Below are 264,780 nucleotides of genomic sequence, written 5' to 3'. Positions count from 1 at the left end.
GATTGTGACAGGGGGTTACCTCTGAGCTTTGGTCCATGGCCTAAGGGGGAGCGGGGAGCAGGGAGCGGTGAGAGTCTGCTGAACTGATGGTGGGGTTATACCACAGTAGTAGGTGATTTGCCAGACCAATCTGGTATGCCTCCCCAAAGTAAGGCAGACTTCAGAAGGTAATTTGCGTCAGCTGGCAGCTAAAAGGCAGCAGCTGATGGCCAAATGGTAAACTGAGCCTTACTTCTTCAAAAACTACTGCTACCTAGTAGCAAGCCCCTCTGGCTTGAATTCAGGCTGAAATCTAATGATTCTAGATAATTTGTTTTACTTTTAAGGTCTTGTGGAAAAATATGACATATCTTTCTATAAAAGCCAGACATTTGGGGCCTGGGCAGTAGCACAGTGGGTTAAGCGCACATGGTGCCAAGTGCAGGGACCTGCCTAAGGATCCTGGTTTGAGTTCCCCCCCCACCTCACCCCCCACTCTGCACTTGCAGGGTGGTTCCTTCATGGCCGGTGAAGTAGGTCTGCAGGTGTCTATCTTCCTCATCCCCTGTCTTCCCCTCCTCTTGATTTCTTTCTGTCCGACCCAACAACAACAACAGCAATAACAATAACAACAAGGGCAACAAAATGGGGAAAAATGGCCTCCAGGAGCAGTGAATTCATAGTGCAGGCACAGAACCCCAGCAATAACCCTGGAGGCAAAGCAAACAAACAAGCAAACAAACAAACCAGGCATTTGCTGCTGCTATCATGTTTCTTCTGGGCAAACGCTAGAAGAAGAAGAATGTTTCTTCTGGAGTTCTCACTGGAGACCCCACTTGAGTTAAAGATTACTTATCTTGTTCATTGTTGATGGTTTGCTATGAACTAGCTTATAGTTTATTAATATACTTTTACGTAATTAGAAACTACAATATGCTAATTTTTATTAAAATTAGAAAAACGTCCCAAGAATCAGAACTATCTAAATGATAAAATGAAGCGGAGGATAGATAGCCTAATGGCTTTGCAAACAGACTCTCATGCCTGAGACTCCAACATCCTAGGTTCAAACCCCGCACCACCATAAGCCAGAACTGAACAGTGTTCTGGTAAAAAATAAATAAATAAAATAAAATAAAATAAATGATAAAATGAAATGCCTTTTGCGTTTATCACATTATCATCATGGGGTTTATGTGAGGCTTGACCTTTTGTAGAGAATATTGTAAATGCCCTAAAATATCAGTTGGGTAGTTAGACTAGTAATCTTTTCAGTCTCTCCTCTTATTTATTTATTTTTTATCATTTGGAGTTGTGGTTTTAACATTATACATTATTTCCAAGACAAAACAACAAAATGTACTATCTGTATCTGCATCGTTCAAGTTTTTTTTTTATGACCAGAACAAGTCAATAGAGGTTAATAAATCATTTAGAAAGTGACAGTATTAACATAGTATACCAAGGTCTTGGTAGTTAATAATGAAGGTGAATAAAAATCTTGTCTCCACTGAGGAAAACCTTATGATTCAAAACTTATAAGGTGCGGGGAAAGGTACACCAGGAAAAGAATGAAGTTAGCTTGTTGTAAGAGCAAAGGCTAAAATGAAAACTGAACAAGAAATGGTATCAATAAGAGGCAACTCATGGGGGGGGGTATTCTTCTAAACATTTTTTCCAGAATCTCAAAGCAAAACAGGAATCTAACAAGTTCTTAAAGGTTTTTTTTGTTTTTTTTTTCCCCTTAAGGGGTTAATGGTTTACAGTGCAATCTTTGACAGATAGGCACAACCTCTCATCTCCTCATGATCTGTGTCTAGGTGTCTAGGAGACACTTGCTCCCCCAAACTAGGACCCACTCCCCCACCATACACTAGGACCTGAATGTACCTTCATTTCATCTCTTTCCCTCCTTACCCACAGTACTTTGCTTTGGTACTTAAGGTTTTTACCAGGTTAAAGGAATTTTTTTTTCAGTGCTTCATCTCACTTACTTATTAGTTCTCCCAACAACCATATTAGCTAAGTGCCATAATATCCTTTATTGTTGCATGAAGAAACACAAGTACAGAGAGGTTAAGTAGTAATACTTATGAACATACAGCTTGTGGGCAATGCACGAGAATATGAAACCTGGCTTCGTTGTTCTAGCTACACACATTTAACACCACTGCAAAGTATTGAGGAAAAAAGAGTCATAGAGGAAAGAAGTGAAGATAGGAGTAATATAAACAACTAAGGAAAAATGAATTAGCATTTTCAATACAAAATTCCACTGTAGAAAAAGTAATAGCTATTGTACATGACTATTTTATTTTAAACCCAGGGAGAAATGTGAATATTTATTATGCTTTCACCTTGTATGAATTAGTCTATACATGATGCTGTATGGCAAGATATAGTAACTCTCAATAGTTTCCCTGGAATATATAGTTATTATTTGGTACAGTGTTGACTGGGCTAAGAATCTACAAATATTCCTTACTATTTATCATAAGCTTATCTTGTAGAAACCTGCTGATCTACAGAAATTTCAACTTGTCTCTTTGCCTACCTGTCAGGATTTATCCTTCAACCTGAGGGTAGGAAATTATTTTGTCTTTACCAGTTGAATTTTATATGCTCCAGATTAGTTTTATGAAACCTGGCAATGCTATACAGCATGATAGTGTTACCATTAGGGAGACATCACACAGATTATTACTCTGGTAGATAATGAGCTTTCAAACAATTTCAATTTGTTGAAATTCTGTGCATTGTTGCCCAATCAAGCCCTACCTAGAATCATCACAATAATCAAAAGAAAATACAAAGAATCCAATTGTTGCTTACAAATTCAAGTCTAAATACCCAATCTGTGTCATGTTATGAATGAGATGGATGGGGAGTGGGAAGTGAGAGAACTGACCCACAGGAAGTCTAAGAAACATCTAAATACATCCGTGAGCCTTAAGCATGTGTCATTTCTTTATAAAGCTTATACTTCTATAATGTGGAAAACTATAAAATCTGACAAAAAAGGAGTTGGGCAATAGTGCAGTGGGTTAAGCAGACATGGCACAAAGCACAAGGACCGGCATAAGGATCCCAGTTTGAGCCCCCCGCTCCCGACCTGCAGTGGAGTCACTTCACAAGCAGTGAAGCAAATCTACAGGTGTCTATCTTTCTCTCCCCCTCTCTGTCTTCCCCTCCTCTCTCCATTTCTCTCTGTCCTATCTAACAACAACGACATCAACAACAACAATAACAACTACAACAATAGTGAAAAACAAGAGCAACAAAAGGAAAATAAATATTTAAAAAATCTGACAAAAATTTTAATGACAGTTAAAGCCAAGAATATAGTTAATCTGTTGACTAATGACCTATTAGGCACCATGCAGGATATCACTCCCTCTTCCTCCTCCTGATTTTGACTCAAGCTTAAAGCAATCAGAGGTAAGCAATACTCACTAAAAAGCTTATTAATAATATGTGAGGGGGCCAGGATGTAACACATAGTACGAAGCACAAAGACCAGTGCAAGGCTCCTGTTTCCAGCCCCTGGCTCCCCACTTGTGTGTGTGTGTGGGGTTACTTCACAAGTGATGAAGCAAATCTCCAGGTGTCTGTCTTTCTCTCCCCCTCTCTATTTTCCCCTCCTCTCTCATTACTCTGTCCTATCCAACAACAATCATAAAAAAAAAAAAGGCTTCCAGGAGCAGTGTATCCATAGTGCACCAAGCCCCAGCGATAACCCTGGAGGCAAAATAATAATAATAATATATGTGAAGTACTCAATATTATATCCCAAATATCTGATGCATTGCACATTATGCCATAGGTAAAGTATAACATCACTATGCCAGTTCCTTATTTAGTAAAGTCAGCTGAGGCTCTTTCTAACTAGATGAATATTCAAACAGTTTTAATCTTTTGGTTTTTCATAACAATTATTTAATATGAAATAAAATATATATTTTAATATTAAAGGCATTGGTTTTGCTTTTTTAAATTGAGTCAATACATTTATAATAAAGTACAGAAGTTTTAACTATACAACCTGATAAGTATTTTAATTTTTAGATTTTCTTTTTATTATTAGTGATTTAATAATGATTAACAGAACTGTAGGATAAGAGGGGTACAATTCCTCTTTCTACCACCAGAGTTTCATATCCCATTCTCTCTATTGGAAGCTCCCTTACTCTTTATCCCTCTGGGGGTATGGACAAAAAAATTCCTCATGGGTTGCAGAAGGTGGAAGGTCTGGCTTCTGTAATTGCTTCTCCACTGAACATGGACATTGGCAGGTCGATCTATACCCCTAGCCTGTTTCTACCTTTCCCTAGTGGGATAGGGATCCGGGAAGGTAAGGTTCCAGGATACATTGGTGAGGTCGAATGCCCAGGGAAGTCAGGATGGCATCATGGTAGCGTCTGCAACTTGGTGGATAAAAAGCAGTAAGATGGGCGCTGGGCAATAGAGCTATGGGTTAAGTGCACATGGCACAAAGTGCAAGGACCAGCATAAGAACCCTGGCTCCCACCTGTAGGGGAGTCTTCACAGGCGGTGAAGCAGGTCTGCAGGTGTCTCTCTTTTTCTCCCCCTCTGTCTTCCCCTGCTCTCTCCATTTCTCTCTGTCCTATCCAACAATGACAGCAATAACAAAAACAATAATAATAACAATGAACAACAAGGGCAACAAAAAAAAAGGAAAAAATGGCTTCCAGGAGCAGTGGATTCGCAGTGCAGGCACCGAGGCCCACTGATAAACCTAGAGGCAAACACACACACACACACACACACACACACACACACACACACACACACACACACAAAACAGTAAGATATAAAGCAGGACAATTTGTTTAATAATCAGGTACCTAAAGATAAGAATAGGTCAGATGAAACTATGGGTCTTTGTATGGGAAGAAGCTAGGCAGTCTGTTTTAGATATATTCCAAAGGGTCTATTGCTTTAGTCATTTTTGCCTGAGCCCAATAGCAGACATGCAGGTGGGCCAAGACTATTGTCTGGGAAGATGGTTTCAGAGTTGAGAAAAGAAATAGAAAGCTGGATTAGGGCAGAGAGTAGCTCCCAAACAGGAGGAACATATGTAAATATCATTAACTGTTAACCACATTGATCGGACCTGAGGCCTATATCTATTCATATTTAGCAGAGGAGCCTGTGTAACCTCTGTATCCCTGTCAGTTTGAGCCCTCACATAGCTCATGTTCACAATTAGGAAACAACTTGATCAATTTTTGTATGTAATCTCTATGTAATGAACATCTGAATTAACATAAGGAACATTCCAGCTTCTGAAAGGCTCTGTTGTGTCCATCAATTACCATTCCCCATACACCTCAACATTCAAGCACAGTCCTGTTCTATTTTTTTTAGGGATGCCTCAGGTTATACCTATTAACTCCCAGATTAACTGAATTTCTCTAATAAGTCTGATTCCAAATGCCCATACATAAAACACTTTCATCTGTTATCATTTAAAATTGTTCCTTCAGTACAGATCCTGTTCTACTTTTCAACACATATACATTTTTGAATTTTAATTAGTTATTTAATATTGATTTACAAAATTATAAGATAATTGGGGTATAAGTCTACACTGTTCCCACTGCCAAAGTTCTGTGTTCTTATCCCCTCCAATTACTCCAAACTAAAGTAATTCTCCCAAGGTCATAGATATGTGTTTAAATTTATATCACTATCTATCTATACCTATATCCATATTGCCCATTTTGCTATGGGAATGCCTTCACTTCCTAAGTCACACCTATTACTGCTTCAGATCCTTCCTCCCCTCCACTCCCCTTCTCTCTCAGATAAGAGAAACAGTGTCTAACTTCCTCTGGTATTTTTCCAGATGCACATCCCTTTCAATGATGGTATAACACAATTCCTGGTGTATACACTTAGGGTCCTGATGTAATTGGAGTCAGAGCCCTCTGGTCATCTTTCCATATCATTTACCTCTCTGGGTGTATGGACCAAAATTCTTTCTGAGGGTACAGATGGTGGGAGTTATTTATTCTCCACTGGACATAGGTTTGGCATTTCTATCCATACCTCCCAGCCTGTGTCTATTTTTCCCTAGTAGGGTAGGGCTCTGAAGAGGTGAAGTTACAGGTGACATTGGTAAGGTCATGTGCCTAAGGAGACCAGGATGGAATCATAGCAAATGCAACTTAGTGGCTAAAAGGCAGTAAAGATACAAAGTAGGACAAAATGTTTAATAAATAGTAGCCAGAAAGTAGGAATAGAGCAGATAAGAATAGAAAGTTGGGGCAGCTTGGAATGCTCCTACTCATGACCACAGAATGTGAGCTCAGATCTACAGGGATGTAGAGGTCACATAGGCTCCTAAGCTGAATATGGGCCCCAGATCACATCAAATTAATGGGGTTTATAGTCAACAATATTTATACACCTTTCCCATATTTGGGAGCTACTCTCTTCTCTGATCCAGCTTTCTGGTCCTTTTTCCAACCATAACGTAATCTCCCCAGATAACAACTTGGATCCACCTATATATCAGATTCCAGGCTTTGGGGGAAAAAAATCTAGTATATCCACAGGCCCTTTGAAATATAACTAAAATATGCCTATTAGCTACCTACAAAACGGAGACTCCCCCCAAGTTTTCATCTGCACTGCTCCAGCCTTCAGGTTCATGATTAGTCAACAACTTGTTTGGCTTTATACGTTAATTCTCTTTTCAGCCACCACATTCCAGATGCTAGCATGATGCCAACCAGACTTCCCTGGACAGACAACCCCACCAATGTATCCTGGAGCTCCAATTCCCCAGAATCCCGCCCCACCAGGGAAAGAGAGAGGCAGGCTGGGAGTATGGACCAACATGTCAACGCCCATGTTCAGTGGGGAAGCAATTACAGAAGCCAGACCTTCCACCTTCTGCATCCCACAATGACCTTGGGTCCATATTCCCAGAGGGCTGAAGTATAGGAAAAGCTATCGGGGAATGGGATGGGATATGGAGTTCTGGTGTGGGAATTGTGTGGAGTTGTACCCCTCTTATCCTATAGTTTTGTCAATGTTTCCTTTTTATAAATAAGTTAAAAAAAAAACATGTACTTCGGGGAGTCGGCAGTAGCGTAGTGGATTAAGCGCATGTGTCGTGAAGCTCAAGGACCAGTGTAAGGATCCGGATTGGAGTCCCTAGCTCCCCACCTGCAAAGGTGTTACTTCACAGGCAGTGAAGCAGGTCTGCAGGTGTCTGTCTTTCTCTCCCCCTCTCTGTCTTCCCCTCCTCTCTCCATTTCTGTCTGTCCTATCTAACAATGATGACATCAATAACAACGATAATAATAACTACAACAATAAACAAGGGCAACAAAAGGGAAAATAAATAAATAATTTTTAAATTCGTACTTCCAAATCTGTATGATAATAAATTTATATTACTATTAAAAAAAGAATAGAGATTTTAGGGTGGAAAGGATCTAGGAAGTCAATTTTAGGTATATTTCTAGGGGCCCATGACTTTAGTAATCTTTGAGCTTGATGGCTAACATGGAAGTAGACTAAAAATATTGTCTGGGAAGATGCTGTGAGAGTTGAGAATAGAACTAGAGAGCTGGATTAGGGCAGAGAGTATGCTTAAAGAAAGTATATAAATACAATGTGTTTACCACATTGATCTGACTCAGGCCCCATATATATTCACATTTAGCACAGGAACCTGGGTAACCTCCACATCTCTCTCAGACTGAGCTCATAGTTAGTGGTCACAGGTGGAAACATTCTGGGATGTACTCAATTTAGGGCCCATCTTCCTTGAGTGGCAAAATAGGCTGATCCAACCTCCCTTCAAAGAGTAGGACAGTCCTTACCATTGTTAGTTTATAGTAAGCTGAGGTCCTACCTAGAGAGGCTCACAAAAGAGCTTCTGATGACATTCCTGACGGATATAACCAGTGGTGGTAGAGAGAGGGATCTATTAGAGGTCTGGGCCCATAGTATCTCTGGGGGAATTCAAGGGTTCCCTGATTAGAACCTCAAGTCAACACCATATTTTTGCTTGTTCTTGACTGTGTGTGTGTGTGTGTGTGTGTGTGTGTGTGTGTGTGTGTGTGTGTGTGTGTGTGTGTGTGTGTGTTGGACAAAAACATTTATTTCCCTTGCCTAAATATTTGGTTTACAGGGTAGGCCTATGTTTAGTGAAATTGTGTGTGTGTATTTAAAGATTATTTATTTATGTTTGTTATCTCCTACACATCAGTGCTCCAGGTCAACTTTCTTTCTTCTTCTTTTTTTAATCTTTATTTATTTATTGGATAGAGACAGCCAGAAATTGAGAGAGAAGGGGGCAAAAGAGAAGGCGAGAGACAGAGAGACACCTGCAGCCCTGCTTCACCACTCGAGATGCTTTCCCCATGCAGGTGGGGACCGGGGGCTTGAACCTGGGTCCTTGAGTATTACAACACGTGGACTCAACCAGGTGCGTCACCGTCTGGTCCCCAGGTCAACTTTCTTACAGAGACAGAGAGAAAAAGTGAAAGACACTATAGCAGTAAAGCTCCCCCCAGTGCAGTGGGACCAGGCTTGAACTTGGTTAGCATATGTGGTAAAGCAGGCACTCTCCTAGGTAAGTCATTTTGTAATATATATAATCTTAACCCATCTGTGTTATCACTGGGATTCAGTGCCTGCACAAGTCCGCTATTCCCAGTGGCATTTTTTTTCACTTTTTTTAGAAGTTGAGAGATAGGGTAAGAGAGAGATAGGGAGACACCTGCAATACTGTCTACTACTCATGAAGCTTCCCCCTTATAAGTAAAACCAGAGACTTAAATGCATGGTAACACAGCACTCTCAAGGATGCACCACTGTTTGACCCTGCTTTATATATTTTTAATTAAGCTGTTAAGATCTTTCAGCTGTCCTCAAGGAAGTACCTACTCAAAATGTTTTCCCATATTTAATTTTAGATGTTTTTCTTAGAGATTTTCTCTTTTTAAAAAGATTTTATTTATTTATTAATGAGAAAGATAGGAGAGAGAGAGAGAGAGAAAGAACCAGGCATCACTCTGGTACATGTGCTGCCAGGGATTGAACTCATGCTTGAGAGTCCAATGCTTTATCCACTGCACCACCTCCCAGACCACAAGAGACTTTCTTTTAAAGAACAAATATTTTATTATTTTTAAACATTTATTTATTAAGAGAGAGGAGGAGAAAGGACCAGAGTGCAGCTCAACTCTGGTTTACAGTGATACAGAGGATTGATTATTGAATTTGTAGCTTTTGGGGCCTCAGACAGACAAGTTGATACTTTAACAGGCTGAGCTATCTCTTTGGCCTGGGATTTTCTTTATATATTGTTAATGTAAGATCTTTATTGTAAATATGCTATACAATATTTACTCCTAGTCTTAACCTTTTCTTAATAGTATTTTGTTTTTAAGGTAAAGACAGAGAGAGAGAAAGGTAGAGAAAATGAAAGAGATCACAGAACTGAAGTTTCCTTCAACATATTGTGGGGGCCAGGCTTGGATCTAGGTCATATGCATGACAAAGCAGTGTATTACCTAAATAAGCCACTTTGCCAACTTTTTTATTTTAATATTTATTATTTATTAGATAGAGATGGAAATTGAGAGGAGATGGGGAGATAGAGAGGGAAAGAGACAGAGAAATACCTGCAGCTCTGCTTCACCACTCATGAAGCTTTTGCCCTGCAGGTGGGGACCAAGGGCTTGAACCTGAGTCCTTGCACATGGTTATGTGTGTGCTTAACCAGTGCGCCACCACCTGGCCTCATTTTGCCAGCTTTCTTCATATCTTTTATGAATAGTTATTAGTTTTAGTGAAACCAACTTTGTAATCTTATTTTTATGATTGTGTGTGTGTGTGATATCAATTTAAGAAATCACTGTATACAACCAGAAGGTGATGAATTCCTAATTGAGTGCAAGTTTCATTAAAGGTCATTGTATCATTTGGATTTTCTATTTCTTGATTTCTTAGCACTTGTTTTGCAAGATAATTGCTATGAAACATAAATAAGATAATGAAGTATTTCCTTTGGCTTTAACTTGCTAAATGCTCAGAAATTATCTGACATCTTTCTTTTTTTATAATGAAGTGTCAGAGATTGAATTTAGAGTCTTATGCATGTACTTTACCATAAGCTACCTCCTTGGCCTAATATTTAATTTGATATCATTACTATGTTGGAGAGAGATAAGCACTGCACCACTAGCAATGAAGTTCTGACTCACTTTGTCTTTCTCACTCTCATGTGAGGCTGGAGATTGAAAACAGAGAATCATGCATGCAAAGGAGGACTTTACCAATGAGTCACCTCCTTGGTCCCTGGCTGACATTATTGCTAATTAGCTCCATGTTTGTCACAGGCAAATATTACTTGCATGATAATGTTTCTTCCTCCTAATATTTAATCTTACAATAAAATATAATCATTTAGTAGGAACTAGAAGAAAATGTAATAGTATATTCAGGAAAATTCACATTTCTTTTTGGATTTAATAGCCTTCCACACAAGGGTCCGATACATTAATGCATTATGTATGTACAATACATACATGATATAACCACATATGTGCATGTGCTTTCCTTACACTTACATAAATGTATATAGTGACAATGTATTACAATTTTAATAACAGATATTTATATGTCCCCCTGAAGGAAAGGTTTACTTGAACTCCAACTTTTAAGAGAGGCAGCATAACATGATAATTAAAAAAGTACAAGTGGGGCTGGGCAGTGGTGCACCTGGTTGAGTGTACACGTTACAGTGTACAAGGACCCAAGTTCAAGCCCTTGGTCCCCACCTGCAGGGAGGAAGCTTCACAAGCGGTAAAATAGGGGTGCAGATGTCTATCTCTATCCCTCTCTATCTCCTTCTCCCTGTTTCAATTTATCTCTGTCTCTACCCAATAATAAATAAATGAAATATTTTTTTAAAAAGTGTACAAGTATACAAATCTTGACTCTATCACTGCAGCTAAATAATATTGAACACATTTTTTAAGTTCTCTGGACTTTACTCATTTGGAAGTGGGGATAGTAGTACTATATATCTCAGACTGGCAAAATAGCTGACTTGGGTAGTACACTGCTTTGCCATGCATGCAACCCAGGGAGGAACCCAGCCCCTGCAGCATTGGAGAAAGATTTGGTGCTGTGGTTTCTTTCCCTCACTCTATCTCTGTCTCTCTATTTCCATCTAAAAAAGTCAGCTCTGAATGGTAAAGCCCCTGAGATAACAAAAATATAATAGTGCTTATCTCATAGGGTTGTTGTGAAGAGTAAATAAATGAATACATGGGAGTCGGGCGGTGGCACAGTGGGTTAAGAGCATGTGGCGCAAAGTGCAAGGACCGGTTAAGGATCCCGGTTCGAGCCCCCGGCTCCCCACCTGCAGGGGAGTCACTTCACAGGTGGTGAAGAATGTCTGCAGGTGTCTGTCTTTCTCTCCCCCTCTCTATCTTCCCCTCCTCTCTCCATTTCTCTCTGTCCTATCCAACAACAAACAACATCAACAATGGCAATAATAATAAAATAACAAATAGGAGGGAAATAATAACAAAAGGAGGGAAAATGGCCTCCAGGAGCGGTGGATTCATGGTGCAGGCACCGAGCCCAGCAATAATCCTGGAGGAAAAAAAAAAAAATGAATACATGAAAAGCATCCAATGTTTAACAAATGCTAAGTAAATAGAGTGTGTTCAATAACTACTAGACATTATTATCAGTACAGAGCATTAAACTCCTACTTCGAAGTAATTATACTTAGTTTTAAATGAGGAGACAGTATGAGCATTCATCTTACATAACTTTAATACTAAACTTTGTCTTTGAGTTCACACCTACATTTAATGGTCTTTTGATTTCCCATGTAAAAACTGTAAGTTGCTTACTGTTCACTGAACATTAGGAGATCTGTATCTCCTGTATTTGGAAAACAAATACAGGAGATACAGAAACTCCTCACAAAATTCCTTAAGTTTTACTTTCTGTGTAACTCAGTGTTAGGACCAATACTTAGGGGGATCATAGATGAATTCTGATTTGTATAAACTAGATTTAGAGCTTCCTGATAACATCTAGTATGCTGTTGGTTTATTCATGGTAAATTGCTGAATGCTGACCTCATGTCTTTTGGTGGGTCACAGAGAAGACTTTAGATATAGGTGCCTAGAGATAGTATCATTATGTCCAGTAATAATTTAGATGTCAGGTTTTGCTTATGCTTCACATAGTTTAATGATTTCTAACTTACCACACATTTTCCTCTGTGCTTTGGAGTGTGAAGAGATGCTTTATAGCATCAATGATTCATTGTTGATGTAATTAGGAGAGTGCTTCACAAGTGGAGTCCCCTGACAGCAGCAGCATCACCCAGGAACTTGTTTGAATTGCAGATTCTGAGGCACCACCCCATCTTGTGAATAAGAAGCTCTGAGAAGTGACTAAATCATAGCTTTAAAAGTCCCAGGTGGGCTCCTACACTAAATATGAATGTACATGGGCCCTGGGCCAGATTGATGTGGTCAACAGTTAATTGTATTTCTATATTTTCTTTAAGTTTGACAGCTACTCTCTGCCCCAGTCAAGCTTTCTAGTTTTGTTCTCAAATCTGATTATATCGTTCCAGACAGTATTAGTTCACCTCCACGTTAACTATTAAACTCAGTTAAGAATCACCAAAGTCATGAGCCCCTAGGAATATGCTGGCTCTACTCCTACTTTCTGGTTGCTATTTCTTTTTTTTTTTTTTTTTAATTTTTAAAAATATTTATTTTATTTATTCCCTTTTGTTGCCCTTGTTGTTTTATTGTTGTAGTTATTATTGTTGTTGTCGTTGTTGGATAGGACAGAGAGAAATGGAGAGAGGAGGGGAAGACAGAGAGGAGGAGAGAAAGATAGACACCTGCAGACCTGCTTCACCGCTTGTGAAGCAACTCCCCTGCAGGTGGGGAGCCGGGGTTTGAACTGGGATCCTTATGCTGGTCCTTGTGCTTTGCACCACCTGCACTTAACCCGCTGCGCTACAGCCCGACTCCCCTGGTTGCTATTTCTTAAACATTTTGTCCTGCCTCATAACCTGCTATCTTTCAGACACCAAGTTGCAGATGCTACTATGATTCCATCCTGAACTTTATAGGCAGATGACCTCACCAATGTGCCCTGGAACCTTACCTTTCTTTCTTTTTTTTAAAATTTTTATTTATTTTTAATATTTATTTATTCCCTTTTGTTGCCCTTGTTGTTTTATTGTTGTAGTTATTATTGTTGTCGTCGTTGTTGGATAGGACAGAGAGAAGTGGATAGAGGAGGGGAAGACAGAGGAGAGAAAGATAGACACCTGCAGACAAGCTTCACCACCTGTGAAGCGACTCCCCTACAGGTGGGGAGCCAGGGCTGGAACCGGGATCCTTATGATGGTGACTGTGCTTTGCGCCACCTGCGTTTAACCCACTGCACTACAGCCCAACTCCCGGAACCTCACCTTTCTTCTTTTTTTTTTTTTAATATTTATTTTATTTATTTATTCCCTTTTGTTGCCCTTGTTGTTTTATTGTTGTTGTTGTTGGATAGGACAGAGAGAAATGGAGAGAGGAGGGGAAGACAGAGAGGAGGAGAGAAAGATAGACACCTGCAGACCTGCTTCACTGCCTGTGAAGCGACTCCCCTGCAGGTGGGGAGCTGGGGTTCGAACCGGAATCCTTATGCCTGTCCTTGTGCTTTGCACCACCTGCGCTTAACTCGCTGCGCTACAGCCCGGCTCCTGGAACCTCACCTTTCTATAGCCCTATCTTACGAGGCAAGGACAGAAACAGGCTAGAGGTACAGATTGACCTGTCAACATCTATGTGCAGTGGAGAAGCAGTTATAGATAACCAAGGATCATTATGGAGTGCAGAAGGTGGAAAGTCTGTCTTTTGTAATTGCTTCTCTGTTGGACATGGGTGTTGGCAGGTCGATCCTTGATCTCACCCTGTTTCTGTCTTTCCCTAGTGGGGCACAGGTCTGGAGGGATGGGGTTCCAGGGCATGTTGGTGAGGTCGTCTGCCTGGGGAAGTCAGGTTGGCATCTTGGTAGCATCTGCAATTTGGTAGTTAAACAAGCATTAAGATATAAAGCAGAACAAATTGTTTAATAGTCAGGAATCTAAAGGTAAGAGTTTAGCAGTGCTCTGGTGATAGACAAACAAATATTTAAAAAAAGAAAGGAAAACAATTAAAATCCTGCCTGGTAAAGATGTACAAAATTGCCGTGTTTCTATTTTAATATTCTAGTCAATAGGTAGAGTTCAGTTATAGCTCAGCATCATTGGAGGCCTGCATTAATAATGAGAATATAGGCTAGATAAAAAATTAGAAGGATCTAAATTCTAGTAGGTCAGTTTGAAATAAGACAAAAATATATTAGCCAAGCATAGAGTTAACATAAGTATCTTTCAAACTATTGACCCTGAAACTATTGACTACTGAAAGCTTTTCCTAAGGACAACTTAGGAATCAATAATGAAGCATAAGTAACTGCTTTGTTTGCCTTACAAAAGATTCTGTAGAAAAATGAATATTTAATGATAGACAAAGCAATATACTAAGTGTAAGAAATAATGGCTTGGGAAAGTAGAAAGATTTTGCTACATAGGAGGATCGAGTGAATTTCAATTAGTCTAATGACAAAGAAAAAGCTTTTAAGTCATTACTTTTATGGCTATTGACTGAAATACTAGTCATGGGTATATTATAAATCCTATTTTCATGATCTACAGAGCTTTACCACATGTGTTTGTAGATAATATATGTTCATTATTATATAATTATCTACCATGGGTTTATGAACCTAAGTTTACTTGCTTTTTTTTTTTTTTAACCTCTGGTTCATGGCAGTCTAGAGGATTGAACCTGGGATGTTGAAGCCTCAGGAATGAATCTCTTTACATAACTAATATGCTACTACCGCCACCCTGGTCTTATCTTTGGTTTATCAATTTTACCTAGGGTACAAAACAGTTATGGTTGAAATGGTTTTTTTTGTTTGTTTTGTTTTTAAAGCCCTAGATATCAGAAAGATAAGGAATCATTAGACCCACAGCAAAAAAAAAAAAAAAAAAAGACAGGTTAGATTTACCTGTAAACAGTAAATTTACAGAAGGCTTGGAATGAATCCAACTGGAAAAATTTTCCCCTTAAAGCAATGGAAGAGGACTAGGAGGTAGTTCACCTCATATAGAGTGCATACTTTACAATAGTAGAGGGTTGGGCTAGAGGCCCCAGCTACACACTGAAGCATCATGCATAACATCAGGAAACCTTCAAGAATAGTGAAGTAGTATTATGGTTTTTGCTTCTTCTCTATTTCTATGTGGAAAATAAACAAACAAAAAAAACAGTCTTCTGAGATTGTTGGAATCATGTAGGTATAAAGCACTGGCACATCTGGGTAGGGGTAGACAACATAATGGCTATGCAAAGAGACTCTCATGCCTGAGGCTCCAAAGTTCCAGGTTCAGTCCACTGCACTATGATAAGCCAGAGCTGAGTAGTGCTCTGGCAAAAAATTTTTAAAAAATTGTGTACACCTATGTTCATAGCTGTTGCTATGTTTTATATTGGTTTGTTCCCCTTCCCCCCAACTCTGAGAGAATGGGTTTGGCTCTTATTAGTTGTGCGCCCCTTTTTCTCCCTGCTCCCTATGCTAAGGACGTGCAGAGTCCCAGCAGCAGAGGGAGAATGATAGGGAAGCACATGGTGTGGTGATTTGCCCGTTCGTGAATAAAGATTAAACTGCAGCTTCTCAGCCCAGCCGTGTGTCCCCGAGTCTCTGGTCGTCTCTGTCTACCACTGTGAAGCTAGCCCGGCCTACTGGAGCCTCCGAAACTTTAACAACACATAGCAGCACATAGCTAAAACCTGGAACCAAACCAGGTGCCCAACAACAGATGAGTAGCTGAGAAAGCTGTGATATATTTACACAATGGAATACTATGCAGCTATTAAGAACAATGAACCCACCTTCTCTGATCCATCTTGGATGGAGGTAGAAGGAATTAAGTTAAGTGAGATAAGTCAGAAAGACAAAGACGAGTATGGGATGATCCCACTCATAAACAGAAGTTGAAAAAGAAGAACAGAAAGGAAAGGAAACTCAAATCAGAATCTGACTGAGTTTGGAGTAGGACACCAAAGTAAAAATATCTGGGTGGAGGGTGAAGGTAGATGTTCAGCTTCACTGCGCTTAACCTGCTGCACTACCGCTTGACCCTCTTAAAATAATAATAATAATAATAATAATAATAATAATAATAATAATAAAGCACTGGCATATCACCACCACCATCATCATAGCAATGAGCTGGAGAAATAATTCACTGTGTTGGGTATATAACTTGAATGTTGTGTGGCTCAGGTTTATCCCTGGCTCCGCATGGCAGATGCTATAATATTGGAGTAAGTTCCAGTAGTATGGTGTCTGTCTCACTTTCTGTCTCTCTCTGCATCTCTGAATGAAATAGTGCCTCTGAGAGGTGAAACTGCACATGTGTTCTTGGTTCCATGGAAGGAAGGAAGGAAGGAAGGAAGGAAGGAAGGAAGGAAGGAAGGAAGGAAGGAAAAATAAAGGAAGGGGAGGGGAGGGGAAAAGAAAGGAAGGGGAAGGGAGGGAAGGGAATGATGGGAGGAGGGAGAAAAGGGAAGGGGAGGAGAAAAGAAAATAGAGGGCAGGGAGTTCAACACAGGACTTACATGCACAAGGTCTCATGATTGATCCTGATACTGAACATGCTTGAGCTGAGTAATGCTTTGGTCTCTCATAACAAATAAATCTGTAAAAAAAAAAAAAAAAAAAAGCAAGAGCTGGAGAGATATCTCACTGGGCAGGGCATGTAACTTGTCACGCAAGTTGTCCAGATTCGAGTTCCAGCACCACTTAGGAGAGCCATGGACACCTGGGAAGCTCCAGAACTGCTATGCCTCTATCCCTCTGTCTAGGTCTAACTGAATTGGGAAGAAAGAGAGAGAGAGAGACAGAGAGAGAGAGAGAGGAATAAAGGTCAGCCTGGAGCACACATGCATCAGGCTCTGGCAAAAGCAAACAAACAAACAAACAAACAAAAAATTGATTTAGTTTTGGAGAGGTAAAGTGACTAGTCTTTTTATTTCCTGAGAAGCTTTTTTTTCCCTAGAGGGTCTAACATTTTTTTAATTAAATCTATTTTTAAATATTTGTATTTATTTATTATTGGATAGAAACAAAGAGAAATTCAGAAGGGAGGGGGAAAGAGAGAGAGAGAGAGAGACACCTGTAGCCCTGCTTCACCACTTACAGATCTTTCCCCCTGCATGTGGGGACCAAGGGCTGGAACCTGGGTCCATGCACACTATAATGTGTGTGCCTGGCCCTCAGGGTCCAACTTTTTTTTAATGAGAGGTAATCACTTTATTTTTCAAAGCTTTATGATTATTGCCATCAGTGTGTGTCAATATAAGTTGTTCTTCTTCTAGCGTTTGCCCTTCTTCCGTAGCCAGTCAACAGCGTCAGGTTGAGCCTGATGTAAAGTTTCGAGACCTCCTTTGAATCTGGAGAGGTGGCAGTCGTTGACTATGTGGGTCATAGTCTGTCTAGCCGCAGGGGCAGTTTGGGTCGTCTCTGGCTCCCCAGCGATGGAACATAGCGGCACACCAGCCATGGCCTGTTCTATAGCGATTGAGGAGGGCCCAATCATAACGTGCTAGGTCAAAGCCGGTTGACGCTTGCAGGGGTCTGTGATGAGGTGTTTGTTCTTTACCTCAGCTGACTGCCAACTCTGTTTCCAAGAGACTGGAACAGAGAAGTTCAGTGTAGGCATAGGGGACCAGATTGGGTGACGAGAGGTCAAGCGTTGGACAGGGTGGGCGAAGATATCCACGTGTATCGGCAGGTCCGGTCGAGCATAGACGTGGGAAATGAACTTAGATGATGCCGCATCCCGACGAATATCTGGCGGGGTGATGTTGCTAAGAACTGGCAGCCATGGTACCGGGGTGGAACGGATGGTTCCAGAAATGATCCTCATGGAGGAATATAATTTGGAATCGACCAAGTGGACATGGGGGCTACGGAACCATACTGGGGCACAGTATTCTGCAGTGGAATAGCATGATGCCAGAGATGATGATCGTAGTGTGGAAGCGCTCGCGCCCCATGAGGAGCTGGCCAGTCTTGCAATGATGTTATTCCTCGTGCCCACCTTTGCTGCAGTTTTTATGAGATGTTCGTGAAATGACAGAGTGCGATCGAGAGTAACGCCAAGATAGACTGGCTGGGCTTCATGCTGGATTCTCGTATCGCCAAACTGCACATTAAGCTCATGTGAGGCTGAGGCACGGTGTAGATGGAAAACAGATGATACCGTTTTTGCAGTGCTAGGGATTAGTGGCCATTTTTTACAGTAATCAGATATCAGAGACATGTCTTTCGTGAGTGTTTCCTCGAGGATGTCAAACTTGGATGCCTGAGTTGCACAGCAGACGTCATCGGTGTAGATGAACTTCCTTGAAGAAGTTTCTGGAAGGTCATTGATATAAATATTAAATAGCGTAGGAGCCAGAACAGAGTCCTGGGGGAGGCTACTTGAGACAAGTCTCCATCTGCTAGACTTGTCACCCAGATGCACCCGGAATCTTCTGTTTTGGAGAAGAAATGATATAGGCCACCCATGGAGGCAGGCATCTTGAGATCTTGACTAGGAGACCACGGTGCCAGACCGTGTCATAGGCTGCTGTGAGATCAACAAAGACAGCACCCATACTTAAATTCTTCTGGAATCCATTTTCAATGTAAACTGAGAGGGCCAGGGCTTGTTCGCAGGTAGATCTTCCTGGGCGGAAACCAGCTTGGGCGGGTGATAGGAATTTCTCTGTAAGAGGAGAAATACGTGACAGAAGCAGCCTCTGAAGGAGTTTGTAACACATGGAGAGGAGAGAAATTGGTCTATAGCTGGCGGCCAGTGTTGGGTCTTTCTTTGGTTTCAAAACCGCTATAATCTTCGCAAGATGCCAAACTTTGGGCATAGACTCAGATTCCAAGATGTGGGACAGGAATGAAGCAAGCCACTTCTTTGCTGCGGGGCCCAGGTTAAGAATGAGTTCTGGGGTGATGTTATCATAGCCAGCAGCTGTTCCTGGTTTAACCCTCTTCAAAGCGTCTTCCAGTTCAGACAGTGTAAAGGGAGAGAGTTTTGGAGATGGACAAGATAACCAGAAGTGGGATGACCACTCATGGGAAATTTCTCTTTTCCAGACTGGGTCGATCTTAGCACGTCCAAATTGAGTTAGGTGACTGGCCACTGAGTTTGGAGATATGGGAGGATGGGAGACAGGAGGGGGTTGGCTGCCGGCACCCAGTCTGTGAAGAAGCTTCCAGGCCTTCCTACTTGAGTGGGTGAAGTTCAGACTTTCCGTGAGTTGTTGCCAGTGGGCTTGGCGTGCTGCATCCAGGGAGGCAATGAGATGGTCACCCACATTTGGGTCGCCCGACTCATCATACTGCTTTAGTAGTTGCTCGCATTCAGCATCAAGACAAGGCGTATAGTTAGCACGTCTCCCACGAGGAATGGCTTGGGAAGCTGCTTTGAAGATGGCTTGGCGGAAGCGCCTGTAGGAATCTTCAGAGGGGATAGAGTTAATTGGAATTGCAGGAATAGATTTGTTGGTAAGATCACTGAACAGACGCCAGTTTGCTTTCCGAAAGTTCCATCTTAGTTTCTCCAAGCACAGAATCAGTGGGAGCTGGAGACCAATGTGGATGATAGCTGGGCAGTGAAGACTGTGCGGGAAGATCTTGAGAACTTGTCTCGTAGCAGGAAAGGCTTGGCCGTTGACTGTGCTAATCCAGCACAGGTCGGGTGACGAGTCTTTATTCCATCTAGCACTGTGAAAAGAGCCTGGCTGTTTGGGATCATATAATAGGGAGAGGTCATTCGCTGAAGCCCAGTCGGCTAAGATAGAGCCGTCAGCACGAGTGGAGGAATATCCCCAGTCTTGGTGATGACTATTAAAGTCTCCAATGTAAACGGCTGGGTGATTCGGGCTAGGTAGGACCTCATTATCCCATGAGGCACTGGGAGGCTTATATACGTTGACGAGCTGAATAGTTCCAATAGTAATGGAGTCATAGAAGGTCGAAGAGGCCGTATGGTAAACGTCCGCAAGACACGATTTGGCGTAGATGGCTCGGCCGTGTTTAGGATGGAGATTATAGCATATTAAATCGAATCCACTGATGGTGAATCGAGCAGCTTCATCGACTGCTATATGTGTTTCTTGTAGGCAGATAACATCTGCCTGATGCTGTATCGCCAGTTGACCAATAAAAACGCATTTGGCAAAGGACAGCCCCTCAACATTAAGTTGGAGGACTCGAAGAGCAGGACCAACAGCTTGAAAGTTGTCAGGAGCTGCTTGTTGCTGGCTTTGAAAGTGACTGGGATCCATGTGGATTCAGTCGGCTAGGAAGGATCATCAGTTTCCCCAATGAATGGGTATTCACAGGATGCACCACGGGAAGGTCGATCCAATGCATCCCAATATAAGTTGTTGAAAGTGCTTATCAGAAAGGCTCTTAAAAAAACAAAACATTTTATTGGAATCAGAAGATAACTCCTGGGAGTTGGGCTGTAGCGCAGCGAGTTAAGCGCAGGTGGCGCAAAGCACAAGGACCGGCATAAGGATCCCGGTTCGAACCCCAGCTCCCCACCTGCAGGGGAGTCGCTTTGCAGGCGGTGAAGCAGGTCTGCAGGTGTCTATCTTTCTCTCCTCCTTTCTGTCTTCCCCTCCTCTCTCCATTTCTCTCTGTCTTATCCAACAATGACAACAACAATAATAACTACAACAGTAAAACAAGGGCAACAAAAGGAAATAAATAAATAAAATAAATATATAAAAAAAAGAAGATAACTCCTCTGGTAGGATGTATTCATCATCATGCATAGCCCAGGTTTGAACCCAGCACCATATGGGGGTGCCGTGGTAACTGGGGAAACTCCAGTGCTTTGTTGTCTCTCTCTTGACATTTTACTACCAGAAATTTTACAAAATAAAACAGTTGAGTTAGGAGTGGAGAAGTCAAGTTAAAGATTTTCATGACTGTGGTCCGGGAGTTAGCGTATTGGATAAGGCACTGGACTCTCGGGCATGAGGTCCTGAGTTCAGTCCCTGGCAGCACATGTACCAGAGTGATGTCTGGTTCTTTCTCTCTCTCCTCCTTTCTCATTAATGAAATAAATAAAATCTTTAAAAAAAATACTTTTATGACTAAGGCTTCAAGGTCCCAGGTCAATCTCCAGTAGCAGTTGTCAGGGCTGAGCAATGTTTTCTTCTCTCCCTCCCTTTCTTCTTTATTCCTTTTCCCTTCCTTTTTTTCTCTTATGAAAAGTAAAATAAAATAAAATAAAATAAAGAATACAAGAGAGCCAAGTGGTTGCGCACTGTCTTAAGCGCACATAGAGCCAAGCGCTAGGACTGATGTTAAGGATCCTGGTTCAAGCCCCTGCCTCCCTGCAGGAGGGTTGATTCACAAATGGTAAAGCAGGTCTGCAGGTGTATATCTTTCTCTCTCCCTCTCTGTCTTCCCCTCCTCTCTTGATTTCTCTCTGTCCTATCCAACAACAAGGACAGCAATAATAACAGTGACAACAACAAGGGCAACAAAATGGGAAAAAAATGGCCTCCAGGTGCAGAGAATTTGTAGTGCAGGCACGAGTCTCAGTGATAACCCTGGAGGCAAATAATAATAATTACAATAATAACAAGAACAACTAAAAATATAAGATGGAAGAGAAAATTTGGAAAAGAACTGAAGAAACGCTACCAAAAGGATTTATTTATTTTTTTAAAATATTATTATTATTTTTTTAAACCAGAGACAAAGCTCAGCTCTGGCTTATGGTGGTGTGAGGGATTGATCTTGGGATTTTGGGGTGTCAGGTGTAAGAGTCTTTTTGCATAACCATTATGCTATCTACCCTTCACCCTCCAAAAGGATTTCTAAGAGAAGAGAGTGAAAGTTAGAAACAGAAAAGATATCAGAAGCAACCAATAGCACAGCTATATACAAGATACTGGGTACTGTACAGCAAACCCTAACAGAAGGACTTTTCAAAGTTAACCCAATTACCAAATAATGTGATGATAACAGTAACTATCGATTGTCTTTTTGAACCCTAAGACAGCAGGAACCTCACATCCCCACTATAGAGCCTCTACTTCCCCCAGTCCTGGAACCATTGGATAGGGCCCACTTTCCCGTATGCCTCTCCCAATCCATATCAAATAATATTACATCTGCCGATCACAACCTAACCAACACAACGATTGCCACCTCAACATGCTTCACTTCAGACTGTGTCCACTTCACGTGTGGAATGACAACTCTTCAACTTCATTACTCGGGTGAGACCTTTCCTTTCAGAGTATACTCTAATTTCATCTCAGGTGGTTCACTTTCTAACAAAGTCCCATAACCTAGATATACACCAGTTTCTGTGAAAGAGAGCATATGTTCACACATATCCGTAAACTACTGCAAAATATATGCCTGAAAGCAGAAGTGCACTAGAGTTTGCAGTGATTACCCCCCTAACACTTCCTCTCCTCTATTCCAAGCTTTGGGTCCATGATTGCTCAACAATTTGTTTGGCTTCGTATGTTAACTCTCTTTTCAGTCACCAGGTTCCAGATGTCATCAGGATGCTGGCCAGGCTTTCCTAGACTGAAGACCCCACCAATATGTCCTGGAACTCTGCTTCCCCAGAGACACACCCTACTAGGGAAAGAGAGAGGCAGACTGGGAGTATGGACCGACCAGTCAACGTCCATGTTCAGCGGGGAAGCAATTACAGAAGCCAGACCTTCTACCTTCTGCAACCCACAATGACCAGAGGGCTAGAGAATGGGAAAGCTATCAGGGGAGGGGGTGGGAAATGGAGATTGGGTGGTGGGAATTGTGTGGAGTTGTACCCCTCCTACCCTATGGTTTTGTTAATTAATCCTTTCTTAAATAAAAAAAGAAAAAAAGAAAAAAAAAAGAAACAGAAAAGATGCAAGAAATATTTAGTGGCAATCTCTGAAGCAGAAATTAAGGGACAGAATAGCCACCACATACTCTATAGAAAAAAATATCAAAAATAACTATTTTTAATTGGGGGGCATACAGTATAGTTGTTGACACATGGGTTCCATCTTTCAATCCTATAAGCATTCTCACTCCTGCTCTCCATTGTGCATGAGGACCCAGCCACCCTCTCCCTATCCCCATTACTTCCTCCCCCTAGAGATCTTTGCTTTCGTGCAATCAAGGACACTTCTTTTTTTGTTTTGTGGAGTCAGGGACATGCACATGTGTGATTTCACCTCTTGGGTTTGTTTTTAGTTCCCCATCCATATAGACATAGAGAAACAGTGTCATAACAACACCCATGTAGTACTGGACTTGAGCCTAGACTGTGCATATGGCAATGTATATTCCCTGACCGCCTAGCTATCTCTTTGGCTCTTTCTTTTTTTTTCCTTCTTTCTTCTTCTTCTTCTTTTTTTTTTTTTAATTTCTTTATTGGGGGATTAATGTTTTACAGTCCACAGTAAATACAATAGTTTGTATATACATAACATTTCTCAGTTTTCCACATAACAATACAACTCTCACTAGGTCCTCTGTCATCCTTTTCCAGGACCTGTACTCCCCCCCACACCCCCTGAGACTTTTACTTTGGTGCAATACAACAACTCCAGTTCAGGTTCTACTTGTGTTTTCTCTTCTGATCTTGTTTTTCAATCTCTGGCCCTTTCAATAACATTTTCTTGAAATTAAGAAATACAAACTTCCTCTCTCTCTCTCTGTCCATATCAGAAAGTTACACAACAAACTTTTGTTTTTTCAACAGCATTTAATTATATTGTTGATGAAAATAATCCCAGATGGTACTTAAAAACTTATACATTACTAGAAGCATTGCTTTCATTTTAGCTTGTCTTACTTAAAGTCAGTTTTCAAAACTCAATACATAACATTATGTGAGGATTTAATGTATGATAATTTTGCAACTTCTAATGAATTAATAAACATAGGCATTAAATGTAAGTGATTACTAACATTATAAATGTGAATCAACCAGACATGTCATGCCCGCTGGTGAGAGAAAACAACACTACCAATGAGATATTTTTTTTCTCTCTTTTTTAAACTTAGTTATTTTATCTAATATAACAGAGAGATATTGAGAGGGGGGTGAGGTAGAGAGGGAGAGAGACAGAGAGACACTTGTAGTCCCCCCCTGCATGTGGGGACCAGGGGCTTGAACCCAGGTTCTTGTGCACTGTAGTGTGTGTGTTCACTTAACCAGGTGCGTCATCACCTGGCCCTTTCTCCCTATCTCCCCCTTTTGTCTCAGTTTCTCTCTATCTCTATAAAAAACAAGTAAATAATTTTTTAAAACAATGTTTACTTTAACATGTTTATTAAGTTATAAATTTTATTTATAGTTGATGTCTCAGCTATATTTTATAATTAAAGTTGTAGCATGAGATTTTATCATTAAAGTTGTAGCATGAGAAATATAGCTAGAAATTGTTTTTTGACTCCAGTCCCCAACACAAGTCTTTTGCAACCCTAGAAATTATCTGAGGGATAAGAGTCACCTTTTGTCACTCATAAGAAGCCCCTTTGAGCACACTAATGAAGTGACTCAGAGTTAGGTCCCTTAATAGCTCCAGGATCAAGCTATGCATCTAGAAAATAATGTGATTAGAGGGTTGGAACTTTGAGTTCCACCCACCAATGTCTGAACAGGGAAGGAGAGCTGCAGGTTAAGTTCTATAAAGATTCTGAACTAGTTCTGATAAACTTCTAGGTTGATGAATGGATCCATGTGCCAGGAGGATGGCACCAATCTATCAGCTACAGAAGCTCCTCTGTTCTTGATCCTGGCCTCACTCTATGTACTTCCACATCTGGTTGATCACTTGTGGCCTTTAGCATGTCCTTTATGATAAACTGGTATATGTAAGTAAATATTCTCTCTCTCTCTCTCTCTCTCTCCTCCAGGGTTATCACTGGGACTCAGTATCTGCACTAAGAATCCACTGCTCCTGATGGCCTTTTTTTTGGTTAAGTTTTTGGATAGGACATAGAGAAATTGAGAGGGAAGGAGAAGATAGAGATAGGAAGAAAAAGATAGACACCTGCTAACCTGTTTCACCCCTTGTGAAGCGACCTCCCCCCGCAGGTGGGGAGACGGCGGGGGGGGGTTGGTATGTGCATTTAACCCAGTGCACCACCATCTGGCTGCCAGTAAATGCTTCTCTAAGTTCTGTGCATTTCTGTAGCAAATTAATTTAATTGTAGAAGGGAGTGGTGGATACGTCCAGTTTATAACCACTTGAGAAACATAGGCGACAACTTGGATATACAACTGGCATATGAGTTAGGGATGAATTTGTGAGTTAGTGTTTAACTTGTAAGGGCTTGATGCTAACTTCAGATAGTTACTAGTATCAGAGCTGAGCTAGATTTGTAGGATACCTTAGGAATAGCCTCTGAGAATAGAATTGCCTAGTGGTATTGGAAAATGCATTTCAGAACAGGTTAAAAAATAAATAAAAACCTTCACAGCATGGCCCAGGCTGTGGCGCACCTGGTAGAGCATATATGTTGCAATGTGCAATGACCCTGGTTCAAGCTCCCTGTCCCCACCTGCAGGGGAAAAGCTTTATGAACAGTGAGTGAAGTGGTGCTTCAGGGTATCTCTCTGTCCCTCCCCTACTTGTCTTGATTTGATTTCTCTCTGTATCAAATAAATAAAAAAATATTCCTATATTTCTGGATGCAAGGTTTCAACTTGTTCAAATAATATTAAAAGGGCTAATTCTAAGTACAGTAGTATTTTAGTAGAAACTATTAGTTATTGCAGGGAATATTCAAAGTCTTTAAATAGGTAACTGGATATTTTCACTAATAGTATTATCTATTTTTGCTTTTTAACTTATTATCTTTCCTCCTTTTTTTCTCATAGAGACAGTGAAAAACAGAGAGAGAGAGAGAGAGAGAGAGAGAAGGAGAAGGGCAGAGAGGGTAAGAGAAGAGACACCTGCAGAACTATTCCACTGCTCATGAAGATTCCTTCCTGGAGGTGGGAACTGAAGGTTTCTCTCACCTGGTAACATGGTCACTCTACCAGGTGCAGTACTGCCCAGTCCTCTGAAACATTATTTGACACTAAGTATCATTAAGAGAGAAATGAGACTGTTTCTTGGTACTAGAGGTATGTAGTGGGATACAGAAAATATGAGAATTTACATATTTCTGTTTGTCCATCTATCTGACCACCTACCTATTTATTTTTAATCATTGTTTTTTATTGTGTATAGTTTATCTTGTACCTACTGTATCAGTACTCTGGTGTGTAGTACTTTGGTGTATATAATACTCTGACATACTTCATAATGTATTTATGTACTTTATAAGTAAATAAGCATTGGGCATACATACTCAGTTTTTCTTAATAGTCAGGGAAGTATCAGCATAAAGTATAGAGGTCATGGATCTACTCACTTACACATTTAGGGTGCAAGCTGAAATCCTGGAATGAGGAAGAGTGAAACCCCATGTTAGGTTGGCGGAAATGTTGTTTGGGGTGGGTCCTTCATAGCTTCAAGTTCATAACCAATGGGAAGGGAAATGAGTGAGGTCAGTAATTCCAAACAGAAGATGCTATACAAATCATAAATGCATAAATAATATCATTAAGATTATCTTCAGGAAAACACAAAGCAGAACTTGGACTGGAGTTGGTGTATTGCACCATAGTAAAAGACTCTGGGGTGTTGGGGAGAGGTTCAGGTCCTGGAACAGGATGGCAGAGGACCTAGTGGGGGTTAAATTGTTATGTGGAAAACTGAGAAGTGTTACACATGTACAAACCACTTTATTTTACTGTCGACTGTAAACCATTCATTCTTTAATAAAGAGAAAAAATTTAATTAAAAAAAGAAAAAAATTATCTTCGGGAGTTTCTAGAGCAGTTTTTAAATTAGTAGGAATTAACCATAATTTTCTAGGAACTCAAGATCAAAAGTGGGGTGGGGTAGATACCATAATGGTTATGCAAAGAGACTCTCAAGCCTGAGGCTCCAAAGTCCTAGGTTCAATCACCCATACCACCATAAGCCAGAGCAGAGTAGTGAATGCTCTGGTTTTAAAAAAAAAAGGAGCCTGGGAGTCTGGCGGTTGTGCAGTGGGTTAAGTGCAGGTGGCACAAAGCGCAAGGACCAGCATAAGGATCCCAGTTTGAGCCATTTCTCTATCCATTTCTTTCTGTCCCATCCAACAACAATGACATCAATCATAGCACTACAATAAAACAACAAAGGCAACAAAAGGGAATAAATAATAAATAAATATTTAAAAAATCTTTAAAAAAAGGAGTCCAAAACTGAAGAACAAAAGTGTATTTATCTAGAATAGACAAAATTTTGATGGTGCTAAATTACAGTCTTATAGTTTGACCCCTCAGTATTCTAGATTAAAAGAATGCAAAATGTCTTCCTTTTCTCTAACTAACCAAGCACTGACTTACAATATCAGCACATTGCAATGCCAATTAGGCAAACATGGTTTTTGTCTATGGTCACATACATATATAACATAAAAATAGTGATAATATTTTTTTGGGGGGGTTCCCTTTTAGATTGCCAGTACGTGCTTTGAAGAGTAATTATATTTTGAGGAATGCTTATGTAATAGTATGAGGATTAACTTCTGTTGTTCATTAATTTATAGTTCTTCCTACATCACTATGATTTGTAAACACTTGTTAGACTCTGTAGTACTTGGTTCACTTGACTGTATACCATTTGAATGTTAGGGGCTATGTGGAAGGGTGGAGATGTCAATCAATAGACCAGGCCTGGGTGTTGCATACTAGTCACAATGTAGCACGACTGAATTGATTAGGCATCATTAGTTGATACTCTACACTCTTTTCCTGTTGATTAATGATCAATTAGCAGGGCCCAAGAGGGATGGGGGCAAGTTGGAAGGATGCTTGCCACTAGCTCTCTGAGGGTTTACAGCTGGTCGGTAGAATAAGGCCAGGAACATAAAATAAAAACAGGTTCAAAAAGCTTGAGTAGGCTATGATAATCTGAATCTTCAAAGCTACAGTCCTGTTACTATATTTGTCATGAAGTGACACATTCTTTGAAATGGAAACTACATCCCCTTTTTAAGGGAAGACTCCATCCGGTTGGGACAAAAACTACCCAAGTACAACTGTGACATAGTTAATGATTCATTGTCAAGAGTGGTTTACACAGATCAGAGGATTCTTTAGTCATGACATTTTAAGAACTCAAAGTAAACATTTTCTACATGATTGCATAACAAACTAGTAATGCTATTTTTTTTATATATTTTTTATTTAAGAAAGGATTAGTGAACAAAAGCATAAGGTAGGAGGGGTACAACTCCACACAATTCCCAACACCCAATCCCCATAACCCACCCCCTCCCATGGTAGCTTTCCCATTCTCTGTCCCTCTGGGAGCATGGACCCAGGGTCGTTTGAGGGTTGCAGAAGGTAGAAGGTCTGGCTTCTGTAATTGCTTCCCCGCTGAACATGGGCATTGACTGGTCGGTCCATACCCCCAGTCTGCCTCTCTCTTTCCCTAGTAGGGTGTGACTCTGGGGAAGCTGAGCTCCAGGACACATTGGTGGGGTCTTCAATCCAGGGAAGCCTAGCCAGCATCCTGGTGGCATCTGGAACCTGGTGATTGAAAAGAGAGTTAACATATGAAGCCAAACAAATTGTTGAGCAATCATGGATCCCAAGCTTGGAATAGTGGAGAGGAAGTGTTAGGGAGGTACTCACTGTAAACTCTAGTGTAGTCCTGCTTTCAGGTATATATTTTGCAGTAGTTTATGGATACGTGTGCACATAAGCTCTCTCTCACAGAAACTGGTGTATATCTAGGTTATGGGACTTTGTTAGAAAGTGAACTACCTGAGATGAAATTAGAGTGTACTATTAAAGGAAAGGTCTCACCCGAGTAATGAAGCTGAAGGGTTGTCATTCCACACGTGAAGTCTCTGGATACATTCTGAGGTGAAGCATGTTGAGGTAGCAATCGTTGCTTTGGTTAGGTTGTGATCGGCAGATGCAATGTTATTTGGTTTGGATTGGGAGATGCATACGGGAAAGTGGGCCCTATCCAAGGGTTCCAGGACTGGGGGAAGTAGGGGCTCTATAGTGGGGATGTGAGGTTCCTGCTGTCTTAGGGTTCAAAAAGACACTCAATAGTTAATATTATCATCACATTATTTGTTAATTGGGTTAACTTTGAAAAGTCCCTTTGTTATGGTTTGCTGGACAGTACCCAGTATCTTGTATATAGCTGTGCTATTGGAAGCTTCTAATCTACTTGGTCTAGGCTTTTGAGAGAGTCCGCATATCAAATACATAGCCTATATATTAAAAAGATTCAGTTTGTCTTTTGAGAAACTTTGAGACATACAATTGATTTCCCCCTCTCATATTAATTAACTACTGATTTATATGTCTACATTTTGCTAGGAGTGTACATAAACACCATTCCCACCACCAAAGGACTGTGACCCATCCCTCCCACCCACTCCCACCCCCCACTGGCCCAGGAAGCTACATGCCTACCCCTCACCACTGGGTTTTTACTTTGGTGCCGTACTTAAAATTTGATCAGGTCCTGCTTTTAGTTTCCCTTTCAGATCTTCTTAGTCAGCTTCTGTTGATAAGTGGGATCATCCCATACTCGTCTTTATCTTTCTGACTTAGTTCACTGAGCATAATTCCTTCTAGCTCTGTCCAAGATGGGTCAGAGAAGGTGGGTTCATTGTTCTTGATAGCTGCATAGTATTCCATTGTGTATATATACCACAGCTTTCTCAGCCACTCATCTGTTGTTGGGCACCTGGGTTGCTTCCAGGTTTTAGCTATTATGAATTGTGCTGCTATGAACATAGGAGTACACACCTCTTTTTGGTTGGGTGTTATGGAGTCCTTGGGGTATAACCCCAGGAGAGGAATTATTGGGTCATATGGAAGGTCCATGTCTAGCCTTCTGAGAGTTTTCCAGACTGCTCTCCACAGAGGCTGGACCAATTTACATTCCCACCAGCAATGCAAAAGGGTTCCTCTGTCCCCACATCCTCTCCAGCATTTGTTGCTGCTGTCCTTTTTGATGTATGCCATTCTTACAGGAGTGAGGTGGTATCTTAGTGTTGTCTTGATTTGCATTTCTCTGATAATCAGTGACCTAGAGCAGTTTTTCATATGTTTGTTAGCCTTTTGGATCTCCTCTGTGGTGAATGTTTTGTTCATTTCCTCTGCCCATTTTTGGATGGGGTCATTTGCTTTTTTGGTGCTAAGTTTGCTGAGCTCTTTATATATTTTGGTGATTAGTTTCTTGTCTGATGTCTGGCATGTGAAGATCTTCTCCCATTCTGTGAGGGGTCTCTCTGTTTGTTTAATAGTTTCTTTGGATGTGCAGAAGCTTTTCAATTTGATGTAGTCCCATTGGTTTGTTTCTGCTTTGGTCTTCCTTGCAATTGGGTTTGATTCATCAAAGATGTCCTTGAGGTGTATGTGGGAAAGTGTTTTACCAATGTTTTCCTTTAAGTATTTGATTGTTTCTGGTCTGACATCTAGGTCTTTGATCCATTTGGAGTTGATTTTTGTTTCTGGTGAGATAAAGTGGTTCAATTTCATTCTTCTGCATGTTACAACCCAGTTTTCCCAGCACCATTTATTGAAGAGAGCCTCCTTTTTCCATTTAATCCTTTGGGCCCCCTTATCAAAGATTAGATGCCCATAGGTGTTGGGATTTATTTCTGGGCTTTCAATTATGTTCCACTGGTCTGTATGCCTATTTTTGTTCCAGTACCATGCTGTTTTGACGATGATGGCTTTATAATATAGTTTAAGGTCTGGGAGTGTGATGCCTCCATTTCTGTTTCTTTTCCTTAAGATGGTTTTGTCAATTCTAGGTGTTTTCAGGTTCCAGATAAATGATTGTAGTGTTTGTTCTATTCTCTTAAAGAAGCCTGGTGGAACTTTGATGGGTATTGCATTAAATTTGTATATGGCTCTGGGGAGAATATTCATTTTGATGATATTTATTCTTCCAATCCATGAGCATGGGATATCTTTCCATTTCTTGGTATCAGTTTCTATCTCCTTGAGTAGCAACTCATAGTTTTCAGTATACAAGTCTTTCACTTCTTTGGTCAACTTTATTCCTAGGTATTTGATTGATTTTGCTGAAACAGTAAATGGGAGTGATTTCTGGATGTCTTCTTCTTCAGATTTAGTGTTTGCATAAAGAAATGCCACTGATTTTTGTACATTGATTTTGTAACCTGATACCTTGCTATATTGCCTAACAACTTCCAGTAATTTTCTACTGGATTCTTTCAGTCTTTCTATGTATACTATCATATCATCTGCAAATAGTGAGAGCTTGACTTCTTCCCTTCCAATCTGTATCCCTTTGATTTCTTTCTCTTGCCTGATTGCTATGGCAAGAACTTCCAATACTATGTTGAAGAGTAACGGTGACAGTGGACAGCCCTGTCTAGTCCCCGATCTGAGGGGGAATGCTTTCAGCTTCTGTCCATTGAGTATGATGTTGGCTGTAGGTTTGCTATATATAGACTCCACTATCTTGAGGAATTTCCCATCTATTCCCATTTTTTGTAGAGTTTTGAGCATGAATGGGTGTTGGATTTTGTCAAAGGCTTTCTCTGCATCTATTGAGATAATCATGTGGTTTTTGGCTTTGCTTTCATTGATGTGATGAATGACATTGATTGATTTATGGATGTTGAACCAGCCTTGCATTCCTGGGATGAATCCCACTTGGTCATGATGAACAATCTTTTTGATGTGTTGCTGTATCCGGTTGGCCAAGATCTTGTTTAATATTTTGGCATCTATGTTCATCAGAGATATTGGTCTGTCGTTTTCCTTTTTTGTTCTGTCCCTATCAGCTTTTGGTATCAGGGTGATGTTGGCTTCATAAAAGGTGGAAGGGAGTATTCCTGTTTCTTCAATCTTATGGAATAGCTTAAGAAGTATGGGTATTAACTGTTTCCTGAAAGTTTTGTAGAATTTGTTTGTGAAGCTATCTGGTCCAGGACTTTTGTTGTTGGGGAGATTCTTAATAACGGTTTCAATTTCTTTGTCTGTGATTGGTGCATTTAGATTTTGTAGTTCTTCTTGGTTCAGTTTTGGAAGTGCATAGGTTTCTAGGAATTGTTCCATTTCTTCCAGATTCTCTAGCTTGGTGGCATATAGTTCTTTATAGAAGTTTCGCAGAATTCTCTGGATTTCTGTGGTGTCAGTTGTGATATCTCCTGCATCGTTTACAATTCTATTAATTTGAGTCTTCTCTCTTTTTTGTTTAGTGAGTCTGGCTAGGGGTTTGTCAATTTTGTTTAATCTTTCAAAGAACCAACATTTGGCTTCATTGATCTTTTGTATGGTTCTTTTATTTTCGATGTTGTTTATTTCTGCTCTAACTTTAGTGATTTCTGTCCTTCTGGTTGCTTTAGGGTTCCTTTGTTCCTCTTCCTCTAAGTCCTTGAGGTGTGTAGTAAGGTCGTTCATTTGGGCTTCTTCTTGGTGTTTAATATGTGATTGTATGGCTATAAGTTTCCCTCTCAGTACTGCTTTCGCTGTGTCCCAAATATTTTGATAGGTTGTGTCTTCATTTTCATTAGTTTCCAGGAACATTTGAATTTCCTGTTTGAGTGAGTCTCTGACCCAGTGGTTCTTAAGGAGCATGTTGTTTAGTTTCCAAATTCTATGTCTTTTAATAATTTTCCATTTGTTGTTAAAAGTTAGTTTTACTCCACTATGGTCTGAGAAGATACTTGGGATGTTTTCAATGCTCTTGAATTTATTGATGCTGTCTTTGTGGCCTAACATGTGGTCTATCCTTGAGTATGTGTTGTGTGGATTTGAAAAGAAGGTGTATTCCAGTTTTTTGGGGTGGAAGAGTCTGAAAATGTCCAAGAGGTCTAGTCTGTCAATCTCTTCATTCAATTCTCTTGTATCTTTATTGGTTCTCTGCTTTGTTGATCTGTCTAAGTGTGAGAGTGGGGTATTGAAGTCTCCCACTATTATTGTATTACTATTGATGTATTTTTGAAATTCTTTCAATAGGTGTTTAATGTATTTAGATGGTCCCTCGTTGGGTGCATAGATGTTAATAATTGTTAAGTCTTCTTGGCTGATTGATCCTCTAATCATTATGTAATGTCCTTGCCTATCTTTTATTACTTTATTTAATTTAAAATCTATCGTGTCTGAGATGAGAATGGCTGTTCCTGCCCTTTTTTGTGGACCGTTAGCCTGTATGATAGTTTTCCATCCTTTCACTTTAAGTCTGTGTTTATCTTGTTGTGACAGATGGGATTCTTGCAAGCAGCATATGGTTGGGTTATGTTTTCTGATCCATCCCCCCATCCTGTGCCTTTTGATGGGTGAGTTTAAGCCATTGACATTTATTGATATTATGGATTTAATGTATTGTAGTGCCATTGTTCTAAAAAACAATTTGTTTACTCTGATATATTACAAGTATTATAGTGATGTTCTTGTTTATAAGAGGTCTTTTTAGTACCTCTTTCAGGGCCGGCTTGGTGATAGTTGCCTCCTTTAACTGTTGTTTGTCTAAGAAGGTTTTGATCCCTCCATCTAGCTTGAATGAAAGTCTAGCAGGATATATTATCCTTGGTTGAAACCCTTTTTCATTCAGGGCTCGATAGATATCTTGCCACTCCCTTCTGGCTTTTAGAGTTTGAGTGGAGAAGTCTGCAGAAAGTCTTATGGGTTTTCCCCTGTATGTGACTTTTTGTTTCTCTCTTGCAGCCTTTAGGATCCTTTCTTTATCCTTACTTCTTCTCATTGTGACTATGTTGTGTCTTGGTGTTTTCAGGTATGGGTTGATTCTGTTTGGTACTCTCTGAGCCTCTTGCACCTTGATATCCTTTCTGTTATTCAGGTCTGGGAAATTTTCTTGTATTATTTCCTCTAGAATGTTTGCTTCCCCTTCCTCTCTTTCTTCCTCTGGCAGGCCAATTATATGAATGTTACTTCTTTTGAGATCATCCCATATGTCTCTGTTGTTGTTTTCAGTGTCTCTCAATCTCTTTTTAAGCTCTTTCACCTGTTTCTTAGTTTTCTCTAACTCATCCTCTGTCTGACTAATTCTGTTTTCTGCTTCTGTTAGTCTGCTTTCCCTTGCCTCAGCTTCTTTCTTCATTACAGCTATTTCAGCTTTCAGTTCTCTAATTATCTCAAGATAATCAGTATTTTCCTTGGGGGTCTCAACTGTTGTTTCCCTAATACTGCCATTCCTTTCCTCCAATGTTGTTTTCATTTCTGTGATTAATAAGTTTATTATTGCTTGCATGCTTTTCTTATCTATGGTTACTTCTGACTGATTTGTGGTTTCTTCTGGGCTCTTGTCTTCATTCATTGGGGTAGCAGTTTTATTTGTTTTTAATCTACCCATTTTTTTTATTTATGTGTTTCTCTCTTTTTTTTTTTTTAATGCTCTGTTGTTCCTCAGTTGTTGTGTTTTGAGCACAAGTAACACTGTACTAAATACCTTTATGACAAATGCACTCACCAACCTCCGGAATTACAGTAGCAACTGAAGTAAGTATTGAAGGAGTTTAATCGTTACCAGTTAGCCAAAAAATTTCTCCAGTCCGTGAAAAAATAGTAACCAAATCCCAGTGAAGAAAGAGAAAAGAAAGAGAGGATAGCAAGAATAGACAGTTATGCAAATCTGTTATCCAGTGTATATTCTAGGGGTAACAAGAGTGTAAAGGGAACTAGAGCAGAGATACACACATAGAGAGTCCACTCTGGGTCAGATTTCTTCCCCAAAGTAATTCACAAATTCAGAAAGGCAAAGAAGAAAGAAGTGTATGACAAGATAAAAAATAAATAAATAAATAAAATAAAATAAAATAAAGAGATAGAGAGAGATAAGAGAGAGAAAAGGGAGAAGATAAGAAGAATGGTTGTAATTAAAGAGCAGTGCGAGGAACTTCCCAAATGTGTATCAGTGAGTTTAAAAAAAAAAAACAAAAAAAACCCTGTTTGGTGGTATGGGGTATCCTGCTAGTAGCTGGTCCCAGGCACTGTTTATGGGGGGGGGGGCGGCGGGAAGGATGTATGCTTGAAAATTAAAAGGAAGAAAAAAGAATTTTTTTCCCCTATTCTAATTCTTAACCCAAATTAAGTTATAGACACCTCCTTGGTGTCACCACTACGGCCCCTTATTGGCTGGCCTGCTAAAGGCAGAAAATCCTATTGTTTACACGAGATGTGTCCGGAGCTCAAAGGCTAGCCGCTTCTCAGTCCGCCATCTTCCGGGAAACCCCCCCCCCCAGACTTTTTTAAAGGATTTCTCAAAAATGAAAACTAGCTCCAAATCCTTTGATCCAATGAGAGCTATACTCAAGAAGTCTTTGGATCCACTCTCAGGATTGCGGTGGACCCTGGAGACTCCCAAGAGAAAGCCCCCGAGCTAAAGTGCTCTCTCCGGGTCCTCTGCCCACCGCGGTTGCCGGCGGAGGAGCCGCCTTCCTGGGCGGGCGGAGGACAATGCCCGGCGCACTCGCCTTGCCCGGCGCCCTGGGAATTCTGGAGCCCAGCTAGTCCGTGTCACCTTTACTCTAATTCTTAACCCAAATTAAATTGTACTCACTTTTTGGTGTCACCCCTTATTGACTGGCCTGCTAAAGGCAGAAAATCCTACCGTTGCCTACGATGTGATCAGAGCGCTCGCTGTTAGTGACTTCTCAGTCCGCCATCTTCCTCCAGTCACCCCAGTAATGCTATTTTTTTTTTAAAAAGTCTTCCTAGTATGAATAGGCCAAAATCAGAATTATAAAACAACTTTTTTGTGTTAAATAATTTTGAGTTAAAATAATTTTGGCACCATACTATAAGAATCGTTTCTTCTTCTTTTTTTTTTTTTAAAAAAAATTATTTATTTATTTCCTTTTGTTGCCCTTGTTGTTTTCTTGTTGTAGTTATTATTGATGTCATTGTTGTTGGATAGGACAGAGAGAAATGGAAAGAGGAGAGGAAGGGGGGGGATAGACACTTGTAAATCTGCTTCACCACTTGTTAAGCAACTCCCCTGCAGGTGGGGAGCCAGGGGCTTGAATAAGGATCCAATCTAGGCTGCTGCGTGGGAGAGTGGGAGAGGGATCAGGAACTCGTGCTGAGCTAATGTAGCAGGAGAAACACTCTGGAACTAGCGGAGCCGGAAAGCAATTCCAAGTGTTTTTACTCAGAAAAGCAGCTTGTATATATACTAGCCAAGTAGGGTGTAAACAGGGTGTGACATAGAGAGGGTGGAGCGAAAAAAGAGATTGGTGCAAATCAGGGTGTACTAGGAGAGGGGGTGGAGCAAAAACACATCATGAACCAGTGGGGATTAAACCAATGCTCTGCAGGCAGGGTAGTGCTTAGTTAACAGTGGTTATGTAAATAGAATACAGTGATAAGCAGGGGGGGTTAAACCAAATGAAACAGAAGGGGTTTTTACAAGCAGAATTAGAAGCATACCAACACTTCCGCTTTGTGCGGATCCTTTCACTTTGCGCCGGTCCTTTCGCTTTGAGCCACCTGTGCTTGACCCGCTGCTCTACCTCCCAACTCCCAAGAATAGTTGCTTCTACCTCTATTAATGGAAGAGGAGGACTATTGAAGATTCTTTTCATGGGATGGGAGGAGTTTCTCAGGTTTTCACAGGACAATCTGATAAGAGGAAGCTGTATTTCCTTATTAGTGCTACTGCCTTGAACTTGTAATAAGAAAGTCTTTTCTCTCTTGAGATAGATTATTTACAAATCTGTAAAGAACATCCCTATTCTGACCATTCTTCTAAACTTCTGAGATATTTAGAGGAGAACCCGTTAGAGTTTCTTTTTAAAAACAAAAATTTATTTATTTTCCCTTTTTGTTGCCTTTGCTTTTTATTGTTGTTGTAGTTATTATTATTGTCGTTATTTATTTTTAATTTTTTTTATTATTATCTTTATTTACTTATTGGATAGAGACAGCCAGGAATTGAGAGGGAAGGAGGAGATAGAGAGGGAGAGAGACAGAGAGACACCTGCAGCCCTGCTTCATCACTTGTGAAGCTTTCCCCTGCAGGTGGGGATCAGGGGCTTGAACCTGGGTCCTTGTGCACTGTAACATGTGCGCCCAACCAGGTGCGCCATGGCCTGGCCCCCTATTGTTGTTGTTATTGATGTCATCGTTGTTGGATAGGACAGAGAGAAATGGAGAGAGGCGGGGAAGACAGAGAGGGGGAGAGAAAGATAGACACCTGCAGACCTGCTTCACCACCTGTGAAGCGACTCCCCTGCAGGTGAGGAGCCTGGCTCAAACAGCGATCCTTAAGCAGGTCCTTGCTTCCCGCTATGTGCACTTAACCCGTGGCAGCTACCTCCCGAGCCCCACTCCCCTCCATTACAGTTTCTAAGTCCACTAAAAAGAATAATCAGGAACCTAAGATTTATTTGTGAATTAAATCAACACCACTTACTGTTCTTGTGCTGTTTTCTTGCTCCTACCTCCCAGTTTGTATATTTGACTAGGCACTTACTAACTTAGGAAATAAGCATCAAAATCTTGTGATTATTTGTAATAAAATTTTCTCTTAATAACAAAAGGGGGAAAATCATCAACAATGTCACAAAATTTCAAAACACTTCTAACAATTCTTTAGCATCTATCACATTGACTAGAACATTTCTATAATGTACAAAGCAAATCTGAGGAGAGGGATTTGTGGACAAGTTAGAATTTTGTTGCAGCTGGGGAGAAATAGTTCAATTGGTAGAGGACAGGACTTGTATGCCTGAGTTTTTTGGTCCCATGCTGCACGTGCCAGAGTAGAGCTCTGGCATATCTCTCTTTCTCTCTTTCTCTCTCTCTCTTTCTTCCCTCTCTCCTTTAAAAAGTATTAAAAAATTTTTATTATCTTTATTTATTGGATAGATACAGTCAGAAATCGAGAGGGGAAGGGGTGACAGTGAGGGAGAGAGACAGAGAGACACTTGCAACACGGCTTCTACTTGCAAAGCTTTCCCCCTGCAGGTGGAGACTAGGGGCTCAAATCCAGGTCCTTGCACAGTTCATTGTAACATGTGAACTCCACCAGGTGTGCCACAACATGGCCCCCCAAAATTTTTTATATTATCTTTATTTATTTATTGGATAGAGACAGCCAGACATTGAGAGGGAAGGGAGTTATAGTGTGGGAGAGAGACATCTGCAGTACTGCTTCATGACTTGCAAAGCCTTCCCCCTGCAGGTGGGGGCATGCTTCTATTCTACTCTACTCTACTCTACTCTACTCTACTCTACCTACCCTACCCTATGCTATCCTATTCGTTAATTCTTGACTCCATTTTTTCTAAAATAAAATTTGGTTGGCATTGGTGAATACCTTCACTCTACATTGTATTATAAAACCTTTGGCATTTTTAAAATATTCATTCATTTGTTAATGAAGATGACAGAAAGAGAGAGAAAAAGAGAGGACTAGAGCATCATGCTAGCACATGGGATGCCAAGAGTTGTATTCAGACCTCATGATTGAGAGTCCAAGGTTTTATCCACTGTGTCACCTCCTGGGCTTTTATTATTTTTAAAAAAATATTTTTATTTATTTTATTTTAATTTTATTTTAATAAATTTTATTTATTTTATTTTAACAGAGGGAAAGATACTAAGAGAAAGAGACCAGAACACTGCTCAGTTCTGGCTTATGGTGGTGCTAGAGATTGAACCTGGGACCTCACGGCCTCAGGCTTGAAAGGCTTTTGCAGAACCATTATGCTGTCCCTCCAGCCATTCTTTTTTTTCATTAAGACATTGTGTTAAGACATTATGAAGAAAAACCATTTATGCTGCTTTGAAGTATTATCAAACATATATTGCTGTCTTTTATTCAGTAGTATTGATCTGAAACATGAGTGAAAAAAATTCTCCTTAAAGTCAATGCCAGGAAGAAATGAGCTTCCCTTGAGAAACTGTATTAGCTCTCTTCAAAAAAACACAGTTTTGTAACTTGTTGGAGCACTTGGCACAAGGAAGTCTAGAGGTTTAATTTGTTTCTTAATGGAATGTTTACTTTTACCTGAATGCTTTTTCTCTTTTTCTTTGGCTCCTATTTTATATTTATAATGTTTGTTCTTGTTGATGTTTTAAATTTACTGTGCTTGTCTTTTAGATTTCATCAAATACTTCATTCATTAAAGCAGTGGTATAAATAGCTATAAACCAGTAGCAAATTAACAAAAGGGATCAAGTTTGATAACAAAATAAATTGAGCTCAAGAAATTCCCATGGAATAACTCACTACTCAATGTACTAAGGTTTCCCTTTTGGGAATTTAGCCTGGAATTCCTTCTTAATTTCTGATTGAATGTGACTTTGGGGAAGTTAGCTTAAAATTTCTACCCTAGGAAGATGCCAATGGGGGGGGGGGGCGGAGCCATGGCACATGCTGTTAAGTGTACATGGTACTATGTATAAGGACCAGGGTTCTAGCTCCCACTCCCCAGGGACACTTTACAAGTGAAGTGAAGCAGGTCTTCAGGTGTCGTTCTCCCTCTCTTATCTTTTCCTCTCCTCTCAATTTATCTCTGCCCTATCAAATAAAATTGGGGGGTCATGGAGAAAAAATGCCCCACTTCATCCCAGCAGTGGATTCATAGTGCTGGCACTGAGCCCTAGCAATAACCCTGGAAAGAAAAAAAAGTCATGTTAATAAAAAAGTCATGTTAATTTGAGGTATTTGCTAACTCATCATTTTTCCACAGTCAAAGCATATTAGGATGTGTGTACTATCATTTTTATTTTTAGATAAACTAGAGAAATAAATTGAAAGCATCTATTGAGCATTTTGCTTTCCACTTCCTCCCAATGAAAACCCTGATCATTTATTTTATCTACAAGTTAAGTTAATAGGCAGAAAACCTTAGTCATTCCTAATGGCAAAACTTCAAGTAGTGAAAAAACCTTCAGTATTGGAATGCATACTACTATTATTTACATGGTTTAAAACAGAAAAAATAATTAGACTTTCTCTGGTTAAAAGTTTCTTTTTGAAACCAGCCATCCAGCTAGCTTTCCTAAGTTCAACAATTTGTGGTGTATACTTTGAAGTACATTTTATATACATATATATGCATGCATATAATTCCTTACAATAGAAAACATCACTGGATCATGTTTTTTGCATTAAAATTTGTGCCTGAAGTATTTTGGAGATTATTTCATGAAAACAGTCTTCACTAAAAAATCTTAACAGGATTTAATTTTAGGGCTTTATAAATTCCTTATTAGTGAACTTTTGCCTTTTCCAATCTTCTGTTACTATAAACAATGCTGAAATAGACAAGCTTATATATGCCTGTCATTTCTCACATGCACAGTGAAACATATTCTTGTACAGACTTACTAAGTCAGTAAAATTTTGTTAGGGACTGTGAATTGTCCTCAAAGTTATTCTAATTTACATTCACGTTTCCAGTGCCTGCCAGTTTGTCCCATACTTTAGCCAACAAACAGTGCTTATCAGACTTTTTATTTTTTGCCAATCTGATAAGTGAAAATTTGTTTTCTGGATATAATTTAAATTTGCATTTTTTTCTAATGGAAAACAAATATATGATAACCATTTTTTTTAATGACAAAGGGCCACAAAGTCATGTGAATTATTATCTGACCTTCAGTATTGTTCCTGGAGTCTGTAGCAGGTCAACACTAGAGTTCAGAGATCAAGAACATGGCAATATGCCCAGAACCAACACGGAAAGAACAGTCAGCAGGTCCCATTTAAAGTCTTGCTTTGATAGGGTCCCTAGTGATGTCCCTAGAAGGTAACGCCTGTTTCTCTGTGGCTGCAAGTAGAAGATAAGTTTCATAGTCTCCAGTGGTTACAAAAGTTGCTTCTAATTACTGAGGAGAGTTTTCTTTCTTCAATCCATCCCACAAAAAATGAAGTAAAACAGGTTCTGTATTTGTATTTATAACCAAGCCACACAATAGAACTGTGGGGTGGGGGTGTGGGTTTGACCAAATCATCTGGGTCACATGAGGGTTATAAAGATGAAATGATATGTTTAACACTAGGAGTATTCTGTTTAAAGAGGAAGTGTGCTTCTAATTAGCATAATTGTCTTATGACTTGCAGAAACAATGTTAATGTTTTTGTTTTTGTTGCTTTTGCATAAGGGAAAATCATTGTCTTATTTCATATTGTCTTTTTCAAATTGCTTTAATAAGTACCCTATTTTCCCCCATTTTTTATTCGTGATTAATAGTGGGTTACAAGATTGTTAAGATTACAGTGTATAATATTACAGTGTTCCATCTTTTCCTAAAGACTTAGATATGTTTGTTACATGTCTCTTTTTGCAACTTGGACTTAAAAGCAAGTGTCAGTTATTATGTAATGGAATAAAAGATTAGGAGTTTTGTCTTCAGAGTTTACACTTGGTTCAGAATTGCTGTGTGAACTTGGACAAATCACTTGACCTTTCTGTTCTTCTATTTCCTCATTTGGAAAAATGGAGGTAATAATCTGACCTGTAAATACCTGGGTCATGTTGAGGAAATAATAGAATACTATACACACGAAAAGGCTTTGTAGCTGTAAATAAACACATTTGTTTATTGGATATAGAAAACCTTATTATATACTATATACAGTATTTCTCTGAAAAAAACTTACTTAAGTTTTTCCCCCAGTTCTAGTCCCCTGTTCCTCACCTGCAGGGAAGTTGAAGCAGGTCTGCAGGTGTCTTTCTCTCCCCCTCTCTATCTTCCCCTCCTCTCTCATTTCTCTCTGTGCTATCCAATAAAATGGAAAAAAAATGGCTACCAGGAGCAGAGGATTCTTTTTTTTAAAAAAAAATATTTATTTTATTTATTCCCTTTTGTTGCCTTTGCTGTTTTTTTTAATTGTTGTAGTTATTATTGTTGTTGTTGTAGATAGGACAGAGAGAAATGGAGAGAGGAGGGGAAGACAGAGAGGGGGAGAGAAAGACAGACACCTGCAGACCTGCTTCACCACTTGTGAAGTGACTCCCCTGCAGGTGGGGAGCCAGGGCTTGAACCGGAATTCTTATGCCAGTCCTTGAGCTTTGCGCCACCTGCGCTTAACCTGCTGCGCTACAGCCCGACTCCCGGAGCAGAGGATTCTTAGTGCAGGCACCGAGCTTCCAGCAATAACCCTGGAGGGAAAAAAAAAGTTTTTCTCCTCCATTTCTTCCTCCTGCCACACCCAAGTAAGTAAATAGTCGAGCTCAGGTAATCCGAAATTTGTTCTCTCCCTCTCCCTCTCCCTCTCCCTCTCTCTCTCTAGCTCAGGTAATCCGAAATTTGCTCTCTCCCTCTCCCTCTCCCTCTCCCTCTCCCTCTCCCTCTCCCTCTCCCTCTCCCTCTCCCTCTCCCTCCCTCCCTTCCCCTCCCCTCCCCTCCTTCCCCTCTTCTCCCTTGATCAGAGTGCTACTCAGCTCTGGTTTATGGTGGTGCAGACTGAGGAGGCAGGAGTTTGAACCTGGGACTTTTGGAGCCTCAGGAATGAGAGTTTCTTTGCATAACTATTATGCTATCTACCCCTGCCCAGTAACCTGAAATTTAATGGTGCACAAACGTTAACAGGATCTTTGGAAACACTTTGTATTTAAAATATGCTGATAGAAGAAACTATTTATGGGCCTAGTAAAAAGTCATGGATGACATTTGTTCAGTTTAGCAGAGTAAGGAGTTAGTGTGGGTAGAGAAAAGTGGATCTGATCTCTTTCCTGCTGAAAGCTCTAGCAGGTGGGATGCTCATTCCTTTAACTCTTGATAGAGATCTGCAAGTAACCCCCTTAGAGGGATGATAATAATACAGACTGGTGTAGGACACTCAACAGAGGCAAATCACAGCTGGCTCCTCACAAGTCACCGCCCATATTAATTCTTCAATCTTCTCACTCCCAGCCCCACCCCGGGCGGCCCTGGCTGCAGGAAACTTAGGGAGCTAGAAACCTCAAATACAGGTGGCAAGAGGGCAGCAGGAGTTCGTTCCTGTGGGCCACCCATGACTGGCGAGGGGGCCCTAGCACGGGGCATCCCAGTGCTCTAGTCTCCCGGAAGAACTGTCTGGGAACGCGTGGTGCCGCCAGGTGCGCAGGAAGCAGCCCGGGGCGCCCAATCGCACGTGGCAACAGGTGTAGTGCGGTCTCGGGGAGACGCCCCGGGCGTGGGGCACGTGGGCACTTAGCCCTGCAGCGCGCGGGGCTTCGGGACTGGGAAGCCCGGGAGCAGGGAGCACAGGGGCGAATCCAGCCCTGTCCGCCAGCCTGCGGAACCCCGCATCCGGAAGGTAAAGGCTGGCTCGTCTTTGAAGTTTCTTGGGGTGCAGTGGTCTCTTTGTCTCCAGCTCCAGGAGCAGGCTCAGGCCGCCTGCAAAAGAGGGTGACTGTGGGTGCCGAGGCAGCTTTTTTTCTTTTTCTTCCTTTGGACAAGTTTCCAGAACTCCAGGCTCTTGCTCCACCCCATGGCTGGCCAGGAGGCGGGGAGGATCCCCCCCTCCCTCCCCCGCCGGATTCCCGGTTCCCGGGAATTTCAGCAGCAGCAGCAGCCGCGCTCGGCGTGTTCAGGTGGCGGTGTGTGTGTGGGGGGGGGGGGCGGGGGAGAGGGCAGAAGGGCGCAGCCAGGTGCAGACGTCGTCCCAGGGCGCTGACTGCACTGCGGCCCCTGGAGCGTGTGTGTGTTTTTGGAGTGGGTGTGCGGCGGGAGGAGGAGGAGCGAGGAGCGAGGAGAAGGGGGGTTGTCTGGAGCGCCTTCGGCCGAGGGTGCAAAGGGCGCCGGCGCGGAGGCTCCTGGTCTCCCGCAGCTCCCCGGCTTGGCGCTCGGCCTGGAGTCGCTGCGGGTAAGTGCGGACGCGGGTCGACTGCTGCGCCCCCCTCAGGCGGGCTGCGGCAGAGCCTTTCTCTCGGGTGACCCTGGAGAGGAGACATTGGAGCGCGCCCCCTCTTAAGGTGCCAGGACTGGCTTTTCGAGAGAGACTCTGGCATTCTAAGTGCTCGGTGCGAAAGTTGTGAGGTGTGGAGGGGGTCCCTGCAGAAGGGACGGTTGCGGAGCTCTGGTTGTCACCTTGACAGTGACCGCAGGGCTTCACCCACGACCTTAAGGCCAGCTGACTGACAAGCTAGTATTCTTCGCCGGAAGCTACATACCAGACATTTGCAGCTCCAGTTTTTTCTCGCGGGGCGGTTAGCCTGGGCGTGTTCTCTGCTTAAGTGATCAGAACGGGTGTGTGTGTGGGGGGGGGGGGGGAGTGGTAGCCTATGGCATTAAGGAGGTTGCTGCAATTCCCTCTAGGTCTTCTCGTCCCTGCCTTTAACTTCCTGAGATCCCTTACTTGTGCTGTTCTAGCTCTTGAGGAAAAAAAAAAAAAAAATCCACTCCTAACTGTGGTCGCCTGATTGACGGCTTTAGCAATTAGTGGAGTGGCGTGTTTACTTCTCAAAAATATTTTTTGTCCTCATCTGTTAAAGACGTAGCTTTTTCTACTATTTGTTTTTCTGTTTTCTAGTTTAATTTTTTCCCCCTTTCAGATTTGGAATGAGTTATTGCAGGGTAGGAGAGATTATTTAACTTGCATGACGTTTCACGTACTGTATTAACTACTTTTTAACTTTTTTGTATTACTTTATTTTATTAGTGATTTAATATTGGTCGACAAGATTGTGGAATAAGAGGCATATAATTCCCACCACCAGAGTTAACCATTCCAAGAAAGGAAATTCTGTGTATTTTGTTTTAAGTAGAAGTCACCAGCCAGCAGTGGTGGTGGGAGGGCAGTGAAAGCATTGATTTTTGCCAGGTGACAGGAGTTCAGTTACCTTTAACTCACTAAATCTGGGAGTGGAGGATGGGTGTGGATGTTTACTGTTGGAGCAGGGAAATGAAAAATGACTTCTGTTTATACAGAGCCTCTGAACATTAAGAAGTATAGATATACCTAGATACAGTGTATGGTTAGTCCTCAAAAAATTGCTCAGTTGGAATTGTAATTCTTCTGTAGACAAGCTTTTTTTCAGGATGATTACAGAGGGGTGATAAAATTGAAACATTGCTCTATTTGTATAGTGCTGTGTAATGTTTGAAATGCTTTTCATATTTTCCAAGATTTTTTCCTTAAGTACAATACTGCATGAAGTTATACAAAGAACTGATTCAAACTGCTTATTTTTTAAAAGAAATACCTTAATAGTGAGATTTATTTGAAAAAATACTTAATTATTTAACTTGTACCAATTTTTTTTACCTAGTTTAAGAATCGGTGATAGTATATGGAAAAGACATACTATCAGCATCCTTTAATTATTAGAACAGAATTGAAGTATTTCATATGCTTATAAGGTTCCAGACTTTTTTGGTATTGAGAATGATCTAATCACTTAAGAAGCATATCATACAAATATCTTTTTTTTTAATGCCTATTAGATTTCAAAAGTAACACATGCTTGCTATATAAAATTGGGTAGATTCATCAGAAAAATGTAAAGGTTTATTCTGCTATCCAAAGATAATTGCAATATACATTTTGTTTATATTTTTACAGATATGTAGTTTATATATACTTTTGTATGCTATTTCTCTTACAAATTCTTTTCTTGTGTGAATTTTTAAAAATTTTATTGATTTACAAAATTATAAGGTAACGGGTATAATTCCATATCTTTCCCACCACCAGCATTCTGTGTCCCCATTCTCTCTATTAGAAACTGCAGTAGTTCTCCCAAGATCACAGATTTGGGTTGAATATTGTTTCTATATTTATATATACTTGCCAGTTTTTTTCTGTGGTTCGGCCTTCTCTTCCTTTCTATGTCACACTACTTCAGAGTATCTTCTTCTCTTAAGTCCTCATGGATTGGAGTTCAGAGCCCTCTGGTCATTTTTCGCTAACATTTATCCCTCTGGGAGTATGGTCCAAAATTCTTTATGATGCAGAAAGTGGATGGTCTGGCTTCTATAGTTGTTCCTTTGATAGGGCATGCTGATTTTTTTTTAGTTCATATCAATATACTGTTGCATGCATATTGTCTTTTATTGCCATATGAAAAAATTTCCACATAGGCATTTATTGGTAGTCTTCTATTAATGAGTATATAGTTCACTGTACCTAATAATTTAGTTATATTATAGCTGAACTTTCAGTTTGTTTCCACTTTTGTAAACAATTATGTTGACACAACACTTTATACACTATATTCAAAGCATTTCCTTATAGAGTATGGAGTTCTGGAAGTACAGTTGGTGGTTCAGAGACTCTTGATACAAATAGACCACTTGATTAAAAAAAAATTTTTTTCCCTTTCCTTTATTGGGGCATTGATATTTTACAGTCGACAGTAAATACAATAGTTCGTACATGCATAACATTTCTCTGTTTTCCACATAACAGTACAACCCCCACTAGGTCCTCTGACCTGTACTCTCCCCCCCCCCCCCAGAGTCTTTTACTTTGGTTCAATACACCAACTCCAGTCCAGCTTCTGCTTAGTGTTTCCTTTTTTGATCTTGTCAAAAACAGTTTTACTAGCTCCTACTAGCAGTTTATAAGAATACTTTTGCTGCTGTGTTCCTTCTAATACAAATAATTGTTCTTAAATGGAAAGATAATTCTTTACTTGTATGAGACAGTGGGAGAAAGAGAGCAGAGTACCTACCATTCAAACCTTCAGTGAATGTACATGGTAACATGTGCGTGCAATGGAAGTTTGCCACCACTTGATCTCTAAACAGATTTCAAGCCCTTCAGTGTGTGTGTTTGCATATACTTCTTTGATACCGGAGCTCCTTTATTTGTTCACTAAGGTTAAGTTTGCCTTAGCCTTCAGTTAAGTCCTATATTAAAGAGAAAATGAAAAATGTATTCATTTGAAGATAAATTGTGTTTAAATTTGGCTAATAGGCTCAGATAGGCTTATAATAAAGAATATTTATTAAAATAAATATTTATTTTCTTTCTTACTAATACCATCAGTGGAAGTTTATCACAAATAATATCTTCAAATATTGACAGTTTTTTTTTCATTTTTGTCAGGCATTACATACTTTATTTAGAAAAGTGAATACACGTGTATAGAGATGTACAGGTCATTCTGGCAAAATGGTGAATAGTTGACCAAGTCTGGTTCTTAAAAAAAAATTTTTTTTATTGGGGGATTAGTTCTTCTTCTAGCGTTTGCCCTTCTTCCGTAGCCAGTCAACAGGTCAGGTTGAAAGCTGTCAAGAGCTGCTTGTTGCTGGCTTTGAAAGTGACTGGGATCCATATGGATTCAGTCGGCTAGGAAGGATCGTCAGTTTCCCCAATGAATGGGTACTCACGGGATGCACCACGAGAAGGTAGATCCAATGCATCCCAGGGGGATTAGTGGTTTACAGTAACAGAAAATACTGTAGTTGGTATATATGTGTAACATTTCTCAGTTAACGTTTTTTATTATATTTATTCATTGGAGACAGCAAGAAATTGAGAGGAAGGGAGAGATAGAAAGAGGGAGCCAGAGAGATACCTGCAACACTGCTTCACTGCTTGCAAAGGTTTCCCCCGAAGGTGGGGACTGGGGCCTTGAACCCTGGGTTCTAACACATTGTAATATGTACACTCAACCAGGTGGGCCACCACCGGGCCCTATAGGTCTCTTTAACTTTTTATTTATTTTTTTTTAAAGATTTTGTTTATTAGAAAGATAGGAGAGAGAGAAAGAACCAGACATCACTCTGGTACATGTGCTGCCGGGGATTGAACTCAGGACCTCATGCTTGAGAGCCCAATGTTTTATCCACTGCGCCACCTCCCAGACCATGGTCTCTAACTTTTAAAATTAATTTATGTATTTATGAAAGCACTACTCAACTCTGGCTTATATTGGGTTGGGGGGGAGGGGATTGAACCTGAGACCTATAACCTCAGGCTTGAGATTTTGTTTGCATAACCATTATGCTGTCTCCCCACCTTTAGTTTTTTTATAACACTCTAACCCCCCCCACCTAAGTCCTCCTCCACCATCATGCTCCAAGACCTGAATTCATCCCCCCACTCCCCTCCCCACCCCCCAATTTTGAGTCTTTTACTTTGGTGCAACACACCAAACCTAGTCCAAGTTCTGCTATATTTTCCCATCTGTTCTTATTTTTCAACTTCTGTCTATGACTGGGATCATCCCATACTCATCCTTCTCATTCTGGCTTATCTCACTTAACACGATTCCTTCAAACTCCATCCAAGCTGAGGTGACAAGGTGAATTCACCACTTTTAATAGCTGAATAGTATTCTATTTTGTATATATATATATATATATCAACTTACTCAGCCACTCATCTGTTGTTAGACACCTGGGTTGCTTCCAGGTTTTGGCTATTATAGATTGTGCTGCTATGAACATAGGTAGACACAGATCTTTTTGGAGGGGTGTGTTTGGTTCCTTAGGATATATCCCCAGGAGAGGAATTGCAGGATCAGAGGGTAGGCTTATTTCTAGCTTTCTTTCTTTTTTTTTTATCCCTAGAAATTCTTTTTTTTTTTTTTTTAATTTTGTATTTAAGAAAGGATTAATGAACAAAAACATAAGGTAGGAGGGGTACAACTCCACACAATTCCCACCACCCAATCTCCATAACCCACCCCCTCCCATGATAGCTTTCCCATTCTCTAGCCCTCTGGGAGCATGGACCCAGGGTCACATACACCTCAAGGACATCTTTGATGAATCAAACCCAATTGCAAGGAAGACTAAAGCAGAAACAAACCAATGGGACTACATCAAATTGAAATGCTTCTGCACATCCAAAGAAACTATTAAACAAACAGAGAGACCCCTCACAGAATGGGAGAAGATCTTCACATGCCAGACATCAGACAAGAAATTATTTCTAGCTTTCTGAGAGTCCTCCAGATGGCTCTCCATAGGGGTTGAACCATTTACATTCCCTTTTGCCTCCTTGCCCCACCACCTCTCCAGCATTTGTTGCTGCTACCTTTTCTGATGTATGATGTATTCTCACAGGAGTGAAGTGGTATCTTATTATTGTCTTTATTTGCATTTATCTGACAGTAAGTTGAGCATTTTTTCATATGTCTGTTGGCCCTTTGGATCTCTTCCTTAGTGAATAATATGTTCAAATCCTCTTTCCATTTTGGTCTTTTTTTTTGGGGGGGGGCTGAGTTTGGTAAGCTCTTTATATATTTTGGTTGTTATGTTAGCCTTTTGTCTTATGTATGGCATGTAAAGATAGTCTCCCATTCTGAAATGGGAGGTTTCTTTTGCTGTGCAGAAACTTTTTGATGTAATGTAGTTCCATTGGTTGTTTTCGTCATCTTTGCAGTTGGATTTGCATAACCACTAGGCTGTCTTCCCAGCCTAGTATTTTGTTTTATTTTAATATGAGAGTGAGAGAGAAAGACCAAAACACTGTTCAGAGCTCTGGCTTATGGTGGTGCTGGGGACTGAACCAGGAACCTCAGAGACTCAGGCATAATTTTTTTTTTTTTGCATTGCAATTGGGTTTATATCATTGAAGATGCTATAAAATTTTGTTGGAAAAGACAGCTGCCAGTATTTTCCTCTTTAGTATTTGATAGTTTCTCACCTAACATCCAAGTCTGATCTGTTTGGAATTTACTTTTGTGTCTGGTGAAATGTAGTGGTTCCATTTCATTCTTCTGTATGTTTCAACCCAGTTTTTCTTTTAATTAAAAAAAAAATTTAGGATAAATAGAAATCAAGAGGAAAGGAGGAAATAGAGGGGAAGAGAGACAGAGAGGCACATGCAGCATTGCTGTACCACTTGCAAAGATTTCCCCCCTGCAGGTGGAGACTGGGGCCTCGAACCTGGGTCCTTGTGCATTGTAGCATGTGTGCTCAACCAGGTGCACAACCACTCAGTCCTGGAAACCCAATTTTTCCAACGCCATTTGTTGAAGACACTCTCCTTTCCCCAGTTAATAGTCTGGACTCCTTTGTCAAAAATTAATTACCATAGTGTGGGGGCACAGGTAAGCTTTGGTGCTAGAATATATCTTCCTCTTTCTGTTTTTTTTTTTTTCCTCTCTCTCCTTTCCTGTCTGGTAAAATCAGTGGGGCAGTAAAACCCTCATGTCAAATAAGAAAGGGTGAAAGAAAGAGAGAAAGAAAGGAAGGAAGAAAGGAAGGAAGGGAGTGAGGGAGGAAGCAAGGGAGGAAGAGAAAGAAAGCCATAAATTTACTATATGAGCAAAAGTAAGAAAAATCACACTCTTTACCTTTATTCTAATCCAAAGCTTTTATTTTGAAGTTTTAAATTTAGGGAAAGATATTTTTCAAGTCAATTAAAGTTTCTCCTGTGGAAATATGGAACAGAATACTTTTGAACAATACCTAGCTTGCTCACAATAGTCAAGGAGTAGAAGCAGTCTAAATGCCTATCAACAGACGACTGAATAAAGAAGCAGTGGGGCATAAAGTCACTGGAATATTGTTCTGCAATGTGAAAGAATTATATTGTGTCATTTGGGACAAAATCGATGGAACTTGAAGCAACTATGATTAATGAAGTAATGAAAAGGTTAAAAGACAAGTACTTTATGGTTTCACTCATGTGGAATATGGAGAATTGAAACATATGAACTTTCAAAGAAAAAAAATAGCCAAACTGTCTCTAAAACTTTATGAGAACTATAGCAGTTATTTTTGGAGACAGGGCACAGAACTTTGATGGTTGTTGCAGTGTGAAACAATAGTCCTGTAATCTTAAAACCTTTTAAGTCATTATTAAATCACTAATAAAAATTTTAAATAAATATAATTTTGAATATGCAATAAGATGACCTATAGTTCTTAACTCTCAAACTTACTGAAAACCCTTGTAAGGACATTGCATCTAGGTAATCTAAGTTTACCTGAATTTGCACTAATTTCATGTTTCAGTAGGCTCTGTGTTATACAAAAAAGACAAGCTTTCCTAGTCTTTCATTGTAAACACAGCTAATGGGATAGTAAAGAGAAGATAATAGTAGGAACACATCAGTGGAGCAGGTAGGCACAGGAGGACTTTGAAGGCATTAAATTACTTGATTATCATTCTTTAAATATTTATAATATTGTACCTTGTGAAGTTTTGTTCTAGGTGAATACAAAGAAAATAAAATTAGTGTTTTAAGTTTGGGGGGGGTCAGTTAATCATACTTACCTTGATATTCTACAATTAATAAAATTTCAGGACATTTTGTCTTCAATTGGTATTGAGAAGCAAATTCCTCTGGAAGAGAGTCACACTTATGAGATGAGTAGGAAGATGTATGAAACTGTATTTGTGCATACAGAAGCTTATAGATTAAATAATGTTGGAGGCAGTGTTCATTAAGTCTTGATTATTGGCTATGGACTCATATGTACTTTTTCTGCAATGAAAACTTGGTAATATTTATTGCTGGTATTATTTACATATATACCAATTCTGAAGAAGTCAATATTCCATCACCTTTTTTTCAAATAAAGATTTCATATGATGTATTTAATAGTCTTCAGTGGAAGATGAGTTTATATTTATTTTTGATTGAAACAGCTCCCTTGACCAGCTTTACTGAACAAAAATAGAAGCCAGTATAGCTATAAGTACTCCAAAAGATGTTCACTTGCTTTTTAATTTTTTTTTCTTTTTTGTTTTATTTGATGGAATAGAGAGAAACTGAGAAGGGAGGGGTAGTTAGAGGGAAGAGAGACATCTGTAGTACTGCTTCACCACTCATGAAGCTTCCTCCTTGCAAGTGGGGACTTGGGGTTTGAACCTCTGTCTTTACACATAGTAACGTGTGTGCTCAACTGGGTGTACTACCACCTGGCCCCTCCAAGAGAAGATACTTAAAATGGATTCACTTCCTTCCTCTGACCTTTGTGTCAAGTCAGTTGAATGTGTTTACCAGAATAACTGTCAGTTTAGTCATTTTGTGTTGTGAAGTCTATTAATTTTATTGTACAGTAAACTGCTACCCTATAGTTGTCTCATTCTTAGGCAAACTACAGACTTAAACCGTATTTGCAGATTATTACCTCACCCTATGGACTTTGACATATGTTAGGATTCTGAAAGTCCTACTTCTGGTGATAAAACAGAAAGTACTGGAGGAATGCGAAATGAGTAAAAATGAGTAAACTTTTCTGTTTCCCAGGTAAAATGCACCCATTTTATTAGATCTCTAATTTAGACCCCATATGCAGAACCAAGTCATTGTGCATAGCATATAGTAGGCTTATGCTTTCATTTCAAGAAGTTAAAGATGAGCAATAACCCTTTCTGTTAGAACATAATGTTTGACTTTAATTAGTTGAAAGCTATGAATCCAGCACACGATGGGTCACATGCTATACAAAGTGGAAGGCTGTAGTTAAAAAAAAATTGGCCTCCATTCTCAGAGTCAGAAAAGCTCCAAACCTCATGAAGTGGAGTCTTGGAAATGATATTATTCAAATTACTAGAATATTTTTCCAGATCCCCGACATTATGCTATAGACTGGGAATTTTGACTTGTGCCTGAACAACATTTTAGGATACAGAAAGTTGTCTTGACATTTTTGATTATCTAAGGATTCCTCATCCTTAATTACTGCTACCATTATCTTCCCAACAAAAGGATTAAGAGGTAAGATAATTAAGCAGTTCGATCTGGCGTCTCTTACATTCTCTTGATGATCTTTCTAATATGTTTTTTTTCTAATTGAGAGGGCTAATGCTGTTATTGGCATATGAGTATAATTTCGTTATTCAATATCTTATTACAGTTTGAGGATAGGGCCAGAACTTTTTATTGCTGAAAAATTGTGTGTACACACACACACACACACACACACACACACACACACACACACACACTTTTTGTGGGGGTGAAGATACCAGCCTGGAGTAAATCATCTAGAATATGGATGGCATGGGAATTTGAAACTCTTTCTTTAGTCATAGCTACTACAACATCTTTTAAGCCAGAGGTATTGATTTCATTTTTCCTGGACTTTCTTCATTGTCCTTTCCTTCTCTCCCTGTCTCCCTGCCCTGCCTTCTCTCTCCACTGTGATATACCAAGCAAATGGGAGAGTGAGTCCACTGAGCCTGTGGCCATGTGATCTTCTGAAAGACAGTGTCCTTCAAAGGAGGGTAACCTAGAGTTGGAGGGTGGGAGGTTTCTATTCCCTGTGAATTATAACTCTGCTTTATTATGAAGTGCCATTCTCAAAACCTCTGGCATTTCTGTATGCAAATACATGTACAGAATTAATTCTATTGGTGATAGTTTATGGTGCATTACATTTGTGCAGATAGTCATAAATTGACAATGAATAGAAACCTGGGGCTGGTTCATATGTGTATGTGTGTATAATATAATGTATATTTGTATAATATACAATACATTATATAATAGTTATGTATAATATACATTATATACTACATATATAAAGAATACAGATGAAATTTCAGCCTGGGATTATTCTTGCTCTTATTAAGCTTAATAAAATTTGTGCTTCAAAGCACAAGGATGGGCATAAGAATCCTGGCTCGAAGCCCCGGCTCCCCACCTGCAGGGAAGTTGCTTTACAAGTGGTGAAGCAGGTCTGCAGGTGTCTACCTTTCTCTTTCCCTTCTCTGTCTTCCTCTCCTCTCTCCATTTCTCTGTCCTGTGCAACAACAACAACAATAATAACTATAACAATAAAACAAGGGCAACAAAAAGGACTAAATATTTTTTTAAATTTAGCTGTAATTTAATTTTATAGCATATCATAAAATGAACCAGTTTTACAGATACCATTCCAAGGCCATATATATTGAATAGGAACCAATATTTTTCTAAATTTTTTTTTAAAGATTTTATTTATTTATGAGAAAGATAAGGAGGAGAGAGAAAGAACCAGACATCACCCCGGCACATGTGCTGCCGGGGATCAAACTTGAAATGTTTTTTTCTATGGAAAGTTTGAATCTTTTTTCCTTGTTTTAAGTTTTATAGTCAGGTAATTCATATCTCAGATGGAGCTAATTCTCCTTGGTAGAAATTTAACTAGGAGGTCAGGCTTGCTGTTAGTCAGAATGAAGAATACCCCATAATAACACAGTTCTGGGAGTCCGGCGGTAGCGCAGTGGGTTAAGTACACTTGGCGCAAAGTGTAAGGACCAGCATGAGGATCCCGGTTTGAGACCCCGGCTCCCCACTGCAGGTGAGTCACTTCACAGGTGGTTAAGCAGGTCTGCAGGTGTCTATCTTTCTCTCCCCGTCTTCCCGTCCTCTCTCCATTTCTCTCTGTCCTATCCAACAACGACAGCAGCAACAATAACCACAACAATAAAACAAGGGCAACAAAAAGGAATCAATAAGTATTTTTTAAAAATAAAAGAATAACACAGTTCTACACTTTTTAGTTAGGATTTCTAGTTGTTATTTTTTTCTTTCCCTCCAGGGTTATTGCTGGGCTTGGTGCCTGCACCATGAATCCACCGCTCCTGGAGGCCATTTTTCCCCCTTTTGTTGCCCTTGTTGTTGTAGCCTCGTTGTGGTCATTATTATTACCATCGTTGATGTCGTTCGTTGTTGGACAGGACAGAGAGAAATGGAGAGAGGAGGGGAAGACAGAGAGGGGGAGAGAAAGATAGACACCTGCAGACCTACTTCACTGCCTGTGAAGCGACTCCCCTGCAGGTGGGGAGCCGGGGGCTCGAACCAGGATCCTTACGCCGCTCCCTGCGCTTTGCGCCACGTGCGCTTAACCCACTGCGCCACCTCCCGACTCAGGATTTCTAGTTTTAAAGATTAATAACTATCACCAAGTGACAAGTGACTTTTAATTAACTTACAGTGTTATTACTTGAAAAATAGCTTCCTTTATTTTTCCTTTGTACTGTTCTGCAGCTTAGGCATGTACATACATTTGATTTTTCTGCTTAGGAATTCTTCCAATAGAAAGTCTAACACTGTAATCATTTTCAAGCAAAAGGTATAGGAAGTTGGTTTATTGATAGTTGTGAGAGAAAGTGAAGTACCATCCTCACACAGAATGACATTTTTCAGTTGATCTTGACATGATTGGGATGAAAACTCTTTTTTGATTTTATTTTCAACACACACACACACACACACACACACACACACACACACACACGGGGCAGGGGGAGGCTGAGACCTCCACACACCAGACCACTGCTTAGCTCTAGTTTATGATAGTACTGTTAAACCTGGGACCTCAGAGCCACACTCAGGAAAATCTTTTGCTTAATCATTATGCTATCTCCCCAGCCAAGGATGGAAAATTATTTCATTTTAGTTACATGGTCTTTGAAGAGAAATGGCAACTGCTTTAAAGATTATAAACAAGGAGTTTTTTTCTTTTTTTGTGATTTAATGATGACTGACAAGTTTGTAAGATAACTAGTACAATTCCACACAGTTCCCACCACCAGTGTTCCAGAGTTCTATTCCTGTCCCCTCTGAGATGTTCATTTTTTTTTTTGCTGCCAGGATTATCATTGGGGATCAGTGCCTGTACTATGAATCCACTGCTCCTGAAGGCCATTTTTTCCATTTTTGTTGTTGGAATTGTTGTCATTATTGTATTGTTGTTATTGCTGTTGTTGTTGGACAGGACAGAGAGAAATCAAGAGAGGAGGGGAAGACGGGGAGAAAAACACAGACACCTATAGACCTGCTTCACCTATTGTGAAGCAACCCCTTAGGCAGGTAGGAAGTCAGGGGCTGGAACTGGGATCCTTGCACTGGACCTAGTACTGGACCTAGTGTTTTGTGCCATGTGCAATTAGCCCAGTACATTACCACCTGGCCCCCTAGATGTTTATTTTTAATTGCCACCAGGGTTATTGCTGTGGCTCCTGGTGGTCATTTTTTTTTCCTTTTAAAATCTATTTTATTAGACAAGAGAAATTGAGAGGGGAGAAGTGCGGGGCTAGAGTGGGGGTGCCTCTTCCCCTGTGTGTACTCTCTGGGTTGGAGAGAACTAGACTGGAGCCAGCCTGGGCTGCTACTCACTCAGCAACGTGAGGGAGATGACTCAGGAACCAAACACATGATGAGACAATGCAATATCTTTATTGATCAGAGAGCCATGGCCTTTTAAAAGACAGACCCGGAAGTGGCAAGTCAGAAACGGAAATGGCTAGGAAAGAGGTGGAGAAAGGCAAAATGGAGCTGGAAAGGTAGGAACTTCCTTAGCAACTGTTCCTAGGGTTTTAACTGGTAGGATTAATAATACCCTGCAGGCAGGGAGAATTTTGAGGGTAGAAAGAAGATAGATCAAAGAAATGGAATGGGGGGGGGGAATCTTTCAGGCAAAACTGATTATGTAGATAGGCCATAGTATCAGGAATGCAGGGTGCTTTGTGAGGCTCCTCAATTTCCCGACAGAGAGGGAAGATAGGGAGAGAAAGATACCTGCAGACCTAGTTTATTTAACCTGCTTTACATGAAGTAAAAAGAATGAAAAATATTTATACTAAATCTTTCTTTTTTTAGGTCAATCACATAGTTTTTGATAGTGGTCCTTGACAGGAACTATGTATAAGTGGTGGATTAGTTTTACTTATTTACTTCTATAGGGTTAGCTCTTTCTGTAGTCTTATGTTTTGATTTTTTTTTTTAAATAGCCACCAGGCTATTAAATTAAGCACAACAATATAACCTAGATTAATTTTACAATTATAAATGTTAACAAATACACAACTGTGTATCCAACATAATAAGATACAGATATATTTCATGATCTCAGAAAGTTCCTTTAACTATATGAACAACAGGCTAAGTTGTAGTCATTAGTAAAGTAAGGATAATAGTAGAATTTGTTTTCCAAGATTGTTGACATTGCAACAACAACACAACTAACAGTTCTATGTGAGTTAGCAAGTTTTTAAAAGTTTCATTTAACTTTTTTTTTTCATTTGTATAGCATAGATCTTGGAAATAAGGAGATGCCTTATTTTCCAAGGCCCTTTTCTGAAACCTGGGATTTTTCCAACGCATGTCATTTTCTCTATTTCTAGATACTGTGAATACTGGCATAGACATGTACAGCAGTATCCCTTCTGTAGGTGTTACGTGACTAGGATGACTCAAGTGAAAGAGAAAGGGCTGCTATGATTCTTTTATTACTATCAGATTTTATAGGTGAGGAAAATAGGGCCAAGATTAATTTCGGCTTGCCTAAGGTAGATAAGCCAGCTACTGAGTAAATGTGGGAGCTTTTAATGAGTAACACATGCTGTCTTTGTCTAGACAGCTATGGGTCTTTAACTTATGGAATCACCACTTGGAGAATCTTGTTTCTGTGGAAAGGAGGGTGAAAAATGAGTGTATGTCTGTACTGAGCTTACTGTTTATTGCTGTTTATTTCTTAGGTAAGGTACTGAAATTCTGGAAACATCAGTTTTAGTATTCCTAACCAAGGAGGAGGGACTTGTCTGCCCCACTGGGTGACCCCCTGGGAGGTAGAGTACTGTATGTACTATGGAGTACCCTGTGCTGACATCGTCATTAGTGGTAGATGTGGATGCCTGTTTCTCCTTGCTGATCTTATACACTTTACTGACTGTGGAGAAGTAGAAATTGACAGCATATGTCAGAGAAGGAGGTTCTGTCCCTAGTTTATGAGTATGTACAGCTTTTCTTTCTCTGTCTCCGACACACACACACACACACCCTTTTGACATTGAAAAGCTTCAGAGAGTTTTTAGCTTTTAGGTCATTCTCACCTCATACTTACCAACTTTTTAAATGAAGAGACTTTAAAAAAAAATAATTTCTGTGGTTCGGAGGTACAATGCATGAAGTGTTGAACTCTCAAGCATGAGGTCCTAAGTTCAGCACATGTACCAGAATGATGTCTGTTTCTTTCTCGCTCCTCCTATCCCTCTCATTAATTAATAAATAAAATATTAAAAACTAAGTTCTAGTTTTTCTTAGGAGAATGTATTACCTTGACATACAACAATGAGAGGTCATTTGGGTGAGCTGTTCTAAGACATCCAGAGAACTGTAGTTATGTCTTTCAGCCTAAATGCTGTTTCCTTCTCCTATTTTTTATTGCCACTAGGGTTATCACTGGGGCTCAGTGCCAGCACTATGAATCCACTGCTCCCAGCAGCCTGCACTTCCTCCCTCCCTTCCTCCCTTCTTTTCTTCCTTCTTTCTTCCTTTCTTCCTTCTTTTCTTCCTTCTTTCTTCCTTCTTTTCTTCCTTCCTCCCTCCTTCCCATCCTCCCTCCCTCCCTTTCTTCCTTCCTTCCTTTTTATTTTATTTGATAGGACACTGAGGAGTTGAGAGGCAAAGAGGAGATAGAAAGAGAGAAAGTAAGACACAGTGCAAACCTGCTTCACTGCTCATGAAGGATCCCTGCTGCAGATGGGGAGCAGGGGCTTGAACTCAGGTCCTTACACATGGTAATATGTGTGCTCAACTGGGTGCACCACCATCTCGCCAGCCTGCTTCTCTTGTCTGTTTCTCGTGTTCATAATAAAGACCCGGTCCTACGCAGTGTGTGCAAATCCCAGTTATTATACATAACATCCAATTTAAGGACTTCACTTTGGTCAGTTCAAAGTTTCTGCTGAGGGCTGTTCTTTCTCTCTCAATGACTGTTTTTCTCTCTCTCATACATGCACTTCTGGAATGATATCTGGGTCCTGGAGTAGCTTTATAATATCATAATATCCAGCTATGGGTGAACCTAATTGTTCTTGGTGCTGCCTTCCAGACCTCTTGGTCTCTGCTAAAGCTATTTCTTTTGTTTGATAGCTATAGATTCCTCTAAAGTATGCTAGTTTCTGTTCTGTTCTGGTGCCTTTAGCAGGGTGGCCAGTACATAATGACCTTTTTTGATCTGGCCTACTCCTTTCCTTTTCCATTGATCACCTCATCATGCCCTTTTACATCTATCTCCCTCTTGGATTTTCCTGGAGTCTGGAAGCTGTTCTCCACCTCCAATCTGGTATCCTTCCAAATCTTCCTACTCTATTCTTCCTTTGTGCTATTTACACCTAGCTCAAATGTTCCATATGTGTATCCATGAATCAGAGATGCTTGGTGACAAACTATTTCTCATGATACAGTGAAATGGAAAAAATATAATGAACTAAGGTATTCATGAAGCTGAATTTACACTTAAACTGAAAAAATTATTTCCTTTATTCTGCAATTATATACTTCATTTTTGTGATCAAATGTTTTTTTTTTAATGTTTATAGTAGAAGAAAGTTATTTTGTCCAAAGTATTCTCAGTGACAATGAAAAACTGGCTTCTCCATGTCTTCCATTCAGATTTTGGATGGGACATTTTACTAGTTTCTATAATATGAAGGGTTAATATGCTCTCACTTGCCTATTAAACTCAGCTCAAGTTTCATCTTCTAAGAAGCTTCACTTTATCATTTCCTCCGTATCTTTTCCCCTGAAGCCCACTTCTGGCTTCCCTCAGTCTCTGACTACTTCTATACCTGGGATTTTATAATTACTTAATTGTTGATTGGGATAGTAGCATAGTGGCTATATAGAAGGGCTTTTATTCCTGAATCACCAAAAATCCTAGGTTCAATCCCAAGCATCACCGTAAGCTAGAGCTAAGTAGTACACTGGTTAAAAAAAAAAAAAAATAAGTTAAAGAAGAGAAACAACATATTTGTACTTTCTTGTCTTCTCATTTAACTATAAACCCTTTGAAGATTTAAAGCCAGGGATTGTTTTGTTTACCATTGTGTCTCTAGCAGAATAGCTGCCATATGGTAGGCACTAGTGGTTGTTTGTTGAGTGAATGGATGTTTATTGACTCTTTCAGTAAGAGATCACTTTATAGCAGGGATAAAGTATCTGGCAGGGTAGTACATAAAATAACTGACCCCATTCCACAGACACTTAAGTTGTCTGAACTATTCTAGTGAACTATTCTAGTGTGCTGATATGGGAGTAATTGAATTTTTTTTTTTTTGAAAGTCCCTAATGTTGAGATCAGTTGTAAGGAAGTTGGCATAATTTATATTGATAACTAATATATCATTATTATATTACTGTATAATGGTGGGAAATGGAATTATTTTCGGTTGTAAAATGTGGATTCAGTGAGTTGGGCAGAAGCAGTGGGTTAAGCGCAGGTGACATGAAGCACAAGGACTTGCGCAAGGATCCCTGTTCCCCACCTGCAGGGGAGTTGATTCACAGGTGGTGAAGCAGGTCTACAGGTGTCTTTCTCTTCCCCTCTCTGTCTTTCCCTCCTCTCTCCATTTCTCTCTGTCCTATCCAACAATGACACCACCAACAACAATAATAACTACAACAATAAAACAAGGGCAACAAAAGGGAATAAATTAATAAACAAATGTTTTTTAAAAAATGTGGATTAGTTAAACTTATACAGCTATCTTATTTTATACAGAATTTGAGATCATTGGAAAATGGCATGAGTACCGAAATTAATTCACTTAAAAATTCAGGAATTTGCACTGGGGAGATGTGTCAGTGCTAGAGCATAAGATTGGCATGTCTGAGGCTCAGAGGTCCCAAATTCTGTTCCTGGTACTATCATTTGCCATAGTTGAGTAGTGCTCTTATTTCTTTCTATGTCATACACTATCTTCTATAAAAATGAATCTTTTTTAAGTTAGCTCTTATATTCTTCATTGGATTCATTTCTGCCTTTAAACTCACAGCCAGGCTGTCAAGCCAGCAGGGCACTTGGATCTGTGTATGAGGGAGTAGAGTTGCTTTGCTACTTTGGCATTTGTTGGTCATAACTGAACTGCAGATAATGGAGTTAGGGGGCTGGGATATAGTTTGTCTAGTAGACGATGTGCTTTACTGTGCATGTGGCCCACGTTTCAAATCTTGTGCCACATGGGAGCACCATGGACAGTATCAGATGAGCTCCCTGGATGGTGTAGTGGTGCTACAGGCTCTTTCTCTCAGTGCTTCCTTTCTCTAAACTAAAAAAGTTAAAACACTGGTGTGGGGGCTTGGAGGCCTACTTAGCAGTATAACACATGTGTAGACCCTTGAGGTTTATTTCCTGGCACCACAATAAAAAGAGAACAAAAATAATAAAGACTTATATTATTAAAAAGAATGGAGTCAGCACATCACTGATTTTTTTTTTTTCTGTTGAGAATTTATTGCTGTTGTTAAAGATGTCTGTCTTAGAGGACCTGGTGGGGGTTGTATTGTTACATGGGAAACTGGGGAATGTTATGCATGTACAAACTATTGTATTTACTGTTGAATGTAAAACATTAATTCCCCAATAAAGAAAAAAAATAAGATGTCTGTCTTGACCAGTTTTTACTTAACCACTGGTCTTAAAGACCATCACAGTTAGACCTTTAGGTAATTAGAAGCCAAACATTGACAGTTTTCATAGAACTAAAGATTTTTTTTTTGCATTAAGCAAATTAGCCTTAGAATATAATACTACCCAGAGTCCAATTTGCAAAATTTCAGATTTTTTTTCTATAGAACAGTACAATGCATATTAGATATTCTGAATGTCTTCCTTTTTAAAAAATGACACCATTTGTGTATTTGTCAAGGCAATTGAAGGTAAATGCTAAGATTGCATACATAGACTGACTCCCTCCTTCTTCTTCTTACCCTCCCATCTGAGAAATGCAAAAAGGAGCACATTTTGGAGGAATGAGATTTTCTTCTGTTTGAGGACTAGGAAGGGGATTTGGCTGAGTTTCTTACAGCTAGAGGTTCCTGTTGCCTTCCTTTGTTCTACTACACTTTCACATTTAATCATTCTGGAACTCCAGAGTGGATGAAAGGTAGAGATCCAAGTTTGGGTCTCCCATTAAGAAGATGGTAACTGGGAGTCAGACTGTAGCACAGCGGGTTAAACGTATGTGGCGCAAAGCACAAAGACCGGCCAAAGGATCCTGGTTCGAGCCCCCGTTCCCCACCAGCAGGGGAGTAGCTTCACAAGTGGTGAAGCAGGTCTGCAGGTGTCTTATCTTTCTCTACCCCTCTCTGTCTTCCCCTCCTGTCTCCATTTCTCTCTGTCCTAACAAAAAAAAAAAAAACCAACAAAAACAAGGGCAACAAAAGGGAAAATGATAAATAAATAAATAAAAAGATGGTAACTGCCAAGGCCAGCATGAGTGAATGACTCTTCTTTATTCCTGGGACCTGCAGTTCTGCCAATGGATTATCCTCAATACTTTCACTAGGCCTTTCTTTTGTGGAGAGAAAAAAATTGCTAGTGAAAATATATGGGCTTAGAAATGCTGGACAGTTCTTTTTAAATCCAAGTTGGGGGATGAGTGAAAGATGTCAATTTTCATATGTCATGGTGTCTTTAGAAGAAAGGTACAAAATGCAACATACAAATGTATCAATATTTTTGGATGTGCTTTCCCATGAGATTCCAGTTGTTAAAATCTACTGGGTTGTTGGAAAAATCATGAGGTATTTTTTTTCTATGCAAAAATGCAGCATGACTATATATTGAAGCTCCTAGTCTTCATTTTGTGCTGAAAAGGAAAAAAAATGATTTAATTTGAAATTCATGTTATAGTTTTTATAGAGTAGTAATAGGTGGCACCTAGTTTTAACATCAGATATATCTAGTATTTCTGGTAGGCTTGATCCAACTAGAGATGTTCTAACAAGGTTATAAATAGCACATAAGGATGTTTAACTTACTACACTGTCTCGGTATGCTATTTTTTTTTTTTTTGAAAGTGACTAAAATTTTCTTTCCAAGCTCGGTATACAAATCTGAAATCTCAGTTCTGCTATTGGACATTCAGAAGGTGAAAATATCAGTACTGAATAGTTTTACATTTTCTTGCCCATGCCTTAAACTTTTCACAAGAATAGGAAATGTCTTTTGACTTTTGATTGTTTAAAACCTGGTGAAACTAGGGGAAGGGCCTGTGTAATAGGGAATCTCTCCATCTGAGGGCAGTGGGTGGATTGGACTGTGAAGGTTTTGTTCCTCTTATTCTTGACCTTAGAAATTTCTGTGTTCACAGAGGACTATTTGTTGCTAAACCTACTGACCCTTGCCTGACTTCTGAAGGGTTTTTCTATAAAGATTACCTCATAATTATCTAAGGCCAAGTTAGGAATCCGAGAGGGGCCACTGGCCTAAAAATAGTCATAGCTGAGGAGGAGGGCCCAAATGGCATTGAGCCACAGTGTCTTCCCATTGCCAGAAGATGATCATATAAGGAGGGGAAGAGGTGATCTAGTAGGGAGGGTGTGTGTCTAAAGACAGGTGTGCAAAGTGTAGGAAAGAATGAGGACTAATCTTGGTTCATGTAGGGAGAATAACAAGTTTTAGTGAGTGATTTAAAAAAAAAAAACGACTTAAGTTTTTATGAGTCTGTGCTTAGTAGGATATATTTGTAGGTGTTTCTATTTGCAAGAAACAATTTTGTATTTAATATTAGTCATAATGTGTTTAAGGGATGGAAAGAGTAACATGCCTTGTTTCCTTTATTGCCTGAGACACAAAGTGAAGCATTGTTTGAAAAGTTGCCGATGATCATTCAAACAAAAGAGCTATACATTTTAAGTTGAAATTTCTGGGAAGATTATTTAGCTTACTTGCTGCCAACTCTGGTTATATATGGTACATATTGTATGTCAAAGCCATGTATGCTAGATGAAAATTCAGTTTGAAATTGAGACACATTCTTCAGAAAGGTAGCTGTTTTAAACTTTTTAATATTTTTATTTATTAAACAGAGATAGAGAAATCAAGAGGGAAGGAAGAGAGAGGGAGAGAAACAGAGACCAGCAACACTGATTCACAGCTTGAGAAGCTTCCCTTTTGCAGGTAGGGACTAGGGACTTGAACTCAGGTACTTGCACATTGTAATGTGTGTGCTCAGGTGTGCCACAGCGCCCCCCTCCCACGACCTGTAGTGGTTTTTATGATTGAGTATAATATTCAGAACTTTATATTTATTTTAGAGACTTTTTTTTTATTAAACTTAAAGTTAATACTACCTATTTTTAAAAGATTCATTCATTAATAAGAAAACCAGAGCATCACTTAGGCAGTGCCAGGAATTTAATTCAGGACTTCCTGCTTGCAGATCTTGTGTTCTATCTCTGTACCACCTCCTATCAACTAAAATCATTTTAGAAACTTAAAGTCAGTGTTCAGGAACTGGCAGGACAGCTCAACTGAGTAGTACCCGGTGAGTCTTCTTTGTTATGTACAAACCCCAGGTCTGATCCTGATCCTCTTCACACTAGGGTGTGAAGAAGCTTTGATGCTGTGATATCTTTTCTTCTCTCCACTTCCTCCTCCTCCTCTCCTCCCTTTTCCTTCTTCACTTCTCCCTCCTTTTCTTCCTCCTCTTCCCTCCCTCCCTCCTTCATCTCTATCTGAAAAAAAAAATCACCTTGGAGCAGTGAAGTCCTGACTACAATGATGAGAACAACAACAAATTAGTGGTGAAAATCCTTATACCTCCTAGTCTTCAGTATTATTGTGGGAGCCTGATTGTAGATGGAAAGTGCTTTGTATAGGATGTTTGTTTAAAAATAAATGCTACAAAGACAAATAGGGCAGAAATGAGAAGCCAGAAATAAACACACACGTATGGACAGTTAATTTATGGAAGGAGATATGTTACGTAACATACACTGAGAAAAGAAGCCTCTTTAACAAATAGTGCTGGGGTATGGATCAGTTTAAGGAAGTTTTGATGTTTATACAATAAAATACTACTCAGCTATAAGAAATAATGGGGATGGGCAGGCGGTAGTGCACTGGGTTAAGTGCACATAGGAAGGGCAAGCTTCTGGGAACCTGGCTCCCCACCTGTGGGGGTTTGGGTGGGTGGTGTCATTTCACAAGCAGTGAAGCTGGTCTCCAGGTGTCTATCTTTTTTTTTTTTTTTTTTGCCTCCAGGGGCTCGGTGCCTGTACCACGAATCCACTGCTTCTGGAGGCCATTTTTTCCCTTTTGTTGCCCTTGTTGTTGTTATTATTATGGTTATCTGTCGTTGTTGTTGGATAGGACAGAGAGAAATGGAGAGAGGAGGTTGGGAAGAAAGAGGGGGGAGAGAAAGATAGACACCTGCAGAACTGCTTCAACGCCTGTCAAGGGATCCCCCTGCAGGTGGGGAGCCGGGGGCTCGAACCCGGGATCTTAAGGTCCTTGCGCTTCGCGTCACGTGTGCGTAACCCACTGCACTACCGCCCAACCCCCCCTATCTTTCTTACCCCATCTCTGTCTTCCTCTCCCCTCAATTTCTGTCTTATCCAATAAATTTAAAAAAGGGGGGTGGGGAATGGCCTCCAGGAGCAGTGGATTCATAGTGTAGGCACGGAGCCCCAGTGATAACCCTGGAGGCAAACAAAACAAGCAAAAAAAAAGAAATGAAATACATTATCCTTTTCTCTATGTTAGATGGATTCTGTACTGGGTCAGTATGAGGGATGAGCATATTGAGTATCTAGTGCATGATGGTGTATACTGACTTGGGTTGATGGTTAGAGTAGTGTGCAGACAGACACCTCTCATGGGAAGATAAACTATATCCATGTGTCAACAACTGCTCTGTGAATCACTAGTTCCATAACAATATGATAAGCAATGTTGGTGGCGGGGAGCTAGCAGTAGCACGGCGGGTTAAATGCACATGGAGCGAAGCGCAAGACTCCGTGCAAGGATCCCAGTTCTAGCCCCCTGACTCCCCACTTTCAGGGGGGGGGGTCGCTTAACAACTGGTGAAGCAGGTCTGCAGGTGTCTGTCTCTCTCCCCCTCTGTCTTCCCCATCTCTCTCGATTTCTTTCTGTCTTATGCAACAACAAGGGCAACAAAATTGGAAAAAATGGCCTCCAGAAGCAGAGGATTCATAGCGCAGGCACCAAGTCTCAGCAATAACCCTGGAGGGAAAAAAAAAAAAAGAATGTTGGGAACCTGGGCAGACATAAAAATACAACTAAATTATGATTTACTACTACATGCAAAAATTAAGTTAGAATAGATTAAGGGTTGTATGCAAGACTGGAAAGTCATTCATTACATATAGAAAATATAAGTGATACAATTGTAATAGAAACAAAACCTAAAATAATAAGCAAATAGAACCACATAAAAATAAAGTTTTTTTAAATTGCCACTAGGCTTATCGCTGGGGCTCCTGGCACTACAAATCCACCACTCTTCGTATCCTTTTTTTTTTTTTTTTTTTCCCCTCCAGGGTTATTGCTGGGCTCGGTGCCTGCACCATGAATCCACCGCTCCTGGAGGCCATTTTTTCCCCTTTTTGTTGCCCTTGTTGTTGTAGCCTCGTTGTGGTTATTATTATTGCCATTGTTGATGTTGTTGGATAGGACAGAGAGAAATGGAGAGAGGAGGGGAAGACAGAGAGGGGTAGAGAAAGACAGACACCTGCAGACCTGCTTCACCGCCTGTGAAGCGACCCCCCTGGAGGTGGGGAGCCAGGGGCTCGAAACCAGGATCCTTACCGGGTCCTTGCGCTTTGTGCCACATGCTGCACACATGCGCTTAACCTGCTGCGCCACCGCCTGACCCCCTCTTCGTATCCTTTTTATCTCCATATGTTTTCTATTTATTTGATAGGGCAGAAAAAACAAGAGAGGAGGAGAAATTAGGGAGGAAGATAGACACCTGCAGATCTGCTTAACTGCTTAAGAAGCATCTCACTTGCAGGTGGGGAGCAGGGACTCGAACCCAGATCCTTGCACAAGCTAATAAGTACACTTAACTGGCTTTGGCACCACCCAGCCCCCAAAAGAAAGGTTTTTATATGGTGAAGGAAATCACTTCGAAAATGAAGCCACTAATATCTCATTGTATGGTTTATTACTGCAGTAAACAAAAAAAAAGAAAATAAAGCACTCTTATTTCATGTAAGAAGCCAGAGTACTGCTTTGACATACGCATTGCTGCGGATAGAATCTAGACCTCACACATGCAGGTCTTTCATGTCTACCACTGAGCCTCCCATGCCACATTGCAGTTTGTTTTTAATTTACCCTCCAGTGAACATGCAATATTTCTAGTTTGGGGCAATAACTAGATTTTTTCCCCTGGCTCAATTATGAAGACAGGAAATTAAAACAACCCCAGTAATCTATAGCCATACATGCCCACATTCACATCTACAATTTTCACTTTCTTACGCTCTTTTTCATGTAATTTTACATGCTTGTAATATTAAAATACAAAAACGTAACTATTTCTTTGTGAACTACAGAGCTTTAAAATACTATTTCATTGAGTCATCATATTATAGTTTTCTATTCATCTTGTTAGTATTTTAAAATTGTTTCCAAGCCATCAGTGATTGAAAAAAATGCTAAATTTTCTCAATGTTTTTCCTATGGTGAGTTCTAGGAAACAGCTTATAGTAATCATTAATCAGAAGTAATAGAAATAAGTTGAAGCTTAAGAGCAAAATGACATGGGTATGGAATATTTTTCAGAACTCAGGTGTCAAGGAAGTTGTCAGGAACCAAGTCAGGACTATCAGTTACCCTCATTACTTTTGAATCAATCCTCCTATTTATTTATTTATTTATTTATTATCTTTAAAATTTCTGCTTCTCCTGGTATATTGGTAGCATTCTTCTCTCTACAGTGACTTGCTTCTTGATTCTTCTGCTAGGAAGATACAACTTGACAGGGCTTGGGTTTATATGTTCTTGAGTTCTAGGGAGTTGCACAAATCTACTGTGCCTGGCTAGCTATTTCAAATCCAAATGTTGGGAGGAGTGGATATGATTCCTTTTGAGATAGGTGTTCACACCTGGATTAATTCTTAGAATTTTATAATTTGCTTCCCAAAAGGGCAATTAAAATTGTCTTAAAGGATAAGGGGCTAGAGGAATATAACATGTCTATATTTTAATGTTTAATCCATACACTAAAAATAATTGTTTAGGACTTATTAATTTTGATCCATCACTTAAGAAAGAATGTTTCTTAGCTATCTGTTGATACTGAGAAAATTCTATTCACAGTCAATGCTTACTGAATGTTTCTTTTTATGTAAGCAATGTGCTTTTGTAAATACAAGGAAGCTTATTACAAAACTCAGAACTTGCAGTAAAATTGTTATTTATTTAACTTGAAGAAAGCTCCTTGTTAAGTGGAACCTTGAGTGTTAATTTTCCATGTAGATGTAGTTACATCAGCTTTTGTTTGGAAATAACAAAGTGGTGTGTATAGAAGGTACCTACATACCTTGATGTAATTTTGAAATGCAGAAAGCCTGATACTGAACTGTGTGATTCTTTCTAGAGTTGGCATCTTGTGCTCACTTTGAACTTTAGAACCATTCAAATGATTTAACAACAAAACTTAAATGCTATATTCTTGTATTTGACCACCCAGCTTAGAAAGTCAACCTGCCAGCTGTGTGGTGCTATGAAATTAAGCATACGTGATAGAGTGTAAACTCTTTTCCATTTATGAATTTATCTTTCAAGCTATCGAGTATTCAAGAAACAGACTAAAATACATGTACAGATTTTTGTTTTATTTTGTAAGTTGGGGAAGGTGAGGTAAGAATATATTTAAGCCACGTTAGCTCTGGCTCTTCTGGTTTGTGGTTTGTGTCATGGAACTTTAATGTTACTGTGGTAAAATGTAAGTGATAAAATGTATTAGTTCACCCATTTTAAGTATATTACTTGGTGATATAAAGTACACTTACAGTGTCATATATTATCTGCCTGCAAAAAAATTCAATTCAAACTAAAATTGAGTCCATTAAAGAATTTTCTGTTCAACTTTTCCAGCAGTTCCTGATAATATGTATTGTCTCTCTCTTTTTTACAGTATTTATTACTTAAATAATGTGTGTGTGAAAAAGAGAAAGAGACTGAGAGAGAAGCTAGAGCACCACTGCTGCACTATGATCCTGGGGAGTTTGACACTATGTAGTATTGTAAAAGTTTGGATAGGGCACATTAATTTTCAGTGATGATTTCTTTCCTTGGGATCTATGTCCTTATTTATTTATTTATTTATTTATTTATTTATTTATTTTTTTACTTTTCCCCCTTTTGGATCCTCATTAGCTTGTTAGGGATCAAGAGAAATAATGGTGTCTCAATCTGAGTTAACTTTCTGAATCAAGTAAGTAAAAGAAGAAAAAAGTTGTTTGCTAGTACTTATTAGGCAATGGGTACAGATAATTTAAGTTCATAGTTTTCCTTTACTGTGAACATATCATTGGAGGATTAATCTTTTTAATTCTCTTATGTAAAGCATTCTTTGCCAGTCAAAGACTTGTCTCCATTAGGTTTTTTCCATCTTTTGTTTCCTTGTGATGAATCCGTAGTGGTTATGCACTTTTAGAGATTGAAAGAACTACTCTGGTTACTTACTCTTAGTAATGATAAGAAATGCTATTACCTAATACTTAGCTCTTTAATGTTGATTGATACTGGGTTACAAAAAGTAGAATACATGTCATTTAGTTTTGGGCCTACTTTCTTTGCTGAAAAACTTAATCTGTTCTGAGATTTAGTGGAGTACTGAATGTACTCGATCCTTATCTTAATTGGTATCAATGATTGTAGTCAAGAGTGCTTCCTTGGAATGATATCAGTACAAATGAAGCAGATAATTTTGTTATAGCAGATGCACATGACCGCAGTAAATATGAATCCCTTTATTTTCTTTGTGGTGTCAGTGGGATATTGAGAACAATAGGGATTCATACCTGTATAATGAAAGTAAAATACTTACTTTTGTTTTCACCTGTAGCTCTGGGACATTGCCTAGTCATTACATCGGTATAGAACATCTGTAGCTGGGAGTCGGGCTGTAGCGCAGTGGGTTAAGTGCAGGTTAAGTGCAGGTGCAAAGCGCAAGGACCGGTGTAAGAATCCCAGTTCAAGCCCCCAGCTCCCCACCTGCAGGGGAGTCGTTTCATAAGTGGTGAAGCAGGTCTGCAGGTGTCTATCTTTCTCTCCCCCTCTGTCTTCCCCTCGTCTCTCCATTTCTCTGTGTCCTATCCAACAACAACGACATCAATGATGACTACAACAATAAAACAGCAAGGGCAACAAAAGGGAATAAATAAATAATAAAAAAATATTTAAAAGAAAATATCTGTAGCTTTCTAAAAGTGTTTGTTCTGTAGACTTTTCTGTCAGCTTTCAGTATAGATAATGTTTTTTTTTTTTTTTCAACGATTTTATTTATTTTATAAAGGAAAGAACCAAGGCACTGCTGTGATCTGAGGTATGTGGCTCCAGGAATCAAACTTGATGGCTCTTTCATGGTTCTGTACTCTAGCCACTTCCCCCCTTCTGCTATATTTCACATTTTTGATACTAGTCTGTGATACTTCTGCCGTTTCACATAAGATGGTCAAATGCATAGTGTTAAAGATAAAATTTGGGGTTTTATCCTAAATGGATCATTAAATTTTACCCCTCTTCATATTTTAATTTATCGACTTATTTTTTTCTGTTATGGAGTCATGACTTTGCACATGTGTGGTTCCTCTACTCTCAAACCAACATTTTAATTCTCTTTACTTTAGAGAGAGAGAGAACTTAACTATCCATGAATCTTCTCCTGGTGTCTATAGCATTCATGTAATGCTGGGGCTAAAACCTGGGTCCTTGAACATAGTGTTTTATGCCCATGTGTTTTCTGATTTATTACAAATATAATAAAGCAACATATAAGTGAAACTATCTGGTTGTTGTTCTTTGTGTCTTATTTCACTTAGCGCAGTTGCCTACAGTTCCATTCACTTTGTCCCAAATAGTATCATTTTCATCTTTTTAAATTGCAAAATAATATTCCATTGAATATACATTACATTTTTATCCAGTCATTTTGGAAGAGTGGTGATTTATACACTGCATGTATGGATGTGAAACTATATTTAAGAAATCTTACAGTTTGGGCAGTGGTAGATAGCATAATAGTTATGCAAACTGACTCTCATGTCTGAGGCTCTGAAGTCCCGGTTTCAATCCCCTGCACCACCATAAACCAGAGCTGAGTGGTGCTCTGGTTAAAAAAAAAAAAAAAGAAATCTTACAATTTTATAAACTACTGTTAAATCATTAGTAATAAAATTATAAATGAAATAGAAAATAATAAAGTATACCCTTTCTTATACCCCATTTGCCCTTTCTGTTACCTTTTCTTGTTGTCAGTGATCATTGGCTTGCTTTCACTTAGTTTTCTTTTGCCCCTATCCCTTACTTTCATGAGACAAGTTGGTAGTGAACTAACAAGGCTGGAGAAAAGAGATTCTAATTTCTGTTCTAGGTCCCAAGTTGTATGGACTTGGAAATTAGCAGGGCTGCCACATTGCACAATTCTTTGGGGGCACTGTTGTCCTCATCGTTAATGTACATGGTATCCCTAGAGTCGCTTTTCCATGTAGTATAAGTGTAGTCTTACTGGTGACTTGCAGAGTTATACTAGAGATCCTCCAGAAAAATCATAACTCCGTTTCACAGTTTTCTTAGATACAGAATCTAAGTAGACTGAATTAAATGAACTTGGGCATTCTATATAGTGGAAAAGAAATGACCAGAGTCAATTAGCCTCTCTGTGTGCATAGACCGTATTTATAGAAAAAGTAGTGAAGTTGAATTGTTAATTGGGGTTGAATTTAAGAAAAGTATATTTGCTGTAGCTTTGTTCTATGTAAATACAACCTGTCTTCATGACACTTCGCTTGATTTAGATACCTTAAATACAAATCAATCTGTAACTGGAATTTGAAAGAGATTTATTTGCTTAGGGGAGACAGCATAATGGTTATGCAGATAACTTTCCTGCCTGGAACTTTAAGGTTCCAGGTTTAATCCCCTGTACCACCATAAACCAGAGCTGAACAGTGCTCTCATCTTTCTCTTTTTCATTAAAATAAAATATATTTAAAAAAGGCATTTATTTAAGGATCACATTGAATATTTTATAAAGTAACACTTAGAATGATACTAATTACATATGTCCCAGATATTATGTGTGCTAACCAAAGATTCTGAATACATGATTTCTATATGTTTTTCTTATCTCTGTGACCTCTGTTTTTTTATATAGGAAGAGAGAGACAGAGATAATGAGACAGGTCTACACATAATTAAAACAGGCGACCTATCCAGGTGAACTATTGTGCTGACCTGATTTCCAAATATTTAAATTTCAGTTTGTATGAAATAAGTCTAGACAAACAAGTAGACTTTATAGGACAGGGGAGACAGTATAATGGTCATGCAGAAGACTTTTATACCTGAGGCTCCCTGGCACCACTGTAAGCCAGAGCTGAGAAGTGCTCTATTTCTGTATTTTTGTGTCTTTATCTCTCTCATTAAGATAATTATCACCATTTTTTAAAAGTAGGCCCTGTAAGGACTATTTATTCCATTGGGGCAATAATATATCTTAATATTTTGATGTTTAGATAAGATTCCAGGGCTATTAGATACTCAGATAATAATGGAAATATATGAAGCAAGTGTGTAATGTAAAGGATCCTGCTTATCCACCTTCCTCATCTGAGGTGGTAGAGATGAACCATTTCTAATAGTGTGGTTACCTAGTTTTGTAGAAATTTCTGTTATGTGGTCTGGGGGGTGGCACAGTGGATAAAGCATCAAATCCTCAAGCATGAGGTCCCAAGTTCAATTTCTTATATAGGAAGAGAGAGACAGAGACAATGAGACAGGTCTACACATATTAAAACAGGCGACATATTAAAACAGGTGAGCTATTGTGCTGACCTGATTTCCAAATATTTAAATTTCAGTTTATATGAAATAAGTCTAGACAAAGAAATAGACTTTATAGGACAAGGGAGACAGTTCCCTGACAGCACATGTAATAGAGTGATACCTGGTTCTTCCTCTCACTCTCTCCTCCTATCTTTGTTTTTTTTTTTTTAAAGAAATTTCTATTATATATGCATTTATTAATTTGAAAACTTTTTGAGCACTCGTTAACTTTCTAACTGTAAAACACATGAAATACTTAGTAATGTTAGCAGGTTAGTATGGGATACAAGAAGTGAAAGTGTAGATTGATAAAAAATATCTTAAGTCTCAGTTCCTCATGTGATGTAGGTGTCTATGTAATATTTTTCCTTCAAGACCCCCCTTTAATTGTCCATGTCCTTGAAGTAGTCTTGTTTTATTTTTTATTTAAAAAATGTTTAATGTACTACCAGGAATTGAATCAAGGACCTTTCACATGTGTCACACCTCTGAGTGGCCTCCACAGCTTCAATAATTTATCCTTCTCCTTTTTTGATAGAGAGAGAGGTAGAATGAGACACCATACATAGCACTACTCCACTATACATGAAGCTCAATCATTCATGGTGTCCCCATGTGGTGCTGGGACTCAAGCCCAGGACCTCATGCAGAACAAAGTTGTGTGCTCTATTGGGTGATAGCTATTTTATATGTGTATGTGTGTGTGAGAGAGAAGCCAGAGCAGTTTCATCATCTGACATACTAAAGGTTGAATATGGTGTATCCTGTGTATAATTCTGTTCTCTACCCACTGAACCACCTCTTCAAACTCCCTAAAAATTACTAGAAAGGGTTCTAAATGACACATAGGTTTCTTCTTTTTTTTTTTTTTTTTTAATTTATTTATTTCCTTTTGTTGCTCTTGTTTTATTGTTGTCGTTGTTGAATAGGACAGAGAGGAATGGAGAGAGGAGGGGAAGACGGAGAGGAAGATACCTGCAGTCCAGCTTCACCGCTTGTGAAGCGACTCCCCTGCAGATGGGGAGCCAGGGGCTGAACCGGGATTCTTCACGCCACGTGCGCTTAACCTGCTGCGCTTCCGCCTCACTCCAGGTTTCTTCTTTTTATAACAACGCTACAGTTGTTATAAAAAGTATGTTGAAAACTGAATCCTGAAAGATCATCAGGTTAGATTATCACTATTTCCTGTGCCAAAAGCCACTAAAAAAGTCTGAAGATTTCAAAAGTATAAGCTAATTTCATGGCATCTCTATCACTTCTTTCTTTCCTCTTTCTTTCTTTCTTTCTTTCTCTTTCTCTCTCTCTCTCTTTTTTTTTCTTTTTTGCCTGCAGGGTTATTGTTGGGCCTCAGTACTTGCACCACAAATCCACTGCTCCTCCCCTTTTTGTTGCCCTTGTTGTTTATCGTTGTTGTTGCTTTCTTCTTATTGTTGTTGCTGTCGTTGTTGGATAGGACAAAGAGAAATGGAGAGAGAAGGGGAGATGGGGAAGAGAAAGATAGACACCTGCAGACCTTCTTCACCACTTGTGAAGTGATCCCCCCACTGCAGGTGGGGAGCCCGGGCTTGAACCGGGATCCTTGTACTGGCCCTTGCGCTTTACGCCATGTGCGTCTAACCCACTGTGCTACCGTCCTGCCCCCCGCCTTTTTTTTTCTTTACAAAACATGAATATTGATTTTTGAATTGCCAGTCAGAAAAAGGAGTACAACTTGGCTGGACAGCAATGCTTGTAATAACCACTAGCTAACAATTCTTTAATTAGCCTGTGCCACATTGACCTTCCCTTTGAAATATCATCTCTAAGAGCAGATCTGTAGGAAGACTGGCAGGAATCAGAGACAACCCACAAAATTCCCTCTGCATAACACCATTTGGAAGCACTTATAAGTCTGTGGGACATGGGAAGCACGTGCTTCATTTTTAACTACTGTATTTTCACCACTGGTCTTGTTTCTTTAATCCAAAGGCAGTCAGCTAGGAACAGTGGTTGCTGATTTAACTTGACAAGCAAAAGTCCCTCCTACTTTCAGAGATGGTCTAGATAGTAAAATAAGATGCTTTACAGAACTTTCATTTCTGTTTTGATTTTTACTGTAAATAATACAGTTTAGCAAAGAAACACTTCTTATATGTTTTCTGCCTATAATCTTCAGAAAAGTCTGTTGTTTTATTGGCAGAATCCAGTGAAAATTCTTTAGTTAGGGAAAGAAATCATTACATTCAGCTGTACTGCTGCTGTAAGACTGAGCTGTCCTTTGAATCAGTGTGGTCTCCTGAGAGGGTTCATTGTATGATCTGGTGTTTGAATTTCTTTAGTCTGCTTGTAGTCTGCCTTTCTGTATGAAAGAAGTCAGTCTCTTAGGTGCAACCAAAAAGTGATTTATTGTTACTTTTTTTTTTTTTTTTAAATAACTTGAATAAGACATCTCTTGATTTCATAGCTGTTGGTTTTGGTATTCTGAAGAATGTCGGTAAGTTACCTTGACATAGTTGAAATATTTAAAGATAAAACACTAGTGTTAATTTAAAATTGAGAAGTGATACTTAAAAACTTGACTGCATTTAAATAGTATATGCTTTTCATTTCCTTACATTTTGTAATATTGAGGATGACATAACTATTTTAATATAAATTCTAGGATGTGTAAAGCTTATTGTGAACAAATGGAAATGCATTTCTTACCTACTTTTTATAATGAAAAAGAGCTATGGTACCTTGTTTGGAGCTAAAATTACCAAATGAAAAGCTTCTATTAGGTAACATGAAAAAAACTTACATATTATGAAATTGACCATAATCATTTTGGTTATATCTACAATAGCACACTTCTGAAGTGCCTAGATTCTGACCCATTTGATATGTATTACATTGTGATTCTGCTCATAGTTCTGAAAATGTGTTTATGTGTATATGCAGAGGCAGAGTAGGGGAGGAGGTGGGAATAAACTGGAGCTATCAATATTTGAATATCTGTGATGAAAATTCATTAAACATGTTTATCTGGTAGTTGAATTTCATATTATCAGCAAAATGGAAATATTGAAAAAATACAACTTTGTTTTTTCTGCTGTTTCATGATACCGTTTAAAGCATATGGGATGTAGGGATCGGATGGTGGCACATCTGGTTGAGCCAACGTGTTACAGTGCACAAGGACCTGGGTTCGAGCCCCTGGTCCCCACCTGCAGAAGGAAAGCTTTGCAAGTGGTGAAGCAGGGCTGCAGGTGTCTCTCTCTCTCCCTCTCTATCTCCTCTACTCTCTCGATTTCTGACTGTCTCTATCCAATAAATAAAAATAATAATAAAAAAAGAATATAGGTTGTTTTGAAACATTTATTTGTGAAAAGGAAATTGTTAACATGTTTTCCTCAGTAGAATGACTGACTTTTCAGGAATGCAGTATAAGAACTTGTGAATGTGTGAGGTCCCATGCTGATTGAGGTTTTAGAAAATTCTTAAGCCAAAAAATCTTGGAGTAAAAGCATATATTTAGAATAAAATTTAGAAGCCAGATTTTTTTTGAAACTGATTGGATTTGTTTTGAATCATCCAGCAATCTTTCTTTCAGTGGTGGTGTCCATCTCATAAACAGAGGCTCATTCTTTCTGTTCTCCTTCCCCTTTCGAATAGTATTATTAGCAGAATAAGTCAGTTTGCTGATGCTAATTCTTATTTAAATTACAACTTTAGGTAAAAAAAAAAGTCTTGATTTACCTATGAGTCTTAAATAGAACGTTGTTTAATTTTTTAAAAAGTATAAAAATGGCTATTTTCCTTTGGCTACTCTTGTTTCTCTAATGTCTTCTATGTCAATTTTAAGTGTTTTGGTATGCCATCTGTCCACCACTACTCTTTCATATCTGCTGATGATCTTGTTTGTTTTGGAGGTAAGGGACTTTTATTTGTAGTACACTTGAAACATTTTAATAAGTGAAATGTAGGACTGTAGACACTTTAAATATAAATCTAGTTTTGTTTTGAGGTGAATGGTGAGAGTGACACACACACACACACACACACACGCACGCACGCACGCACGCACATATATAGAGAGTTTTGTTTTACCATGGCATACAAAAATTTCCTGGACAACATTCATTGTTGAGTGGGAGTTGGACTTAAAAGTACTTAAGTTTAAGATCACAAAAATGAAAAAGAAAGATCAAAAAAATGTAGGTGAGTAGGGAAAGAATGTTGAATGGGCTGTGGGAGAGGGACATTGGCAAGTTGGTGATGAACATACATATACAGTTGAATGAGAAGTGAAATTGTACCTCTAAGTATGAACAGTCTTATAAACTAACTTTACTTGAGAGAAAGAAAAGAAATGCAAGTGAGTTCTCCATTGTATAGGGAGATGAAATAAACAAGCTATTAAAAAATTAAAAAGTGCTTAAGTTTGTGTGTTGTAGAAGTAATTTTTGTTTAGATGATTGGATGTAATAGAATTGCTTCTGTGCTTATTAAATCATTCATTTTATGGGCACAAGAGATTTCCATACCTGAGATTTATAGGTTCCACTCTTATTTTACTTTTATCTATTTTTTTTGTCATCATCGTGGCTTCATATATTCAGGCTGATTCCCCCCCCCCCCCCAGATAGTGAGAAGGAGTGAGAGAGACAGACATGATAGAAATGAAGCCCCCATGATGACATACCTGGTGACACACACCGGTGTGATGGGGCTGGGGACACAGTTGACTCACGATCCAAGTTTCGTTGATCGAGTCCCAGATTTAATCCAGAGATGAGCTCAGTTCTCTGATTAAAAAATAGTAATTTTAACCTAGATTTATTTTCCTTTGAATCTCTCATTTATTGTTTGAAATGGGTAAAAAATTAGCATCTAGTATTATTAATAGAATTAGTATCTTAAAGTATTATTTGATTCATAGGAAAAAGGGAAGATATTTAAAATCTTTCTAATATTAAGATGTGTCTCTTTAGTATCCACTTAATATGTGACTATACAACTTGCTGTATCTGTAATAGTTCCACTCTTAAAAATTAATGAGTGAAATAACATTTTAAATTGATATTTAACATAGTATTCATGTTTGGGGTACTTACTGTGATCCATACTTTTCACAACTCAGTGTAGGTAATAATAGAGGCTAGAGACAGTAAACCTTTTAAACTTCATCTGGCTTTTGGGGCCAGGTGGTAGCACACCTGGTTGAGCACACATATTATACAATGCACAAGGACCAGGGTTCAAGCCCTGCTCCCCACCTCCAGAGGAAAAATTTGCCACTGGCCATAAATGAATGATTTAATAAGCACAGAAGCAATTTTGCTACATCCAATATAAACAAAAAATTACTTCTACAACACACAAACGTAAGCACTTTTAAAATTTTTTAATAGCTTGTTTCATCTTTCTATACAATGGAGAACTCACTTGCATTTCTTTTTTTTTTTTTTTTTCAAGTAAAGTTAGTTTACAGGATTGTTCATACTTTAGAGGTCTTTCCTCCTGGAGGTGGGGAGCAGGGCTTGAACCCTGGTCCTTGTGCATTGCAATATGTGTGCTCAACCAGGAAAGATTTGTGAGTGGTGAAGCAGTAATTGAGGTTTTTCTCTGTCTCTTTTCCTCTCTGTCTCCCCCATCTCTCTCGGTTTCTGGCTGTCTCTATTCAATAAATAAAGATAATTTAATAAAATGCATTTTTTTTCATCTGACTTTTAAACTCCTTTCCCTATCTCCACAGTTACTGGTTTAGATCTGTTCTAACAATTTCTCATCACTGGTCTCACCTCTCTGGAATGTCTTCAGGACTTCAGCCAAACCAAAATGTTAGTACCCATCTTTACAGCTTTGTCAGGTTCACATTAATTCCATAATATAATCTAAACTTTTTGCCCAGCACATTTTATTTATCTATTTTTTAAATTTTGGTGGTGATTTAATAATGATTAGCAAGATTGTGGATTAAGAGGGGTACAATTCCACACAATTCCTACCACCAGAGTTTTCATATCCCTACCCCTCCATTGGAAGCTTCCCTTTTCTTTATCCCTCTGGGAGTATGGACCAAAGATCCTGATGAGGTGCGGAAGGTAGGAGGTCTGGCTACTGTAATTGCTTCTTCACTGGACATAGGCATTGGCAGGTCGATCCATAACCCCAGTCTGAGTCTGTCATTCTCTAGTGGGGTAGGGCTCTGGAGAGGTGGGGTTCCAGGACACACTAATGAGGTAATGTGTCCAGAGAAGTCAGGTTGGCATCATGGTAGCACCTGCAATTTGGTAACTGAAAAACATTAAGATATAAAGCAGAACAAATTGCTTAATAATTTAAGAACCTAAATGTAAGGATATAGCAGATAAAATTTGAGGTCTTCATGTTGGAAGAATCTAGAAAGTCTGTTTTAGGCATATTTCAAGAGTCCCATGACTTTACTAATTTTTGCCTGAGCCTGATAGCTAACATGCAGGTGGGCTGAAAAGTATTATCTAAGAAGATGGTGTCATAGTTGAAAATAGGGCCAGAAAGTTGGATCAGGGCAGAGAGTAGCTCCCAACATTGGGAAAAGTATATAAATACCACTAACTGTAACCCCATTGATCTGACCTAGGGGCTATGTCTATCCATACTTACCTAGCACATAAGCCTGTGCAACCCCTGCATCCTTGCCAGTCTGAACTCATACTCCATGGTCATACCTAGGAACATTCTAGGCTGCACTCATTTCAGGACCCATGTTCCTCAAGTGGCAGAGTATGTTGACCTAGCCTCCCTTGGAGAGTGGGGCAGTCCCTACCGTTGTTTCTCTACATTGAGGGCAAGGTCCTGTAGAGGCCCTTGATAAAAAAAAAAAAAAGAGGGTTTAATGATACTGTTCCTGATGGAGATGACCAGTGATGGTGGAAAGAGGGATCTGTTAGAGATTAGCACCATTATATCTGTGTGGGAATCCCAGGATTCCCTGACTTGGGCCCCAGATGATGGGGTGGCCAGATAGTGACCAAAAAGGCCATCTTAAAGTGTGCTGATCTCTTGCTCTTAAACAGCTTTTGTAGTCCTTTTATCTGAAAGGGGTAGGCTTAGAGTAACTGAGGGAAGTCAAATAGGAAGTAGGTGAGAAGGGTATCTATGTCTTAAGTAGAAACGATTTGATGGTATTTAATAAAAAAGGTTTCTTTGTTAGGTCTTTTTACTTGTTTGCTGTACTTATTGAGTCATTATAGACTATTGCGCACTTTTGCTTTAAGGGAAAATATTTACCTCTAGCTTAGGGCACATGCACACATGTATGCATATCTCATGTACCCTGGTCTGTATCTAGGTTTTATAATTCTGCCAGGAGGCATGCCACCCAAAATGGAATGTAGGAGTCCTATGAGCTAGGGAGGTCTCACCAGAGTAATCCAGCCTGAAGGGTTGATATCCTAGGCCTGGCATCTTTGGACACAGTCCAAAGTGAAATATGTCGAGGTAGCACTGGTTGCATTGATCTGGTTGAGATCAGCAGATGCAGTATCAAATGGTATGGATCAAAAGAAGCATGAAAGAAAATGAGCAAAGCCCCAGAGGTTCCATATAAGACCTTACCATGATTTATGTCATTTAATGCTATTTACAGATAACTTTAACTTATATACTGACAAGACCGGTTGCTTCTGGTCTCCCTAGTCTAATTATATATGATTTAATGTTTCAAAAATGCATTAACAATTTGAGACCAATTTACTAATTTGACACTGTAAGTGCTTAGATTGAAGGACTATATACTCAGAACTAAAGCCTATGCATTAAAAAGCTGAAGACATTCAATCTACTTTTCCTCTCAAATATTGATTAAATAGTGACATATAATACTATAAGTTAGTAGGCTTATATATTAACACCATTTTCGCTACTCAGGGCCTGTGTCCCTACCCCAAACCCCCTACATTGGAGCTGAAAAATCTACCCCCTCCCTGAGTTTTTTACTTTGGTGCAATACTCCAAACTCAGTTAAATTCTGCTTCATGTTTCCCTTTCTGTTCTTCTTTTTCAACTTCTGTTAATGAGTAGGATCATCCCATCATGCTCACCTTTCTCTTTCTGGTTTATCTCACTTAACATAATTCGTTCTAGCTTCATCCAAGATGGGTCAAAGAAGGTAGATTTGTTCTCCTCCTCCTCCTCCTCCTCCTCCTCCTCCTCCTCCTCCTCTTTCTTTTTTAATATCCTTGGTTATTGCTGGGGTTTAGTGCCTGCACTACGCATCCATTGCTTCTGGAGGTCATTTTTTCCATTTTATTGCTGCTGCTGTTGGATAGGACAGAGAAATTGAGAGAGGAAGGGAAGATGGGGGGGGGGGGAGAAAGATAAGACACCTGCAGACCTGCTTCACTGCTTGTGAAGTGACTCCCCTGCAGTTGAGGACCCAGGGCCTCAAATTGGGATTCTACACTAGTCCTTGTGCTTTGCACCATGTGCACTTAACCCATTGTGCTGCTGACTGCCCCCCAGATTCATTATTCCTAATAGCTGAGTAGTATACCATTTTGTATATGTACCATAATTTTCTCAGCCACTCATCTATTGTTGGACACCTGGATTGTTTCCAGGTTTTGGCTATTGTGAATTGTGCTGCTATGAACATAGGTATACACAAGTATTTTTGGATGGGTGTGTTTAACTCTTTAGGATATATCCCTAGGAGAGGAATTAATGGGGTTATAAGGAAGGTCCATTTCTAGCCTTGTGAGGGTTCTCCAAACTGCTCTCCACAGAGGTTGCACCAGTTTACATTTTCACCAGCAGTGCAGGAGGGATCCCCTGCCCCACAATCTCTCCAGCATTTGTTGTTGCTGTTGTTTTTCTGGTGTATGACACTCTCACAGTGGTGAGGTGGAATCTCATTGTCTTTATTTGCATTTTCCTGAAAATCAGTGACCTGGAACAATTTTTCATGTCTGTTGACCTTTTGTATCTCTGCTGTAGTGACTGTTCTGTTCATAGGAATCCAAACTCTTAAGCTACTGTGTGCTACACTTTCTCGTACTCCTGGCCACTTGGAACTTCTTAATTGCTTTCAGTCAGTGCAGTCCGTTTTATACTTCAGAGGAATTGTGATTCCTTGTGACTATATTGATGGTCTTCATATCCCTACTTGGTATTTCCATCTGGTATTTCCTTCTCTAATGAGCATAAATTATTCTCTCAGATGTGGTCCATTCACTGCTTCTGTTGTATATTGATCTTTCCCACCATTTGTTAAGGCACCTAGCCACATTATATCTTACTTTGTAAGTGCTCCTAATCCAGCCTGTAGTCCCCAGAACAAGGTCAGCTCATTTCAAAGAGCATTCCTAATTCATTGTGATTTTTTTTAAACTAGTTTACAATTTTTGGTTGTGTACAAATAGTTTACAGTACAGTTGTTGACTCATGGGTAAAATTTGTCATCTCACCATGACAGAAGTATCTGCAAAACACAGCCATTCTCAATGTAGGTTCTTTTCCACCATCATGCACCAGGATTCCAAGCTCCTTCCTTCCCCAGAGTTTTTTGCTTTCGTGCAATATACCAAACCCAGTTCAAGTTTTACTTTGTGTTTTCTTTATCTGTTCTTGTTTCTTAAGTTCTATCTGCAAATGATGTCATCTGGTATCCATCTTTCTCCTTTTGGTTTATTTCACTTAACATGATTTCAATTTTCATCTAAGGTGAAACATAGATGACTTAATTCTTAATGGCTGAATAGTATTCTATTGTGTATATATACCACAGCTTTCTTAGGCACTCATCAGCTGTTGGACAACTGGGTCATTTCCAAACTTGGGCTATTATGAACTGTGCTGCTGTGAATATAGGTGTTCATAGATATCTTTGGATGGTTGGTTGTTTCCTTTGGATTTTCCCCATGAGAAGAATTGCTGAGTTATAGGGTAGGTCCATTTCTAGCACTATGAAAATTCTCCAGACTGCTCCAAACCCCTCATCCATCTGGAGTGAACTTTTGTGTGTGGTGAAATGTAGCACTCCAGTTTAATTCTTTGAAATGTTCTAGCCCAGTTTTCACATCAGCATTTGTTGAAAGAACTCTTACTTAACCCATTTAATGTTTTGGCTTCCTTTGTCAAAAATTATGTGTCTGTAGGTATGGGAGGTTATTTCTGGGCTCTCAATTATTTTCCACTGGTCTGCAAGTTTATTTTTGTTCTGGTACTAAATAGTTTTCATGACAATGGTCCTACAGTAAGTTGGAGATCTGGAAATATCATGCCTCCATTTTTGTTCTTTTTTCTCACGATTGCTTTGGTGTGATCCTAGGCATTTTCTGATTCCAGATAAGCTTTTGTAGCTGTTTATTCTCTTTAAAAAATTGATTCCACTTTGATATGGGGATTGCATTAAATCTTGGTAACAGTCATTTTGACAGTTCTTTAAACCCATGAATGTAGTTTATCTTTTCATTGCTTTGTATCTCTATTTTCAGTACTGTGATTCTTAATAGAAAGAAAAAAACAAGATAGAGTAAGTGAGAGAGGAAGGAGTAAGATGGAGGAGAGATTGACAGAACAACTTCACCATTTATGAAGCTTTCCCTGTTGTCTTGCATGGTGATATGTAGTGTGCTAGGAATTTGACCCAAAGTTCTACTGAATGGTAAAGTGTGTTCAAAGAAAACTATCACCTGGCCTCAGTGTCAGTTATTCTTAAAATATCTCTAGAGTAACAATTAGGCTTTTTATTTTTTCATAAAATTAAACTGTTAGCATAAGGATCTCTTAATATGTTGTATGACAACTATACATACAATTATAAATTAAAACAGGATGATTTATGAAACTTAAGAACTAATTTTTGGTGATACATAATGAAAATGAAAAAATACAAAATGAATATTAATTGTATCCAAAAATTGGGATAATATTGTCCTTGCACTAGTTTACCTCACTGAACAAGTCAAGAAACAAAAGTAAAATCCAAGGAAAAAGTTATGCATATAATATTTAAATATACATATTTATATGTTAAATATATTTAAATGTCAATGTAATACAGTAACAGCTAGTGCTGATGCATTAGAGAATGAATTAGTTCAAGGGTAAGTTTTTTTTTTCTTCTTTTTTTGTAAAAATGCTTTATTTGGACCTGGCCCCACTCTTTCACTTCATTGTATGTAGGTGCTATTGTTTTACAATGACTGAATTAGATAAAAGCCTCCAGTAATACATAGTCCCCCAGGACAAAAATACTTGGTCCTTTAAGAAAGTTTGCCAGTTTCTGGGTTAAATAAAGATGTAACTTCCTGAAAGAAGCAAACTTTGAAGAGGACATAAGGAAGAAAAACAAGTAAAAATGAGGAGGTTTATTTTTATGTAGGAAATATATCTGCATAAGCAAATTAAGAATGTATAAGAACATCTGATCTTACCCACAACCCAAGACCGATCACCATGGCTGTGACGGAAGCCCCAATTATGTCAAGTGTGCTTTCTTCCTTAGACTTTACAGCTTGTTTATTTGTATGGTTTGATGCCTTGTATAACATGTTTACTGTTTTGAGAGGGTCCAATAAATTTCATCTTTCCCAGATTGCTTTTCAGATACCTTTTTAGGATTGCTATTCAGAATTAGTTGGTTGTTAAAGTATAGATGACCTCTTGAATTGGCTTGTGGAAATCATTGCTCATAGCTTCTTGTACTTTCTTGGATTGCTGTAGCCACTGCAGCTTTTTCTGAGAGATTTCTTAATTCTTTCCATGATCCAAGAATTAGAGGGCAAATAAATTCCTGATTCTCGAGGAGTCCAGTCTCTAAGGCGCTGCTCCAATGCTGTAGCTGACATGTGCTCAGGATTAGTTGTCAACTCTACTAAACACAAACTTTAGCCAAGTGATTTTAAAGATATAATTGGGGCTTTATTAAATGATTCATGAGTCAGGAAGCATCCTATCTAGCAAGAAGAAAAGAGTGATGAGAGACGATGCAAAATGGAAGGCTTTTATAGACAGAAAAAACAAGAAAAGGGAATTATTCATGCATAATCACATTTGGGGCAGGGGAACAGAATGGGTATGTCAGAAGCAAATTACCTCCTTAGTGCTGATTGGGGTTTTCTAGCTGTCTTGGATAAAGGTTCCATTTCTGAGAGACAGTGAAACTGCAGTTAGACTAGATCTTAAGTCCTGGTTTGCTAACCTGGGGCATGTCCAAAGTGATTCTATTCTGAAACTATTAGCTTTTTTCTGTTGTCGTTGTTTAAATAAATCTTTTGAATATTATCCCTACTTGCTTTCTCTCTTTGGTAATAAAACATTTGAAAAATTAGAAAAAAATACAATGGATATAGTATTTAGATGAAACTACAGATGAATTATAATTATAGGTTCTATAATTATAGAATCGTATTTATAATTACAGATGCAAGTTTGCTTGAAGGACACATTAACCCGTCTACTCACCAAGTGCAGAAACAGATTTGGTAGGTCATTACACTAACCCAACTTCTTACAATTGGAAGGAAACAGCACAAGTATTGAGTATTATTTAGCAACAGAAAAGGAATGCAGTTTTGAAACAACATTCATCATGCCTATACACATTTTTAAAATTATTTAAAAAATATTTATTCCCTTTTGCTGCCCTTGTTTTATTATTGTAGTTATTATTGTTGTTACTGATGTCATCATTGTTTGATAGGATAGAGAGAAATGGATAGAGGAGGGGAAGACAGGGGGAGAGAAAGACACCTGTAGACCTGCTCTACCACCTGTGAAGCGACTCCCTTGCAGGTGGGGAGCCGGGGCTTGAACGAGATCCTTATGCTGATCCTTGTGCTTTGCGCCATGCCTATACACATTTTTAAGTAAAAGAAATTAATTGTCCAAGGGAATCTCAATGTGATTAAGTGAATGTTTTAAGGTAAGAAAATTAAATTAGGTACCTAATTAGAATAACATTGTACCACTGGGCATGAAGGTAACTGACAGCTCTCATTAACTTCATTAATTTTTCATTAACTACTTAATTAATTAGTTTTTAATTAATTTTTCATTAACTTAACAGATGTTTGAAAAAAATTTTTTGGGACCAGGCAGTGGCACACCTGGTTAAGCGCACACACTACAGTGCACAAGAACCCAGGTTCAAGTCCCTGGTCCCCACAGTAGGGGGAAAGCTTCACGAGTGGTGAAGCAGGGCTGCAGGTATCTCTCTGTCTCTCTTCATCTCTATCTTCCTTTCCCCTCAATTTCTCTCTGTCTCTATCCAATAGTAAATAAATAAAGTTTAAAAAAAAGAATTAAAAATATTAAAAAAAAATTTTTTTTGCTCCATCCTTACTATTCCAACGTTGGCCCGTGATCAAAAACATCAGAATTACCAGAGGCATGGATAGAAATGTTTATTCTCAGACCGGTTCTAGAACTACTGAATCATTTTTTTTTTTATTAGAGGTCTAGTTGAATTGTGTGCATATTCAAACCGAGAAGCACAGCTTTAGATGAGAAGAATGATTTCAAATTTGTACTTGTTAAGTATCCCTCTGTTGTGACACTTTGATGCCCTTGTTTGAAATCCATCATACTGCCTCTCATCTCCTTCTTAGTGATTTCACTGGAGATGATTTTGCTCTTAAGAAATTGACTATGGGGTGAACTAATACTTGATTCCTGGAGTAAGATGTGTTTTACTAAACTTAGTGTTTGAAAGAGATTATTGATTTTTGTCAAAGAAAGATTGCAGTAGTTAATTTTTAAAATTATTGTAATTATAGAAACAGTGAAGTAGGGAGAAAGGGAGAGACATGGGGAGAAAAAGAGAGACACTTAACAGCCTGCTCCACTGTTTGTGAAGTTTCCCCCTTGTGGGTGGAGACTAGGGGCTTGACCCAAGATCCTCATGCATGGTAAGTTGTGTGCATTACTGGCTGCACCACTGTCAAGCACCTATAGTAGCTAATTTTAGAGTTTAAGTCTGAATTGTGAATAAGTCTTGTGACTTAAGGGGTGTTGTTAAAATTTGGAGGCTCCAGCTGGCCGGGCTAGCTTCACGGGCGGGTAACAGAGACGACCAGAGACATACGGCTGGGCAGGAAAGCTGTATTTCTTTATTCAGGAACAACGATTCATAAACTAAACCAGACTAATCACCAAACAGAACTCTGCTGCCTCTTTCCCCCCGGCGGCGCCAAGCACTCTCTAACTCTCCAACTCTGGAACTCTTTCGGGGTTCCTTGGGGCGGGGACAAGCGGGCCAGCGAAACTAGTAGGACTGAACCAATTTTCTTGGCAGGGGGAGAGTTAGAACAACCCAATGTAAAGCATACAACAAAGGGGAATCTTATGGGTAAACCTGTTAGCTACCACGAATGGTTTTCACAGAAAGCAGAGTGAAAATAACACTGAATTCATGTTTTAGCAGGTGTCAACACTGCATTCCTTTTCTGTTGCTGAATAATACTCAATTTTATGAACATACATTAATAGCTGTTTGTCAGTGAATGAATATCTCATTTACTTAACACTTTGGCTGTTGTGAATAATGCTTCCATTATAATCAAGTATAATTTTGTACTTTGGACATTTGATTTTTCTTTAGTGTAGATATTTAGGAAAATATTGGCAGTGACATAAATTTTTTTTTTTGCCTCCAGGGTTGTTGTTGTTATTGGATAGGAGAGAGAGAAATCAAGAGAGAAGGGGAAGACAGGGCCAGAGAGGGACACCTGCAGGCCTGCTATACCGTTTGTGACCCTACAGGTGGGAAGGCGGGGGCTGGAACCCGGATCCTTGAGCTTTGCGCCATGTCACTTAACCTGATGTGTACCCTGTGACATACATTATTAAGAAATTTAAATTGAATGCTGGCTTCAATTTTATTTTAAAGGTCATTTTAAAATTACTATTGGGAGGGGGACCCAAGCAACATGGTGGCATAGATCAGGCAATGGCTTTTAGCTACAGGCCTTACACTACTTTCCCCTTTTTGTTGTGACATGTCCCCAGAACTGCAGTGTTAGTTTTTTGCCCCCTGGTGCCAGAACCCAGGACTGAGCAGTACCGTTTTAACAATAATGGAACAATAACTTAAGAAATAACCTTGAGATGGAATGTGTTTGAAAGAGAGGGTGTAAACAGGGATAAGAGAAAATTTTCTAAAATTTGAAATGTTTTGTGCTCATGTATATTACCTCCTAGGTCTGTTTTAAAATGATTTTCCTTGGAAATATCGGGATCCTTATATAAATGAAAATAGATATTATTACTATGCTGGGACAAAGACAAAAGTGAGGACTTCTCTTAGCAAAATAGAACTGGTGGTCTTAGCAAAGTTTGTCAGATTTAATTTTACACTCTATTATTTTCCCCCTTAGAACAGTAAGAATTTCAGTTAGACATCTCAGGAGGTATAGGAAGTAGGCATCTCAGTTTTGAAGTCAGTCATGAGCAATTGTACTTGTGTCTGTCTTCTGTTATATGTCTATGTGCATTCATCACCCATGAAGAGAGTGATACTTAGTCAAGTGATGTCTTAATCCCTGTATCTAATTTATAGCTTCTAAATGTGAATATTAGTAATTGAAATTAATTAAGATGTGATTGAATTATCCTTGCATTTACTTGAATTAAATATTTTGTTTCTTCCAGGGTACAACAAATCATTTCAACATTCAAATCATTTAGATTGAGACACTTTCAACTATATTGAAAAAAGGCAGAGTGGACAGGTTTTCCTTATCTGAAAGTATTTAAAGAAGAAATAGAATGGCAGAGGCTTAAAGTTTATGTTCAGAATGAATGATGGTAATTCAGATGACGAGACAGAACATGAACTTCAATCATTTTTTATCAGTGGTCAAAATGGAAATGCATATACACACAGCAAAAAGTCATTTACACAAAACTCTTCAACCAGTAATGTGAACTGGAATTCTGCCAACCCAGATGACATGGTGGTTGATTATGAAAGTGGCACTACTGTGGACATTGGTGTACATATTCCTATAATACCTCAGTGTGTTGAAATACTTGCTCATCAAAATTCTTCAAATGACTTCACTAGTAAGGAGGTATTAGCAGTGCATAAAGATTCTACACATCAGTCTTCTGCACTTGTAATTACAGATGAGTCCAAGTACCTACAGAGCAGCTGTCATAATGTAGAACCATTACGGGACCATAGGGCTGAGACATCTCTGCCTTTTATATGGAAGCCTAATGATGATTTGAATGCTATAGACTACCCTACTGCCTTGCAACTAAACCAACTAAACCAAACCTTTGACATGAAAGTGGATAAAGTTAGCCATACCTTTATAACACATCATACCATTGGAAAGAATCAGTCTTTGGATACCTCTGAAAGTCTGCAACGAACCACCACTGGAAGTGGAAATGTCTCCTTATCCTATTTTGTTCACACATCACCTCATTCTGATAAACATATTAGAGATATGAATTGTGATAGAGACTCCTTTGAGAACACCGAGGCCACAGCACCAGCTCCCCAAGACCTAACTCATGTAGTATTTTCTGATGTGGTGATGCAAACTGATGCTGCTGTTCCAGATATTCAAATTCCGTATCAGTACTCTTCAAGAAATGCTACCAGCGAACATACAGATGGGTCACAGCAAAGATTAGTTGGAGAAAAAGAGATACAAACTCCAGCATCAGTTTTTGATGGCATGGAAGTTTCCAATGGATCAGCATTACAAGAGTTCTCTTGTTTATCTGAAAGTGAACCAAATAGTGAGACGCATTCACAGAGCTTATGTGGACAAAAGGAAATGAGCCAAAATCTAAGAGAAACTGTGTCCACTTGTGTTACAGATGATAAATGCTCTTCACTGGTCCCAGCTTTTGATAAAAATACAGCCCAAATACTGAATGTAGTGCATGAAGTGTCTGTGACTGAAGACACAAAAGCTGCTTCCAGTGAAAAGGATTTGGAAACCCTAAATCATACCAAAGAATTGATACTGAGTAGTCCATCAGGACAAAAAGTAGCTTCATCCTTTGAACTGTCTTGGGATGCAAATGATAGTGTTCTAAGCACAGGTAACATAGTTTGCATGTCAACACCAGTTCTAAGCTCCACAAATACAACCTTTTCTATCTCACCTATTAAAGCAACAGAGAAATGTAGTAAAGTGGTTAAGAGTACTGGAGAGCTAAAAAATTTACCAAATTTGAAGGGGACATCTATGAATATGTCTAAACCTAATCTAGGAAAACCAGCAAACAAAACAAATACTTCTATCAGCAGTAGGGTTAGAAAAACTGAAATTATAAGTTACCCAAGACCAAACTTTAAGAATGTCAAAGCAAAAGTTGTATCTAGATCAGTGTTGCTGTCCAGTGACCCTTCTTTATCAAAGGTTGCACCTAGACCTCACTTAGCTAGTGACTCATTGCCATCATCAGTGTCTTCTAGACATTTGACAGTTTTGAGCAAAATACCAAGATCTGACTTGAATGCAGACGCAAAAGCAGAAATCCTAATTAACAAGACACATAAGCAGCAATTTAATAAATTCATTACTAGCCAGGCTGTGCATGTTACAACTCATCCTAAAAATGCTTCACACAAGGTTCCAAGAACAACATCTGCCGTAAAATCAAATCAGGAAGATGTTGACAAAGCAAGTTCTTCCAATTCTGTATGTGAGATTGGGTCTGTGGCTACATTTTTCCAGATCAAGGGTCTACACCCTGTTAAAATGGAAAGCACAGAAAGTGTGGAAATGACATATGCTTCTAACAGCAATCGGATTAGCCCTGAAAAGAAGGGTGAAAAAGAAAATGTAGCAACTGTGGAAAAACAAGAGCTAAAAAAAGAAAAATTGAATGAGACTTTTGAATACGGTTCTGTGTTTTTGGTAAGTGAAACTTTTGCCTGTTTCAGGGAATACTGGGGGAAACGGTAAAGCACATTGGTTATTGCTTATCCACGATAGCCAACAATATTGTAGAAGTAGGTGTGCAATTTTGCTTTCACATTGGTATCATTACTTAGTAATTATTTTTCTTATAAATCAGTAGATTTTAGTATGTCAGTTAGTTACAATTACTGGAACCTCCCACATTGAAAAACATCAGTTTTGGTATTTTGGATTGAGTATCAATATGCTAAAAGAGTATGCTAGAAGAGTAAGTTACTTTAATATTTTAGTGTAATTAGTTATTTGAAATACTTGTTTTATTTTGGGGGGAGTCTGTAAATTCAAAATGATTATAGACTATATATTTGAAATAGCTGGTGAGTGCTCATAAGCGTATCAACATAAAAGGAACTGTTGTTGAGGAAGCAGCTCCAGGAAGTAAAGGCTTGCTTCTTTTGTGAACAGCTATGTTATGGATTTGGATTCTAACTAGCTAATGTGACTTTGGGCAAGTAGTCATTTGACAACTAAAGATGAAAGGATCGCAGAGATGTTTGCAGAGTCTTGCAGCCCTAAGAGACTGATTCCTGGATTATAAAAACATTTATTGGGAGTCCGGCAGTAGCGCAACGGGTTAAGCGCGCGTGGAGCAAAGTGCAAGGACCAGCGTAAGGATGCCGTTTTGAGCCCCCGGCTCCCCATTTGCAGGGGAGTCGCTTCACAGGCTATGAAGCAGGTCTGCAGGTGTCTTTCTTTCTCCCTCTCTGTCTTCCCCATCTCTCCATTTCCTATCCAACAATGACATCAGTAACAACAACAATAATAACTACAACAATAAAACAAGGGCAACAGAAGGGAAAATAAATAAATAATAAAAAATAACATCTATTTTCATTCATGAATGTTGAAAAAACAGTATGCTTCCTGTAGTACCTGTCAGATATTTGAGGCAGAGAAAAGACTAGAGAGTTTCATTTGAAGAATAAAGGTTTCATGCATAGTTCATTTTTTTTAACATGCAACTATTTTGGGGAATAACATGAAGAAACTAGTTTTCTGAGTTTTAAAAACATTTGGCAGGCTACTTACTGTTCGGCTGTGTATACTTGTCCTCAGTCCTATTTTTGGCATTGAGACTTGCACTCACTTTCGGCACCACATGAGTTTTCCGGAGGCTCCTGCCTGTTCTCTAGGCAGAAATGGACTATGTACTAGGTCCTCCATTCCTCAGAAGGAAGGTATGAGATGTCTGTATGGAAGGAATGAAGTATAGGTGTGTGATTAAAAAGTACAAACGTGTAGTTTAGAGTATTTGCAAGGATACACAGGAAGTTGGTAGGTGCCTTTAGAAGATGGTAAACTTACTGTTTTCAAGCTAGGTAAGTTTAGAGATGCTTTAGCTTTTATAATAAATCTGTTATCAAAGTGGTATATTTTAATGATGTCCAAAGAGATCCTTTATTTAAACTGAAATATTTTTAAAAATTTACTTATTTTTTATTGCCACCAGGGTTATTGCTGGGGCTTGCTGCCAGCATTACAAATCCACCACTCTTAGGGGCTACTTTTTTCCTTTCTATCTTTATTTGATAGGATAGAGAGAAATGGAGGGAGGGAGGGAGGGGGAGAGAGACAGAGAGATAGAGAGAGAGAGAGGGAGAGAGATACCTGCATACCTGCTTCACGACTTGTAAAGTGTTACTCCTGCAGGTGCAGAGTGAGTGAGGAAGGCGGTCTTGAACCTAGGTTCTTGTGCATAGTAATGTGTGCACTCAACCAGGTCCACCACTGCCCAGCCTCACTCAAGTGATTTTTCCCCCCTTTTTTCCCAGAACACTGCTCAGCTCTGGCCAATGGTGGTGCAGGGGACTGAACCTGGGACTTTGGAGACTCGGGCATGAGTCTCTTTGCATAACCATTATGCTATCTACCCCTGCCCCACTGAAATGATTTTTTCCCCTTTTTCTTGCCCATAGTAGTTGTGGTTACTATTATTATTGTTGTTATTGATGTTGTTTTTGGATAGGACAGAGAGAAATCGAGAGAGGAGGGAAAGACAGAGGAGGGAGAGAAAGATAGACACCTGCAGATCTGCTTCGCCACTTGTGAAGCGACCTCCCTGCCTGTGGGGAGCCAGGGGCTCAAACTGGGAGGCTTATGCAGGTCCTTGCACTTTGCACCATTTGAGCTTAACCCGCTGTGCTACTGCCCGACCCTCCTCAAATGATTTTTAAGTACTTTTATGGTCAAAGTTAGAAAACTCATTTTTAAAAATTTATTTATAAAATGGAAATATTGACAAGACAGTAGGATAAGAGGAGTACAATTCCACACAGTACCCACCACCAGAACTCCATATCCCATCCCCTCCCTTGAAAGCTTTACTATTTTTTAAATTTTAATTCATTTATAAAAAGGAAACACTGACAAAACCATAGGATAAGAGGGGTACAACTCCACACAACTACCACACCAGAACTCCGTATGCCATCCCCTCTCCTGATAGCTCTCCTATTCTTTAACCCTCTGGGAGTATGGAGCCAAGGTCATTGTGGGATGCAGAAGGTGAAAGGTCTCGCTTTTGTAATTGCTTCCCTGCTGAACATGGGCGTTGACAGGTCAACCCATTCTCCCAGCCTGCCTCTCTCTTTCCCTAGTGGGGCAGGGTTCTGGGGAATTGGAGTTCCGGGACACATTAGTGGGGTTGTCTGTCCAGGGAAGTCTGGTTGGCATCATGCTAGCATCTGGAACCTAGTGGCTGAAAAAAGAGTTAACATATAAAGCCAAACAAGTTGCTGACTAATCATGAACCTAAAGGCTGGAATAGTGAAGATGAAGATTGGGGGGTGTGTGTGTGTCTGTTTTGTAGCTAGTAGGCATATTTTAATTATATTACAAAGGGCCTGTGGCTATACTAGCTTTTTTTTTTTTTTTTTCTTCCCTGAGCCTGAAATCTGATATGCAGGTGCACCCAAATTATTGTCTGGGGTGATGATGTCATGGCTGGAAAAAGGATCAGAAAGCTGGATCAAGGAAGAGAGTAGATCCCAAATATTGGAAAGTTGTATACATATTGTTGACTGTAAATGATATCGATTTGATGTGATCTGGGGCCCATATTGGAAAGCTTTCCTATTCTTTATCCCTCATTTTATTGCATATGTAGTCTAGTATTTTGCTAACTTACATTATAACCTATAATAATTCTAACATTCTTGGGAGTTGGGTGGTAATGCAGCAGGTTAAGTGTAGGTGGTGCAAAGCATAAGGACCGGCGTAAGGATCCCGGTTCAAGCCTCCAGCTCCCCACATGCAGGGGAGTTGCTTCACAGGAGGTGAAGCAGGTCTGCAGGTGTCTTTCTCTCCCCCTTTCTGTCTTCCTGTCCTCTCTCCATTTCTTTGTGCCCTGTCTAACAGTGATGACATCAGTAACAACAACAACAATAACTACAACAACAAGGGCAACGAAAGGGAAAATAAATACTTAAATATTAAAAAAAAATAAAAAATATAATTCTAACATTCTTAGTTTGTTTATAGATGTCCGTAAAATCCGTACTTTTATTTTTCTCTGATTTATAGAGAGGCTTTTATGTGTGTTGACACCCAGCTACCAGAAAAACTAACAAAGTGTCTTTAAGATTTGTCTTGAGTTAGTCTTGTTATAGTTTCAGAGCTATACATTAGTCACTAGCTGGAATTTAAAGGGCAAGTGTTAAAGTACTGAAAAAGTATTTTGAGTGGAAGGAGTAAGATGTCCAAATCTGTGGAAACTCATAAATGGTCTTATGAATAAAATTTCCCACAGGGATGGAAAAATAGCTTACCAGAAGAGAGTTCCTGCTTTGTCATGCACTTTTCCCAAGCTTCAACAGAGCCCCCAATACATTGGAGGAAACTTGGTGCTAAGGTGTCTTCCCCCGATCCCACCCCAGTCTGGAAAAATCCTGAAACAGTGATGCCCTGGTGATGAAAAACCAGTAAACAAACAACCAAAAATAAGACACAGCAAAAATTCCAGATCTTGATAATGATGGAGGCTTACAGAACCATGAAGAGTAAGAAATAAACTGAAGAGAATGGCAGGAGTTTCCCTTTCCAAGTGAGCTTGGTGTGCTTTACTTAAGTTTACTTTTTAAAAGATTGAGGGTAGAGGCCCAACCCATTTTGAGCCCAAGATATGGCCTTTGCTGTGGACTGGGAATTTAAGGAATTTAAGATTGGTGAGACCAGAAAGGGTATAGTTTCAGAAATGAGGATCTGATTTAATTAATTCTAGCAAGAAATGATGCTGATCTTTACAAGAAGATGAAGAAAATACAGAAAATCAAGAGTAATTTAGACAGTAAGAAATGGAGGACTTAGAAACCACTTTTATGGCATGGTGAGATAGCATAATGATAGCATATTATACAAATAGACTGCCGTGCCTGATCCAAAATCCCAGGTTTAATCTCCCACGCCACCACAAAACAGAGCTGAGCAGTGCTCTGGAAAAAAAAAAAAGATTATTTTTATTTTTTAAGTTGGGTACCAGGGTATATTGCAACTAATATGAAAAAGCTTTGAGATAAATGGGTAGAATTTGTTTAATTTTACATTCATTTTTTTGATGTGTAAATATAAACCTCAGTGGAGTATTATGAGAAGTAAGTTGATACGTGTATTTCCAATACAGTTTTTTTTTCTTCTAGTGTAAAGGCTATATGTTGAACAATAAAAAACAACTACTAAGTAAACATTATTAATATAAGTGCCAACAGTACCATGAGCGCAGGTACAGGGAGTTCAGGAGGAAGAGCTGCCTTCTTCTTCTTCTAGCAAACATTTGCCCTTCTTCCGTAGCCAGTCAACAGCAAAGCTGTCAGGAGCTGCTTGTTGCTGGCTTTGAAAGTGACTGGGATCCATGTGGATTCAGTTGGCTAGGAAGGATCGTCAGTTTCCCCAATAAATGGGTACTCACGGGATGCACCACGAGAAGGTCGATCCAATGCAACCCAGAGCTGCCTTTGAACACATGGACTTCGGATACAAATGTATATAAATTTTGACTAAATCAGTGAAAAGATTATCTTGGGAAAAGTACATGTGAGGAAAAAAAAAATAGTTACTACTAGCAAGGATTGGCATTTAAAGGTATAGGAGAACAAGATCTATATAGTGAAAAATCAAACAGGTAGAAGGAAAGACAAAAAAGAGGTCTGACGGAAAACAAAGAGCTATCATTAGCAGATGGCATAGACAAGGGCCTGTGTGGAAAACACTGGTGTTGGAGCTTAACTAGTGACATTGGTCATTAAGAGCAGTTTCACTGATGGGGAACAAAAAGAAGATCTTGATGGACTGAAAAGTAAACTACAGAGAATTTAAATTTCTTCATAGTGAAAATGAAAATCAAGTATCCTTCAGGCATCTCTACATTGTTTCTTACAGCCGGCACTGCAAAGAAAAGGTATGGGGATGGTATGCTCTGCACTAATTTGTTGACTCTTTGACAGGGTTCTGCTTCAAAAACTGCAGCCACTTCAGGTCGGAGTATATCTAAGCCTGACTCTTCCAGTTTGAGGAAAACGCCTGGCCCCAAAGCAAAAGTGGGACCTTCTGTTTCCTCTCTGAGGCGAAATAGCAGCACTAGAAATCTGAATTCTGATGGAACATTAACTTCTCAGAGGGTCAGGCGTGTATCCAGTTCTGGTAAGAATAAGATAATTCAGTTGTGTCTTGTAGTAGTTCATGAGTCACTCACTCATGTAAAATCTGGCATATCAGAAAGTAGAAAGATGGTTTTTGGTTATAGAACTAAAGCACTCTGTTACTACAACACAACATTTTGATGACTAACATGGAAAGGTAAATTTCAAAAAAGGACAATTTCCATCTTTGAGCAACATGAGGATATAATTGGAAAGTCATATCTATATCTATATATATCTTAAAAACTATTCAGAAGGATGCATAACTGGGCATATGGTATATATTATTTTCACATATGAGATTATTTGTCTTATTTAAAAGGTTCTATAAATGGTTAAGTGCATAACAATATTTATGTTACATACTGGATTCATAATGAGCTCATGCCACATATGAAGAGAATTCTTCCTTAAATTTTACTTAAAGCTACATTATGACATGAATGGTTAAAAGGCAAACTTTTCTAATTTTCCTAGTGTGAACTTTTATTTCTGCTGGCTTGAATTTTAGAAATAGTCATTTAATTCATGTTAGATTTATGAAATTTAAGAGCTTCAGAAGTATTTCTTTCTAAAATGAAAGCTGTATTGATTTCTATTACAAATCAGAAAATAAAATGAGAAACCATGTTTCATGTCCAAAAAAAAAAAAAAAATCTGCTACCATTCCAGCTGACAGAGAACAGTGTGAGGACTGCCACTTATTTTAACAGGTATAACTTTGAGCAAGTTAAGGCAAATTGGGTAGATTTGCAAGTAAGTTTTCTTATAAAAATAGTGAGTACTATTGAATGGTGTAGCAAGAAAAATTTTTTCTGAAGTTAATGTGTCTGTATGTGTGTAAACTGTGGAAATTGACTAAAACAACCACATCTTAGCAGATAACACTATCTCTCTACATTATTATCTATTTAGGATTTGTTCTCCAATTATATGATCAACTTTGTGAGGATATAGCTTACAGAAATGTTTTAAGGGTTGTTTATTTAGATTCTTGACCAATGCCAGGATGCTGAAGTTTTGGTGAGCAAACCCAAGCAAATGTTAAGGGTGGAGGAAGAGGGAATTACAGCACATTTCCATTGCCAGAGAAGTTGGGTGGGAAAAGAGAAGTCATCATCTTGAAGTTTTCACTACCTGGGTAAAATACAGAAGAAAAGCTACCAACAACAAGAGATACAGTGGTCCTTATTTAGATATTGCCTCAGTTTGGGAGTTAATGTAAATATGTTTGGTTCCTGCCTTGTCTCCCAGATAAAGCTCATGGTATTTGTCAGATGATGGAAAGTCCCTTCCTACTTGGATATTAGTGGTTGGGTAACACTATTTACAATCACTGGTCTTTAGGTCAGGAGCCCTTTATTCTAATCTTTCTATGGGCAATTTTAAATTCATTTATTTTTCTAAGTAGTGGTTTCTAGATGATAGTTCATACAGACCATTGACGCTGAAATCTTAGAAAACTGGAAATATATATGATTTTAAGGCCAATATCAAGGGTATTTTTTTAAAAGGTGAGATTATTTGATGTAGATGATCAGTGCTAACAATGAGTGAAACATGCCTTAAATGCCTTTATTGTATATTACATAAGGTCATGCCTGAAAAGAGGAAATAATCCTGCTTTAATCATAATAAAAAAATCAGTGAAATTTATTAACATACAAAATAAGCTTGATACCTAAATTAGTTTTCAGACTGAGTTAAAAATGAAACAATATTTTATCTGGTGGCTTTCCACATTTAAGTGGCAAAATCATTGGAAACAAGGACTTGAAGGATTTACATTTGCATTTCCTATTTTAATTATAGAAAGACTGACTTGCTGGTAATTATTTTTTAAATTAATTGTAACTAACTTGTTTGGATGCTCACAATAAGTTGAGAACCATTTTTTGGTGTGGACCAGGAAACTTAATCCAGAGTTAAAAGTAGAACAGAAAATCAAGGACCAAAAACAATGTACCTCTAAGTCATTGAGAGCATGTTGCCATTTACTGTACAATGTGGTGTTTGTGTACTAGAAAATTGAAACCAAATGGATATCCTCTGTACTCATACAGTTACCCTCCTGAAAGGTAAGCATCAGGAATGTTCTAGCCAGCTTGGGACTTTCAATAAATCCTTTCAGAGAACTAAGTAGAAAACCAGACCTGGAATTGAAATGGCTTTAAATTCTTAAAGCTTAAAATGAATACGAGAAAGAACTGTAATTATACCCAATGGAGCTCTTTCATTGTAACTGCCAAAAATTCTGTAAATGTATACATAGCTAGATTGCCAATTATTATAGAAAACTAGATTCACAGTATCTTTCTTTGAATTATTTGCATATTTTAATACAAATTATTTCAAAGGAAAATTATTTATAGGGATAATTTTAATTCTAGTGACATTAGGTCACACTTACTGAATGTCTGCCAAGCTCTAATCACTTCACCTATCCATTCACAAAAACTTTGTGATATTTGTCCCCATTTTATAGTTAGGAAAACCATCATGGAGAAATTACATAATTTGTTAAGTTTATGCAATTTAGAAAGCGTAGTTATGTGAGACTTAGACTGTATATGGGAGCTCTGGAATGCTGGTCTCAGGAAACATTACTGGTATTATCATAATTTTGACAGATGAAAGCTATTGTGTTTAGCTGGCAAGGATGCAGTGAAAAGAGGACACTTATACATAGTTGTATAAAGGAGAACATAAAATGGTTTAATGTTTATGGGTTGTGATGTAAGTATGTCCTAGTAGGCTAAAAAAGAACTACCATTTAAACTAGTAACCCCTCAATATCTACCAAAAGAACACAAAAACACAAACCTGCAAGAATATAATAAGCACACCTATGTTTATTGCAGTATTATTCACAATAGCCAAAATTTGGAAATACACCAAGTGTTCAGCAACATGAGTGTTTATATACACTACGGAATACTACTCGGCTTTTAGAAAAGATAAAATCTTGGCTGTTGCAACATGCATGGCACTAAGAGAGTATCATGCCAAGTGAAATATGTCGGGGGAAAACAAATACTGTTAACTCATGTGTAAGAAACAAAGCAAGGGAAAAGACAGGGGGAAACATAAAGAAATCCTTAATGTATGTCTGCAGATCTGAGACAAAAGGAGGAAGGACCTCATACTCTGAGGTGGAGGGAGATGGTATTTAGGTGGTTGGTAAGTTATGCTAAAACACATTTTGGGGAAATGTGAAATTATACCCCTGAGACAATTACAGTCTTAGGAAACTTTCCTTAATTAAAAATTTAATAATACTTACTTCTTGTTAACACAATAAGAAAAACCTTTGGTACTTAACTGAGTGGTTTAGAATTTGAGAATTTTTGTTTTTCCAGATTCTTTTTTAATTTCTTTAATAATGATTGACAAGATTGTAGGACAGGAGGGATACAATTCCACACATTTTGCACCACCAGAGTTCTGTATCTCACCCCCTCCATTGGAAAGTCCTCTGTTCTTTATCCCTCTGGGAGTATGAACCCAGGATCATTATGAGGCACAGAAGGTGGAAGGTCTGGCTTCTGTAACTGCTGCTTTGTTATACATGGGCACTGGCAGGTCAATCCATACTCCCAGCCTGTTTCTGTCTTTCCCTTGTGTTGTAGGGCTCTAGAGAGGTGGGGTTTCAGGACACATTGTTGAGGTTGTCTGCCTAGGGATGTCAGGTTAACATCATGGTCGCATCTTCAACTTGGTGGCTGAAAAGCATTAAGATATAAATCAGAATAAATTGTTTAATAATCAGCAACCTCCACATAATAATATAGCAGATGAGATTTGGGGGGTCTCCATTTTGGAAAAAGGTAGGAAGGCTATTATTATTTCAGGGGGCCCATGATTTTACTAATTTTTGCCTGAGCCTAATAGCTAACATGCAGGTGGGCTAAAGATATTGTCTGGGATGATAGTGTCAGAGTTAGAAATAGGACTAGAAAGCTGAATCAGGGCAGAGAGTTGCTCCCAGATAGGGGAAAAAATATAAATACCAGTATTTATAGACCCCATTGATTGGATCTGGGGCCCATGTCTGTTCATATTCAGCACAGGAGCCTGTGTAACCTCTGTAGCCCCTATAGGTCTGCACTCAATGTTCCATGGTCATAGATGTATTAAGACTCACAGTGTACCATATTTAAAAATTTTAATATTTTATTTATTTTCCCTTTTGTTGCCCTTATTGTTTTTTATTGTTGTTGTAGTTATTATTGTTGTTGTTACTGATGCAGTCGTTGTTGGATAGGACAGAGAGAGAAATGGACAGAGGAGGGAAGATATAGAGGGGAAGAGAAAGATAGACACCTGCAGACCTGCTTTATCGCCTGTGAAGCGATTCCTCTGCAGATGGGGAGCCAGGGACTTGAACCAGGATCCCCATGCTGGCCCTTGCGCTTCGCCCCATGTGTGCTTAACCCGCTGCACTACCACTGACTCCCAGTGTACCATATTTTTAATGCTGTTACATAATCATTGAAAGTTAATGCCGCTGAATAAATATCTACCGGTGAAATTGGAGTTTGACTCAGTCATCTTCTGAGTTTTTACTACTATCTTTTGGAGGTAATAATAATTCCACTAGGTTTTTATATTATCATCATCATTGTTGGTATTACTTTAGTAATACAACAACAACAACAATAGAGCATTTTTCAGTTCTGGTGCTAGGGATTGAACCTGGGACCTTTGGTGCCTTAGGCATGAGTGGTTTGGTCCCCCCACCCCATCCTTGTATAACCATTGTGCTGTCTTTCTAGCTCCCAAGTTTTAATAGGATTTATATTATGTGGGTAATCATTTATGTGAGTATAACTGCCCTTTCAGTAACCAGCCTGAGCTAGGTAGTATTACAAAAAGAACATAGAATAAACTCCATGCCCCATGGATCCTTTAACCTACCTAGAGAAAGCAAGTGCAAGTTTATGCACCGATGACAGTGAAGTATAAAACTGTGGAGAAGGTACTTAAGGTACTGTAGTATTTAAGAAAAAGAAGTGTGTTCAGATTATTCCAAAACCAGGAAAAAGGCTTCCTGAGTATTAATCTTTAGTTTTTTATTTTTCTAAAGAGAAAGAGAAATAACAAATGACAAATCTTTGTTTTAATTCAGCTTATTGTAGTTGAATGAAAGATTGTTCTAAAACCAGAAATACATCTTAAACTTGTCATGACTTGTCTATTATTAGAGGTTTTCTTTTCTTTCTTTCTTTCTTTCTTTCTTTCTTTTTTTTTTTTACTAAACTACTTAGTTGTTTGTGTAAACTGGAGGGATAGAGAAAGCAGTGAAGGGAGTTAGATCTTTAAACAGGGTAGCCAAGAAATGCCTCAGTGAGAGGTATTTGAACCAACAAAAGTGAAGGAGTAGAAGGACATCAGAATCAAAGACTTTGGCAATTAAAGAAAATAGCAGATGTAAAAATAACAAGATGAGGTTGCATTGTAGATAGGTGAGGAGAATATATGCTTGAGAATCAGCTCAGTGACAGCATATATGATGGGCTCAGGGAGAGGAGATGAAAAGATGAAGCCAACCAAATCAGACCTTGAGGACAGGCAAATGGTGTCTTTTTAAACTCCATCCTAGCAATACCACTGTGCATTCTTGATCTTGTCCCATGCATCCCACACAGTTCTCACTTGGCAAGTAATTATGAGAATGATTGCTTTATGGAATAGCTCAAATTTTGCCTAGTATTCAGTCTTTTAAAAATTTTTTAAAAATATTTATTCCCTTTTTGTTGTCCTTGTTTTATTGTTGCAGTTACTATTGTTGTTTTTGATGTCATTGTTGTTGGATAGGACACAGAGAAATGGAGAGAGGAGGGGAAGACAGAGAGAGAAAAATAGACACCTGCTGACATGCTTCACTGCTTGTGAAGCGACTCCCTTGCAGGTAGGGAGCTGGGGGCTTGAACCAGGATCCTTACACCGGTGGTTGTGCTTTGCACTACCTGCGCTCAGCCCACTGTGCTACTGCCTGACTCCCCCAGTATTCAGTCTTGTATTTATCCAACCATGAAATATTTGAGGGTTATATGGTGTACTAGATTCTAAGAACACAAACATGATCAAGTAATATGACCTTTAATGAGACCGTACTGGTTGGTGGGTGAGATGAAGAAGAATGTGTAGAAAAGTCATTTGTATGCAAACTCTGTTGAACATTCAAGACTCCTATAATTCTTGGCATATATTATGTTATATAGCAATTAGTTTTTTTTTCCACCTACTAAACAGTGACATCCATAAAGATAGTGTCCAGGTTTTGGCTATTTTTATATTTCCCAGTGCTCAGCATAGCATACCTGTTACTCAATAGATACTTTAAAATGCTGTCTTGTTTGCTTTGTATGGAGATTTGTATTAAGTGCTGTGTGTCCATAGTAAAAGAAATACCACTAACCTTAGAATATATCAGTAGGTTATTGTGTCCTGTGGGACAAAATGAGTGGAATTGAAGGTGATTATGCTTAGTGAAGTAAGAAAGTGAAAGACAACAAATAGAAGGTTTCACTCACATATGGAATATAGAGAATTGAAACAGTAAATTTGAGAGAGAAAACAAATAGCCAACTTGTGCCTAAGACGTTGGGAAAACTATGGAGGTTATTCTTGGGAGAGTGGGGCATAGAACATCGATGATGGGAGCGGTGCGGAACTATATCTTTATTATTCTTAAAATACTGTAAATCACTAGTAAGTCATTAATAAAAATAATAAATTAGAATGTATCTGTAGGAATTTTCCATGCATAAAAAATTAGCATCCTCAAGGGAATAAATGCAGAATTATAAAAGATTATGATATGTTTGGAAGACACTGAGGCCAGGGTTGGCATGACCTGAGTAGACCCAAGGAAGGTTGTAGCAAATCAGTTCAGATGTTCTAAACACCAACATGTAAGAGTCATATTTTGTATTAGAAAGTAGAGCGGGTCGGGCAGTGTAGTGCAGTGGCTTAAGTGCACATGGCCGAAGTGCAAAGACCAGTGTAAGGATCCCAGTTCGAGCACCCAGCTCCCCACCTGCAGGAGGGTTGCTTCACAAGTGGTGGAGCAGGTCTGCAGGTGTCTCTTTCTCTCCTCCTCACTGTTTTCCCCTCCTCTCTTGATTTCTTTCTGTCCTATCCAGCAACAACAACAATAATGGCAATAATACAATAACAACATCAAGGGCAATAATAACAATAACAACATCGAGGACAACAAAATGGGAAAAATGGCCTTCAGGAGCAATGGATTTGTAGTGCAGGCACCAAGCCCCAGCGATAACCCTGGAGGCAAAAAAAAAAAAAAGAAAATTTTCAAAATGGCCATGAAACAAAATAGGAATAGAGTAGCAAGAATTTTTAGGAGTATAATGAGTGCAGGTAGGCCATATTGGATTTGAAGAGACTAATGACTGAGAAACATCTCAAAGAAGTGTGTACATGTCTGAAGTTTAAGACAATAAAATATGTAGAGGGTGAGGAAGTCTATGGGGGGAAAAAAAAATCAGAAAATGTGAGCCACCAGGATAATTGTGACAATCAGGCATTGGAAGCACTGAGATGTGCCTGGTGTACAGGTAAGTCAGTCTTTGAAATAAAAAAACAAGAATGAAGAAGTATGTATATAAAGATACTTGGATTTAAGTTGGGTAGTTTAAAGGTTTCAGAGCATCAGCTATAAACAATGAACTTGGCAGTTGCCTCTTTTATGTTTTTAGACTGTTATGAGTTTAAGTGATTTATTTCAAGGAAATTGTGCTGGTATTATTGATTTGCTTATTTTTGTAATCTTAGAAAAGGAAATATTTAGATGTTCATTTTTTTCTTTTTTTGGTTTCAGTGACTTATTCATAGTTGCTCTGCCCATGACCCTTTGTGTCTATGAGTCATAAAACTTACCTTGTGACCTCCTTTTTAGTAGGAATTCTCACTGGAAATGCCAGGTGAGCTAACTCAGGATCAAATAGTAAACTTGCTGATGATTTTATGAAGACCCTTGTTCTTCACCTTTATTTGGTAGCTGGGGACAAGATGCAACTCCTCTAAGTCTTTAGTTTATTACACTCTTAAGTTGTGAGCACATGATCCTAGTCCCATGACTAAGAAAGTGATTTTTGTTTAATCTCCACTTGAAGCAGCAGACATCTTATAAGCATACTTGCAGAGGCAGGTAATTACAATAACACTGTGAGCACTGTGCCTCTATCCAATTCAAGTCATCGTGAGAACCTTCCTTTATGGATTGTCTTGCTTCTCTGACAAATTACTGTGCTCCTAAGACTTCTATTTTTGTTGTGACTCACTTATACTGCAGTGATTTTCTCTTTTGAGTTTACTTTTTTTTTTTTTTTAATGAGAGACTGGAAAAAACTGAGATCAGAACATTTTTCTTTTCTTTTATGATTATTATTTATTTTTTATTATCTTTAGTTGATAGAGACAATCAGAAATTGAGAGGAAGTGGGGAGATAGATTGGGAGACAGAGAGACACTTGCAGCACTGCTTCACCACTTGTGAAGCTTTCCCCCTGCAGGTGGGGAGGGGGATTTGAACCCGGACCCTTGTGCATTATAACATATGAGATTAACAAGGTGTGTCACCATCTGGCCCCAGAACATTTTTCTATACTTATTGCTTGGGATTTAATGCAAAGCCTCACGCACACAAGGCGTATAACCTACTGTTAAACTACCTCTCTGGCTCCAGGCATACTTTCACTTTAAGCAACAATGTTACTTGTACAGAATATAGTTTTCTAAATATTCTAATAATATGATTTTGAATAATTCAAGACTGTGGACTAAACTCGTATTTTGTAATATTGAAATGAAAAATATTATTGAAATTGTATGTACTGGAAGATAATTCACTTAAAACATACAGTTTGAAAGTGCATACTGCACATGACATACTTCAGACCTGGGTGGATTCTGGAGTAAGACATCATTTTTACCTTAAGGTATTACTATCAGTCAAATAGGGTAGATAGAGTTTTATCTTCCATCACTTCCTTATAGTATTCAAAAAAGAGGTATAGGATTTCTCAAGCGGCTAAGACTATAAATGCCAAAGTTTTCTGAAAAAGTTGTTGCTACAATGTAGATAATTCTTTAGTAGAGGAGCACCGTTGCATCTGTAAAAGCCGTCCTGTTTCTTGTTAGTGCTTTCTGCAGTTTAATTTTTGTAACTGAGACTCTAGAAATAAGATTATATGTGAATGGATTTTAAAATTTATTTTATTAATATTGATATATAAAATTATAAGACAACAGTGGTATAATTCCCCACTTTTCCCACCACCAGAGTTTCACATCCCCATTCCTTCCTTTTGACACTGCAGTAGTTCACCTAAGGTCAAAGATATGGGGTGGCTATTACTTCCATAACTATCTATTTATCCTTATATATGTATATTTTATGTCCATTTTTTCCTATGATGCTATCTTCTGTTCCTTTCTAAATCACACCCACACCTCTTACTACTTCTAAATGTCCTTCCTTTTTTTGCTCTTTTCTCTATAGGTCCTGATGAAATTGGGGTTCAGAGCCCTCTAGTCATCTTCCCCTAACATTTTCCCATCTCTGAGAATATGGACCAAAATTCTTTTTGGGGTGCAGATGGTGGCAGTTCTGTCTTCTATAATTGCTTCTCTGCTGGACATGCATGTTGACAGGTCGATTCATACCCCTAGCCTGTTTCTATCTTTCCCTAGCGTAGGGCTCTGGAGAGATGAGGTTCTGGGACACACTGGTGAAGTCATCTCTTCATGGAATTCAGGATGGAATCATAGTAGCATCTGCAACTAGTTGGCTGAAAGGCAGTAAGATAAAAAGCTGGACAAATGTTTAATAAACACTAACCAAAAGGTATGAATAGAGCAGATGAGAAAATAGGGATCTTAGGGTGGAAAGAAGGTAGGAAGTCTATTTTAGGTATGTTTCTAGGGGCTCATGACTTTAATAATTTTCACTTCAGCTTGATAGTCCACATGTAGGTGGACTAAAAATATTGTCTTAGAAGCTGATGCCAGAGTTAAGAATAGGACTAAAAAAGCTGGATTAGGGCAGAGAGTAGCTTCTAAACTTGAAGAAAATATGTAAGTACAGTTAACTGTTTACCACACTGATCTGACCCAGGGGCCATACATATTTAACATAGGAAACTGTATAACCTCTGAGTTATACAGTCTGAGCTCACAGTCCATGGCCACATATGAGAACAATCTAGACTGTACTCTTTTCAGAAGTAGTCTTCCTCGAATGATAGGGTAGGATGGCTCAGCCTCCCTTCAGAGAGTGGAGCAGTCCTTAATATTGATAGTTTATAGTGAGGGTAAGATCCTGTGAATTGATTCCCCCCCCCACCACACACACACCCTACCCTAGAACTTGACTAGTGCAATAGAGAGTAGAAATTAGTGGGAGAAGATAAAGTGCATTGTATAAAATGTAAAGATTGAGGACAAACTCATAACAGATATGTGGAAATATGGAAGAGGGCAAGTGGAAAATTAGGACAAATCATTAGTCTTATACCTGACTACACTGGTTTTCTAGTAGTCAACCAGATGGTTTTGACAGCCTATGTCTGTTAATGTAAAAAAAATAAAAGAAGCATGGGGCTGGAAGATAGCTTACCTTGGTAGAGTAAGTAAATGTCTTAATAGTATGTGAGTCTCTGGGACTGAGCCCAAACACCATGGATGGTGGTGCAGTGCTTTGGTGCCTTTTCTCTCTCAAAAAAAAAAAAAAAAACCTAGAAAATTGAACCAGAAAGTCTACTAATCAATACTGTGCATGTACAGGACCCTGATTTTATTCATTGCTGATACATTAAGAAGCAGCATGGAGGAGGTTGTTCCAAGCAAGATAAACTTGAATTCTACTACTCTCTTACTGTGAATTTAATCAGTTAATTTGAGTAGTCATTGGGTTTCTATTGGCTATTTTAAGAGCATATTATTTTAAATGAAAATGGGAAGGAAAAATAATCTTTAATTTCATCAGTGCCAAATAGTTTTTAATTTCAAATTTGTAACTTATCAAAGCCTTTTCATTTTGCATATTCTCATGGTCTAAACGTACATGTTTGTTTATGCAAGTAAATAAATGTGACAAACATTACTGCCTATTTTAGATTTTTAAATTAAAAACTTTTAAAAAAATATTGATTCATTTCCATTTTTGCTACCCTTGTTGTTTATACTGCCTATTTTAGAAACTTCATACCTAATAGTCAGTGGTTGGTAGAATTTTTTTGTTTTCATTTAAAGGGTATGATGCTTATTTCCATCCATCCGTCCATCTATCTGTCCATCCATCCATCCACTTACTTGATGAAAGAGACTGATTATCTAGAGCACTGCCCCATTATATATAGTGCTGGAAATTGAACCCAGGCTCTTACACATGGAAAGAATGTGCTCTACTCACCCACCTCTCCAGCCATTAGGCCCCTAAATTCATAACTATTCTTCAATCACTTTTGTTTAAAATGACTGTAATATCATCATCTGAATGTGTTGGGACTTATTCAGATTTCATTAAAATTGGGCTTCAAGTGTTTTTCAGTATGGAACAACTTTAGACTGAAGAGCTTTGGGAATAAATACTTAACTGGTCAGATAAATCCCTTAGCTACATTCCTTTAGGTAAAATCAGAGGGTGTGTGAGCATTTTGAAGGCTTTTAATGTACGTTGCTAAGTTGCTCTTCATAAACTGCATACAAGTCTGTGCTTCTACCTTGTCTATAAGACTATTTCCCAACATCCTTGCCAGGACTTTGAGATTTCTAACACCTTTGCCAAATATTATTGTTTAGGAAAGTGCAAGGTGTGGGTGGGAGGGGTAGCGGTGGCACACTGGGTTACGCACACATAGTACTAAGTGCAAGGACCTGAGCAAGGAACCTGACTCAAGCCCTTGGCTTCCCATTTGCGGTGTGGGGGGGGTCACTTCACAAGTGACATGTCTTATCTGTCTTTCTGCCTGTCTATCGGGGGCCCCCTCCCCTCTCAATCTCACTCTGTCCTACCCAATAAAAAAAACGGCCTCCAGGAGCAGTAGATTTGCAGTGCCAGCACTGAGCCCCAACAACTCTGGAGGCAAAAAAAAAAAGTAAGGTGGTACCTTATTTTAAATGGCATATACTTGACACACAAATGTTGATTAAGCAAATGCTGACTCAAGGATCAGAGTGCTGGGATGTAGAAATGATACAAGATCAAAATGTATTATCTTTGAAATTACATCCTGCTAGAAGAGACAGTATCCATAAAACATAGAATGTTTGATAATACAGTAAAGAGAAAAATACTAAAGCAGAAAAGGAGAACATGAGCTGTTCATGTGTGGGAAGGCGATTGATTTATGAAATATATAGCAAGGGAAAGGTGGCCATTGAGTAAAGGCCTAAAGGGAGCCAGTTATATAAATATCTGAGTGAGAACTCTGTCAACAGTGAACAGTAAATGGAGAGATTATAGGTGGAACTTGACTAATGTGCCCTAGGAGTAGCAAGAAATGAATAAGTAATGTAATAGGAGATGAAGTTTGAGAAGTAGTAGAGAGCCAGATCATGTAGTCTGTAGACTACTAGAATGCCAATGTAGTCTTTAATATCATGAAGGCTTTGATTTTAAGCAAAATTCATATCTATCAGGACCACTCTGATGGTTGTGTAAAGAGCACATTGAGTGTGGTGGTGAGATCACGATAGAAAGTCCAGTAAGGGGGAATCAGGCAGTAGCTCAGCGGGTTAAGTGCATGTGGCACAAAGCGCAAGGACCAGCATAACGATCCCAGTTGGAGACCCCGGCTCCCCACCTGCAGGGGGAGTCGCTTCACAGGTGGTGAAGCAGGTCTGCAAGTGTCTGTCTTTCTCTCCCCTTCTCTGTCTTCCCCATCTCTCTCCATTTCTCTCTGTGGTAGCTAACAACGACAACATCAGTAACTACAACAACAATAAAAAACAAGGGCAACGAAAGGGAAAATAAATAAATATTAAAAAAATTTTTAAAAAAGAAACATCAATAAGAAGAGACTGCTGTAATTAAGGCAATAAATAGTTACTTAGATCAGGGTCATGGGGGTGGAGGTTAGCTAGATTATACATATGTGTGTTGAGGGTTAAGCCAACAGGACTTGCTTAAGTGGGATGAAGGGTGAGAGCAAAAAAGAGGAGTCAGAGATAATTTATCATTTGTTGTAAGTCATGGAAGAATGATGTCACCATTAACTGAAATGAGGAAGAAAGATGAAGACACAGGTATTAGAAGATGAGTATCAGAAACTCAGTTATAGACATACTAAGTCAAATAAAAGCCAGAAATAGATCATGAATGTGTAGAACATAAAGTCTGTGTGCAAGTCTGTTGTACATAGAAATCAGATGTAGGACTATAAACTTGGAGTTCATGCACATTTAGTACCACTACACTAGTTGAGGTCACCAAAACAGTAAGTACAGAAAGAAAACAGGTCAAGGCTGGCCATCATTGCATTGAAGGAAGCTTTGATGCTGTGGTCTCTCTTCCTTCCTTCCTGTCTGCTTGCCTCTAGGTGGGTGGGGGGATCGATTGATCAAGGGCATTGTTGGGGAACTTCAGGAAGACTTCAAAATACATCTAAGATGCTAAGTTTATAGGGCTAGGGAGATGACAGAAAAACCACATAGGAAACCAAGGAGGAGGGAAGTTCATGTGAGTGGTGTTCTGGAAGACACGTAAAGAAAATCTCTCCAAAACACAAATAAAACCTGAACTGGAGTTGTTGTATTGCACCAAAGTAAAAGATTCTGGGGTGTGGGGGGGGGGAGAGTACAGGTCATGGAAAAGCAATACAGAGCACCTAGTGGGGGTTGTATTGTTATGTGGGAAACTGAGAAATGTTATGCATGTACAAACTATTGTATTTACTGTCAAATGTAAAATATCAATCCCCCAATAAAGAAATAAAAACAGAAAAAGAAAGAAAATCTCTGGAGGGAAGGAAAAATCAGCTGTGTCAAATGCTGCAGAGAGAAAAATGAAGCTAGAGTCATAATTTGTTATAGGTAGCAGAAAACTTAACAGTTGGTTTAAGCCAGAAGGAAGTTTATTTAACTGGAAGTCTAGTTATAGGCAGGTTCAAGTTTGGTGATTCAGTAAATGTTTTTCTGTCTTCCTGCTTCTGCTTCAACATGCTGTTGTCAGTGACTTTTCAGTTAAAATATGGTCGTTAAGAGTTCTAAGTGCCAGGTCCTGCTGCTACTGGAAGGAAGTGAAGGAGAGTGTCCCAGACATGCCTGTCTACACTTATCAGGGAGGAATAGTCTTCCCCAGCACTGTCATTCCCAGCACTCTTATCTTTAAGTCTTACCTGCAAAAGCTGGACCAAAGGGTCACCTCAGATTTCAAGAAAGGTTGGGAAGTAAAGTATTTGCTTTTTAAATCCTTCCAGTGGATACAAGTGATGGAAATGGGAATTAGGAATGACACTTGGGGAGCCAGGAAAGGTATTAGACATAAGGTTAAAAATGTGTTGATTATTTTAATTTATTCTATTTAGAGGTTTGTTTATTTTTTTGTTTTTATGTTGGGGCAAATGAGCATTTGTCATTGATTTGGTGTTGTCATTAATTATGTTTTACTTCCTCAGCAGTTATCATTGGGGCTTGGTGTCTGCATAATGAATCCAATGCCCCTGATTACCATCTTTTTCTTTTTCGTCTTTCTTTTTTGGATAGAGGTAGAGAAATTGAGAAGGAAAAGGGTGATAGAGAAGAAGAGAAATACTTGTAGCACTGCTTCACTGTTCGTGAAGCTCCCCCCTGCAGGTGAAGAGTCTTCTGTATTTTATGTATACCTTTGTATTTTGTATTTAAGCATTTCCCATTTTTATATTGTTAAAATACTGTTATTTTCATCCTTTTAAAGCTTAGCAAAACCTATGCTTCTAAAACAAATTGATTTATAGTAATTACTTTGGTAAATTTATATTGTTTTGTCCTAAACCTTTTATTTTCTTGACTATTTTTTATGTACCCAAAACATTTTCCTACAATAGCTACAGCATTTATTGTAGCATCACACAGGTTTCCAATTTCTCCACACCCTTACTGACATACTAATTTCTGAGTGTCTTTTTCATTTGCTTGTTTGCCATTTATATATCATTTTGGAGAAAAGTCTACCATTGCTCAGTTTTCAGTCAGATTTTTTTTTTTTTTTTGCTGTTGAGTTGTAGCTTTCCAATTATTTCATGTTTAAAATTTTTTTTTTTTTTTACTATTTTTGATTGAATTTAGATGGGAATAACATTCAGTTGAGATAAACATATGTACTCATTTATTCAGGCCTTTTATAATTCTCATTTTCATCATTTTCTCCACAATACTAGCCCTATTTTGATGTTTGTTTATTGGAATAGAAATTTTGTGTATGTCCATGTGTATGTACAATGATATTTTGTTTAAGGGTGGTATTTTTCCCTGCTACATTATAAAAGTGATTTTTTTGGTATGGTATCTATAAGTTGCCCATCATATCTGCTTAAATACTTTTAGATCTTAGTACTGTCATCTGTGGTAAATTTATAAGCATCTACTTTGTGTGTGTGTGTTTTTTAAGGTTTTATATACTAGAGAGAGAGAGCAACAAATGAGTGAGGCACTGACTGAACATAGTATTGCTTACTTCTGGCATATGGTGGTACCAGGGATTAAATCTTTAACTTCTGTGATGTTAGGAATGAAAACAGGTGCACTACCTCTGTGATATTTCTCGTCCTTATGTTAGTAACTATGAAAGCATCTAGTTTTTAGGGTTGAGAGTGAACCTGCAGCCACTGTTTTAAGTATGTATAATTTATTCCATAATTTAATTTTTTATCATTGAACAGCTTGATTTTAATCTCATAATTTCTTGCTTTATAATCTCTTCACAGTTTATAGTGTTTTTAAGAACCTAAGCTGTAAGCATCCTTTTTTATTTTTTTGGATAGGACGGAGAAAAATGGAGAGAGGAGAGGAAGACAGAGGGGGAGAAAAAGATAGACGCCTGCAGACCTGCTTCACTACCTGTGAAGCGACTCCCCTGCAGGTGGGGAACAGGGTACTCGATCCGGGATCCTTATGCCAGTCCATATATATATATATATATATATATATATATATTTTTTTTTTTTTTTTGTTGTTGTTGTTGTTGTTGTTGTTATTTAGTAACCTGTATTTCTATGGGATTTAAAAAAAATTTCTTTATTGGGGGATTAGTGGTTTACAGCTAACAGTAAAATACAATAGTTTGTACATGTATAACATTTCCATGTAATAATAGAACCCCCACTATGTCCTCCACTGCCATCATGTTCCAGGACCTGAAACCTCCCCCCCCACCACCACCCCAGAGCCTTTTACTTTGGATGCAATACACCAACTCCAGTCCAAGTTCTGCTTAGTGATTTCCCTTCTGATCTTGTTTTTCAACTTCTATGAGTGAGATCATCTCACATTCATCCTCTGTTTCTGACTTAACCTCATTTAACCTGATTCCTTCAAGCTAATCCAAGATGGGATGAAGAAGGTAACTTCACCTTTTTTTAATAGCTGAGTAGTATTCCATTGTGTATATAGACCCAAACTTACTCAGGCACTCGTCTGTAGTTGGACACCTGGGCTGCTTCCAGGTTTTGGCTACTACAAACTGTGCTGCTATAAACAGATATACACAAATCTTTTTGGATGTTTGTGTGTGGTTCCTTAGGATATATCCTCAGGAGAGGAATTATAGGGTCAGAGGGTAGGTCCATTTCTATCCTTCTGAGAGTTCTCCAGACTGCTCTCCACAGGGGTCTGTGGGATTTGCTCTTTCTGACACAAGCAGGTAATTTAATAAAATTGTCTAGATTCTGCTACTTACATCCTTTATTAATTTTATGCTTTATTTTAAAAACCATATGTAGGTTTTTAAATCTTTTTTTATTTTTATTCATTTATTACTGGAGACAGAAGGGAAGGTAGAGAGGGAAAGAAACAGACACCTGCACTGTAGCCCTACTTCACTACTCATGAAACCTTCCCTCATGGGAAAAAAAATAAACCCAGGTCCTTGTGCACTGTAATGTGTGCACTTAACTAGCGGTGACACCACCTGGCCCCCATATAGTTTTTATATTGTAGACTGACTTTAATAACCCCCTTTACATTATCTAGTTAAAAATCTACTACCTGTAACCCTGGCAGATATACTAACTTTACAGTATTCCCTCGATTTAATCCCCTTGACTTCAAACTCTTCCACTCAGCCTGCTCAGCACAGTGCTACAAATGGTCTTAGCTGCAGTGCTCTTTCCTCCTCATCTTTCACCTTAGCTTCACACTTTTTTTTTATCTTTAGCTGTAAACTAATTAACTCCAATTATAAACTATATATCTCTTCAGACTCATTTTCTCCCTACTACACCTGTGCTGTTAGTAAACACTGCAAATCACAGAACAAAATATTTTATTATGAGATAACATTGTATTCTCTCGTGTTTTACAACTGAAAACTTTTGGTAATAAGATGAGTGTTTCTAGTACCATGTACATTTGTGCTTTGTGATTACTTGAGGGTTACAGTACAATGCAAGCATAGTGAAGCACAATTCATGGGAATCCATAGTCCACATTTTCAGTTGTGTCTCTTATGAAACTAAGTACTCAGGACTTTGTGTATTTTTTGTAAAGCTAAAAACTATCTTCAAAACCCATATATTTTATCAACTGTGAAACCAATGAATAATTTTTGTCAATGATTAATAGTATTGGAAGGATGTATTAAATTTTTTCTTGTTGAGTTGAGTTGGACATTCAGAAATGAGAACTTTGGTTGATGATTACTTTGGGAACATGCTTATTACTATGAAGGTGTTTTGCAGACAGTGAGAAAGACTCCTCTGCTTTCCCAGGCCTCAAAGAATGGAGGGATTCAAATTGGGAGTGAGAGACTAACTACCTTCTTTACCTGAAGTGCCTGGGATGGAAAATGAATCATGTAGTATAAATGTTAGAACAATAGAGTACCATTCAGGTTTTCATTCTTTGATTTTAGTTTTATAGTCCTTGGAGAAACACCATTATAATAACACAAATTTTGCGCTAGTAAAGTGAATGTTTGACTTAAACTGTATCACAGGGTTACTATAATAAAAACTGTAGTATTAAAATGAAAATAGACACTCAAATTATGGGATAGAATCAAGAGTCCAGAATTTTAAGCACTTACATATGTGGACAGTCAATCTGCAGCAAAAGAGCCCAGAACATTAAGTGACATATGGAAAATCTCTTCAATATATGGTGTTTGAAAAACTGGCTGCCCACATGCAGAAGAATGAAACAGGACCACAACATATAACCATGCACAAAAGTCAACTCAAATTAGATCAAATACGTAGATGTTAGCCTGGAAACCAGAAAATGTGTAGAAGAAAACATTGACAGAACACAACATGAGGACTGCTTTGGAAATGTCTTCAGAGACTTGAGCCCAGAGTAGAGAGAGAGAGAGAGGAAAAAAAAAGTAGAAACAAACCACTGGATGAGATGACATCAAACTGCAAAGCTTCTGCACAATGAAAAGAGTTATTAACCAAAAGAGACAACCTATGAAGTTAGAAAAGATACTTAACATACAATACATCAGACTACAGACTAATAACTAAAAATGCATATTTTAAAATATAAAAAAACCTCAGCAAAAAAAGAAAATACGAACATCCCCATTAAAAATTAAAGAACTGAATAGACTACTCACCATATAAGATACTCAAGTGGTCAACAGGAACATGAAAAAATGCTAAAACTCAAGATTATTAGAGAAATGCACATGAAGCTCACAGTGGAATTGTACTTTAAACTCATCCCCTTCGGATTGGACTACACCCCAAAAGGACAGACACAAATGTTGTCGAGAATATGGTGAGAAAAGAACCCATCTACACTGTTTGTGGGAACATAAATTGGACCAGCCCCTATGAAGAACAGTTTGGAGATTCCTGAAAACATTACCAATTGACCTACTACATGACACAACAGTCACTCTTCTAGGCATCTATCTAGAGAAGATAAAAACTCTTCTCCAGAGAGATCTATGCACATCTTAAAAAAACAAACATCACACACACACACAGTCTTGAATGAGGGAGATAGAAACCAGAACACTGCTCATCTCTGGCTTATGGTGGTGCTGGGGATTGACCCCTGGACCTTAGAGCCTCAGGAGTGAAAGTCTTTTTTGCAGAGCCATTATGCTGTCTCTCCAGTCTGAGATCTATGCATTTATATTCATGGCACTGTTGTTTATAATAGCCAGTATTTGTAAGGAACCCAAATGTCGAACAATGGTTGAGGTGTTAAAATTGTGGTATATAGACATAATGGAATATAATACAGCTGTAAAGAAACGTTGAACATTTATCTTTTGCTACAACATAGATAGAACTGGAGGGAATTACGTGGAACAAGACAAGCCAGAAGGAGAAGTATGAACACTGAATGATCTCACAGATGGGCTGTAAGAATCAAAGCTAAGGATAATACAGAGTGAATCCTCAGTGGACTATAGTCTATTGCAGCAGATCTGGAAACTCAGAAGGGATAAGTGGGGGAGGAGGAGTACTAAGGGAAGTTTGGAGATATGAGTCCATATGTTGGAACAGGATTGTGGTTTAGTGGAGGATGAGATGGATCGACATCTATCTTGGAGAAAGTGAAAATGTACCCTTGTAACAGCAACAGTCTTAAAAATCAACATTTCTTCAAAGAGATGCTGAAGTTTAAAAAGTAACTTTTCTTTTTCTTTTTTGGGGGGAGTAGTGGTTTACAGTCAACAGTAAAATGTAGTAGTTTATACATGTGTAACCTTTCTCAGTTCTCCACATAACAGTCTAACCCTCCTCCCACAGGTCCTCCTCTGCCATCATGTTCCAGGACCTGAACACTCTCCCAACCCCCACCCTCATCTTTACTCCAGAGTCTACTTTGGTGCAATACACCAACTCTAGTACAAGTTCTGCTTTGTGTTTTCCCTTCTGTTCTTACTTTCCAGAAAGAGAAGAATGAATATGGGATGATCTCACTCATAGACAGAAGTTGAAAAATAAGAATGAAATTTTGAAAAAGTAACTTTTCACAATAGTTATATAAAGCATAAACTAAGACATTAATTTTTTTCTTATTAAAATTAAAGGACCTTCACATCAAAGATGTATTTGGAGACTCAACCTGTGGGGCATAAGAAATGAAAACCAGAATAAATAAGTGGGATTACATGAAACTAAAAAACTTCTACAGATCAAAAGCAAACTTTACAAGGATAACCAGGCAACCGAGTAAATTTGAGAAGATATTTTACATCACACATCAGACAAGTGACTAATATCAAACATTTACACAGAATTGTTACAGATCTACACAAGAAGCAAAAATAACTCAATACAAAAGTGGGCCAAAGAACTGAACAGACCAGTTTTCTAAAAAGAGAGATACACATGGCTCACAGACACATGAAGAAATGCTTTACTTCACTTATCTGATGATGTAGTTAATTAGCATAATTAACTACACTAACATACCATCTCAGACTTGAAAGAATGGCCTCCACAAACAGATCAGGAAATGACAGGTGTTGAAGAGGTTGTGGAGAAAAAGGAACTTAGCTACACTGCTGGTGGAAATGCAAACTGGTATATCCCCTTTGGGAGACTGTATGGACAGTCTTTAAATAAAAAGGAATTACCTTATGATGCAGCAATAGCACTCTTGGGCATTTATCCAGTGGACACTCAACACTAATTTTTTTTTAGTGTCATATTTTTAATGAGTTTTAAGTTAATCATTTTAAAATTTATTTATAAAAAGGAAACATTGACAAAACCATAGGATAAGAAGGGTACAACTCCATACAATTCCCACCATCAGAACTCCATATCCCAACCCCTTCCCTGATAGCTTTCCTATTTATCTCTCTGGGAGCATGGACCCAGGGTCATGATGAAGTGCAGAAGGTGGAAGGTCTGGCTTCTGTAATTGCTTCCCCACTGAACATGGGTGTTGACTGGTTGATCCATACTCCCAGCGTGTCACTCTCTTTCCCTATAGGGTGGGGCTCTGGTGGAGTGGAGCTCCAGGACACACTGGTGGGGTCTTCTGTCCAGGGAAGTCTGGTTGGCATCATGGTAGCATCTGGAACCTGGTAGCTGAAAAGAAATCAACACTAATTTGAAAGGACATAATGCATCTTATGTTCATAACTACATTATTCACAGTAGCCAAAAATTGAAGCAGCCTAAGTGCCCATCAGCAAATGACTAATGAAAGAAGTTTAGGATATATCTTTCATGGAATACTACTTTGCAGTAAAAGATGATATTGTGTCCTTTGGGTCAAAATGGATATAACTGGAGGTGATTATGCTTAGCAAAATAAGTAAAGAGATGAAAAAGAACTACTAGATGGTTTCACTCATATATGGAATCTAGAGATGTGATTCACATGAACATGCAAAAAAAAAAAACTGTAAGAGCTGTGAACTTAACCCCCCCTCCCCAATGGCCTTAACTCTAGACTTTTCCTTGTTTAACTTAATATTTGTGAATCACCTAGAGATCTAGCGAAAATGTAGACTGATTCAGTAGATATGGGGTCAGGCTGCAAATAGGTACCAGTCAACTGACTAGTAACTGGACAATAGAGAAGAAATACGGGCTGTGTGTACGTGTCTGTGTGTGAATATGTATGGGGGAAAGTAGGTTAAGTCAGCCTTTGGATTGTCTTTTATGCCTTTAAAATTAATGAAAAAGGAGTAAAAATACTCTGTAGGTAACAGAGAATCACCTTATTTAGTTGGGTGATGACCCAGGATGACCTAAGATCATTAGAAGATCAACAGGAGGGAGTTGTAAAGGACAGAAGGGACATTATTTTAGCAGTCTTAATAGAGTTATTTAGGTGAGATATAAAGGGCTAAATGTGAATTTCGAGGAAGAGTCTTTAAAATAGTTGATGTGATAAGTGAGTTAAGACTATCACATCCTTTGTATCAGAGAAACTGAGCTGACTGGAGTAGAGTATATATTGATGTGAAAATACAGAGTATGGCAACATTGGAAACAGGTTGAAAATTTAAAGTTCTTTCATAAGTTAAGATATTTTTTATAAGTGAAGTAAATCACTGGGACAAACTAATAAGTATTACTTTCCAAAAATATTAATTTACTCAATTACATCATTAGTAAATATTACACTATCATTTCCCAGCCAAGGCATTTTCCAATTCCTATAGCCTTCCATTTGTTGATACTACTATCATTCCATGAGTTTTCTTGGAGAAGCAAAGATGATTCCAGTGTTTTGAGGATTGAGGAAAACAAACAACAAAACAAACAAAAAAAAACCCCATGGAGTTTCAATTAGCATAAGTGGATAGGAGAGTGTTTAATCATACAGCAAGGAATTTAAACAATTCAGAATACGAATGGTACTAGAATTCAGGAGGAGGGATGCAGGTGACAAATTGGGACTCATTCATAGAAAGCAGTAATTAGAGTAAGTAGAGTAAATAGAATTTCCAAGGAAGATGTATAAGACTGAATGTGGGAAATAAATGCCCATGTTCAGGTAATGCATGTGTGGATTCAAGATTTTTCAAAGATGCCAGAGGGCATGAAGCATGTACATTTTATTGGTTACTTCTAACATTTTTGCTGCAAGAAAGGCTTGAGTAAATACCATTTAAATTCTTCAGATAAGGGAATAAAGACAAAAGGATGAGGGGAAAAAAAAACTAATAAATAGCTCCACCTGGTGTTACAAAGTAGGTATTTAAGTGAAGTTTTTCCTCATCAAAATTACCCACCACCAAATGTAAATGGTCCAACTCCTGTGGAGAGCAGCCTGGAGTACCCTCAGAAGACTAAAAGTGGACCTACCCTATGATCCTGCAATTCCTCTCCTGAGGATATATCCTAAGGAAACACACACAAACATCCAAAAATATTTGTGTATATCTGTTTATAGCAGCACAGTTTGTAATAGCCAAAACCTGGAAGCAGCCCAGGTGTCCAACTACAGATGAGTGGCTGAGTAAGTTTGGGTCTATATACACAATGGAATACTACTCAGCTATTAAAAAGGCGAATTCACCTTCTTCACCCCATCTTGGATTAGCTTGAAGGAATCAGGTTCAGTGAGGTAAATCAGAAACAGAAGGATGACTATGGGATGATCTCACTCATAGAAGTTGCAAAACAAGATCAGAAGGGAAATCACTAAGCTGAACTTGGACTGGAGTTGGTTGCATCCAAAGTAAAAGACTTTGCGGTGGTGGAGGGGAGAGTTCAGGTCCTGGAACATGAGGGCAGAGTAGAATCTAGTGGGGGCTGAATTATAAGGAAAACTGGGAAATGTTACACATATACAAACTATTATATTTTACTATTGACTCTACACCATTAATTCCCCAATAAAGAAAAAAATTACCCAACCCTATGACTCTAGTCTAATTCTGGTTGTCTTTATGCTTCTACTTTTTTATATGGTAATATATATATAATTTTATTTATAAAAAGGAAACAATGGCAGTATATTTTAAAAATAGATTTTCTAAACTTTTTAAATCAGTAGGACAGGGAGAGGTGCTATCTATTTTTCTTTCTCATTGATTTCACCTTTGCCAAAAGCTTCTATTATAACATGGCTCTTATGCTTTATTTTACAGAATATATGAATTAATGACTTTAGGTTATATTCACCTTCCTCATATACTCTGATTATCTCGTCTTTATTTTTGCCCTTCTGTCTAAATTATAAAAACAAGTCTCTGTAAGGATTTCATCTTTCATCTTAAATATAACTGAATATTGTTTGCATTTGATTCCGTTGTTAGTACAGTAGACTGAATGTACAAGTTTAAAACTTTTGAAATGAATAGCAGTGGAATTTCTTTTTCTTTTTCTTTTAATCCCAAGGAAAACCTATATCCTTGAAAACTGCACAGCCATCATGGGTGAATTTGCCTACACCACTTCCTAAATCCAAAACATCTTTGAAGAGCCCAGAACTGCAAAGGGTTGGAAGCACCTCATCTCTTAATAGCACCCACAGTGATCTGGGCATTTATAGCAAGAAGTGTAAGTCAGTCTTATGCCACACTTTGGGGATATTATTGAGGCTATCAAATAAATAAAAACAAATGCTTTACAGGTAATTATAAGTCTTTGATTCTATGATTTAGGGGAATATAAGCACAATGCTTTCCCCTTGAAACTGCTTCCAATGTTTATCAGGAAAAAACAAATTATTTCATTAACATTCTTTTTAATTAATGTGCTATGAAACACTAAAAAAATTTTGTATTGAAGAAGGCTGTTAACTCCTTTTGACCAGGATTTCAAAATCTGATTTAAGGGAAAAGTAACCCTGCTATAAATTAGAAGAGATAATTTCAGCCCCATTTACTTCTTTGTATACTCTTATGTTGCAGGTGAATATTTTATAAGTGTATATATTTCAGATGCTAAGTTCAGTGTAATATACCTAGTATAGCTTCAACCTTAATTCTAAGTGAGTATTTTAAGTTTTCAGTTAATGTGAATTGTATTTCCTTTTTTAAAAAAATTTTTTATATTTATTTTCACTTTTGTTGCTCTTGTTTAATATTGTTGTGGTTATTGATGTCATTGTTGTTAGATAGGACAGAGGGAAATGGAGAAAGGAGGGGAAGACGGGGAGAGAAAGATAGATACCTGCAGACCTGCTTCACCACCTGTGAAGGGTCTCCCCTATAGGTGGGGAGCAGGGGGCTTGAACCGGGATCCTTATGCCGGTCCTTGTGCTTTGTGCCAGGTGCACTTAACCCGCTGCGCCACCACCCGACTCCCGTGAGTTGTATTTTCTGTATATAAAACTGAGTTGTCCTTTTCATTCAAAAGCTGTATTTGGTCTTTGTATTTTGTTGCTCATTTCCATTCTAAATTTCCTCACAAAATAACTATGTGGGTTAATTAATTTGAATGATTTTGGAGTTTCTACTGTGTTCAGGTACCATGATGGGTAGGAGATATTTACATAGATAATTGCAGTACTGAGTAAGGCAACATAAAAGGAAATAAGGTGTCTTTACTTTCAGGAAGGACTTATTTTTTCTGGTGAGGGGGCCTAGGGACAAAGTAGAGTCTCAGTATTTCAACTTAATGGTTAAAAGCAGTTTTTAGAAGGCTACTATACATTCTATACATTATTTTTTCTCTCAAATTACTTCTGCCGTTGCTATTCTTTTATGTATGAGGTAATTGGGGTTCAGAGAGGTTCTCACTGGTCCAGTGGCACTCAGCCAGCATGTGACAGAATTAAGAATGTGTTCGTGGTAGATAAGGCATTGAATTAATGACTGAATTAATGAGTATATTTCCGAAAGGTCGCTTAGCAGCAGTAGCTGGTCTGACATGATAGTAAGTAATTGGATATAGTAACATTAGAAATGCTAGAATATGTTGCTTAACATTAAACAGGATTATCTGCTTTGAATTTAAATGTGGCACAAGAGCAGAAGGTCTTGTAGCAGATAGGAATTTGTAAAAGGTAATTCATAGTAGGTTTCTTTTAAGATCATTTCACTTGCAGCTTTCTGTTTGTAATCAAAACTACCATAATAGAGCAACCAGTACACTCAGAAGACTGTATGACAAGGGAATTTGTGACACCTAAAGCCAACACTGTTCATAGTGCTGATTACCCAGCGTTTTTGCATTGACAACCATGTTGACTTGGCCAGTTTCAGTTCTCTGTCTGACACTCCTGAGGAGGTTGTAAAATGCTTTTGTCTGTTCTCTTTTGTCTTTTAACAAAGGGGTTTACCATATACCAATAGAGCTTGTCTAATGGCGATGTGTCTGTCTTGCAGATTAAGCATTCAAATCAATGAGTCTCTTTCTCAGTTTGATTTGCTACTTGATTTAATCTGTCTTGTGTTGTGCTTTGGAGCTCACAGATTTTTTTTTTTTCCCTCCATTCTAATTCACTAAGAGCAGGCATGAGGGATACGGGAGTGAACATGGCTGCAGTGTTTGCTGCTTAAGCTTGCTTTGATCATTTTAAATGACTGTACCAGGAGGATTTCGCAGTTGTACAGAAACGGATATTTCTTCAAAAATATTTATCAATTCTACACTCACCCCACCGGCTGGTTTAGAGAGGCACTACGATGCTACCTTATTGACACTGCTGGTCCTGGGATCCTACAGCCTTTGTATTATTCCTTTGTTAGCTACGTTTACTGGGAAAAGAAGTAGGTCAATGATTTCTGGTTTATTTTCTTTGTAAGCATGCCTAATTTTTACTCAATAAATTTATTTAGCATTTCTTGACTGCTCTTTTTATAATTTGAAATTTGTTGATTGTAGTATTTCTTGAGCATATTTGTTGTGAATGATTCTACATGGAATCAGTTTATTATATATCTTATTTATCCAGGAATTCTTATTAAATATAATTCAACAGAATTATTGGTGTTCTTGTCACTTAAAATTTATTATCAAAGACTATTTGGTATTACTTCTTATTAAATAACTATTAGTTTTTGTGACTATATCTTATCATTGTGTGAGTATAGAAAAATACTTTCCTAGAATTAAAATGTAGACATCACATTTTAATTTTACTCACTATACTACACTATTTCCAAAAATAAAAGATTTTTGAATACTTACCAGAGAAAATGAAAAAAAAATTAAGCTGAAAAATTTCTATTTCCAATAATAGGCCATGTTAGAAAATAACTTATTTTTTATTAACATTTTAATTCATATTGGTCTAAGCATTTGGACCTTTTAAAAGACTGTTTTTTGCCTTATCTCTTCATGTCTGTGATATTACTAGAGGCATCTAAGAACTTCTGAAATTATAGTGCTATTGTAAAATGGTATTTGTTTCTTGCTACTTTGAGACAATATGGAAATAACATCATGGAGTTTTTAAATGACCAAATAAAAATATATGTCAATTTTTAGCAGGTACTTTTTGTATGTATTCAAATAAGCATAGAACATTTTAAAATTACAACATTGATTTTTTTTTCTCTTGAATGTTAGTCTGAAACACTACATAGTTGTTTCTCTATTAAATGTGCTCATTAGTTGAGGTTAGAGGTTATATATTCTTTTTTAAAAAACATTTATTTCCTCTTGTTACCCTTTTTTATTGTTGTAATTATTATTATTGATGTTGTCTTTGTTGGATAGGACAGAGAGAAATGGAGAGAGGAGGGGAAGACAAGAGAGGAGAAGAGAAAGATAGATACCTGCAGACCTGCTTCACTGCTTGTGAAGTGACTCCCCTGCAGGTGGGGAGCCAGGGTTAGAACCAGGATCCTTACACTGGTCCTTGCACTTCGCACCACGTGTGCTTAACCCACTGCGCTACCACCTAACTCCCAAAGGTTATATATTCTTTTAGACTCGGATAATTTTTATTTTTTAAGATGGTTGGATAAAAGTTAAATTATAGATAATAGGACATGACTGTGTGAAGACTTAAGGAACACTGTGCAAGAAGTATCTTGGAAGATCATATAATTTTGGCATATTAGGAAGTAAGGAGCCACACAACTTCCTTCTCCTTTCAGCTTGGCCACAAAACATGTTTGTTTTGAGAGACAGATGGTGATAGGAAATGTAAAAGATGCACACCTACATGCATTCCATGCACTCTGTTGGAAATAGGTGAACAGATGAAGGCTAACTAAATAATTGAAGTGTTCTTTTGCTTCACCTTTGTGGTCAGCTCTGCCTGAGATGGTCTAAATGTAGAAAAGCAAAGTTTTCTGCCAATGCCTGTGAAATTGGACAGTCTTTATAAAATTCACTTTATTGGAGCTGGGGAATTATGAATTCTAAGACTGTTGTGATGTGTAGTTTCTCATCTCCCCATGATGAGTGTCAGCACACCACATGCTCCATCAACTTGTGATCCTTGTTTACCATTAGACACTGGATCCTCAACCCCCTGTTGTCTACTTCCTTCAGAGTCCTTGGATCTATTGTAACAGACCACATCTAATTGAAGTACCACACTGTTTGTTGTGTCTTTGTTAAATCACACCTATGAGTGAGCTCATCTAGTATTCAAAAGCTGGACAATTTTTTCTCGCTTTCAGTTTCAGTGTTCTTATGGGAGGGAAATTCTCTTTGAGATCTTTTCCCCCTCACTTTATTGGGAGGCTAATGGTTTACAGCACAGTTGTTGACACGTAGGTACACACTCTATCTCCCCATGATAGGTGTCTGCGAGACATTTTTTCTCCTCCCAAACTAGGTCTTCTGCCACTATCATTTACCACAACCCCAGAACCCCTCCATCCCACCTCTTTCCCTTTCCCAGAGTCCTTTGCTTTAGTGTAATATACTTCACCAGTCCTAGGTTCTCCTTATGTCTTCTCTAACGGTCCTAGGTTCTTGAGTTCTACCTGTGACCAGCTCTTTCTTGCTCAGTACACTGTAGGTGATATCTTCAATTTCTGTCCAAGATAATGGCATAGGAGATGATTTCATTATTTTAACAGCTGAACAGTATTCCAGGGTGTGTCTGCACCACAAGTTTCTTAGTCACTCATCTGTTGGGCACCTGGGTTGCTTCCAAGTTTGGGCAAATTGTGTTGCTATGAGCCATAGGTCTTTTTGGATCCATGTCTTTGTTTCCTTAGGCTATGCTGCCAAGAGAGGAATCACCAGGTGATAGGGTAGGTTCATTTCTAGCACTCTGATGAATCTCTAGACCATTTTCCACAGGGATTGGACCAATTGACATTCTCACTAGCTTTGTAGGAGTGTTTCCTTTCCCCAACAGTTGGTGTTTCTGTCTTTTCTAATTACACTTTCACAGGTGTAAAGTAGTATCTTGTTGTTGTTGTTAGAATTATCCTGATCATCAGTGATTTTTGAGCATTTCTCATATCTATTGACCCTTTGGAGAAGATTCTGCCCATTTCCTCCTCCCATTTTTCCATGGGGTTGTTTATCTGATGCTCAGTTTTGTGACTTCTTTATGTATTGGTTGTTCTTCCTTTGTCTGTGTATGGCAGGTAAAGATTATCTCCCACCTTGTGGAGAGTTTCTCTGTTTTGTTGTGCAGAAGCTTTTCCATTTGATGTAGTCCTGTTGGCTTACTTTTGTTTTGTTTCCCTTATAGTTGGATTTAACTCATCAAATATATATTTTAAGGCTTACGTTGAGAAGAGTTCCACCAATGTTTTTCTCTAGGTATTTGATAGTTTCTGGCCTGAAATCCAAATCCTTGATCCATTTCTTAAAAAATTATTTATTATTAGATAAAGACAGAGAGAAATTGAGAGGGGAGAGAAAGAAAGGGGAGAGACACCTGCAGCCCTGCTTCACTACTCATTAAGCTATCCCCCTGCAGGTGGGGACCAGGAACTTGAACCTGGGTCCTTGTGCACTGTAATGTGAGCACTTAACCGGGTGCACCGCTGCCTGGTCCCCCTGGATCCATTTGGGAGCTTACTTTTGTACATGGTGAAATGTAGTGGTCCAGTTTCATTCTCCTGCACATTTCAACCCAATTTTCTCAACGTAATATGTTTAAAAGATTCTCCTTTCTCAATTTAATATTTAGGGCCCCCTTGTAAAAAGTTCTTGTTTGTGGGAGTCGGGTGGTAGCACAGTGGGTCAAGCGCACTGGTGCTAAGCACAAGGACCAGGGTAAGGATCCCGTTTGGAGCCCCCTGCTCCCCACCTTCAGGGGAGTTGCTTCACAAGGGGTGAAGCAGATCAGCAGGTGTCTTATCTTTCTCTTCCCCTCTGTCTTCCCCCTCCTCTCTCCATTTATTTGTTTTATCTAACAACAGCATCAATAACAACAGTAACTACAACAACAATAAAAATTTGTTGTTGTTGTTGTTGGTAAGATGTGTGTGTGTGGGGTAGCTTTAGAATTCTTATGGTAATGTGTTTTTGACTACTTCCATTTTCTTCACTATAGGAAGTGATTAGTAGGGGAAGGTGCTTTCAGTTAACCAAGTGATTAAACTGATAAGCAAATTAGTCTGTTACCTTAAGTCTCTTGCCTATTTGTAGAATGGCAAGTAGTTACAGTTTCACCTGCTGCACGTGAAATACAGATTTAGAAGTTTTTCAGGCTGTTTCCATGTATACAAAAAGTTTTATTTGACCAGTGCTGTCTGCAATCAGAGCAAGGGAGAAAGAAAAAATACAGGTAGTACAAGCCCTGACCCTATGATACAAAATGTACTAATTATTTTGCATATCTGAATAGACTGTTAATGAAGTACTATTAATCAGTTTTAATTCGTTGAATGTCTTTCTTGGACATATAGATGGAGACATTCATTTGAAAAAAGTTGAGTAATTTTGCTTTTGGAATTTGAAAGCCTAGGCTTAAGCAGTAATTTGATTTTGAGCCAGGTGGACAGATGATCTGGCATAGTGGAGAGAGCTAAATAGGTCCCCCATTTCCAGAAATGAACATAATGTTGGTTCTGTGTGTACATACATCATTTAATAAGCAAAACAAAAGTGAGTGCTAACTAGATACAGGAATGTCCTATGAAATGTTAGTTTGCAAACGAAAGTTGGAACAGTGAAAAGCTCTCTAATAGGAAAATACTTTGCTTTGCTTAATAATTTGAGAAAATCTCATTATTTTCTCCTTAAACTCATCTTTTTTTTAAAATTGATTTAATAATGATCCACAAGACCATAAGATAAAAGGGATACAATTCCACACAATTCCCACCATCAGAGTTCTATATCCCATTTCCTCCACTGGAAGCTTGCCTATTCTTTATCCCTCTGGGAGTATGGACCCAAGATCATTATAGGGTGCAGAAGGTGGAAGGTCTGGCTTCTGTAATTGCTTCTCCACTGAACATGGGGGTTGGCAGGTTGAACCATACTCCCAGTATGTTTCTATCTTTCCCCAATGTGGCAGGGCTCTGGAGAAGTCGGGTTCTAGGGTACATTGGTGAGGTTGTCTGCCCAGGGAAGTCAGGTTGGCATCATGGTAGCATCTGTAACTTGGCTGAAAATGCATTAAGATGTAAAGCAGAAAAAATTGCTTAGTAATCAGGAACCTAAAGGTAAGAATATATCAGATGAGATTTGGGGTCTCCATTTTGGAAAAATCTAGGAAGTCTGTCTTAGGTATATTCCAATAGGGGACCATGACTTGTTTTTCCTCAGTCTGACAGCTAATATGCCGGTGGGCTAAAGGTATTGTCTGGGGTGATGGTATCAGAGTTGGACATAAGACTAGAAATCTAGATCAGGGCAGAAAGTAGCTCGCAAATGTGGAAAAAGTATATAAATACCATTAACTGTAAACCCTATCAATTTGATTTCAGCATTTTGGCAATGGCCAGTTCAGGACCAGAACTCTTGACATAGATTTCTTTCCATTACTCGATGTTACTGTGTTTCTCTAATTACATTGCATGTTTACCAGTGAAGAACTTACTGTTTGGCTATAATGACTGGATATGGGGAAAATTTTAGGTAGCAGCTCACTCAACTGCCTGCCATATCAAGAGCTGACGTGAAACGGGGGAGAAATCCTGAAAGGGCACCATAGCTCATGGTCAAGTGCGTTCTTCAAATTAGGGTTTCTTAATGGGGGGGGGTCACTTTACAGGTGGTGAAGTAGGTCTGCAGGTGTCTTTCTCTCTCCCTCTGTTTTCCCCATCCCTCTCGATTTCTTTCTGTCCTATCCAACAAAAATGATAGCAATACCAACAATAACAGTAACAAGAACAATAATAATAAGGGCAACAAAATGGGAAAAGTGGCCTGCAGGAGCAGAGGATGTGTAGTGCAGGCACCAAGACCCAGCAATAACCCTTAAGGCCAAAAAAAAAAACAATACAGTAACTAGCTCAGTATTTAGAAAATTGGATAAAGATGTGTAAATGGGGGTTGTAAAATGTGCTGCTCAGCACCGTCTGTCACCACCATTGAGTGAAGGTGGGCAGTATGTATGACAGAGTGTACAAATATATATCATAAATAAATATAGTAAATATATATCATGAATAAATATAGTAAAGTATGTGTATGTGTGTAATTCTGAGTTAAGCTCAGAAAATTTATCCTTGAATCTAGGTTTTCGCCCCTTACATCTAGCAAAGACAAATGCTAACAGAAGTCCAATATCTATTTCATTTTATTACTTAATTATATTTTTTGGCACCAGGGTTGTTGCTTAGGATTTCTTCCTACATGTCTTTAATGCTCCCTGTAGGCATGTTTTTTTCTTTTTTTTTAAATTTATTTAAATTTATTTATTATTTTTTCTGTTTTGTTGCCCTTGTTGTTTTAGTTATTATTGTTGTTGTTATTTATGTCATCATTGTTGGATAGGACAAAGACAAATAGAGAGAGGAGGAGAGACGGGGGGGGAGAGAAAGATAGACACCTGCAGACCTGCTTCACCGCCTGTGAAGCGACCCCCCTGCAGGAGGGGAACCAGGGGCTGGAACCGGGATCCTTATGCCAGTCCTTGCGCTTGGCACCATGTGCACTAGCGCTTGACTCCCTGTAGGCATGTTTCTCTCTCTTTTTTTATGGAGTGAGAGAAGCCTAGAGAGAAGGAAAGACAACCATAGCACTTTTTATGAACTTTCCCCACTGTAGGGTTCCCACATATGGTGACCAGGTGCTTGAACTTGGGTTGTGACACACGGTGTACTTTACTGGGTAAGCTACCAACCAACCCATTATATCAATTTTATATGACAGTTTAAAAATATTATATGTAATTTTTTATTGCATTTTATTTATTTATTTTGCCTCCTGGGACTTGGTGCCTGCACTACGAATCCACTGCTCCTGGAGGTTTTTTTTTTTTCTCCTTTTGTTGCCCTTGTTATTTATCATTGTTTTTAATGCTGTCATTGTTGTTGGATAGGACAGAGAGAAATGGAGAGAGATGGGGAAGACAGAGGGAGAGAAAGACAAGACACCTGCAGACCTGCTTCACCGTTTATGAAGTGACTCTCCTGCTAGTGGGGAGCCAGGGGCTTGAACCAGGATCCTTACACTTGTCCGGGATCCTTACGCCGGTCCTTAACCTACTGAGCCACTGCCCAGCCCCCAAATTGCATTATTTTTAGACTGACATCAATTCTCAGTTGTCAGGCTACTATAAGCCCTGGCTGACGTATTATAGTAGTTTTGTTTGCCACACCACTCTACTGCTCTTGATGGTCTTTTTTTTTTCTTCTTCAAATCTATAGAGGGTGAGTGACTAGAAGACACACACACAGAGAGAAAGAGATACCTCTAGCACTGCTCCACTGCTTCCTCTTGCAGGTGGGGACCCAAGACTTGAACTCTACCAGGTGAGCTACCACCTGGCCCCACTAGTGATATCTTTAACATTTTAATTTCCTTTAATTCTTTGCTGTCAAATTTTTTGGGGGGGAGTAGTCTCTAGGTTACTGAAAAGGAGAGAATTAAAAAATATAGGAAATTGACAGAATCTAGTCAGTATGAGCAGAAATTTTGTGTTGGTTCACAATTCAAAATAATTTCTGGACACAGGAAGAACAGATGGCTGGCTCACTGTAGAGGGACAGGGTCAGGGGAGAGTAGCAGCATATCTTTACAGGGTTTGTATGTGGTGTCTGTAAGCACAAGTAGAGTTAGTTTGTCCTAGTGAAAACATTTGAACTCTTTAAGTTTACACTGTATAGTGTAGACTTCTCATTCTTTTTCTTAAAAACTGACAAGAAGAGCAAGTTGGGTGGTAGTGCAGCAGGTTAAGCACACATGGTGCAAAGCACAGGGACCACTGTAAGGATCCTGGTTCGAGTCCCCGGCTCCCCACCTGCGGGGGAATCACTTCACAGGCAATGAAGCAGGTCCGCAGGTGTCTTATCTTTCTCTCCCCCTCTCTGTCTTCCCTTCCTCTCTCCATTTCTCTTTGTCCTATCAACAATGACGACATCAATAACAACAACAATAGTAATTACAACAATAAAAAACAACAAGGGCAACAAAAGGGAAAATAAATAAATAATTATAAAAAAATTTTTAAAAGAAAAGGAAATTCATCATATAAGAAGAATCATATAAAAGTGATTTATACAGTTACTTTATACAGTTGAGAGATAGTTTTTGATGCCAAGTGCTATAGTTATTATCGAACCAATGCATAAATAAGAGCAGCAAATGTACATAAGGTTTTACAATGACTTCTCTTTTGTTTTGAATTTTGGTTCTAATAGAGACTGAAAGCTATAAATGATCACCATTACTTTAAAGTTTTTCTTAAAATTTCACTGCTGTTTGTTATACTAAGATTGCCCTTAAAATCACAATGAAGAAAAGTAAGAGGTCTATAGTAAAATAGAAAATGCCCTTTCCAGGAATCATTGATTAAACTGTACTGATGGCATTTGCTCATGTAATAAATTCTCTCACTCCTATACCGACATTTTCCTTGAGAAATAGTCCTTATATAAGAGTCCCCTTTACCTAGTTAAAAGTAATGGATTCAGGGCTGGTTGGTGGGATTGAATGCATGTTACAGTGCTCAAGGATCCAGGTTCAAGCTCCCAGTCCCCACCTGCAGAGCTTTCTCTGAAAAAGCGAAAAAAAAAAAAAAGCTTCACTGATGAAGCAGTGTTGCAGGTGCCTCTCTGTCTCTTTCCCTGTCACCTCCTTCCCTCTGGATATCTGGCTGTCTGTATCCAAAAAATAAATAAAGATAATAAATTAAAAAAATTTAAAAAGTAGTGGACTCAATTGCAATATAACCTAAGTTGATAAGCATCAAAACTTACTCTAACAGTCTTTTCTTTAGTGGTTACATTAGTCCTGGGACCAGTTTTTTTCTCCAGGGTTATCACTGGGGCTGGGTGCCAGCACTAAGAATCCACTGCTCCTGGCGGCCATTTCCCCCACCCCTCTTTAAATAGATAGGACAGAGAGCAATTGAGAGAGGAGGTGGAGGTAGAGAAGGAAAAAGATAGACACCCGCGGACCTGCTTCACCACTTGTGAAACCTCCCTCTTGCTCCGGGGAGGGGTGGCTCGAACCTGCATCTTTTTTTTTTTAATTTTTTATTTAAGAAAGGATTAATGAACAAAAACATTAGGAGGGGTACAACTCCACACAATTCCTACCACCCAATCTCCATAACCCACCCCCTCCCATGATAGCTTTCCCATTCTCTAGCCCTCTGGGAGCATGGACCCAGGGTCATTGAGGGTTGCAGAAGGTAGAAGGTCTGGCTTCTGTAATTGCTTCCCCACTGAACATGGGCGTTGACTGGTCGGTCCATACTCCCAGTCTGCCTCTCTCTTTCCCTAGTAGGGTGTGTCTCTGGGGAAGCAGAGGTCCAGGACACATTGGTGGGGTCTTCAATCCAGGGAAGCCTGGCCAGCATCCTGGTGGCATCTGGAACCTGGTGATTGAAAAGAGAGTTAACATACGAAGCCAAACAATTTGTTGAGCAATCATGGATCCCAAGCTTGGAATAGTGGAGAGGAAGTGTTAGGGAGGTACTCACTGCAAACTCTAATGTACACCTGCATCCTTTGACGGGTCCTTGTGCTTAGTACTATGTGTGCTTAACCAGGTGTGTCACCGCCTGGCCCCCTGGAACCAATTTTTTGAAAAAGATTTATTTATTTTAGGGGAGTTATAGAATATTGCTCAACTCTGAGTTGTCGGTGCTGTGGGGTAAAATGTGGACATGTAGGTAGGCAAGTCCTATCTCCTTAGCTCTTGGAAACAATGTTTTGTCCTCTAAAGAAAATGCTGTTGTAAATGAGAGAACATAGTGACCTGGGAAGTGGCACAGTAAATAATGTGTACTAAGAATTACAGACATGAGGCCCTAAGTTTGATTGCTGCCACCACATACAGCAGAGTAGCACTGTGGTTCTCTTTCCGCTCTGTCATTAACATACGAAATTAATCTGTAAAAAACAAAAGAATAAATTTGTTTAGATCTTGCCCCAGCAGATTCAGGCTTCTCTTGAAATTTCGGGGTAATTAAAAAAATGTTTTTATCATTTAGATTGGATTCATTTTTACATGTTTTACGTTGTCTTGGGTACTTTGTGGGTGGCAGATACTGGAGTGCCATTTCCTTGCTGTAAAAGGGGAGAATTAGGACCAGTTTTCATCCTTGTGACTACCAATGAGTTTATGTTTTATTGTTCTTGTATTATTAACACTGCTTGCTGCTTGTACTCTGCATTGTTCTTATGGATAGAGTAGCTCTTCATAGTTGCACTTTATCACCCAACTTTGAGGAGTTGTTCCAGATCAAGCCCAGGGCTACATTTCTTGTTCATCTTCTAATTTTGATCTGAGTTGAAAGCTGAGTTGTTACAAGAGGGATAAATCTGGATTGTGCCAGAATGTATGGTATCTCTGGGTACAGTTACCTTTTATCACCAAGGACTGGAACTCTTTAATATCAGTTTTTAAAAAATTTATTTTGTTTATTCCCTTTTGTTGCCCTTGTTTTTATTGTTGTAGTTATTGATGTCGTCATTGTTGGATAGGACAGAGAGAAATGGGGAGAGGAGAGGAAGAAAGAGAGGGGGATAGAAAGACAGACACCTGAAGACAGGCTTCACCACTTGTGAAGTGACTCCCCTGCAGGTGGGGAGCAGGTGGCTTGAACCGGGATCCTTATGCTGGTCCTTGCGCTTTGCGCCACATGTGCTTAACCTGCTGTGCTACCGCCTGACTCCCAATATCAGTTTTTATATTCCTAGCATACCATGATGCTGGAATTTTGTGAGTCCTTAGAGTATACTTGTTAATTGCAGGAAGAACAAATACATGTGGAAGTTGCTAACATTTATATATGAAATGAAATGAACTTTTCTGTGTTTTATTACAGCTGGTAATGCTGCGGTCATCAAGTGTAAGGAAAACCCACCAAAATGCGCATTACAGAATGGTTCCTCAGGATCCTTGTATTTGAAGCCTTTAGTGAGCAGAGCTCATGCACACTTACTAAAAACTCCAAAAGGTATGGTCTTCACTGTGGATAGAAGAGGGAAAATACAACTTAAAGTTCTAGGCTTGTAAGAAATTTTAAATCCGTAATTGTAATTAAAGTTGTGGTATATTGAGTAATTATTAATAAAAGTTCTCTTGAAGGAAGATGCAAATTTATATACTGAGCTATCCTTGTTCTGAGAATAAAGATGTGCTACAATTAAAAAACTGAGAACGGAACAAAAATCTAAGGTGAAAATAAATCTAAGACTTAGAGTTACATTGTTTTAAGGTAGTGATCTAGAGTAATAAGACAAAAATGCATAGTTACTTTCTACTATCTTTAGCCTAAACTGTATTCTTCTTTACTATACCATATCTCTCTGTCTTTGTATATCCCAGTCTTTAATTGCTGTAGGCATGAAGAATGACTTTCAGGTCTATAAAATATGAAGTATATATTCAATATGGGATGTTTTCACCTTGCTTTTTAACAGTGTGTCTGAAGCATTTTAGAAGCTTCATTTAGTTTTACTGAATTGAAAGTTGGCTAAATTGAAAAAATGTGAATGAGAAACCTGACCTTTGCAACCTGTATTATATCAAAGAATTTGAAAAACATAAAAATGAAGTCCTCCTTCATTCCATTAATCACTGATAACTCATAAGTTCCCTCCATTTTTTTCTTCTACATATGTAATTTTTCCCAAGAAAACTGAGGGCATGGTACATATACTTTCATGTGTCTTGCCTTTTATTGACTTAGTATGAGACCTTCATTTAAATGATTGTGAAATAGTCCACTGTCTTTTTGACATTTTTATTAATGATTGAATATTAAATTACAAAAATTAGGAGACAGCAGGGGTATAAATTCACATTGTTCCCACGACCAGAGTTCTGTGTCTCCATTCCCTCCATTGGAAACTGCAGTAATTCTCCCAAGATCACAGATACAAGTTGACTATTATTTCTGTAACTATCTATATTCATATATATATATTTGCCCATTTATTTCTACCTTTCTAACTCATACTTCCACCTGTTGCTACTTCTGAATATCCTTCCTTTTTCTCTCTTCTCTCTCTGGGTGTCAGGGTCTTGATGGAATTGGAGGTCAGAGCCCTCTGGTCACCTTTGCCTTATATTGTGGGTATGGACCAGTATTCTTTATGGGGTACAGAAGTGGGAGTTCTGCCTTCTGTAATTGCTTCTCTGTTGGACATGGGCATTGGCAGGTCATTCCATAACCCCAACCTGTGTCTGTCTTTCCCTAGTAGGGTAGGGCTCTGGAGAGGTGAGGTTCTAGGATGCATCAGTGAGGTCGTCTGCCCAGAGAGGTCAGGATGGCATCATGATAGCATCTGCATCTTGGTGGCTAAAAAGTGGAAGATACAAAGCAAGACAAAACAGTAAAATTGAACAATAATCAGGAACCAAAAAGTGTGAATAGAGGAGATGAGAATAGGGATCTTAGTGGGGAGAGAACCTAGGGAGTCTATTTTAGGTATGTTCCTAGGGGCCATTGACTTCAGTAATTTTTGCTTGAGCTTGATAGCTAATATGCAGATGGATTAAAAACCGTGTCTGGGAAGATGTATTCAGAGTTGAGAATAGGGCTGGAAAGCTGGATTAGGGCAGAGAGTAGCTCCCAAACTTGAAGAAAAGTCTATACAAACAATTAACTATTTATCCAGTCCATCTGGCCCAGGGCCCATGTGTATTCACATTTAGCACAGGAGCCTGTATAATCTTGAGTCCCTGTCAGTTTGAGCTCACAGCTCAGTCACAGCTGCAAAATGACTTTCAAAAAGTTCTCAGTCTCTCACAGCAATGTGTCTACTGCTCTGCATGTGCCTTATATGCATGCTTCTGTGTTTACTTATAAAGGATCGTGTGGTAACTTGACACTCATTAGTGAATTAAAAAATTATTAGTGATAATAATAAAGATTAACAAAACTTAGTGAGTTTTTATCCACAGTTTTTCCTGAGTTGAAGAGAAAATAGCCATAAATATTGCCAAAAAGATTATCTCTCTAGCATGTTTTCATCTGTTCAAGGTCTTAACTTTCTGAAGCATAAAAATGACTGCCTTCTCTGTCATCAGTGTATCTATTGTTTTTATTGATGATAGTCACATAATGTACACATACACCAATGACTGAACTCTGTCAAACCTTGATAGAAGATAAAATGTGGAGAATGAGAACTCAAGACTCCACTGATAGCTTCATAAAATAAGACATTGTAGTATTGGAAAATGTCTCATCAGTGAACTTGTAAGCTTTGGCATGACAGAAATTGTACTTAATGAGAATCAATTTTTTTAAATTTATAGTAGCCACACATTATAAGAGATTACCTTTTTTTGTAAAATGCCACAGATAGTATGTGGCAACTGATCTAACTAGTAATTTGCAGATGTTTATTGCATATAAATGAGTATATGATGTCAAGCAGAAATAATTGTAGTTTTCTCCTAGTGACTTTGTATCTTTTTTACCTATTACTATCCCTAGTTATTTTTTTAATTAAATATAATTGACAAAACTTTAATAAATTTTATTATTTTATACATGATCAAAGAATTCCCTGCTGTATTTTATATTGAATCAGTCTGGAGAAAAAGCTGAAGTATGTTTTCCTTCAAAGATGAATAGCAAGTGAAAAGAATTATATTTTTGGCAACTTAAGACATTGCTGTCTTTCATAAAATCATGGCTATCCTCCATAAAGTCAGCAGTGAATTAGTATTGTATGATGAATGTGTGAGTATAGTACTGTTGAAAGTTTAATCTCAGCCATTTGTGACTGAAAAATACTTTTACCCTTATAAAACTAATCACATATAATATGTAATGATGAATTCATGTCACTTTTAAACCATCATTTTAATATTGGCAATATCATTTTATTAGAGCATACTTGGTAACACTACGTTAATAATGTTAATGGATTGCTTTGGAAAATAAGCAACTTTTAATTTTAAAATGATTTGCTTTGTTGTGATAGCTCATATAAAACATACACATTTTACAAATTTTTCATTTATATTTTAGGCCCTTCACGAAAAAGCCTACTTACAACTTTTAACACAGGTAAGTGGCTATGTTAAATATGAATGAAGTAATAATCTTTTTTGTAAAGTTTATAGTATCATTACATATACTTAAATTTAAACCTATTTAAATTCAAATCTAAATCTAGTCCTTGCATCCCTTTGTCCTTGCCAATAGCACATTGTCTTGATTACTGTGGCATACTAAGTTTTGAAATAGTGGAGTGTAAGTTCTTTAACTTTTTTCTCTTTAATGATTGATTTGGCATTCTAGATGCCTTATAAACTTATCAAGGTCAGCTTCACAATTTCTGTAAAGATGTGAACTGAAAATTTGAAATTGCATTGAATCTGTAGATAAACTTGTAGATTGTTATCATCTTTACAGTATTTTCTGATTATAAATTATGAATATAGGATATTTGCCCTAAGAGTGTTCTGTGTTTTTCAATATTTATGTTTTGTATTTCCTTCGGTAAGGGCTTGTGTGGGAGTTTTCTTTATTTTGGGAACTGCCACTGATTGTTTTAACCATAAAGGGACTAATTAAATAAGTCCAATATGCTTATTCTAATCTGAATGAAATAGGACACTTGGAAAGGCATTTTTAATTCATGTCTCAAGTTTATGATCCTATAAGCTATAAAGTTTGTGATCTTATAAATTATAAAAAATACTTCTTACAGCTATACTAAAATGATCCTCAATACATATATGTCCTTCCCACTGTAGATAAAAATAACTATTTGATGTGAAATTGCTAGACTGTCACTATGCCGTCCAAAGTTTATCATTGACCTTTAACATATCAGTGACTCTAGACAAGTAGGATTTTTTCAAACTGGCAGTTCAGTTTCTAACTGAGAGAGAAAGAAGAGGAAATATGAATTGTGTCATTGTTATGTTTGGAAAAATAGAGTACAAATGGTGTATGTGACAGAGTTCAAGAATGCCTGTCTCTAATGCTTAGTAGTGATGCTCTGATGATCCCTTTGAATTGTAACTTAATCAGGTTATGAATTTGGTGTATATATTTTCCAGAGATCATAAACATAACTTCTAAGGTTTTTCTAGTTGATGATTTGTTATTGTCGTGGCTTAAGGCTAATCTGGTAGTATGATAAGCTTCATAAGCAAAAGTCACTATGCTAACTTCTGGAGTGCCGGGATAGCCTGAGGGTGCTTCTTCCCGAGCTAGTGCTCTCTGCGTTGGAGAGAACTCAACTGGAGCTGATATAGGCTGCTGCGTGGGAGAGGGATCAGGAACTCATGCCGCACTAACTTCGCAGGAGATACGCTCTGGAACTCTCGGAGCCGGAAAGCAATTTCCAAGTGTCTTTAATCAGAAGAGCAGCTGTTTTTATACTCTCCAAGTAGGGTGGAAACAGGATGTGACATAGAGAGGGTGGAGCGAAAAGTGACTGGATCAGGGTGTGACAAGGAGAGGATCAGGGTGTGACAAGGAGAGGGGGCGGAGCAGGTGAGAATTCTACCACTAAACCACCAATGCCCTGGAGGGAGTGTGGTGCTTTATGTAAATGTAAAAGTGATTTATGTAAATAGACCAAAGCTTTGAACAAATCAATCCCTATATAGGCATATGGTTAAGCAGAAGCCAGGGGGAGCTGGCATACTACCCAACACTGGAGGAGGAGCCTCTGATGCCAAGAAATGGTATCTAATCAGTGATTTGGGGTTATATAAATTCTCTAGTCCTGATTCTTTTCTGTATAGCTGAAATGTTTGCTCCCTAAGGCTTCTTTCTGCTATAATGGAAATCACCTTGATTTTCTTCATATTCTGCTTTATATACTTTTGGACAATACAGAAGATACAAACATGTCCCTCTGAGCATTAGATTTTAAATAATCCTAAAAATATATATATTTTTAAAAAATCACATTGCCTTTTAGATATTTTAAAAGGGTTAAGGGGGCCTTGTGGTGGCACATGTGGTGGAGTGCACATGTTAACAATGCACAAGGACCTGTGTTTGAGTCTCTGGTCCCCACCTGCAGGAGGGAAAGCTTTGCAAGGGGTGAAGCAGTGCAGCTGGTATCTCTCTTTCTTCCTCTCCATCTCTCCTTTCTCTCTTGATTTATGACTGTCTCTATACAATAAATAAAGATACTTTTTAAAAAGGCAACAGTATTAAGGATCAAATTCATATCATAATCTTGTTAAAAATAGTTAAATAATTTTAACTATAGCACTTTACTAAATTCTCAGAACTTAGCATGTTAGTTTTTTTAATTTGTGATTTTTTTTCCTTTTTTTCTTTAAGAAAGGAAACATTAACAAAACCGTAGGATAGGAGGGGTACAACTCTACACAATTCCACCACCTGATCTCCATATCCCATCCCCTCCCCTGATAGCTTTCCCATTCTCTATCCCTTTGGGAATATGGACCCAGGGTCATTGTGGGATGCAGAAAGTAGAAGGTCTGGCTTCTGTAATTCCCCGCTGAACATGGGCGTTGACTGGTCGATCCATACTCCCAGTCTGCCTCTCTCTTTCCCTAGTAGGGTGGGTCTCTGGTGGAAGCTGGGCTCCAGGACACATTGGTGGGGTTGTCAAAATAAAAACTAGGTAAGTTTATAACCTGTTGTGGACTTACTATAATACTTTATTTATTTATTTATTTATTATTGTCTTTATGTATTGGATAGAGACAACCAGAAATTTAGAGGTTGGGGGAGACAGAAAGCGAAAGAGACAGAAGAACAACTGCAATACTGCTTTACCATTCACAAAGCTTTCCCCCTGCAGGTGAGGACTGGGAGCTTGAACCTGGGTCCTTGTGCACTGTAATGTGTACTAAACAAGATGTGCCACCAACTGGCCCCACCATAGTACTTTTTAAAAAACAACTTTAACATATGTAGTAATATTAATTGCTCCCCTCAAATATTTGGGGTGAGTCTGAATCATATTCATGAATATACTATGATGAGTATATTTATAATTACCTTCAGAGTTTGGGAAAGCTTGTTCAGATTCATAAAAGTAGTATAGTAATATATTAGCATATCTGTGTTACGGAACACTATCCACAGAACACCTCTGAGTGTTACAGCTCCCAGTGTTTCAGCTCCAGGGTGCAGCAGATCTAAATGACGAGTCTGAGGTTGTGACCATGTAGAGGACAGGGAGATATTTTATTATGCCTGCATTATCTAGCAGACTCCTGCCATGTTAGACCACCTGCCTGATTTGGAAAGCTGCCTTATATACCCTTCAAGCCAGGAGCAGCATCCATTTGATTGGTTATGAGGTGGTACATTTGATTGGTGCACCAAAGCATGAGGTGGATTAATTACGTTCCACACCCAGTCTGGTCTGCCAAGATGAAGTGAATACAAAATGAAACATGGAGAGTTGGGCGGTAGCACAGCGGGTTAAACGCATCTAGCGCAAGGACCCGGGTAAGGATCCTGGTTTGAGCCCCCCGGCTCCCTGCCTGCAGGGGAGTTACTTCACAGGCGGTGAAGCAGGTCTGCAGGTGTTTATCTTTCTCTCCCCCTCTCTGTCTTCCCCTTCTCTCTCCATTTCCTCACAATTTCCCTACACTATCTCACAACGACAACATCAATAACAACAACAGTATTTACAACAACAACAAACCAAGGGCAACGAAAGGGAAAATAAATTAATTAATTAACAAAATGAAACATACAATTTGGTTGGCTACATTGTGTGAAACAAAATGATTTAACCCGATTGGTTACATTTCTAGTCCCCTAGGTTTGCTGAAGTGCAGGAACAGTAGACACACCTGTCTGTCTATTGTGCAATTGGAGAACATTTTATTTTATCTGTATTCATCTCCCTCAAATGACAAAATTATTTTTCAGAAGAATGCTACCTTCATTAGACTCTGGTCCAAATTGGGTGTTGTATTTTTAAACAGTTGCCTGTTTTTGTTCATCCTTGTTTAAGATACAGTTTTAATTATTTTTTTTAAGAAGGCAGTTCTTTCTATTACTCCTACATCAGAGGAGTATAAAGAAAATGAACCTTTGAGGCACTGACTATTGGTTTAAACTTTGGTCTTTCTATTTTGTGTTTGTGGCCTGATCTTGGAATTTTTGTTAAACCTAAGTTTCACATTTTTCATTCGGAAATATGGCATTATTTGGTGGGAGGTAATTCCCAGTATAGGACTAAATTGAATAATAACATAGGATTGTTGGTGGGGAGGATTTTCAAATGATGCTTGTTTCTGTTGCTAAGGATGGTGGCTTGCTTTCAAAATTTTTCCCCAAGAAATTAAATTGTTTAAAATCCGTAAAGCAAGCAAGCAAAGCAGTCAACCACCACTGGAAGTCAAGAACCATTCTCATGAGTTCAAACTGGTGAAATTTATTTCAAGTTTTTGATGTAAGATTGTAACCAACATTGATTCAAAATATAGCTTAGTTTACTGTTGATAAGGAAGAAGTCACATATATTATTATTATTATTGCCTTGGCTCTGTTACACATTATACTTATCTATACTTATCTTTGATACCAAAGTCCCAGGGCTATTTTTATCTACCCACACTGATCATCTTATGCAAGATCATAGGGCTCAGATGCCACAGTGTCTCTGTTAGAAAGCAGAAAATGCTCTGCTCCTTTCATATTTGTCTACTATATGCAGAACAGGAGGATTGAGATTGTCTTCTGAATTCCTTTTGTCTAAGTGTTAGGAAGTGGTTGAAACTTGTAAACTTGCTCTCATGAGGTAATGTGATGGGTAGGTGAGTGGACTTGAAGGGCTTTGTCTATGTGAGTAGAGATAAGGCTCTTTCAGTGTTGATTTAGGATTTTCATTACCTTTCTCTCAGACTTAAAAAAGCAGGATACTGTTTTGATAAGTGATAAATTAGATGTTTCAGATCAGGAAAAAGTATGGATTATTTAGTAAAGCTTGTTGAGATCATAGCTATCATTTTAGCTAGAGTCAAATTGTACTTTACACATGACATAGAAATATAGTTGGATTGATGTTTTAATGAAAACTAGAATGATAAAAGTAGTAAGAATATAAATGTGTATAGAAAGGCCTTTCCAGAATGTTGGTGTGAAAGACTATTATGACATCAGAAATTTCAGGACCCCCCCCCTTATTGAAATTACTAGCAAACATTATTAAACAAAAACCAGGGGACAACACCAGTGATTTTTTTTTATTCTATATACAGTTTTTTCAGATCGGCAGGATAAAAATGAGGCCACCAAAGGAAAAAGAATGATCAAACATGAAAGAAACACATGAGGGCTAAGAAATCTAGAAATAGTTTATAAACTCTTAATTTAATAATGTGCCATTAGTTACTGTCTGTATTTTAGGAGGAATACCCAGTATTGCTGAAAGACAGAGGCCTAGGTAGCACATATCACCGAGGTAGTACAAATTATAGCAACCTTTCTGGATGGGACTTTACTGATGTAGCAAAACCTACTACACAAAAGTTTCTTTCAGTCATAATTGGTTCTAGGAAAATAGTTTAATTATTTTTTAATTACTTATAAAAGGAGAGATCAGAAACCTGAATGATTTAAGCAATATTGCTTATAATTTGATTGTTTCAGTGACATTTTCGAAGTCATTAAATTAACAATATAGAGGACTATTGAATTCTATGCGAAGCTAAGTGATTCTCTTCATAGTTTATTAAGCTTAAGCTTATTTAGCTTATTAAATTCCATAAGTTTAAAGGCTGTTTAAAAAGCAGTATGATAAGCAAGCAATTTCTTAAATTTTTTCTTAGTAGGTAATTTTACACCAAATTAAGATTTTGTCTAGTAAGAAATATTGACACTTTCTCCTTAGTTACTTCTGTGTGTCAAAATTAATTTCAGAATCTACAGAAGTTTGTGAACTCACACATGAGTTGGCTCAAAAGAGAACTCTAAACATTTTTTAAAATATTTTATTTTATTTATTTTCCCTTTTGTTGCCCTTGTTGTTTTTATTGTTGTCGTCGTTGTTAGGACAGAGAGAAATGGAGAGAGGAGGGGAAAACGGGGAGAGAAAGACACCTACAGACTTGCTTCACCGCCTGTGAAGAGACACCCCTGCAGGTAGGGGGAACTGGGGGTTCAATCCTTATGCCGGTCCTTGTGCTTCGCACCACCCAACTCCCTGAACATTTTTTTAGTCAGTTTTTAAATCTGTGCTCCATGAAGCATATATTGTAAAACAAACTATCAGAATAATCTAGTCGTAACAAATAGTCCATAGTAAAAGCAGTACAACAACTTCTTAATTAAATGAGTGGATACATGTAAAGTGTTAAGGGAAAGTGCCTGGTACATTGTTATTGTCAGTGACTGGCTGCCTTTTTGTTTTGCCTCACTTACGCTAGATTGTCACCAGGGGGCAGGCTATATTTGGGAAAGGACTGTGACCCAGCTTCAACTGCTCATCTTTTATCTAGTGCTTATGTGTGTATTTTTTACTATGCAAAAAAGAAATACTCCTTGTGACTTTTAGCTCTTTTTTCTAACTAGTTTTAGTTATTTTTATTCTTGTATTTCTTTGCTTTTGTTAGAATATCATTAGCAACATTTTTTTTCTATTTGTGACATAGCTTAATATAAAGTAAAAATTTTAATGATTTTTTTTCATTCAATGAATTGGTGGCATATTGCTAATTTATTCAGTTTAGTCTAAGTGAAAAGGTTTCTTTTTACCAGGATAATTTAGAATTTACTAATACTTAATAGACTGACAATAAAAAACAGCCCCCCCCCCATATGTGGTAATACCTATTTTTGTATTGAGTTGTCAGAAGAGTCATAATGTGTTTTTGCATAGAAAAACATAGAAAAATACTTCATGGGAGTCGGGCGGTAGCGCAGCGGGTTAAGCACATGGTGGCGCACAGCGCAAGGACCGGCGTAAGGATCCTGGTTCAAGCCCCCAGCTCCCCATCTGTAGGGGAGTCTCTTCACAGGCGGTGAAGCAGGTCTGCAGGTGTCTATCTTTCCCTCCACCTCTCTGTCTTCCCCTCCTCTCTCCATTTCTCTCTGTCCTATCCAACAATGACGACATCAATAATAAATAATAACAACAACAATAAAACAACAAGGGCAACAAAAGGGAATAAATATTTTTTTTAAAAAAGAAAAATACATCATAACTTTTCTGAAAATCCAACAATATCAATATTTAACTCTGTGTAGTTTTAATGCTGATGGTTTCTTGGCTTTGTGAGGTTAGGGTGCAGGAAAGACAGGTGGTTATGATAGACTAATGCATAGAATCTGTGGAAAAGTATATTTTAATGGTAATACATTGTGCTAAAATGAAAAGTCAACAACTAAACGTAGCTTTTCTGGATTTTGATTCCTCGGTTATCTGTGCTTCAGTTGCCGTGGATGCAGTGTGTTTTCTAAAGCCATTGTCTGTGCATGAACAAGTTGCATCTTCTCACAGCCACCCCAAGGCAGGTTTGTACCTTGTTGACGAGCTCTGCAATGGGTTGAGTGAGCAGGAAGATAGGATTATTCAAAATTTCCTTTCCTCCTTATCTTTTTCCCGCTTCACATCCTATGTACTCTATTTCTAAAACAGTAACTGCTTCCTGCACATTTTAATAGCTGTTACTAGGATTATTTATGGCTAATAGTTTCTACATTTGGTTTCTTACTGTCTTATTATTATTTTTAGAAAATCATGTAGACATCCATAGATGATATTTAGATTGTTTCTCATACTTCTTCCATTTAAAATTTGGAGAGCTTAGTCTACTCTTGCTTTAAATAATATTTTTACTTAACCAAATCTTAATTAATGCAATTTTCTTTCTTTCTACCTTTATCTCTCAAATTTGCTCTTGCCATCATGTTTTAAATATATCAATATGAGATACACAAAACTTACCCCCCCCATTCCTAGTTAGAAAGCGTCACTTTAGGACAATTTTCTATACATATAATTGGTTTAGCAATAAATATAGTCAAATGACTATTGCCTATCTGATGGACTCATTTTTATTTCTTATTACATTATATCTGGAAGGGAAGCTTGAAATTTTAAATTTCATCTAAAACATCAGATTTGTATATGTATTTTCATTTAAAATATCTGAAAATACTGTTGTCAGTGTGAATATAAATAATTCCAGTTTTAAAAATCAGACAAAATTACTTTAGTAAATTCTTACTTTTTTGACTACTAAATAAACATTAGGCAGTGGAAGTAATTAATTGCCATTAATGGCCTTCTAAGTAGTTACAGAATCCGTGAAAGTATTGGTTGTTATATAAATCTCCTAAGACCACCCACTTTCTCCTCCCCTTTGCCATCTTTGATGAAAACCATAACAATCCCATAAGCATGTACAGTGTGATGTAATTCAGAGGCTGCTTACTGCTGGATCTGCTAAGAGAAGATTTTATTCAGAGGAAGAGCATTGTTTTGGAAACATCTGGGAGTGCAAACAGAAGCCAGAAGCACTTGGAGAGCTTCCCCCCAACCTCTTTTGTGCATGTGTGGTGGAATGACATTTGCTTTGTAGGCATGTTTTCTCTTGCTGTATTTCTTGGCTTCCTGGAGTGCTGAGTTTAAAAAGACAGTATGTAATGGTTTATGGAAGCTATTTCTTCTGTGAAATCTTTCCACCTGCTCTGAAGACATGCTGTTGTCTCCCAAATTTTCCTTATCCACTATTCATGTACGACTGACTGCCAAAGGATTGCTTCGAAATCTTCGGCTCCCATCAGGCTTTAGGAAGAGCTCTGTTATTTTTCATACAGGTTTGTCTTAACAAGGTCTCGGCTTCGTGTTGCAAGGGGAATTTCTTGATGAACTTGCAGTTGGCTATCAGAAAAATTTTAAGGAGATAATTTTGAGGTGGGGAGACTCGGGGGAAAATTGGCTTAACTTCTAAAAATAAGCAGTTTTATGTTTCAACATGAGTGAATGTACTTTCACTATTTGCAAGCAGTTGTGTGCTCTTATTTGTTTACAGAGCGCAGAACTGTTGTTGCCTTGGTGTTCCCAAGGTCTTTTCTTCAACACCAGCCAAATCTGTAAAACTCAGTACCTATTAAATTATATTTTATTTTAAATGATGTTGAGAGTAGCGCATAAATAACAGAAGTATTTCTCTTTTCCTTAAACAAGATAAAGGGTTTCTGTAGTTTTTAATTATGTAGTTTCTTACTGAGATGGTACTAGGTTAATTTAATATGCTGAAAGATTTCCTTATTTCTGAAATAAACCATTCTAGTGACTGTGACAAGGTAGCAAGCCGCAAATTAAGTTTTCCAAGTTTCACTGTGGAAATGCTTGCTGTTACAAAAGACTATGTTTGCTATTTATGCTTGTGGCTGCTTTTATTTCCTGTGTCTAAGCTGGAAGTAAATTTGGTTTGTGTATTAGACTTACACAGACCTGGCGCTCACTTTTTGGGAATTCAGTTGTCTTATATTGCTGCTGCATATTCTAGATGATAACTTCAGCCATGGTAAATTTGATCTACATTTTATTCTATAAGAACCGTGGTGTTAGTAGATCAGGTTTTGGTTCACTAGTGCTGTGATGGAATTGTTCCAAGTATTTAAATAGAAGATTTCTCGCTGTTTCAGATGCGTGTCAGCCCATATGCATCTTGTTTTTCACTTGGTTCATATATGTCCCTGGTGATTGTTCAGCTGACTATAGTTTTCCCAGGAGCCTCTCCCTTTTCTGTGGGTTAATTCTCTTCTTTTTCCCTCGGGCACTTCTTACTTGTGTTTCATAACTCTCCTTGACCTGTCACTTGACTCTGCCAGCTTTTCCCATTCAGTTTGAGCTAACAACTGAAGGTACGCCTGGTAAATTAGGGGGTATAAAGTAACTCTTTCCCAAGCTAAATGTCACTGTTTCCCCATACACACACTCTTAAAGAAATAAAATGCCCTGTACTTGCAATAATCTGTATAGTCTACAAGAGCTCCAGAAATAGCTTTTAATTTAAAATTTTAGTACTTGTAAACTCCATGCTTTGAGTTAAAGGAAGCCTAACAATACAGAAAATCTTCTTTACAATTCTAGGTGAGTCTCATTTATTTAATTTATTTTTTTTCTACCAGAGCACTGCTCAGCTCTGGTTTATAGTGGTGCAAGGGATTGAACCTGGAACCTGGGAGCCTCAGGCATGAAAGTCTCTTTGTATAACCATTATACTATCTACCCTTGTGCTCCCTCTTTCATCCTTTAGCCCTTTTCACAGAGATTAACTCTTCCTTAGTGACTGCATCCTTCTAATATTCTAATCATATGGATGTCCTTTAAATCCTCTTTTTGGTGCAGTTGTGGAAACATACACTTCTGTATCTTGTTTTTTCAAAGTTAATTTATCTTAAATTCTCATGTTAGCACAGTTTTCCACTGGATCCTTTTTAATGGTAATGTACCTTCCATTATTTGATACCATGATTTATTTATTTATTTATTTATTTATTTATTTATTTTCAGATAGAAAGATTGAAGCAGAGTAGAAGAGAAAGGAAAAGAAACCATAGCACCACAGCTTCCCTCAGTGTAGTGTGGCCTTGACTAGAATTTAGATCATGCACAGAGCAAAGCGACACACTACCTACGTGAGCTATCATGCCAGACCCTGCGATTTATTTAAAAAAGACCTCTACCAGTGAATATTTTGGGTTGTTTATATTTCTGGAAACCAGACAGCTTTCTAAAACAGCTTACTCAAAAGTCACAAGGCTTTTATTGCCAGAGTTTGATATTTTAGCCACCATTTATGTGATGAATTTACATGAAAATATTTCAAATTGTTTGATTGCAGTCAAAATTTTTTAGAGTGTGCTTAAAAGTGATCTAACCTACTGTATTTTTGTTTCCACTCCCAGGAAATGGGAGACCAAGAGAAGTCAAGTAACTTGCCTAAGGCAGACGATTGGCAGAGATAAGACTATAAAAACACAGGACCTGTATTTAGGATTTTCAGTTTTAGTAAGACTTTAAAAATAAAGAAAAAAAAACTGCTTACCAGTGGGGCAAAAGGAGATATAGCTCTCACACACCCCCAACAAAAACACCTTATTATTTCCAATTATATGGTTTCTCGCCTCTGTCTACTTACAGGACTCCAGTTTCTCAGCTGTCAGTTATGTGTAAAAAGTGAAGACAGGTTTTTCAATCACTGACTATTGTTCCCTTCCCTGTGCCGATAGATATTTAAACAGCAGTTCTTTTCTTGACAGTAAACTAAAATTTCTTTCTCTTTCCAGCTCTAATAGATATTCAAACTATGGTTCCTTTCTCAACCCTGATGCTATTTATGATGCTTGTGTTCATTTCTCTCCCTAGCTAATAGATATAAATTAAAATCTCTCTCCCCCTTGAAAAAAAAAGGAGAAATACTCCATAGTAGTAAGAGGTATAGGTGTGACTTAGAAAGGAAGAGAAGGCAGGACCGTAGAAAAAGCGGGCAAATATATCTATAGGAATAGAAAAAATAGCCCATATCTGTGATCTTGGAGAACTAATGAAGTGTTCCAATGAAGGGAATGGGGACGTGTGGGATTCTGATGTTGGGAAGGGTAGGGAATTATACCCCTGTTATAATTTTGTAAATCAATTTTAAATCACTAATAAAAAAATCTTTCTTAAAAAAAGAATTTTCAATTTTAACATTTTCCCAGCTTTGCATTATGCTCTAATTCTCTCCGATGTGGTAAAAAGAGATTTTCGTGCATATGTGGCAATAATTGTGTAAATTATATAAGGGAAATAATTTTCCTTACCCCCAATAAGAATCATTCGTGAGCTGCCCACATGACCAAACTTTGAGGTCTCAGAAGCCTTATTAAAAATTTTAAAAAATAGTCTTCTGATAAAGTGGATGTTGACATCTATGCATTTATTCTTACTATATGTGCAATGAGCAGTAGCTTGTTTTGTATTTTACGAAAGGAAGTGGTGTTGGTGTTGGTTGCTTTAGTAGCAGTGGTATTGACCTGGGTTTCAACTGTTTAAGGTTGTTGTATAGCCTGGCCTCTGCTAGTCACCAAGTGAATGGCTTTGATCACTTATCCATACAAAAGAAAGGAATCAGATAAGAAAATTGGCTGAGATCCCTTTTGTCTCAATTTCTGTGGATTTTTCTGGTTATCGATTTAAAAATTTTGCATGTATTTATTATTGGTATAGAAAAATGCATCTTTAATTTTCTTCAAAATTAAATCAATACTCCTTGCTTATTTACTTTTCCTTCTAACACCATATATATATATTTTTTATCTAGCCGTACCTCCTTTTGAATCACTGATTTTTCTCATTTACTTACCAATTGGTTGTAAGAATCTAAGCAAGACTCTATTCTTTGAAATCTGTTTTTTTATCCTACTAACTCAGGTTTTACTATTAAACTGAGGGATTTGAATTTGTTCTTCTTATAAATAAAATGACAAAATGTTGGCTTTTTAAAAGGATTTTTAAAAGTCTGTGCATTTAATTTAACAGAACAGAGAGAAATTTAAGAGGGAAGAGGGTTAAAGAGGGAGAGAGAGAGAGACAGATAGTCAGACACCTGCAGACCTGCTTTACAGGGTTTGAACCAGGTGCATTACTGCTCAGTTTTATATCATCTAACTTAATACTCTGGGCCATTTGAAAGGTTTTATATTCGATTACTGCCACCAGCATTTTTTCCCCCTCCTTTCAAACTGTATTTCACATTACAGAGTTAGTTCACTCATTCATGAATATGTATTAATTGGACATTCATTATGTTCTAAGCACAATGCTAGTTGCTGAAGATATAGCCAGGACTAAGCCACATATGACCAACCCCCAATCCACCCCCCCACACACCAGCCCCTAACCAGCTTAATAAAACTCACAGTTTAACAGACGGGCTTATACCAAGAACATTAGCTAATAATGGATGGTCATGGGCTAGGCACCCAGACAGCACTCAGCAAGTAGAGCTAACTTTATCTGCATTTTGCAGAAGTGTAATTTAAGCTGGGGGCAACAGGATATGTGGAACTGACTAAGAAAAAAGGTGTTTCAGTAAGATAAATCAGCTTTTGAAAGCCTGGAGATGAGGGAGAAGATGACTTCTTTATGCAGGACAAAGATTATTATTATGTCTGAGCATAGACTGTCGGGAGGTGCTAGCAATGAGGCTGGTGACTAGAGACTTAGAATAGGCCCTTTCTCTGAACCCTTACATTGTGTATTGCAGTATATTGACTTTCATTGCTTGGTACCCATTGAAAAAATGTCTTCTCAGTTTCAGGATGTAATTTTCTCCATAAATGAGAGTGAGAAAAGAAAGAGAATTGGAGTTTGGGGTGGTAATGGAGGGTGTCAGACATCAGGGAGGTGTCAACATCTTGTAAGAAGTCCAGATGCCCGGTTCAAGCCCCGGCTCCCCACCTGCAGAGTAGTCGCTTCACAGGTGGTGAAGCAGGTCTTCATGTGTCTATCTTTCTCTCCCCCTCTCTGTCTTTCCCTCCTCTCTCTATTTCTCACCGTCCTATCTAACAATGATGATATCAGTAACAACAACAACTACAACACCAATGAAAAAACAAGGGCAACAGAAGGGAAAATAAATAATAAAAGAAAGAAATATTAAAAAAAAAATTCCAGATGTCACAAATTTGTTAAAATGCTGGTAGTAGTCTGGCAAACACTAATCACCTCAGCCTACTTTAGAATGTTGCCTCAACAGATTAACTCCAATTTTAAGAGTCACTGGAAGGAAAAGAATTTTTTGAGGTAGAAATATCCTTTGCCATCACTTTCTTTAGCATTTAGGTTTTTAATTTGTTGATAGGACAGAAAGAAATTCAGAGGAGAGAGGAGGTAGAGGGGGGTGATAAAGAGAGATACCTACTTACCGCTAGTACTGCTTACCACTAGTGAAGTTTCTCTGCTGCAGGTGGAGACTGGGGGCTTGAACCTGGGTCCTTGAGCATTGTAATGTGTGTGCTCAACTGGGTATGCCACTACCCAGCCCCAGCACTCTATTTTTTATAAATGAAACTGGAGATATCTGTATTAGTCATTATAAAAAGCACCCTTTTGAAATTCAGAGAGTTTAATGCGCTCTGATTTGAATGAAAATAATTTACTGCACAAAGATAAATATATTGCTTCTGAGCAAGTGAGATTAAAAGTGATAGCTATAACAAAGGAGGAAGGATGTATATATGTGTATATTAAGCAAGGACAAGAGAACTATTAACAGGGCAAAATATTTTCACTTACAGTGCAGCAAGCACTAAGGAGAATTGTTTGACTGTCTCATTCTCTCTGTTAGAGCTCAGTACTTGCACATCTGAGAATCCAGATTCAATTTCTAGCACCTTTATATATCAGATTTGTATAGTAGTCTGTTCCCTCCTTCCCCCCCCCCAAAAAAAAAAAATAAATCTAGTCACTTGAAATGAAAACTTACTTAATTAGAGTGAAAGTCATCAAGCTATGTTTTTGTGTTTGGTATTCCTTTTTTGAGATTATCAAGTAAAGAAAGTACTTTGAGGTGTAAGTAACAATTGAGTCAAAAATTTGCTTATTTGTCTGACCTATGAAGTTTTGATGTTCAGTGGCTCAACAATATCAAGGTCAACATCTCTGCTATTTTCCTCAGCCCCTTTCTCATGATGTCTTGTACTGTCACAGAGGCTGTTCCAGACAAGTAAAAGGGAAAAAAATGTATAAGGACAGGAGTGTACTAAATCACTGATACACATGACTCACTCAGCATGCAAAGAGGCTGGGAAGTTATCTCACGCCTGCAGTTTTTGTCATGCGTGCAGGCGTACAGGGTTACAGAAGACAAAACAGTGATTTCTGAAAAACTGTTACTGGTTATTGACAAATAAGGGAAATATACAAGTCATCTAAAAAGTGAATCTGGCAAGGGACCTTGATGAGTTTTTCTGTTACTACATTAAGTTTTTTTTTGTTGTTGTTGTTGTTTTTAATAATTACCTAACAATTGAGTCAAAAATTTGCTTATTTATCTGACCTACGAAGTTTTGATGTTCGGTGGCTCAGCAATATCAGGATCAGCATCTCTGTTTTTCTCAGCCCCTTCCTCATGATGTCTTGTACTCTCACAGAGGCTGTTCCAGACAAGTAAAAGAAAAAAAAAATCTATAGAGAAAGCGAAAAATTGAGAGGGAAAGGAGAGATAAAGAGGGATAAACAGAGAGATATTTGCAGACCTGCTTCATCGCTAATGAAGATTTCCCCTGGGCACTGGGGGGTTGAACCCAGGACTTTGCACATTTGTAACATGTGTGCTCAACCAACTGTGTCACCACCTGGACCTACTTCTCCCAAAACTCTGTATTTCTGTCTGTCTGTCTCTCTTAGGATGTGGCAAATAGATGCTATATTAAAATACATTTTAATTTACTAAAACTTAAGCTGTCTGAAACCTGTGAGTTTAGGTTATTACGGAATCACCCTATTAATGAAATAATCTAGGTTACAATATATTTTTTGTAAACTCTGTCATGTTTTAGATCTAAAATAATAATGTATCAATTACATATTCACATAATCTGGTTGCTTAGTAAAAAAAGGCAGCAATGTGGTATTTTTAGAATAACTTTTATTAACATATATTTCTATTATGACATAGTCTGTTGTGTAATTCACAGGAAGGAAGCATTTTTTAATTTTTTAAAATTTTTTATTTATAAAAAGAAAACATTGACTAAATGATAGGATAAGAGGGATACAACTTCACACAGTTCCCACCACCAGAACTCTATATTCCATCCCCTCCCCTGATAGTTTTCCTATTTTTTAACCCTCTGGGAGCATGGACCCAAGGTCCTTGTGGGATGCAGAAGGTGGAAGGTCTGGCTTTTGTAATTGCTTCCTCACTGAACATGGGCATTGACAGGTCGATCCATACTCCCTGCCTGTCTCTCTCTTTCCCTAGTGGGGAAGGGCTCTGCGGAAGCAGAGCTCCAAGTCATGTTGGTGGGGTTGTCTGTCCAGGGAAGTCTGGTTGCATCCTGCTAGCACCTGGAACCTGGTGGTTGAAAAGAGAGTTAATATACAAAGCCAAACAAATTATTGGCTAGTCATGGACCTAAAGGCTGGAATAGTGCAGGTGAAGAGTTGGGGGGTGGGTCTCTGTTTTGTAGATAGCTAGTAGGCATATTTTAGTTATATTCCAAAGACCCTGTGGCTATGCTAGTGGTTTTTTTTGTTTGTTTGTTTGTTGTGCCTGAGCCTGAAATCTGATAGGCAGGTGGATTCTGATTATTGTATGGGGAGATGATGTCATGGCTGGAAAAAGGATCAGAAAGCTGGTTCAGGGAAGAGAGTAGCTCCCAAATATGGGAAAAGGGTATAAATATTGTTGATTGTAAACCCCATCGATTTGATGTGATCTGAGGCCCATATTCAGCTTAGGAGCCTGTGTGACCTCTGCATCCCTGTAGATCTGAGCTCACATTCTATGGTCATAAGTAGGAACGTTCCACGCTGCCCCAATATCAGTACCCATCTTCCTCAGGGGTACATAGAGTATGTTGTCCAGCCTCCCTTCAGAAGATGGAACATTCTCCATCATTGCTGATCCAAGTTGAGGGCAAGGTCCTATGGGGTGCCATAAGGAAGTCTATTGTGTTGTTCCAGATAGGAATGACTAGTAACAATGGAGAGAGGCATTAATTTGAGGGCTAGGCCCATCATGTATGTTTGGGAATCTCGGGGCTCCACATTTAGGACCGCAGCTGGTGGAGTGGCCTGATAGTGACTTAAAGAGTCATCATTAAAGTATGCCAGTCTCTTGCCCTTATTCAGCTTTTGCAGTCCTTGCTTTGATGAGGTTAGCTTTGGAGTGAGTGAGAGAACTGTAATAGGAAGTAGGTGAGGAGGGTATCTAAGTATAAGTAGACACTACTTCATTAGGAACTTTATACTGACTCACTACAGACTATTGTGTATTTTTGCTTTCAGGTATATATTTTGCCCTAATTTACGGATACATGTGAACATATGCTCTATCTCACGGGACCTGATCTATATCTAGGTTTTGGGATTTTGTTAGGAAGTGAACCTCCTGGAATGGAATTAGAGAATCCTATGAAAGGAAAGGTCTCACCCAAGTATTGAGGCTGAAGGGTTGACATTCCATGCCTGAAGTCTCTGGACAGTCTGAAGTGAAGCAAGCTGAGGTGGCACTAGTTGTGTTTATTAGGTTGGGATCAGCGGGTGCAATTATCACTTGATATGAATTGAGAGAAACATGCAGGAAAGTGAGCCCCACCCTAGAGGTTCCAGGACTGGGGGAAATATAGGCTCTATAGAGGAAATAGGAGGTTCCTACTGTCTTCGGATTTAAGAAGACAATAGATAATTATTGCTATAATCACATTATTTGGCAACTGGGTTAACTTTGAAATATCCCTTTGTTGGGATTGCTGTATCATACACAACATCCCATAATTTATTTCCTTTGACATTATTTGTACATAGCTGTGCCACTGGTTGCTATGAGTCAACATATCAACGACTCAACCTATGTATTAAAAAGACAGTCTGTGATTTAAAAAGTTTGAGACAGTCAATCCATTTTCCCCTCTCATATTAATTCAGTAGTGATTTATCAGACTACAAATTGATAGAAATGTACATAAACACCATTCCCACCACCAAAAGACTGTGTCCCATCCCATCCCCCCTCCCATCCGCTGTCCCCCCACTCCCCCACCCCATGAAGCTGAACATTCACCCTCACCCTAAACCCAGGGTTTTTATTTTGGTGCTCTACTCCAAATACAGTTAAATCCTGCTTTGAGTTTGCCTTTCTGTTCTTCTTTCTCAACTTCTGTATATGCGTAGGATCATCCCATACTTATCTTTATCTTTCTGACTTAGCTCACTTAATGTAATTCCTTCTAGCTCCATCCAAGATGGGTCAGAGAAGGTGGGTGGTGGGTTCATTGTTCTTAATAGCTGCGTAGTATTCCATTGTGTATATATACCACAGCTTTCTCAGCCACTCATCTGTTGTTGGGCACCTGGATTGAAGGAAGCATTTTTTAACCCTGTGGTTAATGGGAACTTCTTGAACTAAAAAGTGCTTTGACTCATTCAGCCATGCTGCCTCACTGAAGCTTCTGTTTGACAAAGAACAAGTGAGTGCAAATGGCTGCAATTACTAGGAACACCGTATTGATGCAGCCTTTCTCCCCAGTGCATGCCTTGAAAGGACAGCAGTGACACTGCTTGAGCTGGCTAGCTCAAGGTGTGAAAGTAATAGAAGAGACACAATAACAATTCTAAAACAGTAAATGTGTTGGCAGTGGGCATCACAAGGAAAAGGGCTGTATAGAATTTGTTTGTGTTTGGGGATCATTCCCCAGTGGTAAGAGAATGCTATTATTTGTACTGTGTTCTTTCATCTGTTAAATTAAAAAGTACACCTTGTTGGTGTGTGTCATACTTTTTGAAATAAAAAAAAACACTGCATGGTGTGACTGAACTGGCTTTTTTTTTTTTAATGTGCCTAGTGAAAATGATGGATCTAAAAGTGCATAAAGACATGAACTAAGGGAGTCGGGCAGTAGCACAGCAGGTTAAGCTCAGGTGGCGCAAAGTGCAAGGGCCAGAGTAAAGATCCTGGTTTGAGCCCCCCAGCTCCCCACCTACAGGGGAGTCACTTCACAGGCGGTGAAGCAGGTGTCTATCTTTGTCTCCCCCTCTGTCTTCTCCATTTCTCTCTGTCCTATCCAACAACGGTGACATCAGTAACTACAACAATAAAACAACAAGGGCAACAAAAAAGAATAAATAAATATTTTTTTAAAAAATTTAAAAAAAGACATGAACTAAAAATCAAAGGTCCATGTGTATACATGCTAGTATTTAATAATGCAGGCAGTTGGTTTAATGATTAAAAAAATGGGAAAAAAGCCAAAACACCACAGTAATGGTGCCTGCTGTCTAGTGAAATAGCATCTCATTCACATCAGTGGGAACTTGGTAGATATGTTTTAGTCCTTATGCTCTAAAAAGTGGCCTAGCCAGTTGTCCATGTACAATGTGAGCAAGTCTGGAAATTATTTCCAAGATTAGGTTGAAATAAAAATTAATTTTAAACAATTTTTGTTAGATTACTAGAATAAAAAGTTTTATCCACACTTAAAAAATTTAGTAGGCCTAATATTATTTGCAATTTTTTGTTGTATTCCATTTTATAGTATGTTCTCTTATCATGAAGCAAAACCACAAGTTTGAAATTTTAGATTATTTCAAAAAAATTATTATTCTTTTGTCCCCCCTTGCCACCAAGGTTTCACGGGATCTTCATGACTACAATTCCACTGCTCTTGGACTTTCCTTTTCCCTATCACGCCCCCTCCCCTCTTCCTCCCTCCTTCCTTCCCTTCCTTTCTTGCTTCCTTCCATAGAGGGTGAAAGGTCGAGGTGGGAAAGAGACAGAGGAGAGATGCCACAGCACTGCTTCATCAGTTGTCAAGCTCCCTCTTTGCATGCTGCTCCCATATCAGAAATTCAAACCTCACACATGATAAAGTGTGCTGTCTACTAGGTGAGCTATCTCCTGTCTCCTTCCTTGGTAAATGTCTTCTTAAAAGTACTTCTGAATGTAGTGAATTTCCATGAACTTTCCTTGGAAGTTGGTGGCACATTTTTGAGCGTTTAGCCCACTGCACTACCACCCAGCCCAGCGACACATTTTTGAAACTTAAGAAATCTATTTCCTTTTTAAAAAAATTTTTACTTATAAAAAGGAAACATTGACAAAACCATAGGATAAGAGGGGTACAACTTCACACAATTACCCCACCAGACTTCCGTATACCATCCACTCCCTTGATAGCTTCCCTGTTCTTTAACTCTCTGGGAGTATGGACCCAAGATCATTGTGGGATGCAGAAGGTTGAAGGTCTGGCTTCTGTAATTGCTTCCCTGTTGAACATGGGCATTGACAGGTCGATCCATATTCCCAGCCTGTATCTCTTTTTCCCTAGTGGGGAAGCAGAGCTCCAAGTCATATTGGTGGGGTTGTCTGTCCAGGGAAGTCTGGTCAGCATCATGCTAGCATCTGGAACCTGGTGGCTGAAAAGAGAGTTAACATACAAAGCCAAACAAATTGTTGACCAATCATGGACCTAAAGGCTGGAATAGTGCAGGTGAAGAGTTGGGGGGTGGGTCTCTGTTTTGTAGATAGCTAGTCGGCATATTTTATATTCTAAAGGCCCTGTGGCTATACTAGTGTTTTTTGGTTTTTGTTTGTTTTTTGTGCCTGAGCCTGAAATCTGATAGGCAGGTGGATTCTGATTATTGTATGGGGAGATGATGTCATGGCTGGAAAAAGGACCAGAAAGCTGGGTCAGGGAAGAGAGTAGCTCCCAAATATGGGAAAAGGGTATAAATATTGTTGATTGTAAACCCCATCGATTTGATGTGATCTGAGGCCCATATTCAGCTTAGGAGCCTGTGTGACCTCTGCATCCCTGTAGATCTGAGCTCACATTCTGTGGTCATAAGAAGGAACGTTCCAAGCTGCCCCAATATCAGTACCCATCTTCCTCAGGGGTACATAGAGTATGTTGTCCAGCCTCCCTTCAGAGGATGGAACAATCTCTACCTTTGTTGATCCAAGTTGAGGGCAAGGTCCTATGGGGTGCCATAAGGAAGTCTATTGTGTTGTTCCTGATAGGAATGACTAGTAACAATGGAGAGAGGCATCTATTTGAGGGCTAGGCCCATCATGTATGTTTGGGAATCTCAGGACTCCACAATTAGGGCTCCAGCTGATGAGGTGGCCTGATAGTGACTAAAGAGTCATCTGGCATTAAAGTATGCCAGTCTCTTGCCCTTATTCAGCTTTTTGTGGTCCTTGCTTTGATGAGGTTAGCTTTGGAGTGAGTGAGAGAACTGTAATAGGAAGTAGGTGAGGAGGGTATCTAAATCTAAGTGGACACAAGAAATCTATTTTCTTGATAATCTGGATATTTAAAGTCACAGTCAAGCTTTTTTTTTTTTTTTTGGCTTCCAGGGTTATTTGCTGGGGCTCAGTGCCTGCACTACGAATCCACTGCTCCTGGAGGCCATTTTTTCTGTTTTTTTGTTGTTGTTGTTGTTGTTGTTGCCCTTTTTGTTGACACTGATGTTGTTATTGTTGGATAGGACAGAGAGAAATTGAGAGAGGAGGGGAATACAGAGAGGGGGAGAGAAAGATAGACACCTGCAGACCTGTCTCACTGCCTGTTAAGTGATTCTTTGTAAGTTGTTTTTTTAAGAGAAAGTTATAATAATATATTTACCCTGAAATAGTAGTTTAATAGTTACAATTGTCTTTTTTCAGATAGAGAGATAGAAAGGCAGTGTGAGAGAGAATCCACAGTTCGTAAGCTTTCCTCAATGCATAAGAATATCTTTTTAGGTATTTTTGGGGAGTCGGGCTGTAGCGCAGCGGGTTAAGCGCAGGTGGCGCAAAGCACAAGGACCGGCAGAAGGATCCCGGTTCGAGCCCCTGGCTCCCCACCTGCAGGGGAGTCGCTTCACAGGTGGTGAAGCAGGTCTGCAGGTGTCTATCTTTCTCTCCCCCTCTCTGTCTTCCCCTCCTCTCTCCATTTCTCTCTGTCCTATCCAACAACAACAACAACAATAGCTACAACAATAAAAAACAACAAGGGCAACAAAAGGGAATAAATAAAATAAATAAAATTAAATAAAATTAAAAAAAATATATCTTTTTAGGTATTTTTATTGTATAATATGAGTCATTGCAAAATATGTAACAGTAGGACAACATACAATTTTAAATGCCTTGGAATGTTAAAAGCTCACCTTAGCCCCAAAGAATTGGCATGGGTAATATGAAATACCTGAACATTGTGCACTCAACCAGGTATGCCACCACCCAGCCCCCCAAAACCTGAACATTGTAATGTGTGCACGCAACACGGTACACCTCTAGCCACCCAGCACCATCAGCCCAAGCATTGTGCTCTGTGAGTTTGAAATGTTCCGTGTTCAGCAAATGCTATGTCTACCTAGAAATAGAAAAATGGCACATGTGGTTACTAAATTAAGATTACTATTAACACTTTTAGAGTAAAGAGCTAATCTTCAAATATCATAAAAATTTCTATTTTGAATAGTAAGTATAGCATATTTTGATAAATATGTACAGACTACCACAGGCTCATTGTGTTTTTTGTTTTTGTTTATTTTTAATTTTTTAAATATTCCTTTTTGTTGCCCTTGTTTTATTGTTGTAATTATTATTGTTGTTGTTATTGATGTCATCGTTGTTGGATAGGACAGAGAAATGGAGAGAGGAGGGGACAATAGAGAGGGGAAGAGAAAGACAGACACCTGCCAACCTGTTTCACCGCTTGTGAAGTGACTCCCCGGCAGGTGGGGAGCCGGGGCCTTGAACCAGGACCCTTATGCCAGTCTTTGTGCTTTGAGCCACATGCACTTAACCTGCTATGTTACTGCCCGACTCTCTCATTGTGTTTTTTTAATTAGTTTGATTTTTTTCATTAGTGATTTAATAGTGATTCATAAAATTATATGATAATGGAAGTATAATTTCATACCATTCCCACCACCAGAGTTCTGTGCCCCCCATCCCAACTGCCATAGTTCTCCCAAGGTCATAGATATGGGTTGAGTATATATGAGGAATAAAGGACTGATTTCTTATCTAAATGCTCATCTAGATGACTTACTTAATTCAGAATTTATGAGATATATTCAATGGAATACTACTCAGCAATTAAAATACAATATTGTGTCCTTTGGGACAAAATGGATGGAACTGAAGGTGATCGTTCTTAATGAAATAACAAAGTGAAGGACAACTACCAGATGTGGAATATGAAAAATTGAAACACACAGACTTGGAAAAAAAAAAAAAGTAGTACTCAACTGTCTTTAAGACCTTGGAAGAACTGTGAGGGTTATTATGGAGGCTGGGGGTGGGGTGGAGCACAGAACTTTGGTGGTAAGAGTGGCGTGGAACTATACTCCTATTATCTATTAATCTTGTAAATCACTAATTCATTTTTTTAAGCTCATTCCTCCTTAAGAAAATTGTGTGGCAGACACGGTTAAAATTGCAAAGTGTTATGAGCAAGCAGGCTTTTAAGTGTTCCTGTTATCCTTATTACTGTTTCCACTGTTTTCCACTATTTTTGGTGATCTGTTTTGCAAGTGGTATGCTAATGTTTTATGTCAAAAACCAAAAATAAAGAATACTCATTCTGTTTAATGTGGTTATGGAATCAGTGGAAACCACAAAACAGTCCGCAGTACAGCAGAGTAGATCTGCGTGGTCAGGTTCTTTTTTGTTACGTATGCAATGCTCACCACATTAAAAAAAAATCATTTTGAAAAATAAAGAACAAAATGTTAGAGAATGTTATAGTACCTCCCTCAACAATTCGCACAGCAAACTTGCCCCCATTCTTACATGCTCCTACTTATTCCTACTTATTTCCTATCTAGGACTTAGAACTCAAACTAGGTCTTCTTGGGACCAAGTGGTGGCGCCCCCTGGCTACTTGGTCATGTTATAATGTGCAAGGATCCAGGTTTAAGCCCTGGTCCCCACCTACTAGGGGAAGCTTGATGAATGCTGAAGCAGGGCAGCAGGCATCTATCTCCCTCCCTACCACCCCTTCCCTCTTGATTTCTAGCTGTCTCTAGCTAATAAATAAAGATAATAAAAATAAAAATAAATTAAACTAGGTCTTCTTTACCCATGTAGTTACTAAGTCCTTTATGGCAGCAGCAGTACATTGGGTTTTTCCTATCTCTTCTCATTGTCACTGGGTGTCCCTCCTGCCCTCCCTGCTGCATGCCCCTGCGTAGCCTCTCAAATGCTTAAATCTTGTATGACACATATGTTCTCACACTTTTATGTCTAGTCACAATATCTTATTATAACTGTTGGAGTTCCGACAGTTGTCAGCACTGGGCACCAGGGCATCCAGGGTCTCCTGTACTTATATCATTTTGCATTTTTTGGCCTTTCCTCCTGAGAATGTCATATATGCAAATGCCCATTGACTCTGCCTATAAAAACCTTTGACTGCCTCAGATCTGGATATTTCTCCACTTCTGCTTGCACCACATTGTATTCACAATTCTATCACCTTGTTATCAATATCATATTCTTAGAGACCTTGTGGTGATACACCAGATAGAACACACATATTAATATTTGAGGGGATGCAAGTTCAAACCTCTAGTCGCTACTTGGAGGGGAGAAGCTTCATGAACTGTGAAACAGTGCTTCACGTGTCTTCTCTCTCCCTCTCTTACCTATTTCTCTCTGTCTTTATAAGAAAAGGGGAAGAATAAGGAAATAAGAAGACCACCAAGCCTCAGTGATAAAGAATTTTTTTATTATCTTTATTTGTTAGCTAGCTACAGCCAGAAATTGGGAGGGAAGGGGAGACTGAGAGGGAGAGAGACACCTGCAGCCCTGCTTCACCTCTTGTAAAGCTTTTCCACCTGCAGGCAGGGTCTGGGGGCTTGAACCTGGGTCCTTGCACATTGTAACATGCACTCAACCAGTTGTGCCACCACCCAACCCCACAATAACCAATTTGTTATAAAAGCATCCAAAAGATATCTACTATACAGTTGTCATTTGGGGGTGATTATTTCTTTTTTTTTTTTTCTAATTTTTTTTCTTTCTAAGGGTGTGGATACAGAACTTTGGTGGTGGGTGCAGTGTGGAATTATACACTATAATCTTACAAAATACTATTAATAACAAATAATAACAAATAAAAATAGTTAAGTTTTCTTTTTTCAAAAATTGTTTTAGCCTTAAGATGATGGGCATCTCTGTACCTGAGTAAACTGAGAGTGAGGAGTTACCCTATTCCTTTTTACCCAAGTATTTTAAAAATGATGATGAATAGGTTCATTAGGCTAGTTTTTAATTTTACTAAATTTGCCTTTCCTAGAAAGAATAGAGATGGCAGACAGCATCACCCAGATATTTTGTAAGTGAGCATGTGCCTTTGATTCAGTACCTTTTACTTTTCTGATAGGGTTCCTGTTTGATTAGGCTGAAATGAGTCCCAGAATAGATACGGTAGTGATCAAGTTATCAAGAAGACTATACAGAACTTAATATTTGGTTGTAAGACTCCTGATAACGTTGAATCTTTGAAATGAGAATATATCCTGCAGACTGATAATAAACAAAATACTTTATACTTTTAAATATATAAGTTATCAAATGGTACCATGTTATTAACTGGGACCATATTATTAATTTGCAAGGGCAAAATTTGATTTAAATTATGCTAAATTCCTATGAACAATGGATGTTGTAGAATTTAAGGGAAACTGTTTTTCTACTATTATGAGCATTAGCCTTTGAACATCAGTGGAGATTTTTTTGCATCATTTCTGATCTTGAGATGAGCCAGGAATAAGAAGCAGGGGATGGATACTCAAAACTAGGCCATCAGCTACCATGTGGTATAATTTTGTCCTTAGAGAACACAGTATGTGGAGCGGAAGATTAAGGTCACACTTTTTTTTTTAAAGCTCTATGTAGATGGCAATCTCTTTGCTTTTTTGCACTTAATTTAAAATGTGAAAACATGCACTTTTAGAAAAATAGCACGTCAATGTTTTCTCTCCTTGGCTGGAAATCTATTCTGAATATTTGCATTGATAAAACATATTTAAATTCCTAACTGATTCTCAAGGAAGCCATATGGATGGACTATTTAAGTGACTATATTTTATTGACTAAGGGTTAAAGATAGAGGTGCTGAGATGTGAGGTTACTAAGTGGAGGGAGAGGTTATAAGGAAGTAAAGGGCTCAGTGCCCTGAATGAGTGGGGAGGGGAAAAAGTGTTATAACACCTATTTAGGGGAAAGTGTGAAACTGTGCCCCTCAGACAACAGCCTTGTAAAACATTTCATTTGGGAGTTGGGCAGTAGCACAGTGCATTAAAGTGCAGGTGGCGCAAAGACCAGTATAAGGATCCTGGTTCAAGCCCCCGGCTCCCCACCTGCAGGGGAGTCGCTTCACAAGTAATGAAGCAGGTCTGCAGGTGTCTTTCTCTCCCCCCTGTCTTCCCCTCCTCTCTCCATTTCTCTCTGTTCTATCCAACAACGACATCAATAATAAAACAAGGGTAAAAAGGGGAATAAATTAATAAATATTTTTTAAAATTCATTCACTAAAAAAATAGATGCTCAAAATTTATTTAAACCAACTTTTAAGAAACTTTTTTTTTTTTTTTTTTTTACAGAGTCAGAGCCATAACTGACAGAGTTGGGCTTATGCCTTGTCATGTGCATGGTCCCTGATACCATATGGGAGGTGCCATTGCACCCAGGGAAATTTTGGTTTTGTTTTTTTTTTTAAGTATCCCTCTCTCTCAACATCTGTTTCTCAGTCAGTGAAAATGTGGCTTAAGAGCAGTGAAATTCGGTACATAAAAGTCCCTGGCTCTACAAAAAAACACTATTTTAAAATTTGTGAAGAAGCTATGCATTCAACTCCATGATAGTTATGTATTCTGTGAAGTTTTGTTATACATTTTACTGGCATCAAATGGAAAACATGCTGTTATATTTTCACCAGTTTAACAGCAGAGTATCTGCACTGCTCTTTACTAGATTCTTTTTTTTTTTTTTCCTACCAGAGCACTAATCAGCTCTGGTTTATAGTGGTACAAGGGATTGAACCTGGAACTTTGGGACCTTAGGTATGAGAGTCTCTTTGTATAACCATTATGTTACCTACCTCCACCATTCTATGTTCTTTTCATCCACCACAGAAAGCTTCCAATTTCTTTTTTCCCTCCCTCCCTCACTCCCTTCCTCCCTTTTCTCTCTCTCTCTTTCTCTCTCTCTCTCTCTCTCTTTCTTTCTCTCTCTCTCCAGGCTAATCACTGGGGCTCAGTGTCTGTACTATGAATCCACTGCTCCTGGTGGTCATCTTTTTTCCATTGTTGTTGTTGGTGGTGCTGTTATTGTTGTTGTTGCTGTTGTTGTTGTTGGATAGGACAGAGAAATTGAGAGAGGAGGGGAAGACTGAGGGGGAAGAGGAAGAGACAACTGCAGACCTGCATCACCACTTGCGGTGGGGAGGCAGGGGCAGGGGCTCAAACTATGGTCCTGAAGCTGGTCATTGCTCTTCGCAGTATGTGCACTTAACTAGGTGAGCTATAGCCCAACACCCAAAAGCTTCCAATTTCTGTTTGCAGCTGTGATAACCCACTGTATTGAATGTGTTATAAACCAATTCTCTACTTACGAACTTTAGGGTTTCTTCATCTTCTTCTTCTCCTCTTCTCCTCCTCCTCTTCTTGTTTTAATGTCTGAAAACTAGCATATAATGAAAACTCTTCTGTATATGTCATTTCACTTATGAAGAATACACAATAGGATAAATTCTTGCTTACGATCTATGAGGTTCTTGGTGGGTGACCAAATTGTGATATAGGTAATTCCTATCTGAAGCGAAGTGGTTGTGTTTAGGAGTGATGCTGACACATGGGATTCTTCCACTGTGAAATTCTGATTCACTGACCATTAAAAAGTCTGATAGACATTGCATTGCAGCAAATGACTTTGAGAAAGGATGGTATGGGACAGCCTAACGGAACATTGGGATCCTATTGTGTCTGCTGGACACCACAGGAAGATGGCAGGTTGTGTCTCTGTGTTTAAGACTATACTGTAAACAGTCGCTTTGCGGAGGCGGGACACTGAGGAGAGAGAATCCAAGCGCAGAGGGAACACAATCCTTTATTCGCCTGGGCCCCTCAAGGTTGGGTCCGAGTGCAGTGGTTCAGGCCACGTGGAGCTAGCCAAAAATGGCCGTGCCCGCTACCCACACCAGCCTTCAGTCCCCCAGGTAAAAAAATGGGCGGGAGGGGGGGGGCGGAAGTAGGAGGGCTTTTCATAGGGCAACAGCCAGGAGTGACATGTCGGGACAGCATTGGTTGGGAGAGGCACTTGAGGCACCAGAGTGAGGGCAAAGACTACATCTGCATAATTCCCCAGCAGTAAACTATCACCCTCCCATAAAGTAAACTTTAAAAAGAATACTTGAAAGAAAAAACAATCTTGATGAAAAAGTTGGTATGTGAATTGCTGATGTTCTACCAAAGCAGTCACTTTCTCTCTTTATTTTCTAGTTAGATAGAATTATCATCCTAACACTTTACTGCCACTGCAGGTGAAACACCTATTAGACAAGAATAAATGAAGAAAGCAGCTAATGTAGCCAGGGAGGCAACTCAGCAATAGAGCTCAGAACTTGAATCTGTGAGGCCTTGGCTTTGACCCTGGCACCAAGTATGCCGGAGCAGTGCTTTGGTTCACTGTACCTCTAGTAAAGTGCACACTTTCCTTCTTCCTTGTTTCCTTTTTTTTTTTTTTTTTTTTTTAAAGACAGAGAAAGATTGAAACTTCCTTTAATACGATGGGACCAGGCTCAAACCTGATTTGTACACATGGCAAAACAGCATACTATCCAAGTGAGCTGCACATCTTTAAAATAAAATGAAGGAAAGAAAAGATAGGTAGGCAACAGAAGACTTGAATGATTAGAATACAACCAAACTTTTGAGCTTGTTTCAGAGATTCTATCAGGGGAGCATAGCTACTCATATATACTGGGGGAAGGTCACCTTCTTCTTCTTCTTCTTCTTCTTCTTCTTCTTCTTCTTCTTCTCCTCCTCCTCCTCCTCCTCCTCCTCCTCCTCCTCCTCCTCTTCCTCCTCCTCCTTCATCATCATCATTATAAAAAGGAAATACTTGACAAAAACCATAGGATAAGGGGTACAACTCCACACAATTCCCACTACCAGCTCTCCATATCCCATCCCATCCCCTGATAGCTTTCCTATTCTTTTTTTTTAATATTAATTTATTTTCCCTTTTGTTGCCCTTGTTGTTTTTAATTGTTGTAGTTATGATTGTTGTTGTTATTGATGCCATCATTATTGGATAGGACAGAAGAGAAATGGAGAGAGGAGGGGAAGACAGAGAGAGAGAGAGAGAGAGAGAAAGATAGACACCTGCAGACCTGTTTCACCACTTGTGAATCGACTCCCCTGCAGGTGGGGGGTGGGGAGGGGCTCGAACCAGGATCCTCATGTGGGTCCTTGCACTTTGCACCACCTGCGCTTAACCTGCTGCGCTACCGCCCAATTCCCGCTTTCCTATTCTTTATTCCTCTGGGATTATGGACCCAAGGTCATTATGGGGTACAGAAGGTGTAGTTGCTTCACCGCTGAACATGGGTGTTGACAGGTTGATCCATACTCCCAACCTGTCTCTTTCCCTGGTGGGTCAGAACTCTGGGGAATTGGAGCTCTAGGAAACATTGGTGGGGTTGTCTGTCCAGGGAGGTCTGGTTGGCATCATGTTAGCATCTGGAACCTGGTGACTGAAAAGATTATTTTTATAAAGCCAAACAAATTGTTGACTAATCATGAACCTAAAGGCTGGAATATTGCTGATGAAGATTTGGGGTTTCCATTTTAAAGATAGCTAGTAGGCCCATTTTAGTTATATTCCAAGGGGCCCATGACTATACTAGTTTTTGTTTGTTTGTTTTGTTTTTCTGATCCTGACATCTGATACGTCATCTTTTTCTACAGAGTGCAGCTGGGGGTGGGGGGCTCATATGGAGTGAGAGAGGAACGGGAAACCTGCCTCGCCAGCCACATCAGCCAAATCAACCCTGGTGATTAGTGGGGTAACAGAATCAGCCAGGAGGCCCTCAGATTCAGAATACAACCACACTTGAATAGTCAATATTTCCCAGTGTGCACCTTATCAAAAACTATTTACGTTTATTCTAGAATGATCTCAGCAACAATCCTAATTTAGATTTGGGGTCTAGAGAATTTTTTAAACTTTCAAAGGATATATGTGCCCTTATACGTATAACAGCTCCAGAATATGGAGAATGAAACTCTTTAAGTACACATTACTATTTTGTTAGCAAAAACTAAAGCAACCAAAATATAATAAAATGTACAAATACCACTATCACTTGTGGACCGTAGCTATTTAATTCTCAAAAATAAACCAGGGAAAAGCTTAACTGTTTGAGACATAACCTGAAAGAAAGTATGAGTTTGTCTCAGGCATTGAGGCCACCATGGCATAGGAAAAGCCTTTAAGAAGTACTGACTTGAAAAGAACCTAACAGGGCAGGGGTAGATAGCATAATGGTTATGCAAACAGACTCTCATGCCTGAGGTTCTAAAGTGCCAGGTTCAATCCCCTGCACCACCATAAAACAGAGCTGAGCAGTACTCTGGTAAAAAAATAATAATAATAAAATAAAATAATAAATAATGGTTTCAGAGGTAAAATAAGGAGCTAGCATGCCCAACTCTGATCTCTTAGTTTTTACACATGTGAATAGTATTGACTGATTCTGTACAAAATGCCTTCTGAGAAACATATCTATGCCTTAAATAGATCAGCATAAAAAGTCTAGAAATGTTAATAAAACAAATATTTAAGAAATTATAAACTTGGGGCTGGATCTAGCACATCTGGTTGAGTGCACATGTGACAGTGTGCAAGGACCCAGGTACAAGTCCCTGGTCCCCACCTGGAGGGGGAGAAGCTTCTCGAACCATGAAGCCATGCTATAGGTGTCTCTGTCTCTCTCCCTTTCTCTCTCCCCTCCCCTCTAGGTCTCCATGTCTCGAGCAAATAAATAAAAAGAAATGATGAACTTAAAGAGGTTTATTAATAAATGATGATTCCAATAAGTATTAGTAACACATAGCAAAGCTACAAGAATTAAACTTGTTTTAATACATGAATACATACAATGGCCATTGAGTTGAATTTTTTTTGATTTGTATAAATTATGAAAATTTTATAGGAAATGTAGATATTTATGTGTAGTTTTTTAAAAAAAAAATTTTATTTGTTGTTGGATAGAGACAGAGAGAAATTGAGAGAGAAGGGGGAGATAGAGAGGAAGAGAGACAGAGAAACACCTGCAGACCTGCTTCACTACCTATGAAGCGACTCCCCTGCAGGTGAGGAGCCATGGGCTTGAACTGGGATCCAAACCAGTCCTTGCACTTTGTACCATGTGTGCTTAACCTGCTGTACTAGTGCCTGACTCCCATTTATGTGTAGTTTTATTGTAATGAGTAATTATCAGAGAGTTTAAATGCATTAAAATATCATCGTAGATTCTCAAACTTTTTAAAATTGATGTAGTAATTTACATCTTCGTCTCCATTTTCCAGAATGGCAGGGACCAGTAGAGATTTGGATTCAGAAGCATAGATTCTGACAATAAATTTGTTCTGTAAAAATTAGAGAACATGAGAATAATTGATTAACAGTAAAACAAAATTATCATAAGAACATTGTAGGAATGTCAGAAATCATGTAAGTAAAGGAATATGAATCTCTGAAATTTTTACAAATTTCAAAGTAGTTTGACTTTTTTTTTTTTTTACTAATATAGTCACTTTACAAAGTTGTTCTTCAGAACTTTATTATTTTGACTATTGCTTACTTTATGTGTTGTGGAAGTGGTGCTTGCTAATTAACAATTTTTAATAAAGAATATTGATTAAGTACCCTCCCCCGCCTTTAAGATATATTTTTTAGTGCTCTGGGTGTATAGGAGTTAGTCATGGAAAACAACCAGGAAAGATGAGAACCTTTTTGTTTTGATTTGAAAAGTTTGAGTATATTTTGCCATTGGTTCTTGGGTCATGAGTACTGAGTTGTCTTTCTGTTCCTTTAAGTAGTCACTGTGGTTGTCCTGAGAGAACCATCAGTTTATAAAGTTGTCTTAGGTTTGTTACTATATAATGTAGATGCCATAGGGAATGCCTCTAAAAATAAGAAAACATTTGTTTTTATATTTTCTCAGTTTTTATTTATTTTTATTTAATTTTTTTGGGGGGGAGCCTACTCCAAGAAACTCGGCAACTTGCTTCCTGTTTATCTGATTGTTTAGTATTTAAAGTAACAGATATTTGGAATTGTTCCACAGTGGAACAATTTTTTTAATTTAAAATAGTGATTCCCAAAGCACTGTGACATAGAAAGTAATTATCACCTTAGATAAATTTAGAGCATTAGTTATTATCATTTATTTTTTATTTATTTTTTTTTTTAATTTTTTATTTAAGAAAGGATTAGTGAACAAAAGCATAAGGTAGGAGGGGTACAATTTTTAAAAACACAAACTTTGTTGCTACTTTGCAGGTAGGGGGAGAGGTCAGCAAAGCTTATATTTCATACAAAACAGAACAGTACAGTCATCAGAAATATAGTGCTGTTAGCGTGAACTTAAAGATAAGGGACAAAATGTGAGTAAAATGTATGCGATGACCTAATAGTAATTAGAAAATGATTCTAGGGGGCCAGGCGGTATCACAGTGGGTTAAGTGCGCATGGTGCAAAGCATAAGGACCTGCTTAAGGATTCCGGTTTGAGCCCCCGGCTCCCCACCTGCAGGAGGGTTGCTTCACAAGTGGTGAAGCAGGTCTGCAGGTGTTTATCTTTCTCTCCCCAGTGGTGAAGCAGGTCTGCAGGTGTCTATCTTTCTCTCCCCCTCTGTCTTCCCCATCTCTCTCGATTTCTCACTGTCCTATCCAACAACAATGACAGTAATAATAATAATAATGATAAACAACAAGAGCAACAAAAGGGAAAAAAAAATAGCTTCCAGGAGCAGTGGGTTTGTAGTGCAGGCACCAAGCCCCAGCAATTACCCAATAACCCTGGAGACAAAAGAGAGAGAGAGAGAGAGAGAGAGAGAATGATTCTTCTACAGTATAAATCTTTGTAATATGAAGCCACCAGCCAGAAAAAGATAAGTATTCAAAAATGTGTAGGGAAAAGAAAGGCATTCAAGGTTCAAACATTTGTAGTTTTCTTTCACTCATATTATGAGAATACAGTCAGGGTATTTGTTAGTCAACTATCTGTACTACCAGTCTAGCTAGAAAATTAGAAACTGATGTCAGCATCATTATGCACATGACATTCATATTTCTAGACCGCTAAATTTATTTACTTGATACACATTATTTTATGCACCAAATAAATGTTTCAAAGTCAGAATTAAAGCCAATGTCTGTTTATAAATTCTAAATATCTAGCTATTTGTTTACTATGTTTCCTTATCTATGTGCTTTTTTAATGTAAATATAACTTAAATACGTTTCTAAGACTTACCTAGTTGTTTTGAACACATGGTGGTTGTTATAAAAAATGAATAGCACATACTTTAGTGCTTATAATAATTCCTTTTGCAGTTGAAAAGGGCAGGCCAAAGACTCCCAGAAGCTTATGTATCCAGACACAGACGTCTCCAGATGTGCTGTCTTCTGAAAAAGCACTTGAATTGACTCAATATAAAACAAAATGTGAAAACCAAAGTGGATTTATCCTGCAGCTCAAGCAGCTTCTTTCCCATGGCAATGTCAAGTTCGAAGCACTAACAGTTGTGATTCAGCACCTGCTGTCTGAGGTAAGGATACATACCCTCTCTTCCCATGGAAGGGAAGTGGGGTCATTACTTTCGCACGTGTAAGTATTTTTTTAAAATTTATTTATTCCCCCTTTTTGTTGCACTTGGTGTTTTTATTGTTGTAGTTATTATTGCTATTGATGTCGTCATTGTTGGATAGGACAGAGAAATGGAGAGAGGAGGGGAAGACAGAGGGGGAGAGAAAGACACCTGCAGACCTGCTTCACCACTTGTGAAGCGACCCCCCTGTAGGTGGGGAGCCGGGGGCACGAACTGGGATCCTGATGCAGTTTTTGCGCTTTGCACCTGGTACGCTACCACCTGACTCCTGAACTTGTGAGTATTTTAATACTGATAATTGGTTAGATAAGATACAGTGCATTCGGTTATGTTCTTGTCTACTCACTTGACACTGAGTCAATCTGCAGAAATTTGCCATGTAAACATTGAAGTACTTCTTTTCGTCTCCAGAATTGCTTAGACCAATAGAGATAACTGGCTATCATACTTCTCTATACCTCCAGAATATATGAACAGTAACTTTATTATATTTTTTTACTTATTTTTTGGTATAAACTGTAGTAGATTCCCATGTCACAGCTATTTCAATACTTTGAAAAATAAGATTGATCCTATTTATAGGTCAAAAGCCTCACTCAGGTAACTCCTAGTTTGAGTCTAGGGATTCTTCAGAATTTCCACCCATTGCTTAAATAATTTGTAGTACAACAAAAGAAAAACAGATTTTCTTTGTTTACTTACTCTAGCTTTATGTTCCAGAAGGATATTAATTTAGGAACAAGTTAAAATTCATTGAGAAAATAAAGTTTCTGTGAGCATATGCTACTGGCATAGCAACAAAAACTGTAATTATCTTAGAGAAAACACTGGGATAAGAATGTTTGCTTGCGCTTTTTGGATATTTTTAAATTAGTTTTAGAATGAGAATGTGGGGCTGGGTGGTGGCGCATCTGGTTGAGTGCACATATTACAGTGCTTAAGGACCCAGTTTGAGCCCCCAATCCCCACCTGCAGGGGAAAAGCTTCACAAGTAGTGAAGCGGGGCTGCAGATGTCTCTCTGTCTCTCTCCCTCTCTATCACCCCCTTCCCTCTCAATTTCTGGCTGTTTCTAGCCAATAAATAAAGATAATAAAAATTAAAATAAACATTAAAAATTGTAGAAAAAAAGAGAATGTATGGCATCTCAAGGGTGATAAAAGTTGTTTGATTTGCTTATCTTATAGTGCAGTTCAGTCTAAGAAACCTAAATTCATTTCCACAAAGGCTACTATGCTGTGGTGGCCTATCTAGGGTTAGGAGAAAGGCAACTATAACTTAGTCTGTGCCTTTGATAGTTTACCAAACTTGTAGACAGCTTATATATGAATATGTCCTGAACATCTTAGTTTTATTAAAATACATTATTTGAAAGGAAGGTAGAAACATTCACCTATTTTATTGTTACAGTGGTGTACACTACATTCTTTATCTAATGTAAGGAAGACATTAAGAGGTTTCTATAAGTAAAATTGAAAATCACATAACATCAAATATAGAGAACAGTTAGTCTATTTAGAAATAAACTATTTTGTTTTACTATATGTAGCCCAATTCCATATTCAATTCTTTATAAAAATACAATATATATATATATATATATATATATATACACACACACACACACACACACACACACACACACACATATATATATTGCATATTACATACATCAGGGCTCTCCTCAGCTCTGGCTGATGGTGCTGTGGAATGAACCTTGGACCTTGGAGCCTCAGGCACAAGAAAGTCTTTTGCATAACCATTATGCAGCCTCCCTAGTACACCACATCTAGTTCTTGCCTTTGTCCTTATGTGAAATCAGTTATCATGGGGTTAGGGATTTAGTGAAGCAGTTTACTTAACAAACTTTTATGCCTGAAGCTCAGAAGTTAGTGTTTCAGTCCCTGGCACTACTATAACCCAGAGACTAGCAGGGCTCTGGTAAAAAAAAAATCAACTTAGTCTATACTATTTCTTCCCCTTTTTTTGTCTTTTTCATTCCCTCTAATGTCATCCTTCTTCAAACCCTAGGTAAAATATCCATTAGACTGTAACTTCTTTTTTTGTTCTTTTCTTTCTTGGGGGATTCATGGTTTATAGTCAATAGTAAAATACAGTAGTTTGTACATGTTTAACATTTCTTAGTTTTCTTTAAAGATTTTATTTATTGATTGATTTGAAAAATTAGAGGAGAGAGAGAAAGAACAAGACATCACTCTGGTACATGTGCTGCTGGGGATTGAACTCAAGATCTCATGCTTGAGAGACCAGTGCTTTATCCATTGCGCCACCTCCCAGACCATGCATTTCTTAGTTTTCCACATAACAGTCTAACCTCCTCTAGGCCCTCTCTCTACCATCATGTTCCAGGACCTGAATCCCCTCCCCCCGCCACCCCAGAATCCTTTACTTTGGTGCAATACACTGACTCCAGTCCAAGTTCTACTTTGTGTTTTCCTTTCTGTTCTCATTTTTCAATTTATGTCTGTGAGTAGGATCATCCCATATTCATCTTTCTCTTTCTGGCTTATCTCACTTAACATGACTCCTTCACACTCCAGCCAAATGAAGTGAAGAAGGTGAATTCACCATTTTTAATAGCTGAGTAGTATTCCACTGTATATATACCATGGTTTACTCAGTCATTCATCTGTTGGTGGGCATCTAGCTTGCTTCCAGATTTTGGGTAATACCAATTGGGCTGCTATGAACATAAGTGTATGCAAATCTTCTTGAGTGGGTCTGTTTGTTTCCTTAGGATATATCCTTAAGAGAGGAATTGCAGGGTCATATGGTTGGTCCACTTGTAACCTTCTGAGAGTTCTCCAGACTGCTCTCCACTGGGGTTAGGCCAATTTACATTCCCACAAGCATTGCAGGAGGATCCCTTTGTCTCTTCAGCATCTGTTGTTGCTTCCTTTTCTGATGTGTGACATTCTCACAGATGTTAAGTGGTATCTCATTGTTGTCTTTATTTGCATTTCTGTGACAATCAATGACTTGGAGCATTTTTTCATATGTTTGTTGGCTTTTTGGATCTCTTCTTGGGTGAATATTCTGTTCATAGCCTCTCCGCATTTTTGGATGGAGGTCATTTGTTTTCTTGTTGCTGAAGTCTGGTGAGCTCTTTATATATTTTGGTTATTAGCCTCTTTTCTGATGTATAGCATGTAAAGATCTCCCATTCTACAAAGTGTCTGTTTGGTAGTGGTATCTTTTACTGTGCAGAAGCTTTTATTTTTGTTTTAGTCTTCCTTGCAACTCAAGGATTCATTTCGTTGCCTGTAAAATTTAGATGGAAAAAAGTTCTCCGAATATTTTCCTCTAAGTATTTGATAGTTTCTGGTCTAAGATCCAAGTCCTTGATCCATTTGGAATTTACTTTTCTGTTTGCTGAAATGTAGTGGTTCAGTTTCATTCTTTTGCACGTTTTAACCCATTTTTTCCAATTTGTTGAAGAGACTCTGCTTTCCCCATTTGATAGTTTGGGTACCTTTGTCAAAGATTAGATGTCCACAGGTGTGGGAGTTTATTTCTGGTCTCTCAATTCTATTCCACTGGTGAGTGTCTATTTACAGTACCAGGCTGTTTTGATTACAGGGGCCCTATAATACAGTTTGAGATCTGGGAGTGTCATACCTCCAGTTCTGTTCTTTTTTCTCAGGATAGTTTTGGCAATTCTAGGTATTTTCTAGTTCCAGATAAATATCTGTAGCTTTTGTTCTATTCTCCTAAAAAAAAAAAATTGGGTGTCATCTTGGTGGGGATTGCATTAAGTTTGTATATGGCTTTGGGTAGTATATTCATTTTGATGATATTAATTCTTCCAACCTGTGAACATGGAATATCTTTCCACTTCTTTGTGTCTTTTTCTGTTTTCTTGAATAGTGACTCATAAATTTCAGTATACAAGTCTTTCACTTCTTTTGTTGGATTTATTCCTAGATATTTTATTGTTTTTGTTGCTATAGTACAAGGGATTGATTGCAAGACTGGCCAGCTCCTCATGGGGCGCGAGCGCTTCCACACTACAATCATCATCTCTGGCATTATGCTATTCCACTGCAGAATACTGTGCCCCAGTATGGTTCCGTAGCCCCCATGTCCACTTGGTCGATTCCAAATTATATTCCTCCATGAGGATCATTTCTGGAACCATCCGTTCCACCCGGTTCCATGGCTGCCAGTTCTTAGCAACATCGCCCCGCCAGATATTCGTCAGGATGCGGCATCATCTAAGTTCATTTCCCACATCTATGCTCGACCGGACCTGCCAATATACGTGGATATCTTCGCCCACCCTGTTCAACGCTTGACGTCTCGTCACCCAATCTTGTCCCCTACGCCTACACTGAACTTCTCTGTTCCAGACTCTTGGAAACAGAGTTGGCAGTCAGCTGAGGTAAAGAACAAACACCTCATCACAGACCCCTGCAAGCGTCAACCCGGCTTTGACCTAGCACGTTATGATTGGGCCCTCCTCAATCGCTATCGAACAGGCCATGGCCGGTGCGCCGCTATGTTCCATCGCTGGGGAGCCAGGGACGACCCGAACTGCCCCTGCGGCTACAGACAGACTCTGACCCACATAGTCAACGACTGCCACCTCTCCAGATTCAAAGGAGGTCTGGAAACTTTACATCAGGCTCAACCTGACGCTGTTGACTGGCTATGGAAGAAGGGCAAATGCTAGAAGAAGAAGAAGGGATTGATTTCTAGATTTCTTGTTCTGCTACCTTAGTATTTGCATAGAGGAATGCCATTAACTTTTGTATGTTAATTTTGCAGCCTGACACCTGACTGTATTGCCTGATAATTTCTAAAAACCTCCTGCTGGATTCCTTAGGCTTTTCTATGTATACTATCATATCATCTGCAAATAATGAGAGTTTGACTTCTTCCCTTCCATTCTGTATCCTTTCAATTCCTTCCTACTGCCTTCTTGCTATGGCAAGAACTTCCAACACTACGTTGAATAGTAATGGTGATAGTGGGCAGCCCTGTGTACTACCTGATTTGAGGGAGAATGCTTCCAGTTTTCCATTTAGCTGTACGTTTGCTATATATGGATTCCACTATCTTAAAGGACTATCTATTCCCATTTTTGTAGTGTTTTGATCATAAAGGGATGTTGGATTTCTTCAAAGGCTTTTTCTGCATCTATTGAGATAATCATGTGGTTTTTGGTCTTTTATTGATGTGGTGGATCACATTCATTAATTTGCATGTATTAAACCAGCCTTAAATCCCTGAGATAAGCCCCACTTGGTCATGATGCACAATCTTTTTAATGTACTCCTGTATCTGGATGGCTAGAATTTTGTTCAGTATGTTAGGATATATATTCATCAGAGATATTGGTCTGTAATTTTCTTTTTTATTGTGTCCCTGTCTGCTTTTGGTATCAGGGTGATGTTGGCTTCATAGAAGCTGAAAGAGCATATTCCTGTGTCTTCAGTCTTTTGGAAGAGCTTTGAAAGTAGAGGTATTAACTCTTCTTTGGAGGTTTTGTAGAGGAGAAGCAAAAGAAATTTAATATCTGCTGAGTATCTTTTTTAGTGCCAGATATTATGATATAACTAAATATTTTCCTAAAACTTCAAATTTACAAGTAAGAAAATTGAGGCATTAGAGTTATAAGCAATTTGGTTTTTTTTAATTACCTTTTATTTATTTATTGGATAGAGACAGCCAGAAATTGAGAGGTAAGGGGTGATAGAGAGAGAGAGAGACACCTCTGCAGCCCTGCTTCACCACAGTAAAGCTTTCCCCCTGCAGGTGGGGACCACAGGCTCAGACTTGGGTCCTTAAATATTATAACATGTGCACTCAACCAGGTGTGCCACTGCAGCAGCCCCAGCATTTGATTTGTTTCAAAGACAATATGCTGAAAGCAGAATCTGTATCTAGTTCTTAATTAGGAAACTACCCCAGCAAGTGGCAGTACCTTATACATACTAGACAGTGTATGCATGAATGAATGAATGAATGATGAGAGGATGGAATCCCAGGTATAATGTGAAAATATACAGTCTTTATGTGTGCTCCTTGTTCTTTTCTAGCTCTTTATAGTCAGTTAAATATTTACTGATTGCCAAATGTGTACAGGGCACTGTTATAAAACAGTTGGAAAGATATGCCTAGGGGAATAGTTAAGCAATTTTTTCAAGAGATATTTTCTTAACCCTTTGTTTTTCTCTCTCTCTTTTTTAAATTTTATTTTTGCCACCAGGCTTATTGCTGGGACTTAGTGCTTGGGCTTAGTGCCAGCAGTATGAATCCACCACTCCAGGTGGCTGGTTTTCTTTCTTTCTTTCTTTCTTTCTTTCTTTCTTTCTTTCTTTCTTTCTTTCTTTCTTTCTTTCTTTTCCTTCCTTCCTGCCTGCCTTCTTTCCTGCCTTCCTTTCTTTTTTTATTGGATAAGACAGAAGAAATTGAGAGGGAATGGGAGATAAAGATAGATACCTGAAGACTTGCTTTACTACTCATGAAGCATCCCCTCTGCAGATGGAGAGTGGGGGCTCAAACCCAGGTCCTTGCACATGGTAACATGTGCACTTAATTGGGTTCATCACCACCTGCCCCCCAGCCCTTTGTTGCTCTTATCCCCATTACAGATGGAATAGGTAGATAGAAGGGTATAGATATATATTGATATATTCTCATTATCAATAACTTTTTCTAAATAACTATGGAATATTAAAATCTGAAATGAAATGTCTGATTATTGTATTTATTACCATTAATCTATTTTTTTTAATAATGACAGACTTCCAATTTTGGTCACTAATGTAATTCATTGCATTGCAGGAATTCTAACATGTTTTGTGAATTTAGAAAGTGTACTAGGCTCTATCTCATAAGACATACTATATTGTTAGTTTTAAGTTTGCTTTAACTTTGATATATCCTTGCATGGTAGTTAAGTGTTCTATATAGACAACCAAAGTGAAGGACAATGTTGACAGTTGTAATCCTTATTTCTTCATACATGGGTGTTTGTATAAGATTATAGATAAAACTAAATAGAATCAAGGTCAACCCCTAAAAAATTGAACTACTTTTTCAGTGTACCTCACCATTTTAAAAATTATTTATTTGTAGGTAGAATCTAGCCTCAAGTAGCACCTAAGCAAGGAAAAACTGAATGACAATAACAATTTATAGGAAAATGTCTCCAAACAAAAAAAAAATGTGTCTGTAATTTATTGTATGGGCAGTGGGAAGGAGATTAGTCATAACCATCTAATATGACTCTTCTGCAAAATTCCGTGTGCTATTGTTGCTATTCATTTGCTAGCCAGTTCAGACCCACTGATGGGACAACAGTCAGACATTAAGTGCCTGTGTCTCTGTGACTATTAATTAAATCCTGGTGAATCCATTTTTCTTTGACTACTGTATGTTTTTAATGCATGTGTATAAAAGCATTTTTCTATATAGACTCCCATCTCCTTTTTCATATCATATAGAAATCTTCATGTTGCAATACCACAGAAATTAAATAAACTTGTTATCTAAACTATGAAAGGTTTCTCATCCAAGACAGAGACATGAATGTAAGAGTTGCCAAATGGAAAGAAACAGGCAGTCAGTATCTAAGTGACAAAATGCATTTTATCATATAGAAGTAATGGATAAGGGCCTTAAAGGATTAGATATAAACCAGCCCTTGAGAAGTATACATTGTGGTTTGGGCATTATGGTCAGTGTTGCTTAAAGGATTGTATGTAAAGTCCTTGATTTTTTTTTTTTTCATCATTCTGTACTGTGTCTTGTCAGGCAAGGTCATCTGTCTTAAGAGATGATCAAAGAATTGGGCCAGGACACTTTACTTCTACCTAGGTCCCAAGCTTATTCAAGGTCATGTCTTAATTTTTTTTTCATGTCATTCATGGTATATGAAATGGCGTTTGACTAATTGGTACTAGGCAATAACCAATTCAAAAGGAAAAGCCCTCTCTAGGCATTTGGAGGGGAGGGCATTGTCTATGATTGACATTTAGCATTCATAAGAAGGTTTTATAGTGACTCAGGTAAAGAAAACTATACATTTTAGATTGGAGTGGGATTTATATATGTTGGGTGAGACTTAGAAAAGGAGTCAAGTTTAAAAAAGAATTGGGCAGTTGACATTTGTGGAAGTGGTGTGAAGGATTTGTTTTTTAAATAAGGTCAATGAAAAGCTATTTTTGAGGAAGAGCATTATATGTACAAGGAATATGAAGTAATAATATAGCAGTCCTCTACGAAGTAATGTGGAGGATTAATAAGGATTGGGTGAAAGGTTGTATTAATAGAAAAGTGCAGTGGATTCAAAACACACTAGGAAGGGGGAGTCGGCTGGTAGCGCAGCGGACTAAGCTCAGGTGGCGTGAAGTGCAAGGACTGGGTGAGGATCCCGGTTTGAGCCCCTGGCTCCCCACCTGCAGGGGAGTCGCTTCACAGGCAGTGAAGCAGGTCTGCAGGTTTCTTTCTCTCCTCATCTCTGTATTCCCCTCCTCTCTCCATTTCTCTCTGTCCTATCCAGCAACGATAACATCAATAACAACAACAATAACTACAACAAGAAAACAAGGGCAACAAAAGGGAATAAATAAATATAAAAAAACACACACTAGAAAGGAAGAACTGACTAACATTGACACAATCCATTTAGAAAAAGAATAGTCAGAGCTTAGGGTTTTCCTGTTACTGTGCTTGGAATTGACTGACACTGGAAGATATATATGGCTTCCAGGCATTCAAGACAGGATAGGTGACTACAGTGAAAATATACCAGGGATTATTGAAATTTCCTGCCCTCAAAAATCTTTCCTATTCAATAAGGGAAAAGATTATGTATTTTTGTGATAGAACATCAGTTATCACAAAAGTACTTTTCAAAGTAATAAAAAATAGACTGGTTTTATAATCCTTATTTTCCATAAACTTGAATGATTCAACATCCTTGACAGTTTATCCATGAACTAGAAATAATACTATTGGAAAGTGTGAATTGCAAGCAAGTTGATTGAATACAGGATTGCATGTGTGGATATATATATATATATATATTTTATCTTTGAACCACTATTTTATTTCTATTCACGTGTGGCGATCTAATAAAGCCATTAGCTGGTTTTTCCACCACTTGGGTGACAAAACTTGCTAATGGTTATTTGAGCTAGATTACTAAGAAAATCAAGATTTACATTTATCAGATTAAAAGAAGCTTATATATCTTACTTAATTTTTTCTCATTTTTACCCAAGTTGATTTCCCTCTAACTTTCCTTTTTTACATTAAAAAGCCAATTACAGGAATCAGATGGTGGTTTCACTTGGTTGAGTATACATGTCACTATGCATAAGGACCTAGGTTCAAGCCCCCAGTCTCCACTTTCAGAGGGGAAGGTTCACAACAGTGAAGCAATGCTACAGGTGTCTGTCTCTCTCCCTTTTTTGTCTCTCAAAAAAATAAAGTACAAAAAAGCATAAAACCTTTTTTTTAAAGAAGAAATCATCCTTTAAAGAATAAGAAGCTAATACTTGATTATTTTTGAAACCTGGACTCATCAGTTTGTGGTTGGTTCCAGATCAACTTTCTACTACATTTTTTTTAAATCAAGATCTTAAATTACTATTAAGGCAAAAAAAAATGTGCTCAGTGATAAAATGTTTCTTAAATTCTAGTCACTGTTAATTTTCCATTTGGTAGTGGTAGTATTATCTTTCTTAGCTCTTTGAAGAGAAATAGAGTGTAAGGTAAAAAAGTAAAATTTGTAGAATACACCTGACCTCCAACTCTCAAGTCAATATTTCGTATTTCCTTTGAACCACCAGTGTACCATGTTTTAAACATTTAAGTTAAAATTTCCAGAAAATACCAAAAAATACCAATAATATTTCTTATCCTAGACTACAATATGCATGCTTCATTATTCTATTCCTAGTGTATAATAAACTCCTTTAATATACTGTTGTGGGAGAACCAGTTTCCTTTTTCTGTTAGTAAGTGTAATAACCTAATGACCTCAATTAGGGAAGGGACTAAAAAGCCTCACATATCTAAAAATAACTCCATTATCCATACAGAGCAGGTCAGTTTTTCTTTCCACTGTACCAGCTGATATTTAAGTAAGTGGCAATCGATCAGTCTAATGTCTGGCTCTCATTTTTCATAAATGAAGGGCTGTGGCTTTAAGTAATCACAGGCTGCTTGTGCCAAAGGCAGAAGCTGCAGCATCAGCTTCTGTAAAGAGAGAGACCTCTGAAGCAGACGGTAACCTGCAGGACGTGAAGTAAGGCTAACCGAGGACCAATGGCGCTCCTCCTGGTAGAGCTTTGAATGTAGACAGACCTGACTGGTGGGTGGCTTGGCCACCTGTGCACTTGGGACAGTGTAGGGGGTGGGGGGAGTTGGAGACAGAAGCTGGAAAATGGGCTGTCCCAGCAGCAAAATGTGCCTCTATTCTCCATGTGCAGCGACAAGGGTAATTTGTATTTGTTTATAGTACTTTTCTGGAAGAATTTCAGGGATTAAGGCAGAGGTTGTCTGGAATTAGAGAAAAATGCTATGATGACAAGCAACTCTGCCTGCAAAGGCTGGTCTCATGATCTCTGCAATACTGATCAAGATGCGGCTGGAGCTCCGTCTTAGGTGATCCTAGTGAGGGTATTTTCTGGGAGCTTCTTAGTGTAACACTCTGGTGGTAGGGAATCTACCTTTTAATAACCAATTATATTGATAATTACTATATCTCCATAGTATGAAGGATTGCTATGAGTTGCTGTTAACTTGAAAATTGTTGTTTATTGAAAGATTGATAGTTGCTTTTTTAAAATACTGAAACAGCTGTTTGATTTTCTTTGACTTTTGTTGTTGTTGTTGTCCCTCTAACATCTTAAAATTGTAGCTGATCTAAAGGACAGTAATGGTTATAAAATAATGTATAGTTGAATCAAATTAATGATTTCTTTAAAGAATTATTTTTCACAGTAGTTCTTATAACTTTGTCTTCCTTTCAGAAGTAAAGGGTTGACTTCTGTAGCAAAACTTTGTTTGCAAATATAGGACAAAGTGCATATAAGTGCATGTGTTTAGAACATCAAATATTTATCTTCAACTGATTAGGCCTTTATTGCCCTTCGAGAAGGAGAATATCTTAAGTGCAGTATATGTTGGCTGAAAGGGTCTATGGATCAGCAATGAAGCATGGCTTAAAAGTAAATATTTTTAAATCAACCATTCAGTACCTCAAATGAAACTTTCATGAGGACCTGGAAAAAATACAGATTTTGAAACATGAATTTCCTTAACAACGGAGGGACATCTGTGTTTTTTAGCAGCACAAACTGTTAGTCTAAATGATTTATATCTTGGTTTCTCAATTCTAAGTCTGATTTTCCTAATGATAACAAATGTGTACCTTACAAACAAGGACCCTCTTAAAAACATTAGTAATTTGATGTGTGTTTTCCGCAGCAGGAGGAAGCACTGAAACAACACAAAACCCTATCTCAAGAACTTGTTAACCTCCGGGGAGAGCTAGGTAAGAGCTTTTTGTTGTTGTTAAGTTTTATGGGACAAGGAGAAAACTGGAAAATTTGGGTTTCCTATCTGCGTTGTGACTTGAGTTGCATGCTGGCAGTCACTTAGCTGTCCCACTCTGGTATCTGGAAACACTTAACTATCAACATTTCTTTTGAATCTTGGCAGCTTGACCTCAAGTTCACAGAATTCCTGGCACTGAATCTGACTATGCTTAGCAAAGCTGATGACTAAAACATTTCTCTTCCCAAAGAGAGGGGCAGATATTTTTTGTTTTGGTTTGGGTTTTTTGGTAAATCATGTGGGTTCAGGTTAAATAATTCCATCATAGCTTCCTCCCCCCCGCCAAAACCACTTTTCATATTGTAGAGTAGCTAGAAAACTGACTTTGATGACAGTGCTTACATTATACTTTCTTAGGGTGCTTGGTGAGGGGCAAGTATAAAGTTAAAAATAATATGACATGTAGGAGAGTATATAGGGTATTTTATGCCAGTTTTTTAGTTGGGATGGGAGTGTTGGTGAATGGATCCTGCTCCAAAGAAAGCCATGTGCCTCTGATGTCTATGGCACTCACCACCCGGTTCATGCTGCCAATTGCAGAGTGAATTCAACTCTGGCTCGTGTTTTTCCTGGAAGTGACCTTGAATTCTTGGAGTAAAGACAGTAAACCCCCCCCCCCCTTAACCTCAAATAACATATTGGAGTGAAGTGATTGCTTTGGGTTTCCCTATTCAGTGCAACCTTATTATAAAGGATCATCTTCCTGCTTTAGTGTCAGCCAGTTGTGGGGTTATTCACTGAAAGGCTAAAGCATTTGCTTTTGCATTCTTCTCTTGTATGTGTCTTCACTTTTAGTATGTGTGGATATGTATATCAATAATGCAAAGACAGCAATCAAACTAAAGTTATATTCATCTAGTTCTAGGGAGTAACTACCCATTTTAACTTGGACCAAGACCATAGTTTGAATATCAACAATAAAATTTGTTGAACTTAATACTCTTAAGTTACTCCCACCCTCCTCAAGACCGAGATCAAAAGACAATGAATAAGAGATCAAGACTTCCTCGCTTGCATTCTCTCTGTTCATCACACAGTGGGAGGCAAAGTCAAACTCCTAGCTAACCTTGCACATTCTCTAATTCTCTAGGGCATCATCTTCTCCTGATCTCATTTTAAGCTGTGGTAATGAAGGACTCTTCTTAGAAAATTATTTTTTGGGGCTGGGTGGTGGTGCACTGGTTGAGCACACATGTTACAATGTACAAGGACCTGGGTTCAAGCCCCTACAGGGGAAAAGCTTCACAAGTGGTGAAGCAGGGATGCAGGTCTCAGTCTCTCCCACCCCCAAAACACTTTTACCTCTCAAATTATGGCTATCTCTAACCAATAAATTATTTTAAAAATATTTTTTATTGGGAGAATAATGATTTACAAGATACTGGGTTGTCAGAAAAGTTATGGCATATTTTTCAATGTTTTCCTATGTGAAAAAGTGTCATGGCTTTTCCAACAATCTAATAGTTAGTACATGTGTAAAGTGTCTTATTCCTTTGTGATAGATGTCTGCATACTACACTTGCCGCCATCGAACATCTTCTTCCACTATGGTACAGTGAAACCTCAATGTTCCTGCAAGCCTTCCCCACCTCCCTGCGTTAGATTTTGTGAATATGCTGTAATAGATCATAGCTAGTCTAAATTCCACCGTGTACTTTTCTTACCTGGTTGTGTGTATTTGTTTTTATGAAAGCATTGCCCAAATCTAGTTTATAGCAGTAACAGGTACTGAACCAGAGACCTCAGGATGAAATCTTTTGCATAACCATAATGCTGTCTCCCCAGCTGTTTATTTTGGTTCCTTAAGGCAGGTAGAACTGAAAGACCTCAAAGACTTGAGAATTCTAGGTAAACAGTTTAAATGAAATACAGAAGTCTTAGTCCTAAGAGAAAAAACTCAAGTTTCCAAATACATTAAGTGATAATTGGCCGTGTTTAAAATTTGATCTCCAAGGAAAAGTGGACTTCTCCAATTCACAGAGACTTTAAGGATCTCTGCAATGTCATTTAACTACACTGCTTTCCTTTCTGATCACCCAAATGATCTTTGCTTTTGTGTTTGCCTTAAATAATGTAATGAATCTAAAGTTAGATCAGGAGAAAGGCTTTACTGTGTGTGTTTGGGGTTCATTATAACCCTGTGGAAGTGGGATGAACCTACTTTGTGGTTCACATTTCAGCCTCTCTCCAAGACTAGTCAGAAACACCAGAGAACACTATTCTTATTCACATTACTTGAATGGGTGAACTTCTTTTTACCTGTTAGTGGATAGCACAGTAAAGTAATTTAGATGGAGACCCATGTATCGAGCACCTCCCTTTAGTCACATAGCCTTCACAGGAAATAGCTGTAACAGTTTGTACCCACTCTCAACTTCCCATCTGTGATAGGGAGTGTGCTTTTACTTCTGCTATCAGGAATGTGGGAAGCAGTAGTTGGCCTGGCCATATCATTCAGTCACCCAAGGCTATACTTGCAGGGACTGTCCCACTGCTGCAGTCATATCAGGCAAAATGTTCAAATGACAATGTAAAGTGTTTAGGGGAGGGTATTGGTTCTGTGAGGAGAAAAGTAGAGAAATCTTTAAATAGTTCTGATGAAATAGTCCAGAGAGAATACACTCAAGAGTTCTTAGTTTGGTTGTTTATAGCCTGAACTGAGATAAAGGAAAAAAATGAATTTGCATATAGCAAACGTTAAAACTCAGTTACAGAATTTACCTATAGCCAACTTTGCCGTAGGGCTAAGGGGTAAGGCTGTGTTGTCATACTATCTAGGCTCAGACTTTTGGTAGCTGGGTGACTTAGGACAAGCCATATTAGGACGGGCTTTCTGTCCCATTTCATTTACTATAAAAGTGGCAGTAATAATTGCCTCAAGGGTAGTTAAGATCCATGTGAGGGGGCATGCTGTAAAGCATCACAACTGCCATTAAGTAGTAGATATTGATGTGTATATTGTTTGTTACTATGTAGTGATTAATTGCATTTGCTATTTTATGAGGACATAGGCTGTGCTACAGAAAGGAATAGTGATATGATTAAAAAGTGCTCTCAGAATTCCTATTGTATTTCTCTTCAGTTTCAACTGGAAGAGAGTATGGACTGTGTCCATCCAGTCCTAATTAGAAGTCATTTAATTGAGTACAGTTTCCTTACTGGTGAAAGGAAGTAAATATATATGTGTGTGTGTGTGTGTATGTGTGTGTGTGTGTGCGCGTGTGTACATATATATATGTGTGTGTGTGTGTATATAACGCAAGATTTTAATGGAATTTGAGTGAAATAGTGATACATTTGAATTAATTGGCATAGTGCTTGGTCAATCATAGGCAACACAAGAAAAGTGAGCTACCACCATGGAAAGGTGTCATTCTCCCTTTGGGCAATGTTTTCTTGTCTCCTGTATGAAAAATGAGACAAAGTCCCCAAACCACTAAAAACTGTAAAGAATAAAGCATGCCTTATAAACTCAGAAACACTGAAGCCCAAGTAAGTTCTGTGTCATTGATCTTCAAAATCTGTTTTCCATTTTCCCTTCCACGTGTACTCTGAAAAGTATCCTTCCTTTACTATCAAATTACCCCAACTTACTTAGATGCATCCTGCACATTTCTGTGGTCTAGACTATAACACTGTGTAAAACGGCTTCTGCAAATGCTCTTCCAGAACACCTTCTGATCTCCTCAAATGAAAGATGTGAGGATACTCCTCACTCCAGTGAGCCCTTCATCTATTAAATTCATGTATTTATTCATTTTTTTATTATTGATTTGACAGTGCTTTGCAAAATTATGAGATTTCAGGGGTATAATTTCACACCCACATGGTATGCATAAGTCACCACACCCTTCAAAGTACTGTATCTCCTGTCCCCATAATCACTGCAGTTCTCATAAAACCCAAGAGATAGTTCACTTACATTCATGCATTTATTATATTTTATGTTTTCTATTGTGTCTTCATATAGCAGGCTCATTAATAACACTGATTACCCCCTGCCTTTTTTTAAACATTATCTTTATTTATTGGCTATAGACAGCCAGAAATCAAGAGAGAAGGGGGTGATAGGGAGAGAGACAGAGAGATACCTGCAGCCCTGCTTCACTGCTTGCAAAGCTTCCCTCTATAGGTGGAGACCAGGGGCTCGAACCCAGGTCCTTGTGCATTGTAACATGTGCACTCAGCCAGGGCCACCACCTGGCTCCTTCCCCCTGCTTTTAACTTTAAGATGCACTAGATACATATTTATGGGCATTTGAGGTTGTTTTTTTTTATTTTTCCCCCTTTATTGGGGGATGAATGATTTACAGTTGACAATAAAATACAGTAGTTTGTACATGCGTAACATTTGCCAATTTTCCAGATAACAATTCAACCCCACTTGGTCCTCCTCTGCCATCATGTTCCAGGACCTGGACTCTGCCCCCCCCCCTTCATTTCCCAGCTCTCTGCTGTTTCGTTTATGTTCATAATTTCTCTCACTCAAATATATTCCAGTGGTCATCTAAAAGGTTAGTTTGCCCCAGGCTCACTTCTTATCTCTCCATATGCGATCAGAATCACACTTAGTTCCCACGTGTCCTCTCTTGGATATGACTTAACAAACATAAGTTACTCCAATTCAGCTTTGGGGAAAAGGCCAAACATACCAAAAACCATTTGTCATCAGACCGTAACCTTCCAGTCTGCCTTCATGTCTGGATGCGCATCACTTTCATATCTCCTTTTCTCTTCCTCTTATACACACGCTATCTATCTTCTTTTCCCGAAGTGTTGCCTTCTCTCTCTACTACCTGTCTGGTGTTTTTTGTTTTGTTTTGTTTTTTTGTCTCTAAAACTCATTCTCATTTGCTAATTTTAAAGTTCTAGCCAAAATATCTTGTATTCAGTTATGCCTAAATCTTTCAAGCAAGTTAATTGTGCCTTGTAACTATGCCCTTCAAGATTCTTTGTTCTTATACTTATTTGTTTATAGTTCTTTTTATATAGTTTAGACTCATGAAATCTTCCAGGGCAAGACAATTATTCTTTGTAGCCTGACAGGTGGTATTTAGTACTTTAGTGAGTGAATACATGATTTTACAAGTAAGGACAGTAGCTAATTTCCCATTGAAAATATGGGGAAAAGATGGAAAATAGCTGACGATGAAACTCTTGCCATCTACACTGTTCAAAGGGTAAGTGAAACTATGCTATACCACTTGATAGATTTTTTTTTCCATAGTCACATGACCATAGTAGAGACTATAGGCAATATGAAAAAGGTCATGACACAATTTGAAAAAAATCAGAACTTATCAATAAATATTACACAAGATGAGTCTTAAAAACATGCTTCATGAAAGACAAGCACAAAAAAAATCAAGTGGGAGCCCAGGTGGTGGTGCACCTGGTTGAGTACACACAATTTCTCTCTTTCTCAATCCAATAATAATAATAATAATAACAAATACAATTAAAATGTCATGCTGTATTTTTCCATGCATATGAAATTTTATTTATTTATATTTATTTTCCCTTTTTGTTGCCCTTGTTTTTCATTGTTATTGTTCTTGTTGTTGTTGATGTCGTCATTGTTAGGACAGAGAGAAATGGAGAGAGGAGGGGAAGACAGAAAGGCAGGAGAGAAACATAGACACCTGCAGACCTGCTTCACTGCCTGTGAAGTGACTCCCCTGCAGGTAGGGAGCCGGGGGCTCGAACCAGGATCCTTATGCTGGTCCTTGCACTTTGCGCCATGTGCGCTTAACCCGCTGCACTACCACCCGACTCCCTGCATATGAAATTTTAAAACAGGAAAACTAACCCATGGCAGTAAAAATCAGATAAGTATTTCTAGGGGAATAAGGGCCTGCTGGAAAGGACCATAGAGGAACTTTGCTGGGATGAAGGAAATCTTCCATACTTTGATACAAGTTCAAATTTTTCTTTAATTCTCACACATTATTCTTAAATAAAAAGGAATATGAAAAATTTAAATGCCCCCCCGCCCGTTGCCCCCCCCCCACCCATGACGCTCTAGGCTCAGTGCACCATGGCATATCCATGAAAGTAGTGTTCTGACTTCTCTCACTGAAATAGACAAATTAAATATAAAACAAGTAGCTAAGGAAAGTCAACTTAACCTTATAATATGCACAATCATTTTAAAATGTATTTTTCTATTAACTTGAAAAATAAGGTGTCTTTTGAGAATGATTAATAAAATGAGTTTATAATTATCTTGATAACATTTTTATTGTGTCCAACAATCTCAAATGATTAATATCAGCAGATCATTTTGTAAGTGTGTGTCCTTGAAGTAGGTTATAGTTCAATGTTATGTGTTATATCCACAGCAAATATTTGACATCTGAAATAGAAAATAAAGGTGTCATTATGATACTTTCTGGAGTTGTATTGGATCAAAACTGTTGTGGTAGAGGCCCATAATACTACGTGGCGGGGGGGGGGGGGTCCTGTTGTTTTTAATCAGTTCTGATCACTGGAAATAATTTAATGAATGAAAAAGTAAATTACTTTTTTTTTTTTTTTTTTTTTTGCTCCAGAGTACTGCTCAACTCTGGTTTATGGTGGTATGGGGGACTAAACCTGGGACACTGAATCCTCAGGCATTGGAATCTGTTTGCATAATACTTAATGTTACTCCCCACCACCCAGTAAATTACTTTTTTAACATCAGAATTAAGACTGACCTACAGGGTGGGGATATAGCATAATGGTTATACAAAGAGACTCTCATCCTGAGGTTCTGAAGTTCCAGGTTCAGTCCCCCACACCACTATAAACTAGAGCTGAGCAGTGCTTTGGGAAAGAAAGAAAGAAAGAAAGAAAGAAAGAAAGAAAGAAAGAAAGAAAGAAAGAAAGAAAGAAAGAAAGAAAGAAAGAGAGAAAGAAAGAAAGGAAGAAAGAGAGAAAGAAAGAGAGAAAGAAAGGGAGAAAGGGAGAAAGGGAGAAAGAGAGAACCAGCTACCTACACAAGGACCCAGGTTCCAGGTCCAGCTCTCCATCTTCAGTGGGAAGATTCACAATAGTGAAGCAGTGCTGCCGGTGTCTTTTCTCTCTCTGATGCACCCCCTCAATTTCTCTCTGTCCTATCAAATTAAAAGACATATATATGGAGAGAGAGACTAACCTGCATCTTTTATACATTTGTCCTATTTGCTATTTCATGACACAAATAGGCTTTTAACTTGCAGCTCACTAAAATTTCCTGGATTTATTGTAATTATATAAAAGGCTTGTAAAAGAAAAAAAAAAGTGATTTTGCTCTCTGTAAAAAATAGGAGAATGGGTATGGCAGTAACATTTTTATCACAATGTAAAAATCTTTATCACAATGTTCAATTTTTAAGTTAAACTGGCTTATATTTTAAAAATTGAGGCCTCAAAGTTAAGTAGCTTTCTTTTTTTATTTTTTTAAATTTTTTATTTAAGAAAGGATTAATGAACAAAAACATAAGGTAGGAGGGGTACAACTCCACACAATTCCCACCACCCAATCCCCATAGCCCACCCCCTCCCCTGATAGCTTTCCCATTCTCTAGCCCTCTGGGAGCATGGACCCAGGGTCATTGAGGGTTGCAGAAGGTAGAAGGTCTGGCTTCTGTAATTGCTTCCCCGATGAACATGGGCGTTGACTGGTCGGTCTAGAAGGAGCCCAGTATGCCTAAACTATCAAATGTTAGCTATCACAACATGAAAGTTTGATGAAATGACTTGAAAGATTGGAAAATCATTTGAAATATATACTACCATTGATTACTATTTTTGGCATCTATTTAATTCAAAACTTGTGTAGACATTGTTAGATTAAGTAGTCTTACTTAGTAGGGGGAGATGATTTGGTGATGCCAAAAAGCAGTGAGAACAACTCGCCTAATCAACACTTAGTTGGTGTCTATGAACTTCAGACTACCTTACACCTTATGGAACGTGTGAATTCTTTCACTATTTTACTTCTGTCTTCAGTGTAGTTTAGCATGTCTGTGTATTTAAAGTACTTTTAAACCTCTCTAGGGTTAAGTCATCTGGAGTTGCAGAATTCCAGAAGTGGTTTTTGAATTGAGCTTTAATGAAGAATGTATTAATAATAATGAAAAAGAACTGTACATCAGGAAAAGAGCTCTTTATATCTCACTGTTGATTGAAGATGAGCTCAAATATAACTGATTTTTTACCTACATATACTCATATATTCTTAATTTAGTCTGTGTCTAGCTGTAAATAGCCATGTTTTTGCCTGCACAGATGGACATTACTGAGAATGTCTGTTTTGAAAGTTTATTGAGTCTTCCTTGTTTTGTTCCTTGTCCTAACTCAAGCTTTGATATATTCAGTTTTTCTTAGTTTAATGTCAGATGTCTAGAGCTGTGGTTCTCAAATTTCCTCACTGATAAAATAAATCTTGTTAAAATGCAGAATAAGACAGTGCACTGCCAGATATCTTTAAAGTCTTTTTTTGTTTAGACACTAGTCTTACTATTCGGGCTCGGTGCCTATGTGACTCCATTCCTGGCAGCCATTTATTTCTTTTTCTTTCAATAGAGGGTGACAAAGAGGGAGAGACAGAGAGATACCTGTAGCACTACTCCACAGCTTGTGAAGATTCTCTCCTGCTGCTAGGGGCCAGGAACTTGAACCCTGGTCCTTGCAAATGACAATGAGCTTCCACCAATACCCTTAACTTGAAAGTATTTCCTCAAATCTGAAACTTAAATCATTATGTCAGAAATTCAGCCAGACATTTGTCTTCAATCTACTTTCATTCCTAAATGTTTTGTGCATTTTGTTGCGGTGATGATGAGACTATCTTTTTTTGTAGCATACTGCTGGCCAGTGACTAAGTAGAAAACCAGCAAACCCTCTTTAAGACTTTTATTGAAGACAAAACCAGGAACTCCATGGAGACCCACTTAGCATTTTTGAAGTAAGAGTGGCCAATTGAGCCAGGTCATTGTTTTAGATGTGAAGAAAATTTTGTCAGAACTCATCGATGTGGGTGGAAGAGGGAAGTGAGGATCATTTTTACCATGCTTAACCTTTCAGCCATTTTCAGCTAAACTTTATCCACAAAAGAATTCAGTACTCATACCCAGAAGTGGTTACTACATACATGAGCTAAACTGCTTACCTCAAGTTGAGAAAATAACCATTCAGCTTAGGCTCTGTAATTCCATATATAGAACTCTTGCTGAAAAAAAGAGTGAGCAGGTTGAATTCTAGGCCCAATTCTGCCATTTCAAATTATCTTCCAGTAAAATAAAATTCATGATATTTTATTAACTGAAGGGTTAATTAATTGGTTTCTAATATTTTCCTGCTACAGAAATTTTTCAGTGTAATTTTCAGTTACAAAAAAATGCTTCACCTCGCCCTAATTTCACATATATTGTGAGGGAGCATATTTTAAAGGTAAATTTTCATAAGTGGTACTGTTAGGTTGAAAGAAACATGCAAAGGAAACATCAGACAAGCACAAACAGGGACAATCTACAAATTCCTCACTCAAGATTGTTGTCAAGATTATGGGAAACAAGACAAAAATCAAAAGAGACATGAAAACTAATTGCAATGTGATATCTTGGGATTGGATCCTAAAACAGAAAGAAAGAAAAAAAAAAGGACCAAATTTGTGATTCAGTTAATACAATCAACTATTATAGATTTCTTAATTTTGACATATATCCCACATAATAAATGATATTTAGCATTGGGGACCCTGGGTAAGAATATTTGGGAACTCTTTATTCTAGGCTAGCAACTTCTCTGAAAGACTAAACTTACTTTAAAATTTTATTCTTTTTAAAACTTGTACCAGTGGAAAACTGATGTAATCCACATAAAGTCTGCAGTAAGAATTAATATTATTGTTTCAATGTTAAAACCTTACTTTTGGAAAAATATTCCTTGGTTATATAACATGTTAATATTTGTGGAAGCTGGGTGAGTGGCATATAGGAACTCAGTGTTCTATCTTTATACCATTTCTATAAATCTAAAAACTTTCCACAATTAAAAGAATTTAATCTGATAGTTGCCTATGTATGAATATATGTTTATCTTGATACAAGCTAAGATTCTTTTTAACTGTTAGATCCTATTGTAGATCCCAAGCATGTCTTTGGGAATTACTCAGACACAAAAACTAGTCATTCTACGGAAATCAGATGAGATCGGGTGTGTTCTCTCAGACGAGATAGGGTGGTATGGCCGTAGACAAAGCTAGTCATTCTTTTTTTTTTTTTTTTTTTTAATTTTTTATTTAAGAAAGGATTAGTGAACAAAAGCATAAGGTAGGAGGGGTACAACTCCACACAATTCCCAACACCCAATCCCCATAACCCACCCCCTCCCCTGATAGCTTTCCCATTCTCTATCCCTCTGGGAGCATGGACCCAGGGTCGTTGAGGGATGCAGAAGGTAGAAGGTCTGGCTTCTGTAATTGCTTCCCCGCTGAACATGGGCATTGACTGGTCGGTCCATACCCCCAGTCTGCCTCTCTCTTTCCCTAGTAGGGTGTGACTCTGGGGAAGCTGAGCTCCAGGACACATTGGTGGGGTCTTCAATCCAGGGAAGCCTAGCCAGCATCCTGGTGGCATCTGGAACTGCAAACTCTAGTGTAGTCCTGCTTTCAGATATATATTTTGCAGTAGTTTATGGATACGTGTGCACATAAGCTCTCTCTCACAGAAACTGGTGTATATCTAGGTTATGGGACTTTGTTAGAAAGTGAACTACCTGAGATGAAATTAGAGTGTACTATTAAAGGAAAGGTCTCACCCGAGTAATGAAGCTGAAGGGTTGTCATTCCACACGTGAAGTCTCTGGATACATTCTGAGGTGAAGCATGTTGAGGTAGCAATCGTTGCCTTGGTTAGGTTGTGATCGGCAGATGCAATGTTATTTGGTTTGGATTGGGAGATGCATATGGGAAAGTGGGCCCTATCCAAGGGTTCCAGGACTGGGGGAAGTAGGGGCTCTATAGTGAAGATGTGAGGTTCCTGCTGTCTTAGGGTTCAGAAAGACACTCAATAGTTAATATTATCATCACATTATTTGTTAATTGGGTTAACTTTGAAAAGTCCCTTTGTTATGGTTTGCTGGACAGTACCCAGTATCTTGTATATAGCTGTGCTATTGGAAGCTTCTAATCTACTTGGTCTAGGCTTTTGAGAGAGTCCGCATATCAAATACATAGCCTATATATTAAAAAGCTAGTCATTCTTAACTCTGTTCAGGTACCAGACCAAGCATTTCACTTGTATTACCATTTTAAAAAAATTTTTAAAAATATTTTCCCTTTTGTTGCCCTTGTATTTTTCATTGTTGTTGTAGTTATTGTTGTTATTGCTATTGTTGTTAGATAGGACAGAGAGAAATGGAGAGAGGAGGGGAAGACGGGGAGAGAAAGATAGACACCTACAGACCTGCTTCACCACCTGTGAAGTGACTCCCCTACAGGTGGGGAACCGGGGGCTCGAACCGGGATCCTTACACCTGTCCTTGCACTCTGTGCCACGTGCGCTTAACCTGCTGCGCTACTGCCCGACTCTCTGTATTTCCATTTTTAAACCTGTAGACAAGGCATTAATACCTTCACTTTTACAATAAGGAAATACAGAATAGAAAGCCAAACATTTTGTTGAAATTACATAAAAATAAATGACATGACTAAAATTTGAACCCAAATATTCTCGGTCTATTCTGTTAAGATACTTATTTATGTCTCTAAAAATTTATGGCTGCGGTTATGTAATATTTTCCTCTATAAAGAGAAATTATTCTCAGTAAGATGGAAATAATGAAAGTCTGACCTCTCCCTCTTAGAAAAGCCCTCCTGAACTAATTGGGTAATGGCTTCCCTTCTGTTCCTTGGGGATAAGCACTAAAGGAGCTGGATAAATCAAGTTATATTTTCCAGAGGTTATATTTAGCTCCAGAATTGGACTTTTTTTTAACATGCCATCCAAATAATTATGTGAAAATGACAGTTCTCAAGTATTTCAACATATTTTTTCCTTGGTTCAGTTACCTGTGTTTTAAACTGCTAGGGGAGTGTCTGTTATATTGCTGGCCTAGAATTCTCAGGTCTGGCGCACTGACGGTGAAGATACTGACTTCTAATCTTAAATTTTAGTACTAATCCTATGATTGACTTAGTTTCTTTGTTACTTTCCTTAATCCTGAAAATTCAAGTTTCTCATTTTAAGATAGATTGGGGGAGACAGATTTTACAGTTTATTAATATGTATATGAAGTATACAATCCAACTCTTCTCTAGGCTGTTGCATTTTTGTGCCCTTAATCACAGATATACTTTTGAAAAATCATCTGAAATAGTTAATATGACAAAGACAAGAGACTAGTTTGACTATATCTTATAGATTTTTTTTATCCATGTAACTAACTACTTCTTGTCTACTTAGTCCAAATTCTGAAAGATTTTATGTTTAGCTTTAACTTTTTTTTTTTTACTTTTGAGGTATTTGATTAATTAATTGAATGTGAGAAGAATTCTGGAGAAGTAAGAATGAGACAAGTCTAGGAACAGAAGAAAAAACACAGATGGTATTAGAAATTTCCTGCTTAGTAATAAATATAAGGACAAGGCCATAACCAGAACTATGGGTTGATACTTCCCCACCTCCCCAAGTTATCTAGCCAACCAGAGCACTCTGAGAACCCTTGATACAATGTGTAGATGTGCGTCCTATAAAATAAAAATAGTTCTTGAGTCTTCATGCCAAATAAATATTTCCTCTGGAACTTAGGCCAGCTAATTCAAAACAGAGCCGTTTGTGTGAGTGAACATTTCAGTCCAGCTGTTTTCTACTCAACACTGCTACTTCAAACAGAGCAAAGGTCTGTGCACAGCTGCAGGCTGAAGTCATTATCTGGGGCTGGGCCCATGCTTGGCTTATTATAACAGTAAACTACCCATTCCCCTCATTTGACCCTTTCTCTCTCCTTCATCCTCCCTTGATCTTACTCATAGTTAACAACAAAATTAAATTCTATTTTGACCTTTTTTAGCTAGAAAAAAATGCTTTTCCAGTGACTAATAGAGAGGATGTTCATATGTCCTATTTGAATTTAAAGTCTGTAGTACCATTACAAAATCAATTATATATTCAAGCTGACAATTGAGATTATTTCCTCACAAATTTATGATAGGAGAGGCAGCTAAGTGGAGTGGAAACAGTATAGACCTTGGGTGCAGACAGAGTCAGAATTTACGTTGCTTACCTCAATAGAATCTGCCATTGCTTTCTTAGTGTATCCCCACAGATAATTTGCTCTCAGTTGTTTCCTTTCCCTTACTTATACTTTCAGTCATAAATTTTTCACAGGGAAAAATTTTTTTCACAGGATTTATGTTAATATTATGGAGACAATATATATGGAGACACACTAGAGTTAATAGTTTTTGTATTTAATGTTAATTCCTTTCCCCATCAAGTATTTGGTGTTTTATTTGAATATAAGGATTCTCTTAGCTCACTCTTCTTGCCACTACGTCTCATAATATGGCCTTTACCTTTGTAAGGATACTAGTACAGGACAAGTGACTGTTACTTCTGCTGACATATGACTCATTTCCAAGAAAACAGTGCCCGGAAACTACCCAATCCCACATGACCTAGGTAGAATGAATATTCATTGGTCCAAACTATCCATTAATTTTTTTATTTGTTATTATTAAATAGAGAAATTGAGAAGGAAGGGGGAGATCAAGAGGGAAAGAGGCAGAGAGACACCTGCAGCCCTGCTTTGCCACTCTTGAAGCTTTCCCCTGCAGGTGGGGACCAGGGACTTGACCCTTCATTCCTTGCGCACTGTAATTGTGTACATTGAATCAGGTGCACCACCACCCAGCCCCCAAACTATCCTTTTTGTGTGTCCTCATACTATCTTTTTTCCCCCCACAACTCCCAAAATTCATATTTCAAATCAAAAGAGAGGTAGGAATGAATTAAAACAGAAGCATTCATTTTCTACTAGTGCATGGGCACTATGGGGTACTAAGAAATGCACCCTTCTGGGAGTCGGGCTGTAGCGCAGCGGGTTAAGCTCAGGTGGCGCAAAGCACAAGGACCGGCATAAGGATCCCGGTTCGAACCCCGGCTCTCCACCTGCAGGGGAGTCGCTTCACAGGCGGTGAAGCAGGTCTGCAGGTGTCTATCTTTCTCTCCCCCTCTCTGTTTTCCCCTCCTCTCTCCATTTCTCTCTGTCCTATCCAACAACGACGACAACAACAATAATAACTACAACAATAAAACAAGGGCAACAAAAGGGAATAAATAAATAAAATATTAAAAAGAAAAAAGAAATGCACCCTTCTGCTGACAGGTACCATAGCTCTCCATTTAGGTTCCAAGCTGTGTGTGAATACGATGAATGTAGAACATTTACCAAGTTAAATTCCCATTATTCTGTTTCTTTTTCATTTTTCAGCCACTGCTTCAACCACCTGTGAGAAGTTGGAGAAAGCCAGAAATGAGTTGCAACTAGCTTATGAAGGGTTTGTCCAGAAGTTAAACCAGCAGCACCAGACTGATCTAACAGAACTAGAGAACCGGCTTAAAGAATTTTACACCAGGGAATGTGAAAAGCTTCAAGACATTTACATTAAAGAAGCAGAGAACTACAAAACTCAATTGCAGGAACAGGTCTGTGCTTTTGGAACCTGGGCACACTCCTGGTTATGACTATTTAAGGTTTTTTTTTCTTATTAATCAAAACTTTTACGTATGTTGAATGAAGGAAGAGAGAAAAAAGATAGAATTTATTTTTTTAGTGTTCTTTTGAAACATAAGATTTCAGTATATATTCACATATACACATGGTGCCTGTAAGTAACCACACACACACACACCAAAATTCTTTGCCCCCCTATATACATCCCCAAGCACCTTAGTTCAGAGTCCAAGAGATAGTTTAGTGATCACTATTATTTACACATTCATTTACTTACATTATATTTCAGGTATGAGTGAAATCATTTGTGGTTTTCATTCATCTCTTTACTTTTTTCACTTAGCATAACCATCTTCAGTTTCATTCATTTTGTTCCAAATGAAGAATAAGATTTTATTCTTTTAAAAAAGAGTGATTGGATGTAAAACAGTTTTATTCTTACCTCTAGAAATAACCCCTTGGTGAGCATTCTGGTGTTGTACCACTCTGAATGTTTAGTTTAGATTTCTTTTCTTTTTTTAAAAAAAAATGGCAGTGTTAAAATAACTGTTTAATGACTTATTTTTATTTAAGTGTGTGTCTGGTACCTCTCTTTTTATTTTATTAGTGATTTAATATTGATTTACAAAATTGAAAGATATCAGGGGTACAGCTCCACACCATTCCCACCACTAGAGTTCTGACTCTCCAATCCCTCCATTGTAAACTACAGCAGTTCTTCTAAGGCTGCAGATATGGGTTAACTATAGTTTCTACAACTATTTGTCTATATTCGTATTTATTTGCCCCCCCCCTTTAAGTCATATCTTCTTTCCTTTCTAAGTTACACACAAACCTATTATTATATCCAAATGTCCCTCCCTTTTTCCTCCTCTCTCTCTGGTTCCTGATGGTGTTAAAGTTCAGAGCCCTCTGGTCATCATTCCCCATCACTTCTCCTCCAGTGGGAGTATGGATCAGAATTGTTTTTGGAGTGCAGAAGGTGGGAGCTCTGGCTTCTGTAATTGCTTCTCCACTGGACATGGGCATTGGCAGGTCAATCCATACCCCCAGCCTAGAAGGGTATGACTCTGGAGAGGTAAAAGTTTGAGGCGAGGACACATTGTTGAGGTCATCTGCCCAGGGAAGTCAGGATGGAGTAGCATCTGCAACTTGGTGGCTAAGGAGGAACTTCTCTTTAATACTCTTGTTCCTTTTTAAAATCAGTACACTGAGCAGATATCCAGAGTACCTTTTTTTTTTTTTTTGCTAGATACATAATAGGGGCTGAAGCTTTAGAAGCCAAGCTGACGGATATAAAGCTTTTTTTAAGTTAATTAATTTATTTTCCCTTTTGTTGCCCTTTTTGTTGTTGTTATTGATGTTGTTGTTGTTGGATAGGACAGAGAGAAATAGAGGAGGGGAAGACAGGGGGAGAGAAAGATAGACACCTGCAGACCTGCTTCACTGCCTGTGAAGCAACCCCCTACAGGTGGGGGAGCCGGGGGCTCTAACCGGGAGCCTTACGCCAGTCCTTGGGCTTCGTGCCACCTGCGCTTAACCCGCTGCGCTACCATCCGACTCCTGACAGATATAAAGCTTATGTGCTCCTGTCACTGCAGAGAATTATTCATTTCTTATCATGGACTTGGCCATTTCTATCAGTGAACTGTGGAGAAACCTTGTATGTTTGTGTTCTTAATGGAATGACAAGATGGGAGTAGGTCTAAGTTGGGTTTTTCTTTTCCTCTGTTAAGTACTTAAACTTGAATGTAAGCTTATATGTCAAGTTTCCTACTGTTGCTGCTTATTATTCAACTTAGGACTTTTGATTTTACTGGTAAACTAATGGCTTTTTTTTTTCTTATAGTTTGACAACTTAAATACTTCCCATGAAACCTCTAAGTTGGAAATCGAAGCTAGCCATTCAGAGAAAGTAGAATTACTAAAGACGGCCTATGAAACCTCCCTTTCAGGCAAGAATGATTTTTTTTTTTTTTAACGAGTAAAATCTAATGGAACCACATGATATGTTTGAAAACGGATATGATTCATAGCTTTCTTTTCTAGCAAATACTCTATGGTATTCAGCTTGGGGCATTTTGAGTTTCTTTTTGCACTGTTCATTGTTAGCAATATAATGCCAGTCTTTCAGAATTGGGATGTGTTTTTATTTATTACTTTTTCAGAATGGAGATAATTTTTTCCTTTTTTAAAAGGAAATTTCACTGATTTTCCATAGTATAAAATCATAAAATTTGGGGAGTGTAGCTTCACACTTTCTAAGTATATAGTCCTCAACATGTTCTCCAACAAAAGTTCTGGTGACATTATATCATCAAAATGATCCCTTCTATACCCACTACGATATACTTTTAAATAAGTTAGTCTGTTTGGTTAGTGGTTGTACTTTATCACTTGTGGTTTTGGCAAGCAAGTCAAAAGTGTCAGTTTATGTCCTGAAAATAGAGAAGGATCCATGAGGAGCACTCTTGCTCACCAAAGTAGATGATACTTGTTCAGTAGTCTTTGTATTATTTCACCGTAATTAAAACATTAAAATAGAAGGAAGATAGAAGCCATTTCTTTCTGAACATGTAGTTGACATGTAGCGGAAATTGTAATACTAAACTCACTGATTAGGTTTCTGGAAGAAGCATGTGGACATGTAGTAAGAGTGGGCTCTGTGACCTTTGGCAAGGGCCTTATCAGAAAACCGGAGCTGTTTTGTGAATTAGAGAGAAGAGGGTGTAAAAGCAGTTGGCCAGGGCCAGGTAGTGACATACCCAGTTGAGTACACACATTATCATGTGCAAAGACCCAGACCCCATCTGCAGGGCAGAAACTCTGCGAGCAAGGAAGCAAGTACTGCAGGTGTCTCTCTTCCCCACCCCCTTCTTTCCCCACTGTTTCTCTGTCCTATCAAGTAAGAAAAAAAGAAAAGAAAAATAGCCACCAGTGCAACACAAAGCCCCATTGATAACCCTGTTGGCAAAACCAAAAAGCACTTGGTCTATGGCAGATATTCTTTCCTTCCTTCTAGAATGAAGTATATTTTTTATCTATTTTTAAATTACTTATGAGCTACATAATGAGAGCCCCAGCCACCACTCAGCTCTGAAAAATGGTAGTGCTGGAGGTGCACCAGGGTTTCTGACCTCAGGCACCCAAGTACTGAGCTAACATTGATCTAGCACCCTTGTCCTAAATATGGTGTTAATTTTAGACTTAATGTTTGGCTCGTGAAGCACCAAGAGTCCTCTAGGACATATACCCTGTTTCCTAAAGAATGTTGATTTCTCAGTAATAAAATGAACCTGTCTTCATATCAAGAGGGCTGACTAGAGGACAGTTGCTTTAATTTATATTAAAAAGCACTTTTAAAATATATTTTATGCTTCATAGTCCACTCTTACCTCTATTTGCCTTAATAAATAGAATACAGTCATCTCACAGGATGTTATTGCTTAAAAAAATGTTTCTTCTTTCCAGAAATCAAGAAAAGCCATGAAATGGAAAAGAAATCACTCGAGGACTTGCTTTATGAGAAGCAGGAATTTCTAGAGGTGAGTCAATACCCATACCAAAACTAAATCATCATTCTTAAGTTTGTGTGTTTTTATATGCCTCTGCATATAAATTTGCTGTTATCAGTATCTGTTAACTTCCACATTTCATTGTTTATGTTCTAGAAACAAATCAATGATCTGAAAAGTGAAAATGATGCTTTAAATGAAAAGCTGAAATCAGAAGAACAAAAAAGACTATCAAGAGAGAAAGCAAATTTAGTAAGTTCTGTGTGAGTTCCTACCACTTGAGTTTTTCTTCTGCTCAGATGCCTTTTACTGTTTTCAGTAGCTAGAAAATTAGTAAAGATCTAGAATCTTTTTCATAACTTGCATTGTGCTTTTTAAACAGCACAGTACCTTTGATTTAGTGATGCTTTTATTTTAAATCCTTAAAAACTGATATATGGGGGCCGGGTGGTGGTGCACCTGGTTAAGTGCACATGGTTCAAGCCCCCAGTCCCCACCTGCAGGGGGAAAGCTTCACAAGTGGTGAAGCAGTGCTGCAAATGTTTCTCTGAGTCCCTCCCTCTCTGTCTCCCCCTTCCTCTCAATTTCTGGCTGGGTCTATCCAATAAATAAAGATAATAAAAAAATTTAAAAAACTGATACATAAATACCAATGTATTTGAGTGTCTTAATACCTACAAGAAGATAAGAAAGCTGTCAATTTTCAGGGTTCTATGTAAAGATACTCTTTTTGTTTGCTTAATCACTATACTAAGGTAATTTACATGCTGTGAAGTTCACCCTCTTAAAATACATACAGTCCAGTAATTTTTATCAAACATCTAACATCAGAACATTCTTACTATCCCAAAATGAAATCCTTTACCCAGTAGTAATCAGCCACCTTGTCCTTCCAGATTTCCCAGCAGAAGGGAACTAAAGATCTATTTCTATGGATTTGGCTCTAGTGGACAGTTCATATAATTAGAATATACTACATGTAGCCTTTTATGTCTGGTTTCTTCCACTTAGCTTATGTTCTCAAGGATTACATGTATTGTAACTGGTATATATACTTCATTCCTTTTTACAACTTTACTTTTTTAAAAGATTTATAATAGTTTTGTTTCTAACTAGACTTGTTCTGTTGATAAACATTTTAGAAGTAAATTTCTCATTTCTTCAAAATGTGTTACCACACCTCACCCACCACCAAAGTAATAACAACTCTACCAAAGTCCATTGACACCCCCCCTTCTTGTAACCCATTCTCCCCTACAGAATTTCCCTTGATAACATCATTTCTACAACCTGAGACTAAAGGCTTGCTTCCTTCTGACTTTTTAGTTCCTTTGCTTTGTTTATTTACTTCACATGAGAAAGAGTATTCAGGACTTTCATTTTATGTAAATCCCTTTAATATTTGTTGTAGGGCTGGTCTAAATAGTAAATCTCTTTAAAACTGCTATTTGCCTAACTCATTACCCCTTGAAACCTGATTGATAATCTAGCTGAATTATTATTCTTAGATGAATATAGTTTCCATTCAAAACTACAAATGTCTTGTTTGTTCTCTGAAGTTTTTAAAGTTTCTATGGAGAAATCAACTGATAGTGTTGATAGGAGTTCCATTATAGGTGGCTGAGTTTTTCTCTAGTTGCTCTTAGTATTTTTATCTTTGATCTTTCCTGTTTTAATTATTAATATATATTGCTTTGTATAGGTTTAGGTTTTTCTTGGAACTCTTACAGCTTCCTAAATCTTAGAATCTACCCCCATCACTTTGGGGGAGGATTGGCTAATATTCCCCAAGTAAGAATTCTGTCCCTTTCTTCTTCTGACACCCCTAAGATGTAAATACTGTTCTTCTTTGTAGTCATATAAGTCTTTATTACCTTCCTTTGCTTAATTCTTTTTTCTTTTTGATGATACCAGCAGTACTTGCTTCAACTGTTAATGAAGTTACCCCCTGCGGATGGGTACCAGGGTCTTGAACCCGTAATGTGTGCACTCAATTAAGTGTGCCACTACCTAGCCCCATAAGTTAGTAGTTTTATAGCTGTGCTACCAAAATGGCCAGACCAACAGTAGTACCACTATGATAAAAATTCAAAAGTTTTGGGATATAGTTATTTTTGTTGCTTTTCAGAAGCCCTATAAATGTATTATATTTTCAGTCATGCTCAGTTACTAACTTTGGCTAGGGAAAAATACTATTCCTTTCACCCCTCCAAATTCCAGTTAAGAACATTCAGTTGCCTAATCTATAGCTAGAGTTTTGTTTTTTATTGTAATCACTGACTTTTTATTTCCATTAGGATATCTGACACAATATTTGATTCATATTGTTAGTGATGCATAAAACATATGTTTTGAAAAGTGGAATGTGAAATGTTTCATCTTTATGATCAAACATTTTGAAAGTGAAGTTAGCTTAGCCATACTCTTTCACCTATTTCTTTGAATCTTGTATAAAAAGGGCACGGGTGTATGGTTTGTTTTTTTTTTTCTTTTTGCTGTTTGAAATCTAATTAAAGAGCCTGTATGTTAAGATTTTGAACTATGTGATTTTATAAAATGGTCAGAGCAACATCCTGCTGTGTCTTTTTCAGAAAAACCCTCAGGTCATGTATCTGGAGCAGGAGTTAGAAAGCCTGAAAGCTGTGTTAGAGATCAAGAATGAAAAATTGCATCAGCAGGACATCAAATTAATGAAAATGGAGAAAGTGGTATGTTTCTTTCAGAACTTTACCAAATAGGACAATATCTGTGAAACAGTGCTAGACTGTGAGGCAGAACTATGGAGTTGTTTTTTTATTGTAACTTAAAGATGATTGGAAATACACAAAAGGTAATAAGACATTATATTTCCTTTTCTATTTGCTCAAGACTTTATCATTGCTGCCTTTTAAGATACTTGTTACATGGAATATTAAAGCAGCATTTGTTTTTTGAAAAAACTACAGCAAACAAATCAGGCTTCATTTCATTCATCTACTAGCTCTTTATTACCTGTATAAGAAAGTTTCTAATATAATGTTAAAATCAGTACTTCAGCGTACCACTAATACTTGGTGAGTTTCCTATGCTTCAAGTGATTGAAAAGATGAGTTAATCAAACTGGAGAAACTCAATCTCGCTATTTAAAGTCTTCATTGTGGTTTTGCAAATAAGAGTGTAAAAAAAAGAATTTTGTTTTAATAAAATTAATTTGGTTCACAGGTAGCAAGCATGATGAAAAATGTAAACAGGGCTAGGGAGACAGCATCAGACTTTATCATGTGAAATATCAGAGGTCTTGGGCTCAGTCCTCAGTAGCAATAGAGAGGAGCAGTTTTGTGGTTAAAACGGGGGAAAAAACTACATATATATATTGAAGCCTCTGTAATAGAGAACTAATGTTAGCATAGTGTTTTGAGCAGCTAGGTCAACATTCAGTGTGAGTCTTGGCCCAGCCTTAGTACACAACTACTGATATCCAGGATTCAAACCAAGTACACAGTACTTGACAAGGAGCTTAAGTGATCCCCAGCCCTTTCTGTACATTGCTCATGACTGTGCCAGAAGACTGTTTCTGTGTGCACCTTCTCCCCCAATTATGACTCATTGTTGAGTATGTGCTTCATTCAAACCGGAATCAGTTCTGGACAGTTTGGAACCAGAGGTGACGATTTGCTTTTTGTGTTTTGGTTCAGTTCAGTGTTCTAGAGACTACTACCTTTTTATTAAATGGAAATAAAAATAAAAGCCCCCTTCACACACACATATTGCACTCTACATTATCAGGAAATTGTGTTTCTTCTAAAGGTAGTTTGTCAGTGGGTTCAGTCTAGTGCATATGCCAGTTCCTGCCAAAGGTCAGCTGAGTGTAGCAGATCTGATTGCTTGGCCTTCCAGCAGACATAAGTAACTCAAATCATGGTGTTAATTATCTGTTGCCCCCTATACCATTCATGCACCAAAACTTCCCCAAAATTATATGCAGTAAGATGAGATTCTGCTGTAAATTCATAAAACATATCAACTCTTAATAAGGACATTGTAGTTTTTGTTGATCCATATTTATTTCTTGCTGTGCCCAAGAGATACTAGCTTTTCGTTGTGTATGTAGGTTAATGGGTTGGTAGATTAATGGGTTGATATAGCAGGCAAACCCGTTCTCCATTTATTTATTTCTATGCTCCAGACCTTTGAAGAAGAAGAAAAAAATTACAGAAAACAAGGGGGCTTACTCAGAATGAAAGCTGTGGTCAGAACTTGTTTCCTCCTCTATAAAATGAAGAATTAAATGACATAAGATTTTTTTTTTGGGGGGATCATTTTTTTTAATATTTATTTATTTAATATTTATTTATTTATTCCCTTTTGTTGCCCTAGTTGTTTTATTGTTGTAGTTATTATTGTTGCTGTTGTTGGATAGGACAGAGAGAAATGGAGAGTGGAGGGGAAGACACAGAGAGGGAGAGAAAGGTAGACACTTGCAGACCTGCTTCACCGCCTGTGAAGCGACTCCCCTGCAGGTGGGGAGCCAGGGGCTTGAACCGGGATCCTTAGCCGGTCCTTGCGCTTTGCGCCATGTGCGCTTAACCCGCTGCGCTACCGCCTGACTCCCGACATAAGATTTTTTAAGGTCATCAATCACTTCCGAGTCTCTAATTTTAGATTTTTCCACATCCTGTTTTATCTTTAGAGATTTCATAGTGGGTTGTTGGAAAAGTCAAGCCATATTTTTCTCTCCCTCTTTTTTCTTTCCTTCCTTCCTTCTTTCCTTTCTTCCTTCCTTCCTTTCTTTCTTCTTTCTTCTTAAGGTTTATGTATTGAGAGAGAGAGAGAACCAAAGTATTGGTCAGCTCTGGCTTAGGGTAGTGCTGGGGATTGAACCTGGGACCTTTGGTGTCTCAGGCATGAAAGTCCTTTGTATAACCACTAGTCTGTTTCCCCAGCCCTCGAGCAGTATTTTGCTTTGTAAAAATACATCATGGCTTTTCTCACAACCCAATAATTACTGGAAATTCCAAGACAATCTCTATCTTTCATCCTTGTCTTATTTTGGGGTAAAGCTATTTCACCTGATTAGCTTATTTTACACATTCTTCTAGATAATCAGATAAATCAAAAATAACAGAACTCCTACCATCAAAGAATTATAAAGTAAATTAGTCACATGCTTCATTGACAGGGACTTAGAATTATTTCTGATAGAATTGTGATGTCACCTACTAAGTAAAGATACTTTACCTTAAAGTGAGATGGGTTATAATCGGGTCTTCATCATGTTAAATAAATGTCTTCTGAGATTTTTGTCCTTTAATCTTTCAACTGATCAATTTGTTTTTCTTTGAAGTCTAACCTGTGCCAGGACAGCAGAAGAACAGATAACTCCAGCTAAATGGAAATGTTTTTCTTTCTTTTTTTTTTTTTTTTAGTACTAGTCTCATTTCTGTTTTGAAGCATTCTGTGATTTGACACCTTTTATGTGGTTACTCAGAGGTGAATGCTGAAGAGAGAGTAGAAACGATATTTATGGCCACATTATGCATTGCTTAAAAACTGCAGACTGTTGACCTGTAGTTTTTCATTAAATGTGCAATCCCCCCTCACTGATTACCCACACACACTTCACCATAAGAAGCCTTGATAAATGCAAACTGTCTAGCTACTACTCCTATTTTACCACCTTGGAACTGAGACCGCTATGGTCCTTGGAATTGCACAGGCCAGGCACTAATCTCAGGAAGAATCCTTAACTGGGGTAACTGATTGACTTTCCCTAGGTATATAGATATATCGGCTTTTAAGAGGTTGGGTATGCATTTTAAAAAAAATCCTCAATGACAGATTTTCATTTATAAAAATAATAGATGTATTACTTTGCCACATTAGATTTACTTTGCAGTTGTTCACTATATATGTATTTCAGTGTACTATTAAACCTTTCTTATGTTTGTGTCAGGAATGTATCTTAAATGAGGGGCTTTATTCATGCTTGTTTTGTTTGTGTCTTTGTTTGTTTGTTTTTTACCAGAGAACTGCTCATTTGTCTTATGATAGGTGGTACGGGGGATTGAACCTGGGACATTGGAGCCTCAGACATGAGAGTCTATTTGCATAACTATTATGTTATCTACCCCCACTTCTTAACATGTAAATTATGGTATTCTTATTTATGCCAAGGTGGACAACAACACAGCACTGGTTGATAAGTTAAAGCGATTCCAGCAGGAGAATGAGGAGTTGAAAGCCCGAATGGACAAACACATGGCAATTTCAAGGTAAAAATAAGAGTCTTACTTTTCTCAAATCTCTTCTTTCCTCAGACGCTGAATGCTAATTTTATCCTACTCTGCTTTTGTGTCTACTGGAATTACAAATGAAGTGCTTGGTTTATAAAGTAGTTATTTCAGTATAAAAAACAGTGATAGAGCTCCATGCTTTTACCAGATTGTTCTGAACCAAACACAGAGACCTAAACAAACAAGCCTCCCTCTCTGTGTGGCTTACTAAACTAAGGAATGCTTTCAGAGAAAAAGTATTATCACAAAATCAAGTCAGAAGGTAGTCCCAATGATAAGACTGTTATGACATGTAGAATATTTGTGGAAATATCACTAAATCTGCTATGAAATCCCCCCCCCCCGCCCCAAGTGCATTTTTTTCCTTTGAATCAAGCTTGTTTTCAACCACCCAAATACTCATGCCCAGTAGCAGCTCTGTGTAGGATTTTTTTGTGTGTGGGGGTGGGGGGGTATTGGGGAGCAAGGTGAGTGAGGACTCTTATGCCAAAGTGATAGTGTTTGTTTTATTTTGTAGTCACAAATTTAAAATTAAATAAAATACCTACCAGTTACCTTAACTTTAAAGTTAAGATTTGCATGATTGTTGACTATCTCTTATTTTTTTCAAGGCAACTGTCTACTGAGCAAGCTGTTCTGCAGGAGTCCTTGGAGAAGGAGTCAAAAGTCAACAAGCGCCTCTCCATGGAGAATGAGGAGCTGCTGTGGAAGCTAAACAATGGGGACCTGTGCAGCCCCAAGAGGTCGCCCACATCTTCTGCCATCCCTTTCCAGTCGCCAAGGAATTCTGGCTCCTTCCCAAGCCCCAGCGTTTCACCCAGATGACGCTTTCTGCAAGCTGGGAGACTGAAAGAATTTTTTTTTTTACAGGTCTGCAGGACTGACCCTCACAGTGACCATGGGAATGAGAGCTACATTAGCTGTCGTGCAATTACAATAGACTGGAAAGTCACCAGTCCCAGAAGTGGCTTCTTTAGGAGACTAAAACTCTGGAGGGAGACTTTTGATTCGGTCCAAGAGACCCCTCCCCCCCCAATGATTTTTGGAAATAGCTCTCCATGAACACTATTGGCACAAAGCACTTAAAGAATGAGAGGATCTTGTTCATTGCCTTTTTCACCTAAGCATAAGGGGAAAAGCTCTCAGGGGCCTATTAGGATAAAGATTTATAACCTTTATAATGTTCATCAATGCAGACATCTTTTTGTGATTTTCATTTGGCTGAGGGTGTGTGAATGAAATGGTTGTAACAGTGTGTCCTGTGTCTGATGTTGCCTCCTGTGCTGTGTAATAACAGTCAAAGCTGATTCTATCTGGTTATGCCCTAATCAAATAATAGTCAGTGTATGTATTTCATCAAAAGCCATAGATGAAAGAGCAACCATTGCTTTAATTATAATTCTCTACCATCTATCCATTCAGCGTTTTGACATGGAGGAAGAGAAAACAGCAGGAAAAGCTTTGACTTGTAACCTCTAGACAGCCTGAATCCTATTGGAGTAATTTGCTGGCTGGTTTTTAGTGTTCAGCCATGTCAGTTGCTACATTTTTTTTTCCCATGTAAATGTCTAACTTCCCTATATAAATCTAACTTTATAGTATGATCCATATTCTCAGGCTATGAGCAAATGTCGAATCCTAATTTTTCTACAAATCTGTGTAACAAAAAGGGGCAGTACCAGTGGAATATTTCTGCCTTATTTTTAACTTGATCTAAGCTATCCTCATGGATTTAACATATCTTCTATTATCCTCATCTATCTCCCCTCCCCCATTTGGTGCCGCTGAAACAATCCTATTTCCTACCTACTTTTCTCTGAGACAAGGATAATGTCATAAGCTTTTCCCCAAACCATCATATCCTTAAGGTGCTGAAACCACACACCCCCAAGGGGGGAAAAAAAGAAAGAAAGGAAATCACTAAGGCTTGGATCTGGTTGTCCAATTTTGGGGGGGAAAAAAAACCCTAGAAAGAACAGAGAATGAGAGTGTTACTAGCTGGCAAAACTAAGAAGACTGGGATTCTGTGTCCATAAATAACACCTTGATTAGACCAATGAAAAAGTATTGAATAAAGCAGATTCTGAGAATATAATGGTGAGTTTCCACATACCCTTTGAGGGGAACTTTATCCTTGGATGGCCAACTAACAAGAAAATGTGGCTTGTGCAAGACTCCATGTTGGATTTTAGTTTCTTTCCAAAACCTGTTACTTCTCCCAGTTTTGGTTCTTTGGAGGAGGTAGAAGGAAAAACTGAGGCTTCCTCTCCACCTTTTCTGCATGTGTCAGCATTGTGATGTCAGTCGTTACTAACCTGAGTTTCTGACATCTCATGACCATCTAGCACTATAGTAAGAACAGCTTCAGGATATGTAGAGCTGGTTCTACGAGTCATCACCTACATGTACACTACAGAGCAAGTTGATATTCACAGTGCACATTGTTTTAAATAGTGACTGTGACTGATGTCCTTAACTGCCTTTTTTTTTTACCTGCTTTACATGCTTCCACTTAAATGGAAATGTAGGTTCATTGCCACCTCCCAGAGTATCTCTTTGCTCACCCTTCCAAGATCTCAGTGTCATTAACCTATGTTAGGTTGGCCTTTCCTCTCCTACTCATGGCAAATTTTGTGCTGTTTCCTGCCATCTTCCATGCTAACTATTTGGGGAAATCAATCCTACATAATATAAAATGTCTTCAGAGAATGGGAGACAAGGAGATAAGATAGGAAATAAAGTAGAGAACTTTGATTGTTTGTCAAACCAAATGTCTCATGTAAGATGTTAAATGGTAGCACATCATAAAATAGGGATGTGTAAACAACTGTAGTCTAGCTCAGTTTGTAGTAATGGAAAGTGTATTTTACTTTGATCAAATAAACAATGCTGGACTGTACAGTACTAGAATCATAACTTCTGACATACTTTAATATCCCAAATTTATCTGATTTGTAGCCTTTTTTCATAGCCGAAGAGTTGACATCACATCTCCTTGTAAGTTATTTTCCAATGCAACCACAATCAGTTATGGGTTAAAATTTGGCTCAAAGAGCTTGATGCAGAGGTAAGCATTCCCTTTCTAAATACAAAGCTGTGCATATTTGAAAAATAAATCTGGACTGGCATTAACAATGTATGCTCTACAAGGTAAGAAAATTCAAACAAATACAGTCTAATTCTTTTTGACGATAGTAAAAATATGTCTAAACGAAACCAACCTGCCTTGATCAATGCATCTACTTTATAGTAAAAGTTTAATATTGAGGCCAGGTAGTGACGCATCTGGTTAAGTGCACATAGTAAGTTCAAGGACCTGTGCAAGGATCTGGGTTCAGGCCCCTGGGTCCCCACCTGTATAGGGGTTATGTATCACAAGTGGTGAAGCAAGTATGCAGTGTCTGTCTTTCTCTCTTTCTATCTCCCCCCTCCACTCTGTCCTATCCAATAAATGGAAAAAATGACCAAGAGCAGTGGATTTGTAGTGCTGGCACTGAGCCCCAGAAATTACCCTGGAGCCAAAAGAAAAAAAAAATTAAAAAGTTTAATATTGAAAGTATAATTTTAAAAGCATAAGATCTGGCCCTGATTAAATGGAAAAATCTAATTAGTAATTTGAATGCAATAGCTTTTTCTAAAAAAAAAAAACTACAGAATTTTTAAAATTAATTTCATAGCTCACATTAGCTTTAAAGTTGCTACACAAAGGGAAAAGTGACCTGCTCAAGCAGTCAGATCTTAACTGCTTGTGGATAAATCGTTAGATTTAGTTTTACATTCAGATTTTCATGTATTTTTATATGTCAAATCCTGGATATATGCATGCTAATATTTTTTGAAAAATAGTCCATTTAAATTTTTTACCAAAATCTGCATATTTAATCGAAATGATTATATAGTTGTCTACACACATACTTTCTTAGTATAAAAACTAGAAGCACATATACATAGGTGAGCAATAAAATACATGCTTTCTGTTAGAAGAGTTAGCACTTCTATTATTAGGCTTCCTTCTAGTTTTATGTCTGGGTCTGGCACACAAGGCAGGGATTTGGACTTGGCACTTGGCGTTAGCCTCTTGCAAAGCACTTGTCAAAAGTACCCCAAAAGTGGTAAGTGCACACAAAGGGTTTTCCATCATCAGTTCATTCTGCTTCATTTTCCAAGTCAGGAAAACTCAACGGCTGTAGCTACTGTAGTCTGTCCTTGAGGATTCTGAGCAGTGCAAATGTAATATCCTGCATCAATGGTTTCAAAGTCTTCAACTGTCAGCACACTCTGGGACATTCTTGTGGTGTGTCCGAGCCCTCTGCGGATCAGCCTCCAAGTGTCTTGAATCGTCACAGGCCTTTCATCCTGTTTAATGACACCCACACAGACTGAAGCACACAGGACAAGCTGCTATAAACAGCTCCCATTTACCCAACACTGGGGAGTGTTTCTTTCAAAGTGCACAACACATGCTTATAAAAGACTATTTGGTATGCAGAGCTCATGGGAGCTTTTTTACTCTGTGTAAAAGTGAGGCTGCATTTTTCCAAGCAGAGTCTTCAATGTCATTGTTTGTGATTAACTCCTCCCTTCCCTTCATTTAGTTTCTACTAATATCTATTTTTGTTTGTAAAACTTTCTTATAAATCCTTTGCCAGATTACTTTTTTTTTTTTGCAGGGGTAGGGGGGTTTAATGGATTAACACATGGGTACAATTTCTTGTGACTGCAAAATACTCCCCAGTGTGAGTCTCTTTCCACTATCATGCACCAGACCCCAACCCCTCAGAGGGCCTTTGCTCTGGTGTAGTATACCACCATAAAATTTTATATTTTAAACCAAACTCCTGGTCATACTGGTGTTTGAACCTGCTGCCTCAGGCATAGTAGCCTTTCTGCATATGTTATCTCCCCAGCCTCATAAAATCTCATTTTTGGAACTCCAGCAATTAGGGTTAGGCACAAAACAAAATTTTACACTGATTCCCCTCCTCACAAAGTGGTTCTTATTCACAGAGTTTAAAGACAAAAAAAAAAAAAAAAAAGATGCAGAGGCCAGGTGGTGGTACACCTGGTTGAGCACACACATTACAATGCACAAGGACCCAGGTTCGAGCCCTCGGTCCCCATCTGCAGGGGGAAAGCTTCATGACTAGTGAAGCAGGGTTGCAGGTGTCTCCCTCCCCCCCCCCAATTTCTGGCTGTCTCTATCCAATAAATAAAGGTAATAAATTTAAAAAGACAAAAATGCTCAAAACACTATATAAGCATCTGTTTAGACTTAAAAGAGGAAATTAATATTGGGCAAATAGGCCATAGGACTCTATAGTGGGAGTAAAGTTGTACTATAAATAGAATATATTATGTAACTTTCTATTTCTAGAAAGTGAGATGGTCACTTTTGAAATGCTTCATCCAACTTTGATAACATTGTGTTTTCTGGGTTAAATTTTATGCAGTAATTAATATAAAAATAATCATATCTGAAGTATGCATTTTTTATAAAAAACAAGTACCTAGAAAATGATGGTAGAAATTACTATTCTTTAGGGAAATTTATGTTCCACCTATCACAGCCCTTAGGCCAGAAGAGTATTAGCTTCTGAGTATATCCCAAGAGGCCAAATCTCTTCTGGCAACAAAAGGATTATTCCATGTTGGTAGCAAAGCCATTTATTTTAGTAAGCAAGACTTGTCAGCGGCTAAATATGCTGTAGTTGCTTTTACGGGAAGTCTATTTTAAAATGATCTCTGCCTCACAACACCTTTTTGACAGGATGTATGTATGTATGTGCTCTTGGTGGATATCTGCTTAAATTCTTTATCACAGGGAACAAACTATGGGGAAGAAAACTAAGAATCAGAGGGACTGGCTAGATGACCTCTAACTATAATTCTCAGAGGCTAGAGAAAACATGAGTCTCCCTCCTCCCTGTCCTACCCCTTCCTATTTATAAGTTATAAAGAAAAAAGGCACCCGGAGGACGGAACTTACCTAACTAAACTTTTTTTTTTTTAACAGAAAAATTCTGAAAATAAGACATCTTAAAAAAAAAAAAAAAAAAAAGACAAGACTTGGCCCTTACGGTACATTTCTAACACTTATCTGTTGGGTTGTTGGAAAAATCATGACTTTCCTGTAGGCAGTGCTTACCTTCTGCCCTGGATAGATCCACCTGAACTCCACCTCCACATCAGGCTCCCCCAGTACAGTGCAGAGGATATTGATGTTATCCCCACCTTTTACTTTGTTAGAGGATGCCAAAATGGTTGTTGATGGAGGCCCACTGGGAACTGGAAGTGAGAGACAGGGAAAGTCAGATGAAATCTACTGAGTATGGCATTAACGACAAGCATATAGATATTTTCTTCAGACATTTCGGCCTATCTCCCAGCTTCACAGATAAGACCACAACAACTCTATCCCTTTTAAGCTTTTTCTCTCTCTTCATTTGACTGCATTTTAGAGACAAATTTCATTACTGCCACTTCACTCAATTATTTTTATGTAAGGACTACAATAGTAAACAGGGTAAGACAAACACAATCTCTCATCTAGTGGAGGTGGCAGACAGTACGTGAGTCACTGTGTGCTTAATCTAAAACTTGAGTTTAGAACTATAAAGGGAAGTTCAGAGGCAGGAAAGACTTCCTTGAGTAAGCTATGTTTAAACTAAAATCTGAAGGATGATTTTGCCAGCCAGGGGAGCAGATCAGGGAGGCAGGTTTAGCAATGCCTTCAGAACACATAAAAGATTTTCACCTTGACTCTAGGAAATATGAGAACCTACTAAATGGTTTTAAATTGAAATAGTAAATTTTAGTGTGGAAAATGTACATATGAGACACCAATTGGAAATTTATGTGTATCAGCCCAAAAAAGATATCTTGAACTATTTTTGCAGTGGGAGAGAAATTGCAGGATTTGAAAGTGATTTAATGAGCAAGTTGTGGTCAATGGAATACTACTCAGCTATTAAAAAACGGTGACTTCACCATTTTTGGCCCATCTTGGATGGAGCTTGAAGAAATTATGTTAAGTAAAATAAGTCAGAAACAGACGGATGACTATGGGATGATCTCACTCTCAGGCAGAAGATGAAAAATGAGATCAGAAGAGAAAACACAAGTAGAACCTGAACTGGTGTTGGTGTATTGCACCAAAGTAAAAGACTGGGGTGGGTGGGTGGGGGAGAGTACAGGTCAAAAAGGATGACAGAGGACCTTGTGGAGGTTGTATTATTATGTGAAAAACTGAGAAATGTTATGCATGTACAAACTATTGTATTTACTGTCAAATGTAAAACAATCCCACAATAAAGAAAAAAGGTGATTTAATGGAAAATTCAAAAAGGCTAAGAGAACATTGAATTGTCCAGTTAGTTCCAAGTCTGGCACCCACACACTAGATGACTACAATGTCATTGCTGAGATGAAAACTGAAGAATCGGGTCCAGCAAGGAAATCTAAGATGCAGGTGTTTGCTAAACAGTTGTATAGGTGAAGCTAGTTCCCTGGATCTAGGCCTCATATATTCTCACAACAGTTATTCATAAACTAATATGTTTATTCTATTAGTCTAATATCACTGAAACTGCCCAGGAAAATAACTAGTAATGAGAAATAAGCTTGTCTTGGGAAAACACCAAAATCTACATTTTGGAAGGGACAAAGGGCTGACAGCAAAACAAGAAAGGAGAAATAGGTCCAGAGAAGAGGAGAGCTCATGCAAGTGAGGCAGAATCTGTAATAGTATAATAAGGACAGAAACTTGTCTGCTAGATTTGGTAATATGATAGGCTCTGAGGAACTTATCTACAGACATTTTGGTGAAGTGCAAGAGAGAAAACTAGATAGAAATAGATCAAAAGGGAGTCGGGCGGTAGTGCAGCGGGTTAAGCACAGGTGGCGTAAAGCACAAGAACCAGCATAAGAATCCCGTTTTGAGCCCCCAGCTCCCCACCTGCAGGGGAGTCGCTTCACAAACAGTGAAGCAGGTCTGCAGGTGTCAATCTTTCTCTCCCCTCTCTGTCTTCCCCTCCTCTCTCCATTTCTCTCTGTCCTTTCCAACAATGGCAACACCCATAATAATAACTACAACAATAAAACAACAAGGGTAACAAAAGGGAATAAATAAATATTTAAAAATTAAAAAAAAGAAATAGATCAAAAGAATGTGAGAGGGAAGGAAATGGAGACGGCATATAGCACGTAGAAGGTGAAACAAGGATCAGTGCAGAAGGAACCAGTGAACACGGAACAATCTGGAAATATGAGACTGTGGATAAAGTTCTGATTCTGGTTTAGGTGTTATACTGTTGGTGTGTTAACTGAAGGAGAGGGTGTCTGAGAATGAGAGACGAGGCAATGAACCAGGCCAATCTGTTAAAGGGAAAGTTAACATTAACCTTACAGTTAATGAGGAAGATAGTGAGCCAGCGAAGAGACCGACAATGAAGGAAAATGAGTAAGTTAGTTTAACCTTGAGTCCTGAATTTCAGAGGATCCAGAGGTTAAGGAATGGACATAAGAATAACACTAACCCCACCACCTGACCTTAAGTTCTAGAAAGGATGGTCCCCTACAGATACAGATTTTGGTTACAATAAAGTGGATCTCATCTGAGAAATTGTGTCTTTTAAGAGTTTGGGAATACTGGAGACTTGCTGATCAGTCATGGAAAGATAATACAAGAGAATGCAGTGGATTTGGAGAAAATAGAATCAAAGTGACTGGACTGAAGTCACAAGGAAGAAGAGCATTCTAGAAATCGTGGAATAATAGAGGACCTTTTAAGAACTACCTGATTCTATTTCTCCTATTTATTTAATTCTTTTTAAAAATTATTTTATTTATTCCCTTTTGTTGCCCTTATTGTTTTATTGTTGTTGTTGTTGTTATTGATGTCACTGTTATTGGATAAGACAGAGAGAAATGGAGAGAGGAGGAGAAGATAGAAAGACACCTGCAGACCCACTTCACGGCTTATAAAGCGACTCCCCTGCAGGGGGCTCAAACCGGGATCCTTATGCTGGTCCTTTCGGTTTGCGCCACATGCGCTTAACCCGCTGCGCTACCACCCGACGACCCTATTTCTCCTAATTTTTGTCTTAATTAGGAGACAGCAGTATCTGGTACCAAATAAAATCTAGGCATTGGTAGGAAGCAGGCTTACCTTCTACGTAGAGCAGCTGGTACTTGACAGAGATCTGAGACTTGCCCCCAGCCTCTGCCTTGCAATAGACCACCCCCTGCTGGTCAGAATGAGGTTGCAGATACACAAAGCCCCTCTTCATGTCATAAGCAATGTCAGTCCCATTGGCTGGGATTTCCTTGGCTGGAAACTCGCTGTGGAGTGTGACTTTGGCTGACAGGACAGTCACTCGACAAGGTACCACAGCCTCTCTGTCCGGGTTCAAATAGACAACATCAAAGTAACTGGCAGAAGGTACAAAAAGTTCTCCTTTCTCTGCAAAAGTAAAGTATAGGTTTATTTAGGAGAAACAAGAATACTTAAAAAAAAATCTTAATAGCACCAAGATGAGACAAGAGTGATAATATACTCAGAATACTAATGGTTTAGATTGGGGTAAAGAATTCCTGGACACATCATCAAATATCTTCACAGGCCAAGAGTTCTTTGACTATGAATAAGTTTGGATGTCTTTCTCCCAGCACTGATTGAGATTAATAAAGAGTAGGTCATGGTTCAGTCTCCATCATTTATAAGACTTCACAGCAGGCCCAGTGACTTGTGCTCCTCAATACTAAGTTGGCCTTTAGGCTTTGTCAGTGTTTTACCTCACACCCATGTTGTTCACACACAGTCTATATGGCCTTGGATTTAGTCTCTGTCTTCTCATTTGTAAATGGAAGAATCTCAAGTAGTAAAAATCTTAACAAATAGCACTTCAAGTATGATTTGAGGGCCAAAAAATAGCTTATCCAGTAGGTCACACATTTTACCATGCATGAGGACCAAGATTTGAACCCCCAGCCACTTATAGGAGAGCACTATGCAGAGGGGAAAGCTTTATGAGTAGTGAAGAAGTGACTTTACACTTCCTCTCTCTTAAAAAAAAAAAAGTCCACTACATGCAGTCGAAGCATGCAGGCGCAAAGTTCCAGCAAAACTCTGGAATAAAATAAATATAAGATTTAGAAGTAACTTCTTGGAGTATTGCACCAAAGTAAAAGACTCTGAGGTGGGGGGGGGGGGAATACAGCTCCATGAAGGATGATAGAGGACCTAGTGGGGGTTGTATTGTTATATGGAAAACTGGGAAATGTTATGCCTGTACAAACTATTGTATTTACTGTTGAATGTAAAACATTAATTCCCCAATAAAGAAATTTTTTAAAAAGTAACTTCTAGGGTTTTGTAGAGGAATCTTAACCAATGAGCAAATCCATTAGAATAAGCAAGCAATCTGAATTTCAGAGCATAAAAGTGTCTGATTTATTGTATTATAATACATATTTTTAAAATATTGCCTTAATAAACAGATGAGAATGTATTTACGATTGGTAGAATTAATATACCAAAGCATTGACTGTTACTTTAAAATGTAGATTATATTTCTAAAAATTTAAAGAGGGTCTAAACTAAAATTTAAATTATAACAAACTCGGGGGCTGGGCAGTGGCGTGCTGAGTTAAGTGCACATAGCAAGTACAAAGTGCAAGGACCCGCTCAGGGATCCCAGATTGAGCCCCAGGCTACCCAACCTGCAGTGGGGTAGCTTCACAAGTGGTGAAGCAGGTCTGCAGCTGTCTCTTTCTCCCTTCCTATCATCCCCTCCCCTTTCAATTTATGTTGTATTTAAAAAAAATGGCCACAGGAGTAGTGGATTCCTAATGCAGGCACTAAGCCCCAGCAATAACTCTGGAGGCAATAAATAAATAAATTGTAACAAACTCCATATTTAGTATTCATTAATGTGGCTCTACTATCAGAGTACAAACCTGTTTGAGAAAGCCTGCCTGCTGATAAAATTTTGATCTGGACATTAGTTATATGTTTACTTGAAAATAATTTATTTAACTTTGTACTTTTTATTTATTCTGTGTGTATTATACTTTAATAAATAATTTCATCTATGGTTAAATTACATGAACAATAACTAGTAGTTCCCCGTATTGGGACAACTTGTTTTCCTATTTATACCTAAACCTTCATAGGAATGATACTCTCAATAAATGCTTCCTTTCTTGTTTTTATACAAAAAAAAGCCTTCTCTATTTCCTATTACAAAATGGTAAGCTTATAGAAATGTCATGGACATTTCTTTATATAGACTATTATGTCTGTATAACTTATATAATCGTTTTGTGAGACTTGAACATTCAATACCATATTTTCCTCATGAATTTGCAAGTTTTGTACATTCAGAGGTTTACAGGTTAGAAAAAAAAAGACTTTTGGAAAACATTAAATATGTGACCATTGCTTAATCAAAACTATATAGACTAACAATAGTCAAAAGGAACCTTCTGTGTTTTCCATTGAACCCTAAGCAGCATTCAAGCTTAAGTGTGTGCCAGATATTTCTCTGTATAGGTAGTCTGGAAGCATATGTTCTGAAAGAACACAGAACCACCAGCAAGAAGCTCAGTTTCCATAACAGCCCAGCATTTTTTGTTGTTTTTGGTTTTTCAAACTATTAAATTCTCTATCAAAAATACAACTTGACTCTTTAGTATCAAGAGATGAAATAATTGTATAACATTCTAGGGCATCTCTCTCTCTCTCTTTCTCTTTTATTCCAGTTTCTTGAGAGGTTGTTTGGAGGCTCTAGCAAGAGAGTGCAGCTGCTGGTAAACCCTCAGCTGAAGACCAGTCTTCGTTCTGGGAAGGTCATCCTCTCTAACCAAGAGCAGGAGCAGGTAGCTTCCAGAGAGACACTGGTCTGGCCAGCCAGATTGTTTTCACATCCTCATTCCCATTTCTTAAAAGTTGAAACACTTAAATATTTTTTGTTAGTTTTTCTTTGATTTATAATAGGGAAATAGGATATGCCTCAATTTGACAGGTAATAATCCTAGTAGGGCATTCTACTCAAGAGAAGTCTCCAAGTCAGAGTTTCATTTCAGAAACCAGTATTTTGGAAAGGAGGCAGTTCTAGTCCTGACAAAAAGTCTGTATTCTACAATTTAAAATGCAGTATCAATCCTTATTCAGTAGAAAGGGCTTTTATTGTCTTAATCAGCTGCCTATTCTACTGTGGGCTCCCAATGTGGCTGAGACTATGGAGTATACACTCCAGCTAAGGAGCCTGTGAACAATTCTCAGCAATTCTCCTGAAAGCACTAGCTTGTGTGTCTGCCTATCATTCACCTCATCCTACAAATGGGCTAGGGCAGTAAGAGCACTGGATACTGGCTCACAAAACCAGTTTGATTCTTCACTCCACCATTATAGTCATGGAACATAAGTCATTCTGCTCCCCTCTTTTTAATATTCATTTTCCATTTTGTTGCCCTTGTTTTTTATTGTTGTTGTAGTTATTATTGTTGTTGTTATTGATGTCATAATTGTTAAATAGGACAGAGAGAAATGGAGAGAGGAGGGAAAGACAGAGGGGAAGAGAAAAACAGACACCCTGGACCTGCTTCACCACCTATGAAGCGACTTCCCTACAGGTGGGAAGCCAGGGGCTCGAACCAGGATCCTTACGCCAGTCCTTGTGCTTCGTGTCATGTGCGCTTAACCCGCTGCGCTATCGCCTGATTCATTTTGCCCTTTCCAGTCTCCACAATAGCACCACTACTTCTAAGACAAAGACAATAAAATCACACCTACTTATTTCCTAGGGGTGTTGTGGAAATGAGATACATATGCTTCCACAACTGTAGAGTGCTCTGCTAATGCATCTGCTTAGATAAGAGACAGAGAAAAGAAAACGGATGAGATATTGCTAAACCATTCACTAATGGCCAGGATATAAAATCATTAGTGTCACAGGACTAAATCTCTGTAGGTCTGAAAGATAAGTAGATTCAGAATGTAGACCTATCTCAGGAAAGCTCCTGTCTAAGCACTAGTAAAGCATTCTGGATTCTCATTATGCCTTGACAACATTTTAGCACCTAAAAGTATTTGGACAACTGGTCAAGAGAATGATATATGTGTATATATACATATTAACCTCCAAGGTTATCGTTGGGGTTCAGTGCCTGCACTATGAATCCACCACTGCTCCCCTGGAGACTATTTTTCCCCTTTTGAGAATATTTTTTAAGATTCCTAAAAGCTGTTCCTGACCTCTGAGTCTTACTGAATCTTACTCCCTAAGACTTACGAATTCAGAAAGTTCTGGGCAGCCACCCTGCAACACCTATTTCTGTTAATGCCAACGTGTATAAGTTCCACCCTGCAGATGCGTGCTTTGTGCTACAGGTGAGATGAGTTCATGCTGACTCACACATATTTCAGGCTTCTCTTGGGTTCACGATTAGACCTGGAGCCACAGGACTAAGAATTTTAGGAATCCTACCCCTAAAACTTTTTTTTTATATAATTTAATTTTTAATTTTTTTTTACTTTTTTAAAATGTATTTATTTTCCCTTTTGTTGCCCTTCTTGTTTTTCCTTTTTAAAAAAATTGTTGTAGTTATTGTTGTTGATGATGTCATCGTTGTTAGATAGGACAGAGAGAAATAGAGAGGGGACAAGAAGACAGAGAGAGGTAGAGAAAGATAGACACCTGCAGACCTGCTTCACCACCTGTGAAGTGATTCCCCTGCAGGTGGGGAGCCGGGGCTTGAACCGGGATCCTTATGCCGGTCCTTGCGCTTTGCGCCATGTGCGCTTAACCCGCTGCGCTACCGCCCAACTCCTGCCCCTAAAACTTTTTTTTTAATTACCTTTATTTACTTACTGGATAGAGACAGCCAGAAATTGAGGAAGGGGGCTCATAGAGTAAGAGACAGATAATTATAGCACTGCTTCACCACTTGCAAATCTTCCTCCTGCAGGTGGGGACAAGGGGCTTGAACCTAGGTTTTTGCACACTGTAACGTGTAATCGACCAGGTACACCACCACCACCACCCCAAGACTTTAATTCATACTACATCATAACAAATTGGAGTAGACCTTTCACCAGGCATCCTGTGGCAGAAAGGTGTCTGAGAACATGGTGATTAAAAGTCCAGAGCCATGTGTCTAGTAGAGCTTTCTGTCATGGTGGGCATGTTCTCCATGTGCACAGGCCAGTAGAGCCTTTGAAGTATGGCAAGTGTTGATAAATGACTGAGATGTTGTTATTACTTCTTTTTTAATTAAATGTTTATATATGCACATATATGCATGTATGTATGTATGTATGTATATTTGTTATTGGATAGAGAGAGAGAGAAATTGAGAGGGGTGGAGGAGGTAGAGTAGAAGAGAGACAAAGACACTTGCATCTCTGCTTCAACACTTATGAAGCTTTTCCCTTGTAGGTGGGGACCAGGGGTTTGAACCTAGGTCTTTACGCACTGTAATGTAACCATGTGCACCACAGCATGGCCCCGTTTAATTTAAATTCTAAAGAGTCACATGTTTGTAGAGACTGCTACATTGGACATTGGTCAGACAATTCTGGGTTTAAATCTTGGCACAGTCATTTACTCACCATATGACCTTAAGAATTTAATCTCTCGGGAGCTGGGTGGTAGCGCAGCGGGTTAAGCACACGTGGTGCAATAATTTAATCTCTCTAAATCTCAACTTTTCCACTGGGGAAAATAGGGGAGATGATATTAGTATTTGCCCTGGGGAGTGGTTTCTGAGGCTATAACAAGTAAAGTACAGTAATTAATTTAATTCACTGATTTGTGGTGTGAGTGAAGGCCAAATAATGAATACATCTATTCTCATCATCCTTTGCTATTCAGCATTTTGGGAACTTTTCATGAGGACCAAGATTAGGCATATAAAGACCCTTACTGCTGCACAAAGCATTTACCTGTAAAGAAAATATAAGTGGAACCTGTTTTTGCCTCGTCCTTTTTGCAGATGTAACCTTCACAGAGCTGTCCCCAGCAACTGAATTCACCTGTGTCAGCGGCAGTGGAGTTGACCAGAGTCAGCTGACCATAGCGTGCATGCTGCTTCACACTGTCAGTGAAAGAAATGAGTGCAAAAGTAGGTCATGACTGGGCCAAGAACTTTATAACCATCACCCCTTCCCCACTGAGCTTACATATTGGGTTGTCAGGAAAAGTCATGATGCAGTTTTGCATAGAAAAAATATTTCAGGGGGCCAGGCAGTGGCGCAACCAATTAAGCTCACAGAGTACTAAGTGCAAGGACCAGGGATGGAGCCCCATTCCCCACATGCAGGGGGAAAGTTTCACAAGTGGTAAAGCAGGACTGCAGGGGTCTCTCTGTCTCTCTCCCTCTTTTTCTCTCCCCTTTTCTCTTAATTTCTCTCTGTATTATCTAGTAAAATTGGGGATGGGATGGAAAAATATAGCTGCCAGGAGCAGTGGATTCGTAATGCAGGCACCAAGCCCCAGTGGTGCCTGGAGCCCAGCTTGGAGAAAAAAAAAGGAAGGAAGGAAGGAAAGAAGGAAGGAAGGAAGGAAGGAAGGAAGGAAGGAAGGAAGAAAAAGTAAAAAGAAAAATATTTCATGACTTTTCCGACACTCCATTATAATTCCTCAGTGACTTGGGGTAGAGTGTCCTCTCTGATGAAAGTTTTTAAAGAAAGGAGAGAGGACAGAGAGATACCTGCAGACCTATAATAAATGACAATTATGGAAATAATAAATGACAGTTAAGATTTCCAAAGACAGGAAATTCTCCTCAGCCTCAACTGCGATTTCCTTAAGTAAAATAAGATCACTGACATGTTAGCAATAAAGCCACAGAAATTCAGCCGAGGGAGCCAGGCGGTAGCACAGCAGGTTAAGTGCGTGTGGCCCGAAGTGCAAGGACCTGCGTAAGGATCCCGGTTTGAGCCCCGGGCTCCCCACCTGCAGAGGGGGTCACTTCACAAGCGGTGAAGCCGGTCTGCAGGTATCTCTCTTTCTCTCCCCCTCTCTGTCTCCCTTCCCCTCCTCTCTCCATTTCTCTCTGTCCTATCCAACAACAACGACATCAATAACAACAACAATAACTACAAGAGCAATAAAAAACAACAAGGGCAACAAAAGGGAAAGTAAATAAATAAATAAATATTTTTAAAAAGTATTAAAAAAAAGAAGTTCAGCCCAAAAAACCATGGATGGATGCTTTGCTTTTAGCTTTAGTTTAGAATATGTCCATTTAAACAGCATTAATGAAAGCACACAGCATTATTCAGAATACAGCATTGCTTTGATCAATAAGGATACATCTTTTTTTAAATATTTATTTATTTTCCCTTTTGTTGCCCTTGTTGAGGATACATCTTTGAACATAAACTTGATATATCTCAAAATGCTACATTATTAAAAAGAAAAACTTTCCAGGGGTCGGGCAGTAGCGCAACGGGTTAAGCGCACATGGCCCGAAGTACAAGGATTGGTGTTAAGAATCCCGGTTCAAGCCCCTGGCTCCCCACCTGCAGGGGGGTCGCTTCACAGGCGGTGAGGCAGGTCTGCAGGTGTTTATCTTTCTTTTCCCTCCTCTGTCTTCTCCAACAACAACAACAACAACAATAATAACAACAACAACAAACAAGGGCAACAAAAAGGGGGGGAAATAGCTTCCAGGAGCAGTGGATTCGTGGTATAGGCACCAAGCCCCAGCAATAACCCTGGAGGCAAAAAATAAAAATAAAATAAAAATAAATAAATAAATAAAAACTTTCCTTAAGGGAAAATGCATTGTTTGCTAAGATGTTGCCTCCCAGTTTTGCAGCCCACCTCTGGTAAAGTACATGAAGCCTTGGGTACCCATTTCTCTGACTCCACCTTTTGATTTCCATCTTTATTTTCTCAAAGTTTTAGCCTCCTGTATTTAAAATTTTTTTAAATCATCTTTATTTATTGGATAGAGACAGTCAAACATTGAGAGGGAAGGGGGAGTTAGAGAGGGAGAGAAACAGAGAGACACCTGCAGCTCTGTTTTATCACTCACAGAGCTTTTTCCCTGCAGTTGGGATCCAGGGGCTCTAACCAGAGTGCACCACCACCTGGCCCCACCCCCTGTATTTTTAAAAGATTGATTTTCTTATGAGAGATACTGCTCTGGCATGGTTTATTGTAATTATATCTTGTTGCACGGTGAATATATTTGTCAGCTATTTCTGTCCCTTTTTGAAATGAGTAGAGACATATTTACTAAAAACTAGCATTTGCCTATTTTATGGTACGTGTACTATAGTGTGTTAAGAATCTAGCTGTATCATCCTTGGAACAGATGCTCCTCTGTGGTTTATGAACGTTAGTATGAAGAAATGCCAGAATAAATTATTTTGAGGATGTGTGCCAGTGTCCAAATATTTCACCTCTCTGAGTGCTAGATCCTTTCCTGGTATAATTGAGATTTTCTTTTTTTTTCCTTTTATTTATTATTTATTTATTTATTGGGGAATAAATGTTTTACATTCAACAGTAAATACAATAGTTTGTACTTGCATAACATTCCCCAGTTTCCCATATAACAATACAACCTCCACTAGGTCCTCTGTCATCCTTCTTGGACCAAGAAGAGATTTTCATGTTAAATATTATAGCAACATAGGGGGGCATGTTGCACCTGGTTAAGCTCACATAGTATGTAAGAAACGCAAAGATCCAGAATGGAGCCCCCAGCTCTCCACCTGCAAGGGAGGAGGGTGCTTCACAAGCAGTGAGCAGGTCTGCAGGTATCTTTTATTCTACCTCCCCTTTGTCTCTCAGTTTCATTCTGTCCTATTCAATAAAAATGGGGGGAAAAAAACGGCTATCAGGAGCAGTGGATTCATAGTGCTGGCACCCAGCCCCAGCAATAACCCTGGAAGCAAAAAACAAACAACAACAAACATTATAACAACAACAAACATTATAGCAACATCAACAAAGTCCCAGTTTCAGTTTAACACATAGCAAAATGTTTGGTTGGTTGGTCCTGAATTGTTGCCCTGCTCAATAATTACTTATCCCGCCAATCTTCTAAGAGGTGCCTCTATAATCAACTGCCTCCTTTAAACTGAATGACAACCTTCCTTCCTTTAGGAAACTTCTAATTAGAATCAACTCTTGGGAATCTCCCCACGTTCTCCTAGTAAGGTAATTGATTCCTTTGTTCTCTATCCCTCAGATAACCTCAGCTTCTTGTTGTTGTAACCAATGGTAAGAAAATCATTTTAGGCCATTTTTGTTTTCTAGTCTCTAAGCAACAAATCTGTGCAGACTACACACAATAAATAATTCTTAGAAACAAGTGACTAAAACCTAGTTGAATTATAATGTTGGAACTGGGAAGAAACTTGAAAAGCAGACATTTAGTCCCCAGCATCACAGATGAGGAAAATGAGTCTCAGAAGTGACTTTTCTGAAATGCATCAAGTGGAGAATAACTGAACAAGTCTTCTGTGAGTCATGTTAATATGTGCCGAATATCCATCCATTAAATAAGAAATGCTAATAAATCCTGATTCATTGCATTATCCTATTTATATATTAATCACATAATTGCAAATTACAGTAGTTACTGGAACTATTATTACAACAATGACAGTGGATATACAGCACTTGGAGTAGCAGGGCCAGAGGAGTGGGGGTGGGGGAACATGTGAACTTTAAAGTATTGCAGTATAATTAAGGAGACATAATACACACACAAAGTCCAGAGTTACTAAAGAAATCATCACAATAAATCAAAGAAGTTGGAGGTTTGAGGAGGAGGTGAGAAAAACTGGACTCTGAAAAGTGGAGGCAGAAGACAGAACAGCAAGGGAGTTGAGAGGCGTGAGCACTATTGTTCAGGAAATGACAAGCACCATGGTGCTGGAGCATCCTGGTGTGCTTTTGTTCTGGCACAAAGTGGGTGGAAAGCACTCAGTGGTTGGGGGTTTAGTACATCAGTTACAGAAGGATACAGTGGGAGGGGGATAAGAGCCACAGATTAAGAATAGCAAGAAGGACCACCCTATATTTGGGAGATGGGAAGTGATGGGCCTACTCATTGAGCTTTAGAGTCTGGGCTCAAACGTGAGTCACTGAATTTTGGATTTCTTTTTAAATTTTATTTATTTATTTATTTTCCCTTTTGTTGCCCTTGTTGTCTTTTTTATTGTTGTTGTAGTTATTATTGTTGTTATTGATGTGGTTGTTATTGGATAGAACAGAGAGAAATGGAGAGAGGAGGGGAAGACAGAGGGGGGAGAGATAGACACCTGCAGACCTGCTTCACCGCCTGTGAAGCGACTCCCCTGCAGGTGGGGAGCCGGGGGCTGGAACCCGGATCCTTACGCTGGTCCTTGTGCTTTGCGCCACCTGCACTTAACCCACTGCACTACCTACCGCCCGACTCCCCCAAAGTTTGGATTTCTTAATGGACAAATGTAGTTGGAAAAATGTAGGCCAACACACAGGAGATAAAATAGCTCTAGATTTGTATTGAGGCCGGTACTTTCTCCCCAGCTCAACCTTAGCAAGAGGAAGTCTGACAGAGAGATTCGTTTCCTCAGTTCCCCATTTTTCAAAGGGATAAGCCTCACCACACTCAACCTGGTTCTCACAGTATTCCCAGCAAAGTATCATTTTAAAAATTGTCCCTTTAGGGGGTCGGGCGGTGGTGCAGTGGGTAAAAAAAAAAAAAAAAAAAAAAAAAAAAAAAAAAAGATTTGTATTTGGGACAGTGAGTAGGATCTAAAAGAATGTTCGAGCTCAAGAAAGTGTGGAAGAGAAAGTGAAGAAGGTTGAAGATAAATTAGAACCAAACTTGGAAAGAGGATCATCAAAACATTCAAGGTTTTGAGGTTCAGAAACATCAGATACTTTTAAGAGAGATTCATGATATCTCTCAGCCTCTTTCTCTCTCTCTCTCTCTTTCTGTCTGTCTTTGTCTTTCTCTCTTTCTCTCTGCAGAATGGAAAACTTTAGCAACCTCCAAAGACATTCAGTTGGGAGCTTGGAGATGGATTTCAGCATACAGTAAGTAGAATGTTGAAGAGAAATTGAAGGTAGAAATCTTCCTGTGTGAACTGCAATATTCTACATTTTCTCTCTTCGTTTTTAAATTCTTTTTAATTATCTTTATTTATTTATTTGTTGGATAGAGACAGTCAGAAATTGAGAGGGGACGGGGAGATAGAGAGGGAGAGAGACACCTGCAGACTTGCTTCACCACTCTCAAGGCTTTCCCCCTGCAGGTGGGGGCCTGGGGCTAGAACCTGTGTCCTTACGCATTGTGACATATGCGCTCAACCAGGTGCAGCACCACCCAGCCCCTCTAACTACATTCTCTGTGGAGTTTAAAACAGAGGTACAAAATCAGCAGTAATTGTAAATGTATCAAGCATGCCATTCCTACTCATTTCATGGGCACATTTCTCACTTGGAAAGAACACCACCACTACCACGAAATCTGGAGGTTTTGTCTGTTGTTGAGGTGGTCTGGTGTCGGGCTGCACCGCGGAGAAGAGAGCGGACGTCCAGAGCAAAGGGGTACACAAATCTTTATTATAGGATGGGGGGGGGGAGGTTTGGTTCAGACCACGTGGAGCCAGCCAGCAATGGCCGACCACGGGGGGAGAGCAGGGAGCGAGACCTCAGAGAGGGAGAGCCGAGAGCCCAGAGAGAGAGAAGGGAGGGGTGAGGGGGCTTTTTATTGGGCGACAACCAGGGGTGACGTGTAGGGCCAGGATTGGTTGAAAGGGGGCACTCTAGGATTTAGCGGGGCATAGAAAAACCTGGGGGCGGAGCCAGGATTGGTTGAAAGGGGGCACTCTAGGATTTAGCGGAGCATAGAAAAACCTGGGGGCGGAGACTGCATCAGAATAAGTCCTTAGCAACATTTATCTTTAGCAGGATTGGGGGTGGAAGGAAGGAAATACACTGGAAAACTTTCTGAATATTTCCACCCCCTCTCATATGCAAATAATTAAAAACAGGAAACTAATTATTTAGCAGGATTGCAATTTAAAAGCCTGGATTTAAAACACCCATTTCTACAAATGTCCTCATTGTCCAGGCAGCAGGCTGCTGTGGGTCACTAGGGGCAGAGTCTGTATGATGAAATAGAGAGGAGGCTTAGTGGAGCTCCCAAGAGCACTGCCCAGGAGATACTCCTCTAAGATGATTCCCCTTCCTTCCTTCCTTCCTTCCTTCCTTCCTTCCTTCCTTCTTTCATTTCTTTCTTTCCCTTTTTTTTTTCTTTTTCTCATTTCCTTTTGTTTGTTTGTTTGTTTCTTTCTTTTCTTCTTATCTTTAATTATTGGATAGAGACAGCCAGAAATTGAGAGGAAAGGGGAAAATAGAGGAGAGAGACAAATGCAGCCCTGCTTCACCACTCATGAAGCTTTCTCCCTGAAAGTGGGTACCAGGGGCTTGAGCCCTGGTCCTTGCACTTTCTAACATGTGTGCTCAATCAGGTGTGCCGCCATCCAACTCCCCCAAGATAATTTCTTCACTCCTAAGACTTCTTCACTTTTCCGGTGGGGCCTTGCTGAAGTTGAGTGTGGCACAGGCCGTGGGGGTGGGGGACCCCTGGATGCCTGGGAGGTAAAGGCTTTCTTTCAGTCTCCCCAGGGACTTTTTCACCTCTATGGGTTGAGCAAGAGAGAACCTGCTGAACAGGTCCCAGCCCCCCTGTAAGCCTCCTTCGAGCAGGGACTCACTGCTAACTGGTGGTTTCACTTCCTTATTCCCCAAACTGGCTCCACCGTTTACCCAAGGGTTATACTGGAAAGACCCTCACCGTTTCTGTCTTGACCATATATGGTATCCCTTAACAGACCTCTCCTTTCCCCTACAGCCTTTTAAAAACTCTGCTCTGCTGCAAAATAAACGTACTATTCCAGCGATGGTAGCCTGGGTGAATTCTGATTCCATCTCTTGCTGCGGTCTCCAGAAATAGATCCCAACGCACTCTCCCCTGCTGCCCTCTGCTTAGACCTCTTTGGCCCCCACCTCTGGTGTGCAATAGAGAGAGTTAGCCGACCAGGTCTGACTGAGGAGAGGGTCCACGAAGGATCCCAACATTTCCCTGTAACCATTTAAAATCCCTAGGGACAGAGCAGCAAATATAATATAAAGTTTGAACAGAGCAAATATAGTTGTTGCAAAGTGCCAAAAAAAAGTATAATTAAGATAAGCAGTATTTACATTAACTGGAGGCAGCTCTGAACATATCGGTACGTCACCTCGTCTCAGGTGTTTTCATTCTGAAATAGCTCAGGCATGTTCTATTGTGAGTTTGGTGATGGACAAGTCCAAGTTTCAAAGAAAGTTTGTTCTGTGCCATGCAGTAGTGCACTGGGTTAAGTGCACATAGTATGAAGCTCAAGGACCTGAACAAGAATCCTGGTTCCAAGCCCCTGCTCCCTACCTGCAGGGAGGGGTCACTTCACAAGTGGTAAAGCAGGTCTGCAGGTGTCTATCTTTCTCTCTCCCTCTCAATTTCTCTCTGACCTATCTAGTACTATATATATTATATATATATATATGAAAAATATCCACCAGGAGCAGTGGATTCGTAGTGCAGGCACCAAGCTCCAGCAATAACCCTGGAGGCAAAAAAAAAAAAAAAGAAAGTTTGATCAAAATTTAGGTGTATAGGTTCTCATGGTCTTTACCAACACCATATCTTCCCATCAGTGGAGGCAAAGGCTTCCTGAATGAGGTCCAATTTATTCCCTTTGGGAAGAAAGGGCTATGTCAAGGGATGACACAAAGAAGAGGGAGTCTATTTTCTTTTCTTATTTTCCTTTTCATTTGATAGGACAGAGAGAAACTGAGAAGGGAGGGGGAGATAGAGGGAGAGAAAGATAAGACACCTGTAGACCTGCTTTATCATTTGTGGAGCATCTGAATTCCTGCTGCAGATGGGGAGCTTGGGCTCGAACCCTGATCCTTGCACAAATCCTTGCCTCTAATAGTATGTGTGTTTAACTGGGTGCGCCACTGCCCGGTCTCCAGGAGTATAGTGTCTAAACTTAGAGACCATTGTGTATCTTATTCCCCCCTTCCCACTTTTCATAGTCTCTATCAGAAAAAAAAAAAAAAAAGGTAACCAAGAATGGTGAAGTTATCATCAGGCCAGTGCTGAGCCACAGCCTAGAGGCAAAACAAAATACTAAAAGTGGGAAAAATACATATAAATACCTGGGAGAGAAATATGTGAACTCTGGAACTTTGACATGAATGCAATTCCAATATCAAAAGTTAAACTGAAATAATTTGTCTCTCTTTGGGTCCATTTTTCTATCTGATTACTAGTCAAGGATCTGCCCCAAATTCCTGCAATATAGCTCCAATATTTCCACCTCAATGGCATTTAAAAAAAATATTTTATTTATATATATTTTGCATAGAGGCAGAGAAAAATTTAGAAAGGAGCTAGAAATAGAGAAGGAGAGAGAGAGAAAGACATCTGCAACCCTATTCTACCACTCGTGAAACCTCCCCACTGCAGGTGGAAGCCAGGGCTCAAACCCTGGTCCTTGCACACATTAACATGCACACTCTACTGAGTGCACCGCTGCCTGGCCCGCTCAATGGCATTTTGTATTTATATATGTGAAATATGTAAATATACTATTTCTGACTTTAAACTTGCTGGATTCTCCCATTCTATGCGAAAAGAAATCATAATATGTATTATTCAGTTCTACTACAGGAGGTCACATGTATGATGTACTTGCCAAGATCTCATGTCTGTTAGGTTCATTCTTTGATATTTACCATGAACTCTAACCATTGTACTGGAATGACCTCTTTCTCTTCTCATTCCATCTCTTTAAGCCTGTTAAAAATCTTTGTTTATTTTGCTTCTCTTACCACTGCAGATGACTGCTTTACAATGGAAAAATTTCTCTTCCTCCCTCAGAGATTTCCCAAATTCTAAAAAAAATATCCCTTTGACAACACATGTCAAAGCCAGGCATGATAATCTCTAGGATCCATGTCACTTTACAAAACAAAACAAAACAAAAAACCAACAACTATATGTTACACTAGCCTGAATCACTCTGAATCTTGCTCTGTCCCCATGCTGTATAGGCAACCATTACAGAAAATAGTTCAATGATGGAAACTGAGCTGAAATAATTTACACAGTGATTCTTAACCATTGTCTTCTGTGTTATGTAATGAATTAAATGATAAGAACCAGAAGGAACCATAGAGATCATCTAGTTCTATCCCACATCTTACATCTCCCAAGGTCACACCATCAATTGGAGTCAGAGCTGGGAGTGGAATCCCTGGGGAATCCTGGGAAACAGAATCTGGCTTAATTCCCACTGAACCAATGAAAGGAAACATTTGTCTGTCATTCTGAACACAACCAAATCATGACCAAATGAGTAGCTTAAAGAAAATATATAGGAGATAGTAAGATATGGCTTAGCAACTATATACTCACTATAGAAAGAAACTCATAGAAGTGATAACTAGGGTGGTAGCACAACAGGTTCAGTGCACATGGCGCGAAATGCAAGGACCAGTGCAAGGATCCTAGTTTGACCCCCCGGCTCCCCACCTGCAGGGGAGTCGCTTCACAGGCAGTGAAGCAGGTCTGCAGGTGTCTATCTTTCTCTCCCCCCCTCTCTCTTCCCCTCCTCTCTCCATTTCTTTCTGTCCTATCCAACAACGACATCAGTAACAACAACAATAATAACTACAACAATAATAAAAAACAAGGGCAACAAAAGGGAAAATAAATAAATATAAACAAAATTTAAAACAACAACAAAGAAATGATAACTAGATCATTATTGTCACATTCTTCTTCTAGCGTTTGCCCTTCTTCCGTAGCCAGTCAACAGCGTCAGGTTGAGCCTGATGTAAAGTTTCGAGACCTCCTTTGAATCTGGAGAGGTGGCAGACATTGACTATGTGGGTCATAGTCTGTCTGTAGCCGCAGGGGCAATTCGGGTCGTCTCTGGCTCCCCAGCGATGGAACATAGCGGCGCACCGGCCATGGCCTGTTCGATAGCGACTGAGGAGGGCCCAATCATAACGTGCTAGGTCAAAGCCGGGTTGACGCCTGCAGGGGTCTGTGATGAGGTGTTTGTTCTTGACCTCAGCTGACTGCCAACTCTGTTTCCAAGAGACTGGAACAGAGAAGTTCAGTGTAGGCGTAGGGGACCAGATTGGGTGACGAGACATCAAGCGTTGGACAGGGTGGGCGAAGATATCCGCGTATATTGGCAGGTCCGGTCGAGCGTAGACGTGGGAAATGAACTTAGATGATGCCGCATCCCGACGAATATCTGGCGGGGTGATGTTGCTAAGAACTGGCAGCCATGGAACCGGGGTGGAAGGGATGGTTCCAGAAATGATCCTCATGGAGGAATATAATTTGGAATCGACCAAGTGGACATGGGGGCTACAGAACCATACTGGGGCACAGTATTCTGCAGTGGAATAGCATAATGCCAGAGATGATGATCGTAGTGTGGAAGCGCTCACGCCCCATGAGGAGCTGGCCAGTCTTGCAATGATGTTATTCCTCGTGCCCACCTTTGCTGCAGTTTTTATGAGATGTTTGTGAAATGACAGAGTGCGATCGAGAGTAACGCCAAGATAGACTGGCTGGGCTTCATGCCGGATTCTCATATCGCCAAGCTGCACATTAAGCTCACGCGAGGCCGAGGCATGGTGTAGATGGAAAACAGATGATACCGTTTTTTGCAGTGCTAGGGATTAGTCGCCATTTTTTACAGTAATCAGATATCAGAGACATGTCTTTCGTGAGTGTTTCCTCGAGGATGTCGAACTTGGATGCCTGAGTTGCACAGCAGATGTCATCGGCGTAGATGAACTTCCTTGAAGAAGTTTCTGGGAGGTCATTGATGTAAATATTAAATAGCGTAGGAGCCAGAACAGAGCCCTGGGGGTGGCCACTTGAGACAGGTCTCCATCTGCTAGACTTGTCACCCAGATGCACCCGGAATCTTCTGTTTTGGAGAAGAAACGATATAGTGTTGGCCACCCATGGAGGCAGGCATCTTGATATCTTGACTAGGAGACCACAGTGCCAGACCGTGTCATAGGCTGCTGTGAGATCAACAAAGACAGCACCCGTCTTTAAATTCTTCTGGATGCCACCAGGATGCTGGCTAGGCTTCCCTGGATTGAAGACCCCACCAATGTGTCCTGGAGCTCAGTTTCCCCAGAGACACACCCTACTAGGGAAAGAGAGAGGCAGACTGGGGGTATGGACCGACCAGTCAACGTCCATGTTCAGCGGGGAAGCAATTACAGAAGCCAGACCTTCTACCTTCTGCAACCCTCAACGACCCTGGGTCCATGCTCCCAGAGGGATAGAGAATGGGAAAGCTACCATGGGAGGGGGTGGGTTATGGGGATTGGGTGGTGGGAATTGTGTGGAGTTGTACCCCTCCTACCTTATGCTTTTGTTCACTAATCCTTTCTTAAATAAAAAAATTTAAAAATAAAAGAAAAAATTCTTCTGGAATCCATTTTCAAATTGAAAATGGATTATTGTCACATAAATGTGGTGATCAGCTTTCTTTTTTTAAAAAAATTTTTATTATCTTTATTTATTGGATAGAGACAGCCAAATATTGAGAGGGCAGGGGGAGATAGGGAGGGAGAGAGTCAGAGAGACACTTGCAGCACTACTTTACCACTTGCAAAGCTTTCCCCCTGCAGGTGGGGACCAGGGCTCGAAACTGAGTCCTTGCGCTTTGTACCTCAGGTGCTCAACCAGGTCTGCCACCTCCCTGCCCTGTGATCATCTTTCAAAATTGGCAACCATGTGTATATAACTAACTGAGTTAGAGGCTATTGATGTTAACAGTTCCCATCATTGTATTTCTGGTAATTATTTTTTAATTTTTTAAATTGCTATTAGTGATTTAATAATGATTAACAAGACTGTAAGATAACAGGGGTATAATTCCATACAATTCCCGCCACCAGAATTTCATGTCCCATCCCTTCCATTGGAAACTTCCTTATCCTTTATCTGTCTGGGAGTATGGACCAAAATTCTTTATGAGGTGCAGAAGAAGGTGGAAGGTCTGGCTTACCTCACTATGTAGAATAAGTGCATCAATAGTTCTCTGTTGGCAATAAAAAATAACAAAACCCAGCTCTTTGAAGGAATCATGTGAAGTGAGATAAGCCAGAAAGAAAAAGATGAATATGAAATAATCTCACTCATAGACAGAAGTTGAGAAATAAGAACAGAAGGGAAAACGCAAAGTAGAACTCGGAATGGAGTTGGTGTATTGCACTAAACTAAAAGACTCTGGGATGTAGTGGGGGAGGGTTCAGGTCTTGGAACAAGATGGTGGAGGAGGACCCAAAGGGGGCTTAAATTGTTATGTGGAAAACTGAGAAATGCTACACATGTACAAACTACTGTATTTACTGTCAACTGTAAGCCATTAATTCCCCAATAAAGAAAAAATGTGGTATAATAAAAACCTGTGAACTTAAAAACAAAACAAAACAAACAAAAAAGCCACCCAGCTCTGCTTAGCTGATGAGCACATGTCAGGAAAGAACAGCCTCTAGAAGTGAAGGAGGAAGACAATGGGGTAAGCTTTCATCACCCTTGGTAAGAAAACAAGCTGTGGGTTACTAATGGGTTGGCATCCAGCCATAGCAAGTGTATTATGGCCAACTTATAACAGTGAATGCAGAGGCTGTGGAGCTGGGACTTATTTGTACCTTGCACAATGAATCACAGTGAACAAAGACACAACCTATGTTGTGTTTTAAAGACATTTTTAAGGTGGTGACTCATACTAATACCACTTGGGGGTAAATCTCAGCAAGTATCAGAAACTTATACAAAAGGAATTTCTTTCTTGATATAATGAATAGAAGTATGCTGGAAAGTAGCTCCAAGGGTAGTTTGCGTTTACAAAAAAAAAAAAAAAAAAAAAAAAAAGAAGCAAACTTCAGAAAGCTTCTGAATGACTGACTATAGGTCTTGCCTAATCTTGTGTAGGCCACATCTGTGGTTCCTGAAGCTGAATAGAAAAGTGATCCCTGGGGAAAGTTTTATGCTTTCCTATTTTCTGACTCTTTATTCCGCATCTCTCCATCTTATCTTCAAGTCCCATATTCCTGCCTCTTGTGTAATTAGTCAGTCACTCAGTTAGTCATTTTTCCTGTCTAGTCCATACACCTTCCTGCAAATCCCCACACTGACACTTGTGTGTACTGCTGCTCTATTTTTATATATAGTATGTATATAAAAATACATATTTATTTATATCATTTATTCCACTAGTTCATAATTGTAGTCAAGACCACTCCCCTCTGTTTCTGATTTGGTAGATTTTCTTTTCTCTTTTCTATTTTTTAAAGTTTATTGCCACCAGAGTTATAATTGGTGATTGATAATCACAGTTATCACTATCCCTGAACAATGACTTCACTATTACCAGTGGCCATATAGGATGGAAAGAAATTGAGATGGGGAGAGTGAGAAAGATACCTGCAGCCCCGTTTCACCACTCCTGAAGTTTCTCCTCTGCTGGGAGGCGGGGGCGGAAGTTTGAGCCCAGGTCCTTGTATACTCAACAAGGTACACCACCACGCAGCTTCCTTCTTCCCTTTCCTCTTCTTCTTTTGCCTTCAGGATTATTGCTAGTTCTCAGTGCCTGCACTGTAAATCCACTGTTCCTGGCAGCCATTTTTTCTTTTTGTTTTGTTTTGTTGTTCCCGATAGAACAGAGAGAAATTGAGAGAGATGGAGAAGATAGAGAGGGGGAGAGAAAGATAAACACTTGCAGACCTGCTTCACCCTTTGTGAAGCTACTACCCCCCCCCACACACACACACAGGTGGGGAGCCAGGGGCTTGAACCAGGATCCTTGCACTGGTCCTTGCACTTTGCACTGTGTGCACTTAACCCAGTGCGCCACCCCCCCCCACACACACACACCTTTTTTTTAGACACCATTGGGGCTTTACTGAATTTTTCTCAGATAGAGACAGAGGGAAAGACACTGCAGCACTAAAGCTTCTTCCAGCGGTGGAGGTCAAGCTCCAATTTGAATCATGCATGTATGCATAGCAGGCACAGTATGCAGGTGAGCCATCTTAATAGTTAGATTGTCTTTCTGTATAAATTAGACTTAGTAACTCTGCCACTCTCCACTCAGCTCAACACATTTTTTTCAAACTCTGACATGTCTCCTGTAGTCACATGACCAGCATTTTTGGGGGATTTGCGACCTCCATCCCTCTTCCACCGCCCCCAGAATTCACACCAGCTGATGTCACACCTTTTGCTATTTATGAGCCTCCCTTGTAAATAAATGCATGAAGGCATATTCTCTATCTTCATTTTGGTTGGTACCCATCCTCCTATCTTGTTCAACTACTAAGTCAACTTCATAAAAAAAAAAAAAGAAAGAAAGAAAGAAAAGCTGTATTGTTACTGATAAGGATGAGCTTACACTATTGTACCTTCTTTCCAAAGCAAGTGAGGCAACAGATTGAACCTGGGAGTTTAAGGTTAGGAGGAAGAATCGAGACAGTAAAAATTCTCTGAAAGGCAGAATCTAAGGCTGAAGCCAGGACGGAGTCCAAAAGGTAATCTGAACAAGGGGTCTGAGCAGTGAAACACCAAATCAAGGGAGATGAAAGAATTCTGAGAGCTCAAGGAAGAGTGAACAGGTTGGGAATATAGGTCAGGAGCTGACACCTGAGGTTCAAGACAGAATCCAGAGAGCAGTGACTTCTCACCTCCTACCTACAGCAAGCTTTGTGAATGAATGTTACTATTAAGGGAGCTGATCCCACAAACAGCTGACAGTTCACTTTTTTTTTTTAATGTGCTATTCTATACTGTGATAGTTTGGTGGTTTCACTCATCTGTGGAATCTGGAGATCTGATTCACATGAATTGGCCAAACAACAACATAACTGAAGGAAGCAAACTTATGTAAGACTTATAAGAACTACCATATATATCTTTGGGGGTGGGGATACAGAACTTTGGTGGTGGGTTAGGAGTAGTGTGGAACTATATATTGTAATCTTACAATTTTGTAATATACTATTAATAACAAATAAAAAATAAATAAGAAATAAAACTTAGGCAGAAAACCTGAGCTAATGAAATTCTAAAGAAAAAAAAGATGTGGAAAAGAAGCACCTCAGTATTGACCTTCATAATGAGTTGGGTGTTTCTTTCACTAAGGGAATGAACCCAGGGTCTCACACAGATGCTATACTACTACTGAGTAGTCTTCAGTGACTGAGGTTTTCATTATTTTGAGAAAAGAAGAGAGAAGGAAAAAATTTATAGAGCTCCCATAGCGGCATCCGTAATGCTCTGATGTGGCTTGAATCGGGCTATTATCACAGAAAGGTGCATATTCTATTGAGTAAAATATTTCCTGGCATGGCAATAGGTCATTTTTAAAACACACACACACATACGACAATAATGAAAAAATACCAGAACCATAAAAGCAAATATCAAGAAACTGAAGTACACCAAACTTAAAAGCGTCTACCAGAAAATAATTAACAATTGGGAGAATATCTTTGATATATCAAAGTCCTATTCAGAAGTTTACAGAAGAACTAAACAGATATTTGTGTCCAAAGAGGATATCAAAATAGCCAACAGATACATGTAAAGGTGCTCAACATCACTAAATCATCAGGGAAATACACGTATAAATTAGTCTGATATTACCTTACACCTGTTAGAACATCTGTCAACAGGAGTTGGGCTGTAGCACAGCGGGTTAAGCGCACGTGGCGCGAAACGCAAGGACTGGCGATAGGACCCGGGTTAGAGCCCCTGGTTTCCCACTTGCAGGGGCATCACTTCACAAGCGGTGAAGCAGGTCTGCAGGTGTCCATCTTTCTCTCCCCCTCTCTGTCTTCTCCTCTCTCCATTTCTCTCTGTCCTATCTAACAAGGTCGACAACAATAATAACTAGTACAATAAAAAGGGAGGGCAACAAAAGGGAAAATAAATAGATAACTTTTTTAAAAAGAACATACGTCATCAAGAAGATAAGAGAAAAGTGCTGGCAAGGTTGTATTGAAAAACAAGAGGAAGTCGGGCAGTAGCCCAGCGGGTTAAGCATACATGGCACAACGCGCAAGGACTGGCGTGAGGATCCAGGTTCCAGCCCCCGGCTCCCTACCTGCAGGGGAATCGCTTCACAGGTGATGAAGCAGGTCTGCAGGTGTCTTTCCCCCTCTCTGTCTTCCCTTCCTCTCTCCATTTCTCTGTCCTATCCAACAACGACAACATCAACAACAATAATAACTACAACAACAATAAAAACAAGGGCAACAAAAAGGAAATAAATAAATTAATTTTTAAAAAGAATAAAAAAAGAAACACAAATGTTGGTAGTAATTTTAAATTGGCTCAGTCACACAGAAAGCAGATGGTAGATCCTTAAAAAAAAGAAAAAAGCAGATCTACCAACAGAGAAAATGAAAACAGGATTTTGATAACCTATCTACATGTCCATGTATATGGAAGCATTATTCTCAATAGCCAAGATATGGAAATAATCCAGATGCCCAACAACAGATAAACAGATTTAAAAGATGACTGATACAGACATATATACAGTAGAATATTACACAAGAATGTAAACGAGGAGAAGGAAAGATATTTTTCTGTTTGCAACAACATAGATGAATCTTGAATATACTATGCTAAATGTAGGAAGTCTAATAATGAAAGACAAGTACTGTATGATTTCCTTTATATGGGGATCTAAAAAATTTTACAGTCCTAAACTTGTTAGAAAGAGAGAGAGAGAGAGAGAGTAAAATTATGTTTACCAAGAGATAGGGAGATGATTAAGAGTGAGGGAATGTAAAGGCACAAATTTAAAGTAAGTTGTAAATAAGTTATAGAGCTACAATGCACTATATAGTGAATATTTAACTATAATTATGTAAGATGATAAATATTAAATCAACAATTATATAATATATAATGTATCAAAGTAATAAACACTATATACTTTAAATGTATACAAAATTACTTGTCAGAGTTATTGAATAAAAATATTTTTGTGATATCTCTATAGTATGTTTGCTGTGATGGATCAACTTGACTTTATGATAATAACCTTAGTATGCTTTGATGTTATACAACACACCTGGGAAAATCAAACCAGGACTTACCAGAGTGCCCAAGGAAGTGAATGTTCTGGTTAGTAAAATATTATTTTTATTTATGCATTTTATTTTTCTCTGTGAACTGGGTACCAAATCTAGGGCTTCATACTTCGCAAGGCATGTACTCTCCTCCAAGAGAATCACTTTAAAGAGGAGTTTGCAGAAAATATTTCCTCTGTAACTATATACTGTGTTTCATTCCATTTTCCCACCTCCATGACTACTTGACTGAAGATAGATGAGTCTTAGACCTCAGGACAGTGGGTTGAGTATCAGTGAGTATTCCAGAGTATTCCAAAGAATCATGAACATTTAGAGTTTGTATGAGACTGAGACACACCTAAAACAATTAAAAAAAATCAAAACTCAACAAAACAAAACTGGCTGGCTACTTTCTTGTGATGTAACTGTTTTGGTACAGTTCTGTGAATAAAAATAATTTATCTTTATAGGGATGGATGGCTTACTCTGAGCAAAGTACTTTATTTGCATGACCTCATTCTATCCTGAGAACAACACAATGAGACTAGTTCTATTATTGCCCTCCCCCACCCATGTCCTGAGAGGAAAAGAGCTGTTTTTCTGCAACCTGAATGCAGTCAGAACATCTAGTCCACCCAGAGAAGTCTTGTATCCTGTCACCCCCACCTATCTGTCCCTGGGGATATGTTGGAGTACTGGACTTGGTGCCATTAAGTCTGCAGAGAGAACACTCTACCTTCATGGCTCAGTACGTTATTTTTATTTATTTATTTTTTATTTTATTTTAATTTTTTTATTTAAGAAAGGAAACATTAACAAAACCATAGAATAATAGGGGTACAATTCCGCACAATTCCCATAACCCGATCTCCATATCCCATCCCCTCCCCTGACAGCATTCCCATTCTCTATCTCTCTGGGAGTATGGATCCAGGGTTGTTGTGGGTTGCAGAGGTTCTGAGATAGAAATTCTTTTGTAGATGAGTTCCAGGTTTTGGCTTCAGCACATGCTTTCAATTTCCTACTACAAACTGGACCAAGAGTCACCTCCAGGTAAGCAAGAAGACAAAAGAGAGTGCCAGGGCTCAGAAAATAAAGTGAAAGGAGTTTTGAAGGAAAGTAAGTTTGAATTAAAAAGACAAGTTGCAAAACAATGGGGGTGTACTGCCACTGAACCACACATATAAGAATGGTTAAAATGGTAAATGATGGGGGTCGGGCTGTAGTGCAGTGGGTTAAGTACACATGGCACAAAGCGCTAGGACCAGCATAAAGATCCCAGTTCGAGCCCTGGCTTCCCACCTGCAGGGGCGTCACTTCACTGGCGGTGAAGCAAGTCTGTAGGTGTCTGTCTTTCTCTCCCCCCTCTCTGTCTTCCCCTCCTCTCTCCATTTCTCTCTGCTCTATCCTACAACAATAACTACAATAATAAAAAAAAAGGGCAATAAAAGGGAAAATAAATACTAATAAAAAAGGTAAATGTTATGTTCTCTAAACATCTAAAAAAATGAAATTTAATTTCCTGAACAGAATTTATTCAGGAGAAAACAAACTTCTCCAAGTGAAAGCGAATATAAGCTATAGTATTTAACCAAGTCTGTGCAGATATTTTATCAGCAGTGGGATTCTTCTGTTTATAAAGAAAGGTAATCATCACTTCTTAGCATTTTCCTCATTTTTTTTTTTTAAATGTCCCCAGACCATTCTCTAGCAGAACATAGGAAAGCATTAACTGGATTAACTGGCCTGGTACCAACTGTCTGCGTCCTTGGCCCACCCTCTAGTTTGTATTGTCTGTGGGTGGAGTATAAGGCTGCCAAACACAGCCGAATGAAAACCCAGATGACCTTCCTTCTCTCACGATGTTTTATTGTTTTCAAAGGAACCATCTCTCACAGAGATCTCCTGTACTCCACGTACTCCTTCCAGTTCATAATTCTTAACTGAAAATGCTAACATCTCACCAAATACCACTGAAACATACTGAAAGGCTGACTTTCAAGGGAGCAGGGGCTTATTACCACACCAATCCAGGTTATTTTTACTACTCTGACATAGGTCAGAACCTCCAGTATCTCCCCGTCCTTGGCCAGTGTTGGTTTATATTTAAGCCATTTTCTAGGTCATCTATTCTAAGTTTCTTCTTGTTTTCTTCCTTGACTTAACACTGTGGCAGAAATTTCTCTAGTCAGAACTCTGGAGGTGTATTACGATGAGACTGAAAAGAGAAATGTTTTCAGAGAAGATTGAATTAGATAGTGTTAATTACCCATGGGGAATTGATAAGATGGTCCAAGATATACTTATTGAATACACTAATTTTTATTTATAACTAAAATTAAAATAACTTTTAAACATTTCTGTAAAGATATTAGGCCCAAATAAAATATATGTAGACCCTCATTTGAGGGTAAAGGGGCTCATGGAGAGAAAAAGGGAAACCTGAGACTGGGAAATGCAGTTGTTCTTTCTCCTGAAGAGGCTGAAGAGTTAATAACCCTCTCACTGTAGCATTTATCCCTCTGCAGTTGCTATATTTATCTTTTTATAAAGGTATACATTTGGTGGTTCATAATTGGTATTATATTGGACTCTAGATTCTCCAACAAGACTAATGACTAACAAGCAACACACACACACACACACACACACACACACACACACACACACACACACACCCCTCTCTGACTTCTATTTACCTTCCAGGTAGAATTTCCCCCTCCACCACTTTAAGAAACCCCATCTTCTCTTTACTACACCAACAACAAATACACATACCTTCAATATTCCAAGTATTATACTTTCCCCCTGCCTATTGCTGTAGGCATTTTTTCATCCTTTAAGGCTCCTTCTGTTTCTGATCTTAAAAGAACTGAATAGAAACCTATATGAGCTGAGATGGACTGAGTCTGGAATTAAATCAGTTTCAGCACCTGAAAATACAGCATCTTGTTTTTTTTTTTTAATAAATATTTATTCATTGCCTTTTGTTGCCCTTGTTGTTTTATTGTTGTAGTTATTATTGTTGTTGTGTTGTATAGGACAGAGAGAAATGGAGAGAAGAGGGGAAGACACAGAGGGGGAGAGAAAGATAGACACCTGCAAACCTGTTTCACCGCTTGTGAAGCGACTCCACTGAAGGTGGGGAGCCGGGGGCTTGAACCTGGATCCTTACACGGGTCCTTGCACTTTACGCCACGTGCGCTTAACCCATTAGCTGCCGCCAGACTCCCGTACAGCATCTTGTTGACCTAATAGCAAGTGAAGTGATCAAAGTTTCCAGAGGGAGAGACAGCAGAACTCTCAACTGTTGATGGGTTAAACTTTATGGTGCATAAACTGACACATGCAACACACTTTAAAATTTTGTCAGGGAACTGAATATTATATTTTTTAAAACATACCTTGAAACTATGATCACTGAGTAACCTACCTAGAAGGATGAAAGAACCATATGTACAAATGTGCAATTACTTTACCAAGTCAGTCATTTGAAATGTTTCTTTTCCTGGTGAAAGAGAATTGTAACATGGCTGAAACCTGCCATCTAGTGGTCTTTCTTATCACCTAAGTCTGCTGCTGCTGAGAAGGAAGCACCACAAAAGATCATGTACAACTAGTCCTCAGACAGTGCTTTGCTTTCTAAGAAGCCCAATGTAACATTTTAACATTTTGATGTTTGAAGACTCAACACAACCAGTGTAAAATCTCAACTACATTTAAGTCAAAGCTATCTTAGTAAGAAACGAATGTACCTCTACGGAAATGTGTTATCTTTTCTATATCAGATTTGAATCACCACTAGAAATCAGATTAGTCTAGTAACTAATGAGTAAAAACAGCAAGATAACAAATCTCTCTTCCATGAAGCTACCACTTTCACTAAGCCAGGGGTGTTCTTCCTCAGTTTAAACTATGCCTGCATCCACACCACAGAATAGCTAGCTGAGTAATTACTAGGTTCTAGGTTGGAAATAAGGTGGTCAGGTTTAAGATTCAACCTACAACTCACCAGTTGTTACTTTTTTTTTTTTTTTCTGGACCAGCTATTACCACCCAAGTTTTCCCATTTCCTCATTTGTTTTAAAAAAAAAAAAAAAAAGTCCTAAAGGTCCCCTTCAGCTATGGAAATATTCTTTTAAAAAATTTTTATTTATTTATTTATTTATGAGAAAGGAGAGAGAGAGAGAGAGAGAGAGAGAGAGAGAAAGAAAGAACCAGACATCACTCTGGTACATGTGCTACTGCTGCCAGGATTGAACTCAGGACCTCAGGCTTGAGAGTCTATTACCTTAGCCACTGTGCCACCTCATGGACCACTATGGAAAGATTCTAACACAGGATTCTGATAACTAAAATCAGTCTGCCTTCATGTAGGAAGGGATATATAAACCTTTCAAGTATTTCCCCAATTCCACAAAAACCATGGCATGGTGGTCAGCAAGACCTGCCGTATTCTGTGCAGCAGAGATAACATAATGTTCACATGTACAGATGTACTTTTTCTGCCAGTTTTCTTGGGACCTACATGGGGAAGAGGATGAACTGTGAACCTAAAGAAAATTCAAAAGCCAGGTATCACACTTAAGGTGTTGAGAGTTGTTTGGTTGTGCTTTGTCCCAGAATCTATGATTGATAGATTAAAGTTCATCCTAAAATGCAACTCTTAGGAGTGTGAAAGAAATGCAAGTATTTACAGAATTTCTGTGGTTCTGAGGATTTTTATTCTGTACTTGGGAATTAATTTTATTCCAACCCTCCCTTATGCTACCTGGGAAGAGAAGGAGGTAAATAGGACTAGGGAGAAGAGCCTCAAACTGCCTTTGAGAAGGGGGGAAATACTAGTGGAGCAGATTGTAGAGCTGGACATTGACCAAGAGAGTCTACTAATGAAGCTAAATGTGTGTCTGGATCCAGAAAGTATGAGTTGGGTGCTGTGGCAGAGACAAGAGAAGGGGAGAATACCCCTGAATTTTGAGTGTACACTGTGGAAGAAACAGATGTACTCTACAGAACACTAGCTCCTAACAGTATACAAGAAGCTGCTCACAGCAGCCAGAGTACTGAATTCAAGAGTCATCTGACTGGGGATGACTCATGAATGCTAGTCACTGATAAACAGTATGTTCTACAGAAATTAACCCTATGGTTTGGATTAAGGATAAGTTATGAGTTGACACATGTGAAATGACATTCAGATTAACCTCCAAGAGTCTGAAGCAGTCCACCTGTCATTCAAAACCCAACTCACAGGCACTGGCACTTTACAGCAATCAGGAAGCTGATGTCCTAGATCATATATGAACCCTAGCAACTCACTCTTTTTTTTGAATAAATATCTGTTCCTTTTTAGATATATATTTTTTAATTTTTTAAAATTATCTTTATTGGATAGAGACAGCCAGAAACCAAGAGGGTAAGGGGAGACAGAGAAGGAGAGAGAAAGAGAGACATCTGCAGTCCTGCTTCACTACTCACAAAGATTTCCCCCTGTGGTCCGGGAGGTGGCACAGTGGATAAAGCATTGGATTTTCAACCATGAGGTCTTGAGTTCGATCCCCGGCAGAACATGTACCAGAGTGATGTCTGGTTCTTTCTCTCCTCCTATCTTTCTCATGAATAAACAAATAAATTCTTTAAAAAATTTTTTTTAAAAGATTTTAAAAAGTATTCCCCCTGCAGGTGGGGACTGGGAGCTTGAACCTGGGTTCTTGTGCACTGTAACATATGCACTCAACCAGGTGCACCACCACACAACCCCATAACAGACTCTTCAGTAAATACAGTAGATTGTGTGCAGACAGTGGTCAGCATTGTATTTTTTATTTTTCTTTTCTTTATAGGGGGGGGAATGAATGGTCTACAGTTAATAGTAAAATACAGCAGTTGGTATATGTGTAACATTTCTCAGTTTTCTGCATAACACACTGACTCCCCACCTAGGTCCTCCTCCGACATCATGTTCCAGGACCTGTACACTCTCCCCAACCCCAGAGTCTATTTATTACTTTGGTGTAATACACCAAACTCAGTCCAAGTTCTGCTTTGTGTTTTCCCTTCTGTTCTTATTTTTCAACTTCTGTCTATGAGTGAGATCATCCCATATTCATCCTTATCTTTCTAGCTTATCTCACTTAACATGATTCCTTTAAACTCCATCCAAGATGAGGTGAAGAAGGTGAATTCATGATTTTTAATAGATGAGTAGTACTTCATTGTGTATATATACCACGACTTTCTCAACTACTCATCTGTTGTTGGACACCTGGTTGCTTCCAGGTTTTGGCTATTACAAATTGTGCTGCTATGAGCATAGGTATACACAGATCTTTGCGGGTGGATGTGTTCGATTTCTTAGGTTATAATCTGAGGAGAGGAATTGCAGGGTCATTGGGTAGATCTACTTCTAGCCTTCTGAGTGTTCTCCAGAATGTTCTCCCCAGGGGTCGGACCAATTTACATTTCCACAAGTGCAGGAAGGTTGCTTTGCCCCCGCAACCTGATTGCATGCACATATTACTATGTACAGGTTCAAGCCCTCACTTCATGAATGGTGAAGGTGAAGCAGTGCTGCAAGTGTTTTTATCCCCCCACACACACCTGTTGCATCTCCCTCTTCCCTCTCAATTTCTGTCTCTATCCAAATAAATAAAAGAAAATGGAAATTCCAAGTGAGAATGAAGGGAAAATGGGAAACAAAACATTTACTTATGGTGAGTTCAAGATTTAGGTACAAGTGACAGATCCTGTAATCTAAAATGAGAAGTGAAGATGGATGAGACTGGAAGCATAGAGGAGAAAAAGGATGGAACATATCTAAAAATAGACTTTCTAACCTCTCTACATCCTAAGGTTCCTATTCTCATCTGTCCTATTCCCACTTTTTGGTTGTTATTTATTAAACATTCTTGTCCTGCTTTATATCTTACTGCTTTTCAGTCAACAAGTTACAGATGCTACTATGATTCCATCCTGACCTCCCTGGGCAGATGACCTCAACAATATGTCCTGGAACCTCACCTCTCCAGACCCCTACCCTATTAGGAAAAGATAGAAACAGGCTGGGAATATGGATCAACCTGCCAATATCTATGTCCAGTGGAGAAGCAATTACAGAAGCCAGAACTTCCATCTTCTGCACTCCCCAAAACTTTTTAATCCATCTTCCCAGAGAGGGAGAAATGTTAGGACAAATTAACTATAGGGCTCTGAACCCCAATTCCACCATAACCTGAAGCATCTGTCTCCAGGAATTTTGTTTTTGTACCATCACTGAAAGGGAGGCAAATCTGGAAAACACCAGAAGTAGTCAGGCACTGTTTCTCTTATCTGGGAGAGAGGAGAGGAAAAAAGGAAAGATACTTGGCAGTAAAAATAGTTGTAGATGTAACTTAAAAAGGAAGTGAAGGCAGGGCTGTAGAAAAGAATGGGGAAAATATAGATAGATATAGAGATATAGAGATATAGATATCAAATCAACCCATATCTGTAACCTTGGGAGAACTACTTCAGTTTCCAGTAGAGGGGATGAGGACACAGAACTCTGGTAATTGGAGTGGTGTGGAATTATACATCTATTATCTTACAATTTTGTAAATAAATATTAGATAACTAATAAAAAGGGACAGGCTGGGTGGTGGTGCACCTGGTTGAGTGCACATGTTATAATGCACAAGGACATGGTTCAAGCCCCTGGTCCCCACCTGCAAGAGGAAAGTTTTGGGAGTGGTGGTGAAGCAGTGCTGCAGGTGTCTTTCTCCCTTCCTTCCTTCCTTCCTTCCTTCCTTCCTTCCTTCCTTCCTTCCTTCCTTTCTCTCTATCTCTCTCTCTTTCTTTCTCTTTCTCTCTCTTTTTTTGTCTCTTCCTCCTTCTCTATTGCTCCCTAACCTCTTGATTTCTGATTGTCTCTATCCAATAAAAAAGATAATTTTTAAAAAGACTAAAAAGATTTTAAAAAGTGGGAGAAGTGTCAAATGACTAATGGCCCCAGGAGGCCCAGAAATAGGCTCTGAGATAAGGGGACAGTGTTGTAATACCCCAAATAATAAATACATTCCTATCCTTCTATTACCCTCTTCCTGATACATACAGTGAAATGAACCATGAATGTTGAATGAATGGATTGAGTGATTAAGAATTCACATCTGATATGATAACTAAACCCCTGGGGAATCTAAATAGTATTTTCTGAGTTCTAGTATGTCAGCCACTGTTTTAAGCACTAGGAATCCGATGAACTAGACATGGTATCTACCCTCAAGAGGCTTATGCTCACATGGAGGAAGATGTATACAGACCCCAATTATATAAAGTTGATCATTTAAATGAAAGTATGCACAATGTTAAGAGAGGCACAAACTTTCTTGAATCCTCTATATGAGAAGCTACATTGTCTGAGTACTATTCTCTGATTTATGTAAACCGTGGTAAGAATTAATTGTTCCAAGCAATCACCTGTTACTGTACTTGAAAAATATGTGCTGCCTATTAACAATTAGTGAGAAATGTGGAGGAGACCAAGAAATCATTCAATTAAAAAAGGGTGTGACTGATCAGGGAGATAGCATGGTGGTTTTGAAAATATTTTCGTGCCTGAGGCTCTGAAGTCCCAAGCTCAATCTAGGTATCACAATAATGCAGAGTTGAGCAGTGTTCTGTTTTTTTTTTTTTTTTTTTTTAAGTATGGCCAAAGTAGTTAAAAATTATTTAAGAGGGTAGAATTTATGTCGTTGTGGGATCATTCTTCCTAAGAACAGTCTAATAACCTTTTTTTCCCCAGTACATCCAGAGTAGACCTCTTTGAATAACTGTTCCTTTTGTATGAGGAGTAAGAGGTTACCTGGGCTTTGTGGGCCCTTGAAGGTTTATTTATTGTTTCTACTTAAAAATGCAGATTGCCGCCTAGAATGCTCCTAGCTATGACCACAGAATGTGAGCTCAGTCTTACAGGGATGCAGACATTACACAGGTTCCTGCACAGAATATAGGCCCCAGACCAAATCTATAGGGTTTACAGTTAACAATATTTATATACTTTCTCCATATTTAGGAGCTACTCTTTCTTTCTTCTTCTTTTTTTATTTATAAAAAGGAAACACTAACAAAACCATAGGATAAGAGGTGTACAACTCCACACAATTCCCACCTCCAGAACTCTGCATCCTATCCCCTCCCTTGTTAGCTTTCCTATTCTTTAACCCTCTGGGAGTATGGACCCAAGGTCATTATGGGATGCAGAAGGTGGAAGGTCTGTAATTGCTTCCCTGCCGAACATGGGCATTGACAGGTCGATCCATATTCCCAGCCTGCCTCTCTCTTTCCCTGGTGGGGCAGGGTTTTGGGGAATCAGAGCTCTAGGACACATTGATGGGGTTGTCTGTCCAGGGAAGTCTGGTCAGCATCATGCTAGCATCTGGAATCTGGTGGCTGAAAAGAGAGTTAACACATAAAGCCAAACAAGTTGCTGACTAATCATGAACCTAAAGGCTGGAATAGTGCAGATGAAGGGGCGGGGGTGTCTCTGTTCTGTAGATAGCTAGTAGGTATATTTTAGTTATATTCCTAAGGGCCTGTGGCTATACTAGTTGTTTTTTTTTTTTTTTTTGCCTGAGCCTGAAATCCGATATGCAGGTGGATCCAAGTTATTGTCTGGGTAGATGATGTCATAGATGGAAAAGGACAAGAATGCTGGATCAGGGAAGAGAGTAGAGGAACAGGTTTCTAGTCCTATGTATAACTCTAACACCATCTCCCCAGATAATACCTTTGGTTCACCTACATGTTAGCTGTCGGGAGCAGGCAAAATTTAGTAAAATTGTGGTCTCCTTGGAATATACCTAAAATAAACCTACTAGCTTTTTCCAAAACGGAGACCCCCCCAAACCTCATCTGTTACAATATTGCCTTTAGGTTCCTGATTATTAAACAATTTGCTCTGATTTATATCTTAATGCTTTTTCAGACACCAAGTTACAGATGCTACCATGATGCCAATCTAACTTCCCCGGGCAGACAACCTCATCAGTGTGTCCTGGAACCCCACCTCTCCAGAGCCCTACCTCACTAGGAAAAGATAGAAACAGGCTGGGAGTATGGACCAAACTGTCAATGCCCATGTTTAGTGGAAAAGCAATTACAGAAGCCAAACCTTCCACCTTCTGCACCCCATAATGATCCTGGGTCCATGCTCCCAGAGAGATAAAGAATAGGAAAGCTTCCAGTAAAGGGGATGGGATAGGGAACTCTGGTGGTGGGAATTTTGTGGAATTGTACCTGCTTATTCTATGGTCTTGTCAATATTTTTATTTTTATTTTATAAATAAATGTAAAAAATTGATATTAATCCAGGAGGTGGTGCAGGTGTGGTACAGTGGATTTACAAGTGTGAGGTACTGAGTTCATTCCTTAGCACTGCAAATGTCTGAATGGTATTCTGACCTCTCTCACTTTTAATTTATACATCCTGTGAGATAAATAAGCATTTTAAAAAATATAGAAAGAAGGCATCTTGAAAGCTAGTTTGGAGGTTTTTTTTTTTTCCCCCAGAGCACTGCTCAGCTCTGGTTTATGGTGCAGGGCATTGAACCTGGGACTTCAGAGTCTCAGGCATGAAAGTCTCTTTGCATAACCATTATGTTATCTACCCCTGCCCAGAAGGCATCTTATTTTGAGTTAAAAGCAGTGAAGGCCCTTAAGGCTAAAAATGAAGTTTTCGTTTTTCATCTCAGTCCTATCCTCTTTCTCCTAATGGAAAGGTTGGTTACTGCTCCCCTTTTTATGACCTAAAATAATATTTGTGGCGGTTATCACCCTGGGCCAGGCTTATCAGTAAATAGGTCCTCTCTGAGGCTCTCATCTTTACACTCACAGTAACACTGAGATAGCCTCCTCCTTATGTGAAGTTTTCCCTCTTCTATTTCTTTGATGCCCCTGGTGTCTTGGGACAACATACATCTCTTTAGTCTGTGTAACTTTTACTTTGGAATTCACAGCCACGTGAATTCTACAAAAGTATGTTATTGAATTTTAGTTTATTCTTTTGCCTGTCTAATGTTAATCTGCCTGTCTAATGTTAATCAGTCTCAGAACTCAGATTGTGTCCTTGCATATGTATAAATGACTCAATTGTATGACTGCAGAAGTCGCCATCAATAAACCTGGCACCTGGATTTTGTGGAGATTGAAATGGAAATGCACAGAACCAAAAAAAAAAATTGTGGTCTGGGAGGTGGCATAGTGGATAAAGCATTGGATTCTCAAGCATGAGGTCTCTAGTTCAACCCCTGGCAGCACATGTACCTGAGTGATGTCTGGTTCTTTCTCTCTTTCTCATGAATGAATGAATGAATAAATGAATAAATAAATAAATAAATAACAAAGAAAGAAAGGATGATGCTAGCTACTAAATTTAAAAAAAAATTCATGGGACCAAGTCTTCCCAGGGACCAATAACTATGATTTCAGGCCTTGGATTCAGAAGGTAATATTAGGACTTTACCATCATGAAGACATCCCCCCCACTTGTTCATTTTTCTTTTCCTCTTAAAGAATGTTATTAGTTACCTATAGGAAGTAGTTCTTCCTCTATAAGTGGTTTGTATCCTGTTGGTCATTATGCCAGATCTCCTGCATTGCTTAACACTGTGGTCTATTTACATAATCATTGTTTTGCCTGAGACCCACCCTGCCTGCAGGGTATTGGTTTAATCCTCACTGGTTAGATGGAAGCTTGCTACCTTCATGCTCTTTTCTTCTCTCCACCCCCTCTCCTACCCATTTCCTTTTCTGACCTGCCACTTCCGTTTCAGAAGATATAAAGGCATTTTCTCTGATCAATAAAGGCATTACACTGTGTTCCCGCTCAGCCACATGTTCCCAGTATCTAGTTCCTGCGACGCTAGCCTGGCATTTTGGCGCCTACATGAAGATTGAGTTTAGTTATCAGAATCCTGTGTTAGAATCTTTCCATAGTGGTCCAGGAGGTGACACAGTGGCTAAGGCACTAGACTCTCAAGCATGAGGTCCTGAGTTCAATCCCTGGCAGCATATGTACCAGAGAGATGGCGTGATGACCAACAGTATCCCTTTCACAGCACTGCATACACAGCGGGCCACTCAGCTCGATTGCTAAGTGGTTCTTCTAAAGGTCACCTTCAAGACCTCAAATAAAATCTTGTTTTTCATTTGTAGACAAAGCTCTGATTCCTGGCTGAGTGAATACAGTAGTAATTTATTGAATATCTCCAATGAGCCAGATAGCATTTCTGTCCATATTCCATGTGAGAAAGCTAGATTCAAGGGAAATTACTGATCAAAAATCACTTTGCCAGTCAACGGTAAAGACAAATCCAGCTGTGCCTTAGTTTGACCTCTCTGTCCCATATCTTGCCCCCTTTTCTAGACATAAGATTAAACTTGGACCAACATGTGAACTTAGTTGTAGAAAGCTACTGAAATTAGTTTAAAATGACAAAGTTTTGTTGAAAGTATACCTGGGGAGCTTCCAACCCCAAAGCTGACAGAATACTGGATAGAACTCATTCCAGGGGGAAAAAAAACATGTAGTGAATACATCTTCTCTGTCCAAAGGCACCATGTTCTGGGAAAGATGTCAAGAATCAATTTGTTAAATCTCTAGCGTCAAATAAATTGTGACATTTTTGTCTGATACAGAGTTAAGACTAGATATTTTTCACATTTTTTGCATTTTTGGAGTGAAGTCTTGGGGGCCACATCTGTCTTTATTTATATAGCCCTCACTGTGCTTTATAAATAAATAGTACCTAAAGTGAACAAGTGAAAATTATTTTTTCACCTTCTAGGTATTCCTATTCAAATCATATTTATTTTGTAGCTTTAACATTTTTTAAAACATATTATGGCTAAAATAACCCTTTTTTTTGCCTCCAAGGTTAACATTGGGGCTCAATACCAGCACTATGAACCCACAGTTCCTGGTGGCCATTTTTTTCCCATTTTATTGGATAGGACAGAGAGAAATTGAGAAAGGAGAGGGAGAGAGAGAGGGAGGCAAAGAAAGAGAGACACCTGTAGATGCTTGGAAAGTGTCCCCACTGTAGGTGAAGAGCTGGGCTCCAACCCAGATTCTTGTATGGGTCCTTTCACATAGTACTCTGTGCACACCACTGCCCAGCCCCTTAACATTTTTTTTTTTTTAACCAGAGTACTGCTCACAGACAGAAGGAAAGATACCAGCACACCAGAGCTTTCTCCAATGCCATAATTCCTTTCATGTGGTACAAGGGTAGAAATTTCATCCCTGGCAAGGCACATGCCCTGTGAGCTTTCTTTGACATGATGCATCAGTTTTAATTATCATATGGCTCCCTATAAAATTTCATCCTTTTACCAATGTTAATAGGATTTGTAATAACTTTTCAAAATTATTATAATTTGTTTATTGGATAGAGACAGTCAGAAATTGAGAGGGAAGGGAGAGATAGAGAGGGAAAGAGACAGAGAGACACCTGCAATACTGCTTCACCACTTGCAAAGCTTTCCCCTGCAGGTGGGGACCGGGGGCTTGAACACAGGTCCTTGCACATTGTAACGTGTGCTCAACCAGGCATGCCACCACCTGGTCCCCATAACTATTTTAATAACAAAAAAATAATAATAATAAAAAACACAGTATTTATGGCTTTTGCTCACCAAATTTCCAGTTTTATAAAACTTTAGAGTGAAACAGTAGGTGTCAGAGATATATGAGAACTTCAATTAGAAAACAAACAAACCAAAAATCTATACTAAACCTCAGTTTAGCAAAAAAAAAAATTTTTTTAATTTAGAAATTCTTACCTGAGGCGGGAGTCCTTAAAGGTGTCAAGAAACTCAGGGTAGTTCCATTCAATTTTATTCCCTTTACATCTGAGCTCTAGAGTTTGTCCTGCCATCAGACTCAGAGTATCAGCAGGTTTCTGGAAACGACCTTTATCCAGCATTTGCATCATTATAGATGGTGTCTTTGGCACCAGATCAGTTGAGTCCCTTTCCTTTATTTTGGGCATTTTGGGCTTCACCTTTTTGTTTGTAGGCTTGATTCTATTCTCTCCTGGTTCCTTTGGATGCTTGTTCTTGGGGGGATGCTGGCCAGTAGCTAGGAAAAAGCAATGAGCTATTGTGTAATACAAAATATTTAGCATCTAAAACAGATGATATCTTAAAGGCCTCATCTTCATATGTCAATATTATTTTCAGTAATAAATCATGATTTTCTTGATATCATGAACATGGTGACCAAGTAAATGTTGTTGATCCTCCTCCCAAACCACAATCAGAGAAAATTAAAAAACAAACATCTCTGCTGCTAATCCATGATGACTGAGTAGCCCAGGGGCCTATGTATATGAAGGTGGGTAGAATAAACTCATGAATGATTCTCTTAGTTCACTCTATTTATTTTTAGTTTTAAAACAAGTATATTTCAGTTTAAAATCATTCAATTTCACAAAACAGTTTACACATGGGCTAGACTAGTACTTACTAAATGAAGATCCTATCCTTGTTCACACCCTGTCTCATCTCCAAGTTACCACAGAGGACTGTATCAAAGTCTCTCAATGTGTGTTTCTGGTCTCAGCAGCCTTGAGGTTATCATTGTTCATTTTGAACCTTTTTTTTATTATTTGTATTACCTTTATTTATTTATTGAGTAGAGATAGCCAGAAATTGAGAGGAAGGGAGACACACACACACACACACAGAGAGAGACAGAAAGAGACAGAGAAAGACCTGCAGCCCTGCTTCATCACTTGCAAAGCTTCCCCCTGCAGGTGAAGACCGGAGGCTTGAACCCCGATCCTTGCACATTATTAACATGTGTGCTCAACCAGGTGTGCCACCACCTGACCTCTTGAACCTATTATTTAAACACAGGTGCATATAGTCTACAGAAAGTGGAGATAAAATCTGCAAGCAAGAGCACTCAGAAGATTTTTGAACCACAACAAATCTTCGGGCTGGGAGGTGGTGCACCTGGTTAAGCACTCATAACAAATCTTCTCCTAAATGAGTTCCTCCAGAGGAGTCTTCATATGACAGGGACTAACAACATCCAGGTAAAAGACAATACTTAGTAAGGAATAAGTACTAAACCATACTTTTTTTCAGTTTACATATAAATTATCAAAATTCAATAGTCACTATAGCAATAGTTTAGAAGTCAGCCAATAAAAAATAAAAATAAATAAGTAAAAATAAAAAGTAATTGGATGAGTATTTTCTCAGCAACATCATAGAGAATTTCTAGCAAATGGTAATGATAAAAACTGCTTTAAAGAACTCGGACTGGGTTTGGTGTATTGCATGAAAGTAAAGAACTGTGGGGCATGGGGGAGGGGATTTCAAGTCCTGGTGCATGATGGTGGAGGATTACCTGACCTGGGGGGTGATTGTGTTTTGCAGAAAACTGAGAAAAAAAAATATATATATCTTGCTTCAGGATCCTTGCTTTATCCTTATTCCTTTCCATTCTAAATATGATGTGTCTTGGTGTCTTTACGTCTGGGTTAATTCTGTTGGGACCCCCTGGGCTTCTTGAACCTTTATGTCTTTTATGTTGTCTAGACTAGGGAAGTTCTCATCTATTATTATTATTATCCTGTAGGATGCTTTCTTCCTCTCCCTCTCTTTATTCCTCTTATAGGCCTATAATGTGTATATTATTTCTTTTGAAGTCATACCATATGTCTCTGGACTTCTTTTGTGGTTCATTTCCCCAATGTTTCTTCTTGTTTTAATCATTGCATATAGTGTGTTATGAGGTCCCTCTCTCAGTACTTTTCAATCCACTGGTCACTCTTGCCTGGATTGATGTGTCTAAGTAAGGTACTTAAAGAGTTCACAGTTATGGAAATTAACAGTTGTTTCAATGTTATCTCAATCCCTGAGTTGAAGCACAGTGGCTGTTAAAACCTCTTTTGTTCTTTTTTTTCCCCCTGTAGTCTATGGGAGCCTGGTGGCTTTTTACCTATAAGTAGGTTTTTTTTTTTTTTTAGCTTAATTACTCACTCCTGACCAAGAAATAAAGTGGGGTGGGGGAGAGATAGCACTGTGTTTATGCAAAAAGACTACCATGCCCCAAGAATCCAAAGCCCTGGGATCAATTCAGCTTCTCTACCAGCAGCCAGAGCCAAGCCGAGCAACACTGCTTGACCTTGTGAGTTTCTAAACAAGTCCCATTTATAGTCTGTGGGTTCTGAGGCAATTATTCACCATGTTCTCATCAGGAGAACAATGTGGAAAGGCTCCCACTATAGAGCCCCACCTCTAGACCACTGGATTGTATATCTTCTCCTGAGTTTCCTGGTCAGTTCTCTACCCTCCCCCCATGTCAGCACAGGGACTCCTCCTGCTGCTCCAGCCTCTGAGGTAAGTAGCAATGGAGACTCAAGTTTGCTTTTGGTGAGTCTTAGGGGAGTCCTCTCCTCTCTTCAGCAGTATTTTTGTTGGTAAAACAGACTGAAGGTAGCTCCTCAACTGGCAAACTGCCAGTAGATACAGGCTTTAGCCCTAGTAATCTCTCCTTAGGCTCCTCTCTGTGTCCATGTGTTTGTAATCACATGTGACTTGGTGGGTTCCCAAAGTAGTCCTAGTCTCATTGTTACAATTTCAAGTGATCTTTGATATTCCTAGTTGACCAGGGAGAGGAGAGGAGAGAAATATAGCTGCTGCTACTTTCATATTTATCTTTTAAAACAGTAAAAATAAAGTTTCAAAATTTTAAAGAAATCATCCAAAGCCAAATAGTGAATGTACAAGAGTGGAAAGATCTCCTGACTCCTGTACCTAATGCTTATTTCAATATAAGTAGATGGATGTGACAGTGATCTGGCTATGACATGTGTCACCTCATTGATCCCCAGGGTTGATTTGGCTGATCTGGCTGGCTAGATAGGTGTCCCCTTCCTCCCTCACTGCTCCATGTGTGTCCAACTGTGCGCTTGATGGAAGAGGATTGTCTTCGCCAATAGAGATGGACCAGTCTTCGCTTGAGGGTATATGAATAGCTGCGTTCCCCTGCTAGTGCCTCCAAACTGAGATTCAGTGGTGTAATAATGAAATGGGCTTCCTTTGTGTGTTGCTTTTTGACATTTGAAACAGGACCCATTTAGACTTCACTCTTAGTTCAGCCTATCTCAGACTTTGACATTAATCTCACTCTGAGCTCAGAATCCACCAATTTCTCAGGATGCTGCTTCATTTGGGCTCATGTATCTTGCTTCTTTAGCTCTGCTCTTTTGCAATTCAGGGCTATGTTTCTGGCCCTTGTGTCTTACCAGTTATGTGGCCACAAGACATTATTTAGGCTCTCTGTTCTAATCCGCAAATTAAGGATTTTGTGGGATTAATGATTAGCTCATGGGCTGTTGTGGGAAGTTAATGAGTTAATATGTTTTAAATGGTTATACAGTGCTAGCTAAGTGCTACTAGTTTTTTTTTAAAATATTTATTTATTTCCTTTTTGTTGCCCTTGTTTCCATTGTTGTAGTTATTGTTGTTGATGTCGTCATTGTTGGATAGGACAGAGAGAAATGGAGAGAGGAGGGGAAGACAGAGGGGGAAAGAAAGACAGACATCTGCAGACCTGTTTCACCACCTGTGAAGCTACTCCTCTGCAGGTGGGGAGCCAGGGGCTTGAACCTGGATCCTTAGGCTGGTTCTTGCACTTTGCATCACGTGCGCTTAACCCACTGTGCTACCGCCCGACTCCTAGGTGCTACTAGTTTGAGGATTGTCTCAATCACATCTCCTGATGAACTCCATAGTAAACTGATGATAGAGGCAAAGCAGCTTTCTAATTTATAGGCAAAACTCTTCCTAATTTACACATGGAAAACACTGAGATTACAATTAAAGTAGCTCCCCACAGGCCATTAGAAGGTAATAATAAGTTAAAACTCCCAGTCAAGAGTTTTCTGTAGCTTATGCTGTTGCTTTTGATATTCATGTTGTTCGTTTAGCGATTACATATTGTAGCAGTTTCCCATTTTTGGTTGTTGTTTTCTTGCACAAACTTCACGCACAGGGTCACTGTCTGAGAGGCTTCTTTGTTAGATAGATCCTAGGCTTTGACAATGGGTTCCAAGTTAAATAAAACTTGATGTGAGGGATGGCACAATCATACTTGTAGGGCTGTAGCTGCTTTGCCAAGACATACACGAGAATCCCCAAGTGAGGAGATGCGCATCTCCAAAATGAATGGATAAATGTTACAAAGTGAGAAGTAAGCAGAACAAAAGATTAATTCTTTAGAATCCACTGAGAATTACAATTGGTCTGTATTCAGTAACAGTGGCCTGGCTATTGATCTCTAGTTCTACAGATTTTGTTGGAGGAGAAAATAGATTCATTGGACAAGTCATTGGCTGCTGCTTACATGAAGAATAGAAAAATCTAATCCTTAAACAATACTTTCTTATTTATTTCATGAGAGAGGCCAGAACACTGCTTAGGCAAGTGTAGTGCTGAGGACTGAACCTGGGGCCTCAGGCATCTAAGGCCAGAACAGAAATTATTTTTTTAAATTTTTTTAATATTTATTTTATTTATTTATTCCCTTTTGTTGCCCTTGTTGTTTTATTGTTGTAGTTATTATTGATGTTGTCGTTGTTGGATAGGACAGAGAGAAATGGAGAGAGGAGGGGAAGACAGAGAGGAGGAGAGAAAGACACCTGCAGACCTGCTTCACCGCCTGTGAAGCGACTCCCCTGCAGGTGGGGAGCCGGGGCTCAAACCGGGATCCTTATGCCGGTCCTTGTGCTTTGCGCCACCTGCGCTTAACCCTCTGCTCTACAGCCCGACTCCCCAGAACAGAAATTTTTTTTGTTTATTCCACTGGAGCTTGGTGTCTATGCTATTCCCCTACTCCCAACATACTCTCTTCTTTTAAAAAAATATTTATTTATGTGGGTCGGGCGGTGGCACAGTGGGTTAAGCGCATGTGGCGCAAAGCGCAGGAACTGGAGTAAGGATCCCGGTTCGAGCCCCCGGCTCCCCACCTGCAGGGGAGTCGCTTCACAGGCGGTGAAGCAGGTCTGCAGGTGTCTATCTTTCTCTCCCCTTCTCTGTCTTCCCCTCCTCTCTCCATTTCTCTCTGTCCTATCCAACAACGAATTGCGTCAACAAGGGCAATAATAATAACCACAACGAAGCTACAACAAGGGCAACAAAAGGGGGAAAAAATGGCCTCCAGGAGTGGTGGATTCATGGTGCAGGCACCGAGCCCAGCAATAACCCTGGAGGAGGAAAAAAAAACTTATTTATTCCCTTTTGTTGCCCTTGTTTTATTGTTGTAGTTATTATTGTTGTTGTCATTGTTGGATAGGACAGAGAGAAATGGAGAGAGGAGGGGAAGACAGAGAGGGGGAGAGAAAGACAGACACCTGTGGACCTGTTTAACTGCTTGTAAAGTGACTCCCCTGCATGTGGGGAGCTGGGGGCTCAAACCCGGATCCTTATGCGGGTCCTTGCGCTTTGTGCCATGTGCGCTTAACATGCTGTGCTACCGCCCAACTCTCCAACATACTCTTTTTTATGGGAATATAATATTTCTGTTTGTTTATTTGTTTTTACTTTTTTCAATATAATGAGAGAATAGAAAGAGAGGCAGAGTAAAAAAGGACACAGCATTATTCCATCACTCATTAAGCTTCCCTTTATCATGTAAATTATAGCGTGCACTCTACCAGGTAAGCCATCTCCCAGCCCCTCCCTCCCAAATTGCTGTTTTAAGGATATTAAACTGAAACAGAGTAGGCAGATATTTTGGAGTGGGGTATGAGAAGAGAACAGGGAAAGAAAATGTTCCCTACTTTCATCATCTTTTCTACCTTCTCAGCCTCTATTGTTGCAAAAAAAAAAAAAGTTCCTGTGAGGTGTTTTATGGAGAATGGAAAAATGCACGAATGAATGTTTCTGTTAAAAAAAAAATTCATTGGGGAACCCACAGCTACTCAACAAATGTAGTTGTTTTCAGATTACCTTTCTTTAGACATTTCCACATAACTGTTCACAGAGAGTATAACAAATAATTGAAGGCTGGGGGCTGGGCAGTACCACATTGGGTTAAGCACATATGGTATGAAACGCAGGGACTACCTCAAGGATCCTGGTTTGAGCCCCTGACTCCCCAACTGTAGGGGAGTCGCTTCACAAGCCGTAGAGCAGTTCTGCAGGTGTCTTTTTTTTTTTCCTTCTGGGGTTATTGCTGGGGCTCGGTGCCAGCACCACGAATCCACTGCTCCTGGAGGCTTCCCCCCCTTTGTTGCCTTTGTTGTTTTTTATGGGTGTTGTGGTTATTATTGCTGTTGTTGTTGTTATTAATGTAATTGTTGTTGGATAGGACAGAGAGAAATGGAGAGAGGAGGGGAAGACAGAGAGGGAGAGAGAAAGATAGGCAGACACCTGCAGACCTGCCTCACCACTAATGAAGCGATCCCCTGCAGGTGGGGAGCCAGGGGCTCAAACCAGGATCCTTATGCCAGTCCTTGCACTTCGCACTATGTGCGTTTAACCTGCTATGTTACCGCCCGACCCCTGGGTGTCTTTTTATCCTCTCTCTGTCTTCCCTTCCTCTCTCAATTTCTCCCTAGCCTATCCAACAACAGCAATGGGAAAAATGGTGATCAGAAGTAGTGGATTCGTAGTGCCAGCACTGAGCCCCAGTGATAACCCTGAAGCCTATATATATATATATATATATATATATATATATATATATAAAATTTCACTAGCATCAAAACACCAATACACAAAAACTAATGCCCTGCCAACATGTACCTATGGTAGGCACAGAGCCTTCAGCTTCTGCAAGGGGGTGCTTCACAAGTGGTGAAGCAGGCCTACAGATGTTTATCTTTCTCTCCCCCTCTCTATCTTCCTCTCCCCTCTCAATTTCTCTGTCCTATCCAATAAAATGGAAAAAATGGCCATCAGGAGCAGAGGACTCTTAGTATAAACACTAAGCCCCAACAATAACCCTGGAGGAAAAAAAAATAGCTGCGGGTCTTTGCCACTAGTGTGTTTACATGCTATCTCCAGGGTGATAGCACACTGAGAGTGCACAGGATTTGTATTCCAGAGCTCCCAGGTTCAATCCTTGGCATGGTATATGGCATAGTTTATAATGAGGGTGAACTGACAATACAGTTCACGTGGAAGGGTACCTGCTTTGCTATGTGTACACCAGTTCAAGCCTGGCCCCCACAACACTGGGGGGAAGCTGCAATGTTGTGGTGTCTTTACTTCTCTGTTTCTATCTATCATAAAAAGTTTTCTCAGAGAGGTGAAACCCTGTTGACAATAGCCAGAAATATTTAGAGGCCCGAGAGATAGCTCATCTGCTGGAGTGTATGCCTTATCATATATACAGTCCAAACCTGAGCCGCTAGCACAGCATATGAGAGAGTAGGTGCACTAGGTGGAAACTTCTGTGCTGTGGTGGTTATCCTCTCTCTGTAATAGTCAGTTTGGAGTAGCAAAATCACACATGTGCAAAGACATGGCATGCTAAGAAATAGTTTTAAAAAGTGAAATATTTGCAGGACAAGGAGATAGTACGGTGGTAGCTCATCAGACTTTACTGCCTGAGGCCTTTAGAGATTTAACCCCTGACAATGTGCTCTGGCCTCCCTTTCTCTCATTTTTTCTCATGAAAAGAAAATTAAAAAATATCTGGGTATCCCATTGCTTACCAGGCACTTTCTCTTGGAAAGCTAACAGGCATATCAAAACGAATAAATTCACATTGAACTCTAATGCCCTTTCTAAAAGGTTTCTCCTCCTCCAGCCCCTATGTTCCTTTATCAGTAAATCTCAACTCAGTTCACATATTTGCTTAAGACAAAAACTTCAGTTACTTATGGCTTTTTTTCTTTTTCTTATTTATTTATTTATTTACTTATTTATTTATTCCCTTTTGTTGCCCTTGTTGCTTTATTGTTGTAGTTATTATTAATGTGGTTGTTGTTGGATAGGACAGAGAGAAATGGAGAGAGGAGGGGAAGACAGAGAAGGGAAAGAAAAAGATAGACACCTGCAGACCAGCTTCGCCACTTGTAAAGCAACTCCCCTGCAGGTAGAGAGTGGGGGCTCAAACCGGGATGCTTACTCTGGTCCTTGCGCTTCGTGCCATGTGCGGTTAACCCGCTGAGCTACTGCCCGACTCCCTTTTTTCTTTTTCTTTCCTAAACCAAATCTAATCCAGTAGCAAATCTTCGACTTCACCTTTAAATTGAGCATAAACCTCATCTTTCTTACTACTACTCTGGATTAAGCAACTTTTCACATGATCTATAAGAGATATAGAACTCAGGGCTGGGTGGGTGGCCTGTGAGGCTTTTCTTTCAAGAACCTGAAGCATTTGCTTCTCTCCAGGAATGTCTGTGACCCTCCCAACAAACTCACACTCTCATTCCCTTCCATCCTCTTACCCTGTGTTTGGTTAAGTTGTGTCCACTTCCCGCAAAAGACACATCAGTTATCAATATCATAAACCCTGGGACATATGATTATGACTTTATTTGGAAATAGAACATCTCATGGTGTGATCAAGATGGGGTCATTAAGATAGGCTCTAATTCTATGTGATTGGCATCCTTAAAAGTAAAGAAGAAAAAGATGGGTGGTGATGCACCTGGTTGAGAGCACACATTACTATTCATAAGGATCCTGGTTCTATCCCCCACTCCCTACCTGCAGAGAGTAAGCTTCAGAGTGGTGAAGCAGTGTTGAATATGCCTCTCTCTATCCCTATCTTCTCCTCCCTCCTCAATTTCTCTCTGTTCTATCAAGTGTGTGTGTGTGTGTGTGTGTGTGTGTGTGTGTGTGTGTGTGTAAAAATGCTCTAAAAGCAGTGGAATCAGTATGCAGGCACAGAGACCCAAAGGTAACACTAGCAACAATAAAAAGGAAGAAAGAAAAAGAGAGAGAGAAGGAGAGAAAGAAAGGAAGGAAGGAAGGAAGGAAGGAAGGAAGAAAGAAAGAAAGAAAGAAAGAAAGAAAGAAAGAAAGAAAGCTCCACACAGAGGAAACACTATTTAGATAGGAAACACAAAAAGCAAAAACAACCAAGTAACAATAGAGACAGATTCGGGTGATGCAACTACAAAGCAAGGGATGCCAAGGATTAGCAGCTACCAGCAGAAGCCAGGGAGAGATAACACTTTAATTCACCCTCCAGCCTGTTCAGAGAATATCTCCTCCCTTCTCTCTCTGTCTAACTGGTACCAGACATCAAACTCAGGTTTCAGAAGCATGCTCTTTCCCACTAAATCAGCTCCCTAGTCCCTAACCGTCTGCAGGGCTAACCCACCTGGTAGCACACTCTGATGACTGATTCTTCATTCCACTCATCACCTTCTGAAATTTGATCCTTACTTTATCTGTCCTCAAGGAAAGGTTTTACAACCTTGCCTGGGAGAAACCGTTCACCCTCAGCACATTATTCACTCCCCTGACCAGCACACTGCCTGATCTCTTTCTACTATTCACATCGTTTTTTCGGGTTGTAAACATCAAAGACTATTTTATTTGCCAAACACACAAAATAATATTTTAAAAGCCTCAAAACATTCATGACTTACACTCAATAAGGAGACCCCACTGGATATACCATATCCCAATTCCAATCACACTCCTTTATAAACTAATCCCAGTGACCTGTTCCTGACCCTACTGCCAATGCCCATGTTCTGCAGTTACAGAATTACAGAAACCAGACCTTCCACCTTCTGCATCCCACAATGACCTTGGGTCCATACTCCCAGAGGGTTAAAGAATAGGAAAGCTATCAGGGCAGGGGATGGGATATGGAGGTCTGGTGGTGGGAACTGTGTGGAGTTGTACCCCTCTTATCCTATGATTTTGTCAATGTTTCCTTTTTATAAATAAAAAAGAAAAAAGAAAAAAGAAAGAAAAATAAATCTTCATAGGTTTAGAAAAAGTTATTCAAGCAATAACGTAGATTTGCTTTCTACCTATGTGTTTATTATTTTGTTCATAGTCCTCTATATATATGTATATATATTATACACATATGTACATATATATGCATACTATGGTTTTGTTTTTTAAAGTCAGAGGTCTCTTTCTGAACTTACGTGAATTGGATACTCATGTGACAGGGCTATTTAAAATTAGTCTAGCCATCTATCTCACTCAGAAAATGATACCAAATACTCCTTTTCCATCAGTACAGTAGTCTTATACAAGGACTTGCCAGGAACACTTTAATATCAAATTTTACGACATGAAGTCATGCCAACTGCTCCTGGGTAATAATACCTGTTGTTCCTGAGTGGGAGCACATCCTCCATTTTACTAAGAAAGACTCTCAGCTTAAGGGGCCTCATGCTTAGTTTTAAGTCTTCAACCATCCTGGACGTTGCAAATTTGACTCCCTCCCTCCCCTTTTGTTAGTTTATTTATTTATTTTTATGAATGCTTCTTTTTTTCACAGGAAAGAAAGGGTCTGATCAGGAGTAGTGGGTAAAATGTGAGCCAGGTTAAACTGACTCCAGTGTGAGGTTGCATAATAGCATAAGTTGCTTTTCAGTTACAAGCTAAGCAGAAACTGTGGCGTAGCTGAGGAATTCCAAGGGAGGTTTGAGGATATCAGGATATACCCAGACTCCATTTATATAGTAGAAATAACACCAATCTGATAAATAATGGAATCAATAAGACAAATGCAAACAATAATATATACTTATGGATATAGATAGACCAACAATGCATGTGCACGTGAACATATAAAGTCTAATCCTGTGACTCTATTTCTAAAACAGACACACTTGCTCCAGACAGGCACACATTCAAAAAAAAAAAAAAAAAAAAAAAGCAGAGGCTCTCTGTACCAAAAAACTCATTTTTTTCCCATCTTTTTCCATCTAAATAAGAACTGTGACAGATGCGAGTCTTTACTCGTTCTGAGATTTAATACACATAACTAACTGCTCTCAAATTTAAGTAGATCTTGCAGGATTGGTGCCCAGTCTGGTATATGGCGCAAACCCAGAACTGAGAATGTAAGGAGAAAGCTTTGCAGATTACAAAAGAACCAGCAATTTGCCTTGCTGAGATGGCACACGCCCTCAGCAGAAATCTCAGGGGCGAAAGCAGCACTGAGGTGGAAGTGCTCAGGCGCCACCTCCCAGACTGACACGTTGACATGGGAGGCTGGACCAGCTCTTGCTTGGGGATGCTCTGTGTGCCAACCAAAGTTGGAAAGGTCAAGGTGAAAGAGTCAGGGTAGTTGCTATGGTATCCGAGGGTTCCCAAGGGGTTAGAGAGGGGGAGGTTATGTAGCCCTACTAGGAGGGGGCAGGTGCACTGGGGGCAGGGATAATGCCAGGAGGTTAAAAAAGAAAAATTCAGGAAGGACTGGTTGGAGGCGGAGTTGGAGTCTGGGGATTGGAGTTAACGACAGGGCTGCCCTCACCCAAAGTTACTCACCATCCTCAAGGGTTTCATGCACCAGCAGAAGACCAAGCAGCAGCCAAACCTTCATCTTCCGGGCAAGAGCCAAGAGGCACAGGGAAAGTGAGTCCGAGGTGCGTGAAGGCAGTGCTGGGCAGGGGCAGAGGCGCAGGGGGAGGGGCGCGGGCAAGGGGCACCGCCTTGGGGCGGGCGGTCTGGGACGCCACAACTGGAGGATTCGGTTTCATAAGGAAGAACACAGTTTTTAGGGAAAAGTTGGGGGATTTTTTTTTTTTTATTACAGTTTTATAAGTAATGTGATCTCTCCTGCCCCCTGGTGGAACAGTGAAACATAGCACCCCCAATGCTTCTAGCGTTTGCCCTTCTTACCCCCAATGCTGAGAGAAAGGGTTAGGGGTGAAATAAGGGTATCTATAATCAGTTATTCTCAGATTGCCCAAAACCTCTAAGTTTTTATCAAGTTTATCAACTTCGGGAAGGCCCAGAGTAAAGCTGAGGGTATGGATGGACTCACAGTTAACCAAAATTATCCAAATGTCACCACATTTCACACTGTCAGGTGAAACCTGTGCTCTGTGGTTAAGTGCCCCCTAAACATTGCTGTCTGTTCTCAGAGAAGATCTTTCACTTGCACTAGCAAGACCATTCCCATCGTTTATTCTTGCTGTTCCCATCTGTTTGGCTAGAGGTGGGCTTTGTAACCAGTCCTGCTACACAAGACATCTCTTCTGCAGTTAGAGCCCTGGGATTCCCACATGGGGGTGGGCAGGAAGACTTCTCTGTCATCAGAAAAAGCCACAGCTTACAAACTCTTTAGTGTCTGGAAAAGATTTTTTTTTCAGACTTTCTTTTTAAAAAATTTATTTATTTTCCCTTTTGTTGCCCTTGTTGTTTTTCATTTGTGTTGTAGTTACTGTTGTTGTTATTGATATTGTCATAGTTAGATAGGACAGTGAGAAATGGAGAGAGGAGGGGAAGACAGAGAAGGGAGATAAAGATAGACACCTGCAGACCTGCTTCACTGCCTGT

General features: G+C 38.9%; 2 protein-coding genes across 11 annotated transcripts; one reads left to right on the top strand and one right to left on the bottom strand.

Moving 5' to 3' along the window:
• Nucleotides 1–43,086: 43,086 nt before the first annotated feature.
• On the top strand, nt 43,087–209,014 carry MTUS1 (microtubule associated scaffold protein 1). 10 transcript variants are annotated; one of them, XM_007516286.3, is made up of 15 exons: nt 43,087–43,475; nt 88,466–90,699; nt 96,201–96,396; nt 120,389–120,550; nt 133,311–133,442; nt 136,473–136,511; nt 169,747–169,961; nt 181,486–181,552; nt 196,075–196,289; nt 198,167–198,272; nt 199,789–199,862; nt 199,989–200,084; nt 202,424–202,540; nt 205,986–206,083; nt 206,716–209,014. In XM_007516286.3, the coding sequence occupies exons 2-15, from the start codon at nt 88,603–88,605 to the stop codon at nt 206,927–206,929; spliced, it is 3,828 nt and encodes a 1,275-aa protein (XP_007516348.2). In that variant the 5' UTR covers nt 43,087–43,475; nt 88,466–88,602; the 3' UTR covers nt 206,930–209,014. The 10 variants fall into 10 exon arrangements, with proteins under 10 accessions (XP_007516348.2, XP_060039440.1, XP_060039464.1 ...); XM_060183457.1 differs by lacking the exon at nt 43,087–43,475 and adding an exon at nt 43,794–44,024; XM_060183476.1 differs by lacking the exon at nt 43,087–43,475 and adding an exon at nt 44,045–44,133.
• Nucleotides 209,015–209,017: 3 nt separating this feature from the next.
• PDGFRL (platelet derived growth factor receptor like) lies at nt 209,018–264,128 on the bottom strand. The gene is made up of 6 exons (XM_007516300.3): nt 263,767–264,128; nt 252,112–252,409; nt 221,049–221,200; nt 215,271–215,564; nt 212,250–212,389; nt 209,018–210,460 (listed from the first exon to the last, which is right to left on the bottom strand). The coding sequence occupies exons 1-6, from the start codon at nt 263,819–263,821 to the stop codon at nt 210,272–210,274; spliced, it is 1,128 nt and encodes a 375-aa protein (XP_007516362.2). The 5' UTR covers nt 263,822–264,128; the 3' UTR covers nt 209,018–210,271.
• Nucleotides 264,129–264,780: the final 652 nt, after the last annotated feature.

The sequence above is a fragment of the Erinaceus europaeus genome, chromosome 2 (assembly GCF_950295315.1).
Source record: "Erinaceus europaeus chromosome 2, mEriEur2.1, whole genome shotgun sequence".
Classification (NCBI taxonomy): Eukaryota; Metazoa; Chordata; class Mammalia; order Eulipotyphla; family Erinaceidae; genus Erinaceus; species Erinaceus europaeus.
The sequence above is the reverse complement of the archived record's forward strand: the minus strand, read 5'-3'. Positions and strand labels throughout refer to the sequence as shown.

What these genes read in the sequence shown, in the direction of transcription:
- MTUS1 (XM_007516286.3), top strand. Translation starts at nt 88,603, where the DNA reads ATGTTCAGAATGAATGATGGTAATTCAGATGACGAGACAGAACATGAA. An exon ending in TAACCTCCGGGGAGAGCTAG is followed by an intron (nt 181,553 to 196,074) that starts GTAAGAGCTTTT and finishes TTCATTTTTCAG; the next exon opens with CCACTGCTTCAACCACCTGT. An exon ending in AAACTCAATTGCAGGAACAG is followed by an intron (nt 196,290 to 198,166) that starts GTCTGTGCTTTT and finishes TTTTTCTTATAG; the next exon opens with TTTGACAACTTAAATACTTC.
- PDGFRL (XM_007516300.3), bottom strand. Translation starts at nt 263,821, where the DNA reads ATGAAGGTTTGGCTGCTGCTTGGTCTTCTGCTGGTGCATGAAACCCTT. An exon ending in TTTAAGGACTCCCGCCTCAG is followed by an intron (nt 221,201 to 252,111) that starts GTAAGAATTTCT and finishes TTTCACTGACAG; the next exon opens with TGTGAAGCAGCATGCACGCT. An exon ending in GGATCTATCCAGGGCAGAAG is followed by an intron (nt 210,461 to 212,249) that starts GTAAGCACTGCC and finishes GTCATTAAACAG; the next exon opens with GATGAAAGGCCTGTGACGAT.